This window comes from Sebastes umbrosus, chromosome 10 (assembly GCF_015220745.1).
Source record: "Sebastes umbrosus isolate fSebUmb1 chromosome 10, fSebUmb1.pri, whole genome shotgun sequence".
NCBI classification, from domain to species: Eukaryota; Metazoa; Chordata; class Actinopteri; order Perciformes; family Sebastidae; genus Sebastes; species Sebastes umbrosus.
The window spans coordinates 26,191,792-26,479,441 of record NC_051278.1 but is presented as its reverse complement, the minus strand read 5'-3'; the positions used below and the strand labels follow the sequence as shown (position 1 = coordinate 26,479,441).

At 40.4% G+C, this 287,650-nt stretch overlaps 14 protein-coding genes and 1 long non-coding RNA gene across 27 annotated transcripts; 11 read left to right on the top strand and 4 right to left on the bottom strand.

The window, feature by feature from the left end:
- Positions 1-7,304: 7,304 nt before the first annotated feature.
- LOC119495961 (arginine vasopressin-induced protein 1-like) lies at positions 7,305-10,684 on the bottom strand. Its single transcript, XM_037782905.1, has 3 exons — positions 10,530-10,684; positions 8,765-9,129; positions 7,305-8,254 (listed from the first exon to the last, which is right to left on the bottom strand). Exons 2-3 carry the CDS (start codon positions 9,112-9,114, stop codon positions 7,996-7,998), a joined length of 609 nt encoding a protein of 202 aa, XP_037638833.1. The 5' UTR covers positions 9,115-9,129; positions 10,530-10,684; the 3' UTR covers positions 7,305-7,995.
- Positions 10,685-10,791: 107 nt separating this feature from the next.
- Positions 10,792-15,143, top strand: marveld1 (MARVEL domain containing 1). 3 transcript variants are annotated; one of them, XM_037782906.1, is made up of 2 exons: positions 10,792-10,927; positions 12,169-13,592. In XM_037782906.1, the coding sequence occupies exon 2, from the start codon at positions 12,674-12,676 to the stop codon at positions 13,181-13,183; it is 510 nt and encodes a 169-aa protein (XP_037638834.1). In that variant the 5' UTR covers positions 10,792-10,927; positions 12,169-12,673; the 3' UTR covers positions 13,184-13,592. The 3 variants fall into 3 exon arrangements, 2 of the variants coding, with proteins under 2 accessions (XP_037638834.1, XP_037638835.1); XM_037782907.1 differs by lacking the exon at positions 10,792-10,927 and adding an exon at positions 14,991-15,143 and having other exon boundaries at positions 11,919-13,204; XR_005208600.1 differs by lacking the exon at positions 10,792-10,927 and adding an exon at positions 14,991-15,143 and having other exon boundaries at positions 11,930-13,295.
- Positions 15,144-24,665: 9,522 nt separating this feature from the next.
- LOC119496072 (phosphoglycerate mutase 1) lies at positions 24,666-29,564 on the top strand. Its single transcript, XM_037783128.1, has 4 exons — positions 24,666-24,917; positions 26,330-26,604; positions 27,627-27,807; positions 27,995-29,564. Exons 1-4 carry the CDS (start codon positions 24,779-24,781, stop codon positions 28,162-28,164), a joined length of 765 nt encoding a protein of 254 aa, XP_037639056.1. The 5' UTR covers positions 24,666-24,778; the 3' UTR covers positions 28,165-29,564.
- Positions 29,565-32,573: 3,009 nt separating this feature from the next.
- On the top strand, positions 32,574-49,622 carry slf2 (SMC5-SMC6 complex localization factor 2). 4 transcript variants are annotated; one of them, XM_037782693.1, is made up of 22 exons: positions 32,574-32,764; positions 33,434-33,468; positions 36,301-36,812; positions 36,914-37,156; positions 37,594-37,639; positions 39,076-40,532; positions 40,644-40,723; positions 40,826-40,939; positions 41,047-41,214; positions 42,075-42,119; positions 42,248-42,353; positions 42,443-42,530; positions 42,613-42,754; positions 43,561-43,648; positions 43,783-43,959; positions 44,496-44,590; positions 44,712-44,799; positions 44,946-45,056; positions 45,191-45,268; positions 45,437-45,523; positions 47,945-48,013; positions 48,183-49,622. In XM_037782693.1, the coding sequence occupies exons 1-22, from the start codon at positions 32,724-32,726 to the stop codon at positions 48,597-48,599; spliced, it is 4,287 nt and encodes a 1,428-aa protein (XP_037638621.1). In that variant the 5' UTR covers positions 32,574-32,723; the 3' UTR covers positions 48,600-49,622. The 4 variants fall into 4 exon arrangements, with proteins under 4 accessions (XP_037638621.1, XP_037638619.1, XP_037638622.1 ...); XM_037782691.1 differs by having other exon boundaries at positions 40,641-40,723; XM_037782694.1 differs by lacking the exon at positions 42,075-42,119 and having other exon boundaries at positions 40,641-40,723.
- Positions 49,623-51,635: 2,013 nt separating this feature from the next.
- On the top strand, positions 51,636-65,357 carry washc2c (WASH complex subunit 2C). Of its 3 annotated transcripts, none has more exons than XM_037782678.1 (31): positions 51,636-51,815; positions 54,256-54,399; positions 54,590-54,754; positions 54,915-54,983; positions 55,154-55,327; positions 55,438-55,531; positions 55,617-55,678; positions 55,795-55,851; positions 55,942-56,055; positions 56,524-56,608; positions 56,796-56,855; positions 56,967-57,088; positions 57,193-57,283; positions 57,399-57,455; positions 57,538-57,738; positions 57,826-57,974; positions 58,102-58,212; positions 58,716-58,814; positions 58,903-59,004; positions 59,106-59,213; positions 59,312-59,487; positions 59,605-59,725; positions 60,007-60,438; positions 60,545-60,673; positions 61,540-61,641; positions 61,801-61,875; positions 62,111-62,170; positions 62,650-62,865; positions 63,559-64,251; positions 64,357-64,528; positions 64,643-65,357. In XM_037782678.1, exons 2-31 carry the CDS (start codon positions 54,256-54,258, stop codon positions 64,786-64,788), a joined length of 4,386 nt encoding a protein of 1,461 aa, XP_037638606.1. In that variant the 5' UTR covers positions 51,636-51,815; the 3' UTR covers positions 64,789-65,357. The 3 variants fall into 3 exon arrangements, with proteins under 3 accessions (XP_037638606.1, XP_037638605.1, XP_037638607.1); XM_037782677.1 differs by having other exon boundaries at positions 51,637-51,815; positions 56,964-57,088; XM_037782679.1 differs by lacking the exon at positions 62,111-62,170 and having other exon boundaries at positions 51,637-51,815; positions 56,964-57,088.
- A 1,677-nt stretch (positions 65,358-67,034) lies between these two features.
- Positions 67,035-83,619, top strand: zfand4 (zinc finger, AN1-type domain 4). The gene is made up of 10 exons (XM_037782790.1): positions 67,035-67,368; positions 70,146-70,458; positions 72,028-72,103; positions 72,843-72,910; positions 73,712-73,898; positions 74,335-74,491; positions 75,047-76,270; positions 77,330-77,384; positions 80,635-80,752; positions 82,508-83,619. Exons 2-10 carry the CDS (start codon positions 70,275-70,277, stop codon positions 82,641-82,643), a joined length of 2,205 nt encoding a protein of 734 aa, XP_037638718.1. The 5' UTR covers positions 67,035-67,368; positions 70,146-70,274; the 3' UTR covers positions 82,644-83,619.
- Positions 83,620-85,790: 2,171 nt separating this feature from the next.
- On the top strand, positions 85,791-88,839 carry LOC119496158. The gene is made up of 3 exons (XR_005208658.1): positions 85,791-86,489; positions 88,237-88,239; positions 88,829-88,839. It is a non-coding gene; the product is annotated as an uncharacterized LOC119496158 (long non-coding RNA).
- Positions 88,840-92,724: 3,885 nt separating this feature from the next.
- Positions 92,725-177,363, top strand: march8 (membrane-associated ring finger (C3HC4) 8). 2 transcript variants are annotated; one of them, XM_037783269.1, is made up of 9 exons: positions 92,725-93,103; positions 116,790-116,992; positions 152,048-152,098; positions 161,439-161,518; positions 161,939-162,862; positions 168,932-169,112; positions 170,159-170,294; positions 172,728-172,742; positions 174,432-177,363. In XM_037783269.1, the coding sequence occupies exons 2-9, from the start codon at positions 116,891-116,893 to the stop codon at positions 174,734-174,736; spliced, it is 1,794 nt and encodes a 597-aa protein (XP_037639197.1). In that variant the 5' UTR covers positions 92,725-93,103; positions 116,790-116,890; the 3' UTR covers positions 174,737-177,363. The 2 variants fall into 2 exon arrangements, with proteins under 2 accessions (XP_037639197.1, XP_037639196.1); XM_037783268.1 differs by lacking the exons at positions 161,939-162,862; positions 172,728-172,742 and having other exon boundaries at positions 92,982-93,103.
- Positions 177,364-177,821: 458 nt separating this feature from the next.
- alox5a (arachidonate 5-lipoxygenase a) lies at positions 177,822-189,096 on the bottom strand. Its single transcript, XM_037783266.1, has 14 exons — positions 186,881-189,096; positions 183,351-183,549; positions 183,183-183,264; positions 182,989-183,111; positions 182,203-182,309; positions 181,852-182,024; positions 181,609-181,755; positions 181,312-181,515; positions 181,149-181,235; positions 180,725-180,903; positions 180,417-180,538; positions 179,930-180,030; positions 178,898-179,068; positions 177,822-178,680 (listed from the first exon to the last, which is right to left on the bottom strand). The coding sequence occupies exons 1-14, from the start codon at positions 187,028-187,030 to the stop codon at positions 178,501-178,503; spliced, it is 2,025 nt and encodes a 674-aa protein (XP_037639194.1). The 5' UTR covers positions 187,031-189,096; the 3' UTR covers positions 177,822-178,500.
- Positions 189,097-189,173: 77 nt separating this feature from the next.
- On the bottom strand, positions 189,174-195,623 carry slc25a16 (solute carrier family 25 member 16). The gene is made up of 10 exons (XM_037783267.1): positions 195,286-195,623; positions 195,012-195,156; positions 193,917-194,009; positions 193,692-193,825; positions 193,398-193,461; positions 192,534-192,655; positions 192,340-192,406; positions 192,040-192,202; positions 191,850-191,918; positions 189,174-191,073 (listed from the first exon to the last, which is right to left on the bottom strand). Exons 2-10 carry the CDS (start codon positions 195,118-195,120, stop codon positions 190,917-190,919), a joined length of 978 nt encoding a protein of 325 aa, XP_037639195.1. The 5' UTR covers positions 195,121-195,156; positions 195,286-195,623; the 3' UTR covers positions 189,174-190,916.
- A 1,515-nt stretch (positions 195,624-197,138) lies between these two features.
- On the top strand, positions 197,139-229,289 carry tet1 (tet methylcytosine dioxygenase 1). The gene is made up of 12 exons (XM_037782229.1): positions 197,139-197,500; positions 198,302-200,663; positions 219,662-221,924; positions 222,450-222,540; positions 223,054-223,147; positions 223,504-223,712; positions 223,805-223,955; positions 224,243-224,332; positions 224,503-224,640; positions 224,748-224,924; positions 225,709-225,853; positions 225,972-229,289. The coding sequence occupies exons 2-12, from the start codon at positions 198,483-198,485 to the stop codon at positions 227,003-227,005; spliced, it is 6,573 nt and encodes a 2,190-aa protein (XP_037638157.1). The 5' UTR covers positions 197,139-197,500; positions 198,302-198,482; the 3' UTR covers positions 227,006-229,289.
- A 5,150-nt stretch (positions 229,290-234,439) lies between these two features.
- Positions 234,440-244,204, top strand: eif4e1c (eukaryotic translation initiation factor 4E family member 1c). Its single transcript, XM_037782510.1, has 7 exons — positions 234,440-234,585; positions 235,857-235,948; positions 240,606-240,701; positions 241,217-241,280; positions 242,320-242,433; positions 242,529-242,668; positions 242,993-244,204. The coding sequence occupies exons 1-7, from the start codon at positions 234,568-234,570 to the stop codon at positions 243,105-243,107; spliced, it is 639 nt and encodes a 212-aa protein (XP_037638438.1). The 5' UTR covers positions 234,440-234,567; the 3' UTR covers positions 243,108-244,204.
- A 1,090-nt stretch (positions 244,205-245,294) lies between these two features.
- si:dkey-228d14.5 (uncharacterized protein LOC796266 homolog) lies at positions 245,295-251,952 on the bottom strand. Its single transcript, XM_037782509.1, has 8 exons — positions 251,893-251,952; positions 249,812-250,178; positions 248,614-248,661; positions 248,463-248,525; positions 248,312-248,379; positions 248,096-248,226; positions 247,320-247,497; positions 245,295-246,058 (listed from the first exon to the last, which is right to left on the bottom strand). Exons 2-8 carry the CDS (start codon positions 249,874-249,876, stop codon positions 245,865-245,867), a joined length of 747 nt encoding a protein of 248 aa, XP_037638437.1. The 5' UTR covers positions 249,877-250,178; positions 251,893-251,952; the 3' UTR covers positions 245,295-245,864.
- On the top strand, positions 251,897-256,983 carry zgc:110319 (uncharacterized protein LOC796111 homolog). The gene is made up of 8 exons (XM_037782508.1): positions 251,897-252,052; positions 252,552-252,655; positions 253,291-253,426; positions 254,218-254,284; positions 254,384-254,495; positions 254,595-254,658; positions 255,651-255,825; positions 256,230-256,983. Exons 1-8 carry the CDS (start codon positions 251,988-251,990, stop codon positions 256,296-256,298), a joined length of 792 nt encoding a protein of 263 aa, XP_037638436.1. The 5' UTR covers positions 251,897-251,987; the 3' UTR covers positions 256,299-256,983.
- Positions 256,984-257,548: 565 nt separating this feature from the next.
- Positions 257,549-278,852, top strand: ccar1 (cell division cycle and apoptosis regulator 1). 5 transcript variants are annotated; one of them, XM_037782002.1, is made up of 26 exons: positions 257,549-257,703; positions 260,318-260,479; positions 260,679-260,854; positions 260,981-261,133; positions 261,723-261,755; positions 262,312-262,508; positions 262,796-262,922; positions 263,791-263,910; positions 264,952-265,144; positions 265,309-265,453; positions 265,559-265,714; positions 265,866-266,091; positions 267,125-267,238; positions 267,568-267,734; positions 268,595-268,805; positions 269,998-270,081; positions 270,269-270,457; positions 270,716-270,907; positions 271,661-271,882; positions 271,968-272,097; positions 272,388-272,476; positions 272,573-272,713; positions 272,824-272,944; positions 273,134-273,316; positions 275,639-275,844; positions 277,793-278,852. In XM_037782002.1, the coding sequence occupies exons 2-26, from the start codon at positions 260,368-260,370 to the stop codon at positions 277,871-277,873; spliced, it is 3,768 nt and encodes a 1,255-aa protein (XP_037637930.1). In that variant the 5' UTR covers positions 257,549-257,703; positions 260,318-260,367; the 3' UTR covers positions 277,874-278,852. The 5 variants fall into 5 exon arrangements, with proteins under 5 accessions (XP_037637930.1, XP_037637928.1, XP_037637933.1 ...); XM_037782000.1 differs by having other exon boundaries at positions 265,535-265,714; XM_037782001.1 differs by lacking the exon at positions 257,549-257,703 and adding an exon at positions 258,449-258,596 and having other exon boundaries at positions 265,535-265,714.
- Positions 278,853-287,650: the final 8,798 nt, after the last annotated feature.

Sequence of the window (287,650 nt, the reverse complement as noted above, 5' to 3'; positions counted from 1 at the left end):
GTTGAATCGTGTTTGATGTTGTGCGTTCACCTCAAAGGGAAGGGGGGGCAGGGAGGCAGCGCCATGCCGGTGTTTAGAGACTGCAGAAGCAAGCGAGAGCCCGAGTTGTACAGTAGTGAGAATAAGAACAAAGGCACACAATGACACAGAGGAAGGAATAACAATGAGTGCCGCGCTGCAGTGTTATGTGATTCTAGTGTGGCCCAGGAGTTGTGTGCGTGTGTGTGTGTGTGTGTGTGTGTGTGTGTGTGCGGGTTTGGGATTATTATCAGAGCAGGAGGAGCATGCACTGTATATATCATTTCACTAATTACTGCTCCGTGCTCCAATTACAATGCAGCAGGGACGCATTCAACTCTCAGATCCTTCCTTATGTAAAATCTCCATACGGCTCCTGTTGTCAGTCATACACATGCACAGACAAAAAAAAGCTTGTTTCTTCTTCTCCCTGTTTTTCTTTTGAAAATCCGATCTGCTCCCCATGCTCTCCATACAGCTGTCACTCCTGTCTTTCTTCATCTTTTGTCAGCTTTACCTCAACTCACCCTTTTCTAAAATTTCTGGAAAGCAGTAGCAAAAAAAAAAAATGAGATTTGAAATCTGAGAATAAGTTTCTGTTAAAAGGACATAAAAACATACATGATAAAAAGTTATTGGCTCTCAGAATGACAGTTATTTGGTTGATTTAGGGGACAGGCTGCTGGATAAATTTAATATATGATCACCACAAAAAAAAGGATTTAATCAAGATGCCAGGCAGATGCAAAGTTGATGGTCCACTGCAGACAAACTATAATCTGGGCAGCCAGCCTTAATTTATTCTGAAGAAGTTGTGCTGACCAGAGAAATGAGGCTACAGACATTTGTCATAATAAACACCATGAAAGATCCTAATGGAAATGCATACATTTCACTGAAAAAAAAGCCTGTATAAGTCACTTTATGTTGCTGTATCAATAGGTGTGAACGGGAAAAGGGCAGAGAAGAACCTGTAAATACTTTGTTTAGTTTACTATTTGGCCCAGAATGGCAATTTCTAACCACAAAGGACTGGATTGGACACTGAGTGCCAGATATACAGTACATGCACAGAAATTTTCCCAATCTAATTTTTCATTAACCTCATAATTTTGAAAGCATAATGACATTCATTTATATGCACATAACTTAGAAAAGTGCTAAGATGTGCATGTGGCCTAACAGGCAACAATGTACCACAAAGGAATCTCAGTTTGCCACCCTGCTGCTGTTGTGCACAGAACTATAATAGCTACAAGTACCGAAGTCAGCAGGATTAGACTCTCTCTGCAACTCTGGTATAATTTAACCTAGATTTAGATGCTCTGTTATTATCTCCATTCAGTGTGTCTCAAAGGAAAGTTTTCATTTAATTCGACATCTAACCAATAAAGCAATTATTACCAAGCACCAACATATTTGAAGATGACGATTCTCTGAGGTGTTAGTCCACTACTACTACCTCATCTGGATGAACTAAAGAACATCAAGCTGAACACCCAGGAGCCTGGTTCAAGGTGTGTTTTCACTCATCTAAGACCTGTTTGGGTCTCCCTATCATGTCCAGGCTGACTGAGGCCCACCAACCTCACCACCATAACCAGCGGTGGGAGAAGTATACTCAGGTTCTTTACTCAGGTAAAAGTACCAGCACAACAATGTAAAAATACTCCAGTAGTACAAGTAAAGGTCCTGCATTTAAAACCCTACTTAAAGCAGCAGCGGGTAGAATTGGAGCAAATATGATTTAAAAAAATGATATGATTAAAGAAAAACGGTGATGAGACAGGTAATCTGAAAAAAATCATGTGACTCAGTGTCCTCCGGTGCTTCTAATGGCATCTGCAAGATTTCACAGACCGGAGGAAAACAAGCAATCAGAGCCGAGCTGGAGCTAAAATGAGAAAGTTTGTGACCCGGCCACCATGTTGAGATCAGTTGAGGAAATACCAAGCACCCCCCACCAGCTGTAGCACACTTTCTCATTTTACAGCGAAACAGTACACTACAAGATGTTTCTGAAAACATTTGAGGCTAGAAATAGTCATTACAGTAACAGAATATTGATTCATATTTGATCAGCGCTGCCTAGTTTGACCGTTTGCCTCTGTTGGTAGTAACAGGTTTTTTCAGCCTGAAAACAGAGCCATGAGGAGGTGCAGAAATCTAGTTTTCTCTCAGAACACTTGAATTACAATATGCTGAAAGATTATTGAATTGCAGCCCAATGATGCTAAAAATATTCTGCCTACTGCCACTTTAAGAAAAAGTACAAAAGTATTAAGAGCAAAATGTACTTAAAGTATCAAAAGTTAAAGCAGAGAAATGGCTCCTGTGACTGACTGATATATTATTAGACTGATTTGATTGTTAGTGCTGATGCAACAATGTGTAAGCAGTATTTTACTGTTATAGTTTATAGCAGGTCGAGCTGTAGCTAATTTATCTACTTCATATACAGTTGGGGAGTTTAGTCCAGAGGTTGTGATATGATTAATGGGACAGGAAAGAATAAAAAGTTCTGCTAGTTCTCTTTTTTATATAAACTTTGTGTTTTTTTGTGAAATACTTCATCATTAGACCTCTTTGGGTCTCAAACAGTTATTTAAAGGAAACCAACTGAGAAGTCTTTGGTGGAACTGCTAACAACTCACACATCCAAAATGTAACAAGGAACCCTGAGTACACACTGCTTTAACAATGTACTGTAAGCTTATCATATGTTTGTTTCATGTGAAATCTTAATTTAATAACCATAGCTGCCAAATACATGTAGAGAAGTAAGAAATATCCCACTGAAATGCAGTGAAGTAGAATCAATAGCACAAGTACCTCGAGTTTCCACCACTGACCATGAAGTGAAGAATGAGCTGAGCCACAATGCAAACTACTATTTTAGCTGCAGCTATATTACTGCTGGATCATCATTCCACATCTATAGTCATAAGATTTATGGAGTGAATGAAAAGTTAAGATAACCTATATAGGCACTAAAAAGAGTTTTTCTGTGCAATGAGCTTATTTTACACAACAAGGTGAGAAACTCAGCGCTTTGAGGATTACCTCAGAGCCAATCTGCTGCTTTCTCTGCACCGAGGGAGTCCGCTGAGGTTTCAGCACCTTTGTAAAGCCGTCCTACAGTTTGCCATTGCACCAGGCTGGCACTACTGAGCAGATCCAGGACACACAGAAAAGGACTTTATTTCCTAGATGGCTTGTGAATCGCTTTGCATCACCCAGTAGGAGATGGAGGAGACTGATGGGGAGAACACCTGGTGGATGCAGGGTAATCCTAGTTCAAATATCCAACTCCACATGTCACCTAGAAGATTAAGGCCTTCCTGTGTGTCCTGATATACTCAGTCGTAAAGACTTGAAACTTGACTTGGACTTGCGAAAAATTTACTTTGCTTTTTAGTTCATGAAAGTATTCTTTGTATAATTTAATTTATAGTAGCCAATGATATATGTATTACATTAAGAGACTTGCGCCTTTTGCTATTTGACTTGATGTTTTGTGATGATATTTTAAAAATGATTAAAATGTGTTGTTCTCACATGCCTCTATGGTGAATGGATAATCTAAAAACTTGATGAATTGAAGTAAATTCATATCAAAACATCCTTTTCCAAACTCTCACACACTTTAATAGACTAATCTATCAAAAAGTAAGCACAACTACAAGCCAAGTATTCTTTTCTGTAGGCCTATAAGGCAAGAATACTTTTCTTAAGTATATCTTGATGAAAAGATTAAGTAAGTAAGCCTATAAGCCAAATATACATAGAGTTTTCTGCATACTTGTCAGTATAAGCCAAGTATACTTAGACTTTTCTGTTTACTTGTCAGTATAAGCCAAGTATACTTAGACTTTTCTGTATACTTGTTACTATAAGCCAAGTATACTTAGACTTTTCTGTTTACTTTTCAGTATAAGCCAAGTATACTTAGACTTTTCTGTATACTTGTTACTATAAGCCAAGTATACTTAGACTTTTCTGTTTACTTGTCAGTATAAGCCAAGTATACTTAGACTTTTCTGTTTACTTGTCAGTATAAGCCAAGTATACTTAGACTTTTCTGTATACTTGTCAATATAAGCCAAGTATACTTAGACTTTTCTGTATACTTGTCAGCATAAGCCAAGTATACTTAGACTTTTCTGTTTACTTGTCAGTATAAACCAAGTATACTTAGACTTTTCTGTTTACTTGTCACGATAAGACAAGTATACTTAGACTTTTAAGTATACTTGTCAGTATGAGCCAAATATACTTAAGTATACTTTTGTTAAGTATATCTCTGATAAGTACATAAAAAGTAAACTGAAAGTATACTCTCTTATTTTAAGTTCAAAAGAAGTATACAAATAGCACACTTGAATAAACTTAATTTTGGTAAGGGTACTTCCTCATTTCTCTTCTTGCTCACCTGACTGGGCCATAGAAACTAGATGAAAGGGTGGATAAAGTAACATTTATATTGCATGTACAGGTCAGCCTTGTTCAAATAAAGAAAACAGCTTCTAACACTGAAGTGGACAGACAACAGGTCCATTCAGTTTAATATATTGTTCTGTTATGATGTGACGCTGCCAGTGGGTTTGGACATTTGCAATGGGGATAAAAACGTTAAAACCTTTCTAGACATCATCACGTATTCAGGTGATTTGGTAAACCTGGCAGAAGTTAAACATGACAAGCAAAGGAATGAGTCTGCCCTTTTAGCTCACAATATCGTAATCTGAATTTTACAGCTCACTGTGGGAAAGTCTGTGCTGTGCATGACAAGAATGAATCTTCCCTGACTCAGTGGAGGGGTCTGCTTTCCCAAAACAAAACCTTTTGTGCCATCTAGTGACCACAAGCCGAGTTACACGATGTCATCATTACCAGACGTGACCACTGGAGGACAGCATTTGTTTCTGATGGAGCTCTACCAGCTGTTACTATAAGAAGTCCTCTCTTTTGTCTTAGAGCATCTTTGTGTGAGAAGCAGCTGGAAATGGATCAGAAGAGGAAATGTGTAATGCTCCTCTATTCATCAAAAAACTGCTAATGAGGTGCCCTCGAGCAGGGCACTAAACATCCAACTGGTCTCAGCGGAGCTGCTCAGTGGTTAACGCTGTGGTGACTGTGGTAACTGTGGTGCACACTGCCGGTGTGAATGTGTGTAAATTGTTTGCACAAGATGTAGAACAACAGTGAAAATGAGCATCCAAAACAACAGACTGACTTCTATTATAAAAATATATGTTGATAAAAAACCTGCACATCCATTTTAAAGGAACAATATGTGATATATTTACTGTAATAAAAATCATTACACGACCATGATATGTCATCAGAGATTAAGGAAATATGCTGTATTGAAATACTGGCTTCTCTGACAACAATGCTAGAGTCAGTATGTTCTCCTTTGAAATTTCTATTTCGGTCAGGGACGTGTGTTTTTGTTTTGGCCGGTGTGTCTAGAAGGTAACTCTCAAAGCGGAAGGGCGACGGCTCCAATGTTTTGAATTTGGACTGCTGGTAGCCATTTTAAACGCTAGCTGACAGTCCTGTTCCTTTAAGCCATTTCAGTAAACATATGCTGAAGCATTTTCATAACTTTATAAAAATGTTTTATTGATTTAAAATGGTCACTGTGTTATAACTATTAGAGTTGCAACAATTAAGCAATGAATCGATTAATTGTCAACTATTAAATTAATCGACAACTATTTTGATAATTGATTGATCAGTTTAAGTAATTTTTTAAGAAAGAAAAGTAGAAACTCTCTGATTCCAGCTTCCTAAATGTGAATATTTTCTGGTTTCTTTACTCCTCTATGTCAGTAAACTGAATATCTTTGAGTTGTGGACAAAACAAGACATTTGAGGACGTCATCTTGGGCTTTGGGAAACAATTATCAACATTTTTCACCATTTTCTGAGAATTGTTAGTTGCAGCTTTACTAACTATATAAACAACAAGACAACCAATACAAAGACTTACTTCTTTATTTGCATACATCTAAAAATGACACAAACGGTTTTATCAAAAAGCTTCATCAAGCTTCCAGCATTCTGATAAGGTTGGTGACATACAGTCTTTTCACAGGCAAAGTGGGTTTTCACACTGTGACCATGAACATTTTAACAACATTACTTTTTCAAGTTTCCCTGGACAACGAGGGATCATTTATTATTATTTTTGGTCTCCAGTCCGAGTTGACCGCCTGACACTTCACTTTCAATACAAACTAGCAGAGTTTACGCTTACATGTTGAATCATTAAGTTTGATTCAACATCTCTAAATGTGCAGTATATGGACATGCATTTCTACATCTCACGACACCTAACATTGCTCCCATTGCACTCGTACCCGTTGATAATGTTGTTACCGCACACATAACCAGGGACATACAGCAGTGGGTAGAACGGGTGATAACAATTACTAACTTATTCACTTTCTGATTTTCACCACTAAACTACAAAGCTACTTAAAAGTCCCATCACTGTTCATAATTCAGTATGCACGGTTAGTGTGAGAGGTGGGACGAATTAAGGAAAACACATAAGGCAGTTGTTGAGAGGTAACCAGAATATAAAGTTGTGAGATACCATGGCTGAGGTCGAAAAGTCAAAAAATTACATCTTAATGTCTTTTCCTAACCAATTTTCCTTGACCTCGATGGAAAACGTCATGAGGTCAAGAAAAAGTGTGAAGGAGAATTCATAAGGACTTAGGAAAAGACAACCGTGGTGTTAGGAGAATCCGACTGCACTGACACTATAGGATCGGTAATGATGATACGACGGCGGCGGTTGGTAGTGACGTGGTTCTGCCGTGGTGAAACTACAATGTTCTGAAGATGGACTACAAAAGGTGTTAAATAAGTCTTTCAGTGACAGGCTGCTTCACCCGCAGGGTGTGAAAGAAAGATACAGCAGGTCCTTCTGCTGCTAGAACACTTTACATCAACATATAATAAGGGATTATCTGACCTATCGTAGACTACCAGTGAAAAATATCACTTCATCATCAAGGTTGGCATTGAAATAAAAAAGCAATAGCCTATAGACTACCACTAAGATGTTCATATAATAAATAATGAGTTATTTTTTGAGTTATTGAGAAGGTGTAGAACCATTAAATGTATACTTCTTCTTACTCCTCTTCGGACGTTATATTTATTAATGTTGATTATTTGTTTATTGACAGTTTGCTATATGTATACTGTTCATTTTATTTGTTATTCTTGTTTTGATTTTTACTTATTTGTAACTTGTTTGACATAAATAGAAATAAAGTGAAACTAAATGATAGTCACCGCCTACTCATATTTATCAACATGAATCCCAATTAGTATCTGACTGTATGAAAATAATATGCAAGACAGGCATATCATTTGTTTTCATTAACGGACGAATGGTGCTTCGCTTTAAAAGTTGCAGCCTCAAGGAATTGTGTGGTGGCATTATCTCCTTTTCTTTGGTCAAGTGTATCCTATGCTAAAGGAGATAAGAAAGGAAGCATTGAAGCACCTTTCTTTAGCATTTAGAGGATTCAAACAGCTCTTATCATGGCTGCTACTTAGATACTTTCTGGTCATTTCACTCAGTTAGGAACCTTCCAAAGCAAAAAAGACTTTTCGACCGCAGCCCAGGAGCCAGTCACACGTGTCTGCTGCCTTCATTAGTCAGGTGGAGATGTGTCTGCAACAGTGCAGTGTCAGTATACTGCCATCTGATCAATACCAGTAAAACAGCCAGACATTATGGTGTTATGAGAAACTATTCCATTCTTTCAACCTGCAATACAGTTTCACTTGTAACTGTAGCTTTCCCCAGTCAATTCAACCTTTTAGCTCCAGTCTGTGAACACATCAGAAGAGTATTCAGGAGAGACGAGCAGGCTGTGCAGACTGAGGTGCTGGTCGACTCTCAACACGTACAGACGAACGGTCAGTTTTGCATCTCAGAGGTTTTTGTCAGTGGAGTATTCTGTGGAGGTATCTCTCTGGGTTGTTCCCTCCTCCTCTCCTCAGTCCTGAGCTGGTCCTCACTGGTCTCTCAGAAGTCCCCGCAGGGCCCTGGCTCTCAGCTAGCACCACTGTGGCCCCTGTAGCTCTTCCTGTCGTCCCTATGGAGGTGTGTCGCCGTGGCTCTGGACTGGTGTGTCCTCCTGCCTCAGAATCACTCTCCTCCACGGGATCCTTCACCTGGCTGCTTGGCGAGTTCTCCCCGATCCTAAACAAGACAAATAGTGTTGTTGAAAACAATATGGTGCCACATAAGTTTAAAGGTCCCATTTTGTAAAAAGTGAGATTTTCAGGTCTTTTACATTATAAAGCAGATTTTAGTGCTATATAAATACTGTTAAACTATCAAAACTCTCAATATACGGAGAAATACACACAGCTCGTATTCAGAAATTGTGCGTTTGAAACAAGCCATTATGATTTCTGCCCATTTGTGATGTCACAAATATACAATATTTAGACCATTACACGGTTTTAAACGTACACATTCTAAATGTGTCCTAGTTTATTTAAAGGGTAAATACAGGTATATATTCAGGCAGACAGTATGAGGAAAATAAAGTTCTTTTTGAACATTACAGCATGTAAACATGTTCTAGTAGAAACACAAAATACAAGTATGAACCTGAAAATGAGCATAATATGGGACCTTTAAAAGTTACTATTATTAATGTTGTGAATGTATATGAAATCATATCAGGTCAGCGTTTTTTTCTACCTGAGGTGATTGAAGGCTCGTAGCCAGTGTGAGCCCAGCACCTCTCTCCCGTTGGCCCTCAGCCCTCTCCGGTGACTTCGGGCCCTCAGTCCTATCAGTGCCTGAGCCAGATCAGCCTCATCACCGTGGCCCCAAACCAGCTGGGCCCTCTGCTCCGCATCCTGATCCCCTGCAGCCCTGAATAGTCTCTGGAGCTGCCACAGATTCACGTCGCTGAAAATGTTCGCCGAGCCAGCCTTCCTGCTCCTCCTCTCAGCCAGCCGCCACAGCGAGGAAGGGCCCGCCACCATGGAGGAAGGAGGGGAAGCAGGTCCGGGATCCATCCGGAGCGACACGGGAAAAGGTGGCATACACTGGCTCTGCCTCTGTGGAGGGGTCAGTGAGAGTTTCAACTCATTAGGATGTGTTTGCAAAGTGAAAGATGCTTAATAAAACAACACCTATATATATACATACAGCTGCCACAACTGAAACCAGTCAGCTGAGAGTCTTCTGCTCTGATTCTTTAATCCTGCTTTAGGAAGGGAGTGACGGGCGGTGCTGTAAAGCCCATTAGACTGCAGATGGCAACTTTATCTGTCTTTACTCACATATGGCTTCACGTGGGACACTAACAGAGGAGGTATTAGCTGAGTGACCAACCGCATGCCTGCATGTGTCAGCTTTCTCTCAGCTTGACAAAATAATCTTAAGTAAAAGGTCCACTTACTCAAACTCTCTCCAGAGCTTTCAACAGCAGAATATGGAGTTTACACAGGTTGATGACGACCAGGAGTTGACATCATTTTGTCAAACTTACTATTTACTAAGTCAGGAGTGAAGTTTCACATCCTCTTTTAGTTAAGCTTCATTCTGCAGGTTTCAAATCTCTTACTTTCCTCATTACACATTTACTATTTAGTCCTGTATATTTCATGTTTCTCCAGTATAGCCTAGATCTATCCAGGAATAGAAAGGAAAACAATACACAAATTATATATTTATGGGTGTGATAGGGGGTAATTTGTGTATGTAAGCAGAAGAGGTATATATCATTTATTTTACTCTGTAGTTGTATTGGATGGATGTATTGTTTTTAATGTAGCCTATGTGATGGTACAGGGTATAGTCATCTGTGACTTGTATTGCTATCTTTGTCTTCCTGGAAAGAGGACCACAATGGAAATAAAGTTATCCTTTAACTTTCTTGTGTCATCCTCAACATTTTTAATGAATATTTGTCATAGTGTATGAACTGTTTTATAAATAAACAGATTATTCACTGTAAATATATATATTTTGATTTGTCAAATAAATCAAATAACTCCAGAACTAAACCTCTACTAAACAGTAAGTGGGTTATTTGAGGACACGCTTGTTATTTTCCCCATATATTATCATCATTATAGGATGCAGCTGTACACTAACTAAACTAACACACATCGACAGACCTATTTTTTTTAAGTAGCCTTGGTTAACATTAACTAAACATTTGCATAACTAAACATTTGCATAACAAACGCACTGGTGTATACAGATTTCTTGCAAAACTAAGAATATGAATAGTCTCTGAAAAAAGGAAGTATGAAATCACCTTTAAAATATATATATATATATATATATATATTAAATAGGCCTATTCATACTACAATATCAAATAGGATGCAGTGACTGAACAACTTAGTGTACTATATGTATGCTGTGTTTCAGACGGCTGCTGTGGGTAAAAGGCAGTAAACAGGAATCCCATGAGAGTCATGTGAAAGAAGAAAGGACTTGTGCTTACCCTGTGATTAAATGGGATATTCTGTGCGCTTTGCTCCTACGACATGTCCCTCTGCTCCGCTGCTCCTCTCCAATGAAAGCTTCCACAATGGCTGAACTGCAGAGGGACAGCCTGTTTGTGTCCAGCTTCACCTGCAACCAATTTCTGTCCTTGAGCTGACCGTCACTCATAAATCAATGTCATCAAACGACCAATGAGGGCGGAGAGGTCCTCTGGTCCCTCCTACCGGGGCGGGGAAGCAGCTTTATTTCAACCAATCAGGTTGATGTGGGTGAGAATGGGAGGTGAGACAGGCTCCTCCTCATGGCCACGTAGGGCTGTGTGCTCAAACCCATTGACGTCAATGAGCCAGGCTGGCACGAGCACCGTCTGTCAATTATGCGGGAGGGAAGTAACATGTGAGCATCCTGCACAGACACACGCACAAACAGAATGACGAAGGCTCCTAAACATCACTCTGTCTGCGTTATGTTAGCCTACACTTACAGTATCTTAACAGAAATATGATGTTATGTTATATTTTGTTATGTTATGTTATGTTATGTTATATTTTATTATATTATAATATGTTAAGTTATGTTGTGTTATATTTCCAGTGGAATAAGAAAACTATTATGTTATGTTCTGTTGTGTTGCTATGTTTTGTTATGTTATGTTATGTTATATTTTTATTATATTATGTTATGTTATGTTATGTTATGTTTTATTATACTATGTTGTGTTGTGTTATGTTATATTATATTTATTATATTATATGTTATAATATGTTGTTATGTTAAATTTCCAGTGGAATAAGAAAACTGTTGTTATGTTATGTTATGTTTTGCTATGTTTTGTTATGTTATGTTATGTTGTTTTGTTATGTTTTGTTATGTTATGTTATGTTATGTTATGTTATGTTATGTTTTGTTATGTCATGTCATGTCATATTATGTTTTGTTTTGTTTTGTTATGTTATGTTATGTTATGTTGTTTTGTTATGTTTTGTTATGTTATGTTATGATATGTTGTGTTGTTTTGTTATGTTATGTTTTGTTATGTTATGTTATGTTATGTTATGTTATGCTATGTTGTGTTTTGTTATGTTATGTTATGTTATGTTTTGTTTTGTTATGTTATGTTATGTTATGCTATGTTGTGTTTTGTTATGTTATGTTATGTTATGTTTTGTTATGTTATGTTATGTTATGTTTTGTTGTTATGTTATGTTATGTTATGTTATGTTATGTTATGCTATGTTGTGTTTTGTTATGTTATGTTATGTTATGTTTTGTTATGTTATGTTATGTTTTGTTATGTTATGTTATGTTATGTTATGTTATGTTATGTTATGTTATGCTATCTTATGTTGTGTTATATATATTTCCAATGGAATAAGAAAAATAGCCTATTATATTGTGTTACGTTATGTTACACATGTTATGTTATATAAGAAAATATTATATTGGGCCTATATTATATTGTAGGCTATTATAGAATATTATTTATTATTATTATTATTATTATTATTATTAATAAACAAAAATATTGCCTACATGTTGAATCATGGAAGCCTAAGAATGATTCCGCTTATGTTTAGCTGAAATCTCTGTCTTGCTGCCTCTGGCTGCACCTATTAACATACTTGTCCTTCGTAAAGCCTGTAGGCTATCCTCTCTTCTATCGGAACAGACAGGAGGAGGAAGGTCCCGCAGCCTCAGGGGGAAACTACTCCACCATGGGGGGACATCCGTGAGCAGATGAGCGGACATGGATGAATCCAGCAGCAGTGAGTCCAGCAGAGGAGGAGCAGTGAGCAGGCTTTGAATTACAGGCCTGCCCCCTCTCTCCATCACCCAGCCCCCCCCCAACACAGACGCTACATTCACCAGAGGAAACGGAAAAGAGGAAACAAGAAAGCTTTTTCATTTCCAAAACCCCGGGGCTGTGGAAAGAACACAGAGTTCCTTTCTTTTAAAAACCTAAACTTCTCCACTTGTTGGCTTCATCGTCAGACCACAAACACCCGGCCTTTCCTTCCTGTTATTCCCACTTTTTATTTTGCCCATCTTTTCCTCCAGCTGTTTGCAGCTGGCAGAAAAGCACCCGCCCTGTTCGGGTTAAGAGGGACCGAGAGTGACCGGAGGAGGAGAAGATAGAAGAAGATGCCTCCACAACAACCTCCACAATCTCAGATGAAGAAGAATATCCTCAAGTTCCTCCAGAGTTTCCTGGGAATCATCCGGATCCTGCAGATCGTGTTCGGAGCCGGCCTGTGGGTCACCATCGCCGCCAACAAATACGAGGGCTCCATCCACTTCGTCCTGTTCGTGGCGGTGCTCTTCTGGCTCCTCACCCTCGGCCTCTTCTTCCTCACCCTGCTGGACAAGCAGGACCTGGTCCCGCTGCTCGGAGGAGACCGCTGGTCGGACACCAACCTGGCTCACGACGTGGCCGCCACGGTGCTCTACCTGCCGGCTATAGGAGTCATGATCTACAAGACGGACCGACACGCCTACTGCAACCTGGAGCTGTACACGCACCTCTGTCTGTACAAGGTCTACCTGACGGCTGCTGTGTTCGCCTGCCTGTGCTGCCTGGCTTACCTCCTGAGCCTTATTTATGGGGCATGCAGGAAGTGTCGAGGAGAACAGACCCTACCTGTTGCCATCTGATGACTGGATACAGGGAGAGGGGTATATATGGGTCCTTCAGGGGGGCATCCACAGCAAGATGAGGAATAGTTCACTTCACTGTAATTTAACTCAACAGCTACTCTAATCACAGGTTTGTCTCTATTGTCTCCCCACACACCAAAACCTTCCACTTTGGTGGTAGTGGAGCGGATAGTGGAAAAAGCATGCAAATAGTGATACAAGCACCAAATTTGGCATGATGATTCCAGAGGGGACACTGAGCAAATATGAACGATTGGCAACTTGAAAATCCAAGATGACCATGGCCATTTGTCACGATGGCCGCCAATGGTTTCTCTCATAAAAATTCATCTACTTGGTCGATATCAGTGATCTTGGTTGTCAAATTATATGTTGTCTAGCATGCTGGATCTAATTTTGATAGTTTTAAAAAAAATTAACTGCACTATGGTGGCCATTTTGTGTCTGTTTAGTGTCTGTTTCCTCATGAGAGCATGGGGGGTCAAAGCATCCAGGGACTTCCTATTGTTGCTGATGGCTTTGTCTCCTTGTGTCGCAATGACCGTGCAGTATATTTCAGCTTCACACACATTTTCTCGGCGGGACAGTGAAACAGCTGGGTCTTGATGCTCGATTCCCTTGCCGCCATATTGCAGTTAAAAATTATAAAAACTATCAAAATTAGATCCAGCATGCTAGAAAACAGATAATTTGACACCAAGATCACTCAAATCGACCAACTGGATGGATTTCTGTGAGAGAAATCATTATTAGCAGGTCAATTTGGCGGCCATCTTTAAAAATGGCCGCCATCTTGGATTTTCAATTGGCCAATCGTTTATATTTGCTTAGTGACCCCTCAGTAATCATCATGCCAAATTTGATGCTTGTATCACTATTTGCACGATTTGACTGAAAAATGTATGTTATCTGCTCCACTATGGTTGGTGAGGCAGAATCCTTCAAAATCACTCTGTCAAGGGTTAAAAACACCCAAGCAGCTCCTGGCACACAGGCCTATATATCCTCCTGAGACCCATCCCATTGACATGTGTCCTCTGTAGTGGACATTTTGTCCACATGCCTACCTTTTACTCTTTTGACTTACTCTATCAACCCCTGGTGTATTGTAAAGAGGACATCATGGGCTTTCCGGTGATATGGTATGTGGTTTTTTTAATCAAGTTGAATGTATTCTTGGTTTAATATCACTCTACGGCCATAATCTTAGTCTTTTCACACTGAAATAGTCCTGTGGTCCACTACAGTGGACATGCTGTAAAATAAAAAATAAAGTTTAAAAAGCCTAAATTGTAAGATTTTCTTTCAACCCTAAATAGGAAGGAAATCACACAAAAAAAGTAATTGGGAGACTTTTTTTACCCGGTTCCCAGGAGGATATAGCTACCCAGGATGGGAGTCTGATGAGGTCTGAAGCATTGTACCCCTTTATCAAGGCACAGGTGACACGTGTTTGTCTCCTAGTTGTAGTCAAAGGCCATGCCTCCACCTCTTAAGTTTGTTTTCCAGCGATTTAATGTAATTTCCCCTCATAAAGAATCATTACAATATCCCTGTAGGTGCTTATTATAGTGGGGGTAGCAGTATATTCAGTGTTTACAATACAATGGCCGTAACATATATTTGTAGATTTGTGTTGGTACTGTCCATAAAACCTCTCACAAGGGATTCTTCCCATTACCTTTTTTTTTAAAGTATATATTTTTTATGTGTTTACGTGTTTTTGTACGACAGCAAACTAATACTGAAGGACTAAAACACTTTGTGGATCTCCTTTTGACCAGCTCTGTTTTGTTGCAAACAGGTCTATCAGTGCCTTCTGTCAGAATGCTGTATACTCAACAAGGTTGTGACAACAACAACAACGACCCAACAATATGGATGTGATTGGTGCTATACAATGTGTATGCTAAGTGTTCATTATGCAAAGCCAAAGAATAAAGAGCAGTAAGTGAGAGCCGGTGATATGTTTCTTTGGTTATGATCATGTATACGGAGAAGCGTTTCGACAAACCGCTAGAAGAAAACCGTAAAGTGCTTTGTTATTTTGAGTTCTATTTAGAGAGAGGCTTTTTCCAAATGCAACACAGATTTAGAGGGACTTGTGACGGAAGCCCTCAGGAACTTCCTTTTGGGAGATAAAAGCCTGGCCAATCAGCAGGGATCATTTATACGCCGCTGTACCACTTGACCACATGAAAGACATAGATCCTTTCGGCTTATCTAGCAGACGGTGAGAGAGTCACTCACACATGCACACTGACAATGTGCTGTACGACAGGGAGACTGTGTGTGTTGCATGAGAGTTATCCTACTTTTGGAAACAGTGCGTGTGTGTGTGTGTGTGTAATAATCTGGGAAGAGGCTTGTTCTTACCGGAACAGTCTGTTGGGGTTCTGGAGGTGTGGGCTGACGTTCAGCCAATGAAAATGAAGCCAAGCAGCGGAAGATGATTCAATGTCTCGTCTATTCCAGTCGGCGTGCAGCTCTTGAAAACATGCTGCAGATTTAACTGCGCCAAAAGCCACGCTGTGACAACCCTTGCCTTTATACAGGCAGCATTACTACGTGCGAACATGTTGTGTAGTCCTCTGACAAATTTGTGTTTATACTTTACACACTTGTTGTTGCTGGCCTGGGGCGTGTGTATGGTGAAAAAGGCTGCAGATTACTCACACGTAAACACACACTTTTCCTATTTCACTTCTCTCTTGTATGCTTCCAGCTGAATGCGATGAGTTGTTGGACGGGAGCATTAGAGATCAAATGGTGCACTGTAACAGCTCCAGATTCACAATCAAGGATCAAAACAAAGGCAACACAAATGCAGAGATTAGAATACAAAAGCAGCAGATTTACAGAATACAATAATGGGAAACTGTTAAATTCTTTGTTTAAAGGCAGGGTTGGTACAGATTTTAGAAACATTTTTTGTTATAATAGTTCGAATTTTCAGTACATCCCGACAGCAATCAATAAATCAAATGCTCTGACACAAAAAAAGAAGAAAAAAAGGTACCTGTGGCTGTCGCAGGACTGTAATAAACTAATCATTTAATTCGGCCTGAATGTGATGATTGGGTACTCTCCGGAGTCTTCCACAAGCTGCTAGTTTGACAGCTGTGGTACTAACTGCCGGTCTCGTTCATTATGATATGTTTACGCTCGTAATGATCATTTTGAGGGAGTGGCCTTGGAGGGAGGTCTGAAGCGACGGACTGTCAGTGTCGCAGACTTGGCGACTTTCTTGCTAGATTTAGGGACATTTGGAGCTAGTGCTGCTATTTAATTGGAAAAGAGTTGGCAACACTGGACTCGGTTTTACGGCTGGATCATTTTTAAAAATGTAATGTGCTCTTGCTAGTTTCTCAAGATCGGCCACCCTGCCTTTAATTAGTATTTAATTTGGGTGTTTTATTCAGTTTATACTTCCATGTACAGCATATCCTCCTCTGGGTCACCGGCCTATTTTATGCAATGACGACAAGAACAATACAGTGTGTTTGTGTCGAGTGCAAGGTGACATCTGTGGCCAGAGTTACAGGAGTGGAAGGGTTAATGTTACCCAGCTGCAGGATATAAATCTAGCACTTCTAAAGGAGGAAAGGCGTCCCCCACCACCCACCCACCCACCCTCTCCCTCTCTGAGATTTCCACAGAAGTGTTGTCCTGTCCACGTGTCGGCGCCTGTGGAAACACACTGCTGTATACAACCAAATGGAGACAGTACACAACAGCCCATTGTGCTGCATAAACAAAGCACTGAATCCAGGGATTCAGTTTGATATTTGAAAGTAACCATGGCGAATCATTTAAGTTCTGGATGACTCAAAACTATAGCGTATGCTGACAATTAAAGGCCAGAACAAGGATTCTCATTTACCCTGAATGTCTCTTTGAGCCTACCACATTAACAGGCTCTTTATTATTACGCAGCCCGCAGTTTATAGATGTCACGTCAGTTCAGATTTCTCAGTTTTGTGTATGAGAATTTAATCCTCAAGCATCACATCCATGTCCAAACAAGAAACCCATGTAATCACAGGTAAAAGCAGGAATTTGGATGTTACCTCCTGACACTATTACAAGGGTGTGGGCACCACAAGAGTGAGGTTGTTAAGTAAAGAAAACCCAGACAACTGCGTATAACGACGTATAGAGCCAGGCGCTTCTCTGGAGTGCCAACTGTGTGCTATTTCTTTTGGCAACTCAACCAAGGAGACATTTCCTATACGCAGTCTCCCACCCGTCTGCAAGCGACCAGCCGTCCAATAGTCATCATCATAACCCCTCCAAATGGCTCCTCTGGCCCTCCCTGAAAGCACAGCATCATACACACTGCTGCCATGGACTGATGTCAATTCACTGAGAATCTGATACACAGTTTTCTGCTAGAAAATCTAACAGTGAGTTCTGAAGTCCAAACGGATGACAATGACATGACTGTGAGTCATGGTTATGATTAAATCCCTGGCGAGGTTATCACTGAGAAATGATAGGAATGTCTTTTATCGCTCTCAGTAAAAGTTCGGACAATTTGTAACACGTATTTTTCTTGCTTCTTGCCTCTCAACATAGTGGTGCACAGAACACAATGTGGGCTGCAGAAAAGCATCAATTGAGTTTTTACCAGGCCAGAGGATTGCTATCAATAGGATTCAATTAAGGTCTTGTTGCTAAAATAAAAGGTACAAATCTTCTAATTATACACCACTTTGTTGCTTCAAGATTTATCATTGTTTTTAGAAAAATGTATTCAATTATGTCATAAACAATGTACACACGCGACTTAGTCAAATCAAGGTGGTGCTTTCCAGAGTTATATATATATATATATATATATCTTTTGTACAAGACTTCCTCTTTCTGTTGCCCACCAAAGCTCAGCAATGAAACACTTTCTGGAGAAACACAAGGGTAGGTACAGAACCCGCTTGATTTGACTAAGGTGAAGCATAATAGTAATAATATTAGCTTCAGCTGAATTTCAGAAAGCATTTTTGCACACAAAGACTGATTCAGATTCAGATTCAGATTCAGATTCAGACAGCTTTATTTATCCCAGAAGGGCAATTCAGTTTTACAATCTACCCAGACCATACACAAACTCACAGACACACAGACAGCAGCCGTCACCAGTATGTCAGAGACAATAGATAAGGGCATAAATAAATAAATAAATAAATAAATAAATAAATAAATAAATAAATAAATAAATATAAATATATATATAGATAAATAGATAAATAAATAGATAAGTCCTCGTGTGCAGTCCATGGGCAGAGATGCACACTGGCACCTTGTGTGACCCCGTGCATACTGACTCACACTAGGACCAGACGAAGGATAGAAATTCACATAGTAATAGAGTAAATAAGTAAATCCCATTATAACATTTTTATACATTGCACTTACATTACTACATTCAATGAATGTATAGGCTTACCAGCCATGTGAAGAAAAACAGACATTGGTGTAAACCGACTATGTGGTTTTTAAGGCATTTATTCAAAAAGGATACAATCAACATTTAGCGGCCTGATTTTGTTGTTCTCTTATATTGAAATAACTTTTGGGAGGAATCTCTTCACAGCCAGTATGTACAGGAGGAACCTTTACAGCAATCAATTGTGCACATGATTGGAAAAAATGTGAACCTATCCTTTGAACATTTTGGGATTTTGTGTATGCTCAGCATTATTCAAGAGGAAATTACATTTAAAAAATACCTACACTTTAAAACTAAACCCTACACTTTCTCACAGACCAGAGCCTGGTGTTACACAGTTTACCTTAATTCTGGGTGGGTAATCCCAGTGGAAATGCTCTATCCAACCTGACCATGTCTGCCTCTTTTTCTCCCAGCGGACAGTCCTCGTCTGCATGTACGCACATGAAACATGAAAGCGCAGACGCATGCACAGAGCAGCGCCCTGTTAACCACACTTTCATCAGATACTGCTGAGATGCACATTCCTCTGCTGAGGAGAGGGAAAGATGGGAAAACAGATGGAGACTGACTGACAGAACAAGTGAATGAGTAGAAAAAAAGCAGGAAGTGATGTGCAAAAAAAAGCCTTACGTAAAGATCCAAGCAGGAATCTGATTGACATTTCCTGTCTGTGTAAGGCATGAATGGCCACACTGTTCCAGACCGTGTAGTTTGCCTCTGACACTCTCCAGTCTGTAGTTTCCTAACGTGGTGACTTGGATTACAGATTCCACATCTGTTAGAGCAGCTTTTGCCCACACAATACTTCTGAATGGGCACAGTGTTCATGTGCTGCGTGAGGGCAACGGCAGCCAATGGTGGGAAATGATGATAGCTATTTATAGAGCCTTGAAAATACCACCGCTTCCTTCATTCTGCCAATCCTCTGCCAAGATGTTGAGTGTTTTACAGAGTGAGTGAGTCTGAGAACGATAGAGAGAAAGGGAGGTAGTCTGACATTGACTGATTCTTGGGCACTGATTCATTAGCAACACCTCCGTCATTCATCACCTGTAATTTTGACCTCACTATAAATCATGTCAAAGAGAGAGTCAGAAGTGAAATCCAAGGTGAGACGCCAACAGAAAGGAAAACCCATAACGGACATTGCATCTTTAGAGCGGTGTAAGTGGACACACACTGGGAAGTAAAACAAACATTCCTTCCAAAAGTGGATCATGGAGTTCCTGATAATAGCTCTCTTGGCTCACAACTGTTTCCCAGCACCACTTTTCCCACAGATTTCACACTCAGAAGCCAAAATTCTCTCTGTCACACTGCAGCAGCGAGGAACAAACAAGTCAATTTAAAAACAGATTTTCTCTTCTAATTAAAACCATATCCCCTCAATTTATTCTGGTCAGAAAATTAGCAAATACATGTACTGCATGTCTAAGACCCTGAGATTGGAAAAACATGTGCATTATTTAATATATTTATATTCTTACACTGCATTGTAAGGATTAGTCATAAGAGTTTGGTAGCAACAGCAAAATAAAGTCAAAACCAGAATTACTTCCTCGCGGTTGTATCCCTCCGCCAACCAGTTGTTGGAGTTTACATGCATGTCTGTCCAAAATGTCATAGCTTCATCATTTTATCCTTATAGACATTTTTGTGAAATTGTCATAATTAGTGCATGAATTCTTGAGATATGCCCAAAAAACGTGTTTTGTGAGGTCACAGTGACCTTGACCTTTGACCACCAAAATCTAATCAGTTCATCCTTGAGTCCAAGTGGATGTTGGACGTTCCTGAGATATCGCGTTCACGAGAATGGACAGACATATGGACGTACAGATGTACCTACGGATGGACAGAGGCGGTCGCCTGTGCGGATGCATAATAACAATATCCAATGTCCTGAGGAAGAATTGTAAGAAAAAACATGATATCTAAAGGTGATTAGAAAATCCTATCATATTTAAAGTCTATAGCTCATTATTACTCAACTGTCCAGACATAAATGTAACATTTCACTGTGATCTAATCATTCCTGGCTGCTCAACAGTAATTTAATTTATCCACTAGGAGGTGTAAAAGGGCTTCACAGAACATGAATTTGACTATTTCCAATTTGGTTCATTGATTTAAGTTTTAAATTTATTTCTCTTATTTGCCCCCTAAACACACCCACTGACAGTAGACATGTAATTCTATGTATTCTTTACTATCCTTCATGAGCCTGTAGAAAAGACAGGAATGCCAGTGGTTTTAACATAATAATAAATAACATAATGAATATAATATACTAAAAAACTGCTCTTCTGATGGCTTGATGCATCTTAATCATAATTTGCTGTATACAGAAGACAATAGTAATAATCTCCTCTATCACCTGACCTGCATGAAACAGATCAGCTGTTCAACCAAAGCTGACACTGGGCATCTTTTAGACAACAAACAGCAGAAATCAACCAGCAGAATTACTTCAAATATAATATACAGGACAAAACAATCTGTGTTAGCCACAGCATATGAGAACTACTATAAGGCCATTATGTCAGATGAAGACAGTGGCACAAATAATAAGTTAGTGTTAAATAAATCTATGCAGCAGTTCACATTGGTATGCACAGACCCATATTCTGCACAGTGCTGCTATATGCCACGTAATAAAAGAGCTACTGTGCAATAGCTTGAACAACATTTGGCAATGTGTCAATAGAAGTTAGATAATGAATCTCAGACTTGGTGAGAAAGCCAAACACTCAAGTGATTTAATGTCAGCTTGCAACATCTGAATGACTGGAGTTCAATACGAGGTCAACCGAGACATTGTTTTGTAATTAATTTTACCTTAAAGGGCTCTGACATGGTTGAGTTGCAGTGTGGTTTTCCTTATTCAGCTATCCTTGTCAATTAGCTGACTCATCTCAGTCTTGTTTAAGCATGGAGGTTATAAAGTCCTGTCGAAAGCTCCAGAAAAAGCCAGCGAGTGGAGACTTGAGTTGGTTTAGTTTTGTCAAACCACTCTTTCCACGGTCAAGAATGAATGCTAGTGCTTGACAATAAAAACATTTCAGTTCTTTAAGTTAAATCTAAGTGAAACTAAACCCATATAACTGCTTTAACCTCTCTTGGATTTCCCTGTTTATTATTCTATTTGTTGAGTTGTCTTTTCGCAAACGCATGTGACTACTGTCGCATGCACATCATAAGAGGTTGCATATGAGGTGAAGAATTCATCTTTTCACATTCGGGGAGAGGAAAATGGAGCTGTGTTTGGTCAGGGGGAAAAACACAATAACATGTTGACATCAAACAGTCAGCGGTTAACTATCATGAGATGGTTGTGGACAGAGGTTGGGGACAAAATGTGCAAATATACTGCACATGCAGAATTACAAATCTTTGTGTTACAAACTGAGGTTTTGTTTGCCAATATGCAATGCAAATGCAGTATTCAATTCTCCAATGAAAGCTTCTCCACAAAGGGCCAAAATGCTCAGGGCTTGCTGATACCTGCTCATGAACCTGTCCCTGCTCAAACCTGGATCCTTAGTGCTCTGTAATATTTCAGTTATTACGTCACACCTCCCATCTCTCATATCAACCCCCATTTCTTATTTCAAATTTACTGCTTCCCCTCAAATTTATTTCTGTAAGATAATATAAAATAATCCTTTATTAGTCTCACGGCGGGAAAATTTGCAGGAATACAGCAGCAAAGGAGGACAGTGCAAACAACAAGAGGCATCAGTTAAAACAGTAAATAATAAAGATATAGTAGTAAAAAAAACAGTAAAAAGAAACAGGATATAAGAAATAGACTGAATGAGTGTTTGGGTACACATTATTGCACATATTAATATGAAATATGACATTTTGATATTGCACAGAATATTGAATATTGACATTGGACAGTGGTATACATTGATATTACACATGAACGAGTGAATGAATGAATTGTCACGTTAGTACATCTCTGAAGATACATTACATGACTGCTACACTAATGACATGGTGCTGCTTCTGGTCATTTGTAATTTGGGTGTTTTAATTTTATTATAGTTACTGGGCTGTAGTAACTACAACAGTTGAAGTTACAGTAAATGTTTTACTGGCCAAGGTCACCACCTACAGATGAAAAGGAGGAAGAGCAACAGTTGGTTCAGCTGTACTGCTGGTTCTTAGCTTTAAGGATCTTGTCCGCATACTTTTGTCTTCTTAAAAGTGTAACTATGTCCCTATACCTTCTTGAGGGGTCATTATGGAATAAAGACAAGTTATAAGGTCCCTCTGTCAGCTGCTTTATTTAGCTTTGATGTGGGTTTGCAACAAAGTCAAACATCTAAGTCAGGCTACATGTTACTGTTACTGTCATTATAAAACAACAATAAATTATAATCACCTTTAAATCATATTATACTTTGATATGTGTCGACTTTCTCACTTGCACTGTTTTATTTGATAGATAGATAGATAGATAGATAGATAGATAGATAGAAAAAATGGATGGATAGATAGATAGATAGATATATAGATATATAAAATGGATAGATAGATAGATAGATAGATAGATAGATAGATAGATAAAATGGATTGATAGATAAATGGATGATAGATAGATAGATAGATAGAACTAGACCAAGTTCTATCTTCAGACCTAAACTTGGTCTACGATTGGATAAAACAAAATAAGTTGGTACTAAATATTTCAAAAACCAAATCCATTATTTTTGGATCTAGTCATAAGCTGTCATCTATGCCCACAATGAATCTCTACTTGGACAGTGAACCTATACAGCAGGTGGATAAGGTCACATTACTGGGACTAACCATAGACAATCAACTGTCATGGGTCGAGCACATAGAAACAATTGTCAGGAAAATGGGTAATGGTATCCCCATGGCAAAAAAATGCCTTCCATATGTTCCAGCACACGTTCTGGGACAAGTAGTTAAATCTTTAAGTTTAAGCCACCTGGACTATTGCTCACCTGTATGGTCTTCTGCACCGAAAAGCATACTGCGGAAACTACAAATTGCCCAAAACAGAGCTGCAAGACTTGTGTTACACTGCCCCATGAGAACGAACACAGACAGCATGCATCATAGACTGTCATGGTTACCAGTAGAGAAAAGACTTGCCTTAAGCACAGCGACATTCTTTAGTAACAGCATTTATTCTACTAAACCCGAGTTTTTATACAGTCAAATTACCAGATGCAGGGACGTTCACAGTCATTTCACTAGAACAGCAGGTGATGGCCAAATCATGTTACCTCACCCAAAATCTAATGCCTTAAAAAAGACGGTCATTTACCGCGCCATCACTCACTGGAATAGCTGCCCTCTTCACATCCGTCAATCCTCTAACAAATCCACATTCAAATACCATCTACGAATACATTACTTAAACAGCTGATCGATAGTCCAGTGTTGGTCATGTATGGTTTTCTTTGTTTTCTTTGTTCCTTTTTCCCTGATGATGGGCCTTGAGGCTAAACAAAAAAAAAAAAAAAATTTGTGGAAGATTTGTGTATGAATTTTAAATTTTAAATTTATATATGTTTGAAAATTTGAGTGTTATTAGTGTAACACAAATGTGATGTTGTATATAGTATGTATGTGATAAATTAATGTACATGATTTCGGACCCCAGGAAGACTAGCTGGTGCCATTGGTATCAGCTAATGGGGATCCTTTTTAAATAAATAAATAAATAAATAGATGGATAGATAGATAGATAGATAGATAGATAAAATGGATTGATAGATAGATAGATAGATAGATAGATAGATAGATCAAATGGATAGATAAATAGATAGATAGATATATAGATAGATGTGGGGTAATAGAGAAACACAATGAAAAGTCAATAAAGTCAATGTACAGTGTGAAGGTCAGTGAGCGGTCCCCGCTGCTGACGCCCACTGCTCTCATTGGTCGAGAAATGAACGACGCGTGTTTTAGTGGAATCTCATTGGATGATGAAACCAGGAAGTGTGGGAGTAACCAATCCACGAGATAAAACAAGTCCTCACTGGTTTGACGGCAAACTAGAGGACCCGTCTTCTGCTCTGGAGTGGGGAGCTGTCCATTTAACATCCTCTGCATAACTAACTCTCACTACTCAGGCATATTAATAATCAACCATGGCTGTCTACAAGCTGGTGCTGATCCGCCACGGAGAGAGCAGCTGGAACCAGGAGAACCGCTTCTGCGGCTGGTTCGATGCAGATCTGAGTGAAACCGGAGAGAAGGAGGCGAAGAGAGGAGGACAGGCCCTGAAAGGTGAGGAGGAACTACTTTCATTTGCTCCCCTCATCCACTGTAGTGCTGTAGGGAGAATGCACGGATCCGGTTGCATAATAATGACCTCTGCATCAGATGTGCAAGATGTGCAAACGTGCAGAAGTGATGCCTTCATGTGGCTGCTCTGGCACTGTGCTATTATAGGACCATAGAGCAGGAGACATTATACAGAATGCATCATATAAAATGAAGGATCCTTTTTAATTATATGATTATATCATATTATTTATTATATATAATATATATATTATATTAATTATGTGACCCCAGATCAGCCTGCAAAAAGTGAAAAATAAAAATACACAGGACAGCAAAGCAGCTTGCATAAATGCAAATCATCTTCTTCAGTGGACACCGTGCATCTGACTGGCTCTTTTTAGCAGGGGAACAGGAAGAAATCAAAGAAGAGACATATACTGTAGGCGACTAATATATACAGAGTATAGAGAGTATAGCTTCATTAAACCAGACTGCAATGTAGCTACAGTTGTAACCATTAGTTGATTAATCAATTAAAGAAAATTAACCAGCAACTATTTTCAAGGAAAAATGCCAAACATTCTCTCGTAATATGTGACAGTAAATGAATATGTTCAGGGATTTTTATTTTATTTTATTTTATTTATTTATTTTTTTTAACATTTTTTTTTTTTTTACATTTCATAGACTAAACAGTGAATTGATTAATCGAGAAAGTAATTTCATATCATTTCATTTCAATTTAATTTCATATTATTAATACTGCATTTATATGGTACATTCAAGAAATATTCTTATTAATTTCTTGTTCATACCATTCTGGCATTTATATTTAACACACTTATTAGATCCCACTTCTCAGCATTTCGTATTTACTTTCTTGCACTGTGGTTATATGCTCTATATTGCACATATTAATGCAAATGTTTGTACATATTTCATATTTTTTATATTCTCATTTTCTAATCTTAGTACTTATATTTCTTTACATATATTTGGTTTATATTGTAGCATTTTGTACATACTTTACATGTTACATTTATTTATATTTTCTTACATTTCTATGTTTATACAAGAGCAATTGTAATGCCCCAATTCCCCCCCCTGGGGATCAATAAAGTATTTCTGATTCTGAACACCATGTACTCTCAGTTAGTCTTGGGACTCAGTTGCTTCTATTATTATATATTATCTATTCTATTATCTATTCTTCTTTCTATCTTATTCATAGTATCATCATTCATAGTACACTTTATAAATCATGTTTAATGCAACAAGTGCAGACTTGTTATTCCCAGAAGGCATTGTGGGGGGAAACAAGGCTTAAAGAAGCACAGTATCCAAGTAGAAGTTTCTCTTGACAGTTGCAGCCAAAATGAATTAAACTCTCTCTCTCTCTCTGAAACTTACAGATGCTAGCTATGAGTTTGACATCTGCTACACCTCCGTGCTGAAGCGGGCCACCAGGACGCTGTGGCTGGTCATGGACAGCATTGACCAGATGTGGGTGCCGGTGCATCGGACGTGGCGGCTCAACGAGCGCCACTACGGAGGCCTGACGGGGCTCAACAAGGCAGAGACGGCCGCCAAGCACGGAGAGGCTCAGGTGAAGATCTGGAGGCGCTCATTTGATACCCCACCTCCCCCCATGGGCCCAGAACATGACTACTACGGTATCATCAGCAAGGTAAGATATGCTATCTACAGTACATACACACAACGAAAGAGCTTTGTTTGCCTCTGAGGAAAGAAACGGTTTCGTACATATTGACCAATTAACTGCACACAGGCATACAAAGAAGAAGCGTGACTATAACTGATCTCTGCAGTCAGGCCCTATAATCAGCTGTGTCACCAAGGATGAGGGAAATCAGCAGAAACGACGTAGAGGATTTAAGGTCTTTTTGTCCACAGCACAGTCAGCTTGAATATCTAAATGTTTTACACATACAACAGCACAAATGAAATCTGACAGCCACACCACACACTGGAGATACAGCTCCTCACTGTTCGGTAGCACGTGCCCCAGTGTTGTTACCTAATAGTATGTCCAAGGTGAGTTAATGTATGACTGGTAGAAATGAGGTCTGCTAGGTTGAAGTTCAAAGTTCAGTCAGGGTGGAAACAAACTGATCAGAAGTCTGCGTAGACGGAGGTATTCAGAGGTTATGATGTAGTAACTCTAAGCTGGCTAATGGTGGCTTTTCAAAACTAATTGATCAGCAACATGTTGATAGTGTTATAAGAAGAGTGTCATTAAGGTAGCTGATGCTTTCATGCCTGCAAATAACAATGAACACGTCACCATATTGCTTTAAGAGTGACACTCTAACTATTACTTAAAGGAACAGTGTGTAACATTTTGGGGGATCTATTAGCAGAAATGGAATACAATAATCATAACTGCGTTTTCATTAGTGTATAATCACCTGAAACTCAGGTGGCTCAGCGGCTCACGTTATTGCAGGTATGGAAAGGGAGGAGTGAGCGGAGGGGTACTCAGTTGGTTGCAGTCTGCAACCACACCACTAGATGCCGCCTATACACTGTACCTGTAATGCATTTAGGCCCTTTCCAATCCCAGATAAGTGTACAATAAGTCTCTATGGAAAAGGATTCAAGACAAAGAGATCCAGTTTTTGTTTTGTTTTTGCTGTCTCTATTCTGGTCTGTTTTGTATTTTACAAATTGAGATTGTCCTCCCTGCAGGATCGTCGCTATGCAGACCTGACTGAGGACCAACTTCCTTCCTGCGAGAGCCTTAAGGACACCATCGCACGGGCGCTGCCCTTCTGGAACGAGGAGATCGCCCCTCAGATCAAACAGGGAAAGAGGGTGCTCATCGCTGCCCATGGGAACAGTCTGAGGGGGATTGTTAAGCACCTGGAAGGTGGGTGACATTACGAGATTTTCACCGCAAGCAATAAGGACATTTATTATTGTCATAAATTCTATCAAAAAGATCCTATGTTGTCAAGAATCTTGTTGAGAATAGTGAATGTATATAGTATATATCATGTTTATAATGAAAAAAAAACCTGCAAGTGCACTAACTTTGTATGTGCTGCCACCTGTAGGAATGTCTGATGAAGCCATCATGGAGCTGAACCTGCCAACAGGCATCCCCATCCTCTACGAGCTCGACAAGAACCTGAAACCCGTGAAGCCGATGCAGTTCCTGGGAGACGAGGAGACTGTACGCAAAGCCATGGAGGCCGTGGCTGCTCAAGGAAAGGCCAAGAAGTAAAGACACCGAGAAGCCCTCTCTGTGTACGACAGAGTAGGTTGCCCCTAACAACTGACCTCAGTTTAGTGTTTTTCCTAAATCCTTATTTATTTTGGATTGTAATACATGACGAGTACACTGTAAGGCAACCTCACTCTACTTGCACAGTGCAGGGATAGTAGATGGTGAAAGATGGGGAGCCACAGCTCTCAAGAGATTGTAAATATGTTTTTGCTAAAGCGGCCTATTAATATGACAACCTTTAACCTGCTGATAAAGGCAGTTTCTTATCTGTGTACTTAAGTATTTAAGTAATAGCCCTTTTAATAATTAAAACATTTATTCAGTAATTTAAAAAGATGATTTATTTCTTGAGAAATACAAAAGTATTTAGCTGTGGTGTCCATTTAGCAGGGATGTTGAAGGGTAATTAAACCAGTTACAGAAAAAAGAGGGAAATTCTGGCCACAGTCAGATATCAAAGTCCAGGCTACAGCACGTGTTTTGATGCTACAAACACATCTAAGGTGGACAACACAATTAAGACAAAGACCTTCTTGTTGCGGCCTCGGTTTTCTTATGTTTAAACTGAATGTCTCTGTGAGATACTGTTTTTCAAATGCACTGATGGTGGTAAGGAAAGTTATACCTATGGGTGTCTGATCATACTGACTTCATCATTACCTGCCCAGGACAACTTTAATATTTATTGGATGACTTTAGTGGGATATTATAGTCTATTATAATTTAATTTAATAAAAGATTTTTTTTTTTAATGAAAGGGACCACCGCTAAGGATGAACGACTTATTTTCTATCTCACTTTTCAAAACATTTCATTGATGCATTTCATTGATAAAGGGATGTACGTTTGCAATCTCTTGAGAGCCGGATGGGACAGTTAGGACAGCTAAACAGTCCTTTTCTCTTATTGTCTGTCTATGTATTTGTGCTGTGTCCTTGTATGTTGTTGCTGTCTGTGTTGAATCTGTTCTTTTTGCGTTTCATTAAGTTTATTCCAGTTTTAACGGTGCCAAACACTGCATTGCTATCAGCATTGCACTGTGTAAGTGATAAATCCATTATTTGGATTATAGCCCCGCAGTTTCACAGTACCATTGTGAAGCATGACTGACAGAAGATGAAAGGTTTCAATTTAACCATTATTTTTGTTACTCTGTTTGGCCATCTTTGTGTCTTGGTATAGTCAAGTATTTCACTCAGTATTTATGTGCCTCCAGCTCCTATTCCTACAGTCAATCCCTACAGCTGACCTCACTGCCTAATGAGGAAGCAGTGGTGTTTTTTAGGAAAGCAGTGTCCCATTATGTCTTAAAGAATCTTTCTTTTTTAAATGTAATTCCCTCTGTGTTGGTTAAATGTAACCGAAAGCTCTGATGGTAATAAATATACAAATCTAAAGCTGTTGTGTCTTTTCCACATAGTGATTCGAGTTACATGCTAACATCAAGTCTAGCGTGTGGTCAAACTATTAACTTGCCTTGATTCATATTTACTTACTGACCTATTTTCGGCAGGTTTTTTTTAAGCTGATCAGTTAATTTTTAGTCTAAAAAGTAAAAGTATTGGTGGTCAAGCTACTTACCCATACATAAACAGCTAAATTAACCCTCTGAGAGCCACAATAGACCCGTTTTGGTCTTTTTTAGGGGGTTACATTGGGTTCTTTAGGGGGAGATAACAGGTCAACAGTAGATGTCACATAGAAGTGGTGTACATCATCTGAAAGCTGTGAACCTGAAGATTAATTTGAGAAGCTCAGCACTGTGTGTCAAGTTGTTCTAAATCAGAAATAAACATGAATTAATTAATTAATTATTTTAAATGAATTGTAAAAGTGTAAAAGGGTTTAGAACATTATGATAGAAGTATATGATGGTCATCCCCATGCTCTATTATGTCTCATATGCTGTTGCAGCAATTTTTGGGTTGATACCATTTGTTACACAGATTTGATGCTAAATTTAACAATTTGTTTAACCACTCAAGGATTGATAAAAATGATCAATAATCCCTTCAAAATATCACATTAAGACACCAAGACCTTGAGGAGCACCATAGAAAAAGCCATGCTGAGATTTGGTATCAAAAACCTTTGACATTTGGAGATTTCTGCAAAAATTGCATTCTTCGACGATTAGATGGCAAGCACTTCAGTTTAGGAAACTGCTCAGAAACCCCCTTATTGTCAGTCTACCTAGGAAAGCCATCCATCCTCTGAATGTTCTAGGTCTCTAGTTTGTGGCTGTAAAGTTTCGAGAGGCTGTGATTATCCTAGAGGTCACCACAGGTCATTTTATACAGTGAGGTCAAATAAAAATAAATAGTCTCACTACAGTGAAATGGCTGAAATGGTGAAATGGTGACTAACTTCTATATACATGAATACAATTGGGCTCTTTGGATCCACAGTTTATAGTGACATCCAATTTATGTAATTCCAAGACTGTTTAGGGACCCCAGTATGCAGAAATACTCAAACACATCATTTTTAGAATAGGCAAAAATAACACATTTATACTGCATGCAAAAAACTGCATGTGATTATCATAAAGTGGGCATGTCTGTAAAGGGGAGACTCGTCGGTATCCATAGAACCCATTTTCATTCACATATCTTGAGGTCAGAGGTCAAGGACCCTTTTGATAATGGTCATGCCAGTTTTTCCTCGACAAAATTTAGAATAACTTTGGAGCATTATTTAACCTCGTTCCTGACAAGCTAGCATGACATGGTTGGTTCCAATGGATTCTTTGGGTTTTGTAGTTTCATATGATATCAGTACCTTCTAGCTCTAAAACTGAACCTGCTACAGCCTCTGAAAGACAGTAACATTGGTTGGAATAGCCCATGGGTCTCAGAGGATTAAAGTAGCTAATATTAACATTTTTAAATAATATTTTTTTTTAAAGAAATGCTTACCACCCGTCTTGCACCAACACATAAGAAACTCAACCAAAATAAATATATATAAAATAAATGTTGCTTGTTTATTCTGCATTTTATTCTGACAGTTCTGTAAACAACAACGTCCAACCACCTCAAACAGATGACCTATAATAGGGAGGGATTTCCCTCTGGTCAATGGAAGTGAACAACAACCACTGACTATATTCAAGATTCAAGATTCAAGATGTTTATTGTCACGCCGGTTATACAGGTACAATCGTGTGAAATGCTTTTTGCTGGGAAGCTCCATTAAAAATAACAAGTTATATTACAATTATAAAAGGAAATACTTTGTACAAGGGCATATTAAGAACATATACATATCAGGAAGTATGAATGTACATATATAAGAAATACTTTGTACAAGGCATATTAAGAACATATACATTAAGAAAATATATAGTATGTGGCAGCTGCCAATTCTCTGGTGCTTGCTGTTGTTTCCCTTTTCCCTGGTGTTTTTTTGGTTGAGTTGCTGAGTGATTAGAGGGTTATTCAGTTCACCTGTTGCGCAGGGTGTGGGGACAGGCTCTTAAATGATAGTTGAGAGCAGCTTGGTGCATTCCCCTCTTGGCCAATCAGGGTGTAACGACGCCCTTTCTGTAGGGTTTAAAAGAGGAGGGAAACTGCACACCCAGTGTCATTCTGATCTCTCCTTCACTCAATGCAACATGTGTTATCAGCTTTACCAGAAACTCTGGTCTGTTTTGGGCCCTTTTGGGATTCTGTGATCTTTGTGTTTTGTTTGTTGAGAGTGTTGACTCCTAGTTGGGGAAACAAGTTAAGTGCCAACCAATTAGGTTACCTGCACTGGGACGATTAGGTGCTATTTGTGCAACAGCTGGCTTGCCTTACGATAGCCTAACGCCTGCAGGCTGTATTTTTGTATTCTATTCATTTGTTGATTTTCAATGAAACCCTTTATACCCATTTCTTTTAGTGTATTTTATTTGGGAAAACTTTAAAGGAGGGTAAAAGGAAAAACACAAACCAATATTTCAGTTTCCTTAATTGTTTGTTAATATAGAGGCATTTGTTCATTAGCGAAGAGGCATTTGTTCATTATTATTATTAAGAAGGCATTTTATTTTATATTATTATGTGGATGGGAACTGTTTTTCAGTCTTCTGACTGAACAACTAAAGTCTGGGGAACTCAGTACCGCCACACGTATATACAGCATAAGATATATTTTTGTATGAGAAGGTGTCATATGAATTATCTATTTAAAAGGCTGATGGCCTGGGGGAAAAACTGTTCCTCAGTCTGCTGGTGAGATATAAAATCATCCATATTTTGTACCCAATACCCGAAGGTGACCAAAAAAAAGCCATGACAAATATTTTTCAATCAAAAGTTTAAAAAGAAATATGAACCTCAGAGGGAACATACTGTATATGAGAGGGAAGATGAACCTCGGTGTATTTTGGTGGAATATCCCTTTAAGGTGGAATGCAACACTGCCGGACTCCAACTCCCACGATGCAATGCGCGTCATTTTGGTCGATTCGGCTTCGTTCGGCTCCAGGCGGGAGAGGATGAGATGAGTTACCTCTGGAGCTCCAGTACTGTCTCTGTCTGTGACTCTAGACCGCCGGTCCAATCCTCAACATGAGAAGAGCAACAGAGAATCAAAGAAACACAAACACTCGGTAAGGAAACTATTGAACTCCACTGCTAAACTGTTGTTAGCCTGCTAGCTAAACACAGCACTTCCTGAAACAACGACGTGCTAATCATCAGTATCATGTTGTTAGACAGGCAGTGTGATGCAACTCCTAAAGCTCACAGCTAGGCTGCTGATGTTTGTTCTGAGAGCAAGTCAACAACTAGGTTAAGACTTAACGGTGTCTGCCATATTGTTAACACAACGTAAACATGTTTATCTAGCTAGTGTTAGCTACCTGCTGTTCCTAGTAGATAGCATAAAGCACTAATGTTACTAGTATTTAGTGTTGTTACTTTATAAAACGTCTGTTTGTGATTGAGCTGTTAAAGTGGTTCTATTGCTGGTTAATAGTATGATGTCAAATAGACACAAAGTGATGTTTGTAAGTGTTTCTGCTGGACTCTGCTGTCACTAACGTAGCTCACTGTGATTGGTAGACTGAGTAGCAGGTGTCTTCCTTGTGTTGGCTGTTTGTGTGTGAGACAGCTCGTGCTCCTGTAGGTGTCGTGTCGTTTCTGCAACACCGCTTCTTCTTTATTGTCTTATTTGAAAACTGCACTGCTAAAGTCGCATTATTGTCGTCTTGGAAACAATATAACTTTGTTAAAGTATAGAAACATGATCATGTTCGACCTCTCTGGCTCTCTTGCAGGACACTGTCAGACTATTTCCCCCCGAGGAACAAAGGTGGGTCAAAGTGTCGCATCTTGCACCCTCACGTGATTTGCTGTCCCGGGAAATAGCAGTGTATTTAGCTAAATGTACACCGTGATGCTCGCCTTAACGCAGGTGCTTGTCATGGTGCATTTACTGTAACATAGCTAACATAGTTGTTTTTACTGGGTACACCTATGAACAGGGCATTTATGGATATGATGTGATATGTTGTCATGTTATTTGTTTTGTTTATTTATTTTGCACAATTTAAGACTATACAACATAACAAACAAAAGAAATGAATAATATACAGTGCAGGAAGAGGCAAAAAACCCACTGGGCTTATCTGAAGCCTCCACCTAGAGACAAGATTAATATAAAGAAATAATATGACTACATAATAGTGATAACAAACATTTAGGACAAGATATATATATATATAATAACAACAATAACAATACAGTAAATATATAAAAAAAGACGTGTGTGTGTTGTGTGGAAGTGTATGGTTAGTGTTTGTGAGGAGGATATTGTTTAAATATCTATAAAGAGTTCTGGGTAATCGTAACCAAACAACATTGTGAGTGGGAAAAAATAAAAAACATAAAAACAGATACATGGACAACATGGGGAAAAGCAATTACAAAACAGCAATTTAAATGACCCTTTAAAAACAAAAATGACCATTTGAAACATTTGACAGATGAACAGTTTTTTGATAGATGTGAAAAGCTACTGCATAATTTGCTTCCCTTAAATCTTATTGAAAATTGACCTCTAGTAGTGAGGAATTTAGGAGGATGAAGATCTAGAGATTGACGGGTTGAGTTAGAATGAACCTGAGAATTTGTTTTAAAATAGGTCTTGAACTGTAACATAGCTAACATAATTGTTTTTACTGGGTACACCTATGAACAGGGCATTTATGGATATGATGTGATATGTTGTCATGGTATTTGTTATAATCATGTAATTGTCATTTGTAATGCTGTCTGGCCTAATGCATTAGCTGCTTTAAGACACTCATTTCAGTCTTTGTTGCTAATCGTGTACTAACCTGTAGACTCCAGCAGAGCTTAGGTGGCGGTGAGGCTTGGTTGAACTGCTTTGAACTTGTCAGCTAGGAAGTAATAGCATCCGTATCTTCTGGCCCTTTTCTCCCTACAGTTATGATAGAAAACGTTAGTTGTGTGAGAGAAAATACCATGTCCCTTTGTGTAGAATTTGTGTACTCAGATAAATCTGAATACCCTGGGAAAGCACAGACTGTACTAGTTTAGATACATTACTTATCATCCTCGCCTCGCCAAAACTAGCTAATCACAAGTAACTGTGGGCTACAAGGGGGGAAGGCTAAACCAAGATTATAAAGAATGATGTAGTGAGGGAGCTCTTGGTCTTTTGTACACTGACTTGTTTGCTGTATGAACCCAAATGCATTTGCTTAATAAATAGTATTTGCTTCTTAACTGAATGACCAGCGACTGTTTATTAGATAATTTCTCCAACAGTTGGTAAAATCATGTTGTTTTGTCCCATTTATTGAAAGAAATTGTTACACTTGCAACATCTTAATTTGATGACGATTGAACAACAACTTTGTCAATTGAATGCCACTTTGATTTGTAAAAGGAAAATACAAATAACATTTGGTGGAGGCAAATCTATTTGGGTGTGCCACCACTGTGAAATCTAGACATTGGCAAACAGTGAATGCAGCATGTGTAAGACAGGTTCTTGTCTTCCTCTTGGAGCAGATTCAAAACAGATATAAAATAATGCCTGAGCACGTTTTAGTAGTGACAGCATAAAGCCTAAAGAAGTAATAGAACTGTTTCTGCTTCAATAATGTAACAAGAAGAACCTTAATTTGGATACAGAGTGCTCCAAGACATGTAGTGTCACATATCTATGATAAGTTAAACTCACAGATATATATGCCTACATCAGGAATGGAAGCTTGGGATAAGGACATAGCAGAATTGGGACAAGACTTAGACTGGGATGCAATTTGGGTTAATGTTACCAGTGCTTCAAAAAAACAAATCATCAGTATATACTTTTGAAATTTTGTCATAAATCATATCTAACACCGAGAATAAGAATCAAATGGGCCTGGTACCGGACCCATATTGTGCATTTTGCTATCAAGGAACTGTTGGCTCTTTTCTACATGTTATGGGGGAAGGTTACTTTTACCCTTGCGGAACTAACGGGGGTACAACTACCAATGGACCCTGCTGCACATCTTCTAAATGATGATTCCCGCCTTTCCCTTATGGACAATACGTGCAAAGTCTGGCAGGCAGGCCTGACTGCAGCTAAGAAGATTGTGGTCCAGCGTTGGAAATCTCCTCATAATATTTCAAGTATTCACTGGCTTTGGGAGGTTTTTGGATATTTCTTACCTGGAACTATCATCAGCAAGAGTCAATAATGCACGACCAAACAACCAAAACAATTTTAATGTGGACAAACTTAATATATAACTTAAAAGATCTTCTGTCTAAATAAGGATGCTCTGTCTTTGTGGATATCACAATCCTGTTGGTTGGTGGAGGGGAGAGGGGTGGACAGAGGGGTTAGTGGGATAGGGGTATAGGGATGGAGGTTGAGGGTTAACTGGTTGATTTGTTCAAAATGTATGTTTGGCAACCTGTTGTTTTGTCTATAATTTGTTGGTGTTACAATAATGGGTGCAATAAAATATAGGTGATAAAAACATGTCACACGACTGATGGAGAAGCCAGAGCTATAGTGTCATGGGCCCTGGCTGGCAATATGTCAACCAGGTCACACTTGGCACCAAATACTTTAGGAGATGTAAGACCATAATGCACAAATGTTTCTTCTGTGTTATAGTGAATGACCTCATGTTCCAGCAGCGCTTCCGACCTCATTTCACACCGGAGTCTCCAATGAAACCCTCTCAGCTCCCTAACCAGCTTTCTCACTCACCTCCCAGGAGAATGGTTCCACTTCAAAGCCCTGAACTGTGCCACAGGGACAGACTGGGTGCCCCATGGCACCCTCCTTATCCTCCGGGACCCATCCATTCATCAGGGTTTGTTCCAAGCTGCCCAACTAACATTGGTTCACCAGTGAATAGGTTCCATCCCATGCCAAGGGGCAGACTGGGTCCTCCTCAGTACCAACACCATCAACCTCCAGGGTCTTTCAGCTGTACTACAGCTAGCATGCCACAGCCCCCGCCTCCCGGTGTCTTTCACCCTGCATCCCCTCAATTCATGAAGGATTTAAGCAACCACTCCCCGTCTTCCCACACCAGGAGAGATCCAGGCACTGAATCCAGGGTCACTTTGTCTTACTCAGGAAGTCAAAATGTAACGGCACGAAGACAAGATTCAAACAAGGTATTTTTTCATTACTAAAACCAAGATTTGTTTATGACCTGTCCTACAGTATAGCAGTCATTTGATGCTGAATCATTGTGGCTTAACTTTTACTCTATTAGGATCATTCCAGCGATGTCAGGAGTTGCGCACACACTATCCAGCTCTGCAGGCCCCCTATGATCCCATCATTCTATACCAGAGCAGTTCAAGAGGTTTGCACACTGCCCCTCTCGGAGGATTGGAGTCCTGAGAACAGCCAGCGGCCCTCGTGGGGCTACCAGCCTTCTCTGAACACCCAGTCTTCTGACAGGAGTAGTGGTTCCAGTGTACCCATCATGTACAACCCTGTAGCCCCCTGCCAGGTAAAATTTGTCATACGTTTTATGACACCTCAAATTTATGGTTTTGGTAATCGATTTTGTGCTGTTCATTACTCTGCAAGCCCAGTCTCAAACCAGGCCTGTGCGGCTGGCTGATAATGTTCACTTGGGGACTGCATGGTTTGCTGTTCTCAGCCTTTGTAATAGGATTTTTAAAACACAGATTCAGCTGATCTTAGATAAGTTCAAGAACATTTGCCAGGTATTTAGTAAATCAGTGTACTGATATTTATTGAACTGATTGTCTCTTGTAAACATGCCAGTATGAAAATTGAACAGCTAGTTATTTTAAATTATTTAACACATAACCCAGGTGTAGCTCAGTCTTTGATAGTATGGGATGCATAGTGATGCTGTAATTGCTGTTTTTTCACTAAAAGAATCCTGCTTCTTAAAGAGTTACTTTTTTCTTTTTTTAGGACCAACAACATAAAAGAACACCTTCAAGTGAAAACTCAATTCCAGGTAATATTGTCAAAGTAAATCTGCCCATTTTCCACTTCTCCACTTCTTACTCATAAAGCTGTGATCTTTAACCTTGTTGGCACTGCAGTGACAACATGCAGCAGGTGTTGAGTTTGTAAAGATGTTTCCATCTCGTATTTTGACTACACTGAAATTGTCTTTGCCCTGTATGAAATGTGAATTCACTTTACTTGAGTTTGAAGATAGATGTCACTGGGAATGTCAACTGGTTTGGCATTATCTTAAAAATTGGATTGACATTTCTCAGCAGCAGAGTATAATGATGATGTCCAGCAACTGTGACACTTTTAATGTTTAACTACAGTCCACCATAATGGATTAAAAAACATTAGAATTTTATTAAAAATATCAGCCTAAAAATTACATAAACTTCCCATCTCTCCTTATCATTTATACAGTACATATATTTTCTTTACTACAGTGTTCACAGGAATACTACTATGTTTTAGTACTTGCTAAATACCTGGAAACATAAATGTGAGCTTTGCATGCCACATATTGCTCTTGGTAACTGATTGCAGTATATTGTTAATTATCTGAAATTTTTAGGGCTGTCAATTGATTAAAATATTTCATTGTGGTTAACCGCATGATTGTCCATAGTTAATCACGATTAATCGCAAATCAATCACACATTTTTTATCCTTTCAAAATGTACTGTTAATCAAGATTTATCATGTATTTAGTGCTCTTTATGGACATGGAAGTGGACAAATATGATTGCTTTAGGCAAATATATGTATATATTTATTACTGGAAATTAATTATCAACACAAAACAATGACAAATATTGTCCAGAAACCCTCACAGCTACTGCATTTAGCATAAAAAATATGCTCAAATCATAACATGGCAAACTGCAACCCAACAGGCAACAACAGCTGTCAGTGTGTCAGTGTGCTGACTTGACTATGACTTGCCCAAAACTGCATGTGATTATCATAAAGTGGGCATGTCTGTAAAGGGGAGACTTGTGGGTACCCGTAGAACCCATTTTCATTCACATATCTTGAGGTCAGAGGTCAAGGGACCCCTTTGGAAGTGGCCATGCCAGTTTTTCCTCGCCAAAATCTTGACATTCTACTGGGACACTGTGTGAAAACAACTCCTTATCTGTGTAAAACAACTCCTTTTCCCACACTCTCCGTTGTAGTTTTCTTTATAATCACATTGTAATAATCTCCTGCAGTGCACTCTTCTGCAGACTCTGTGTGACTCTGTATATACCACTGCCTCTTCTTGCAAGAACCAGTGCCTCTTCTTGCAAGAATAAAATACAACAAAGTTTGAGATCTTTATTTCAAGTCCATTAGGACTCATCTTGGGAAATTGACAGAATTTCCATTACAGTGCCCATGCTGTCCTAATGTTATGGCTGATCGGTGTATATCTTTTATGTCTTTTTCTGTCTCCAGTAGTGGACTTGAATTGCTCATCTCAGAAGAGGCACAGGGAGTTTGAGGACTGTGACGACAGTCCCAAGAAACTGTGTCTTCCGGGTATAAACTCAGGCAAAGCACAGACACCAAAACCCGCTGTTGGCAACTCACCCAGCATTTCACTGCTGTCTCAGCCGTCGGCGAGTCATTCCTCAGTCTTGGAACCGTCACCCAAAACTACAGATAGCCATCTGGGCACAGAACCAGCATGCGGCCAATCAACACATTTGGAACTGTCATCCACATTTAAACCCACCCAGTCATCCTGCGCATCACTGTCACCCAAACCTTGTATAAAGAAACGACCATCAATGGGAGCAAAGCAAGCCTATGTACATTCCACCCAGAATCACCCTTTGAAGTTATTAGTGTTAACATCGCCTTCACAAAATCCAGGTGAAGAAAGTTTGAAGAAAAGAAGCGAGGAAAGTGATAAAAGGGATAAATCAAGCACTTTGTTATCCTCTGAGGTTCCCCTGAAGGACACTGGTAGCTCACCTCATGTTCAGTTAGGCAGCCACCACTCTGGTCATACTCACCGGAGTACCTCAGTCTTACCAGTCAAGACGCTGAGCAGATGTGATCACGTGGAGGAGAGCAGAAAGTCGGACAGTAGTACTGCCAAACCAGCCTCTAAAACAAGTTCTGGTTCTCCGAGTTGTCGCACAGGAGATCGGAACAAAACTCACCGCCCACGAAAACCTGTTGCCGTCCCGAATGATATAGATGAACTTTTCACCCCTGATCCCTTGACCTATGTAGTCAGCCATAAACCGGTGAAGCCCAAGATGAATGGGATCAAATCTCCCACCTCAGAGAAAATGTGTTCATCCAGCACTGGTACCAGCTCCAGTACTCCAGTTACTGGATCCTCATGTCGCAAAACTGGTTCTCCTGATGCAGTGGACACCAAAGTCTCTTCCTTGTCATCAGCACATCACCCACAAATGTCCTCGCCAACTATAACTTTACAGCGGGTAAAACTTGAAAACTTAAAATCCACTTTCTCAAAAGACAATGAACTCAAAAACAGCTCTGTCCCTTCTTCAGGCAGGCAGCTTAAGGATGAGAGTGTTGTTAAATCTGATGAGAAACACACATCTGTCCTCCCCAACAATGTGAGACCCTGCGCTTTAGAGACTGGAACCACATCTTCTACATCTCATTGTCCTCAGTCTCCACTGCTGGAGAGGAAAGCAAGTGAGGGGCATAGAAAGCCAGTGACTGAAGAGGATCCTATAGATGTGGAGCTGGACCTAGGCCTGAGCTTTGCGTTAGATTTGGATCTAACCCAGAGCTCCCAAAGCAGTGAGGAGGAGCACCTGCTTTCCTTGCAGGAGATGATGGAGCGTGTTACAATGCCAGATACACCGGAGAAGGGAGCCTTCTCGGAGCCCAGTGCACCTGGACATCACAGCTGCCAGCCAAAATCTGTAAGCTCCACATGGCTTGTCTTTATTGTACATAAAGTTATGATTGTATGATCATCAACATGCCGAGCTAAAGGACCAGTAAAACCAGTAAGTTGTTGTTTCCCACAGCAGCCATTGCCATCCACCACAAAGCCGGGCAGCTACAAAAACAACCTCGACCAGATGCTGGAGGAAATAAACACCAATAAAAGGTATATTATGCAGGAGATGTCTCTCCCAATACCTTTTAATTTGAGCTACAGTAACAGCACATGAGAGGAGTTAACTTTCTCCACGTTCTCTTTATCCATCAGAGTTAAAGAGATTGAGACACAGCTTCTAACTGCATGTAAAGAGGACCTATTGAGAATAGCTGAATATGAGGAAGCTGAGGAGAACCGGGAGGAGGGCGTCTCCACCGAACAACAGTAAAGCATGCAGAAGCACACGGACACATCATACCTCGTCACTGGGACACAGTCCTTGCACAGTAGTTAACTCTAATCTGCATTTTTGTCTAATTTGTTTTTTCTAGGCAATTCCTGCAACGCTACTCTTTGATGTCCAGTGCAATCAGGGAAGTGCCTCCAGGGGAAGCAGTGTTCAACCTGGAGAAATTTGGCCGAATCTTTGACCAGGACACGCTGCAGCTCAGACGATGCATGGTCAACCCACAGGGGACAGCACAGAAAACACTTCTTTGGTGAGTTGTGTTTGTATACAGAGCAACATGTCTCAATAACTGAAGACTAGATTGCCATGAAATTAATGATAATTGTCCCCAGGGCCGTGATTCTTGATCATTTTGGTGTTCCTGTGACCTTTCATCCCGGCAAGGGTAGTATATGTGAGCTGTCAAAGTTAACGCGATAATAATGCGGTAACGCAAATTTGTTTAAACGCCACTAATAGTAGTGTAGAGGGCTCAGTTTTAAATCTAGAGTGAAGATACTGGTATCATATGAAACTAGAAAACCTAAGGAATCCGCTGGTACCAACCATGTCATACTAGCTTGGGGGGAAGGACTTCTGACCTCCAGATATATGAATGAAAATGTTATGATTTGAGCATATTTTTTTATGCTAAATGCAAAATAAATATATACATACATTTGCATAAAACAAGCATATTTGCCCACTCCCATGTTGATAAGAGTATTAGTGACTTAACAAATCTCCCTTTTAGGTACATTTTGAACAGATAAAACATGTGTTATTCATTTGTGATTAATTGATTAATCATTGACAATCATGCGATTTATCAAGATTAAACATTTTAATCGATTGACAACCCTAATATTTACTATATGTGTATATATATATATATATATATATATATATAATATAATATCAAACTGGTCAAATTAGCGCAGCACATTCATGTATGAGGATAAACCTTTTCTGTTTTGGACACTCTTACAGCTTTCCTCTTGCACAACTCTGAGGCCAATATGTGAACTTGTGTGCACACAAGTTATTTCCTAATCTACTTGGATGATAGCACTTTAGTGCTCACAAGGGGTTGAACCATCTTGATTTAAATGACACTGGCTTTTCCTTTAGGCCACCCTCAAGACAAACTACATTTTTAGCCTCACAACTGGAAAGGTAAATCTTCAGTGAGCACTTTTTACTGGGATGTGGGATGTGGTGAACATTGCAGCCTATATTGACCATTAGCTAAACTTTAGTTAATGAATTCCTCTAATCTTTCTCTCTTCACTGATGTTTCCCAGGTCCAGCCCTGCCCAACTGAGATTGCACCTCAATATTGGATTGTTCCAGGAAGCTTACGACTGTCTCTCGCCCTGTCCACCTCAGGTCACCCGTTTCCTGTTCAAGGTAGGCCCCACGCACACCTGTAGCATGTCAATAGGGATTTCTGTCCAAATGTCTGAACCCTGGCAGTAATTCTTTGTTGATCCTGTCAGATGATGTCAGTCCATAGTGAGAGGATGGTATCCGAAAAGCTACTACAGGCCCTCTGTGACATTGCCTGCACTACTGCATATCAGATAGGTCAGTGCCCCCCCCCCCCCCAAAGCTTTTTGTATTTCCTCACTATTGTTAAGACATGCTAATGTGTTTTTTTTTTCCTCAGTGAAAAATGGAAGCCAGGAGTTTAAAGTGTGGGTGCCCAGTTTGGCCGATGTGGCGCTGGTCCTGATGAATATGGGAGTTGCGTTTGTTAATCTCTTCCCTTTTGAGAATCTGCAGCCTCCATTCACAGAGGGAGATTTGCTGTAAGTAGGATAGGATTACTCATTCTTTTCCTTGTTTCCTATGTAAAGGCTTAAAGGGGTAGCGCGGGTGTTTTGAACTGAGGTTGTTGGAGGTACTTATCCATAGTAGGTGTATAACCTACAGTACGTGAGGGTCGGTGTGCCCCCATCATCGAGAAACAGACAAGAGTACCAACACCGGGGCAAAGCAAAACAGTGCTGTGGACAGGGACAGCAGAAAAACATATTTTAGCCACCTAAAAGAAAGGTCCACCTAGAAAAATTGATATCCGTTTAAGTGTACGCTATATTCATAATATTTTTTGAAGGCAAATTGAACTGAAAGTGAAACGTATTTATAGATACTGTTTTTGTCATCTGAGCCTGCCGGCTTTGGAGAGAGCATATATAAGTTTCACTTTCAGTTCTGTTACCCATCAGAAAGAGGAAGGAAGGAAAGTGCTGTCTGATGGCAAGATAAAGCATTCTAAATAAAAAACTAAATTCTAAATATAGCATACACTTAAACGGATAATGATTTTATTTTTAGGTGAGCCTTTTTTTAGCTTTTTTTTAAGTTTTTCTGCCGTCCCCGTCCACAGCAGTGCATTGCATTGTTATGATGTCGGTACTCCTGTCTGTATCTCCAAACTGGGAGCACGCCGACTGTCATCTACTGTAAGTAATTCACCTACTATGGATAAGTACCTCGTACAACCCCACTTCAAAAACACCCAAAGTATCCCTTTAAGACGCTAGCTGAAGGTAGTTTACTTGATTTTTTTGATTTTTGATTTCATGCAGTTGAATTTCTGTGTTTTGTGTAGGGAGGACATCTATATTAAAAGTGAGAGTCCCTCCAGTAACAAGGAACAGAGCTCTTTCCCTGAACACAACTGCAACAATATCTTGAAGGTGAGACACAAAAGGAAACATGTCTGATAGAAACAGTTTATTGTCATAACTGTGAGAAAGAGAGTTTGGAAAGCACAACTTCTCCATTCAGATCATTCACCACTTGGTTGTTTCTCCTGTGTCCTCGTCTGCAGTACCTGTCTTACTGTATGGGCCTTTGTCCACGGGCGTACAGCGACGATGAGCTGCTGTTGCTGCTAACTGTGGTGGGAAGGGTGGGCCTGGACACACGGCTCATCCTGCAGTCCGGTGTGGAACTGTACCCTCTACAGTACACACTTATCAACAACATCAGGGACTGGGACACCATGGTTAGTTCATGCATGCCTCGGATAACTTGAAAGTCATGGCATTGAATGCGTGGCGTGTGCAAAAAAATTTGACTATAATCAAATGTATTTACAATGCAGTGCACTGTGTGCCAGTATTATGCTTAACATCAGACAAAACTCTAAAAATGTGTAAAACAAAACGTTGAATACATGTTTGGAGTTTAGTTTTTAGGTACAATTTGCTTCGAGTCGTTTAATTTTGACAGCAGAAGTGTATAAAATGATAACATGATATGATTGTATATTATCATAATACATTTCCACTGAGAGTTGATAAAATTATATTGAATTATCGCTAATTCCTACTTCATACAAATGTACTTGGGAATTATTGTGGTTAATATATTGAATGTACTTTTCATGCATACACAGAAATCACAGAATGTTTGGTCACTAAAATTGGCTTCAAGGCTTGTAAAAGTCGTGGAAATCCACTGACCAAAATGTGCATGTTCTCCTTTAATTCATAATATCATAAATAATTGTTTTACTTATTTAACTAAAACTGTTTTCAGCTGCCCAGAATCTGTCGGGCCCTTACTGATCTGACAGATGACCACCACAACATGTGCCTACTAGTTCAGCTGCTGCCTGACAACACACGTGGAAAGTAAGTCTTTTTATCTGTTTTTCTCTAGTCTGCTCATCTCCATTTTTTCAGTCTTTTTTTTTTTTTTCGATAATTGATTTTATTGTATTGCACATTAAAAAGTATTCACTTTTTTTTATAGGCAACTGCGTCGACATCTGAGCCTGTCCATGATCTCTAAACTTTTGGATGGAAATTGTACCTACAGACCTAAAGGAAACGAGTTTCAGGTAATCTGTTTTAGTGTGCAAACCCAAACCTATACAGTTTCCTTTAGATCCCAGCAGCTGAAGTATGTACACTTATGACTATCACAATGTAACAAACGTCTTCAATAATCTTTAGTTCTCCCCTCATTGTTCTCTGCCATGCTTAGCTCTCTGAACTGAGGCCGTACCTGCCCCGTATGCAACCCTCCACCATTCTCCGGTGCATGCTGACCTCCTCCAGCAGGAAAGATAAAGAAGAGAACGACTTCGACCAACAGGTGAACATAGTCCTCACATTTCAAAATGTTCCAATCTAAAATTCATTTTAGATTTTTCTTGTCTTGTTTTTTTTATGCATGAAACATGCAAACCTCTCTGATGCAAGTTTCTTTCCATTTATCCCGTGTCTCAGTCCTACTACCTCTGCTATAGTCTTCTGACGTTGGCAAATGAAGCTTCCAATTTTCAGTTCTTCCCAGCTCATCAAAAGGTATGGCGTAAATTATTTCCCTTTTTTTCTAGCCTCAAGTATTTGGACCACTGGTTATTAATCAGATGATTTATCCCAGTGGGGGTTTTAATGTCTGAAGATGTTGATAATCCTTTTTCCTACGAGAGGTGTGTTAATGTTGCGTTGCCTTTTCCTTGTGGCTCTCAGACGCAGCTGCTGTTTCTGAGCTACGACCTGGAAACGCACGTGAAGTGTGACATCAGAGAGAGTGAGAAATGTCTTTACCGCAGCAAGGTGAGTTTTATTTCAAAGAGAACTTCAGGTATTTGTGTGCATCGTTGTGTATTTTAATGTTAAGATACAGATGCAGTATGACATTTAAAATGTTGTGCAGCCTTGACAGAGGTTTGCGCTTTCTGAATGTTTCCATGGCATGCAAATGTGAATAATTAAATATTAGAGATATTATCAATATGTTAATAGAAACAGGAACAGCCATCTAAAGTAAGGTAAAGATCTATATCTATTTATTGTATTAACAGATTTTGCCTTGTAATGGCTACAGGGATAAGAGGGGGTCTAGGCGTTGTTGCTCTTGCTAACAATGTGTAAAAGATAAGAACAATGGGAGACAGAATACAGCCTCGGGGAGAGTCTTTGGAGAAATACTATTGACCCTAACACCATCCAATCCAATAATTTGCAATTAGAAAGAATCGATTATGGCTGGATTGTGTTGAATGCTGAGGAAAAGTCAATGAATAACAGCTAAGCGTTGTTTTCAGGGGCCTCCAAATGCTGAAATAAAAGGCACAAGTATGTGAATGTGGCGTCCTCAACACCTCTAACTGTCTGGTAAACAAGTTTAAGTGGACCTAAGGGACGTTCCACCTGCCTCAGTATTGCTTGTTTAACCAGTTTCTCCAAGTTTAGCCTGAGGTCATTCAGGTTACAAACCGTTCTAACGCTACACTGATGTCAGTGGCAGCAGGATCCCTGACAAATTTACACATGTGATCATTTTTATCACAGAAATGATTGTTGTTAAACCTCAAGTAAAAGCTGTTTGAGTCATTCACCAGCTGCTCATCCGGGGTAACACCATGCAGAGAGACTATATTGCACTTATTGTGTAGACGTGTCATTAAATTTATGCTGTTCCATCCAGACTTTAAGTCATAACTAATACATTTTGCATACATTTCTTATTATTTTCAAGTTTAGCCCTCTAAGTTTTTGGTGCAAACATACTAAAACGTCGCCCCTCGAAGATCAGAAATGTATTTTGGCCCTAAACCATTTAGTGCTTTGTAAACCAGAAGGAGTATTTTGAAATCAATTCTCTGAGAGACAGGGAGCCAGTGTAGACATCAGTCCTCTAATTCTTGCTATATACAGACATACAGATATACAGACATGCCCACTTTATGATAATCACATGCAGTTTGGGGTAAGTCATAGTCAAATCAGCACACTGACACACTGACAGCTGTTGTTGCCTGTTGGACAGCAGTTTGCCATGTTATCATTTGAGCATATTTTTTATGCTAAATGCAGTACCTGTGAGGGTTTGTGGACAATAGTTGTCATTGTTTTGTGTTGTTAATTGATTTCCAATAATAAATATATACATACATTTGCATGAAGCAGCATATTTGCCCACTGCTATGTTCATAAGAGTATTAAATACTTGACAAATCTCCCTTTTAAGGTACATTTTGAACAGATAAAAAATGTGCGATTAATTTGTAATTAATCGTGAATAACTATGGGGAATCATGCAATGAATCGATTGACAGCCCTAATTGCTACACACCACAAAATTGAGTTAATCACTTCTTTTAGATTAGTGCTGAAAGACAGACCGGTCTGCACAATCAAAGCACCCCTGCAGAGGTGTAGAATATCTATACAGTCAGGACTACTAAGGGGAGATTCCTCGGCAGGTAAGGAGGGATTTTACTGGTAAAGACTGTAGTTTCATGTCAGGTTAACTGATTTGTTCGCGGATTGTTAGATTGAATGTTTGGATACATTTGAAAAATTTGGGTTAACAGTTTTCATAAAAACTGCAATTAACCATTTAACCAAATTGCATTTAAAGGGATACAGTATATCCAGATGAGGTTAGACCTGATTGACATTTAGTGTACAAGTTACATTCAGGTTTTGTTCCCATCCCATGTCTGTCTGTCCAACAAGTGTAGCACACCAGTAATGACCAAAAATGAATTCTGAAGAATTGAAAGCTGAAAAACGTTCACTATCATTTTCACCTATTAAATGTTATATTTAAAAGCAGATAATATGCTTTTGTAATAAATGGAGTTAGAGCTGCAACTAAACGTTGTTTTTGTTATAGATTAATCTGCTGATCATTTTCTTAATTAATCGTTTAATCTAAATGATGTCAGAAAATAGAGGAAAAAGAGCCCAAAGAGGCATCTTTTGATTGCTTCTTTTGTTCGACAAAAAGTCCAAAATGAAATTTGCTATCAGAGAAAACCAGCAAATATCCACACTTGCTGGAAGCAGTTAAGGTTTGACATTTTTTATTAAATAATGACTCAAACAGTTAATCGATTACCATAATTATTGATGATAAATCATTGCTGACTAGGTTTCAAGATGCAGTCATGCAAGCCAATCATTAAAACTAGGGTGCGCTCTGTAGCAGCAGTGTATTTGACATCTACCGTCCTCCTCTCCCTCCAGGTAAAAGACCTGGTGGCCCGGATCTACACCAAGTGGCAGATGCTCCTTCAGAGGACCAGGCCTCTCCATGTACAGTAGTCTCATACATCCTCTTATATGAATGTTTCATGTACACCGTGTTTTCCTCTTTAACAGATAAAAGCAATAGTCAGTTAAAATAAACTCAGTTCAAGAGTCCTCCAATTAAGTCAAAAGATTGTGTAATTAAGATTTACAGTTCTATATTTTCCTCCTGCAGGGTAAGTTGTACGATTATTGGCAGCCTTCGGCCATGGATACATTGACAAGCAGCCAAGAAGAGCAGGAGATGGACAACAGTGAAGATGGAGAGGGGCCTGTGACGGAGGAGGATGAAGAATCGGAAACCGATGAAGATGTTCTAATGATGGCTGAGGACGAGGAGAAGGAAGAGGGAGACAATACAATGGAGGACACAAACAAGACGGGGGACGACTCGAAGCCGGAACAAATGGAGGGAGACAGTGCAATGGACGACCCACAGGAAACAGAGGAATCACCAGAAACTGTCGACGGGGAGTTGAACCAAAAGATGGCGCCTCAAATACACGAGCAAATAGAGGCTGAAAACATAGAACACACTGAGGTGGAGACTGAAAATCTGGTTGAGACAAGAGAAACTTCTCACCACAGCTAGGTAGCAGCATGTGATTTAGTGTCATAGAGATTTTATTTGTTATCAGCACTTGCCTTAATGTCAATCTCAATTTGCACTATCTTCTTCTATCCATTACCCCCAAGTTTCATTGTCAATACAGATACTAATTGTATATTTATGAATAAAATAATTTTAGGAGAGATTGCAAAGTTCATATTTTTGGTTAGAGTTGCACAAATTGTTTTATTGAATGTCTTTTTTTTTTAATAACGTGTTGTTAAAATCTTATGTAAATGACTTCTGACTGTGCCTCTGTTTTCAATTATTTTTTTGTGTGCAATGTGTAAAAAAAATGTGGGTTTGTATGTTTTCCATAATACATTACTGTAGTTGAGTGCCCACAACAACCTGTGTTTAATTGGAGGAACATTTTTACATCCTTGTTGTCGATCAGCTATGTTCATTTGTTAAATATAAGTGATGTCTCTCTTAAGCCAGTCTGAGTAACTGAAATAGGAATGATGTTCAGCTGCAAACCAGTCTCAAGTTGAAACTTGACTATGCAACATGTTTACGCTAAGTTATCAGTTTAGAAACATCAGCTTGTTATGAGGTTTCTCAGCCATTATTGAGTTGTTACCTACAGTAGTTATTATAAAACTGCAGTAGGTCTTTTTCACAGCAGACTGGACATAGTAGGACACGCACAGGTGTTACTGATAACATTATCGATGGCTCTGTCTATTCAAATGTGCCAGTAAATCGTGACAGTGAGACTGAAACTGAACTGGAATTCAGCCATAATTAATATTACTATTTACTCCTGTGCTTTTCTTACCGTGACATGTCAAAATCTATTTGAAAAAGGCCTATTAAATTAACTTTGTAAATAATTTCCAGACACACATTATCTTGTTTGTTGATTTATTGTTATAATTTCACTGTTGTGTTGAATGTGTGCATTTTGCTAAATTCCTCTTTTTGGGAAAATATTTTTTTAATGATGTACTTTTTTTATAGCTGTTGCCAAATGGAGAAAATAAACTTTTTTTCGCATGTTAACAAAATTCTTTGTTGTCTTTTTAAACCATGTCAGGCACAATGTAGTCTACTCCACCAATATTAGCAAATTGAATATATTCACAATATTCTAAGTAACATACAGTAATAATCATAGAAATATATATAAATTCTATTTCTATGGTAATAACACAGCTAATGTATTTGTGATGGCATCCGCAACTTGGCAAATACCGGAAGTCAAATACTTGTCCCCAGAATGCCCCAGAATTTGTCCTGATTGATTTTTAAAGTGATGGTTGTGTAGTCCTACTTTGGGTAAGCATTGATGGACACATTTAGACACACTCCAGATATTACTGCAGTGACAATGTCATATATGTAGGCCTAGTATACGGAGGACAGGGCCTGCAAAATAAATAAATGACTCGATAGATAAATAAATATGCCATTAAATGTACCAAAAATAATATTAAAAATAAATGTAGGCATTAATTAATTGATAGAATGTGACAAAATTGATTTTTTCTGTTTTATTTGCTTCATTATTATTATTATTATTATATTATTATTATTATTATTATTATTATCTTTATATTAATTACTATCTTGTACCCTTCTATTTAATTTTCCCATTTATTTATTTACTTGTATCAACTTTTAAATGTATGTATTTATTTTTAGCATTTTTATTTATTTAAAATGATTTTATTCTATGTATCTATTCATTATTAAATTGTATGTATTTATTTATTAATGCATGATTTTCACTTTGCATTTTACCCCCCTATTTATTTCCCCAAAATCATTTATTTATGTATTCTTTTATTAAATGCCACCAGTGACGTCATATGTTTTAAATGCCTGGTTGCCTGTGATGATGTTGATGTTATAGTTATAGTTATTTATATTATATATTGATCCATACCTTTGGATAACGTTGCAGAAACCACAGGTTTTCCCGGATCTCTACACATAAAGACCTCAGTGTTTAAATGATTGCTTTAAAACGGATCTTCGTTAGGCCCAGGTAGGTATGTGTGATGGTCAAAGGTGTGTTTGATTCTGAGATAAACAGTGAGCCGTTAGAACTAGTGATGTGTTGGTCGCGAACGAGCCGGTTCAAAGAGCCGGCTCTTTTAAGTGAACGATAAGAGCCGGCTCCCGTCCGAGAGCCGTTTTTTTAGTCTTTAATTAATTCAAGGCAGAATGATATGATGATCTTCTCTGCGCCACGGGCACTCCATGCACTGAATGTTGTGTTAATGACGTCCGTGCGACCAATCAGGTGATGACAGACAAGGATCAAGCAGGGAGGGGCGGGGGTGCACGGTGCGCTGACGGTCTACAGGTACAGAGCAGGAGGGAGAGGAGGAGAGAAAGAGAGAGAGGAGTGCGGTGCACGAATAGCAGACAAGATGAGTGACAGTCGGAAACGAAGCAGCATGTAAAATAGATAGATAGATAGATAGATAGATAGATAGATAGTAACTTTGTTGATCCCGAGGGAAATTCAAGTTTCCAGCATCACAGTTCCATAGTGCAAAACATGTTAGTAAAAAGGGAGTAAAAAAGTTAGCAGTGCAAAGTACAAAAAAATATGCCAGATATAAAAATACTAGGAGATGAAGAAAACTGAATATAGTGCAGGGTAACAACTGAGATACACGACTATTAAAAAGTGCAGAAGAGACTGTTAAAAATGAGTATAGTGCAGGGTAACTCCAGTAGCTTAGTCTAAAGTGCACTGTATGCATTATTATCTGTACTGCAGACAAATTATGGTATTCTGGAAATTATAAGGTTTATTATAATTATATTGAATAATTTAAGTGATATATGTGCACACATACTAATCATAGGTCAAAACAGCGCTAAATTCGGCTGAATTATTAAAAGGCTGAAGTGGTAAAACGAAAGAGCCGTTTGGGAGCCCAAAGAGCAGACTCTTCTTGGTGAGCTGAGCCAAATGATCCGGCTCACTAAAAAGAGCCCTAATTCCCATCACTAGTTAGAACTAGCTCTGCCTCGTTGCCTCGGTTTCCTCCACTCCGCCCCACTTTCAACGGGTTGCTAGGCGACGGTAGTCAGGTGACTGTCTGCAGACAGAACATGGCTGACCTGTCAGAAGACCAATGAGGGAAAGGCCAAATTTAGCATAATCGATCTGATTTTTTACGTCGTTTCTGACCACAGTTGACCGTCGTGGACAGCAGTTGACGAGAGGTGTTCAAGGTAAGCATGAGAGCGCTCACGTGTGGTTAGATATATTACTCTGTGTCGTTAGGAACAGCTGCAGCTAGCTAACGTTGGTGTTGACTAGCTAAGTTGAGCTAGCTGCTAGCTACTAGCCAAACAGTCCCCGCTGTCTCTTCCAGGAGTCTCAGGAAGAGACAGGAGTGTCTGTGTGAATGTGAAAGCTAGTTGGAGGAAATAACATTTTAGGAAACTCCCTACATGTTGTCCTCCGCAAAATGTGACTATTATGGTATGTGCCAAAGCCAAAGCTCGTTTGTTGTATCGGAAGTGTAGCTGTAAAAACTACTGTTACATTAGTTAAAGGAAAGATAACAAGTTACAAGTTAAGATGTCATTTAAGATCAGATAAGATAAGATGAACCTTTATTAATCCTCTGGAGGGAAATTCAGGTGTCAAAGCAGCAACATCAGCAAACAGAGTGAAACACAGGAGAGGTAAAGGTATACAAACATTATAAAAACAATAATAGAGATATCAAAGATACAGAGTGAATGGGTGAACATAGTGTGAACAGTTCGTCAATAAATACATGTAGTGTGTACAATAAATAAATGTAATATGTACAAAGTGGTATATAGGATCTATAGTGTAAAGTGCGCCAGTGGTATAAGTTCTTATTATTATCTTGTGGTATAAGTGTGATATAAGTCAATACCTACTCACACACACACACAGAGACAGTCCCCCAATGAGCAGGAAGTCACAACACTTTGAATTTATTGTGTCATCAGTTTGTTTTTGGACTTATTGACATTGGATCTGACTGTGTACTCATGAAGAACATGAACATATCACACATATACAAACATTGGGCTGAATGATGTTTGTGCCTGGTTTATTTTACAGAGGGGAGGTTTAAACCTTTGACCCGAGGGCAGCACTTCATACTGGTTTTTCAGTTGATAGGAGGCATTATGTGTGATTGATCTGGCCTCTCTGTGGAGGAATGCCATTGTCCTGTCACAGACCTTGTCAACTATTGTTATTTTAGAGCTAAATACAGGTTAATTTATTTATTGTATTTATTTATTTGCACATATATAAACCTGCTCAAAATCCAGTCAATGAAACAAAAACAAGAAATGTGTCAGGAGAGGTCAAGAAGCCACAGACTTATACAAAGGACCCCAACCCCAGGAGAAAAAAAACAATAACAAAAAGGAAGAAAGATCTAAACTAACATCATTTTAAAAAATACAACAAAAGTTAAACAACAACAAGAAGTACACAAAATGTGCAGTAAAGCCTAACCAATCCAATAAAAACAATGAAATACATACAAAAAACAGTACAGAAGAAAATAAAATATATCTAAACATATTAAAAGATAATTAGACATAATTAATTAAATGATTAGACCAATGATAGGTTGCCAGCAATATGAGACAAGAAAATTGAGTTTTGGAATGCTTTCAATGCAGGTTTCTTTTTTAACAGTCTTTTGCTATTTGCACAGTGTTTCTTAAGTTTTTGGAGGAACTAAATGAAGGGGCATCTACAAGAAAGATGGAGTTGTTCCAAAACTTAATTGTCTGTGGAGCAGCTACAATTTATGGTTTGGGCTTTGGCAATATTGTTGCAAATTTGCAGAAGACAGCTTGTTGTTGCTGCCATTTAAAGTTTATCTAATTTCCTCTAACACGCTTTTACATTCTAACAATCTCTCAGCTGTTTACATCAAGCAAAGACTGGTTTGAATTTTAGGGCTGTGTATTGGCAAGAATCTGACAATACGATACGTATCATCATGATATAGGGGTAACGATTTAATATATTGCAATATATTACGGTACTGTAAGCAAGGCGATATATTGCGATTTTTAAAATTTAATTTTAGGAAAACTGTCATAGTATAAAGACCACACCAGAAAAACACAATTTTTAGAATAGGCAAAAATGATACATTTATACTGCATGCATAAAACTGCATTGTTTTTGCCCCAAACTGCATGGTATTATCATAAAATGGGCATGTCTTTAAAAGGGTAGACTCGTGGGTACCCATAGAACCCATCTTCATTCACATATCTAGAGGTCAGAGGTCAAGGGACCCCTTTGAAAATGGCCACGCCAGTTTTTCCTCACCAAAATTTAGCATAACTTTGGAACATTATTTAGACTCGCAAGTATGGCGTGGGTGGTACCACTGGATTCCGACTGAGCCTGCTACAACCGTCGAGTTTTTAAGAGGTTAATTAAAAATGGATACAGTGTTTTGGAGAATCAGTACAGTATCACAACACATAATATCACGATACTCTTACACCCCTATCAAATATACAAATTAAAACAAGTATTTGAGCTGCATTATTATGCAAGAATAATATTTTTCTTTAAAGCTGGGTTTTGCCTTAATGATTTATGAATGACAAGTGTTTAAAAGCCCTTTTGAATTATTAAGTGATCTGATTGCAGATGAGCGGGTTGCCGGGGGGAATAGCAAATGGCCCAAGCAGGAGTGAACACTTAGAGCAAGATGCTCAGATTTGGGAGAGACCCTGGACTCTTGAAGAGATGCGGCAGAGCAGTGCCAACTGGTCTTTGGCAGCCGACTCGGGGGTAAGTCAGAAAGTTTGTCCTCAGCTAAGAATTAGGCCAAGTAATTCATCATCACCTTTTCTCAAATAGTCAGAAAAACGCTGTAGAAATCTGAGTAGTGGCGGAGATTTTGAAATATGTTCTGCTTCGGTGTAATGAAAGGAACTCTGAAACTGTTGCTGTCTTCATAACTGTTTTTTTTTCTCCACAGCTCTTCCTGTTCCTCCAAGACTTCTCTCAGAGAATGCTGTCAAAGACCCACGATATTGAAAAGCAGTTGGACAGTCTGATTAATGACACCAAGGCCACAGACAGCTGCTTGCACTCTGTCTTTAACGACTTTCTCATGCTGTCCAATACACAGTTTATAGAAAATGTAATGTATATAATTTAAACATTTTTGTTGTACTTCACTTTTGCTTGTAATACTATAACTGTGACATTTAAGACTACTTGTGCGTTTACATTTGGAACTAAAAGTTTTCATGATGAAATCTATCTATAAAAAGATCATTTTACTTTGTGTCCTGTCACAGAGAGTGTATGATGAAGAGGTAGAAGAGACTATTCCCAAGGCTGATGCTTTGGAGAAGCAGCCTGAGCAGGTATAAAGAATGTATTTGATGGCATGGAGCACAACACTGACCAACCAGTATAATACTGAATAACTCTTTTTAGTTTTATTATTTCAGGGATAATATGGCCACAGTACGTGGCATACATTATCCACAAGTCTTGCATTGCCCTGTGAAAATCATTTTTGTTTTTTCTAAAGGAGAAGACTCGAGAGCAGAAAGAGGCAGAGTTGATCCCGAAGATGCAGGAAGCTGTAAACCATGGCCTGAGAGTTCTGGAGTCAGCCTTTGAGCATCTGGACATCAAAGCGGGAAACTCTGACTCAGAGGATGAGGAGGTCACAGACCGAGTGGAGGCCATCCTGGAGCCTAAGGTGGGCTCTTAATCTTAAATCAGTAATTTATGATTACTGCAGAAATGCATGTGATAACACATCTTTACATGAATCTATTTTATCCTGTGTGTCTGTTTTTGTCCTTTTAGGATCTTTATGTGGACAGGCCACTTCCATATCTGATTGGTTCCCAGGCCTTCATGGAACAGGAGGATGTTGGACTTGGGGACCTTTCAAGTGACGGTAATATTCTTATGGAAGCTTCTTCAGGCGCTCCTACATTGTACTGCTTATTTCCCCTCACGTATTTGTGTGCTTCTCTTTCCAGAAATGTCAGTTGACAGTGACCGAGACAGTGTAATTGAGAGCGAAGATGGCAAAGAAGCAGTTGTAAGACATTTTCTTTTTCTTTTTCTTTCACAGTATTTTTCAAGGTTTTTAATTTGCATCGTGCATAGGAAAATTTAACTTTATTGTATGTATTTATTTATTTATTTATTTAACAGCATTCAGATGATGACTTTAATCAGGAGGAAGATGAAGATCACAATAACATTAGGAAGGTAAGCTTGGCCGCCTGCCTGCCAAAACACATCAAAGGTTTAAACTGAACAACTTTACAGTTTTGTGTTTCTCTTCCCACACTCACTTAGAAGTCCTCCATGTTGAGTTATGAGGACGATGAAGAGGAGGAGGATGAGGATTCGGACATATTTGGAGAATCAGACAGGGATGATGATGATGACGACGACAACGACGACACAAAGGTATGCCTGTTACAACTTTGCACTAGTACTTGAGAGATATCTTTTGTGAATGGGTTATTTGTAATTTCAGACTGAAATCATTCAGTTCTGATCTACAGCAGTGGTTCTCAACCAGGGGTCCTTGAGGGAGTTCCAGGGGGTCTCCAGAAAAAGGGGGAATAGTTTATTTTCACTATTTAATACACTTTAGTAGTGAGCCCAATCTGAGTAAGAGTGACTATTCTGATCATAGGTTTCACTTCCTCCACGGTTATCTCCACAACTGAAGAATTCTGGTCTTAATCATTAATCAAACCAATGCCAAAATCTATTCAGTTGGAGGTCCCTGATGATAAATCTTATCAAATAGGCATTCCGAAAACTAATGTGTATCAATGTAGGGGTCCTTGACAGGAAAAAGGTTGAGAACCACTGATCTACAGTACCTCAGGGACTTTGTTTATCTGGTTGTTTTAATGTCAAATTCAGAACACAGGCCCGTCGTCTTTTGCTGATGAGCTGGCAGCCCGAATCAAGGGCGAACCGGTTAACAAACCAGAAGGAGATCGTGCATGTAAGTCACTGTCGTTATCAACCAACCGGTAGCATATCATCTCACTTTTGTTACTCCCACTCTTCACATTTAATTTAAGGAAAATGCAGCATCAAAGTTTACATTTTTGAGATTTAAGTGATGACATCGTTGCATGTGCATGCTCATGGCTTTTGTGTTTCTACCACATCTACTATGTCTTTTGAAGCATTGGCATCTAAGAAGAAAAGTAAAAGCAGGAAAGAACCAAAGCCTGCAAAGCCACAGGGTACGACTTTCATTCATCATCTTTCCTTTAATTTTGCATTAGTTATTTCCACGGCAGGACCATTGTTCCCAGTTTGCTCCTCAATACTGTTTATATGCATTGTAACAGCAGCTGACGAGGACAGCGATGACATGTTTAAGCCACCGAAGATGGACGACGATGACTTCTCCCCGTTTGGAGGGAAAAGTGGCCTCTTCAGTGGAGGAAGAGGCCTGTTTGACGATGACGACGAGGTATATTAAACTGAATGATTTTCAGAGCTCCCTCTTATTCAGCCCAACAAACTGTAGACTTCAACCAGAATTTGATTTGTGCTGTATTGCGTTTTGTCATTCAGGGGGATCTTTTCGCTGAGGCACCGAAACCTCCAGTGTCCGTAGAGAAAAAGGTGCTGAATGAAAGCACGAAAAGCACAGCTCAAATTGCAGGTAAGACAGACTCTCTAGACAGATTTGTGCAAAGACATATGGATTAGATGGATACAAACATATAGACAAACACTGGACTAGCAGAGTGGCACATAACTTTTATTTTCCATTCAAGAATCCGTCAAACCTGGAAAGAAGAAGATTCCAGCGGGTGCCGTTTCAATATTCCCAGGTAGTAGCATTTCCTTGTAAGACAGCTAATATCAAGTCTGCTTCATCGTCCTCAACTAAACCAAATCACTTTCTCTCCACAGATAACAGCCTGTTCAGTTCAGGGAATGACTCTGATTCAGTTGGGAGCAAGGAGAATGGGTCTCCAGCTCCTAAGACCAATGCTGCCTCCAAACAGGTTCCTACGGGAGCTGCTGTTGGCGGAGGAGGAAGTGGGCTGTTTGATGAAGAGGAAGAGGATGACGACTTCTTCAGTGGTAAAAGTCTGAAAAAGTCTGACTCTGGTAAGTGTGTGAGAATCGATGCTACTACAGTCCAGGTTCAAGTGGGATCCTCACCCTCAAACCCCCCTGTGTTCCCTCTTTTTTCAGCTGGACAGAAGAAGCCCAAGAAAGCTGTTGACCTTTTCGATGAAGACAATGAGGATGGTGACATATTCAGTGAGAAGTACAGTGCGTCGACTCCAGCCCAGAGCAAGAAGGAAGTAGTGGAAGAGCAGGTTAAACCACCTGAGAAAAAGGTAAAGCGTCTCAATGCGGTTGAACATGACAGTATTGATAGTTTTATGATTTGGTTTGGTATATCTACATTGTGTTTTTGTGGTCTGTAGAAGAGTTCCTATGTTGATGATTCCTTGTTATGTTTAGATGCCGGCAGGCGCCATCTCTCTGTTTGGACCCGGGACTCAAAGCTTGCTCAGTGAGGGCCTGAAAAAGCGTCAGCAGTCTACCAGCGAGGAGTCTGAGAAATCCGAGGAGGTCTGAATAGATCATTGTCTAACAATATACTCCTGACAAAATCTAATTTGCTGTGTTTTCACATGCAAAATGCTGGTTTTCGACCAAAATGTTTTGCACTGCCTCCTTATACACCATCAGCTGGTTGTAGGCCTCAGTGTATTTTCATTTTTTATCTACAGTTATGCCAGTTTATTGTAACTCTATGTTCACTTTTTGTTTTGAGGTCGTGCCCGCTCCTACGTTGACTCACAAGCTCATTTATCAGATATGAGTGCCATTAAATAATCAGACATAGTTGCAGTCAGTATATTGATGTTTGCTCCGGGTGCCATATTGGAGTGCAGTCTGAGAAAAGGCCAAATTCGATTTAGTTTAGAGGGCACTGCTGGCCTTTACTCCTGTTGATACAGTTTGCTCGGTACCAGCATTTTCTTTCAAGACTAAAACCTCATACTTTCAAAAAGGAAATTGGAATTTAAAGAAAGCTATTTAAATTTTCATCTTCATGTTGTGCATTTCAGAACGGGCCGGCTCCACATGCTGCGAAGCCTGCTGCAAAGCCTGCTGTCAAGCAGAAACCCCAGACCAGAGGCCTCTTTTCCGATGATGAAGACACACAGGTAAGGCTCTCAAACTTCTCTGGGAAAAAAGTGATGACAGTAATAATAGATTTGAATTACATTATATATGTATATTTGCCTTCCATAGGCATCTCCAACTATCCCTAAGAGCCAGTCTAAGCCTGAACTTACAAGCCAGGGCAAAACCAGCAAGGCCCCTTTGTCATTATTTGACGATGAGGAAGAAGAGGTGAGAATAATAAACTAATATTTCACACACTTAGACAAAACTGAATTAGGTTATTCTTGCTGTGAGTACGTTAAAATAATCTGGTTCTCCACTTTTTACAGGATCTGTTTGCATCTGCAGCAAAGTCTAAATCAAAACCTAATCAACCTAAAGCCTCCACGCCGCAACCCAGTAAAGCTGAGTCCAGCTCCCTCTTCAGTGATGATGAGGTATGAGATTACAAAAAGCCCCACTTTACTGCTGCATGCCAATATTTAATGGGGGCATACAAAATGGAACATTATTTTGCTGAATATTTGAACGACAGGACCAGTGGGTGACTTCTAAAAGTAGTGCTGGGAAGCCAGAGGTCAAGACAGGAGGGATGAAGGCCAGTGCCAGTGCTCCTTCCAGTCTCCCCAGTGCCAAAATGTCTCACAAAAGCAGCCTTTTTGATAATGATGATGATGACGACGACCTGTTTGCTCCAACAACAGAGTCAAGGTGTGTACACTTGTAAGGAGGAACAGTTCAGAAACACGTCCGCTCACTTCCATCATACTTTACAGAAGTACACTTGTTTTTCTTACCTAACCTGTCGTTCTGTCGCTCTTCATATAGCCAGAAGAAGTCTCAGAGAGTTGCTCTCTTGTTTGAAGACGAGGGTGATGTTGAAGATAAAGGATCTCTCTTTGGCGTCAAACCTGCTGTCAACACAAACACTGCAGCCCCAGCTGCTAAGGTGAGTGCACTGACTTGTTTTTTGTGTTTTACATTGGTAATGAAAAACAATCTTGTTTTGAAGATTGCCTCCAGTGGGCTTTAAAAGGGTTTAATAAGCTCAAGTGGTGAAAGAGGACCGTTTAGATCCTTCAATTACACAGAAAGATAAAGTAGACTCTATGAGTTTGCCCACAGCAGTGATATTTAAAAAGCTTCTGTAATAGTTCATTTTCTTAACACCATGTCATTTGCATTATCTCCCACACTGAGATTAAATTCTTTAATTCCTGTATTCTTCAGACATCTGCTGTGGCCTCTCAGTCATCCCCTCTGTTAGAGAAACCAGAGGAGGTTGTAGTTTCTACGACAGCAGCAGAGGACAAGCCTTCAGAGCAGGAGAAGCCAGCAGCAAAGACTCCTGAGCCGCTCCCGTCAGCGCCCTCGCCAGAGATCAGCGAAAGTAAAAAGAAGCCTGCCGGAGCAGTCAGTCTTTTTGGAGGCATCGACGTCTTTGCCAACAAGCAGACAAAGAGCCCGTTGGATGAAGATGACAACGGTGACAGCTTCCTCTCTGAGGACAGCCCACCACCAAATGTCAAGAAGGAGGAGAAGAAGGAGGAGAAAGTCAAAACAAACACTGTTAGTCTATTTGACGCCGAGGAGGAAGATGAGTCCGATTGGAATGACCCGATATTCCCACCCAGTAAACCCGCAGCAAGCAACACACTGAAGGTTTGTATGATTTACAGTAAGAATAGTGTGAACAAATGATTTAGTTGCATTGGTATGCTGTCTCTCCTGCAGTCAAGGTAATAAAATGTGTGTGTTTTATTTACAGCCTACAGAGGAGCGACCACAAGCAAAGAGCACAGGTGTGTTCCAGGATGAGGAGCTGCTGTTCAGTCAGACGCAGCAGAAGGACAACGACCCGGATGTTGACCTGTTTGCCACATCAGGGAAAGCTGCGGTTAGTATATTAGATCTTCTTATCTGTTTGTAGGGGGCTTCATTACAGAAACTTCCTAAGTCTGAAATCCTATATTATCTCAATTTAGGATGACATTTAGGATTTTTATTACAGAAGCATGTTTCCTAACTGCATTTAGGACAAAAAAAACGTATCTTATCTCAGGATAGGAATTTAACTATTACACAACTTGGGGATTTTTTAAGGATGTCCTAAATTCAAAATAACTGCCAAAAATACTGTAGCAGCTGTACTGTTGTTAGGTCTGTATGGCATTGACAGTGAAGATGGGGAACAACACAACACTGAAACATAATGATTGAAAGGCTACTCAAACATATGATGACGCTTTAGATTTCCCAGACCATGTATTAATGGGCATATATTGACTGCCAAGATGATTCATTTTGAAATTGATCGAAGTGCTACGTCCGACACGATTAGCACCTCCAACTCCTTGTAGCTAAAATTGAATGGCCATCTTTTTTTGTCCATGATAGCAAGCTAGCTAGCCAGTGACAATTGAGAGCTGTTGATATTATGGCTTGTCCATCTTGAGTAGCCTACCGGTACCTTGTAATCAAAGATGCAGGCATGACAGGACGAGTGCCGATTGAAGAATCAAATGTACAATCCTAAGTAGGATTTCTTAAGTTAAGAAAAGATAGGAGGTCTGAGATAGGATAGGACACAGCCATGAGTTTAGAAATTGCTTCTGTAATAGGAAACTTATCTTTGAAACTTAAGTTAAGATAGGACAGGCAGGTAGGAGATTTATTCTGTAATGAGGCCCCTGTTTCTTTTGTCTCTGCAAGCAGCATGTTTTTCATTAAATGGTAGGAGACATGACTATGTTTACTTTTTAGAGCTCCAAGCTCAGCTCAGCGAAGCCAGCAGCACAAAGTCTGTTCGCAGATGACGATGAGGATGACCTCTTCAGCTCCATCAAGCCAAAATCTCCTCCTCCGGTAGCAATTTGATTATTTTCTTGTGATTTAGAATTATGCTGGATTCCTGCTTCCCTAACATTGTATATTTCATCAGCTGTGTGAGTAGTCATTGAACTGAACCACACATTTTATATCAGTGGGAGAACGTTCATCTATCTCGTTCATTTTCATCCTCAGAAAATTGCAGAGAAGCCCAGTAAACCTAATGAGAGAGCACCACTAGCAAGTCCAGAGTCTGTATCTGAGATTCAGGTGAGTCTACTGTAAGCATTTACTCCAATAATATCATGGACTGTTTTGTACCTCTTGAGCCATAAACACACATACCTGTGTGTCCATGCGGTTTTGATTTAGGGTTTATTTATGCTTGTATTAGCTGTTTTTTTAAATACTTTTTGACATGTTGTGATAGACACACGGTGTTGTTTTACACAAGAAATGCCTTCACTGGATTCAATTCTGAACCTGCTGTAATCTGACCACACAGAAACCTGCACCAAGCCCTGTAAAACCTAAAGATTCCTCATCAAGGATTGGGAAGCTTCAAGTAATATTTTTGTTTTTATTGCTTCAAAAGTCTTCATTGCTGACATTTCACTCTGATTCCTCCTGAGGCAGGACTTTTCTATTCCCTCTCACGCGTTGTCTTTTGTCTGGGCTTTTTTTCATATTCCAACTTAATAGCTTGGCTACGATACAGCAGCATGACCACCAAGATGAAGATAATTATCCGTTTTGATTTCATTTTGCTAAACTGGAAGAATTTGCTCGCGCTTTCTTTCAGTTTTACAAGATGTTGTTGCATCTTGCTCTTGCTTCATTTCCATCCACAGTACTGATTTTTTTCATTTTCCTATGAATGATCTGCTGCTTGGAACCACTCTGACAAACTTCCTGACAAGAGAGTAGTTGTGTGTTGTTAACTGGAGAGTCTGTTTAGTCTTTGGTCAGTGTTCAGGGTCCATGGTGTGTTTTTTTTCCCTTGATAAATGATTGTATTGTTTGGTCTGATCTTATCATATTCAGGCCAATTTGATGATCAACCCGGCTGCGTTGCTCCCTGGAGCTGTCCCCAGTATGCTAGGGGCCGTGACTGTCCTACCTAGTTCCTCCTCTGGGGTGTCCAGCTCTAGCCTGAGCCCCAGCCCTGTCACGACTCCTGTAGGAGCCCAGGCAGACCGCGAGGGAGGAGTGAGCTTCGACATCCCAGTCGAGGTTACAACACTGCAGAGCGCACACAAGGTGTGTTTTTGATCACTGGAGTTTTATATCTGTTATCTACAAGTCTTTTAATAATGTGGTGCAGGGACGACATATATTTGTGGGCCAACCAGGAAGTTAGCATCGCCCTGGTTCCCTCGATAAAAAGCCAGTGGGATTTTTTCCATTGGATTTTGGATTATTGCAGAAAAATAAGCTCTGTGGCAAACAAACGTTTATGATACTTGCTCGTTTTGTTCAGCAAGATAATTTCCACAAATTAATTTTTGAAGCATAAATGCAATTGCTAGAAGTAAAAAGCTTACATTAGGCTATAAACGAATTACACCACAGTTGCATGAGCGTGAGTATACACAACTAGGCTGTAAAGGTGGATGAGTCGGCGTGATGACGTTCAGTAGTCTCATTTAGCCACTTGTTAGCAACCGCCTTTTTTAAGACACGTAAAAGCTTCAAAATTAACGAGTGTGGTATTTACTGACCTATTTTATATCATAGAACAAAACTTTAAAATCTCTTAAGCTTGTATTAACCACAGACCTTATTTCAGGCGTCTAACTAAAAAGCCATTGACTTCTAGAATAACGAACCAGAAGTGAAAAAATGCTAACTCAGTTCTGGGTTTTAGGACTCATTCCTGCACCACTCTATTGCTTTTTTTTTCTTCTTGAATTTCTGATGTGATGTTGTGAGTGAAAATCTTTTTTCATGCAGGGACGTGCCAAAGGTTCTGTACAACGGAGACCGCAGTCCAGAGCAGCGAGGCAGCAAGCAGCCCAAAGGACTGTAAAGGATAAAAAAGAGACCGTGGGTGGAGACGTTCTCGGGCCGAACCCCAGTCTGTCTGGTTTAGCCTTACCTCCACCAGACAAGTCCAGCCAGACACGTGGCAGTCCGACACTACCTAACTCGACTGCACCCGCAGCTTCCCCACCTTCTCAATCCTCTCTCCCTGAAATCTCCCCCAGACCCTCTGTTCTGACACTACCAGTATCTACAAACACTGGAAAGAAAGACTCCAGTAAAGACAGCAGCGTTACCAAGGTGCTGCCGTCTCCTGATGAGGATGACCTTTTTGCCTCGGACGGTCTGTTTGGGGCCACCTCGGTCACTAACACACCCTCCGCCAGACAAACTACCAAGACTACACAACCTCAGGCCAGTAGCGAGGTGGGATTGAAGAAAGACGAAAGCACTCCCCCGTCCATTTTTGATGCCAACACTGGCGACCTTTTCCAAAAGGTCAAACCAAGGTCAACTACTAAGAAAGCCACGGTCTCGTCCTTTTTGGAAGAAGATGACGATGATGAGGACATCTTTGGTTTGAGCAACAGCTCCACTCCCACGTCCACGAGTAGTAAAGAAATCAAGAACAGCAGTAGCTTTTCAAAGCAGGACATCTTCCAGGTAGCTTTCATTTTACATTGATGGTAATACTGTCAAGGTTTTCTGTGCCCTCATAAGAATATGTTTCATTTCTTTTCTTATCGGCTGAATTTCTTATGTTCTCAGGATGAAGTAGCCGCTGTGCCTAAAGTTCACAAGAAGCACAAAGAGAAGAGCCTTGATGCCAGCCTGTTCAACGACAACATAGACATTTTTGCCGACCTGACGGACACTTTAAAACCAAAACAGAAGTCCAAGATAAAGGGAGAGACCAAGTCAATATTTGATGATGACATGGGTAAGAAAGAATAAAACGCATGCACTCATTTGATACCGTCTGTCCTGTGGTCTACCTTTTTTTTAAAATTGCATATTTAACCAAATATTTTGTCCATCTCTCTGTTCTTTAAAGATGACATCTTCTCACCAAGCACAGTAAAACCGGTCACCAAGGCTCCCCAGAAATCAAAGAAAACACCACCGTCTCAGGAGACCAGTACAGCAGCAGATTCAAGCAACATATTTGATGATCCACTTAATGCTCTTGGTGGGAACTGAACTTATTGTGTCTGAGCAGCCAGATTTGTACAATTGTGGATTCATTCTTTTGTCATTTGGATCGCTGAAAGATTGGAGATCGGATACACTGTTGATAGAGTATTTATTCATATGAATTCATATAAATACTGGGGCTTATATTTTGGCAGATGAAGACTCAAATGAAAATGATTCCAGTCATCTTCTGACAGCACTTCCAAAATCATCTTGGTATCAGATCATATTATGTAATAGTTATTATACAGTGTACTGTTAATCTTTATTATACATAATAGCACTTTATAAGCATACTATATGCTTAGCCTCAAAGCCTGCAGAAATTAACAGTAAATTGTTTTGTTTGTTTTGAAGAAGTTTATCCTTTTGATTTTCCATGTTGAGATTCCATGTCTTTGGGTTTGTGCCATATCATGGTTATGATGAGAAATCAATGTGTTTACTTACTGTCTTAGGCATTTTGACAATGTTTTTATTAATAAGAAATTCATCAATTTCTTAACTTTGGCTGTGATGAAAAAGGAAATTCATTTTTAATAACTAAAAAGAAACATATTTTATGCTATCTGAAATGAGTGTGATTATTTCCAAGTCACTTGTGTGTGTCTGTCTAGACTTTGATATTGATCAGTGTCTGAGATGAGCAGGAAGCCCATTCCGAAGAGAGGGAACTTTAGATATGTGATTATTAACACCATTTCTCTTTCATTTTTAGATGATTGAGGTTTAGTGTTTTTGCTGAGGCCACTATTATTAAAGTAAAAAAGGAAGAATTGAAGCATATTAGTATTTAAAGAGAAACCCACCTGACTGCTTCCTGGTTCTATAACCCCCATTGTAGGTAGTAAGTAAAGGTTTCAAAAACTATAAATGCATAAAAAAATAAGTTCTTGTATTGGTTTGTGCCTCGAACATGGCATTTAAAGCCTTTTTGTCTTATATAAATAAATGGGATTGGGACCTTTTTGCTGCCGTGGGGCTACAAATTGGATTTGAAAACAGACATTTTGAAGGATATATAATTGTATTAACACATTTGTACAGTAAAAATATCAACCTCATGTGAACATAGAGAAACTGTTCAACTTTGTTTTAAGAGATGTTTTTTATTGGTGCATAACCAATTAAGTGTTTTAACATTATTATTTCTTCAAAAGATGAAGAAGAAAATCGATGGCTGGCAGCCCATCATCATCATCATTTGCACCAATGATGTAACCAAATATTTTATGTTTTTTTAAGCCAGTTATAATTAGGTAGGTACTTTATTAATCCCAGAGGGGAAATTTCTGAGTTACAGCAGCAAAAGATAGAACAAGCACACAACAAGATTAAGAATATAATAAGAATAAATAAGATAGAAAATAAGCATTAGCAATAAATACTCTTAAAAGCTGGTTAGCAAGTGCCAGTACTAATGTCCAATTGTGATGCATGTCTGACTGCACTGCTGGATGGATGAGAGCGTGTGTGTGTTGATAGATAGATAGATAGATAGATAGATAGATAGTAACTTTATTGATCCCGAGGGAAATTCAAGTTTCCAGCATCACAGTTCCATAGCGCAAAAACATGTTAGTAAAAAGGCAGTAAAAAAGTTAGTAGTGCAAAGTACAAAATATAAAGAAATATACCAGATATATAAAAATACAAGGAGATGAAAAAAACTGTTAAAACTGAATATAGTGCAGGGTAACAGCTGTGATACAGGACTATTGAAAAAGTGCAGAAGAGACTGTTAAAAATGAGTATAAGTGTGTGTGTGTGTGTGTGTGTGTGTGTGTGTGTGTGTGAGAGAGATGGGGGTGTTATTTAGTTAATCCAGAGATGAGTTGTAATCACAGATTACAACGACTGTTGTGGGAGAAAAAAATATGTATTTGCTGACAATTAAGTTTCCACATTGACTTTGTTTTTTCGATTGGTTCAACAAAGTTTAAAGGGAAGGTTTGGGCTCTGGATGGGATTAGATTCCTGCAAAACAAACCCCTGATGTTTGTGCCCTACTAAACTGTCCAGTCACACCAGTTTGGCTGTGAAATCAGTCTTGTTTAGATGTATTCATTCGTGGACATATCCATACAGTGATAATTATATTGTCTGTCACTTCACTCTTGGTACATTTATATTTCTCAAATCAGTAATTTGGTTTCCCAACTTCAGGAGGAGGATGTGAAAGCCTTTGACCCATAGGTTTGGACAATGTGTGGCCCCGCCCACCACCTCACCACCCGCGGTGCTAATTGGTTCCTTTGTCTGTCAATCAACTTGAGGTCACAAAGGTGTTGTTGACAGGTATGATGGTGATGGTGATGGTGTCGCCAACAAGAGGACCACGGCGACTACTCCTCAGTCTGTGTTCCGTGTGTAGTTGTTAGGGTTCAACGTGATGAAATGCTGCTGAGGTTTGGACTCAACGTTACCCTGGACAGCGACACCGGACCGCAGAGGACTGAGGCTGTAGCTTAGCATCCAGCGAGCCGAGCACAGAGAGAGGGAGCCATTGTTTGAGTTGTTGGCTAACATGGCAACGGAAGCTAACAGTAGCAGCGTCGGCTAGACGGGTCGTAGCAGAAGATACTGGTAAGCAGGGTTTGTTATTTAACAAAACAACGTTAGCCAATGATTTAAAGTGAATTGTGAAACCCATGAGGTGTAAATACTGCTTTGTGTGAGCTCTCTCTGCTAACGTTAGACTTCTACCTCCATTCATCTCCGTTGTCAGGCAGCTAGCCAGCTAGTAGCTAACGGTGACCTAGTTTACCTCTTCTAACGTTGCTGTGGTGGTGGTGTGGTTATTAACCACTGTGGGTTAATATCATAACCCAGAGGCAATCTGCATGACGTTATAGTGTCGCCTGTTACATGACAGACTAATCGTTTTCTCCAGATAACAGCCTGTTATGACAACAGTCAAGTCTCTGAATGGATACAGGCCTCTAACATTATAGAGACAGCAATCAGAGAGACAGCTTCAGTGTTGTTCACCTGCTGTGTACTGTAATTGTGGGCATGAGTGGCTCCTTCCAGACCCCAGTAAAGTCCCCAGTGAAGTGGAAGATCTCAATTTAAAGGGTCAGTGTGTAATAGTCATAATACTCATTTTTAACAGTCTCTTCTGCACTATATTCACTTTTTTAATAGTCGTGTATCACAGCTGTTACCCTGCACTATATTCTCTTTTAACTGTTTTCTTCATCTCCTTGTATTGTTATATCTGGTATATTTTTTTGTACTTTGTTCTTTGCACTACTAACCTTTTTACAAACATGTTTTTGCGCTATGGAACTGTGATGCTGGAAACTTGAATTTCCCTGGGATCAATAAAGTTACTATCTATCTATCTATCTATCTATCTATCTATCTATCTATCTATCTATCTATCTATCTATCTAATATGTGTTCTGGACAGCTGTACTCCAAAACACGAAGGGTCAAGATAATATATATAGCCTATATATTATTTTCATCAGTCCCAAACCAGAAAATGTGTAATCGTTCCAAGGAGAAAAACTGCAACATATATTCATTTGTTGTTTCTGCTTTTAAGTAATAATAATTTTATTTGTAGAGCACTCTTCAAGCCCAAAGCACAAAGTGCTTTCCAAGGAAATTCACATCATATACAACAGAATACAATGAAACATAAATAATTAAATAAAAAACAATAGAATGGGAAAATAAAGAAACAAGCATATACATATTCATACAGTTACATATGCACATATATATATATATATATATACATCAGCACACAAGCATACAAAAGACTATAATTCAGCTGATTGGAAAAGCCATTCTATAAAAGTGGGTTTTAAGACGGGATTTAAAAGTCGTGACAGAGTCTGCTGATCTAATGCTCATTGGAAGACTGTTCCAGAGATGGGGAGCCAGTACTGCAAAAGCTAGATCACCTTTTGTTTGGACAGTAAAGTATGAGGAGCTCAGTTACATACTCCGGTGCCAGGTCATTCAGAGCTTTATATGTGATTAAAAGCACTTTAAAATCAATTCTAAAAGAGAATGGGAGCCAATGAAGTGAAACACAAAGGGACAAGATAATATATAGCCTATATATTATTTTCATCAGTCCCAAACCAGAAAATGTGTAATCGTTCCAAGGAGAAAAACTGCAATATATATTCATTTGTTGTTTCTGCTTTTAAGTGATAGTAGAAGTCATGGGTTATATGACGTAACATTATTTCAGATGTTGAATTCAGCTTGTCTCCTCTTTTTAATGAAAGCATGATTGGAGTAACCTGCCTCTCACGCAGACTGTAAGATGTTGGTGAGTCAAGTGACAAGAGGTGATCTGTCAAAGGCTGCGCGGTCAGGCACAGGACACTTCATACCACTGATGGGCTTATGTAACACACCTGATCCTCTTGAATTTTGGCCAGGGACTTAAATGCTGCTCTGAATTTTTCATGAGAGGGTTGCACATGTCGGTTGCCACTGATACATGCCCTTGTTCTAAAGGAATTGCTCCTCAATTTAAAACATATTACAAGACAGTTTCAGTCTTGCAGACAGTTTTTAATTACATACATGAGCATGTTTTTGTCTGTTAACACTGGTCCATCTGGCTTGTGCATAACTCAATTGTTATGTTCATTCATTATGTGAATATCCCCCACAGATGTGCAGTGTTTCCCTTATATAAAATTGTGTGACCCACTTGAGTATATTTTCCCCCACCCAAAGAGATATTGGTCTGCACAAAAATCCAGTTGAATATATGGATTGATTGAAAAGTCTGTCATAATGGTGCATTCATGTACAATCAAAAATTACTTGGCTGGGGCGGCTGTGGCTCAGAGGTAGAGCGGGTCGCCCACCAATCGGAAGGTTGGCGGTTTGATCCTTGGCTCCTACAGTCACATGTCGGTGTCCTTGAGCAAGATACTTAACCCCAAATTGTTCCCGAAGGCTGTGCCATCAGTGTGTGAATGATTATTTGGATTAGATCCTGATGGGCAGGTTGGCACCTTGTATGGCAGCCTCTGCCATCAGTGTGTGAATGTGTGTGTGAATGGGTGAATGCTGACATGTAGTGTAAAGCGCTCTGAGTGGTCGGAAGACTAGAAAGGCGCTATATAAATGCAAGTCCATTATTAGAGGTTGGGTTTTGAATGCTATGTGAATACTGAGCCGACTTGCAAATATCATATTTCAGAGCGTAGACTATCACAAATAAATTCTTGAAGCGTCTTAAAGTATATTTAAGACGTATAGTATATTTAAGAAGTATTAAAGTATATTTCAGATGCTGGATTGCAGGAGCAGGGAATGGTTAAACTAATGAAACCTTCTAAAAAGCTGTGATAATCATACAGTGCTTTTGTTTCTACTCACAGCTGTGGTCCTCCTGCATGATGTGTGACGGTCGTGAGGCTAGTGAGCAGTGCCTGTCCCCCTCTCCTTCATCTTGGGCCAGCCCTCCCATTTAACCACATCTCCGAAGTCTTTCCCCCCAACCTGCCAAGATGACCGACAGGAAGGAGCCACCCTTCTTTAATGATGACAGTGTGGGAGCTTTTCACTATAAGCTCCCTTTCTATGACACTATGGAGCTCTTCATAGAGACCCTGACCGGGACCTGTTTTGAGCTGCGCGTGTTGCCCTTTGAAGCTGTCATTTCAGTCAAGGCAAAGATCCAGAGGCTGGAAGGTACAAAACACACAAATGTGTAGTTTGCATGTTTTAGACTACTGTCCATACTTTATAAGTCACGATATTGCACTGATTGAGAATTAAGCTGTATCAATTATTTGATGGGGAAGATGAGAAGTCATTTGTTTGACTATTTTGAATGGTCTATTCAGTCTCCTGGTGTGCTGCTCTCTGTATAACTGCTGTGTGGAATCAGTTTTGCACAACTGTATCTTCTTAAAGTTTTTTATTGTTTGTGCTGTTGACTTGGATCATCAGGGCTGCTTACCACTTAGTGAAGAACACCTGGTGAAAAAAAAAAATATACAAAAAAAATAAATTGATTGAACACTCATGGTTACACTCTAAGTTTAGAGCACTTACACTTATTGTCACTTTACACCTTGATCAGTGTTGAGTAGAGCTGTCAGTTTTTAGTTGTAATTCTAAATATTGTGTGCTGGTAAAAGTTGAATCTTCAATCTACGTATAATGGTTTGTCCAAATGTAAAATGCAGTGTATAAGTGCCACAGGCCGTGCCTTTATTACCAGCAGTGGGTGCTCGTAAAATGTACTGTCGCTCTGACCCGTTGCATGCATTGCTATTGTTGTTCTCCTCGTTTATACAAAATGGAGGAAACTAGTGAGCCATGCTGAATTACACCACCAAACCATTTTAGAAGACATGCAAAATTGTGGAAAAGGGTCAGGCTGTTTGCTGACTTTGTAAAATGTAACTGCCTTCTAATATTACTACAACAAATCTATGGACTCACAAGGTCCGTTCTACAGCGTAGTTAGGGTCAGGCTATGTGGTTGTGTTGGCATTCATCTGATTCATTCATTATCTGTTAGTTCTCCTTTATTCATTTATTTTGACCTTGGTTGTCCTCTAAGGTTGCTTTTTTTTGCAGATCAAGATGACCTTTCATGACTGCATTCTTTCAGTTTTAGTCAGAAAGGCCTCTCTGTGCTCTGTGCGTGAGGCGGTGGGTCAGCCTAGCCGAGTGTGTTTGTGATGGAGAAAACCTCTCTGCAATGAAAGAACCACTGCTCACTCACTAACATTGGCTTACCTCCAGCGCCGGGTCGGCGAGTTCACTCATTGTGGGCACAGAGAGCTTCCTGACTATGCATACACTTCATCTCATTTCAAGGAGTAGCTCTGGAGAGCCTTTGTATTCATTAGGCTGTCATCCCTCAACTGGAGTCTTATTTTTTTGGTCTCATTTGCAATAATATTAGATACAATGTGTAGACATATAGTTTAGTAGTCCAACCAACCTCATGTATTTGACAGTTTTAGTTGTAAGATGAGAAGTCTTCATGGTTTAACATTTTTAAATGAACACTATTTTAGTTAACAATGCATCTGTTCTGGGATTTAACCTTTTTCTGCAATGACATAGTTCTGTCTTTAGGGGGCAGACATGAATCATCTTCAGTGGTGTATGGATGCTTCTGTTGGCAGCATTCCCATCTTGCCTGTCTGTCAGATTGGTTAACTTAGTCTATGAAATATGAACAGGTCCTTGTCAACTTTGCTTGTTTTCTCTCTTCTTCCCTCTCTCTGACTGTCCATAAAGGTATCCCTGTTGCCCAGCAACACCTTATCTGGAACAATCTGGAGCTGGATGATGAACACTGTCTACATGACTATGGGTAAATCTATTCCTGCCGACCCTTTCTGTCTTTCAGAGCACTGACACCCGGGCAAAATCATGCAGACAACAAGGCTTGTCAGACCAATTACTAGCAATATGTTTAAAAACAGCCTGTGTACATTTAGAGTCATTTGCATTTGCACTTTAAAAGCCTTCCTGCTGCGGCGGTGACTCAGCCTTAATTCAGTACAACATATCGCAAATGAGCCAGAGATGTAGAGGCGGATGAGACAAGTGACATGCTGGTCATATTTAGAGAGCTTGCCCCTCCACTCCTGTCAGTTTATGAGATGCAGACCTCCCCCTCCACTGCTCTTCTGGCTGCAGATGGTGGTATTGTTATGAGTGCTTGTCACTTAATTTTCCACATGAACAGCCTCTGGTGAGATCTTGCTAGGCTCGCCTATCACACTGCAGCATGCTTTTGAAGTTTTAGAAGCAGAGGGGTAGAGTAGGCAATGAAACATCTGCTCATCAGAAACAAATGTTCCAGTGTAATTCCCAGTAGTGCACTTAAGTTCATCTGGAAATCATCCTGACGCTTGGAGTGCTGTTTACTTTATATCAGAGCATCTCGCCTCTGCCTCAGAAGGAAAGCATTTAACCCTAAAAGTAAATATACTGCCTACAGTTATTTCCTTCTCTCCCATTACAATTACATAGGCTACACTGGGAATGGGTTACAATACTCTTCACTTATTCTGCTGTGTTGATCATCAGTCTGTTTGTGTTTGCAGCATTGCAGAGGGCTGCACTTTGAAACTGGTCTTAGCTATGAGGGGAGGCCCAATTAACACCAGGAGAGGTAAGAAAAAGACCAAAGAACTATGCATTCACATGACAGCTGGACATCTGTAGTTTTAAGGCCCTGACACACCAAGCCGATGGTCGTCCGCTGGATAGTTTGATGCCGTCGGTGAGCGTCCCATTGGCCTAGTTTTTTCGATGTGTCTCGCACCGTCAGAGTTTTTTGACCAAATTTAGCATGTTGAAACAGTGGCGGCACCCGTCGGCGAGAGAAATCACTCTGATTGGCTGTTCAGCTTAAACAAATCATCACACGAGAAGAGAAACGGAAGTGAGGAAAGCAAGCCAACGAGTAAAGTCAAGAGGAAAAACACAGAGGGCTCTTCTCATTTTTCATCTTTATTTCATCTGATCGTCGCAATACACAGATATTTTCACGACGCAAGCCAAGTGGTGAGTGAGAGTGGTGTGAAAATGGTCGGCAAACGCCGCTGTGTTTCATGTACGTATCATGACAACGGCTTGTATATCCGCAGTCCCCGGCCTTCCGGTTTCCCTTTTTGAATGACGAACACGGTGTGGAGAGTTATTTTATCTTACGCAGGCGCAGAACGAATGTGCTAACTGTCTGTCGGCTGTAGTCTTTGCCGTGTGTTTAGGTGCAACTTGTCGGCCATAACAAATGCGACACAACAGGCGAGCTTCGTTGCCACTATATCTCTGATGTCGGGTTGGTGTGTCCCCAGCTTTACATTATATCAAAAAAAAAATGTTCAAAGTAAATTCCCTAACACATTAGGGAATTTAAATATACTGTTTTCCTGTTGTAACCACAGAACCCCCTCTTTTCTTTTGTCAGTAACCATGGAGGATCCTATCAAAGAGGTGACTGACCTGATGGAGAGCACAAAGGAGGAGGGGTGGGAGAAAAGCCTGTCCAACAAGCAGGTTACATTTGTGGTCTATCGTGAAAATGACCAGCTAAACTTCTTCCGAGTGGTCGACAGGGGAGATGGCACCCTGACCCCTCTCTCTGAATCTCTGAGGTATATTATCTCTGGGATATTGTCATAATATTCTTGTTGTTTTGATGCACAGTTATTATATCATTATATTATCTGTCCAAATACTGAACCTATGCACATAAAAGGAATAGGGCCAGGGGTTTGCACAGGTTGGACTGCATTAAACAGACTGCATTAAACATACAGTAACATCAGGAATATAAACAGAGACTATTATTGCATTCGGTTCTGAGTATTAAGAATGGCGCAAGGAAAAAAGAGGCACAAATGAGGAACAAACAGGATAAATGAGTAGAATTATCTAATTATACAGCCAGTGTGGAGTCGAGTACTTAACATTGATTATTCAGTGGTAGCTGTGGCAGCTGAGTTCAGTGAGCAGGGCCACCGAAGAGACTGCCGACAGCTTCGTTAGATCACTAATAGGAAGAGTGTTTTTGCCTCTCATATTATCCAGTGGTGGCTCGGTGTACAACGTGTTTGCAGAGGAGGAGGAGGAGGAGGAGGATGGAGAGAGTTCTGCAGCTGCACAGCAGAGCCTTGAGAACTCCATCACCATGAACAAGATGAAGCTTCTCAAAGCCAAGCTGGAGGACATGAACCTCAACAAGAAGGTTGGAAACTACTGGAATTACAGAAACCTATTAAAATTAAACTGCCTATCAGAGAGTGCATATGTGGCCTCCACACATTATTTATGTTAACACCATTTCAAATGTCGACATGCTAAAACAGGCATTGTCCCTTTTCTGTGAAATCTATTCTTCAAGCAGTTTTTTTTTCATTTACATATATACATGTTTATTTCTTATAAATAAAATAATGAAACCAAACTATGTTGAATATTGCCATCATATAGAATCCTGCTTATCATAATCCTAGACCAAAAATAGTAGCCTGCAACCATTTTGCATAATGCAGATGTACTGCACCAAACACTAATTTGCATGTGTTTGTGAGAGGGTAGAGCTTTTCATTACATTCAACTATACTGGTCCTTTAAAGATTTTTAATGCTTATAATTAATTTATACAAGCAGCTTAAATCAAGTGATGAGATAACCACTAGGATTTTATAATTTTACAGACTGGGGTAAATACTAAAAAATGTACAGCACATTTGAGAGGGTATAATCTGACTGTGTCTCTGTCTGTATCTCTGTCCTCCAGCCCAAGAAGTCGGCAAAGGTAAAACCACGGCCCCCTGTGAGCTCACATCTCTGCGGTGGCTCTCTAGGACCTTCCAGCACGCGACACCATCATCGCCTCTTTCGTTCGCTCCCCCAGATCAACCAGCCTTGGCAGTCAAATGCTCAACTACCTCCAATCGCAGACCACGAATCCATAGACCCATCCCCGCCCTCTGCTGCTGCAACCTCTACCCACTTTTCTATCCCCAGACGCCCCCCTCCCTCTTTCTCCTCGCCTTCTTGTTATATGCTTCAGGAGGAGGAGCCGTGGGAGACATGCCCACCATTTGCAAAGATCCGGCCCCCTCCCAAAGTGTCCCGGTTGGACATTGGCAGCACCAGGTTGATGAGGGACTGCGTGTACCCTCAGCTCCCGCCGCTGTGTATCAGGGGGCCACCTGAACCCACCTTTGACCCAGCTGAGTCTGCAGGGGAGGCAGTCGGGCTGAGTTTGTTAGAGGAAGCTGCTGGGCTGGTGGTGCCAGCACAACCTGGAGCTCCATTTGGGGAACTGTTAGACCCTCTGAGTCTGGATGTGTCCACCCAGCCAGAGGGACGTCGCCGGTCCCTCGAGATTGGGGCTCAGCGCCAGTTGCCGCTCTCCCCCTCCCCAATCAGTACCTGGACACTTGGGACAAGTGATATTCTCACCAGCAGAGGTGATAGGACACAGCTCGGCACACCATTTCACATCAGCCCCCCCTCTCCATTGCCCGTCTCCACCTCACCATCCACTTCTAGCAGACCGCTGCCTCAGGCTTTTGATTCCACTCTCTCCTGTTTACAGCCCAACCTTCAAGCACAAGTGAAGCCAGGCAGCACCTCCCCCCACCCTTCCACCACCTCGCATCCGCCACGCCTTCGTGGTGTTAAAGTAGAGTCGCCTGGCAAGAGGCCAGAGCTTATATCCAAGAGGGAAGCAAGAGGCATCACTAAGATGGCCAACCAAGCCTGGAAGGAGCCGCTGGGGTCCCTGAACAACTCTGAACTCTTGGCTTCTCTCTCCACAAGGGCTCCAGACAGCAGCAACAGCAGGGACGGCCTTGGAGAGAGTCTGGGGCTCGCACTGGCATTGCCCCCTGCCACTGCCTCAGGACCGGGCAGCCTTGGCTCCAGGTTGCCATCCATCCCGACTAACAGGCTCCTTCAGGATGATCTGATGAGACAAATGTCACCGTTGCACCGAGCAGCAGCCTCTTACATGGTGAGTACAGTGTGGTGTCAGTGTTTGCTGCTCAGATTGTGTTTGTGGAATAGTTTTTAATCCTCAATTTGTCTTTTATTCTTCTGAGAATTTCAGTGTTTTTATAAATTTTCAAACAATGTATTCTGTAAATTGCTCTCACTTAAATTTGAGTCCATATGCTCATCCCAACCCACAAAGGTAGCAGGTGCCTAAAAGGAACGTAGGAGTGGGTGGTGTGAAATTATTTTTGCTATAATTGTCACAGCAATGTCTTGATATGACAATCACTGAATTGTTGAGGAAGATCTCAATCAGGTTCATCATAGTGATTCAGATTGCTTAGTTATTTTTTTAGTTGATCAGAATAGATCAAAAACTGCATACATTGTTCTGTCAAGCATTTGAGATATCATGCTGTGACAAAGATCCAACTGATCAGTCATTTAGAAAATTGTCGGCCATGACATCATGAGTTTTGCCACCAGATGGGGTGATAATAGTATCTTCCAGCCTAGAGCAAAGCACATAATATAATGATAAAAAAAACAAGAAAATACCCACACATTGCTTCTCAGTTGAAATATTTTATTAAAATGCTGTAGTTGTAGGAAGGTTCAATCAATACAATGTGAAATTTAATACATCAAAATGTATCATATTTGCAGCATCCCACATAAGCAAAAGCCACTGCCTTATAAATAAGTTAAATGCACAAGGAAACATGCAATATTAGTCATGATTGATGGAAAACAGCTGAACTATAAGAAAACAGAGGTACGGTCTATCAAAATAATCTTTGATTCCATCTTGTAATGATCTCCCATTATGTTAGGAACATCAGTTCTCTCAATACCATATCAGTTGTATCAGTGTTTGTTTGTTTGTCTCTTTGAACTGCTGCTTAAAACTTGAACACGTGTATAATTCAAAGTATATATGCCTCACATTTCGATGTGTGGTTCATTCCTAGTGATGCTGTTCATACTTTTTATTACATCATTTAGATTTTTCTCAAGAAATAGCACTGCAATACTTATTATACTTATTGATTTGCTCATGTTGCTGTTGTTTTCTCAGGCCACCAACACTCTCGCATCAGCTGGGGGAGTCATGACTTCATTCGGGAGAATAGGTAATTACCTTTATGTTTTCATCAAGTCCCAAGCAAAGAAAGTGTTGCATTGCGGTGGTGTGATTGCACATTTCAGTTGTGGACTTTATAGGCATCTGTTGTACCAGAGTGCATTGTAGCCAAACGGTTCTGAAACCAAGATGCAATTTTTGAGAGGTGCAGTCGCATATAGAGAGGATGCTGTTATGTGAAAGCCTTCAGCGCATGTTGTGTGAGCGCTACAACAAAGCACTGCAAGGGTTTTAAATATTCATTATTGCTACAACTGCAGAAGCAGCACAAACAACAGAAGGCGCCGAGCCTACACACAAGCACACTCACACTCACTTATTTATGTCGACCACTGATATGCACAGACTATTCACAGAGAATAGGGATAAATATACAACAAGTAGGGAGTTGGGGTACTCCTATTTTCCTATTTTACTGGACATAAGTGTTTTTCTTACAGGCTGAGAATTGATTGATGGTTGTCAAAGAATCGGCTGCAAACAGCATTCAACGACCCAGCTAATGACTCCGCATGAATGTCTTTTAAATCAGTCTCAAATTTCAACTGCATTTTCACAGAGTTGTGAAAGGAATAAATAATATTATCTACCGAAATTATTTAGGTATTTGAGTGGGCTTCTAAAAAACTTTCCATCTATCACAGACACTAAGTATGGTGACTGATGCTCACACCTCCATGAATCATTCAAAAAACAGTAATTTAGTCCTCAAAAGATTAACAGCTTCTGGTCTTTTTTGGGGGTTGTCTTTACAGGCCTTACACACCTACACTTTAGTGTTTCTCTCGTTCTTACAAGTAGAAGAAACACATGAAAGAAACACTCATATATTTTCTTACGTCTGGACTCTGAAGAGCCCATTCAAGGACCGTCAGACTTAAATCCACTCTTGTTATTGTCCTGACCATGATGTTATAGTTGTTGTGCTAAAAAGTGAGTCATCCCTCCTCTGAGATTGGGTGTGCTCTCGACTATTTTTAAGGGTCTGTTTATATTCAACATCATTCATCTTTTCTTCAATCAGGATATATTCCACTTCAGTCTGATAAGAGACATCTTCATAATGATGATGTACAATGCTCTACCTCCATGCTTTGCTGCAGGGATGTGCTGGCCAGTTGTAAGCTGTGGATATACTGTACTATCATTTGGCATTCAGTGCACAAGACCAGAGAGTCTTTTCACTCATACTTTGAGTTCTTGAGTACAGTTTTACACGTTGTTTTAGTGATTTCTCTACGATAAGCAAAAGAAAGGAGATGCATCTAAACTCAATTTGGTCATAACAATCTGAATGCACACAGTATGTAAATGAGGCATTTATGTATTTTGGTTTTCTTGCTAAGAATGGGGGCTCACTTTGTCGCCATTGGGTAATGTGTAGATAAAATCGGGACGTCCCTAACTGCTCTGCAAAATCTAATTGGTGACGCTTTATTTTACAAGTCCGTAATTTCCTCATAATTTCCCAGAGGTTTCCTGGAAGGAATTGTATAATTTGTTACTAATTATAGGGAAAACAGAGACAGTGTTCAGTTGGATAGAATTTCCAGTTGTAAAGACATGAGAAATGATTATTTACTTGGGTTTATTTCAAGGAAATGTTTTCCTATAATAATTACTACCTTGTGGTTCTTTCAAGGAAACTTTCTTGGAATTTCTTAAGAAAGTCCACACCTGTAAGAGAAACCACATTTTGATTGGTCTGTGATGCAGATCTATTGTTCTCCAGGTACACCAGCTTTGACAAACATCTCATTGTGCTTCATTATAACTTTGGAAACTTTTCCTCTGTCATCAGTGACTGAACTTCGGCAAAACAAGCAAAACACAGTCAGGAGTTTCAATGAAAATATCAACACTGACAGCAAGTGACACCAGCTGAGATACTTTAAGTTACAAAAAAAAAATATACCTTTGTTTCTCTCGGTGCACCATCTCTCTACAGTGCAGCAAAGAAAACTTGGTTATTTGGGACAACCCTTAATTAAAGGTAATCAAATTCAAGTTGGGTCTACTAAACAAGAGAATGTGGAAAATGTGCCTGGGTCTCAATATATTTGAACCCACTGTATGTCTGCATGGCAGCAGATTAAAGTGCACAAAACAAATAAAAATCCAATCCCACGCCCAGCTGCTTGACAGCGAGCTCTCTGTACCTTCATCACAGAGCTGTCAGTTTTATCTGTATGTTGCCGTATCCCCGCGGCTCACAAACCCCGCTGAGCTGCATGCTTCCACAGACACGATTATCACGGGTACAAGCTGACATAAACTGGTGTTCCCTGACTTAGGAAAATTAACAGTTTGTTTTCTGACATATTTTCTGAAATTGCAACAGGGTAATGGTTCATATAGCAAAGCCTGAAAATGTCCTGAAACCAAACAATTATCTGCACCATTTCAAGAATAGCAGTATCACAGCTGCATTTAATACTGTTTACATCTAGTTTAAGTGACTACAATTATTATAAAATGCACACTTGTGCACACTTTATCATTATAAACCAAGCATGAAATTAATTGTCAGAACTACCAAAGAAAGACTAGATAAAAAGACATGAATGTGACAGTGTGAACACTGTCTGAGGGATTATTTTCTGGCACTTTATTCCTGAGGGTATCAGGTGACATTAAGCAGACATAATGAATGATATATAAAAAAGCACTCTCCTCGTGCTCACTGAAACTGTAATATGATAGAAACTTAGACAGAACAAAGAAAAATGGTGAAGACTGACAGGTTTTTAGAAATGAGCAGTGAGACTTAAAAGCATATTGCACTTCTGGCCACACTCCAGTGGTTGATTTCCCAGCAGGTGTTTTGCCTTTTGACAGCTGGTGAAAACGGCTGCTTTTACATCATTGCTGGGGTTCGGTAAGAAGTACAACATGACTGAAAAGTACTGAGAAGTGCAATTTTCCTCCCTTAGATGATTCTGTGTTGATCTAACCTTTTGAGGCTTCATGATTACTGTGATGGATTCTAGCTTGAGTAAATATGAAGTCTGTGAAATGTTAAAGAAAGCACAAATTAAAGCTAAAGTTGTAAAATGATCCTGATATCTCCAGTTATGCTGTGTGCAGACATCAGGGACATTTGAAATCATTCACAGAAGAGAGACAAGCTACGTGATTGGGCTGTGCGTAGATTAATACAAACTTTTTCACCACACGATCAGTTATTCCACACCAGCTCCTGTAAAGCAAATAATAAAAAATGTTTCCTCTATTTTCAGGCACTCCAACATACCACCTACCTCCAGTCAAGGCTCCCACAGGCAGCAAGAAGAAGAGCTCAAAGCATTGCTTCCTCTGTGGCAAGAAGACTGGCCTGGCCACCAGCTACGAGTGCAGGTACAAGAGCCTCCAGCATTTCAACCTGCACTCACTCACGCACTCGCTGCTCGACTCTAAATCAAATCTCCCCCTATTTGTCATTCTTGTCCTTGAAGCACTCGTTTAAGTAGAAAGTGGCCTTTTCCTAGTTCATCATTTTGTCTCTGGGCCATCTCTCCAGTGAAAACACGTCTCTGTTCACTGCTTGTTCTGTCACAAGTTATTAGCATTATCAAAGTTTCTCGCTACGACATCAATCTAGATCACTTCCCTCTCTCGGGTCTTGTCCGGGGCGTACACCCTCAATCTGATGCAACAGTGTGTAACGTAGAACTCCCGACTGTGTTCAAAAGACTAACTGATGCCTCTGTGATTAAAGGAGTAATGTCATTTACTCAATATTAGTGCTCATAAATGAAACAGATTACAGATAGTAAGTAGTAGAACTAGCGTCGCTCTTTTCACTAATGGACTGGCACAAATAGAGAGATAAAAGCACATAAAGGAGGCTTTTAGTCTAAGATAACATGCAGGAGATGGAGTAATGCTGTGTTCACACTACGAGCGACACAGCAATAGGCAACAAGTTATTTTCAATGGAAACAGATAACTTGAAGCTACAAACTGCGTGACGGGCGTGGCACGCTACAAATCAAAGTTGAGCTGGTTTCAATTGTTTTCAGCGCTCCAATGAAGCGGTGAAACGTCAACCAATCATATGTTTTTGTTTCACCCTGTTCCGTTCCATCTTTTAAAAAAATGCCGTTAGCCAGTTCCCAGTGCTATGTAACGACATAACTACGAGCAACACTTCAATGGCGACTCGACAATGTAGCTGGCAACGCGTGGCGCTTTTGTTGCTTTTGTTGCTTTTGTTGCTCGTAGTGTGAACATACTGTAGCTTAAGAAGGGAGTAATGTGACTCTCCATTCATACTCGGCAGAATAGCCTGATGATTGAGCAGATGATATTTTTCTGAGGGAGAAACAGAATGTTTTTAGTTGCTGACTGCGAGGTCTCTTTACATACTGTAAATATATAAAGTAGGGCTGTCAACTGGTAAAAATATTTGATCACAATTAATCGCATGGTTGTCCATAGTTAATCACGATTAATCGCAAATTAATTCCAAATTTTGTATCTGTTCAGAATGTACCATAAAGAGAGATTTGTCAAGTATTTAACACTCACTACATTTGTGTATTTTATATGTATGTATATATTTTTCATTGGAAATCAATTAACAACACAAAACAATGACAAATATTGTCCAGAAACCCTCACAGGTACTGCATTTAGGCCCAACAGGCAACAGCAGCTGTCAGTGTGTCAGTGTGCTGACTTGACTATGACTTGCACCAAACTGCATGTGATTATCATAAAGTGGGCATGTCTGTAAAGGGGAGACTCGTGGGTACCCATAGAACCCATTTTTAGGTCAAGGGACCCCTTTGAAAATGGCCATGACCGTTTTTCCTCGCCAACATTTAGCACAAGTTTGGAGTGACAAGCTAGTATGACATGGTTGGTACCATTGGGTTCCTTCGGTTGTCTAGTTTCATAAGATACCAGTTTCTTCACTTCACTTCTAGCTTTAAAACTGAGCCTGCTACAACCTAAAAATCGCAAGTTGCGTTAATGCGTTAAAGAAATTAGTGGCGTTATAACAAATTTGCATAAACGCAAATATTAGCGCATTAACTTTGTCAGCCCTGATATAAAGTATTGCTTCTAGATCTTCACCAAAATATCCATTTTATTTAAATCTTTCAGGTGTGGTCACAACTTCTGTGCCACCCATCGCTACGCGGAGACACATGACTGCACTTACGACTACAAGAGTGCCGGACGGAGATTTCTGCAGGACACCAACCCACTCATCAGTGCTCCCAAGCTGCCTAAGATCTAGACCCTACAACCCTCGCCTCTCATAGGGGACGACCTGAAGAACTACAGGTTAAACTGACTGAATGGAAGAGATTCTGCAAAGTCATTTCTAGCAGAAAGAAGGAACTTATTCACCACTGTGTGCTTTTTTTTATCAGCCAAGTTTGCTTAAAATTGAAATAAGATATATTCTGTAAAGCCAAGTGTGAACAAACAAGAGTAGACTGAAATGGCAAAGAACTGATTATCACTTCTTGACAATGTGAAGATGTTTATCCTTTTTATCTGTTACCTTGTTGTTTTTCCATTGCTTAAAAACAAAAAAAAAGAAACTGTGCTTGTATGTAGGTAGTTTTTGCTAAATATATCTGCTGCACGTTCAAACATATCTATTTTTAGTTTTGTCAGCCTTTTTTTTTTTTTTTTAAAAGATAGGACCGCTGGTGACTTTTCATTCGACAAGTCTTCAACAGATGCACTTTAGAACTATCATATTTATACGTTTGACTTTCCTTATTGTGGGGGGGGAAGGATACTTAAATTTCTGTTTGTCTTATGAAGTGTTTATGTTTTTGTCATCCAGATTTTTATATTCTTCACCTCTAAACGTCTTTCTTACATGGGCACATACATACCGACATCACTAATGAAATCTTTCTTAAAAGAGAACACCCACTTATTGATGAAATACTTCATATTTATTAATGATTAGTACTTATTTAAATTCAAGGTTGGTTTTAAAATAGTAAGTATGCAATGTGTGTAGGTGTGAATGTCAGTGGTAATGTGTAATCCTATCAAGTAAACTATTAGGATTGGGGTGGGGTTGGGGGGGTGCTTATATGGTATTTATGATGTGTCTACAAGTAAGGTGGTTGCCATAAAAAAAAAATCTTTTGTAAGTCTTTTTTATTGCTCAGCTGTTGCAAAAACTTTAAATTCTGTTATAGTATCTAAAGGGGTTTGATCTAATAAAGTTTCTTTCCATACAAACTGTACAGCACTGACTCATGTGTTTAGATCCAACACCTGTCTAATTATTTTTCCAATTGACTGATTCTTTTTTTACAGATAGTCCTGCTATCCTCATTTCCTTGCAGTGTCCTCAAGTCCTGCTTCAGTTCTTCATTATTTGCACATTGAATGTTTGATCTTTCCTGCTTCTCGCCTTTAATAGTTCTGATATAACTGTGAAGTAGATGAGAAACTGTTTGTGTTTGGTATCACTGACTAATTCTTGTCACTTAAGTACCCTGTCGTCCTGACGCAGACCTAGTTCCTTAGCAACAAGCTGAAATTATTTCTGCCCCTATTGAACATTACACTCTGATTTCTAGATAAAGTTAGGACAAATATAGTTGAGGACAACATCTTCCTTCATTAGCACTGTGTCACTATCTCAAGATAAACTTGTGACCCTCTTACTGGGCTACTATCTGCTCTTTTCTATTCCTCAGCAGGTTGTGTGTTATAAGTACCACAACAAGTTAAAGGTGCAGTGTGTAGGATTTGGCAGCATCTAGCGGCAGTGAGGCAGATTGCAACAAGCTGAAACTTCTCCCGTGTGCGAGGCATGTAGGAGAGCTACAGAGGCCAACACGAAAACGCGATTGGCCCCCTCTGGAGCCAGTGTTTGGTTTGTCCTTCCTGGGCTACTGTAAAAGTTTTTCTTTATGCACACATACAAACTAATGAGTGGAGTGCAGATAATGTTGCAATGTGTAATATGAGAACACATTGTATAATCAAAAACACATATGTTCTCTTTCTCTGCTGGTGAGTCACGGAGTAGAAAGGTTCAATTGAAAAGTGGCGGCGCTCCTCATTATACACTTTGCTTTCACTTTGGATGCTGTTCCCGTGCAACAGACAAACCCTGACCTAAGTCACATCTCAGTGTTTTTATCTTCACTTTCCTCCTCCATGTTGTCTGGCTTTGATCCAAGATAATTGGGCTGTGCAGCATATACAGCTGAAACACTGCTTAGTCTCTCCTGGCAAATAAATGCACCTCAACATTGAGAGGGCATCTTTTTTTAAAAAAGGAGTGAGTTTAAAGACATCTTCCGATGAATGCAGCAGCAAGAAGTACCACGCAGAGCTTATTACGTAAAGTTTCTGTCAATTTGAAAGTTTTTTTTTTTTTGACAGAATTTGTCATGTGGCCTACTGAAAGTGGTGACTATACTGTATATATAAAATACATTTTTAGAATAATGAACATTGTAAAAGTAAATTTACTAGACACTGCGAATACTCCAGAGCAACTTGGTGGCCCTAGCCTCCATACACTAAAGCCTAGCTACTCCAATGGCCATCAGACACCAACACCTTTCAGTTCAGTTTGCCAATACTTGTGACCAAACACCTGCAAAACTAATGACATTCCCCTCGACCTCAGCTGTACTTTGTGTTTAATGTTCATTGGCAAATCTAACATGCTAGTATCTTAAACTAAGATGGTGAACATTTCACCACCTAAACATCAGCATCAGCATGTTAGTATTGTCATTGTGAGCATGTCAGCAAGCTGATGTTAACATTTTGTTAAAAGCACCGCTGTGCCCAAGTACAGCCTCACAGAGCCGCTAGCATGACTGACGGGTTTTCTTTTGTCCACAAGATTATAGGAGCTTATTTTAGATAATGTTTGCATCCTCTAACCTTCGCTAATTGACGGTTACATAACAGTATGTATGATCCCGGATGGTGAACTTTGTGCTCGTCATGGTTGGATGAGTGAATGAAAGAGTGAGTGACCCGAAATTGTGACTATTCTGGACTCTGCACCACGCAGAAAAACACGGAAGACACATTTTTTGTGCTACTGTAACAAACCCACTGCAACACTTTGCAGCGGCCCTGCAGATCCAATATTTGGCAAACCAGTCTCAACAAAGGGCAAAAGAACAACACAGGGAAAGTTTAAAAGCTTATTTTATTATCTATTATAAACACACAAAAACACTAAAATCCAGAGGAAATCACTTGTCTCGTGGCAGTACTAATTAAGGGAGGAAGGGAAAGCAGTCAGTTTCCGACTATAGAAGAGAGGGGGAAAACAGTCTGGCTTCAAGGGTCAGCTGCGCCACAGGTTGGTTGCTTCCTCTGTCCATTAACTTTCAAACATCACTTGATCTTCTGTCTTCTGAGCCACACCATAGCCTAGGCTGGCAACACACTTCAGCCTCAAGAAAAAACAACTCGGCCTTCACGCAGCAGCGTTTGAAGCTGACCCTGAACACGGAGAACACAAGGAGAATGAGACAGCAATATCTGCTGCATGTGACTTAAGTAGACTACAGAGTGGAGGCACACTCGGGCACACCCGAATCAACACATATTTTAACAGAGACAAAGGGAGGAAGGGAGTTTGAAAGACATGGGTGTTTAAAAGTGAGGTGGGGGCATTAAGGGAGATTTGGAGACTAAAAGTCAGAATTGGCCTATCTTGGCTTCTGCTGCATCACGTTTGACCATTGTTTTCTAAATCTGTGTCTTGTGTGTCACCAAACTTTATGGAAGTGCGATACTAAATCTCTCTTTCAAAAGTGGATTCTTTTCATTCTTATAACATAGTGGGATATATACTGTACTATTTGATTTGGTTTCCTTCAGCTGTTTCTTCTGTGGATCAGTCCTCCAACTGTTCCTGTGCAGTGTGTCACGTAACAAACCAAATGCCTATTTTCTACTTTCTGTTTCAGGATTATTCAGCTTGCCTCTTGCAACTCTGCCAAGTTCTCCAAGTCTATATTTTCCACAGACCGAGAAACAATGCTTTTTTTTTTCCTCTTCTAAACATGGCTTTTAGGAGAAGAAATCCAGCTCAGTGAGGCTGGCAGTGGACTACTGAATAACAAAATGTGTACAGGACTGGAAAGGATTTAAAAAATGTATGATACATTGTAGGTTAATGATTACCATTTAATAGTATTCCATTAGGGCAACTGAACTGTGCACTGCCTGGAAATGTTGACAGTTGCTTTTGTGTGATTTTGGCCTCTAAAATCCATAAAAACAGCATTTAGTTAAATAATGTCCAATATAGGCTTACAGACTAAGATTTGTGGTGCTGTAATCAGAATCTGCTGTCATTAATAACTACTAGACTACCGGTATTTCATGATTAAAAAAAGAGCAACCTCTTAACTCTGAGGTTTGCATGCTCTGGAATAATGAGGAACAGTGATCACAAGTTGAAACTAACCCACAGGAATGTGACAAACAGAAAGTAACCAGTAGTTTGGTGGTGTAGGAGTTATTTATTTATATAGTATTTAGTTGTTGTTTTACTAATAATAAGTAGAATTGTTTGTTTTTATTCTAGATGTTTATTCTAGATGTTTATTTAGATTTGATTTCTGATAGCGTTTTCATTTTTATAAAAAGTAAAAGGGTGTCAACGCTGCTGAGTCATGTATGCACAAGGCTAGGGATAGAATCAAGCACTACCAGTCTGACAGGTTCAACCAGGAAGGACTGGCGCCAGGAAAATCTTAACACTTTGTAAACAGAAGGTAATATTTTACCACCCCCCACCCTCCTCATTTCCGATCTCACCTACTGACAGGCTCACTGACCTCATGGGACGAACTCATCTTCTTATACCCGTCTGCCTACTCCCCATTTGTCTTTCACTCACTACCCCTTTCTTCTACTCTGTATCTCTTTCTGCTTCCTCTTTCTTATGAACCTTATCTCGTACACTAGTTAGGACTTGGCATGACGGCACCCTGCTTTTCTGTAGCCAGTCCTCCACACATCCTGCTCTTATCTGTTCAGGATAAATTCTTGTTTATTGGCCTTTCTGGTAGGTTTGGGTACACCATTCAAGCTCAGTGTAAATGACTACATGTAAGTATCTCTCTGTGGTTGCTTCCCCCTTTTTGTTAAAAGTATTTAGATTTCTAAAGTACTGTAAATGTGGTGAAAAGGCTGTTTTAGTATGACCAAGGCAGCTGTGTTTCACGTGCCTGCTTCTCTGCACATTCACCACAACAAACCACATCCTAATCTTTCCATGCCAAGCAGCAAGACAGCCTGTAGCCTGTATCTCTCTGACGCAGAGACACATGCATGACAATTTGGCAGACTCACTTCTGAGGTGCCCACTTTATCCAGACAGAGCACAGAGGCTCCGTTGTCCCACCCCAAGGACGGAGTGGCGGACTGTGCATCAGTAATAAGCTCAAACACAATGTCAGGTTTCACGGAGATAGAGCCGAGGCTTTGAGTCAACAGAGGATACATTCCCTGGTTTAATGAGTGAGCCTCTCCCAACATGCTCCACTGAGTGAGGAGGAGCTCTTTTGGTGTAGTTACAGTAGCTGGTGTGATTCACTAGAGTCACACACTACACTGCAGCCCATTCATAATCTGAATAATGACCATTGTATCAGAATATATTAATACAGTCTGACTGGATTAGAGCTGGAGTTGTTTTCTATAGGCTAATAAATCTATTATGTAGTCTAATTCCATAAAATCTACTGAAAGAAATGTCTATAATAATGAATTATAAAATAATAAAATAAATTGATCACCATCACATTATCATCATCTTTAAAGGAATAGCTGGACATTTTGGTAAATACACATTCACTTTCTGGAAGAGAGTTAGCTTAGCATAAAGACTGGAAACAGCTAGCCTAGCTCTGTCTAAAGGTAATAAGGTAAAAAGGTCATTATTTAACATATCATATGCATATGTTATATGTTTAATCTGTCCAAAAACGAATGTATAAAAATGACAATTTGGGGTTATGGGCTGGACTACTTCTTGGCCAGCACCATATATGGTCCTGATGAGCAACTTCCTGGAGTCTCCATTGGTTGCCTGGCAACTGCTCAGAGCCAAATAGTCCTACACAGAGAGGGGAAATAATTAAAGCTTCAGTAGGCAGTATATTTTTGGCATTATTGGCCAGAAATTCCATAATAACCTTTCAGCATATTGTAATTCAAGTGTTCTGAGAGATTTCTAGACATCTGCTCCTCCTCATGGCTGTTTTCAGGCTTTAGAAAATCCATCCCGTGACGGGAGACTTTGACCAATCGCAGGTCATTTCAGAGAGCGTTCCTATTGGCTATGCTCCGGTCATGTGACCAGAACATGTCACCAGATTTCACAATGGTGACGGCGTCACAAACTTTCTAATTTTACAGCTAAACCGTGCAGATGATTCTGAAAACATTTGAGGCGAGAAATAGGCATTAACGTAACAGAATATTGATTCATATTTGATCAGCGCTGCCTAATTTGACCGTTTGGTCGGAGTTCGCGAGTGATTGACAGCCGGCTCTCATAGACAGCAGCTGGACAGCAGACCTCAGATCAGCTCTGACTGCTTGTTTTCTTCCGGTCTGTGAAATCTTGCAGATGCCATTAGAAGCACGAGAGGACACAAAGGCACATGATGTTTTTCAGGTTACCTGTTTCATGTACTACTGTCACGATATAGTGACCATTTTATAAAAATAACTTGTTTTAATCATATTTGCTCCAATCTGCCTACTTCAGCTTTACGTAAGTAAAGTTATATAGTATGCATATTTATAATATTTTTTTTGTTCAACACAGGCCATTTCAGTACACACATTAAAGTTATGAAAATAGAATAGAAATACTTTTCTTTTACTTTTGTACTTAACTTATTAATGAACTCAAAGCTTAACTGGAGTCGTTATGGTAGTGGACTCATTACAGTCCGAAATGGCGGAGAGTAGGTCTGCTGCTGGCGTTAATTGACTTTCACTTGTTAGCAATATAAAACTGAGACTTGTCATTTTTACACTTTGTTTTTTGTATGAATTAAACAAACAGTCGAATGCTAATAATTACTGCACTTTAGAGGTGCTAGTAGGTATATAGGCCTATATGTTGCTACCTCTGGGCAGAGTCAGGCTAGCTGAGCTGAGCTGAGCTAAGCTAAGCTAAGCTAACCGGCTAGGCTAACGAGCTGCTTGCTAACACACACCTCAGGCAGACATGTAGCAACATTAGCATCCATCTGGAGTCGGGTTTCATGTCCACCTGATGAATGTAAGTCCAATATTCACACTTCTTTTAGCTACATGTTGGTTTCTAGGAGCTCCTGAGGGACATATCTGTCTCTTTAGCTGCTATATGCTGCACTATGTTCATTTTCCACCAGCTAATGCTAACGCCAACGGACAAATAGCATATCACTTATCCTATAATGTTAGTTGGTTTATTTATTTTTTCCATTTTGTTTTTCCTTTATTTGGTTTTACTCAGACATTTTACATAAACATACTTATTAATTAGATACAAATAAGAAGTGAACCAACTTTTGCACTTTTTACAATGAAATGATAAAACAAACAAATAGAAACACTGGGTGCTTTTCATGTGAAATAAGATCAAATAAATCATCATAATAATAATAATAAAAAATTACATTTAGAAAAAAAGAAATGAAGGGTAGTTGGTTTATTGAGCTATTTATTTTGTTGTTGTTGCTGAAAAACAGCTGCCTGCTTGAAATGTGGTTGTAAAGAGTGTTGATACTGAAGTAAAACAGTATATTTAACTGCAGAGTTGGATGATTGCTGCACTTGGTAGACCACTTACACACCAACAAACTGACAATAACCGGATATTTTCAGGTGGAATTTCATTCATTCATTCATTCATTCATTCTCACAGTGCAATATCATTTTCCACTTGTGCAATTTAGTTAATAGTCTGTTTATTGTCAATATATACTGCTCTTATTTTTATACTTCCTTCTATTTAAATGGTTCATATTTTGTTACACTTTGTTTAGCTCTTTTTTTGTACTGTGTTAGCTGATGCATCTTGTTTTTTGCACTATCCCCTTTGCTGCTATACACTGCAAATTTCCCCCACTGCGAGACTATTAAAGGAATATCTTATCTTATCTTATCTTATCTTATCTTATGATGCTCTGTGGGTCAGCAACACTTTTAGTCTATAATGTTACTACACATTTCCCCTTGGGGACAATAAAGTGTATCTATGGAGGTAAGCCTATGTATTTGTTTCACAGAGTAAATAATAGAAACATATTGATTAGTGGAGTTTTTAAGTACCTACATTGTATCATATATCTTATACTGTATATGTTCTTAATGTTTATGTTCTTAATATGCCTTGTACAAAGTCTTTCTTATATATGTACATTCATACTTCCTGATATGTATATGTTCTTAATTCAAGATTCAAGATTCACCTTATAGTCATGTCACTGGGTATTTGCATACACAGAAGGAAATGAAATATTGTTTCTCCAGGCTCCCATCAGTGCATTAAAAAGGATAGAATAAATAAGTATTAAAATTAACATACCTAAAAATAACGATAGAAGAATAAAATAAGTTAGCGTTTCAGACAAAATTCATACAATTGGCAGTCATACACCCAATTTGCAGTCGTGTTTAGCAGCAGAGAAAAGTGCATTTATGTCCATAGTAAAGTGCTGTTTTGTATTACTGTTCCAAAAATTGTCTTTGACATGTGACTAGCTTTAAAAACTATATATATACAGTGGGTAAAATAATCATTGAACACGTAACAGTTTTTCTCAGTAAATATATTTCCAAAGGTGCTATTGACATGACATTTTCACCAGATGTTGGTAACAACCCAAGTAATCTATACATACAAAGAAACCAAAACAAATAAGTTCAGAAATTAAGTTATGTGTAATGATGTGAAATGACACAGGGGAAAAGTATTGAACACATGAAGAAAGGGAGGTGCAAAAAGGCATGGAAAGCCAAGACAACAGCTGAAATCTATCAGTAATTAGAAAGCAATCCGGCCCCTTGTCAGTGCAAATTAATATCAGCTGGTTCAGTCCCAACTGATGGCCTATAAAACGGTGTCTCATTACCAAGGTGTCACACAAGAAACATCTCATAATGGGTAAAAGCAAAGAGCTCTCTCAAGACCTTCGCAACCTTATTGTTGCAAAACATACTGATGGCATTGGTTACAGATGCATTTCTAAACTTCTGAATGTTCCAGTGAGCACTGTTGGGGCCATAATCCGGAAGTGGAAAGAACATAATGTCACCATAAACTGGCCACAACCAGGTGCTCCTTGCAAGATTTCTGACAGAGGAGTGAAAAGAATTATCAGAAGAGTTGTCCAAGAGCCAAGGACCACTTGTGGAGAGCTTCAGAAAGACCTGGAATTAGCAAGTACAATTGTTTCAAAGAAATCAATAAGTAATGCACTCAACCGCCATGGCCTGTATGCACGCTCACCACGCAAGACTCCATTGCTAAAGGAAAAGCATGTTGAAGCTTGTTTAAAGTTTGTTGTACAACATTTGGACAAGCCTGTAAAATACTGGGCGAATATAGTCTGGTCAGATGAGAGCAAAATTGAATTCTTTGGATGCCATAATACACACCATGTTTGGAGGACAAATGGCACTGCACATCACCCTAAAAACACCATACCAACAGTGAAGTTTGGAGGTGGGAACATCATGGTGCGGGGCTGCTTTTCAGCATACGGTACTGGCAAACTTCACATAATTGAAGGCAGGATGAATGGAAAAATGTACCAGGATGATGAAGATGAAACGAGGTTGGACATTTCAGCACGACAATGATCCCAAATACACAGCCAAGGAAACTCTCAATTGGTTTCAGAGAAAGAAAATGAAGCTGCTAAAATGTCCCAGCCATTCACCTGACTTGAATCCACTTGAAAATCTATGGAAAGAACTGAAGATCAGAGTTCATAGAAGAGGCCCACGGAACCTTCAAGATTTGAAAACTGTTTGTGTGGAAGAATGGGCCAAAATCACACCTGAGCAATGCATACGACTAGTTTCTCCATACAGGAGGCGTCTTGAAGCTGTCATTACCAACAAAGGCTTTTGTACAAAGTATTAAATAAATATCAGTAAGCGTGTTCAATACTTTTTCCCTGTGTCATTTCACACTATTACACATAACTTAATTTCTGAACTTATTTGTTTTGGTTTCTTTGTATGTATAGATCACTTGGGTTGTTACCAACATCTGGTGAAAATTTCACAACAACCTCTGCCTATAGAGAGGAGATAATGCTTTCAGAATCAAACATACATCCAGCTATACATATGATCATATTAACATTAAAACATGTTTATAGTGTGAGAAAAGAATCGTTTATAAAGATCGTTTATTGATATGCCTTGTGCGAAGTATTTCCTTTTATAATTGTAATATAACTTATTACATTTCACACGATTGTACTTGTTTAACCAGCGTGACAATAAACATCTTGAATCTTGAATCTATCCTACTATCATCCTCATCATAGGCTGCTACATTGCGCCCCTCTCGTGCGCCGCCTGTCCTTTAACTCCATTATTTCACACTGCATTTTTTTCAGTCCATCTCATCGCGGAAGTCAGTGACGCACCACTACACACAGCTGCTCAGCGGGGGCAATACAATAAACAAGACGTCGTCATTCGGTGCCAAACACAGCGGTGAGTGTCCTCTCTCTTTTCTTTCTCCTGTTAGTTGGAATATGGACCATCGTTTGGTCCAATGCAGCTATGCGTCCGTCCACACTGCTCTGTCTCCGCTGCGCCTCTCGCTTTATTGAATCCACTGACGGACGGTCGGTCGGACGGACGGACGGACGCTCGTCTGGACTGTGCTGTTCTGGGATGTGAATGTGTGAGAATTAGATGTCTTTATTACCTGCTGTAGAAGCCAAGAGACGGTCACCGTAGCCTTTTGTGATTAAGGTATGAAAATTCAGTTTAATGTCAGCGACTGGTGCGCTCTGCAGCAAAAAGAAACCATACAGCAACGCGTTTGTTTTCCTGCTCAAATGCCTGCTGCTGCTTCTTTTAATGTATTTATTGCCTGGGGTTTGTTTGTCCATTCAGCATGTGTTTGTGACTCAAGAGAAGACGTAATGTTGACTGTGTCCGAGCAAGCCTTTGTTTAGTCTTCCCCCAACCCTTTGTGGAATAAGATGGGACACCAGGTCATGATAATATGAGTTATTGCACTCCGACATGATTAAGCATTATTGTTGTATGGGATATGTGAGCATTTCTTCCCATCATTGCAGTCTGGGATGCTGTTAACCTGCATTTTCATATATATATATATATATATATATATATGAGTGGTCATATAATATGATACAGCAGTGTGGTCTGTTCCTTCTGAGTTTGCCATACTGGATTGACAGTTCCCAGTTTACACAATGGCCTACAGCAGCTTCCTTTGTCTAACAGAACATTTGCTAATGTATTTTCACATTTACTGTATAGACTTCAGGTTTGAGGTGCACTGTCCGGCTGGATGTTCCCTTATTATGAACCATAATAAAACCAAGTGGAGTGCCCTATAGCTGCACTGGTTCCACAGGCTACAGCTGCTGAAAAAAATAATCATACAGTGATTTTAGTTTTATATAATCAGCTTGACACTAACTACACAGCAATTCCACACTTAGATTAAACTGTAAAATGGTGCTTTACCTGATAAATGGTGAGGTTTGTACCCTTTTCTGCCATCAGTGAATTGTTACAGTGGCTCTCACATTACACTCTGTCTTCTCATTGGCGGCAGGATCAGCTTTCCTCAGTTTGTTCCACCTTACACTCCAGTCCTGCTGTATGCCATGATACCCTACTGTATAGTCCATGCATGTGTAGTGCGGTTGCAGCTTGTTAAAATCTTTTTAAAGCAAAGCACTCTTGTGTAAAGCTTTCCGTCCACGCTACCACGGTGTGGATGCCTGCTGTGGTATTTATTATTTCAGTGGGAGTTGCAAACATTTCACTCATCTTCATTCCAAGATAACAAGTCTAGGCGTCATGTCAAAGACAGCTTCTAATAACACCACCTTTTATTGTGATGCAGGCTTCAGTGTGTTGTTCAGCTACTGTCAGGGTTAGAGGAAGAGCCAGCTGTGCCTGTGTGTGTTACATCACTGTAGCCTTTGGTTATGTCTTTGCCAGTGTTGTGAAATACTGAGGGCTTGTCGCGATAAGAAGCCTCATTGTCCCGTTGGTATCTGTGGAGTGTGTATGCATAAACTTGCAGAAAACACAATGCGTATTCTCTCTGTTGTGCTGCTGTGTAACTAATCCTGCCTCCCCACATGGGATTACCGCATATAGATTGGCTTCTTTTCTGCACAAACACTGTTTAAGTTTATGACACAGTTGAGTGTTTGAACAATAGCGACAGACGGTGGCTTTTTTGTAGGCAAGCAGTCGGAGCTCTAATCTTGGTTTTGTACTTGAGTTGAACAAAAGAAATATCATGACTTTGAATATAAGTAATTGGGAATGCTTTTAATCTACAGTAGCAGGGGAAAAAAAATCAAAAAGGAGAAGTCAGCCTTTTTATTCATGAGCCGCTTTCAACTTGTCAAAGTTTTCATGTGGAGTCCACAGATATTTTATATTTTTAGTTGAATTATAGCAATGATATCAAATGTTCCGGGATTGATTTTTTTGTTCATAGGCCGTAATAAGTAGGAAACCATACCAAGGTACTTTTAAAGTGCTATATATTCAGTTGTCTTTTTTCCAAAAGTTTGACTGCACTTGTACCATGTATTTACAGTATAAAATCCTTTTCATATAACCACATCATACACTTACGACAGTCCACTCCTCTCCCACTGGTTTCCTCTTCCTGGCCCGGCCTTCCTTCATGACTGGCTGACTTAGTGCCCTCTGACAGTGAAGGATTTTGCAGGTATCAACAAGCATTCTGCCGTTATGAGAAATCTCATCTATTCCAGACCCCGAGCTGTCAACAGACTCTGAAGTCGTCAGTCGTCCTGTCAGGACCGACTGCAGGGAGAAATGAGAAAGTAAAATCATGATTATGATTCCAAATGGGAGGAAGAGGGCGACTGAGACTGTGTCCCCTTCTGTCTGCTTAAGCTGCTAAAACTGCGAACGAATGAGCCTGCAGTCTTAATGGACTGTGCCATTGTGTGCTTGCAAATTAACTCATACTTTCTGTCCTCAGAGATAGGTTCTGAGGAAAGTAATTGGAGGGTGGAAAGAATGCAATCAAAAGTATCTGAAGGCTCTGATAGTAGCTTTCTGCCAATTAACTGCCGTCATTGTTTGACACAATTGGTTGTGATGGTGAAATGTGCCTCCCACAGTATTTTGCAATATGGAACAGAAGATGTGTTTGACAGCCCCTATTGTGCTATTCTATAGAGGTTTCAATCAAATTCAATTTTAACGGCAGCCAAAATCATTTCGACTTGCAGAAGAGTTTCAGAGAAAGGGTTTTAGCTCTGGCTCACCCAATCTACCCCTCTATTTTGGCTAATTAGTTTGTTCCAATAGCTCATGTCCTTCCTTACTAATCACATACAGCATGTTTCATAGGGCATAGAACTGATAATTAAATATTCTTATTTGTGTTGACAAATTTTTCAGGCATAACCGACTTTTTTTTTTTAGCTAATGCAGCTATTATTTCATTTGTCGATTAATCCGTCAGTTATTTTCTCAACTAATTGTTTAGCCTATAAAATGTCAGACAGCAGTTTATGCCCATCACAATTTCACAGAGCCCAAATTAACGCATTCATGTCTTGTTTTGTCCAACCATCAGTCCAAAACTCAAAGATATTAAATTTCCTATCATAGAAGACAACAAATAACAGGAAATCCTTAAGTTTAAGACGCTGTAACTAGTGAATGTTTTGCTTTTTTTTGAAAAATTAACTTAATCAATTATTGATTTTGTTGCTGATTAATTTTCTGTAATTGTTTCAACTATAGCTATTATTTTTTTTAATTGATGAATTGATTTGAACAAATTAGGTTAATCTTAACCTTAATCTATCTTAATTTTTGTCATATTATTCGAATTAAGTAGATTATCCTTATCAAAAAGACAATGTAACTTTCTCTCTCTCTCTCTCTCTCTCTCTCTCTCTCTCTCTCTCTCTCTCTCTCTCTCTCTCTCTCTCTCTCTCTCTCTCGCTCTCTCTCTCACACACACACTGCACTTCCTTTTTTGTATTTCCTGTATGTTAACCCTAGAGGAGGTGACAATGTTCTAGTTAACCACACCACTTGTGATCTGCGCCCTACCCAGTCAACAGCAATCGTCTTTAGTCTTAATATATTTCTATTTCTAATGTGAACCTGTTTCAAAATGGCACCTGCAGACGCTGTTCCCTGACTCACACTGCATCTCTACGTCCACTGCTTACCCCTGTCTCCTCGCTCTGGTGCTTAATCTGTAAAATAATATTGATCGCATTCTGCAAAGAGACAGGAAATGGATCCAGCCAACAAAAATCCGTCTGCATACGTATCCTGTTCCCTTTTACAGGAGTGGGTGCGTACGTTATTCGGGATATGGGTTTTCATGGTTGTGTGAAAGTGTCAGTCATTACCTCTCTTTACTAGACTCCCAGCTTAGCAAGTTTTACTTTTTGAATGGCTCCTCGGCTGAACTAATTAAAAGTCTATTAACAATATCACCACCATATGGCTGCCTGCAGTCCTATCACAAGGTTTCTAGTGCCTCGTAGACTCTGTGCAGCTGTCCCATACTGCTTTTGTTATCTGATCCTGGACTATAATCGTATGAACACGTCCCCTGCTAGTCTTGTTGTATCAGCGTCTGGCTGGGCTGTAATCTAATAACATAATAAAGGTATGATACCTTGTCGTTTCTCTTTGCCTCCCTTGCACTAACTCAATCCTGGCCTGCCCTGCTGCTGTGCCCCACTGTGGCTGGTCTTAGTCCGTAGGGAATAGACTATTGATCCAATCTAATGACTTCCTGCTATGGATGATGTCATGCACCCATGTGAACTAAACCTCACTGGAGTAATGCTAATGGCAGTAGTTAAAAACATTGGTTGTAAGACAACAGGACAGTGTTTATATTGATATTTCTTACAGATCTTAAGTAGCCTCCCTCCCTCAGACTTCCAACGTATGTGTGCGTGGTTGTATATGTGTGTGTTGCACGGGTGCAATGAAATGATAATGTGCGGGATGAAGAGGGGGAGTGCTCGACAGCTGCTATACATCAGCCGAGCAGAGGTGCTGGCTCAGCTGAATGGACCGTCGGATGGCACTGCTGCAGGTAGCTGGCTATGGTTGATGATGTCATTAGGGCTTTCACAGTCTCCCCAAGGTTTCTGTCTGCTCATGGCAATGAGTCAAGAAGAGGGTGTGGGGAAGGAGCTACAACAGTACAATACTGTGTGTTACTGTTAACAACACACACTTGTGCAAATATAATGGCTTATGTATTTGACTTTAACACTTGATCCTGTTTGTGGTTTTAATATTTTTATCAACAATCCAAGTATTCAGAATTATACTTCACTGTTTGTGCTCACCTGTTGCTCTGTTAAAGTGCTAGCTGGATTGTGATTGTGTTACAGATGGATGACAAATGAAAGGAAAAAGTATCTCAGCAAGCTTCCTGAACAGTTTCAGTGCTTCTTGGCATAGATTCTCCATGTCTCGGGTGCTCCAAAAAACACCATTTGTGCTCCAACATCAGTATTCCTTCCCTTCATTTGGTGTTTTGGTGGTAGCCCGTCCAAAAACTTGCATAGGTGTTCAATTGATAGCGATTGTCCCATCATAGCTAAGCAACAGTAACTATGCATGGAAGGCCTGTCAACCTTTGGACTTCTACAAACATGGAAACGGTGTGCATGATGCTGCAGTAAGAGCGATACTCTGCATTTAAAGAGTTTGGAGGATGGTGTACATTTTGTAGTCTTCCAAGACCATTAAAAAAACACAAGCAAAAGTGTTGGGAATGGATTAAACCGTGTGTTTATGTGCTATAATGTAAACTTAATACCTAACTGAGCATTACTTCCAAAGAGCACATTATAAACTAACTACATTAGTTTGGGATGTTACATCCACAGTGTTGCATTTCCCCACTGCATGGAAGCCTGTCCTGGGTGATATCAGGAGTGCAGGTGGCTCTGTCCTGCTCTTCATTATATTTGGGGGTCAATTAGGTTGAGAAAGGGCAAAGGGCGTAGCATATAATTTATATCATTTCCATGCTCATCAAAACATTCATTGACCCCTTACACCTTGTATGGAAGAATCTGCATTAATTCTGTTCCTCCTCTATAGTCTTCCCTTTAATTTGTGACCTGTCTGTGTCTGATTGGTAGACTGAGTGCAGACCTGACATACTGTATTACTAGCCTACTTAATCAGCAGTGTTGACGGCGGCGTCTTGAAACAGGAGCAACTGAAAGCAGAGTGATACGACAGTGTGGAAATAGGGATGAAAATTGCCTTTAAGTTCCGCATTAAGAACAGAGGCTCTGCGTCTTTCATTTATATGGATGTATTCTAAGTGTCTGTCGACAGTCTCTCCAGTTGCAATGTGACTACAGTATATTTGGATGCACTGTATATAGCCACTCGCATTTATTCAGACCGTTTGCGTGGCAGGACATCAAACGATACTTGATGTATTTTCTGAAAGCTGTGTGACTATAATGAATCAATCAATAGAAAACCATGTAGCCTTTTTATGATAATATAATTCCTAGCATGTTGAACCTTACTGTTTTCCTGAAATTTGATTCATAGAGTAGTAGTAAGAGTTCAGCATTTAGTCTTTTAAGCACTTTTTAACACACTAGACTGCATGCTGCTTTACATCTCTATTAACTATTTCTACAGCACATTGAAAGCCAGTCAGATGTCTATCTTCATTACTTTTGTTGGATTAAAAAAAAAAATCTACTTGCAGAAATTGTTTTTGATAGCTAATCCATCATATTAAACATGCTTCCAGAAATATTTATTTAATTAATTGATACACACACTGATTTCAAAAGTGTTAATGTCTTCTAGTGCATTCATGTGGTAGTGATAGCCTGACAAATGCCATATCCACATTAACTGCCACTACTTTTTTTGAGCAAATAAGAATTTATTTTGATCGTTGTTAATCAGAAGTTCCGTCCTCCATCCAATCACACTAAAGTCTGACTTTTCAAATCAACAGTAAAGTTTGTACTCTGATTATGTTAATTTAACCTTAATATTCAGTGTAGTTTATTTTCTCTAACACAAGCAAGTCTCTAGTCTGCACACTGAGTTTCAGAGACTAATGGCTGTCTCGGAGTAAAGAAAGTATGGTATGTTGGTATGCTTAATTGATAATCTGTGACCTTTCCGTGTAAATGCATTTCTTTTTTTAGCTGCTGTCTGTCCCACTGATATTATGCAGCAGCGACTCATTTTATAGGCATCTCATGAAAGTTTAAATTGTCCTCTAAATGAGCGGCAGCAGTGTTTTGTTTGGACTAACTGGAGGGAAAACTGTGTAATTGGCCTGAGCAGCAGCAGCAGCCACTGTGGCTTGGCAGACAAAGAAAATAGTTTACATGTCATTGTATTTTAAACACCGATTGTCATGCAATCTTTCGGAAATGCCGTGCAACCTCTGGAGCGTTTTTGGGGTTTTTCTTTTTGGAACATTATCAGTCCACCATTTATATGTGTAATTTACTTGAGCGCTTGTAAACAGATCACATAACTGCTTTTGATGTGGATTTCTGCAAACCAACAAGGAAATCCCAACAGCAGATTCCCTGCTGTCATTTCATTACGTACATCAAATGAGTTTTATTACTAATGACTTTTCTGTTGTTCCCCATCGATTGTTTGTGCTGGTGGTGTTGGCATTGCAAAAGCTGCTTGGAATTTTTACTTAGGTGTATTCATGACTTAAATCTTATCAAATAATACAATCATGTCGGAGACAGTCCCCTGTTAAAGCAGCACAAACAATTCCAGCTCTGTGCCTGAGAATACAGCACAATTCTTTGATTTAAATAATTAATTCATCCTGTTATTACTTGTGCAAATTAGTTTTGTAGACATAATATGATTTAGTAGGTTTGAATTTGTTTTTCAAACAATAAATGAGTTTGTTTGACCAACATTAATTCAGTTGAATGAATGCTGAATAAGGTTGTGGGTTATGAGGCTGACATGACACTGCTCTATGTGACATTTTTAGGGGTTCACACAGACAAATGTGCTGATAATGGCTAACCATCGCCCGTTTTAGTCTCTTGGCTTGAAGATGTTCTGAGCTGAACATCTTAAAGCCCTCCAAGTCACTGTTTGACCAACACACATTGTATTAGCATGAGTCAAACTTGTATAACATTTGCACATTGATAGACTTAGTTTTGTCAGGATGTAGGCTACAGCATCAGGGTGGGTTATTTTGGAGCCACGTAGGTCTGATTATCCCCATTACAGAGAGATGAGGGGTGCGTGTGGAGGATGCTGGGGCGGGTTGTCAAACCAACCTGACATCTTCATTTGTTCCATTGGATATGGCTGCTGTGAGGAAAAGTGGGAGGATGAGGGTCTAAATCAAGACATGTCTTGATGTGTCAAAGGCTGTGTGATGAATAACCAACTCTCCGCTTGTGCACCATGTCTCATCACCCCAAACGTCGACATCTGATCTCCAGAGACATTAATAATATCTTGCAAAAACACATTATTTTCCACATGTGAATAGTGGCATGTAGAACAGAAACGATTAATCGATTAGGTGTCAACTATTAAATTAATTGCCAACTAATTTGATAATCGATTAGTTGGTTTGAGTAATTTTTTAAGAAAAAATTGTCAAAACCTCTGATTTCAGCTTCTTAAATGTGAATATTTTCTTGTTTCTTTACTCCTCTATGACAGTAATAATGAATATCTTTGAGTTGTGGACAAAACAAGACATTTGAGGACGTCATCTTAGGCTTTAGGAAACACTGATGAACATTTTTTACCATTTTCTGACATTTTATAGACCAAACAACTAATCGATTAATTGAGAAAATAATCGACAGGTTAATCGACAATGAAAATAATCGTTAATTGCGGCCCTAGACGCATGTAGCCGGCATGCAGAAAGTTCTGGTTTTATTTGCAGAGATTTCGAGATGTTACAAGAGTAGAGCCGAAACAATTAGCCAGATAATGGATAAAAGAATATGAATTGGCAATTATTCTGATAATCATTTAATCATTTCAGTGATTTTCAAGCACAAATGCAGAACAATCTTTTCTTCCAGCTATTCAAATGTGGGGATTTGATGCTTCTCTTAGGCTGTGATAATGAACTGAATATCTTCTTGTTTGGATGAAACAAGCATTTTGAGTTTGTCACCCTGGCCCCTGAGTAATTATTTCACTATTGTCTGGCATTTCATAGACACAATGATTAATCAGTTAATTGAGAAAAGAGCAGATCAGCAGTTCAATCGATGATTATGATGTTAGTTGCAGCCCTTGATAGAAGTGAAGGGCTTTTTGTAGTTTAGTGTGGTGCTCAATTCATTGAAAAACACAGAAACAATGTCCCACTTACTCAGGATAATCCACAGACCTTCGTGTGAACAGTGTTTATTGACTTTTTCAAAAGTACTCCGAGGGCAAATTTTCCTTTTATTAGATAAAGAAGGATAGAGTTGACAGGAAATGAGGGAAGAGAGAGGGGGAATAACGTGCAACAATTTCCTCAAACAGGCTTGAAGCGGTTCCTGCTATTACACGGTCAGCTTTAAACCCCTAGGCCACGAGGACGTCCTGAAACTGCTTTCTAATGAAGAAATAGTCCCTATAAAAAGTGACTAGATTTAAGTGAGAAAATATGTCTTGTATGATTTTATGTAATATGGGTGAAATTACCTTTTAAGATTAAGACTGATTCTCTTCCACAAGTTTCAATATTACGTTTTCTTGAATTTAGTGTCTGTAGTTGTGGGTGAATTCCTCATTACTCCTCAACTAAGTTGTGACATTTTTCAAGTGTAAGCCTCCCTTGAGTCCCGGAAGACTTGATTATTTCATACGGCAGGTATGAGGAAATGTAGAAACCCTTTAGTACTGTATAAGCAGTGTGACTGCTCTCGGAAAATTTCCACCTGTGTAGTCATCTCCTTCTGTCAGAAAAGAAACTGATCGCTGTGATAGGTCTTGTGATTGCCTGTAAGCATTTAGTGTTTGCTGCTTGCTTTATCCTGTTTTGAGAGACTTGAAGTGCTTAGAGGTTAAAAATGGCTTCTTTGTCCTCATTGCAATACTGAATATGCTCTATGAATAGCATCTATAAACATAATACTAAATCCTCTCTATCTCTGAGTTCCAGAATATCCCAGTGTGTTAGTGTGCGTCTGTCCCTGTCATTCATTTCATGTTCCCTTTGTTTCTTGCAGATTTGAATTGCTTATTATACCCCCGCGACAACGTAGTCGGGGGTATATAGCCGTCCGTCCGTCCGTCCGTCCGTCCTTCCGAACACGTCCTTCGCGTGTCACACTTTCGTTTCCAGAGCAGACCTCAAAAACTGTTTAACTTATAAACTTCAGATTTGGTATGATGGTTGACAGTGTGGTGTAGTTGTGCCTGTTGGGGGTTAGAAGTCCAGGGTGCCTAACATTTCTGAAAGTTTGCCAAAAGGGCAAAACCTTTGGCCCTACTTTAGCAGGGGTCAAGCGGTGAGCGGGGGTATTTGAGCCATGCTCACTTTCGCCTTGTGAAGACATTGTGTTAGGAACAATAAAATGTTGATTTCACATTTATGAAAATCTAACATTTCCCTGTCTATTTCATATGAACGGACACCCCCTTTGCAGTGAAGCAATTCAGCTGCACAATAAAAAAAAAAGTATGTGAAAATTCAGGAAGCAAGTCCTAAAATTATTGCAAGACCATCATTTTGTTAGTCCTAATTTAGTTCATAACCAAAGTGGAACAGCTTTTTATATTATCACTGGCCCATCTAGACGTATCTATCTGACTTTGGAGTATTCCGTTGAATTAATAAATCTGTTAATGTACGCATTCACGTTAGGGATGCTAATTTTGAAAAATGTTCTTAACCGTTAACCGATTATTAACCGTTAATAAGATTTGTGCCTCGCATGCAGCGGTTCGCCAGCTGCAGTGTATGAGCACAACAGACAACTGAGTCCTAAGTTCACTGTCACTACTCTAGCAGCCACGGTGCTTCGTTCACTGTCTCCAGTTCACCGTCCGGGAGCGTTAGCAGCCACGGACATGCAGCCACTTTCCCAGTAAAAGTCTCCACCGCACATTTAGTTTAGTTAAGCAGGATGTCCGACAAACAGTGTGTGTGTGTGTTTGCGCTATGTTAGCAGTTGTAGCTCTGCTGGTAGCTTCGTGCTCGCCGTCACACACATACGCTCTGTCAGCGCGGCGTAACTTTAGCGGGTTTCTGACAGAACGTGTGTGTGTGTGGCGGCGTGTAGTGTGGGTTTGTCGGTGACGTTACAGCTGTGAACGTAGGTGTAGCAGACAGTGTGTGTACAGTTTATTTGTTGGTGAATAAATGCTGCGAGGCTACAATTCCTCAGCTGAGCCAACTTCCTGTATCTGTAACTCTGGCTCAGACTCTCTAAAGGTGGGCCAGCTTTTCTCCTTAAAGTGACGAGCCGCTTCTCTGAGTTTTTCTCAGCTTTCTAATTAATTATTAATATTTCTTTTAACCGATAGCGTTAATCAGTTAAATGCTTAATGTCGGTTAACGGTTAAATGGTTAATTATTAACTTTTTATTTTTTCAGCTGTTTTTCCTGCATTTGGCAGCTTCAACTGTGTTACGTTTAGTCTGGATTACGTGTTTAACTTCTTCGTATTTGTCTAATATTATAATTCGCTCTTCCTTGTAAAATGTGCCTCTCTCCTGACAGTAGACTTGTCCATGTTTGTGATTGGTCATATGCTGCAAACGCCTCCCCTTTCATGTGAACGCGCTCATAGCCAGATTGAGAAGCCCTGGGTTAAGTTACCGAGTTGATAACCACCGTTGTAGGACAGCTTAGCAGTTGTTAGGGTTAGTTAAGCGAACATAACGAAAAGATAACATGAGCATGTTGAGCTCGCTTTGTAGTATAGGGCCTCTGAAGACGTGACCTTGGGCTCTAGGAAATTGTGATGATCATTTGTTTGCAGTTTTCTGGTGTTTAATAGACCAAATGATTAATCAATTCGAAACAGAGCTAATGCACTGGAAGGGATTTGTTTAACACCATGTTGGTGTTTTCACGCATTGAAATCCGCAACAGAAATCTAGTAGTGTCGTACTTCACCTGCTGTTGCATCTTTCAGTTTTGGCAGTGTCTCGTTAAAATTAGCGGCAGGCGTCCTCACAACTTTACTCAACAACTTCACCACCAACTTGAAACACTGAAACACACAGCCGAATCAAGAAGGGGCTTAGTGCAGTCTAGACCCACCTTGCTGCTGCGAAGGTGTCATTGATTGCATTTTATTTTCTTGTGCCAGAGAAGTGTTATCGGGGCTGCAAAAAATATTTGCAGTGTTCATCGACAACCAGAGGCTGCACCTGCTCAATTACCGTAATTCAATTTGGATATCGGCTTTGGCTAATGTCCCAAAATGTAAACGTGAATCTCTACCTGTGGGTTCAAGTTTGCATTTATATTTGTGTGTATTTGTCTGCCTCATGATCACATGAATATCCTCTAACTACAGGCTAATTGGGATTAGACGTGCAGAAAAGAAAATTAGGTCCGTATGAGGTTGATATTCATGTTTGCCTGCATACAATAATGTTAGCCTCTCTGGCTTCCTCTACGCTGTGTTTTACTTCCCCTTCAACAGTATCAACTGTAAGGAAGATTACAAAAGCTGCATACTTAGTGTGTGTGTGTGTGTGTGTGTTGTGGATTGTATCTCCATTGCTAGTGTTTAACAATTTCGGTTCCTGTCTCCGCATTGTGAATCTTTGATGTGTTTGCACTTTTCTCGCCTGCTTTAGCTCTCAAGATATTTCATTCTGCTCCTCCAGCAAAATCAGTACTCATCCTTCTTGCATTCTCTGTTTACTCTCTTTCCTTCTCTTATCTTCCCATCACACGCACGCACACACACACACACACACACACACACACACGCAAAGACTTCAACAGCATCCTGTCAAATCTCTTATCAAGTTCTCTTTAAGTCAGCCATTGATATGGTGTTATTTTTCCCTTTTACTTACAAGTATTTAGATTTTTTTTCCTGCCTTATCATGGCATTTTCTGAGGTTATCAGAGAAAAAATAAAATGTCCCTGTGTGTGGAAAAGGATGTTTATCTTTCCAAGAAAAATGCCAGACAGGCAGAACCCTACTTTTCCTCTTAGATTTAAAGCTTGTCCGGCTGCATTATGCCCATACTACTGTACAATCTTCTGTCAGTACCATTTTCTCTGAAAACTGTATTGATTGATCTGTATTGGTAAGGGATTATGTTCTCTAACATTTTATTGAATCTGAATCCTTTCAAATCCCTTATCAAATGTATTTAGGTTCAGCTTTCAACATTTCTAAAAAAGGAAGTTATAATTAAAGGTCGGATTGGTAATGCTAAGAAATTCTAGTAGAGCCAAAGCCACTCCCCAAAATGTCCATTGTGAACATAAACAACAAACATGGTTATTGTTAGTACTCACAGCTGTCAAGCTAGCAACTTGTGGAAGACTCCAGTGATGCACATTAAGTAGGTAGACAGGCAGGTAACATTTAATTTTTTCTGAAATGATTGGACGGGTTTATTACAGTCCTACGGCAGGATTTTTTTTCTTTCTTTTGTCAGAGCATTTGATTTATTGATTGCTGTCAGGATGTAATGAGAATTTCAACAAATATAACAACAATGTATTGTGAACAGCACTACCAACCCTGCCTTTTAATCAAAAATGATTTGAGGTCTGTAATCACCTTTTGGATGAAAATGCATGAACACTGCAGTTTTGTGTTCACAACAATAAACAATAACCAAAGTTGCAGTCTGGCCTCTGGGTAAGGTACTTAGGGAATTACCGTTAATTAACTACAGGCTGCAGCTGATATAATCTGCTGCTGGCAATGTTTGTCATTCCAACTGGTGAGACTGTCACTGCCGGATAGAACATTATGCAAGGCCTGCTACCTGAATATTTTGTGCATTTGTTAATACAAGAGGAGAGATGAGAGATTTGATAAGAGATTTGTTCAGTCTTTGGTGTTTTTGCCAACTTGAAACCAAATTCAAAATGCAGAAATTGCCAACTGCAGTCATGGTGCATTTCATTTAGATTTGGACCATTTTAAATTTGAATTAGACTTTTTATTGCCACAGTAATGTGCTTTCACAATACATTTACTTCAAGATACAAGTCACAAGTAAACGGCATTTCACTGGGCTCTTGGATCCAACTGTTAAAGGAATTTATTTGACATTTTGGGATTTTATATACCTGCATAGCATCATGTAGGTATGTGACCTCCCTAAACCACTCCACCAGATTGAGCCCCAGAATTAGGTGATGCTTTTTTGTGTGTTAACCTCTAAAAACCTTTCTGTTTCCCACAACTTGTCATTGTTAGTACAGATTAAGCAACCAAGATAAAATGTGTTCATTAGTAGGGCTGACACGAATGCTTCAAAGCTTTGACCATTGCCATGGTAATCAACCTCCAAATCAGTATTTGAATGCTTTATTTTTATATATATATATATATATATATATAATTAATTATTCATATTATATTATTAAATATTCATATTATATTATTCATTATTCATATTCAACATGAATTATTTTTAGTTATTCTCAGACGGATATCTCTGTTTGTTATGTGTAGAGGTGCGTGTGTGTGTGTACATTAGTGCGGCAGTGGCTTTGTCCCGGGCACTGAAACGAGGGAGATGGAGACAGACAGACTGAAGAACATGTCAGCCTGCTGAGCTGCGCCTCGAAGCTTCAAATACCTTCGAATATGTCTCACCAAAGCTTCCAAGCCCAAAAAATAGTATTCGGGACAGCTCTATTCATTAGTGATCTTTAGAGGTGCTGGTAGGTAGATGTTGTTACCTATGGACAGAGCCAGGCTGCTTCCAGGCTTTATGCTAAACTAAGCAAAAGCTAATTGGTGAGCGTGTACCAATCTTCTCATCTAACTCTCAACAAGAAGGCACACAAAAAAGCATCACCTCATTTTGGGGCTCTATCTGGAGGAGTGTCTTACTGAAGTCATGTATCCGCATGATGCTATGCAGGTATATAAATTCTGTCTTGTCTCATCCTGAAACAGAAACCGAACGAATGAAACTGCTCTTCTTGGAGCCTGTTGAGAAATCGATGGTGTGGGGAAGACTTAAGACATTTCGGTGATCAGAGTCTCTTCCCGTCACTACACTAATCTGGGGATTTCAACAAGGGTTCATTGAAAGAATTGTGACTAATTAAGCGTTTAACTGAACTTTTAAATAGCCCACTTCTGGGTATCCAGGGCAGAGTCACCGTGTCAATTCTGGTAGCGGTACTGAAACTGAAACGTTTACTGTAAATGGACGGATCCTCCTTCCTTTTTTTGAGATTTACAGGAGAGGAGGTTTCACAAGGTATTATGTATATGTGCATAGTGTGTACTTGCAACCGTGTCATCCCTTTTGGTCTCTTTGTCTCTTTTTGTCCTGACTGTCCTTCACACCTCCTTGGCAGCACTGAATGAGTTGTGGAAGGTTATTTTGTTAAATGTTAGTAAAATCCCAGAGATGCTGGCTTGTGTATTAAGCATCAGCTCCCGCGTTTTCCCCAACCAGCAAGTCTGTTTATCCCAGATGTCTGTTCAGAGCTCATTTCACCAACCACACAATTAATCACATCCAGACTGGGACTCATTAGCATATAATCAAATAGGACAGCCAACAGAGGCATTATGAATGCAGTGAACTTAAATATCAGATGCTTTTGATTAATCCTGCGTATAGGGTAAATAGGCATGGAGATATTCGGGAGGCGGAGGGATGAAGTCGCAGTAATATTCAGACTGCACTGGCGCTGATAAATGAAGCAGCTACATTTGAAATGACAATGAGCTCAAAAAAACAAAACATTATGATAATTTATTCCCAGTGTGTTATGAAAAAGTGTCCAAGTAATCACCAGTCTTCAAGCTCAGTGCAGCACGGGCATATGTGTTTGTATCTGTGTGCATGTTATTTATGAAATTATACAATGTCAGTGACGGTCAAATTATCTACCAGTTTACGTTTGACAGTTAAATTTGTTTAACAATTTATCCAAACTCGTGAAGAATTGTGGTGCCAAATTTGATGTTTCTGTTCATGTGTGTATGTGTGTGAGGAAGTGATCTGCAGCAGGCTCTATCAGAGGACTCCCTCAGGTTTTACTGGCGCTCTGTTAATCTGTGTGTGCGAGAGTTCTGGCAGGGCATTAAGTCCAATCACTGCTGCCAACACCGCTATAAGATCTGTGCCGTGATGAAATTAATGCCCCCGTTCTTCCCCTTGACTCGTACCTTTCAGCAGGGGCACCGGGCCAACCTGCAGGCGTATTTGTAGCATTTCTTTTTTGATAAAGTCCTTCTTCTCGTAAAAGGATTCAGTGACAAAGTGACACATCCCTCGAGGGAACAGCAATCAAACCAAGAAATTACATTTTCAAGCGTTGTACTGTACCTGCCAAATGAACACTGAATACATTTCTGGGGAAGGAAATTTATGAGAACTGTCTTAATGAGGAACACTCTGTTATTGCAGTGCTACGATAGCCAAATCAGGACTTTTTCACAGTTTCAAAATGATTCTCTCTAAAACTGTAATATTGGCAAACAATCACACATTAAGAGGCAGAACAAATTGATTTCCTTTTGTAATGAGGCTCACTTGAAATCCTACATAAGAGAATGCTAGAGAATGCTCCAATGTTACACTAAATTTTGTTGAGAAAAAAACTGGCATGGCCATTTTCAAAGGGGTCCCTTGACCTCTGACCTCAAGATATGTGAATGAAAACTCTGAGATGAACAGAGTGAAAACTGTATCTTATTAGATAAAACAGATGTTGACAAAAAGGTAATGAATTGCAATGTTTCGTAATATATCTTATCGCAATACTCATATCTCATATCGCAATAAGATCGTATCGTGATAATATCGTATCGTGGGGCCTCTGATGATTCCCGCCCCTACAAAATATAGTTGTAATTTAACCCAGCATTTTTAGGACCCTTAATCTATAATTTGTGCTGTAGGTCTCTTTCATAACCAACCAATCCTCGGGAAGACAACCCTTAGATGTAGACCGTAGCTGTAGTGCAGTAATGTTAGGATTGATTGATACACAGCCGAGTTTTCTGCCTGGTTGCGCATCAGAACGGCAGAACGGGCTTTCAGCCATATCTCAGGTCTGATCTGACAGCAGGGACATAGAGAGGCTTCTTGGCAAACTGAATAACAGCAGAGCTCAGCTGAGCAGAACATGGAGGAGACAGGACTGTGATTTACCTGGCGCAAGTAGGAGCAGAGAGAGGAAGAGCTGGGGAGAAGGACGGAATTGTGTTATTTTAGAATAAATGGACTCGGTGGTACAATAGGAGCTACAGTAATATTTTGATGGGCTCGTATCTCAGTGGACCTTCTGTGGTCAGAACTCTCCTCTGGCAGTTGTGAATAATGTTAACAACTTAATGATGTTTCACTAGGGCTGAGCAATGAAATGGCCTTTAATATCACAATAGAATAACAATATTTTCCCTTATCAATAGTATCCGGATGCCTGCATTACCACTAGGCAGCCCCCTCTTAGGCGCCGGCCTTTGTCTTGGCCGACAAGTTGCATTTTAACACAACACAAAGACTACAGCCAATGGCCAGTTAGAGGAAATAAATCTCCACACCAGCAGGTAGCGGTAGTCTGTCAGAGCCTTAGGTCGACTAAGAATTTCTTTGGTCAAGGAGCTCCCCAATTACCACAGTGCAACTAGACCGCAGACAGTCTGGTCAGACATTTCGGTGTGGTAAGGATTCAAGGATCATTTATTGTCATTGGGTCAGTTGTAGCCTAGTCCATTTATGCTACACAAGAAAAACATAACAAAACAAAAACAGTAGTCCACTCCTGGGGCTGTCAACTCTGCTTTTGGCATTTGGTCTGGCTGGGTGGTCGGAAGATGCCTCGGTTGCGGTGATCGTCTCACGGTCCGCTGCACTTCATCCAATCCCCACACTTCCTTTTCCGATGTCGATGAGTGTATGTGTCATATGCCATACGTGCTCCAGTAATAAAGACGAAAAGACAACAAATTAAAACTAAAATGCAGCGGAGTTCATGGGAGCTACCGGCTGCAGCATTAGCAGCAAGCAGCTAATGTAGCTTTGAGTTGCTAGCTTCCAACAGAGATGAGGGGTCGTGTATAGAAGGTTACCCACATGTTGCGAAACTCCTCGCTCTTAGTTTGACAGTTTCTTTTAACCAGTCAGAGGTGTATCCCTTTATCCGAAGCTGTCGTCCCCTTAACAGCTCAAATTGACCCCTGGAGCTGCTGCCATGGCAACAGGTCAGCGTCAAATGGGAACCACAGGAGGTCTGTGATTGGCTGCAGTGCTGCTGGATTTGTAGCTATTAATATTGGTGCAGTGAACTCTTTGACTGGCAGCCAGCCCAGAAGAAACGCATAAACACACACACACACACACACACACACACACACACACACACAACTGGTGGTCTCACATCCAAGGGACCTTCTGACAACTTGATTGACAGATTTAGTTTAGCTTTATTAATCCTAAAAATATTCACGTTTTAGTACTGAACTGAATGTTTATATATGTATATATATATATATATATATTGAGACAGTGTTATCCTTACGGTCTATCCAGCACATCTCTCGCCCCATTAGTGCATCCCCTCAGTTCCACAAAGACCTTAGGCATGAAACACAATGCCAATTAAGAGTGGAGTGGAGGGTTTTACTGCAGTTGTTATTCTTTGGATGTACATTAACGACCTCTCTGGTGCAGCAGCGGTCTGTGCTGCGGCCGCAGTGATGGATGTTGCTTCATCGGACTGCCGCAAAAACATTTGAGTGAACCACAGCTCGGAAAATGTAGTGCACAAATACATAACACAGATCATCTTGATTTATTTTGTTCATCCCTCTTATTTACTTCACAACATAGCTCGGGAAATGATGGAAGAATGCCAGCTTTGTAATTAATACAAACATGTGTGACTGAAATACAGTAGGAGCTTTAATGATGTGATGATGCCCTAAGGCGGGTGACTTTGTCCCCTGACCCACGCTCATTTACTGTAACTCATTAGCCTCATACACACACACACACACACACACACACACACACACACACAGACACGCGTGATTCTGTGTGCTTGCTGGCCATTAAGGTGACCTGTATTCTGCAGCCATAGCTCACCAGTTAACAGTGAGGTCACATAATAGCTGATGATACAGATAGAGTTACCAAAAGGGATTAAATTACTTTACTGGCTTTGCATCTAAATCACAAAATCTACTTCACTTTTAACATAATCAAGACCAATGGCTTCGGAAGAAAGGAATCAAAACGTGTGCAGACAAAAGAGAGTTGAATGATTGTGGACTGGATGTAAGCAGGCCATCGTAGGTTTGTATGCCTGATTTACACACTAATAGACTTACAACAGAACAAGAACAACAGAGCATAACAAAGTCAAATCAATTTTATTTATATATCCTTATATCACAAATCGTCTCAAGGGACTTCACCATCTGTACAGCAAACAACATCCTCTATCCTTAGACCCTTGACTCGGATGAGGAACAAATCCCAGGCCTTGATTTGGTCCTTCATCCTTCTCTCTGCAACAAGCTGCCAATCTGCCACAGCTCATTGTAGAGAGGGTGAGAACTGAAAAGGGTTATCCAAGACGGCTTTGATTTTGTCCCTCATGTACCTCCTTGCCTCCACACTGTCCAGTTCCAAACCTGATCACCTAGCTGGCCTTCCTTAACAGCTTGTTAAGACTGCTGACCTCCAAACCTTAATGATGCCACCACCCCAGCACACCACCGTGAAAACAGACCACTGACTATACTGGCCAGGTGTCAGGGTGAAGTGACTGAAGGGGCTGATAATAATTGCGAGGGGGGCAACTTTGGACTATTCTGACGAAATCAGCAGGGGGAGGGACGTAGCTGTTAACGGCTTTCTCTCTCTCTCTCTCTCTCTCTCTCTCTCTCTCTCTATCTCTCTATCGCTCTCTCTCTATCTCTCTATCTCTCTCTCTTTACAACCACGAAAAGCAAACAGACTAAGAAACCGAACTAAGTGATGTGTTCTGTCTCCTCTACTCTGTTTCAGTACTACGGACAGCGCCGTAAATGTCAAATTGCATCGCAGCAGTCCGTGGGAAATGGGTGACTGTGACCAATATTGCTTTTGCTTGTTTTGGTACAACAAAAAACACTGATACAATTCAGGCTTTTATTCATAAAAATATTATATAAAAATTATTATATCAGACTCCACAAGTTACCCAGGCCGCGGGCCCCTGACCCACCGCTACCGCGGCCTATAACCCCAGGGTTCTTGAATGAGTACACCCTATTCACTCCCTCTCCCGGGATGACACCAGGACAGGGGGCCTTCTGTTCCTCTGTTAGTCCACCACAAAGTCATTGGTTCTGCTGAGATTGAGCTTCAGGTGATTATCGTTGCGCCATGTGACAAAGGTCTCTGTCAGTCTTCTGTACTACTCTGTAAAATATAGTCTCTAAGTGAAGGCAGCGTGTTTCTCCCTGGAAATTTTTCACTGTAATCATACTTGGCAATGTAGTGAGTTTGATTTGACCAAAAACTACACTTTAATTAAATTCCTTCAAAGTCTTCACTACATATGTATGAGTCTGGAGAGATATGGATGTAAACTTTAGGGATGTACCGATACTGGATTGGATATCGGGCCGATACTGACTCATATAGCTGGATCGGATATTGGTGATAGTGGGGCCTATCTATTGAATCTGTTCTATGTCAATCTAATCTAATCTATTAAATCCAATTCTATGTTTAAACTATATACATTATATACTGTCATTTTCATTTCTGTTTAAGTTTGGACCAATTTGTTGCTGCATTAAAAAGGTTTACTATTGAATTGTAATTCCTGATAATTTAAGTTTTTTTACCAAGTTGCTGGTTTATGATTTATTATTTGAATAATAAATAACAGTTCAGTAAATTCATATCCATGTATTTATTTCTTCTAATTTGTTTTACAAAGTTAGGAAAGTAATGTTTAAGTCAAGCCTAATGTTGCCTTACACATAAAAAATGATCCCAGTCACTTCCATACAGTGAGGCATTCAGCTTATCAATTAAACACTGGTATCGGATCGGTACTCCGTATCGGCTGAAGCCCAGGTATCGCTATCGGTATCGGGACTGAAAAAGTCGGATCGGTGCATCCCTAATGTAAACTGCAACTTGACTGGTTGGCGGAGGCATACAAGCGCCCGGCGGTAATTTGAGTTATTAATGATTTCCAGTTGGTAACACATGCAGCTACAGTAGCATCATAACATGCTTTTTTAAAAAAAATGCAAAATGGAGGTTCAGGTTTGGGTTTAACATCAGTCGAAAAAGATGAGTCATCTTTTCACTCATCAGTAAAGGGCACGCTGCCTCCTGCATTAGCTCGGTAAATCGTGCGCTGCATTGTCAAATATACTTTTTTCTTCTGCTCTGGGAGACTGTGCTGTGTAACTCCTTTTGTGTTTCACAACAAACAAACACACTGTGGGTTTTTACTGGCATGTGAAGCAGTTCAAGTCAGAGATGTCAGTCTTGAGTGAACTCTTCTTCTGTGTTAACCGTGCTTGATTAGCTACCTCGTCAAGGTTGATGTCGAGATGGGTGACAAAAGAAAAGAAGACCACAAGCCTCCAGAAAAGCTTCAGTGCTCATTGGCATAGACTCTCTAAGTCTCTGACACAATAAACCATTTATTCAATACTTATATACTGCCCATTATTGGTACGAGACAGGTTTGGATGAGACTAGCTCTCATCAAAAATATAACCAGATTGGATTAATGGATGATTAAATTAAATTAGTTGCAGTCATAATGCATACAATTTACATTGATAGTGTTCATGATCATTTTAGTTCAGAGTGTTACCAATAAGATATTACTGGATATCGAAAGGCATCAGCATCAAGTAGGAGTTGTTTTCATATTCAGTCTTTCTGTGTGTTTATCTGTGACGTGAGCAAACATAAAGTGGTGACTAATGCTCTAAATCAACAATAATTATCCTATTTGTTTTAAATCATTTTTTCCTGTGAGGTTTGTGATTCTTGTTCACCCTCGACTGCGTCCCTGATTCTTCCACCGTGTCAGGGACTAGTTTACAATTTAGTTTGCTGGAGGAATGTATTTAATGAGTGCTGAGGTGTTTTCTGGTTGGTCCTTATTAAAACATGATCCCCCCCCCTCCCTCTTTGGCACCGAGCTGAGACTGCCAGCTGTTGCACAAGAAGCTCATATGACCACTGACTGTTTGTGTTTGTGAGATCATAGGAGCATCCATCTTGATAAATACTTATCAGAGAGAGATGAACTGAGGTGGCAGCTCTGGCTGTGCTGGTCTGAAGCCTCTTAGTGGACCCGTGTGGCATTCTCAGTCCAAAGCCTACAACCCCCCCCTCCCGCCATCAACGCTGGTTTCTGATTACTGCCATTTCACTGACCTCCCATCTGTCTGCTTGCTATTTGGTTTCTTAATCCTGTAATTTTCATACTGCGGAGCTTGAGGGTTTGCTTGGCAAACAGGGCTGCAAGCAAACTCACACACAAACACACGGCCTAGTGGTGAGAAGGAGCTAAAGCTTAATTGCTCTCAGTGGCAGTACAGATGGCGGCATTAACTGAAGTTAAAACAACCCTTATGTAAAACCTCTTGTGTAACCCCCCAGGACAGCCCCATACTGCTTTCATGACTCTGTCTGTCTGGATCTGTCCAAGAACGACAGGGAACCACACGAACAGTTGCTCTCTCTTTTGTGGAAATCATGGCGGTCTTCGGAAATAAGTGAATTCCTGCACACGCAGATTCACCCCTGTAGTGATTTATTACGCACTTCGGCGATCACCTCTGGGATAATTTATTACACTCTGTGCTCGTGCTATTCTGAGACAAACTTCTGCTCTCCTGTGGAAAATCACAAGAGACGACTGTGCCTTTGGTGGTTTGAGAGTAGCTCTAAGTTTCTTAGTGTACTGTAGGTCAATACCAGGAAAAGTTCACAGGCCTGCTTTTGTAGGGTTTTAATGTGATTTAAAAACTATGAAAGAATTACCCAAAATAAACCAAATTAACCATTTGGATTTTTTTTTGCAGATATTCTGTGCATCCATTTGTGTCTTTTGTTTAACACCTTTGAAAACTGTCCTTACTTCACATGCCTGCTGTCCTTTTTTTCAGCACAAACTCAGCTATAACTCTGACTTTTCATTTTGTCAATTTAACAAAGAATAAAGCTGCCAAGGAACCCAAAATACAAGAAAAACAACCCAGGTGTCTCTAAATTATTATTATTTCTATAAATCTTTAGTGATAATTAGGGATGCACCAATCAGACTTTTTCAGTCTCCATAGCGATACCTGGGCTTTGGGTATCGGCCGATACCGAGTACCGATCTGATACCAGTGTTTGATTAATAAGCTGTATGCCTCACTGTGTGGAAGTGACTGGGATCATTTTTTTATGTTTCAGCAAACAGCTGGTATGCTGACACCAGCAAAAAAAATCTTAAAAATCAGGAATTACAATTCAGGTGTAAACCTTTTTAATGCAGCAACAAATTGCTTCCTTAAACAGGAATTCAAACTCCAGTATATAATGTATATAGTATATAAACATAGAATTGAATTGATGGACCCGATCGTCACCAATACCCGATCCAGCTATTGGAGTCAGTTTCGGCCCGATATCCGATCCGGTATTGGTGCATTCCTAGTGATAATCACTCAAAATATATTATAATAGAACAGTTCACAACTGTAAGAAATAATGTTTCACTATTTATACACAAATACAGCAGAAAATGTAAGAAATAAAACTAATACAGTCTATTTATATGTAATGTGATGCAGCTGTGCAACTTTCATGACTTTCATTTGTTGTTTGTTATTGTGGACTTTCTCCAGAAGCAGTGATATTTACAGTATATACTGTATATAGTATGTTTTCTTATTTGAATGTGATTTGTATGATCTCGTAGCTAATCTCTCTCTGTCCTCTGTGTGTCCTCTGTAGGGCAGCGCAGGGAAGGTGTTGCAGTTCAGACCATCATGCCCTTTGCTCTGGCAGCAGGACAGGAAGTGTGTGTGTGAGCGACCCTGGTTGGCTCTGCTGGGATGAACATGCCACTGCACCAAATCTCCGTCATCCCCCGGGATGTCACCTCATCGCGGGTGTCAGGCAGTGGGAAAGCGAAGGACAAAGACAAGGACAAGCAGGTATGTGAAGAGTTAAAAGGCTGGGGACACAGCTGAGGATTATGGGGTGGTTTCATCCCATTATAGAGATATTCTACAACAGCAAAGAGGGGATTCTGATCTAAGCTCTGCAAACTGACGTGCAGACTAATTTACTGCACAAACAAGTCCAGTAGAGTGGAGAGAGACAGAGGAGTAATATTGAAAAGGTCGAGTTTGTTTTACCAAGTAAAAAATAGAGCCCCAGTAATTTCAGCAAATGGCCAAACAAGACATTCGTTTAGCTTCAAGTGACTGTTCTAGTAGCTGAGTCTTGTCCATCGGGAGCAAAGAGGAAGTAGGGTGACATTGATATAGAGCAACAAAGTTCGCAGACGGAGGAGGTCGGGGTGGATGGATGGCTCAAGAAAACATTGCACTTGTTTCCTGTTTCTCATTGACACTCAACATTAGTTTCTTTTAACCATGAGTGTAGTCATTTCCAAACCTTAACCACATTGTTATTATTGTAGCCATGACTACAAAAGTCCCCTAACATTCAGGAAGAAGTCATTTTGACCCAAACCATTATGTTGACCTAATTCTAACCAGGACGCGTTCGTGCCTGAACCTAACCAAACCTTAACCATCACGTTGTCACATCTTAAAGCAGATACATTTTTCAGCAGTGACTTTCAACTGATTTCAGGTGCTGTACAATTATATATAAAAAACATAAAAACAACATAATAAAACACTAAGACCAATTTAAAACTAACAGAACATTAAAATAATAAAAGCTTGAAGCCCAATAGGAAAGGAAAAAGGCAACTCATGTCGAGCCAAAAGCCAAGAAATAGAAGTGCGTTTTGAGGTTTGATTTAAAAGCAGGCAGTGTGGGGGACAGCCGAACATGTGGAGGCAGACCGTCCCAGAGCTTTGGAGCTGCAGCTGAAAAGGCTCGGTCACCCCTGACCTTTAACTTTGACCTAGGGACAGTCAAAAGCAATTGGTCAGTGGATCTGAGTGTCCTTGATAAAAGATGTTGTTTTTAAAGGTCTGAGAATTAAGTTGGAGCTTGCCCATTAAAATCAATCCTTAAACGCACAGGGAGCCAGTGAAGAAAAGCCAGAAATGGGGTAGATGTGCATAGTTTATGTGTGCCAGTTAAAAGACGAGCTGCCGCGTTGTGAACAAGCTGCAGGCGAGACAAAGAGGCTTGGCTAACACCAACGTAAAGTACATTACAATAGTCAAGACGTGTGGTGATAAAAAGGACTTAACCCTGGATAAAAGCCGCAGTTGGAAAAAGCTTGATTTCACAACTGAGTTTCTGTTCAGATCATGAAACACTTCTATGTGTCGTTCTGTAGGGAATGGACTGAGGATGTTTTTTGTTGTTCTCCATTATCTTGAAGTGTGCATATAGGCTGCCAGGAATAACGAAAATACACTCATGAGAGTGTTTGCATACATTTAATACTGATGGCCTGTTTTTCTTCCCTCCAGAAACAGAAGTCATAGGCTATCATTCATTTTTATACACATTGAAAAATAGTTCCCTCAGTTTTTACTACAGCAAACAAAACCTCAATTTGGTCTTGTGACAGTTTTTGTTTTATCATTGTTGCGAGTGACAGAGTTGAATGCTTTCATATCAGCGCCACATTAAGTTATGCTCTGCTTACTGTCACTCACACACCCACTGGAAGAACATTTTTGCCAGATGCCTTAAAAACTTTATTATCTTGTCTGTTCCTTTTTGGTTTATTGTGTCATTGTTTTTAAACTAGGTTTGACAGTGTGAAATTTGTAACTTTAAAAAACAACTCTTTGTTTCATAGAAAAAACTACAAGAACCTACTGAATGCAGACATATTGGCGGAAATGTCAACTAGATAAAGACAAAAGCAAATAGGTTTTAATTCTAAATGACAAAAGTTAAAGAGGGTTGGCGGGTGGAGAAAGTTACCAGAGCTATCTTGTAGTCATTTACCAGAGAACAATCAGAAAGTTAATTTTCTAATGCCAGGGGTGTCAATCTGCATTACAACGTTTCTCTCACAAATAAATTATTTCTATGCTGCCTATGGGTTGAGCAGAGGTTTTGCATCTAATGAGGCTGGTCAGAGTTCGGTCTGCTTTTCCATTTGTGTCTGAAACTGCCTGGTTTTGCAGTTAAGTAGCGGATCAAATACAGGATTTGGAATCTTTATTGGTTTTGTAAATCGTTTCTACTCCAAATTTACAAAACGAATCAATAAAATCCCCAACTGAGAGGACTTTTATTCATTATCTCTGCTGCTTTGAAGGATAGTCATAAAAATCTTTCCAAAATAAAGGCATCAAGCAATCTATGAGGCCACTATTTATACAGAAGAGGGTTAGTGCCACATCTGAGAAGTTCATCCGAGTCTATCACAGATTTCTGATTTGAGAATTTTGACTTTGTTCTTTGAATTCTGACGTTTCTCAGAATCCAAAGAATTCTCCCAGAAGTCCTTAACCCCTCTCACATCTAGACGTCATTACGAATTATCTGATTTTTTTGTATGTCTGAGGTTGTTATCACTTTTGATTTGTCAAAGAAAGGCAGGTGTGCGTTCATGACCAAATCAGTTCTCAGTCTCACATGCAGCCCATCAATCTTTACTTTCTCCCCCCCTCTCTGTCTCTGTACTCCAGCAGCATCAAACACCACAGTGAAGTGCTCTCAGAGTGCAGTTGCTTTTTCTGAGCTGTGGAACAAAGCGAGGTGCTAAGACAATATGTCCGTGGCCTGCCCTTTCTCCTCGGCCTTATCAGCTCACAATAGACCCTGGGCGCTAAGTGCAGCAGCGCAGGTGTTCTTAAGAGGCTGCTTCGTGCTGCATATGGTGCTGCGTCTCAGCCTCTTGTGTTGTAGAAGTGATAGTACAAACAAGCTGTGAACTGGCGCCGACGTGTATTTTTACATTACACACACACACACACACCTCGCTGAGGATTCATTAGCTCTTCTAATCTGTGTTCACTATGAAACTCAAAATAATGCATTGTCATTGCAGAAGTGAAAGTGAACTGGGGTTCACTCCGAGCTGGTCTCATTTCCCGCTAAGTCAAATAAAGGTGCGAGTTTGTGTAGCTGAGACACCTTTTTGTAGAATGCATGTGTAATAGGATTAAATGGTTTAAACTTTGAGAGCAGTCGCAGCAAGGTTACCTTAGTCTGCTGGAGAATAAAAGTGAAACAGTAAGCTGTGTAATGTCTGGGGGGCATTTGGTTTCCCTGCCGCCATGTTTGCTAACAGTGTAAAGATCCAACCTGGCATCTCTCTGCTCAGCATCACTCTCTCCCTCTGTCTGTCTCCTGCTGGCTGAGCCTCCTATTTCCCCCTGAGGAATAAGTGGATAAATGGCAGCGACTCCCGTCCTCCCTGTGGAACCATCAGCAGAGTAGAGAAAGGAGAAACAGAGTGTAGAAAAAGAGGAAAGAGTGAGTGAGAGTGTTTACTTTGAATGCTGATTAGCTCGAAAGTCCTGGAGGTGTTTGTGTGTGTGTATGTGCGTGTATGCCCAGAATTTAGTCACAGAGCACAAGCCCATCTGGCCCTCTTAGACAACACAACTGGTCTTTTAGCGCCTCAAGAAAAAAAGCAGAACTTTCCTCTACTTAGAATTCAGAGTTGGTCAGCTGCTCCTTTAGAGAGCAACACATCTTTAACTGTTGCTGGCCCCTCACTGGCCTCTCTCCTCCAGCTCCACTCAAGTTCATTTGTCTTCTTCGCAATCCTCTTTGGGTATGTGCTTGTGGGCAATTTGTCAGTGCACTGTGGGTCCTCCACTTGAGATCTGCTGTTTGGGTAGATAAATTGAGTTTTAAGAGTTATTCTTAAAACAGCGTGAAACGACTTGGAGAGCAAGAGTTTTATTATGCGGGGGGAAAAAAGAAAAGTTCCTTGACTGTTCTCAGCTTTGGCAGATAATACGGTCTGATATATTTGAGTCTGGGGTTTTTGATAAGGCGAGCAGCGAATGGATTATTATGCACGAGTTGACAACAAAGTAAGCTCTGGCACAGGTTGGCAGGCTGGTTGGCTTTTGTGGTATATCTGGGAAATGCATACTGAGCTTCCGTTGTTTGTTGATTATCATACATCTTTAACCCCATCAGCAATGTCACTTGGCGGTGTTTTTACTGTAAATAAAGTCATTTACATGATCAGCATGTGATTACTGTACATCCAGCAGAGCTGAGAAATGTATCAAAGCTTCATTGGACACAGCTGTAGCTTTCATTTTCACATTAACACATGTATTCACACCAACGTGCATGACCTCGCTCATACTCGCTAGTATTATATTTAGCAGTATATCTCTGACTGTGCACGCACTCAACACTGTGATACTTGATAACCGCCCTTTTGATGCTGCATGTATTTTTTATGAAAGCACAGGGAGCGCTGGAAGCTTTGTCCTTCAATGAGCGCATGTCGGAGTCCAAGGACGGTGAAGACCAGCCGTGTCTCTGATGTTTGGCGGTTTGATAACAGCCGCCACCGCAGAGCTCCTCTTGGTCTCCACAAAGCTTAGCTCCATCAAACATTGACCACCAACGCGAAAACTTTCAACACAGCCTCCAGGCTAGACGGGGCACTGTCTAATGTGTCTGTATTTGCTGATTCAACTAAGCACTTCTAGTATAGTGACAAAACTCGTTCACTTGAACCAGTGTTCTTGCACTTTTGGTGCAGTTGAAGCATTTTGGCTGAGATGGCAGATAGCAGTGTAGCCTATTTACTCCACCCAGCATTACTTAATCTCTAAAATATTTTCCAAAGAAATACTGTTTGATTAAATGTGTTTGAAAAATATTTGAAAATATGTTTCTCAGCCTTGAGGCAGAGAAACCTTTTCCAAACATTTGGTGGATCTAAACTGTCCAAATCATTCCCTTCCAGATTGCCGTGCCTAGGGGCTTGAAAATGGAAATGCCATGATAATCACCCAGAAGGCCTAGGGGGCTGAGTAAACTAGGCATGAAATGCTGAATTATCGTGAAAAGGAGTGTTTACATGTGTGACTCGAGTACATAAGGAATAAACTTAAGGTGGCCACTTCTAGTTGGAAGCAACATGTGATTTGGTTTATTTTGCAGACTTTAAAAGGTGCAAATGCAAAAGATTCTGTTTTTTCACTGGCACACGTACGCTACATACACAAATTATCCAGTGTTAATCCAGTTAATATTCAGGTTACACAAATGTAAACGTGTGCAGATATTTTCTGTCTTTCTCACACACCTTCATATAAACACACACATACAGTCATCCTGGTGTAGATGTTCTGAGGCCAAACAGGTTCCCCTGGCCTGTCTACAAAGCAGAAGCTGGAGAGAGAAGATAACACTTAGGCAAAATGGGCTTCTCTCTATTCTGGCAGATGTTTTCATAAAGGTATGAATGTTGTGTGTCAGCAAACTAACCTACTTTGCATATGCCGCTCGTGGAATTCAGAAAGATTTCACAAACTCTTCAAACATCCCGTCTTTTGCTGCTGATATACAGTAATTACAAAGTCATTACTGACTGAGAAGTGCAGAAAGTTAAAGGTCAAATGTTTTTTTTTTCTGTGGTGCTTCTGTGTACTGGTAGTAGGCAGTACTTGTTTTGATCAATTTCATTAGCAGATTAGAGATTCGATCTTTTTAGTCCATTTAATGTCAAAACATAGTAAAAATGTCCATCACAAGTTCCCAAAGTTCAAAGTTAGATCTGCACATTGCTTGTTTTGTGTGACCAAGACTCCAAAACCCCCAAATATTCAATTTACAATGATGTATAACAGAGAAAAGCAGCAAATTCTCACATTTTAGAAGCTGAAACCGCTAAACGTTTGCCATTTTTGATTGAAAAACGGCCGACTATTTGATTAATCGACTTTTAGCACTGACCTGCAGGATCCACAGTATATTTACAGCAGCCCATTAACCTGCTGCTGTTATTTTTCTGCCTCTTGACTCTCTGACTCATTATCTAAGCCTCTCTTTCAGGAAACACACATGCCAAGATGTGCAGGTACACACAAATACACCCTCATGCCAGCAGCTGGTGTTGTTAGTCAGCCCGTCTGTGCAGGACTTGCACGAGTCCCCTGGAGGACCTGGCTGCGCTGAGCCACTTGAGGTTGAAGTGCTAAAAAACATAATTAAATGTGGAAGCGCCGACATGACGGCCGGGCCTTTGAGGGCCTTGAATGTTGTAAGGAAGGACTTTGTATCACCTTCTCTCATATCATTAGCCCCTGTGATGGCTCCAGGGGTTATTTTACTTTCTTGTGGGAGCTGTGAAACTGTATAAGTTTTATATATGCGATTACAATTGACCCATAGCAGCAGAAAATAGACTTCTGAGAGGCATGGCAGGAAATAATTACAGTCCCCTTACCTGCTCTATATTCTCCTCGTCATGGCATAATGTTGGATGATAGTCGAAGGAGAGTTTGCTTTGTCTCCAGGGTGAGGGGGCACTGTGTGTATTTCAGCTCTTGGTTCCAGAACAGCAGCTATTAGCAGTTGGAGAGACATTCAGAGGAGACGGGTGTCTTCTAATTAACCCCTGCCCCATCGCCCTTCGCTACCTCCACCCACACACTTATAGACACACTTTCCACAGCTCAAAATTAACACTTTAAATAAGAAGACTCAGCAAGCTGCTTTCCGATGTTCTTTGAGGTAAAACACATTTTCAAATGATAATCTCATGATTTACATTTTATGTGGGCTTTTGTATAACCTAATCCGACAGATGTATAGTCACTAACCTACAGACATTTGTTCAGCCTGTCACACACTGCAGGAACAGAAAGTGCACTTGAACACAAAAAAAACTCTCTGCTGCTGTGAAAGGCACCAATTTTGCCAGAATGAATTTAAAGGAATCAATTTAATTCTTTGCACACAGTTACCATTTCTCCGATTTTGAATAGCTCTGTTGTCGGAGCGACTGTGGTTATAGTGCACAGAGACACGTGTGAAGAGCCAGCAGATAACCAGAGGCAGACATGCAGACAGACAGAGATGAACAAAAAAAACAAAACACAGATGAAGTTATTTCCAGGAGGGAGAAATGAAATCACCACGTGAGAGGCCACATCTGCCGGTCCTCTCTCCTCTTTCAGACGCTGCTGCCTTAGTCTTTGCTCTGTGCTTCTGTCGCACTACTGTTAACTGGAAGGTGTGTCTCTGCGGGGTGTCTGAGGACACCGCTTAATTGAGACTGTGACATGCTGATTTGACTCCTGTGACTCACATGGCCCTGAACATTCAGCCACTGCCAGTCAGATCAATGGTGGAGGCTCTCTGAGCTCTCCCACGGCAGCCATATTCATCATCCCGAGGAGACACTGCACACGTTCCCCTCACCGCAGCCTGTCGCCTGGTTCTGTGGAGTCTGACGCACAATGGCTGCCTGATGTATGCTATTCATATGCTGCCATACACCCCAGTTGTATAATGAGTCTGACAGGACTCATAGCTCTGTCACACTCCATTGTGGTTACCAGTATGTGGTCTCTAGTGCATTAAGTGAAAGATAGTGGGCAGTCAGACGCTTTCCAGTAAGATATGATAATGAGATTCACAATTGTTTTCATTTGAAGGAGGAGGACTTTCAGGCACAAATACACACCAGAATCTCTTACAATGAGACTGCATCTTATTTTTGTCCAATCCCCAGCTCCCTAAATGTCTTTCTCCAACTTCTCCTCCACTCCCTGCTCCCACCACCTCCTCTTTTTCATCCTCCTCCATCATCCTCTCATGGTGTTATCCAGTGGAAGATTAGCGCAGTTAATCTCTCCGCCTATGGATTCACTAGTGTGGCCACACTGTGAACTCCTCCTTGTTGCTGTCTGGGGAGGCAGATGCCCAACGGCTGCAGATGTTGACTCAATTACAGACCTTTTCGTCTCGTCTGTATAAAATGCCGTGACTGCTTACACTGTAATTCTGCTGCCATGAGCTATAGGGCGCACACACAGTGGGATCACCACCTCCAGTCAACCCGTGCTAGTGTATTCTTTTGTTGTGAAAAGCAGCAGCATTTTAGACAATCACCTTACCTGTGTATGAGGAAGAAGTTTTTAGCCATGTTAGAAGCAGGCCTCTAGGTATGGCAATGTCGGTTTGTCGATCCTAGTGACTTTGGTGATCCAGATTTCATCTAGCGCCATCATTAGGTCAATTGAATTTTTGTCCAATACTTTGTTTTATGACCAAAAACCTGCAAAACTAATGACATTCCTATCAGCCTCAGCTGTACTTGTGTTCACTGATTAGCAATTAGAAAATGTTAACATGCTAAAACGCTGAGCTAGAGATGGTGAACATGGTACAAATTATACCAGTTTAACATCAGTATGTTAACATGCTGACATTAGCATTTAGCCCAAAGCACCGCTGTGTCTCACAGAGCCGTGAATGTGGCTGGTTAAAGGATAAATCCGGTTTATTACAACTCGGGTCTTATTTTCAGAGTTTTATTCATCATTTCTATCGGTTATGATAGCAATACGTTCACCAAAGTTACTCTTCAATTCTGGAAACACGGCAACATCAGTAAAACAAAGTCTGACGGGCCAAGAAACCAGTGGTCGGGTGTTCAGACAGGTTGTAAACAAGCTAAGAATGAGCGCCCCCCCTACAATGTTTGATATAATTCCTTAGTATAACACAGGAAAATGGTTTGAATGCACAACTATAGTAAGTAGGGCAGGTCAAAGTTGAAGCAGAGAGTTGGTTGATGGAAGACCATTCTTTTACCATTCACTTTTGTTTTCCAGCAAGTAAGTTTGGCTTATCTGACTTATTTCCCCATGTTCCCAGATCTCAACAATTAAGGTATTGAGTACAATGTTGGATAGGAAATGATGGCCAAGACTATTTAAATGAGACTCGAGCTGTTGTTTCTGCATCAGCTTTTTGTGTATGACCAGAATGGCTTGACTGTGTCCTTGCACCACTTTACTGAGAGCCTTAAATGGCACATTGGAGTAACCAGTCATTACCTTTGATTTAGACTTTGAGGACTTTTTCTCCGGATGGAACAAAACAGGACCGATTTACTCTGGTTGTTTATACTGTAGACAGGAGAGCCAAAGAATGGAGGCTATAATTGGCATGTCCAGGGTCAGTCAGAGAGACTGGAATAAGACCTGATTTAGACATATTTGAATTAAAAGAGGTCAGTTAAATTTAGCCGTATGTAATTCCCATCCTTTGAGTAAATTATCACATTGCAGGGTGTCTGTTTGGCTGCCAAATGAGTGTCATAGGTGGAGATTATTCACATCTTGTGTCAGCAAAGCACATGTTTTCAAAAGTTAAGGTGCAGCTAAAACTATTTTAAAATGGAAAATGAAAGCAGTCCAATGGCCCCTTGTAATATTTGCACTACCAGTGTTTAGAGAAGTGGTTTCAAGAGTTACTTTAAACAAAACCAGTATGATAAAAAGGTACCTAAGAAGAAAGAAAGTTTTCACAGGTCAGTAAGACAAAAACACTGCATTGCAGAATAATGACTATTCTTCCAAATGTGTAGGATGTTCTGTGCTTTTGGTTTTCATATTAGTGACGGCCATGACATTTGAATTGCTTTGTGCTGTTTCAGAAAATGAAACCATCAAAGCTTTAAAAGCTGCACAACATTTTTTCATTCACTTTTGAAGCACGTCTTCAATAAGCGGAATTGCTTTTGATCCCTTTTAAGTGTGCACGGTGCAGCTGTGTGATATAAAAAAATTATTGAAATCAAATAAGAATGTGTTATTGGAAGATAATAAGAAATGATCTGGATCAGGATAGGAAACAGTCCTCGTTTTATGTAGGCAATACATCATTTACAACTTTAATTAGTTGTGAAAATTGTCTTTTTTCCCTCCAAATGATGATTCTCAGGGATATTTGTTGCCCACCTGTGCTGCGCTGATCTGCATCTGTGTCAATCGCTAACTACATTTTGTAACCGTGTGAGATCAGTTGTATAATATTGTCATCGGAGAGCTGCTAAAGAGCCAAATAAGCTTTCATCCCACATCTTTCCTTCAAAAATGTTAATCTTTGAATCAAATGATGAACAGATCAGTAGAACTCAATCAGCTTTGTTTGTAAATCAAAGGTGAGAGCCCCACTGTTCTCCAAGAACATCTAACTAATGGACAAACCTGCTACTTTTTTCCTATTGTACTTTACGGGAGGGGGAGAATCTATTCTCTGTTATGTTGAAAAGAAAGAAGAAAGACAGCATTCACAAAGAGCTCCCACGGGCAGAGTAGAATACCAGATGTTTGTTGCTTGGAAATGTCTGCAGCTTAAAGCCCAGAGCACATTTTGAAATCTTATGATCCATCTTCAGCAGGCGAACAGCAAGTGTCTCAACAAAGATTCATCTTATGATGCGTGCTTAGAGAGATGAAATCTGCTGTCTCTAGATCAGTGCTTAGACATTTTTAGACATAGAGGTTTTTATGTAAATGAATTGCTATTGCAAATGTTCCCTCTTGACCCTGGAAAGTGATTTTTTTATTTTGCCTTTATTGCACATCTGGACCAGTTCAAGACAAAAGAGTAACCGATAAAGATAATTGAGTCATATCACGGGTCATAAGCCACTTTTGAACCCAAGAAATTGTGTTCACGGTGCTTATCTTATCCCTCCTCAGCCTGTGGATGGCACAGCTGCTTGAATGCACTAGCACCATGGTCTCCTGATGAGGCTTTCACTGAGCTCTGCAGAGAGCAGAGCACTGCAGCCCGGCATTGACATTCACCTCTGTCTACCGAGAGGAGAAATTGAATACAGGTAGAGCACACTGAACAAGCACAGACAGGGTCCAGGTGAGAGAATAAAAAGATAAGGTGAAAGAGAGCACAATTACGCTCTGTTGTAAACAACTTGAAGGAAGGAAGGAAGGAAGGGAGAAAGGAGTATGTTGTTGCCGTAGAAACGGAGCAAAACGAGTACTATTGGCAGGACCGAAGCAGCAGAGGCAGAATGTGGAGAAACAGCCTGCTGTTAACCCCAACATGCCTCAGCTTTGCTTCTGTCAGAGCTGTCAGATGGCTTATGTGGCAGGAGCGCTGTGGTTTCCCACTTTGCTTCATCAATGAGTATTCAGGTAGTGGTCTCTCCGAGGACCAGTGCCATCCGCAAACTAAACCAATGTCCTGATCTCAAAGGCTTTTGCAGGTGCGCCTGACTCAGAAAAATGTCTTCTCTGTGAAATCGAGGTGAAGCCTATTTGTAAGAGCAGAGGCTGTCAGTCCTCTGTCATTTTGATTGATGTGTTTATTTGAACCCACGGCACCTTCCACACATGCATACGAAGGCGGGTGGCTACTCCGTTATCCGTCGCCTCAGGTCACGCTGCCGGGGTATGACAGCAATCAGGCCGTGTCTTTTGAATGCTTGCATGCACGAACACACTTTTGTTCCTCTTGCAGGGCTGTGGCCTCCCTCAGGGTTGCTAATAGATTATGATGGTGCTATATGTGAAACACGAAAATCTCAGGCCACTGAGACAAGAGGAGCATGGGGGACACGCGGGCAGAGAGAATGAGTCATCACCATCACCTACTTTAATCAGCGTTGTTTTTATCGTTTCACTTCACACCACAAGGACTCCTTTTTAATAAGTTTTCATGGAACAGAGGGCATCTCTTAACCATTAACCCGTTTAAGGTTAACAAACTCAAATTGACTATAATTGCTTTTTTGGCACAGACACAGAGAAGCGCGCACACACACGGCTTTTATTAGCACTAATGTTCGGGAATGCTTTACTTACACATACGTCCATTGTTTGTTTCAGTGTTGTGTACCAAAACAAGTTGAGGTCAGGGTTGCAGTAGCTCAGTTTATTGGATCGGGGGGGAGTGTCTGGACACATTCGTCTCTTCACTCTGACGGCGCCGTCACATTACGAATCTGTTAAAGCAGCGCATGTTGAGCGATATCTTCAAAGCACTGCAGTCAATCGTGACAACTGATAGTGTTGGCAAACTGTCGCCTTTAAGGGCATACTCGAGACTTGTCTGTGTGTTTTTTTAAATGGTATGTTGGTTTGATTTGACGGAGATGACAGTCATCCTCAGTTGTTGACGCTGAACAGAGTCCGCTGTGTTTAAGGCTGCACACACCGACTCCAGGAAGTGTGCAGATCTGGGCAAGGGGAAAGGATTTTTCTCTTGGATTGGCAGCAAACTTGTTGAGCGTGCTCACAGCGTGTAAATCTGTTTGTGTGTGTCATCCAACTTACACACATTCACATGGAAACGAAGCCAGCCACATGATTGAAAGCTGAAACTGCTACGCAGTAAGATACAGAATTGAGCGAGGACAATGGAGTATTAGTGGCTGGTGGAAGAGGATCTGATGCGTAGCCTCTGTTGACCACTCAAAGCACTCTGACTGAATACAAAACGTATAGACCGCTGTTGGTCTCCCAGGGAGCTGAATTATGCCGCTGATCAAACAGCTGAAACTCTAGCTGCAGAAAAGGGGCACTTTGTACGAATGAGGAAAATGTAAAAGTTGCTGCTTCCATAAAAATGTAATCACTCTTTTCCTGAGGACATTTGATATCTTTGTTAATAGCTGGTTGATGTCTTTTTCTCCCTCTCTCCCAAACCCTAAATAGATGCTTATGTCTCTGAAATGTGCAATACAAACGTGCTTATCTAAGTGGAATTAATATGTAATCACCACTTAGAAATTTTATTGCGAAATGTGAGTAATGCATTTCTTGGTTTTGAGCTTGGAGCAGAGCAGTTAAAGCACCAGTTAAAGTTTTAGCATGAAGAGTAATTCCTGTGTGTGTTTATTGGAAACGACTTCACTCTATAACACTGTTGACTCGGGGCTGAGATAAAGAGGGAGCAGCTCACAAGTTTCTCTACTTTAAGGAAAGGTTGTTGAACTTGTTGTTGGGCCTCAAGTGTGATGAAAGAGGGAGGGGATGGAACAAGCGGTTGAGAATTGCTGTGAAAGCCAAAAGATGTCATCAGGAAAGTATCGCCATCTGCTCCCTCTTTGAGAGCTGATTTCAGTCCCATTTCATGTGGAAACGCCGCTCTTTACGGTGACATTTGCTCAAAGCTATCTGCACACAGACAGAGCTGACCACACAAACATTGACAGGGTGGAGTGAGATTGGAGCGGTGATTGGAAGGAGGTCTGAGTAAATTTAGAGTCAGTGGACAATGAAGATGAAATGTAGAGAGAGAGAGAGGGAGAGAAAATGTAGAGGAGCTTGGGGAATAGCTGAATATGTTTCAGATGGCAGCAGCGGGAGATGGAAATGAAGAAAAAGTAAAGGTTGGAGTGCGGACCAGCTGGGAGCGATAGGATTTTGACTTCATGCTTATCACTTCAAAAGACCGGCTGTAAAATGCAGTCTGCTCCTCTGCACACCTTCCTCCATCTTTCTCTCTGTCTCTCCCCTCCTAACCTGAGGTGAAGTGGATCATTTTGGAGAATGTGAGGCCTAATAGTTACGGTTTGATATGCTGTGCAGTTATCTTTCACAGAGACAACCTCTATGTCCCAAGGAGCTAGCTCATTCAGCGCCGCATGTAAGCTTCGGCTCTGCGCTCCCCTCTACTTAATGTGAGCAGCAGTGGTCATGGAGTACTGCATTTTTGGAGTGTGACATTGTTGCTGTAACAGTCGAAACAATCTTCCAGGGGGACCAGGGGAGTTTGAGACAATCAAAATGCAGCATATTGGTTTTGAATCCGGCTTTGTTTTGTTTCACGCCACGTTGTGCCCGTCATCCATTTTACCGTCATCTTGTATTGTCATAAAAATGATCTGAAGCAATTCACAACAGCTTGCTGCAGCCTCATTGTGAGCCCCTGGCAGCTGCGTCATGTGGCACGGAACAATCCTGACCAACGCTGTAAGAGCTTTCAGCCATATGGAGACGAAAAAAAAGTGGAGCACACAGGTTGATGAGCAGTGGGACTCATTAGCGAAGCCAACAGCTTTGTCGCCCGTCGATCAGGGGATCACAGCTGAGGTGACAAACGTGATAACAAGGTGTAAGCATGTGAAAGGCTACTTTAAGCTTCAATTGAGACGTCAATGGAGGAGTGGTGTGTGGGGATGTTTGAGATTACAGCATCTTGATCTTGTTACCTTGGGGTGAGGGTCATTGGGAGGAGTGGACTGTCACATATCATGTATCTTGTAAAAAATTTCAGCATGAGTCACCAGAAACAATTGTTTCTGGTGACTCATGCTGAAAATTACACAATACTGTAATTATGTTGAAATACCTGAATTACATTGCATTAGTCATTTACTGTTGAACATCCATTATTCTCTTAGTAATTCTTATTTTAGTACAAATTTCCTACTTAGTTTTCTGGAACGAACTATTTAATTTCCTTTTAGGTTAAATAGAGACGGTGTTTAATTGCTACACTTGCAATTAAGTAATTCCAATTAAATGCTAAGATAGGATAACTAAGAGACTTTTAGTCAGTCACACAATTAGCACATGTGAAGAATATTAAATGTAGCAGTTCTTGTAAAATCCTTTTTTTTTAAAACTCAATGATCTAAATAAACTAAAATAACAGTCTCAGACCTTTGTATTTGTTTCCTCTATCAGGAAGGAAACTTTCATTAAATATTTAGACGATTATAAGGAAAAAAGGAACCCATAAAATATAGCGTTAGTCTTACTCTTTTGTCCCTAATAAAAGTTTTTATTGTTTTGTTTTGAAGTTGAATGAGGGCATGTACAGGACCAGACCAGCAGGGGGCAGTAGAGCAAACAGTGTATCTGAGCTTAGAGTAGCTCTCAGTCCCTCTGCCCTTGCAAGACCAGTGGATTTGAACCAAGAACTGCCTTTTGATGCATCACAACACTCACATTTGTTTACTCGCTCTTGCAACCTGCCTCCAAATCAGTGCGATGGGTTCTTAATGTCTGTGGTGCAGCCTCGAGGGAGATTTTGTCCTAAATGTGACCTGTTTTCTCCTCAAATTTTGTGAATTTGAATATAACGTGTCTGGGTTTTTTTTTTTGTAATTACAAGCAATAACCCAATATATATCCAAAATATTTTAGCTCCCTGGTTTCCCCTTCTGAGCTTTTGAGCATTTTCAGGCATTCAAAATGCAAATGTACCTTTCAGAGAATTGCAGGCATGAGGCATGTAAGACGAACAGCCTTTAAATGCAAATTGCTGCTGCTCCTCTGGACCGTATTTATCTGGGAGCCAAATGAGGCTGGACCTTAAAATGGCGATTGGAGTAGGTGTGTGGGGGACAGATTCATTGCTCCATCCTTCACCCTTCATCATCAGTGCACGGAGTTGGGAGAGGAAGAGGGTGTGTAAATCCAAGGTTACTCACCTCAGGTGGCTGTAGTGTAGAGGAGTGAGTAGAGTTGCAGCCCACTGGTATACAGAACATCAAAGCATCAAACAAGCTGAGTTGGAAAGAAATGAAACTGTCTGAGGAGGTTCTGTTTACTGTAGTCTTTTGTTCATCTGCAAAAAACACACCTCTGAGGATGCTGTCCTCTGATGGTAGGACTTAGAGGAATTATTTATACTTCCTGTTTGTGTAGTTTGCTTTTGTGTCAAAAGATGCATGCTGTGTTTCCGTTCAGCTAGATCAGAGATAAAGCAGTTCAACTTCGTGCCATTTCAACATTATATCACCGCTGTGTCTCCACACAGTCTAATAGCTAAGACTTTTCACTGAGGTTATTTTAACCTGTTGTTTACTGTGGGTGAAGGCGGAGATGGAATTGGTTTAGATGTGGGAGAGGCAGCTTTATAACCCCAGGCATGTTTGTGTGCCAGGAGCTCCCCGCTGAGGGTTCGAATGCTGCAGGGAAGCAGCTTACAACCCCGAAATCCTGATCAGATCTTTGAAGGGCAGGAAAAGCAAAAGTTTAGCTGTGGTTGAAGAGGATATAATTGTATTCTAAGTGTGTTTAAAATACCCTAATCCTTATATTTGCAATGCAGACTTCTCCACCTGTCCAGGGTAAATAATGGGGCACCATCTGTTTAACAGCAGGTGATGATTGATGATGTCATAGCTAGTGGACAAGGGCCACAGAGGAGCAAGGCAGGCACTGAGGAGGGGAATGCATTAGCGTTTCTAGTGATGCACATTTATAGCAAAAGTTCAGCACAGATGATAGATCTAACGAGTTTGAAGAAATGGCTGGATGGAGTATCAATCATATCAATCATTTTCACACAGCCTTTGAAAAATCCTCCGTTCTCCTTACCTGCAAAGGCTGAAAACAGAACTGTTATTGCTACTTTCTTATTTGAAAAAGACATGATAGCAATTGTAATTATCTTCATCAGGCTGCTGATGTTTGTAGGAGACAGAGCTAAAGCCAGTCTTGGCCTGCCCATTGATTTTACTTCAAAGAACACAAACATCTACTATATTATTGCTTATCTTCTGTCAATAAGAAAAACTTAGCAGACCGTGTACATTTGTGGTCATTCAGTTTTAAATTTGAATATCTGTGCTGGTGTTTTAGCCAGTTCTGTTCATCTAGCCCGTGGTCAGACTAATTGTGTGATACCGGAGACATTAGGTCAGCCAGGTCGAGAGTTGAACAGCACAATGAGGCCCCATCGGGGCTCTGTGCCGCTGTCTGCATCTCAATAGCTTCAGATGACTCGTCTGCTCAAACACACACTTGCAAGCGTACCGTGGAGGTTTAATTAAGTGAGAGAGATTCTCGTCATACCTAGTGGCACTCGATTCACCCCGCTGAGAGCGTTACGCAGGTTCTAGGTCTGTCGCCGGCTTCTGCTGTCGTCCCCATGCTCCTCATAGAGCCTAATGCACTGGTGAAATACTTATCTAATTTAGAAGGTTATCACTAGCCCCAGGTGCTGATGTGGAGGCTGATAGAGTCAATGCTTCAGTCTACACAGTGAATGCTGCGGGTGCTTTTTATTTTTTTCAAACGCTGATAAACCCAGATGCTGGCAGACGTTAAAGAGAGGGCTGTGAGGGTGCTGGCTAATGCATATCTTCAATGTGATGTGTGTGAATGTGTGCGGATGCTAGTGCACATTAGATAACAAACATGAGCCAGCACCTGAACTCTCTGTGAGGAAATCATTAAAGAGCCAAAGATCAGTCTTTCATCGATTGACCAGCAGTTTGTGGTGCTTTACTCTCCATATTTGCTACAGTTTACTAAACAGCACGCTTCTCTAGAGCGTGGAGAATGTTTTTCTGTCCTGTTCCTGTTAAATAAACATACATATAGATGAATAAATAAATAACTCACTTCCTCTTTACGACACCATGTGTGTGAGTTTCACAGAGAAGCACAGGATTTTATTACATAGCAATGAGATCCAAACCTGCTGGTACTTTTGAATGTTGTACTGTGAACATTTGGGTGAATGTACTATTCCAAGGTGTTCTCATCCCAACTCGTCATATACTGACGCTTTGTCAGAACCCTCGGTGTACTCTTTTCTGTCGCAGTAAACACGTGCTTACCAAGCCCTCGGCATCACTTTTCCATCGCCGTAAACACGTGCTTAATGTTGTGAAGTAAACAAAAACACTTGCTTATGTTCAGGCAATAAAACCACTATAGTTAGGTTTAGGAAAAAACGACATGGTCAGGCTTAAAACTACTACATTTGTACAGTGAAAATGACACTGAACGTTGTGAACAGGGGACGTGAACGAACCGCTGATTGTAGCGTGAAAGTGAAACTTAAAGCACGGGACACAAACAGCCGTTTCCCAGATGAAAGCCTTGTGTTTGTTGGACCCATCCACCTCCCCTCCTGCCTGCCCGGGTTGTTCTTTTCAATCTTAAAGCTACGTCACCACACCCCTGGTGCACTTTCTCCGAGCATTTAATATTGCGGGGATGGGTTTACTTTGTAGTTAATAGAAAGCCCGGTGCGTCGCATACCAACTTGCGTCGACCTTTGAATGAGACACTTTTAGTGAATACTGTCTTTTGAGATACTACAGTTCAGTCACAGCTGTGCTGTCTCTACTCAGTTGTATTGTATTACTACTGCTGCTCTGATAGGTCACTGTGACCCTGTCTATCACCATATTTCTTTGAAGTACAGTGTGTTATGCTCTGTGCCACGACAGCGAGTCACTCATTAGTGATACGGAGCTTTTTCTGCTCAGTACTGCAGTCTGCTGCCGGGAAAACACTAGGAGACTGTGAACAGGCTCTGCATCACCACTGACGTTTGCAGATTGCGCTTTCAGAGAAGAACACCACGTTCATGTTTTCCCCAGAGTGGACAGATTGGACTCCAGTCGAGTTAAATTAAACATGTCTGACCTAAAAGTGGCAGCTCCGACTTGTTTTAGGCAAAACCAGGAGGTGAGGGATTCAAGTCCATAGTTCTTGAACTATATAAAATACTGTAACTTGTGCGGACCTGAAAAACCCTGAAGCCTGAATGAGGATATTTATTTCAAACCCTTTTTTACTTACAAACATTTATTTTAACACAGAACAATTGATGCATATTGTTTTTCATCATGGCCAGATGTTGCTGCCATGTCACCTCTAACTTCCCATTACATCCAGTATATCCAGTACTCCTCCCATGCTGAAAAAAATACTTAATTTGTGTTAGATTGAGGTAAATGGATTTAATACTGCATCACTTTATTTGGAATATGCATCATGTGAGCACAATATAAACTAAAAATGCATTGTTTTTCATGCATAATACAGTACATATGGGCAACACGTGGGCTGATAAACTGATTGCTTTTGTGAGTTTGGGGAATGACACCCATGATATCCACCTGTTGTCCCAATTCAAATCAATTTTATTTATATAGTGTAACTTTTACAATACAAAATTGTCTAAACAGTGTCTAAAGTTTATTTTTTTTGTAGTTAATTGTTATGGCCAAATCAAGATAATAAATCATCGTTCAGTTGTGCGGTGTTAGCAGCTTGATTTAACTCCTACTCTTTTGTTTTGTTGAATGAATCATTTATTTAACATTTTCCAAGGGGAATTGTAAATGTGTCGCTCAGTGGTTTAATGATTCCCTCCAATCTGTAGTTACTGTTCTGTTGATGTGCGTCATCTTGCCACCAGTGTGAATGTCTGAATTTTGCCCTAAGGTGCATATACTAGCATGCTCCACAGTCCTGTTGCCAGCCCGGCCAGAAATAGCCTTTTGAAAGTGTGGCTCCCAGAAAGAGGTCACTTTACAGTTTGTTCCCCCCCCTCCACCCGGTCGGTCACATGCACTCACAACCCCTTTCCACAAATCTCCATTGGCTTTCACTGGCCCATTGGGTGTCAAACTTGAAGAGCTGGTGAGATATTGTGCAAGAGGACAGTGGGCAGTGAGGAGAGCCACAAATCAATAAAGCCACTTCAGTCGGTCCCTTGTTATTTTGGGCGGGTGAATTGGTGGCATTGTGCCGTGGTCGTGCTGCCGCAGTGACGGCCCACTTAATGTTTTTGCGCTTGTGTATTTTGGTCTGAAGATTATGTACCATGAGGCTCAGAAACCATCCTCCACTGCATTACACAGAGATATGTAAATGAAAAGCAAAGCTCCAGATCAAAGCGTTGCATACGGTTACAGCAGATAAGCAAAGGGTCCCTCTGCAGTTATTCAACATTTTACAGAATATTAAACAAGGAAAAAACTTGAAGAGAGAATTTTTGAAGAGTTTGTCTTTGATTTTTCTCACGGACCATCACTCCCCTTCTTCATTTCGGGCTCTCTCCCCTCGTCTCGTTCTCTTAATTTGAGGTAGATTTGATTGAAACGTACGGCAGGCAGACAAGCTGTAGTGTTGTAGTTATCGGTATGCATGACTGTATTTGAATATGAACTGAAAAGGCTATTACAGTGCAATTTCACGCCCAGTGGGACATCTGACATGTTTCTCCTTCAGTAGAAAGCAGACTGTCAGAGTTTTCTCTTTCCTCTTTCTTTCTTTCTTTCTTTCTTTCTTCCTCTGTCTCTGTTACCCCTCCATCCAACTCTCTGATATTTTCACCTCCTCTCGATCAGGCTGTTAGACATCAGCTGTGATTGATATTTTCAGACAGGGGCTAAAGTCAGTCCAACCACTGTTCTCTTTAACCCACCTTAGCTTCACAGTAGAAAGCCCTGTAGTGGTTCTGTTAACCTGTGGTGAAAGATCACCAGCTCATTATGTGTTGTTAACGTGACAGGGCTCTTGCATCATCTGCAGTTATACAGTATAGCATATTCTCACCTCGGCATAACAATCTGTTATTTTTTATCCCACTTCCATCCCTTGATGGCTGAATCAAATTGTTTGTCTTAGAACATGCAAAGAGTAGTGCTGTAAAGCGACAGGATTAGAGACATTGTGTTGATGTGCTGTGAATTAGATGCATCTTCACTTTTTGAAACCATGTCATTCTATTGTACAATGCTCTCTTTTATGTTAAAAATGAAAACACCTTGTATATTAAAGAAAAGTGGGGGGAAAAAAGAAGCAGGAATAGGGCATTCTGAGGAGGTTTGGGCGGAAATTTGCTGTTTTCAATGGTCTTCCACTAACTCCACAGATTAGAAAGAACACTGCTGGAAAAATATTATAAGATATTTTGAGACCCCACACCAGGAAAAATACAAGAATACAAGCTTAATGTGTTGGAGACAATGTGGATCAATGGAGGCAAATCATTTCCATATATTCTGGGACTGTCCAAAACTGAGTTTACACTGGAAAGGCATTCATAAAACATGAAGCACTGTGTTTAAGACTCAAATAGCTCTGAACTTGGAGACTCTTTACCTGGACCACGTTTTGTTTTTGAAACAGAGGAGGGATATAAAGCTGCTGCAGGTACTTTTGGCGGCAGGTAAAAAATCAATCACGAGAAGGTGGCTAAATCCAGTACCACCTACACTGGATGATAGCTATGGAATCATTTTTGAAATATTTAAAATGGAAAAGTTGACTTACACTTTGAGGATCCAAAAAGGCCAATTTGACCAGATTTGGAATAAATGGGTTGAATTTATGACCCCAATACGAGCGGACTTTGTATGACTCCACTAATGTTCTTTTCCTTCCATCGTCTTTATGAGAATATTGAGAAAGAAATGTATGCCCCCTTGGTTGTAATGTATATAGTTACATCTTTAATAGAGTGTGGGATAGGCATATGTAAGAAAGTTAAACGTAACTGCTGACAGTTTGAAGGAGAAGTACGCATGGGCATGTAGGCTGTATACGTGTGGGTATGCAGATGAATATTGATGTGGAGTGGTGGAGATGTGTTATGTCTGTACATGTGGAAGGGTATAAGTGAGGATGGAGGACCTGCAGTTCTCCAGAGGACTGACCCACAGTTGCTGCGGCATGCGCATTTCTCTTTTCATGCATATGCATATATACTGTACATATATATAAAAACTGGAAAAGGGTGTTATCTGAAAAGTGTTATAAACACTGTGATAGTGCCTTTTCCAAATAAAAATAAAATAATTAAAAAAAGAAACTATGTCATTCTGAAGCTAGTTATACAAACCTCCTCACTCAGTGACATCAGTAGCTGTTTTCTGCTGTTGTTTCATCATTTAACTACGGCGTAGTTCCAATTTGACACAGTTCATTTACAAACCACTAACTGCTGGGGTTTGTACTAGTTCACGTTTAGCGTATAGACCAGGTTTTCAGACAACATAACATTCTAAATGGGCCCCTTTGTATTTCCTGTTGCAATGGTTGTTAATGCAGTAGCTGACAGGAAGTAAACCTGGGTCAAAGCTGTTGCCTATAGCAACAGAATGGCAATGAAACGGTCTATTAGGACTTTTCATTCAGTATTGAAGTACACCAGAGAAAATGGCATGTTCAAATACCAGAACAGTTTCAGTGGAGAATTTTGCATTGTGTAAAAACAGATCAGCTGAAAGCTGTTTCTCCATCAATGTCATAAAATTCAGTTATATTCATTAAAAGCCCCGATTGGCCACAGACTCAGTTGTGAGTGTAATCACTCATGTTACCTAACATAAAAACTATCTAAAAAGTTTGACGTACTGTAATCCGGTGTACATAAGATATTTTAAATGTGGGGGAAAGAGATCTTTGGTGTCCGATTGGGAAACTGCATCGGCAGGTATCCCAAAATGAGGTATCGGTAGAGAAAAAGTCATCAGTTGTGCAATACTGCAATATTTAATTCAATATTTAATTTTAATAATTCACAATGTGACTTAAATAAAAGTACAGAAGAATTATCCACAAAATATACTTAAAGTTAAATTACTCATTATGCAGAAAAGGTGTTTTATCATATTATTATATTATTATTACTGATTTAGCATTTCAATAATGTTGAGTTGAACTATTTTAAATACTGTTGGGATCTATGTTCTAATCCTATTTTACATATATTTTCTATACTGTTTATAAAGTGAGTTTGTAACATGTCAAATCTTAATCTACAAAGTAACTAATATGTAAAATAAATGAAGTGGAATAAAAAATACAATATTTACATCTGAAAGTAGAAGTCTCATAAAATGGAAGTCAAATACCTCAAATCTGTACTTGAGTAAATGTACTTAGTTACTGTCCACCATTGAAAGTTGGAGACTCTTGTAAAGACGTGTGATGTAGTTGTTGTTGTGTTGAAAATCTAAAATGTCTTTGTTGTGTTAGCTGGCCAAAGTCCACAAGCCGAGGCCAGTGAACCTGCTGTAAGACTGTATTTAGAGGCCAAAGCCGTTTAAGCGGTGTTACTCAATGAAAGTAAAGTGCTGCTCAGCCCATTATCCAGTAGAAAGGACCCGATCTGTCCTTAGTGTAGAGAACAGAAACTCTCACTTCTTCTAACATAACTTTCATATCAAAATCCTCATTAAGGCCCTGAGGTTGTAGGTTTTCTTTATCGATATTGATCCTTCGAACAAGGTCAAGACTGAATCATTTGGTAAAAGAAATGACACACAGCGTGAATTTATACTCAACAATAAACCAGTGTTGAGTCTTAGAGGGCTTAATGAATTATTCACATGCCTGGGCATACTGTTTGTGACCTGCCGGTGACAGCACAGGGCATGTTTAGTGTGTTGTTTAGCATATTTTAGTCTAATTAGATGGCTGCAATTAACACACTATGTCTTTCCTTCATAGCATCTTGCTCCTTATCGGCTTACCTTCTGTCTTTACAAGCAAGCATTACCTTTCTAAAAGGTTTGATTGTTGTGTGTATTAGTGGACTTTGGCCTGTAGTATTGACCAGTATTTGAGTGATTGTTACTTTGCCCTTGAATACAGCTGTGAGGATGTGTATAATAAATTACCCTCTGACATATCTGCTCTACCTTGCATCCCTCTGTGCCTGCTGGGGATTGGTGGAACCAGCAGTAACGGCCTCTCTGATTGGTGTACAATGATAGTGGTTTATAAGAGGTTTGGTGGCTGACTCTTTGTCTTAAAACACTCACAGATTCAGAGGGGGGAGGCTTTGTGTGCATGTGTGTTGTACTGTGTAGTAGTTGCAGGACAGGCTCAAGTAGGGTTAGGCGAAGGTACTTTAAGGTTAAGCTGAGTGTGCAGAGCAGAGTCTATTTAAAGGACACCGCCTCCCTCTCATGAATGATTCAACAACAGTTTGCCCCTCCCCCACCTCATCAAGATCAGCTGGAGGAAGTGGTTGCCCGGCCAATGGGATTACAGTACCGGATTGACTCTCTGTGTGTGTATTTGTGTGTGGGTGTGTGTGTGTGTGTGTGCAGCTGAGAGGGAGAGCAAGCCTGGACAAGCAGCAGCAGCAGCAGCTCTGCCTCTGTGTTTGTATGTGTGTGTGTGTGCGTGTGTGTGTGTGTGGGAAGAAAATGTAGGGCAGCCGCTTGTTCTCCCTCCCTCTGCCATCTCTCTTCCTATCTATTCCTCTGTCTGCCTTTGTTTCCGTGCTGTGCTGCCGTAGCTGCAGTCGCCACGGCGACGGCTGACATTGTTGCCTCGGCTCCCACTTCCGTATTTGCAGAGGCTTGTCTCTTTCTCTTGCTCCCTGCCTCTCCGTCTCAGCTCGCCTCGAGGATTTACAGAGGGTTCATGCAACCTCCCTGAGGAACCATTGTCTGCGTGAGGGTGTGTGTGGGTGCATGTGTGTGTGTGTGTGTGCGTGAAAGAGAGGTGAGGTGGCTTCAGGATCCAGACATGAATTCCTGTTGGAAAATGAAGATTCAGGTACAGATATCTTGTTCTTGATGGTGTTGCTGTTCTTTGTCTCTTGTGTTGCTTTTTGTTGATGGTGCTGATGATGTTGTCATTGTTGTGATTATTTTCAACGCTGAAGGGTTTACGAGTAGCTTTACATCATATCCACATGCCATAGTTGATCATATATAATGTATATAAGGCGTGTGTGGAGAGAAGACGATGATATTTAAAGGAATGGGGACTCATTGCAGTTTCCATTCAGTGGTTGTTATGGTGAGGCCTCCTGTATCCGTGGTGATGGCAGAAGGCTTCTGCTGCAGTAACTGAGAGATGAAAGAGTTGCCAGGAATGTGTGGTTTTGTCTATTTGTCTGTGTGTCTGTGAGAGAGAGAGAGAGGATAAATGGAGAGCAAAATGAGCAGAGACAGTCAGAAATGGTCCGTCTGTCCATCCTGTCATGCAGACGTGGTGGTATCACAGTACTGTCTGGGGTTATGAATGTGTTGACATTATGTTTGTTTTGCTCGTCTTTCATATCTGCATGTGTTTCCGCGTATTCAGCGCTATCTATCAGGGACTCTGAACCCACAGTCAGTGCATGTTCCGGGGCGTGCATGCATGCATGACGGTACTGTACATGTTAGTTTGTGCAGTTCAGAGGAGCATCTGCCACCTCTTCACTGTGAAAGGTTGACCCACTTTCTCCTGTGCCTCTGCCCTTTGTTCAGGATGAGTGGGGGTGCACGGAAATACTATATATGACTCGTGAACCTGAACGCCCCATGAGCATTGTTTTATTGACTTTACTGCAGGCATAGTTGCATGTTTCCTTTTTTAAAATAAACTCTTCAGGCTATTTGCGTGCTGTCACAGTGAGAGAAAGTACTGGACATTATAAAATACCATATCTGGTCAGATTCAGCACACATGAACTCAATAACCCCTCTGCTCTGCCATCTTGACTTTTCTTTTCTCTTTGCTCATGTGCTCTGGCACCTAACTCTACTTATGGTGTGAGAGGGTAAAGAGAGGCAGCAGTCTTCTCTGTGGAGTGTGATTGTTTGCTAATAGGTGCACATAGAAACTCTAGAGAAACAAACAAGGCCTCAGTGGCAGAGTGACCTGATATGAATATGTTTTCCCCTCTCGGTCTACAGCTTAGCATATCACATCATCAACCGATGCACCAAATCACAGAGCTTTGTGTCAAATCTGCAGCTGGGGGGGAGGAGGGGGAGATTAATACAGTCAGTCACATGTCATGGCAGAGCGTTAAACCTGTTGGAGAGAGGAGGAGGAGAAGGAGGAGGAGGGGACAGAGGGATAAATGAGGAAGAGAGGGAAGAAAGACAGAATGAGATGAGGCAACACAGGAGAGGACAGCAAGGCAGAGCTTATCATGCACACAGGAGTTTGTGGTACAGTGGTTTTCCTGCAGCACTGACAGTTTCACTCATAAATTGTTTTTTTTTACCACATGCCCACAGAGCACCTCCGTCAACGGTGTTGTCTTCCTCTTCGTCATCTTGTTTTCCACAGAAAGAGCTCGCTTTTCAAACCCCCAAGCATGCTTTTAACATTCTTCAGTGCTGAGAACTCATGCAGTTAGTATTCATCACGCTGGATTTTGAAACTCTTTAAAAAAAAAGTGGAGCTCGTTTCAAATGTTACACTTCAGATATGGTGTTCATATTCCCAGCGGGTGCCAGAGCTAATGCTTCTTTAAACAGCTGCTGCTAGCTAAAAAGAAGCTGTGTGGTGGGCTCAGGCCTCAAGCTGTTATGGACTCTTGTTTGCTTGAGATAGAGTCTGCGAGTCGCTTCTTAACTCACTGAATTGGTGTTTCATACCAGTCATTTCATATGACTCTTGGTCAATAACTCACTCCTTCTTCTCTTGCCTTTGCTGAGGTGACCTCTTGGCCATCTGTAAGCATTTTTTTTGTTTCTGCGAGCCCGTTATTGAAGGATTATATCAAAGGGGGACTGAGGGTTCACACACTAATAACGGAGCTAATTAGGAGGCACTGCGCTGAACTAATTATCTGTAGCTTGACTTTTCCACACAAGTCATAAATAATGATTTATAAGCCTGACCCCAAGAGCAGCTAATGAGGAAATGTGAGTCACAAAACTACTTCACTGTATCTTTGGATCTCTTGCTCTCTTTATAAAGCACTCACACCCCACTGTCATATTTCACTTTTCCTTCATGTTCCTCTGGTACTTTCTTACTGCAGCTCTCATTATTGTTGGATTAGACTCTGGTATTGCATTTATAATACTGCCATATAGCCTTAATATACGCACAGCCAGAATAGGTCACCGTCCACATGGTCCTGCACTGAATATGATGGTCACTGTCTCCTTTTCCATATCCTGTTTGGACATACTGATGTAATTATGGCCAATATGAAGAAAGATGAGGGAAGGATAGAGCAGGAGCAGGAGGAAGAAGAGGAGGAGGAGGAGTAGGGGAAAACCACAAGCTCACATCCTGTCCATGAGAGCACAGACAGGCGTGCTCGTTCACACACAAACACACACACACACACACACACACACACACGCACACACACGCACACACACAGAAATGCTGTAGATTTGAGAGTCCGGGAGTGTTTCCCCTACAGTACAGTCTCACTATACATGATATCCCGCTTTGATGTGGTTTTATGATGCACACAGACACACGCACACGGATGCTGCAGGCTGAGAATGTGAGAGTGTGGTTTTGCTGAGCTAATGCCTCTTGTGTAAAAAGAATATACCCTCAAATAAGACAAAAAGCTTTGCTGGAAACTAAACTTTCTAAAGTGCTTGACATCATTCTCTTTTGCCCCCCAGACACAGTAGGTCTGGTTAGATGTCTGTGGTCATCCAAGCTCTCCACTGGTTGTTGTTGTTAGTGTGCATAGTTAAGATTTCTCATATGCTGACGTTCTCTTGCCCAGCTGCCCACTCCTGCATCTCCTCCCGAAGTGGCTGGCGAACATTGACAGATATAGGAAACCACATAAAGGCCAACTTCCTTTCCTGTCGGGGATGTTTGTTTTCGCTTTTGCCGCAAGGATGTGTGCCGCTGACCTCTGAGGAGGGGAGGAGCTAGTCAATGCAATGTTTACTCAGATATCTGTTTCTCAAATGTGTCTGTATTTTCAGACTACGAGTGTGTTCATAATGCCCTACTTGACATCGCTGGCATTAGATTCATATGATTTTGAGAGAGATTTCTCTGAGGAGCTGAGACTATGCGGAGGAATATTTTATCTCTGTCTGTGAAGGAAATTTTATGTCAGCTTGTCTGCAGCAACTTGTACATTTGAAAAAAAAAGAAAAAAAGCAGGATGGCCTCATTTTTTAGATCTGCGTTTGGCAGAATGATCAGCCCTAAGCAGATCATGGTATGCTTATGCCATTTATTTCAGGGAAAGCTATTCAGATGTAAACACCGCCTTGTGCAGTCTGCCACAGGCTTTTTGTTGTCATACCTGCAGCTCCACAAGCTTTACTCCCTCACCTGTCAGTCTAATGTCTGTTTATCTTTAGCTTCATGCTGTTTAACTGAAAACAAAGTGGTTTGTGGTTGTCTGCTTTCCCGTGCTGTCATCTCCACAGAAGTCATTTTCATAACCATTTTTTTATCATGGTGCTCATTTGACAACTTGAATTAAAGATGCTCTTTGTGTTCGACTGACACCAGACCCCACAAAATGCTGCCAGCAGAGCAGTCTGAAAGTGAAATCTGGAGTGCAGTGTGAAGCCGTTTACATGGTTTCATGTGAAGTGAAAGCTGACATGAAGTTAACCCCGCTTTCATCTACTTCACAATTTCAGAAAGCGCACATCCCTCAGGGGATTTTCCAAAAAGTTAGCTAGGTTTATTGATTTCAAACAAATGATCATGTAAATACAACCAAACATGAGGAACAAATGATATTCTACTGTATACATAAACAATCCAGTTCTCTCACCATATAAATTACTTAAAGGCCATGTACTTCCGCACAGGTGTTTTCACTTGTTGGTAACAAATAGTGAAGTTCTACATGCATTGTGTCACATCTGTGTCAAATTATTCTTGCTCCTAACATATGTTTGAATTAAGACAGTTTATCTATTAATATATATTCATATATTTTTGATATTTCTTCTATTTGTGGTTGCTTTAATCCTTCGATACCCATCCCTCCTTTTGAGGATGGTCCACCTAATTAACAAATATATTTTAGTTATGTTACACCCATGTGATGAATGTGGATACTACATTTTGAAGGATTTATTACATTGTTGGACTGCCAACTGTTTTAAAGGCAGGGAGTAACCAAATGTATAATGTTTCAGTTGTATATCATCCATTCTACCTTTTGAAATACTACCACAACACATGAACACTTGTTTTTTATAGTAATAGAAGCACTGTGTCGTTGGAGCAGTGGGTGGTAAATGTTTAACATACTACAGTATGCATAAGAAAAGCTGTGTTGTTTAAGCTGTCAAAGACGGAGGTGTAGGTAAGCTGCTGGACGTCGAACTGTCATGGTTATGAAATTATACCGCTTCTGTTGAATGCAGAGTGAAGCAGCTTGCAGAGGTTACTCAGAATTGTAATGAATTTACAGAGAAAGAACAAAGAAGGAAAAGAGAGACACACTCACACACGCAAACCTCTGTCCATTAATTTTCACTGATTGAATTCCTTCGACACTCACTTCATTACCACTGTCTGATAGCTATCATTCATTTGGCTTCTCCGTCTCTTACTTTATATTTCTTCCTGTCTCTTTTTCCTGCAGTCCCTCAGTCGCTCCCTCCTAGTCTTGTTACGATGTCAGCTATCTGTAGCAGGGGATGATGAAGTGAGTTCGATGGCCCTTTTTCAACAGAGTAACCGCCACATTAAACAACTGTCAGTGTTTGGGACGCACAGCAAGGAGCGGCTTAATGTATGAAAACCCATCTCCCTAAATATGTTTTAGAGCTCAGTAGAGATGTATTTTGCATTTTCTTGTACAGAGTTGCCTTTGTTGAACATTGTGTTGGAAGCCCATTTTCCAAGGCATCTGATAAAAATGCCCATTTATCGCCCGGAATCAATGTTCTGCCCCCTCCTGGCATCCTGAAAGAAGATGCTCCCACACATTTCACCAATTATCAGTCCAAAAGCACTGTTTTCTCACTCTGTGTGATTCCATTAACCTCTGGAAACGCTGGTTTGTTGTTACAGTAGATTGTGGAGCTGCAGTCTATGATTGGCTCTGAGGCAGAGGAAGCTGAAGGTGTTTCTGCAGTGACTTGAAGAAGCTTGATGCTCTTTCTTTTTCCAAGCTTGAAACATGTTGTAGTATTTCATTTTTATATTTGTGATGCATTTACAAGTTGTCAGAGTTAGGGCTGACAGTCCTAGTCGGATTATTCCAGGCAACAGAATTGTTGGCGATAGGCGATAGTGCACTGCAGCTAAAAGGCTTGTTGTAAAGGAGCTCTAGGGTTGCTTGTTCACAGCTGGAAAAACAAACTCTTGCGACATTACTACTTCTACCAGTGTCTCAGTCACTACTCTCTCCAATTGAGAGCAGATGTCCATGGCCAAGTCCAGGCAAGTCCTCTGGGGGATGTTTAACGATACTCCAGGAAGTAAAATAGATCAGTTTAGGAAAATAGATGCAACAAAAATATTTCAAAAGTGCACATGCATGCATAATATGTAATGCATAAGTATACAAAAATTGATTTTTCCTTTTGTAAGATCTATTTTTGTCCCACACAAACCTGTCTGCGCCATAGATGTTTTGAAACTGTCTCAATCTCTCATGAAAAAAACAATGTACAAGGTGAAGGGTTGCGAGCTTGACATATTGTGTGAAATCCCATTAATTAATCGATAGATAGAAAATTAATCAATTGGCAAACATTCTTCAATGTGAGGATTTGATGCTGTCTTCATCATATATAATAGTAAATTGATTTGTTTATATTATTGGTTTATTTATCTGCATTTCTTTTGATTAATTGTTTAGTGTATTTTTTATGAAATTATATCAAAATCCTTCAAAGCCTAAGGTGACATTTTCAAATGTTTACGATCAAAAATCTAAAACCAAAAGATATTCAATTTACAGTGATATTAAACAGAGAAATGCAGCAGATCTTCACATTTAAGAAGCTGGAACCAGCAAATATATGGTATTTTCTAGCCTGTGCATCCCACCCATATAGTCTACTGGCCGATCAGTGGCATCTTCATCAAAGGCGGCTCAGATGGTCTATTTAACTCTAATATTGAAAAAGTTGTGTTGAGGATAGAAACTTAATTTAACCCTGCCCCTTTGAAATGTGTCTTTTTGCAAAGGTTTTATCTTTTGAGATTGTGGCATGAAAGCGAGATGAGCCCTCCTCCCTGTGGGCCGAGAACAGAGCCCTGAAAGACGCAGCGATCCCTCTGAATATGACCTCTCCTCTTCTGTCGTGCTCTCCTGAGCTTCGTTTTCTTACAAGCCTCCAGTCTTCAGAGTCCAGTCTCAAAGTTGTGTTATCAAAGGCTGGGGCCGCAAACAGACCCACAGAGGAGGTGGAGAAAGACGGACACAGCGGCGTGTGAAACCTGACCCCTTCTTTATCAGAATTATGCATGAGCCCAGAGAATAGGGCCCTTTATAGTCTACAGTCATGACAGCAGTGAAGGTGACTCCCAGAGCTTGTACAGGTAACACAGTTTGAGAGCATTTTTTTTTAGAAATGGGGCATGTAAATGGTGTTGATCCATTTCCTTTCTCATCTTTTTTCATCTGTCTGCAGCCTCTCTGCTCTAATCACTGCTGTCTATGAAAGTCAGCGGTCCATTTGTGGCCTTGTTATTTCCCAGAAACTCTCGGTCTGCTTGTTACTCCATTTTTGGCCAAGAAGGAGGATTAAGGGCAAGGATCATCAAGGATCTGTTATCCCCGTCTGTCATCTTCTGTAAAAAAAAACAACTGAATTTTTATCCTCTTCGACAATCTGACAATTGATTTGCTGCACAAATTGCACCCATTGAGAGCTGTCTTTATCATTTTGTGACACTGTATTGAAGGCATTGAAGAAGTAATTACAGATGGAGGAGAACTGCATCACTTTAATCCACTAGTACAGTAGGAGAGTTTTATCTGCAGTACCACTGGTGAAAACAACATGTTATTAGGGATTTTCTCTCCTCATTTCTACAGAATACGTTTGAGTGTGAATCTGAAACACTCCCACTGACGTCAGCCAGGAAATGCGCTGGCAGATTACAACGGAAGATGAATACAGTTTGAGATGGAAGATAATGCCCACACGCTTCCAGCTGATATTTTAGTTTATCAAAGTGCCAGGAAATTGCATATAGATGTTTATTCAGAAATTTGTTTTTCTTCTGATGAAATGTCAGCACTTTGCCTCATCAGATAATGGAAACTTTTGTTATTGCTCCGTGACCAGTCGACTGGAGGAGAATTAGAAGTGAGACGTAAGAGGTGTCTGATGTGTTGTTTAATTGCACTCTCTGCACTGACCACAAATTCATACGGCAGCCCTTTGCTCTCAGTAAGACCAGATGAGGGTGTGACAGTAGTTTAATTAAAAGAAATGTTTGGATACAAGTGCAGGCATGTTGGTATTATCCAAACACCAATAATTGTATCTCAGAAACTACATCCAAATTGGCATCTTATCAGCATGGCTGGGAAGGTCTCTGTGTGTGTATATTGTATTTAAATGTCCTCTGAGGTTTAGTGAGATGGGAGGAAAATAAGGCTGGAGATGGAAGGAAGAAGCAGAGTGATGGAGAGGCACACACAGTGGTCCTCTATCACCATGGCAACTAGTCACAGCGAGGACACGAGTGAAGCGTTGAAGTAATTAAGAATTGGAAGCACGTCGGGTACTCTCTTAGTGGTATGATGTGTGCGTGCGTGTTTGTGTGTAGACTCATGGTTCATGAGTTTCTGGTGGCAAGGTTAATGTACTTCCTGTTTGGACAAGGATGGCAGAGGTAACCCTTAAGCTGCTGCTGCTTCTTAACAACATGGGGAAAGTTCTCAGGGTCCAGATTTCCACACAAACAAATGCTGCCTGTCAGTATATATATATATGTGTGTGTTTGTGTGTGGGGGAAGGGGGTATTAGAGTCTTGATGTGTCTCTGTTGGTGTCCTTCTACGCAAGGCTGGATTACCAACTGGCCCCAGATCTCCAGGGGCCCCAAAAGTTGCAGGTTCACTTCAAAATCTCCTCCTTATCGGATCATTTCGGTCTTTACTGAGTCCCCACAACCTTATTTTCTTAAGAAAAGTGAAAAAGCTACTAGTGCAGAGTATTTAAAGGTGCTCTATACTAAACCCACTGTTAGCTGCGAGCGCCCTGGCTCGCTGTCCCCATGTTAAGAGCTGTTGAGATGCAATAGAAATGCTCCCAATCCTGTATTTGGCACCTTTAAATTTGTTTCCAATAGAAATCAACTTGTTGTAAGATTTTTTAGCCATGCTCGCGCATAGCTCTAGGGATGGCTCTGTCTATCGGTTGGTCAGTCCGCCACTTTGGATCAGATTGAAATATCTCGACAGCTATTGCAATGAAAATGTTGTACAGACATTCATGTTCATCCTCAGAGGATGAAGCTTACTGACTTTGGTGATTCTTAGACTTTTACTCTAGCATCAACATAGATATAAAGTAGCATCTGGAACTTAATTTACATGCTCTTACAAGACAGTTTAATACAATGACAACCGAGCTAGTGGGGCGAATATGTACTAGTAAATAAGGAGTCAATTACAGAAAGAAATACTTGATAAGAAGGGGGGTGATGCAGTGTCCAATATCAACATCAACTTAATTAGTTACTCATGCGCTCACATGTGCATATTGTTAAAGGACCAGTGTGTAGGATTAAGTGTCATCTAGTGGTGTGGTTGCATGATTGCAAGCAACTAAATATCCCTCCGCTCACTCCTCCCTCTCCAAGCGTGTCGGAGAGCCACGGTGGTCTTCAGGTAACGTTAAAAAACAAAAGGCCGTCTGTAGAGCCAGTGTTTGGTTTCTTCGTTCTGTACTACTGTAGAAACATGGCAGAGCAGCATGGCGAACTCTGTGAAGAGGACCCGCTCCCTGTGTAGATATGAATGGTTCATTCTAAGCTAATGAAAACACAACGATTCTTAGTTTCAGGTGATTATACACTAATAAAAACATAGTTGTGAATATTATATTCCATTTCTGCCAATGAATCATCCTAAATCCTACACACTTGACTTTTATTGACACTCTTGACATATTGGGTCAGGTTGTATAGGTTGTATTGGGTCATTCCTGCATAGGAATACTGGTTGATTTCTGGGACTCTGGTTATATAATAATGCTGATGTGTGGTCTATTGTGTGTACTGTATTTGATGGGAGCTTGGAGGTGTATGTGTATAGACAGTAGACAGAGTTGATTTCCCTTTGCAAGGATTTGTTCGTGTCCAAAGCACCACAGCCCTGTCAGACCCCGTGTGAACTCAGCATTATGCAACTATAATTGATTACTCATCATTAAGGAACCATGCAAGGCTTTAATACCAACACTGAATGAAGTACAACACCCCGGTGGCTGTTTATCCGAGTCTCCGATGTAAACTGAGAAAACTGAGTGGGAATCAAGGATCATTTAGAGCCTCAGAACAAAACTTGACTGTGCCGAGTGCTGACAGTATTGGCCTGTTTCGCTCCCTGAGTAATGATACAAATATTGTGACACCATTCGATTTGGAGTTTGGACGGATGCGTTATGTAATCAGCTTGTCCTCCTTTCGTCTCACGCCAGAAGAACTTGATTAACTTAAGATGCCAAACAGCTCAGGCTCAGCTGCTGAGAAATGTAGCTTTGCTGTGCTCGTTAGGAAACCATGAATCAGTCCTATTCCTGTCATGGCCTTTAACATTCATATTCTCATATCTACCCCATAAAAACCTTTGCATTATTACTTAAATATGCTTGTCATTGTATTTGAAATTTGGTTCAGACATTCATGTTGCCAAGAGGATGAATCGTACTGACTTTAATGATCCCCGGAAGTTTCTTGTAGTGCCACCAGCAGGTCAAAATATCACTTATCTAGTGATGTATCTGAATCTCTACTAGATGCGTTGGCACAAAATTCGGTGCAGACATTCACGTTCCCCTCAGGATGGATTGTAATAACTTTGGTGATCCCTTAACTTTTCATAATGCCATCATCAGATCAAAATACAATTTTGTCCAATACTTTGTTGGGCTGACCCGAATACTCCGTAGCTTGACCATTGCCATGGTATTTGACCTCCAAATCACTATACGAATGCTTCTTTTTTTAATTTTTAATTTTTTTATATAGAAGTATGTAATAATTATGTATAAATCCCAAATAGCCCATGAAATAAGGAATGATCCCACAACTTAAATCATTATTCATATTCAACATTAATTCGTATTAGTTATTCTCAGACGGATATTGCTGTTATATGTGTAGAGGTGCGTGTGTGTACAGTAGTACGACAGCAACACCGTCCTGGGCACTGAAATGGGAAAGATGGAGACAGACAGACAAAAGGACATGTCAGCCTGCTGCGCTGCGCTGGTATTTGGGACAGCCTCAATACTTTGTGACGAAATACCTGCAAAACTTATGACAAAGTAGCTGTGTGCCTTCTTTAAGTTCTACACATTTAGTCTCTCAGCCTTGGTTTTTTTTCATGGTCAAATACAGCACAAGTGGGATGCAGATGGTAAATATGGGGCATATGTCAGTTCTCACTGCGCAGAATGCATCTACAGATTGAACAGCATTTCTTTTCTGTTACTGAATGTGTTTTTTCACCCACTTGATATGTCTTTCTTCTCCTCTTTTACAGAATGAAAAGCCTCTGGGTCATTCTGCAAGCAGGTCCAGCAATATATCAAAGGTGAGCAAAGCACACACAAACCGGAAAAAAAAAATTTGAATGATGTATCGGCGTCCTCCGCCTCAGAGAGAGAAAAGAGGACATAAAGACAGTAGGGCGGAGGTGAGGTGAGCTGTGGAGGAAGGCAGAGATTGACAGGACAGACAGACAGACATGCAGTGGAGTTAGAGTAGCTGATTGATAACCTGCCTCTCTCGAATCACATCACCTCAATCAGAGCTGCCCCTCTGATCAACCTCCAGAGAGCAGACGTGGCATTACACCTCAGCTCCTCAGCTCACTGTGGCTGTCTGTCAGACAGGATGTTTCTCTGTGACTCTTGTCTTTCTCTATTTCTTCCCTCCCTCTCCTCTGCTTCGCTCCCTCAGGCAAAGCTACACCCTGCATCAAATCTGACTCCAGGGTTTCAATCCTTGTTCTCCTGAGCTTCTTATAGGATAAACCCTTTACATGTGCTAATAGATGTCAGGGTCACTTCATCACCATTGGAGCGCTCCTGTAATAATGTTTGATCCACAAGCGGGTTTAAACGTGAGGGAGATGGAAGTTATTGCACCTGAGTGACTAATATACCAACAATCATTTTCAGGGTCACAGCTATGGTTAAACATACAGTAAATATACTGTTTCCTAAGACAATGTGCCACTCTCAGACTAGAGAGGTGTATACTGTATGGCTTAGATTATTGATTTATTGAATTGAACTTATAATTTACTTCTATTTCAATTTGATGGCAGATAATAGATGTGGTGAAACTGTGGTGACATAAAAACCAAGAGAGGCTATCATATGTAGACTGTAGACACATTAGTGCCCTCATGTAGGTGCTCAGGATGTTTTAAGTTTCATGCACCTGATCATGGCGTGAGTCATCTAATGCAGGGGTTCTCAAACTTTTTGGGACCAGGGACCCCTGAAAGCGGGAGAACATTTTCCAAGGACTGTGACCATAATCGTAACACTGATTAAGCATAATGATTACTACCATTTGTTCTCTTAGATGCCATTGGAACTATTCTTATTCTAAAACCTTTCAACCTAAATACTTCACACCTGTTTGATAGTGATCAACAGAAACACATTTCAATTTGTATCATGTTAATGCCACTTTATTTTGCCCTGATATTCCGGGTCCTTTGTAAGATGTCAATTTAGCTTGGCCAGCTTAATGGCTTAGTTCGCTAGCACCTGAAGACACATGACGCATTTTGGTTGCTCAATATAACTGTCGTCATAATTTCTCAATTTTGCTAGTTTAGGCTTAGAGTCCCTTGACGATGTGGACTGACTCAAACGTTTCTCCATGCTCGCCAGCTAACTAGCTGGCTAATAAGCTAAGCAGCAGTAGGAACGGTTCGTTGCGCCTTGAAGTGTCTGATTTATGACAGATTGACGTGATGTGTCACAATCATATCAGAGGTTCTATTTGCCTAAAGCTAACATGGGTGGGAGTAATGGACACAATATGCTTGTTTTATTCAAATGGTCCCCATCTGTAGATATGTACTTTTTAATGGTACAGCACAATTTTATAATTTATAGCAAATTATTTCATCGACCCCCTGACAGAGTGCCACAGATGTATTTATATTTAATGTGTAATTAATATACAGAATCATGACACAATATTCACATTATTCTGTGAAATACAGCTGCAAAATGAGTAAAATCAACACGGTTTAAAGAAGAATTACTTATTTTTGCACCTGGAGTCTTGTTTTTGTAGTTTTGTCTGCCATTCTTGGATATGATAACATTTTCTTTATGTATCTACACCAGAGTTTAATTGTTCTAGTATAGATTCTATTTTTTTATTTCTATTCTTATATTAATTTTTACTCTTCTTTATTTATCTGTATTCATTTCAGTCCTTGTGCTGCTGCCTGCTCTTGAATTTCCCATCTGGGGATCATTAAAGGCTTTTCTTATCTTATCTTTCTACTGATTCGATAGTGAAACCAACAGTAAACACTCCCAAAATATGTATGAATCATCCGTTGCATTGTAAAATTGTTTTTTCTGTACAACTGACAAAGTATGTCAAAGTTGAACCAGGACGTACTAACCTGAATATCAACTGTTTACAACGGTCAAGTTGAGTAAGAAGTACACTTACAAAACAATGAGATGATGAACTGTGAGCTTGTGCTCTTGTGATTGAGTTCTGTGGTAAAGCTGAACCTGCATCATGAGTCTGAGTCATTACCTCCATAAAAAATGACCTTTAGTAACTGATCAAATAATCTGACACATAACATCCTGTAAAACTACGATTTGATGTTTTTACACTCAGATTTTTATACAGAATAAACAAAGAAGATTAACATTTAGATGGATTTTGTTATCTTTGCACAGAGCTAGGCTATCTGTTTCCCCCTGTTTACAGTCTATGCTATGCTAAGATAACCAGCTGTGGGCGGTAGCTTCATATTTTCCAGACAGATATGAGAGTGGGATCAATCTTTTAATCACAGTCTCAGCAAGAAAGCAAACAGGCATATTTCCCAAAATGTCAAAGTATTTGTTTAATGGTTTCCAACAGGGTTTTTGTTTGATGTCTATGGAGACAGCAGTGTCAGTCTGGAGCTGCTCTGGCAGGGAAGTTAGATTTGATAGTTTGATGGGGCTTAAAATAGCTGAAACCGACCAATTTAAACATGCCTTGTTGGCTCAGATATGGCTCTTCCAGATTGGCTCGGGACAACACGGTTATTTCAAACATTCAGTTTAGTTTGAACAGTAAACCTGAATATATAGATATATGATGAAAAGTCTGGAGTCATCAGAGTAAGTCATTCTTACTCTCGTTGCACATGCTTTCTACACACAAACACACATGAGAGGGCCAAGAAATATAGTGATGGGTATCTCATGCGTAAATGAAGGGGTGAATTAGTTTTCTGGACACCATGCATTGTCATTGAATGTCCTACCTAGACCGCCTCTGACAAGTGTGTGTGTAATGGAGTGATAGACATAAAATAGGAACAAGGCTCTTAAGTTTGACAGCTTTAATTAATATCCAGCCGTCTGCCTGCCAGCTGGTGTTTCCTGCTCCTTCCTAAAGGGAAGCACCACTGACTGGCAGGTTTTAAATCTGTATTAATTGTTCTCTGAACGGTCACAGACAAGTCTGCTGGGAATCTCAACGGTTAAAGAGAGTGGGTCAGCTTGTGACTGGAAAGGTTGCTGGTTTGAATCGCTAAACCAGTTTGGGGAAACCTGAGCACGGAAATGGAAAAAGTCCTCTCCAAGCTCTTGACATATATTGTCAACAACTTAAACTGGTCATTATAGAGGTGTTATATAATTTCTCCCTCCTGAAACCACTCTCCCTGGAAGCTGCTTAAATCAGAATATGATCTGAGGGACTACAGAAGATTATATTATGCATATATGCAGTCCCGGCTCTCTGCAGTATTGGCAGGATGAGGCGGAAGATTTTCATATTTCCAGCAGTGACTCAAACGCTCCTTTTTACTGAAAGAATATAAAATGTAGGTCATGATAATTTATGTTGCAAAGCTCCATAAAATGAAAGATAAAGGCAATTTTATGGATCACAGTAAAATGTACAGCTGTTAAGAACTTGGGTCAATTTACACATGTGCCACTGCTGATGACCGTCTAATGGATGATCTTGACTGACACGTGTTTGTTTTCATTCATTTCCGCATGAGCTCCAGCCAGACTCAAAATAAGGACACCAAAACAAACCCCGCATTGCTTCACATGGCTCTGATTCAAGCCGAATCACTCGGCTCGCGTCAGATCAAATCAAAAATGAATGTGCTCGTATCCAATTGTTGACCTACTTAAAAAGATATCTCTCTACATAAATAACCACAGCATCGGCCTGAGAGGAATATTTCATAACATCTCCGGCTTGGCACGACAATACAGTCTGGATGATGTGGGAGCTCAAACATCCGAAGAATTTGTTCACTCTGTCAAAACACCTGCTCTGGTTTTATACTGATAACCTGGCAGGATACTCAACTGTTAGTGTTTTCTTTAAACTAACAGCGTTGTCCTCTTTGAGGATGACTCAGTAAAACTTCATCTCTCCAGTTACTTGTAACACTGAATACCTGTCATGAGACACACACACTGGGACAGAGAGATAATAACAGGAAAACAAGCTGCAGCATTTAGCCAGGGGGTAAATTGTTTCATAAAGATGATATTGCCTCCATCAGTGCGCTTGTCACTGTGGGGGATTAAGGTGTGTGGTCTTAGATATAAATGTATACGTGTATCCAAAGCCAAAAACTCATTATCTCTCGTCTGCTGTGTAGTTGTTTGTTCATCAATTCATGTATTCGGAAGGTGTCTTTTATCGAGCGGTTTCTGTCTGGAGATTTGTGAAAGTAAGGTGGAGTTGAGGGCAAATAATCAGCATTTTTGTTAAAAGAAAGAATGGTTAGTGTAGAATATATAAAAGCAGCTCTGAAAGCTTTAGCTGGCTGAGGATTGCCCGGTGATTTGGCAGGAGTTGATTTTCCACTCGGCGAGGTCAGGAGGCTTAGCTGTCGCCGTTTCTCTCTTTAGCACAGTGCCAGGGAGCTGTGTGATGCCTCCTACACTGTTTGGGAAGGAATTAAACTATTACAGTCCTTATAAAGACACAAAGCAGCCACCCACCACTCAGAGGGCTGCTGTTGATAGTCAACCAAACATCTGGTAGTCAGCTATTTAGGGCTGCAACTATATTGTTGTTTTCATGATAGATTAATCTGTAGATTGTTCCTCAATCAATTCTTTTTTTTTTTCAGAAAAATGTCCAGCTTCCAAAATCCAAAGATATTGAGTTTACTATTATATAACAGAGAAAAGCAGCATATTTTCACATTGGAGAAGCTGGAACAAGAAAATGTTTAGCACTTTTGCTTGAAAGATTGCTTTAGAAATGACTGAAACTACTTAGCAAAATAGTTCCTATTAATTTTCTGTTGATTAATCAACTGATCTTGTCCGCTCTACAATTATTAGAGAAATATAACAAGCACTTTAAAGGTGCTAAATACAGGGTTGCGAACATTTCTGTTGCCTCTCTGCGGCTCTCAACATGGCTGGTGCTAAGAACGCTAAACAGTGCAAACAAGTTCTGACAGAGTCAACAGTGTTAACATGAGGGGGAACCAGAGGGTGAATGCTACGATTCTGCGACGGCGTCGTCGGACGGGATGGCGTTATCAGCTGTAACCGCCATATGAGAGCAGTGCAGAGCGGCGGCCGTGAGCTAGCCAGTGGGACACACTCACATGCACTCACATTTACTAAAAGTATGCACGGCCAGCCCGACTAGTGTAGCCTTCAAATGGGGTTGTGTTTACCAGGTTCACAACAAGAGTCCATATGAACGCCCCCCTCTCGTGGTATTTACAACCTCGTAAGTTCAGGAACTCAAAGGCTCCGAGTTCACAAGTTTTTCACGTGTTTGCTGTCGTTGTAAAAAATGGCGCAGCCTATGGAAGTTAATTTTTTGGCACATAATAACGGAATATATTGTAATTTTAGTCGTATGTTGTTTTTCTTCCTAATTTTATAATATGTCTAAGGAAAATGTTGATAATCCCAACTCCTTCATCTTTTTCCTCTGTCATTAAGCCTTTGCATTTCCTGCATTATGTTACCCACTTGCTAGTTGCTAAATTGTTAGCCTCTGTTGCTTCTAGGCGCCGACAGTAACGTTAATATTGCCGTTGCATAGCAGCAGTGTTCTCATGACATCACCACTTGATCACCAAGCATATTGTGTACACGACTTCTCATGTTGTAAACACAAACTCACGAGTTTCATTTGAAGGCAACATAAGTCAATAAAGCCCAGAGAAGCTCTGATTACAACACACACAGAGGGAGAGTGACTTCACTCTCTGCTCAGGTAGACATTACTCCTCTGTATCTTTACATAGCAAATAGTTGTTTGCTGCAATATTAATGCTCTGGATATCGTTAAGAGCATCTTTAATATTAAAGTTCCCAGAGGAACATAGGACAACAAACATTGATCTTCCTCTGTAAGAAAGTGAATAAACCTAGTCCCCAAAAATGTCAAACTATTCTTTTAAAGTTCATTTTTGACTTTGGAAACAAAACAGTCCTAACTCAAGGTCCTCTTACTAGCTTTTGCTGGTACTGTCAACCGTATCACATGGTTCACCTCATTCATGTCAATATCATCTCCATCCCAACTAAGACAACTCAGACCATGTGATGTGGTCAAAAGCTTGAGAAAACGCTGATGTGAAAGTGATGTTGATGAGGACATTTTGACACTTTGGGATTGTTTTGTACTGTTTTCAAGGTCAAGAATGAATTTTGATGCTTATCTTCTACGTTGCTTTTCTATTGGCATCTTGTCAACATCTGGTCCACTCATGCAGTCTGTTCAGCGATGTGTCCAGCTTGTTAAAAGCTTCTCTGTGGGAGGCAACGATTCAGTGTTCCTGTTAGATTTTAAAGGTTGTTATTTGAAGGCCCATGTGGTTAGAAAATGAGAGTTATACTTCTCTTCAAGTACAGATGGAGATGGTAAAAGAAGAATGAAGGCTGAGGTAATAGCAGATGTGATTAAAGAGATGTTAGCGAAATAAGAAAAGGAAGAAAAGGTATAACAAGTTGAAAAGAGGATGATTTATGTGTGAATGAAGTGGGTGCGGAGAGTGGGAGTGCTCAAAGAGAGAGGTTAAATAAGTAGTTATGATAATGACTTGAGAGACTGTTTCCAGGCACAATAAACAGGCTTCATTACGGTGAGAGTATCATGTGAGGCTGGATTATATCTAATTAGCTTATCAGAGCCAAAGAACTGAATGAAACAAGAACTGAGTGGATAAATTAAAGTGTAAATACACGTATTTTCACAGTTTCTAAAGTAAAATGAGGCCACTTGACACAATTTTTCAGCAGTTTTGGTTCCCCATTAAAAGCCGGCACTCATTTTCTCATCAAAGGTCCTCGTCATAAGAGAGGGCAGTTATGAGAGAGCAGATGAAGAGGCATACGCGCCATTAGGAAGTTAATCATTACTATCCCGACTATGTTATCTTCACTCTGCTGTTTGAGTCTGCTGCAGATGGTTATCTATCGGCCAACTCCACCAGATACACCAGATGACAACACAAATGATTAACAGAGGCAAGACAGCACTGGAACATTATGTTTACACAGCGAGAATAAAATAAGGAATAAAAATACCATCCAGTGTCATCAGTGTAAACATGATCTACCTCTTTTTTTATCAGTCACATGATGCTTTAGCTCAGCATGTGTCATCAGTTTCTTCTTTATAGTTGTTGAAGTGAGGAGCGGAAGCAGCAGCATGTAGTTAAATACTTTGTAGTGCTGGTTGCTAAAATAATGTTTTAGTGCTATGATCTGATCTTTTTGTCTCTCAGAGCTCCAAACAGTAGCCTTGCAGCCTTTTGAAATAAGAAAATGAAATTAAATATCAAAGAGACAAAAGACACCTTGGATGAGCTTTTAAAGAAGGACAATAGAAAAGAGAGGGACAGCATGTTTGTGAAAAAAGACAGTTAAAGAGCAGCTGTGCTGTTCAGAGAAACCGAGCAAAGGGCAAAGCTGGATATTGAATTTTCTATTGATTGGTGTCAGGCCATGAGCCATAAATTTCCCCTTAGTTAGAAATGAAATCAATAGGTAATTAGTTTCGTATTGAAATTACCAGCCCCTCATGTCTTTACATTAGCAACCCAAACACCGATCTCGTTGTTTACCGTCCCTCCCTACCCACTAAGTATGCTGTCACATGTTGGATATATTGTTAATAGAATATTTATTATTTTGTTGAATAGGCATATTCGCTTTCTTGTTGAGAGTTAAATGAGAAGATTGATACCATTCTCTGTCTAAATATAAAAGTATAACCAGCTTAGCAGACAGACTGGGAGCAGGGGGGAACACTTAGCCTCGCTTTGTCCAAAGTTTAAAAAAACTTCCAGGAGTGCCTTGAGCAGAGACTGCGGGAAGTCACAAGTAGTTTTCTTGGCCAAATGTCTAATTTGGGAATCCAGAAGATCCCACAAGTGACACGCTTTCCTAGAAAAGCTTGGCCTTCAGCTGTTGTGACTACAGAAAAGGAAAGAGGTATCACGACTTCCAAAAGCGGATTTATTTGCAAAACGTTGTAAATAAAGCCCATATTGTTATAAACCAGAAGTTTCCTTTTAAACCATTTTAAAGCTACGGTGGGTAGAAATGGAGCAAATATGATTTTAACATAATTATTTTTATAAAACACTCACTATATCCTGACAGAAGTGCATGAGATAGGTAATCTGAAAAAAAATCATGTGCCTCTGTGTCCTCCTGTGCTCCTAACGGCATCTGCAAGATTTCACAGACCGGAGGAAAACAACCAATCAGAGCTGATCTGGAGTCTGCCATCCAGCTGCCGTCTATGAAAGCCGTCTGTCAATCACTCGCGAAGTCCGATCAAACGGTCAAACTAGGCAGCGCTGATCAAATATGAATCAATATTCTGTTACTGTAATGTCTATTTCTCACCTCAAATGTTTTCAGAAACATCTTGTAGTGTAATGTTTAGTTATAAAATGTTTGTGACCTGGCAGCCATGTTGAGATAAGTTGAAGAAATACCAAGCACCGCCAACCAGCCAGAACACGTCCAATAGGAACGCTCTCTCTCTGAAATGACCTGTGATCGGCCAAAGTCTCCTGTCACGGGTTCGATTTTCTAAAGCCTGAAAACAGAGCCATGAGGAGGTGCAGAAGTCTAGTTATCTCTTAGAACACTTGAATTACAATATGCTGAAAGATTATTATGGATGACGCCAAAAATATACTGCCTACTGCCACTTTACGTAATCCTCACCATGCTGTTTGTGTAACATAACTATTTGTGAAAGCTGCAATAGATAATTCTGAAGGTATTTTATTATAACATCCTCGTACCTGCAGGTGCGTCTGTTTCAAAAGTCTCTGTGGAGGCTGAACAAGTCTACAGCCTCACGTCCTCCAGCTGTGCCTCTCTCAGCGCCTCATTCTTCATAACTCTCCCTCTGTCTCACAGTCTGTCTCCTGAGCGTTTCGCTCCGTGGCAGCCTGCCGTTTTAGGCACATTTTGCCTGGCACTACTTTAATCAGACAGATTAACTGCCAGTATTGTGTTTTTTTTTCTTTTTTATCATCCTGTGCATCAATGCGTGACATGATTTTATTCTTTCTGTAAAGATCAGATTCAGGCGCTGATGATTCCCACCGCGGGATCTTTCCTGGCAACACAGGAAATATGATTTGATTCTGAGTAATATGGTAGTTATTTCTTTAGTTACATCTTTGTTTTGTTCCTCAGGCTGGGAGCCCGACTTCAGTCAACGCTCCATGCAGTTTCTCCAGGACATCAGTTTCCCCCTCCAGCCAGGACATCTGCAGGTACAACCCACCTCATTTCACTCTTACTGCCTGTGATGTCATTTAAGACCACAATGATATGAACACCTGAGGACAATAAATTGAATCTATTCATCAGTCAGTTACAGCTGAAGAACCTAATCAGTGGGTAAAGTTTACCCTTTACCCTTGAGCAATACACAGTCAGTGTGTGAAGTAGCCTTGGTTTCGTGTAACCTGCTGTAAAATAGAGTTTATACTAACATGGGTCATCCAGTGTTTGGTATTTTCATGCAGAAGCAAAGCCCCCAAAACCTTTTATCTCCTTTTTTCAAGTTCCTTTGTTTTCAAATGCATGACGTCTTTTCCATTTCTCTTTTTTGTCTTTCCTCATTCCTTTGCCACTGTCGTCAATCACCTTCCTCTTTCATAAACACACATGCACAAACACTTTCACACCAGCAGTCAGGATCAGGACTGCCAGAAGCAGACTACAGTGGTTCTGTTGAATTCAAACGGTAAAACCTGTCATGGTTCAGGTGGTATTTCAGTGACCACCCTCTGTACAGACGCCCTACCAGCCTCCAAACACGCCAAACAACGAGACTGGCTCTCCCTGCTCCGCCCCTCTGTCAACATTCGCCCCGGCGGCTCGCTGAGGTTTTCTGCATCTCTGAACGACGTGGGCCAACGCGTGGACAGTCTTTGTCGCGGTCTGCACTTTATAGACCGCACCTGCTCCGAGGGAGAGCTGGAGCTGAAGCCCGAGCCCACTCAGCCACCCGGCTTGGAGCGAAGGGCGCACACACTCAACGGCAAGCTGGCTGCAGCACCCACACACCAGAACCCAAATCCGGCCTTCTCAGCACGCACCCACCCCCACCTCATCCCCTCCTTCACCAACAACTACAAATACATGTTGGGCATCCCTCCCGCCAATTGTCTCCCATCTGACCCTGCCATCATTGCCCCTCCTCCTCCTCTTTCCAACACCCTCCTCCACCCTCATCACTCTCCGAGTGCCAACTTCCTCCGTCTCCTCCTCCCCTTCTCTCGATCCTCAACCTCGGCCAGCCTGCAGTGCTCCGAGCTGGGCAGCTACGCCTCTCACCTCCACGTCCCCAAGTCCTCTAGCGCCCTGCTGGAAGACAGTGAGTCAGGATTCCCCGTCGAGGAGCTAGATGACGACGTGTTTGAGGAGGACCAGCCCAGTCCAGCTCCAAGGAGAATGGGCCAGCTGGCCACCCCAGAAACAGTCACCGTGGCTGGGACAGATGCTCCTCAAGCCCCCCTGTGCTTTATGGATGAGGACAGCGACTTGGACTGCTGCCCATCCCCTTTCTCTGGGCCACTGTCACCCTATTCACTATCTGGAGACTGGTGCAGGTGGGTGACTGTCTGGATGGTATAATCCACACCCACCCCTCCTGTGACTTGGTAGAGCCCAGACCATCCCTGTGCCGTTGCGTGGCAGTGAACCCCAGAGCCCTGTGGAGTAGTGGAGAGCTTTTCATCCTGTAGTGTAGCTACCTAGCAAATATCTTACACCACAGTAGTATTTGTCTTCAAAACCCCGGCTCGGAGTGGAGCTGTTAATCAGAACAACCTGACACATAGATGCTTTAGTCTACACTCACTGCAACACCGTAAGCTGTCCTGATTCAACCCCTCATGTGTGTCTGGAACAGATATATGACTTCATTTCATTTCATACCATTTCATTTCACTTCACAGTTATCTCAGTGGTGTGCCATGTTATTCACTGTGCTGTCAAGCTGTGTTTTTAAATAATTTTTCATTGTTACTCAATCGATGAGGCATTAAAGTGTCTTAGGCTGCAAAAATGGGTGATTGATTTTGCCCGTAAGCTTTAATCTTTGCAGGAATAGGGGGCAACGGCAACGTTAAGGAAAAGATAGAGGTGCAGAGGTTAGGATAGAAAATGTAATAGTATTTAGGAAAGGAGTGTGTGTGTGTGTGTGTCCGTCTGAGATATAGTGTAACAGAAGCAGACTGGGCACAATAATAGACATTGAACTGGAGTCTGTCTGATTGGGTCAACCGGGCCGTCATCAGTCTTTTTCACGTGGCAGTCCGTGTGAAATCTCATAGGCAGAGCCAGGCTATGTTAGGAAGGACGGATTGTGAGTAATATTTGATTACAGACCAGGTCATGGCTGCGTGGCCTCTACAGATGAGGCTTGGTAGCGGTAGATCTTACTAAGCTGCAAAGATTTTTTTTTTGAGCCCTACATAAATCACGTTGAGGCCCTCTGGGTTACAGTATCTGTCTGTCAATACTCAGGTCACTGGATTCATGAGTGTTAAATCTACAACACAAAGGAAGGTCAATTATATATATGTGTCTTGTTTGTTTTTTTTGGTCCCTCAGCTGTGGTCTGTCCATGTAGTCCGTTTCAGATTATACGTCTTATGCGGTACGTCAGCTCAGCTGTGGGCTGAGAGAGAAACAGGAGCTTAGAATTGGCAAGGTGACCAGGATCAGAGATCAGGAGACAGATTATTGGCTTCAAATAGCCTGCGTAGTCTCTGACCGCACACACACTCGGACACAAACAAACACATCGTGGCGACTTTCTGTCAGGTGGCTTGAAGCGTGAGCTCGGAATGCACAGAGCCTGACCTCACCTGTAAAATGTGTGTGTGTGTGTGTGTGTGTGTGTGTGTGTGTGTGGGAGAGTGGTTGTTTTGAACAGAAGAATGGCATGTTAATTATTAGCCCAGCTCCTTTATTGACAACATTTCAGAAAGTAATGATCGCAGTCTTTTATGGTGACTTGGTCTCTTTCCTTATCAGAAATGTCACATTTAGAGAATCTTAAAGGTACAAACACACATTTACATTTAGTGTTTCTCATCAAAACACATTGTGTGTATCCTAACAAATGTTCTGAATGCATTTCTTTCCCATTTAAATATTTCCAAAGCTGATTTCTATGAATAATTTAAAAACCTACATTGCTTATGTACATTGGCTAGTAGCTGTCTTCTTACGTGCCTTTTGATGGTGCATCGCTACATTGATTGACACATTACTGCCTCATCTGTTGATCAGCAGAAAGGCGTAAAACCGGGTACCATTTCACCCCTCTTTCATTTGATAAACATGGCCAGCCTTTGAAGTAAATGGTAATTACTGCAGTCAGGCTTACATTTCTTAGCTTTGACTGCCTTTTCACCTTCTCCAGTTCTTGCATCTTGCTTCGCTTCTTCTCTTCTTCTTCTTCTTCTTCTTCTTCTCCTTTGTGTTTTAAGGCTTGCCTGCTCTACTCATTTGCATTATCGTAATCTGTAGTCCTCATGCATGTACTAGTTGAGCACCAGATACAAACATGGGGACAAAAACATGGCTCCATAGAGCTGCTACTATTCAAAAACACCACAGAGTACCTTTAAGCTTTTACGTCTAACAATATAAACCACTAGAGTCTATGTAATTCCTTTACCTTCCTCCTAAAGATAAGCTTCTCAACAAATGTAATATTCTTTTATGGCAAGCACGGCCACAGAAAGAGAGACAAATAACCTCTTATGGCTTGCAGAGAGGGGAAAGGAGTCAAAAGGGAGATGGCGTCCAGTGGTGCTCCCTCTAATTGAATTGTGTTTTTCTCTGATCAGCGTGTCTCTGGCATAGTGTCGAGCTTAAACTGTTCAGACTGAAAACAGGCTGAGAACAGGAGAGAGCAAAACGCCTCCGATGTCACACTCTGCCCCATACCTCCCCTATGAAAATCTGTTTAGCAGAAACGCAAAACAAAAACAAAAAAAACCCAGATCAGATAAACAGATGTAAAACAGATGGTGTTGAAAAATTCATTCGAAAATAAATGAACATTTCAGGACCAGGGCAGAGCAAGGAATAGCTGGAAGGAGAGGATCTCAAAGCGACAAGTTGAGGGAGTGAAGAGTGCAGAGATCGTACGACGAAGCAAACAAGAGTGAACAGGAAGAAAGTGAATGCCTCGCCAGGGTTGTAATGTTGCTGAGCTTGTTTCCCTCTCAGCTCATGGTGCTTGTGATTTCCCGACTCTGTTTTGCTTCTCACATTTTAATGTTGACATACTGAAACTGCACCTCTGCCACCCTAAAATTACTGTTAAACAGGGTGTGTTTTGGCTGCTGAAGCGATGCAAACTAAATTTGAACTTCCCTCCCATGCCTAAGTGCTTTGAATGTGCTGCTCCGACACAGTAAATTTAGCTGTTTGGGATTATTCTGTTAAACGTACGGATGAAGTGCTCGTCTCTTTGAATGATGAGGCTGAATTTTGTTTGCTCTATTTGTGAGGTTTCTGTGCCTTTTGCAGCAGTTAGGAGACAATCTAGCAGGCAACTAGCATGAAACCTAAATTTCTCAGCTCAAGAGCCTCACAGTCCTCTTCCACTCATGTTGTTTACTGATCACTTTATTTCCACCGTGGCTCCATGTGGAGGTGTAGGGATTTTTTCAGTTGTTATTTCCTCCTACGTTTAAAAAAAAAAAAAATCCACATCAACATAAGAATAATTTCTCAAATCTGTGCGTTTCAGCAGACGCCAACTCTTGATTTGAGCACCAAGATGGTCCAGGTCCCTCAGGCTGGTTTTTGTTTTGTTTTGTTGAAAGAGAAGCACACAACAGTATGTGTGGGAAGAGAATCTGCAGTTCATCATCTTGTGATCCATGCAAACACAAACAAAGCAGCTCAGCCATAACCAATAGAAAAAAAACACTTTTCAAAAAGATGTTAATTGTGCGTCCTCCATCTAAAAATCCCTCGGTCCTCATTCCACTCCCTCCACGTCCTCTCTTTGAGAAACTTTTGTTCACTTTGTCTTTTAATCTTGTAACGCTTTGGCCAGATCAGTGTAGTCTGGAAATAGACGTTACCTTGCTCTCTCACTTTCTAACATGTGTCGGTGTGCATGTGTGTCTTCATGTGTGCTTATCCTCTCCTGAACCGGGATAAAGACGAACCCATTTGAACAACCTGCTCTCTTCTCCTTCTCCACCTTCTTTCAATGCATCCATTTAATTCTTTCCCAGAGAGAAGTGCCACTGCTCTCTGCCTCTCACTCGGGAAAACACAGTCGAGGCCTTTCCTGGTTTATGCATCTGCTGGTAGAAAAAGTAGATTTGAAGTTTATGTTTAAATAACTACTTGCACCTTCCCTTGTGTAGCTTGTTATTGTTGTGTTGTGGTGGTGGAAGAAGCAGCAGCTGATTTTTGGGCTTATTGCTCATTCACTGAGGACTCTGCCCTGCTGAACAGCCGCAACAAGGTCAATGTCCTCCTGACATTAAACTCTGAGATCGTAATAACTTTAGCTTCTGCTTCCTGCAAGTGGTGTGCGTGTGTGTGATATTGACTTGACTTAGTGGTAATAGGTTGCTTTAATAACCTTCTCCAACCCTTCATTTTGTCCCCTACCGCTGAAACTCACTGCCTTAGCAGACTGTGCCTGGCTTACTGGTGAAACTGTGTACTTACAAATGCACTCCTCCTTAGCGTGGGTGACTAATAGCTCCTGTCAGACGGTGTCCGATATGTGATCTAGAGGAGGAGAGGGAGGCCGCTTCGGTCAGACATTAAAATCGGATTGGTTCCTCTCACTGAGAAAAGCCCGTTACACCTGTTAAATTGAATGCAATTTCATGCAGTAGCATTTCAACAAATACCAGATTTGAGAAGCAGAAGGTTGTTATGAGGTCAACATTTGTGTTGGTGTATTGAAGCGATTCCCAGCCAGAGGTATTTGTACCCCAGAGGGTATTTCTGCAGTTGTCAGGTGGTACATGAGAAGATTGTGGAGTAGCTCAACTAATTTGACAAAAACATAAATTATAATTTGATTAAAGAATATTAGGGCTGTCAAAGTCAACGCAATAATAATGTCTTAACACAAATTTGTTTTAACGCTACTAATTTCTTTAACATTTTAACGCAACTTATGATTATTAGGTTGTAGTGGGCTCCGTTTTAAAGCTAGAGTGAAGATGCTGGCATCATATGAAATTAGAAAACCTAAAGAATCTATTGATACCAACCATGTGATACTAGCTTGTTGCAAAAGAGGCTTTGGTGAGGAAAAACTGTCATGGCCATTTTCAAAGGGGTTTCTTGACCTCTGACCTCCGGATATATGAATGTAAATGGGTTCTGTGGGTACCCACGAGTCTCCCCTTCACAGACATGCCCACTTTATGATAATCACATGCAGTTTGGGGCAAGTCATAGTCAAGTCAGCACACTGACACACTGACAGCTGTTGTTGCCTGTTGGGCTGCAGTTTACCTTGTTATGATTTGAGCATATTTTTTATGCAGTACCTGTGAGGGTTTCTGGACAATATTTATCATTTTGTGCTGTTAATTGATTTCCAATAATAAATATATACATACATTTGCATGAAGCAGCATATTTGTCCACTCCCATGTTGATAAGAGTATTAAATACTTCACAAATCTCCCTTAAAGGTACATTTTGAACAGATAAAAAATGTGTGATTGATTGCGATTAATCACGATTAACTATGGACAATCATGCAAATAATCGCGATTAAATATTTTAATCGACTAACAGCCCAAAAACTTAGATATCAGAGCAGTTATCTAAAATCAATGGATACATTGTTAATAGATAAACAGTAATAAATAAACCGTTGAAATAGTTAGCTAAAAGTTATGGATTAATGGCTGACATGGTATTGGTAGTTATAGTTGTAGTACAAATGCAAACTGAATCAAAACAACCTAAACATTGATAAATAATAATAATAAAAAAAACATCCAGTTTATAATCCGTTCTTAAGAACACATTTGGAGCATGAGTGATGGAGGTATTTGTCTAACACAAAAGGTTGGGAACCACTGATGTATTGGAGGCCATATTGTTGATTATATTGTCTGCACTCCTTGTATGTGTCAGCCTAGCATAGTCATCATTACAGGCAACTTGTATCAGTTCTTCTAACACTGAGACTTTTGATTGTTGCTGCTACAACTACAGAGTGTCTGAGATTAGATTTCCTGTGTTCAATTTTGCTCTGCGACGTTGCAAGAACACAAGAGGTCATTTTCTGAAAATGTAATTTTGATTTGCAAATGAATTGCTTTTGAATCAAATGAGTTTGTCTTGATTGAGTTTATTCGTGTGGGACATGTATTGTCTTCTGCGTTCAGGGTCTTAACATTTGTGGAACAATGTTCCCACCTGTCTTGCTTTTCCATATCTGTGGAAAGTGTGGAATAAATGAACATCTTGTCTTAATATATGTACTACTAAAGAATCCTGACATATCTTCCAAAACTCAAGTTTGCTGGAGTTTGGGGAAATATCTGTCAGCTTTGCCTGCCAACTTTTCTCTTTTTGATCTTTCCTCTCTCCTGTCTTGCTCCTATTACAGCTGTCTTCGCTCCTAGCTTAGTGTTGACTGTATTCTTTGGCTCCCGTAGGATTTGTCACTGTGAAGGGGATGACGAGAGTCCTCTGATCACGCCATGCCACTGCACGGGGAGCCTGCGCTTCGTCCACCAGTCCTGTCTACAGCAGTGGATCAAGAGCTCCGACACTCGCTGCTGTGAGCTCTGTAAATACGAGTTCATCATGGAGACCAAGCTCAAGCCGCTGCGCAAGGTGAGATGCAGTTTGTACGTGTGCATGTTTGTCTGCAGTCAATTAATGCACAAGTTCATTAGTTCAGCCTCGGTTGATGAATTCAGGCTGTCGTCGCAGCTCCGAGCGTCCCAACTTAGCTCACTTCGTTAGGAAGCAGAAAATGCCAAAAGCTGCCTCCAATCTGTCACGCAGATAACACGAGCATGACACTGAGCTTTGAAGCCGTTTTCATAAGCGGAACTTGTTGTGATTCATTTCAAATGGTTCAGAGGCAGTGCACTCCCATTAAAGGCTCTTATCAATCGCTGTGGCCTGGAGATAGTAGGACACTAATTAAAATTCCTCCACCCTTCATTAGCTGCACAAAGGGCCTTAAACAAATGCTCCGCTGTTAATACCGTAGCTTCTGAGTCCAACCGGTGAACGTTGAAAGTTGTTCGCATGTGAGCGAGTAAAGATGAGATGAGGATGCCGGTCTTGGTATGAAGTGTTTATCAAAGGACGCTTGGTATGAGGATTCAGGTCTCGGTATGTATCAAAGGATGCTTGGTTTCATCTCGCACTGCAACACCCGCTTCTCGTAAGTGACCCTGCAAGAGTGCCCTTTCCTCACTGAATACACGAGGAATGCATTTTGGATGTTGGGAGAGCCGATGCAGCTTATTTACAACACTGATCTGATGGTGTCGGCATTGTATTTTTTGTTTTCTTTGTATGGCTCGGCTCATTTCCTGATGATGTATTGTGAAGCCAGTGACAGACGAGGTAGCTGGACTCTGCTCTAAGCCCCTTTTCTTCTTTCTTTTACTCGGCCATGCCAAGAAATGTTATGTTGCATTGGATCTTGATCACAGAAGCTGAACGCCCTCCATAAAATATTTCGCTCACACTCTGAGCTGCTCCAGAACAGAGAGCCAACAGTTTAATTGCTCTATGTGTGTGTGTGTGTGTGTGTGTGTGTGTGTGTGTGTGTGTGTTTGAAAGCTTCTATCTTTTGTGTGCATATATCATTGACCTCCTCAAACGTCCTTCCTTTGTCCTCTCTTTTGCTCTCTCCGCCGCAGTGGGAGAAGCTACAGATGACGGCGAGCGAGAGGAGGAAGATCATGTGTTCGGTCTCCTTCCATGTCATCGCCATCACCTGCGTGGTGTGGTCGCTCTACGTCCTCATCGACAGAACAGCGGAGGAAATCAGACAAGGTCAGCACAGACTCGGACACAAACACACAAAAAAAAAAGCATTGACGTAATGTTGTTGACCGTGTTGGATGTTGTGTTGTTAGATGTCATCCATTCATCCACAATCTTCCACCGTCTCCAAGTCATTCATGTTCAGTATTTAATGACAAATCTGCATAACTGTAGTGTTATTTCAGCGGTGTGAATATTGAGTACAAATAGTGTGAAATGTTCTCTAAGACTGGAATATATGTGGGCGTAATTCACTCGCAGAAGCACAGTGGGCATCAAAGTCACGAACAAATGTGTAGCTGAGAGTGTGCTGAGATTCTTTAAGAGATGCTTCTCTGTCTGTCTGTACCTTTTTCTTTTTTGGACTTTCACTTCAATTCAGTTCACTTTGATTTCAGACCTACAAAAGAGAAAGTTCAGAGATAAAAGTAAAGAGATTTAAAAAGTAGATCTTTACATCTATCGTGTTGAGATCCAATTTGAGATTAAGACTTTCAGAGTGAGGTTATTACTGCAAAGTGAGGTGATTTTGGTTCATCCTTACGTCTTCAAGGGAGTTGGATCAGGTTTTTTGAGTGCGTGCTGTGAATTAAAATGACAAGTTGAAGGTCACTTCAATGATTAAGTCTTGTAGTCAACAAAAGGCCCTCACAGGGATTAAAGCGTGTGTGTGGTTGTTTTTATAACTGCGGTATGTATGTATGTGTGCCTCAGAAAATGACTTGGTATAACCTAGAGAGGTCCGGCATCATAATGGGACAGCAGCTAGTACCATTGGTGTATGCATGCTTGTGGCAAAGACTAGACACAATAGCTAAAAAGCAAAAGTCTAAACACACAGTAATCTCAATATTTTATTTCTGTAATCTAAAGGAATAGTTTGACATTTTGTGTAAAACTCTTATTTGCTTTATTGCCGAGAGTGAGATGAGAAGACACCACTCTCTCGTCATTATACTAAATATGAAGCTACAGCAACCAGCCGGTTCTTAAGTTAGCATATAAAGACTGTCCTCTGTCCAACGGTAACAAAATCGACCTACCAGCACGTCTGAAGCTCTCTAATTAACACGCTATATCTCGTTTGTGTGCCAGATTAAACAAACAAGATATAACATGTAAATATGTGATCTTTATAGGTGCTGCTAAGTCAAATGTTCTACCTTTGGACAGAGCTAGCTGGTTTACCTTGTTTCCAGTCTTTGTGCTAAGCTAAGCTAACCGGCTACTGACTGTAGATTTATGTTTATCTTAAAAAACATAAGAAAGGTATCAACCTACTCATCTAACACTAGGGGAGAACGCAAATATTAATATCATTTTTTAAGGAATGTTTGGGTGTTTCTTGCTAAACCCACAGCCTGTGTTTGCTTTTCCTGCTGTTTCACATTTTGTCACCAATGTGTGTGTATGTGCCAAACTGGAACCTGCTACTGACCTTAGACTGTAAAAAAAAAGTGATCAGCAAGGAGTTTTGGTCTTTTAAAACGTTAGAATAAGAGGAAAACTTGACTTTAGCAGCCTGGGCTGCTCCTAGCGCTGGGCAATATATCGTAAAACAATATCGATATCGTGATATGAGACTAGATATCATCTTAGATTTTGGATATTGTAATAAGTGTTGTCTTTTCCTTGTTTTAAAGGCTGCATTACAGTGAAGTGATGTATTTGTTCTGCTCTAGCTGTTCTTTTATTTTCCTTTATCCACATTACTGGTGATTATTTATCAAAAATCTCATTGTGTAAACATTTTGTGAAAGCACCAATGGTCAACCATACAATATCGTCGCAATATCGATATTTAGGGTATTTGGTAAAAAATGTTGTGATATTTGATTTTCTCCATATCGCCCCAGCCCTAGCTGCTCCTAACGTCCATCTGTATCAAAGTGGTCAGCAGCACTGAGTTACAGACAGATTGGCGGCTTCGTCCTCACAGCGCCGTGCTCTCGCTATCGGGGGCTAAAAATGGAGACGGCTGCTTTAGTGATGAGCTGTTGTATCATCCGCTGGCAGTGCGTCTGCTGCCACTCAGTCCTCTCTGGTATATTTGGTGCTTCTGAGACAGCGTACAGATGGAAGAGCAGGCTGTGCCTGTTTAGCCCGACCTGATGATTCAGACTTGTTAGCGTCCCTGAGGGCTGTCGGGTTCAATCACCATGGTGATGCCAAATAGCTCCTTACTAGTCCTGTTTGTCCTCTGCCAACTCACACAGAGCCACGGTTATGTTTTTTTTCTCTCAATTTTGCTTGCAAAGATTACAGCAGAGTTCTATCTAACACGCCATGAAAAGTATCCATTGTCTACTTTGATTTGCGAAGAGGATTTAATGTTTATGATTGCATGATGAGTTATTTAACTTTCAATTTCTGCGCATTTCTATCAATCTGTTTGTATGTCTTTGGTAACACATGATACTTACACTTTCTTTACTCATGCAGCCGGAAGAATCCCAGGTAAACATTTCAACTTTGGCCTTTTGACTTTCAAATTGTGTTTTCCCCGTCAGCCTTTCTGTCAGCTGTGTCCAGTTCTTTTCCAACTGCACCTTCCCTTGTCTGCCTTGATTTCAGGATAAAAATAATGCTTCTTCACCCTTAAAGGCCGATATTATATATTCACACCACCTCACTGAATGTTCCTACCTAATGAACGCAGTCAGACACTGAGTCAAGGAACATGCTGTGATTTATTTTCTGTGTTATAGTTTGTGACTTGATTAAAACGAACCTCACTGACATGTTCTCACACAACAAACATATTAATCTCTCCTCATAGCGTTGTATAAGCATAGTTAATACCATACTGATTATACTATGTTTATCTTGTTTAATTCTTCCAAATATATGAGGCATCTTTTGTGTTTCATCCCATATACTTATTCTATCGTCAAGGGTAGGATTTAGTAATTTAATTGTGGACCTTCCTTGCCTTAATATCTCAAACTACCTGAAGTATAATTGCCAACATGAAAAGATTGAAGGGTTGCAGGTGAGCTGTCTATTTTCAAAGAAGGTAGACTTTTTTTTTTCTTCTCTCCTTTTTGTTTTTGAAGATCCTTTTTCTGCCTCTTAGTGCTGCAGCTTGTTCCAAATATTTATACTTCCCCAAATAGCTTTTTTTTTACTTTCTACTTGGAGCCTTATGTTTCAGAGGTTTTGTAATTTGCAGAAATGCTGCAACTGCATCAGGGACCATATAAATGTTTTCTGTAAAGGCTGCTGTAGTGTTGTAGTTCTTTAGTGGTGTTGTTCCCGCTTTTCAAACAATCATTTGTTTCTTTATGTTATATATGATTATTTTGGGGGGCGTTTTATGCCTTAAAGGGCCAGTGTGTAACATTTGGAGAGATTTATTGGCAGAAGTGGAATATAATATTAATAAGTATGTTTTCTTTAGTGTATAATCACCTGAAAATAGGAATCGTTGTGTTTTCGTTAGCTTAGAATGAGCCCTTCATATCTACATAGGGAGCGGGTCCTCTTCACGGAGTCCGCCATGTTTTACGTTACCTGAATGCCACCGTAGTTCTCTGACACGCTTGTGAAACTGCAGTAACGTGAGCCGCAGAGTGCGAAACCGTCTGACTTCCGTTGCTCCTAAAGTAGTGTTATTATGGTATGGAGAGGGAGGAGTGAGCGGGGGGTACTCAGTTGGTTGCAACCTGCAACCACACCACAAGATGCTGCCAAATCCTACACACTGCCCCTTTAACTAGACCGCAACATTGGAGAGATAACAGGAAATGAGGGGCCACCAGGATGCCCCCATTTGTTTTTATTGTTGCTATACAGTATGAAAATCAACTTATTTGCTGACTTTAAACCTGCATGAGTTAACATATATTGATGTTAATTATTTTAATGGAGTTATTTTAGTGCAGACTGATCTGAAAAGTCTTGAAAAGGAAAGGACGATATGGATAAAATCCTCTATCAAGGTATATGTAGTTTAATGTCACATGATCGATACATGTAATGTTGTGCATTTTCTGGAAAATCAATCGAGAAACAAATCTAATCAGGAAGTCAGGAAACGTTATCACATTGATGCGAGTAGAAAGTGATACTAAGCAGTGTATTCTTTTCAGTCTGGTCTGTGTTTGACTGGTGCACGTTTCTTTTTATCTGCTCTCTGCTCCTCAGGAATCCTGGAATGGCCTTTCTGGACCAAGCTGGTGGTGGTGGCCATCGGCTTTACGGGTGGTCTGGTGTTCATGTACGTCCAGTGCAAAGTCTACATCCATCTATGGAGGAGACTCAAGGCTTACAACCGGGTCATATACGTCCAGAACCGGCCAGAGACATGTAAAAAGCTGGTGCTGGAGAAGCCGCCTCTCATCGAGCCCAGTATGGAGAATAAGGAGGTTCTGGCGCCCGCCCAGTCGGACACAAACTCCTCCCAGTACACAGAGACAGAGGACTACAGTATGGAGGTGCTCCATGTCTGACCACTCGGTCCATGCCGTTGGTTGTCCTACTCATACTACACATACAAACGGGCCCACAGTGAAGAGCAGCCGCCATGGAAATGCTCGCTGAGGAACGACCACACACTCCCCTTCCTCTGATCCCAGACTGACTCACTCTCCTCCTCTGGTCGTCTTATATTCCTAAAACTCCATCCACACGGAGACAGACAGACCACGACTATCTTCTTCTATCCACATTCCTCCCATCGGACCTTACCCCTTCCCTCCACCTGCACCCTCAATCCACACTCCCACCTCTCTCCTTTCCCAGGACCGGACTGGTTTTACGACTTCTGTAAATGTCTGAAGAGGCCTGGAGCATACCACTCTACACACACACACGCACGCACACACGCACACACATTTGTATGTACACCTCTGGGAGAGCAGGACTGAGACAAATAGACTCACAAATGGCTCCGGAGGTCGACACGTCTCTGATTGCGTGGTTTCTTTGCTTGTGGGTTTGTTAGATTTGTTCGTTTTTACCTCCTGTGAGTCTTGGGCTAACCTGCCGTGGATCAGTATGTAGCGCCGCGCGTCGGATCTCTGGAACATTCCGGCTACTGCCATCTCTGCTGCTGCGGTCTGTCAGCTCCGAGCTGGTCTGGATCCGACCAGGCCTTGATTTGGACATGCATCGAAGCACTTTTGTTTTTTAGTTCCCACAACCAATCCCCTCCCTTCCTCTTGCTCCTCTTATTTTCTTTAATATGAATTACGTCTTACTGTATATGTTGTACATGGGGGAGAGCACATTCGAACTTCGAACTCCTGTTTTATTTGACATTTCCTCATACACACATATATATTAACCCTCCCATGGATGACAAAAAAGGAATCGGGGGTTAAAAAATGGAATCATGCTGAAAGAAATATTGAGTGTTTTAGTCAAAATAGACAAAAAACGAGTTTTGAATATGACGTCAGGCTCAAAGCTCTAATGCAGATCATGGAAAATCCAGCCACATGACTTCTCTACCCCAACATGAACTTTCTGAAGGCTTTGAGAATGTAAACTTTTTAAAAAATGATTAAAAAATGAATAAAATATGTGAAAAAAAAAGAAGAAAAACAAGATTTTTTACCGGTCACAGGAAATTGCGAGATAATTTCCATGTCTTGAGAACATTACGAGAGCCTTTGGGCATGAACAGCGCCGCTCATGTTTTTCTATCATGCGAATGACACAGTATTTACAGTGTGATATTCCATGTGCAGTTTTTAATATGTTGATTTGTTTGCTTGGTCACGGGATACGCCCTGAGAAACCCACAGCTGCCTATTTTCAGTCTGTCCTCCCATCGCTCCCATCGTGCAGGCGGTGCATTGATTGATTCCAAATAGTAGAAAGTTTGGATTAAATTGTGTGTTTGAATTTGACTCCTCAAAATAGTTCCTCTGCAGCACCTGCACATTTACAAACCATCCCTTCAGTTAAGTTCACACACTTCAGAGTACACGGTGAAAGATCTGATGTTTTGGACGTGATCTTTGCCGAGCGTTTCAGATGAGCACAAGTCTCAGTTTCAGCGAAAGTGTCTTGTTTCTTCTCGCCAGACTCTGATCACATGGCGGAGTGTACATTTTAGTATTTAATCACAAGACAGCCAGCATGTTGCTTCCCATTTGATTGAGTGCTCACGTTTTCTCACATCTGGCCTTATGTCGCTGAAATGAGACAAATTGACCCAATACCTTTTTTTTCATTTCTAAAAGGAAGCACAGTGAAGCACAGCTTGAATACTGTAACTGCATTATTTCAGCATTCAAGGTGATTATTATAACATTTTGGGTCGTTGCATTCATCAATATAATCTGATTATTTTGCAATAACATCAATGTAATACAACCACAGATTATGTAGATATAGATATATACAGTATGCACCATCTCTCATTGATGAGCTGACTGGTGCACCACCTGCTGGTGAGAAGCTGAAGGTGCAGTCTGAGTTTCAGGCAGCAGTTGATTTCTCAGGGCGATGTGTTTTGGGCTTACAGTCATTGTAAGTGTTTTTGTGTATGTGGGAGCACAGCGATGCCGGGCTCATGTTGAGCCTCACAGCCATTCCAGCAACACACACATTTTTAAAAACAACTGTCTTTGATACCAGTATACTGTCTGTGAACAACGATGGTCCAACAACATATGTGACAATTACTGCTCAGCAGCAGCAATAAATGAAATCCGTGCTTTTGTTTTTCGCAACAATCCATACTGTACTTGTGTATACGCCCCACGGTGACTTGAGATCTGGAGTCTAACATAATTTTAATACATAATATGAGCCGAGGGAGTTGTTGTGTGTCAAGTTGGATTAAGACCTAGTAACGAGAAGCTTCTCTGAAACTTTGATTCCCCGCGAGGCTCAGTGCAATTAGACAGATAAAAAGTGCAATTACCCTTTTGTTGATATTCTATTCTATAGTTATGTAATGGTGTTTAATGTCCGGGGTGTCCTCTGGGTACAAAATGATTATTTCTTCATTTTGTGTTGTATTTATTTTGAAAAGAAAACAGAGTACAATTTGTTCATTTAAAAAAAAAAAAAAAAAAAACTTTCATAAGTAATTTTATGCAACTTACACTTTTTATCCCAGACATAAATACCAGAACATCACTTTCACTCTTTGTTTTGCATTTCAGACTAGAGTTGTAAAATGCTCTTCAGTCTCGCTTTTTAAGTTGCTTGATTCATTTTGTTTTAAATATGTAGAATATAGACATTTAACCGCATTATCAAATTTCATGTTTTTCACATAAACAACATGGAATATTTAGACGTGTAGTTTCCTTGAGATGGAAGATTTTTTTTTTTACTTTCTACCATAGGAGCTGGCTCCTTTCATGAAGTCTGACACAGATTTGAAGCCACTTTAGGATGCTTTTACAAGCAGACATGTTCCTCTCTGAGAGCAGCTTTTTCTTTCTTAGCGTCTCTCTCATCATGAACAAATTTCTTAATTTTATAATCCTCTTGAGCAGCACATCAACGGAGAAGGAAAGATACTTCCTCAGCATCACTGTCCCAGTATTTTAGGCTTAAGTTATTCTGTCCGTCTTCACCCCGTCGCTTACATTTGATCATGTCTGGGAATAGTGTAACTTGCATAAAGCTACATTTGTTTACTACTGACTGGACTTGAACATATATGACTGTTCCCTTGTCTTATGATATCATTCCACGAGTTTGTCTGTGAGTTTACTTTGGAATAGTAACTGTAAAGAATTTGTAAAAGTACTTATGTTTTTAAAAGAAATATTGATGTGTTTAATTTCCCATTATTGAACAAAGTATGTAGAATTAAAAAGAACAACCAAATAAAAATTATGTTACTTTTAATGCTTTTGTGTCTTTTTCAATGTAAACCATGTGTTCTGAATTTAAATGGTAATATATACAGTATGCAAAATATGTGCAAAGGTTGTTTCAGTATTATCAGATGTGAAGCAGTTTTACACTCCTGGAAAAAGAATTGACTCACTGCAGCTATAAATGAAAACATTTTAATTGCTGACCCATTTTCACCCAAATAAGTGACAAAAAATCTTTTTAGAAGCAAAGTCGAGGTTTGCAAATTGGCTTTTTTGTCAGCACATTTGAATGTATATAGGTATCAAAATCACACATTTGGGTGTCAAAAGTGTTTTCTAACAGCACATTTGGTGGCTCAATAATATCAGCAGAACTCCAATGTGCTATTTGCAACAAAAAAAAAGTAGGGACATGATTTCATTCCTCAAACAGCAACACTGTTTGGGATTTTGTCAGGGGACATGTTGTAGTACGGCAGCTTCTTTCCGTCGTTCCTCTTCTTGATGGAGCTGCTTATCTCTACCAGCTGCTTCCTGAACCTCTCCATGGCCGCCTTCACCGGCTTCTCTATGAAGTGCTCATCAGGATACATGCCCAGGTACAGCTGCAGGGAGAGAGGGGAGACAGGTCATTCAGCCGAGAGGCATGCTGCGAGGAGAGAGGCACATGTTGAAGGAGTGGGAAGCTTCTTGGGAAATAAAACTTTATAGTTTGTATCAAACTTTGGTCCTTAAAACAAGCGTGTGTGTGTGTGTGGGGGAGGGGGGGGGGGTATGTGTGTGTACGCCTATGTGTGTGGACGCAGAGTGCCCTCTCCGTACCTCGCCCTCCTGGTACTGGCTGAGGGCCCAGACGGCGCCCAGGTGCCAGCTGGAACGGCCGCGATCAGGGAGGCTGTCGATGATCAAGTTCACATCCGCCATGCCCTTCTGGTTGGGCGGGGGCTTCCTCATGGTGGACGGAGCGTTGGGGATCCAGGAATACCAGTCATACTAAACAGTGTACAAAAAAAATACAGTATGTGCAATGCAGTACATTTGATCTATGGAGGAAATGGATCTATGGCCAAAAAATAAATTTATAAAATACTCAATAAATAAATGAATGCCTTTAAATGTACAAAAAATGACATTAAAAATAAATGGAGGCATTATTAATTGATAAAATGTGACATAAATTGATATTTTTGTTTTAATTTGCTTCTTTTTTGTTTCCCTTCGTATCAATACCCCTATATACTCTTCTTTTATTTATTTTTATTGCCTTAAATGTATTTATTTATTTTTGATTTGGGCAGGTTCTGTCCTCCATATTACTCAAGTACTGTACATTGACAGCTGTAATTACTAGTTATATTACAGATAAGCTTAGAAAATACAATGAATTGTTCAAGATGAAACCAGTGGATTTGTCTTGTGACCCCTTACAAAATCCTTTAATCACCCCATGACCCCTCAGATTTATTTTGTGACCCACTGGAGGGGTCACAAAAGAGGTTTGACCCCTATGTTGGGAACCACTGGACTAAACTATCTTAATGTATATAAAGTAGTCATAAGTAGCAACTAGGAAATGCTACTAACCTATTGATGCATCCAATAATGTCATCTATAATAATATATCAGTCAAGTGGGCCAAAAGTTCTCTTACTTTTAATACTTTGCTGATGATACTTCTGTACTTCTACTTAAGTAGGATTTTGAATGAAGGCCTTGTATGGGAGTATTTTACACTGTTGTTCTGGTACTCTCAGTCAATGATATAAGTACTTCCTCCACCACTGTGAGCACGTGAGCACACACACACAAACCATTTGTTGAACTAAAATAACTGTCAGGTTCCTGATTACTCACCTGTCCAAAGTTGACCGAGGCGTGCTGGGCTGAGGCAGTGAACACAACGACGGTCAGATACTCTATCAGCTCCTCGCGGGATTTCAGGGACTTGGGAAACTCTGTGCACAGAAAGGACTGACAATTAGAGATTAAATCTTCACAAAAAAAACACTTTCTTTGGTCGCTTTGTAAGGGATCTTTGCACAATGCACGTAATGGAGAAACGCAGGAAGGGTATTACAACACTGAAGCGGTGACACCATCAGACTCCTGCGGCTTCCTGTCTTCCCCCTCAAACCATTCGTCTATGACAGAACAGATTTGAATTTGTAATGCTGTCTGTTCCCTGTCGTACCTGTCTTCTACAGAAAACCCCTACATCAATAAAAATGTCGAAGGCTGAGTGAGCTGCTTCTCTCCTCGGGAAAAGAAACTTTACATATCGGTTAGTTGCTGCATTTTGAAAGTAAAATTATACAGCAGGACGTCTGTATTGTGTACCCACCGCAGTGATCGAAGTCCTGCATACCGAAGCTGCACACGTCTTTAATGAAGGCCTGGATTTCTTCGTCTTTCTGCACCGCCTCATCGCTAGTGTAGTAAATATGCACCACATCAGACACAAAACTGCCAGGAAGAGAACAGGACAGCAGTCACGTATAGAGGAAATATAAAATGCTGTAACTTCTCTCTCTCTCTCACAAGAATAGAAATGTTCCCACACTGTTTCTGCGCTGTTATGACTGTTTTCTCTCCCTCAAACACACAGACTATTTATCTATAGAAACTCTTTTAAAAAGAGTTATTCCTCACCTCATGGTAGCCTCCCACACTTGGTAGCCGTCGTCTCTGTAGAAGTAGGTGGGAATCTCCTCCTTGCTGTCCACACCACGGGCCTTGATGAGATCCGGGAAGCACAGAGACCTGAAGGTCAGAGACTTCATGCCCTTCTGGATCAGCTGGACGTGACCACCTCCACCTGTTGCGTTTGCCTTGGCGAGGATGGAGAAGATACAGTGTACATATAACTTTGATACTGGCATTTTCTGAATGTCATTTAGTTAGAGAAAACGAATAGACCTTTTCCAGCACATTATTTCCTCATATTTTTCATGCCATTTGTTTGATTTTTGTTTGCTTTTACCTCAAAAATAAAAGCCTCAATGAACCATCAGTCAAAAAAAAATAAAGTTGTGTTTGTAAAGTTTGTCCCTTCATTTTGTATCCACAGCCTCACCTTGTCAAAGATGCCACACTCACAGATGAGCTGCTCTCTGGCCTTGGTGTTGATGGCGATGGTGAAACGAATGTGTGGGATAAGTAGCTGGAACAGGGAACATTAATCCGTGAATCAATCAATCCAATGACTGAATCCATCAGTTAATGAGTCAGAGTTTTACCTTATACACAGGGTGAACAGCAGGGAGCCTCCTGAACATGGCAATAGCAAACACCTCAGTCATCAGATGAGTCCTGAGCAGGTGTGTGATGGTCTGGTGGTACTGGAAGTCAGCCGAGCGAACCCAGATCTTAGCCAGCAGCCATTCGTGCTGACCGTCAGTGGGCAGGAAGATCGGGTTGTCTTCACCTGGAGTCTGCCCGATCTGGGAAAGGACAGAAGGAAGAAGAGGAGAAATGGATTTATACTGAAATGTTTCCCTCGTGGTGTAACTCACACCTGCTCAACATCACTGCACCTGTATGGCTATAGGCATGATCTTGTTCTGGGAGTTCTTGTAGAGCAGACACAGCGGAGCTGCCAGGTACTGCAGCGTACACGGGTCTGTGCGGTTAGGACTGATGCCGTCCAACACCTCGTAGTCTGCTATGTAGACGTTACCTGCCTGGAGCCACAACATTGGTTCACGTAGTACGTCAGTGGGAGATTTAAAGTGAGACATAAATAGATTCACAAAAACAACAGACACAACCATGTTTACCTCTATTTCCTGCTCCAGAGTCAGCTCCCTCTCCAGGCTGACAGAAACCATCTCATGAGTGACGGGAAACTTGTCAGGAAGTTTGGTGCACTTTTGGATCATTACGGGGTTGCAACCGTTCAGAAATTGGTACCCAAACATGAAGTCTTCCTTCCAGTGCTGCATCACATACTCTGGATATTAAATTAAATTAAATTAATTTAAAATAAAATAAAATAAAATAAAATAAAATTAAATTAAATTAAATTAAATTAAATTAAATTAAATTAAATTAAATAAAATTAAATAAAATAAATAAAATAAATAAAATAAATAAAATAAATAAAATAAATAAAATAAAATATGGCTGACCTGAGATTGTGTTTTTGATTCTCACAAAGATCTTCTCAAAGTCAGCGAAGTCACTCCAGGAGGACTGGAACATGTGCATGAACTGGTTCACACACAGGTTCTCTATTCTGGAAATACACAGTCAACATCATCATCATTATTCTTATAATCATTATCATTATCATATTTGTCACCCTAGTCATGTCAAAAAGGTCAAAGTATCTGAAATCTGATGCATTTTCGTACAATATGTCAAATTAAACACTGCAATTAAAATCAATTCTGGAAAAGAAAATGACGTGTTATACTGTATGTATGTAATTATGATGATTTTTGCAGAACGAAACGGCCTTAAAAGCAATATTACCTTCATAATTTCTGTCCACAGAGCTGCATCATTTCTGTCTTTGAAGCTCACTGTGCCAAATTGCATGACTCATTTTCCATCTCACCTACTTCTCCAGTCCACATATCATTATCATACATCTTTTTTAAAGCTTTTTGCTATATCTAGCAACAGAACTCCTGCATGACACAAACAGTTGTGTTGTGGATCTGCTATGTGTTATATTGTGTCTATGTGCAAGCTCTAAACGCCTTGCATGAGGGCGCAATGCAAATGTGCCTGGTGATAAACACACAATGACACTTCTGTTTTTCCAGGAAATCCTGAGTACTGAAAATAGAAGCATCAACATCCGATCGTCTCATCATGAGGCCTTTGCATTGACCACTGACTCACTCTGTCCTGTAAACTGTAAACCTGTTAAAGCTTTACTACGGCAGGCTGTTAGAGGGAGCACGTACGCCTTACTGTAGTTCAGAACAAAGTCCACTCCCTTCTCACTGTCAAACTGGATGTCCCGGGGCAAATCCTTGTGTCTGGTAGCATCTATGCTCATAGGGAAGCCTGGCTGCCACTCCTTCCATCTGTAAAGGTGAGCAGAGAGGTCAGTGAGCAGCCTCGGCCTCCTATAACTCAATGTGTAGAGTGAACTTGCCTGAAGGTTTTATTCCTCGAGTCCAGCTCTTTCTGTCTGTGCTGCTTGACCACGCTGGTCTTATCATCCTGAGGCAGATGTGCTGCAACAGACACAAGACAGACACAGTGAGTGATGGAGCAGAGCTGGTTACTGCAGACTCTGACTGATGTCTTAACAGTAATGCACCTCTTCCATCCCGCAGCACAACCTCCTTGTCATCCACCAGCCAGCGGAAGCAGGGGAACTCCACGTATTCTCCAGACGGGCTCTTGACCGTGACATACTTGCAGTACCAGTCGTCCTGCACCCAGTACTTCTTCTTCTCGATCTTCACCAACACAATGTCACCCAGGTTCTCCCCGACCCTCACGTTATAGGAGTCCACCTGCAATTTAGTCAGTGGCTGAATAAACAAGCTGGAACAAGAGTGTGATGTACTGAAGCAGGGGTGTATTTTGTTTTCTGAAAGGGACAAAGATGAACACATTTCACATATCACCACAGGTATGTGAAAACATCAATGTGTCACATGTGCTTTTTGTAAAGAACATGAATTTCACAAGTAATATCCATAGACTCCGTGACGTCACCCATATGTTTCTGCAGAGCCGTTGTGAAGCTCAAAGTGGGTGGCTCGCTCTGGCAGGTCGCCACCTTGACAGTGACGACACAGCCTAACTCCCAGCTAATCCAAAAATGGGCAAAGAGGTGGAGGAGGCCTTGGTGACGTAGCAGAAAAGACAGCTAGCAACTAGCGTACATCCCCATGCTAGCGACCTGGCTCAGCACCCACCTGTCACTCAAAGCGGCATGCCCTCAATTATGCCTAACTTTAAGCCTTAACATTATTTAAATGAGTGAGTTATATAAAAGTTCACCCCCGAACAGTTGTCATGAAAACATATATCTCAACATGGCGACGGCTGAGCCGGCAGCTTGCAGCTAACAGTGCTAACAGTGTTAACTGGTGCTACATTTCCGCGACGACGACAGCTGTGACCGCTGTATGAGAGCAGTGCAGACCAGCGGCCATGAGCTAGCCAGTGGGGCAGCCCGGCTACGTCAACAAAGCATGAAGAAGCTCTGATTAGTCAACAAAGCATGGAGAAGCTCTGATTACATCACTCACAGAGGGTGAGCGACTTCACTCTCTGCTCACATTACTCCTCTATATATATATTTTCATAGCAAATATTTGTTTTCTGCTATAATAATGCTCTGGATATCGTAACAATTTATATTATGTTGTAATAAAAACAAATTATTTAGCTCAATGAAATGTCTTTTTTCAACTTAAATTACAACTTAAACAGGTAAAACTCGCATCTTGATTTCAATGGCAAAATAGGTTTTAATTTGAAAATCTGTATGAAGAATGTTAAGTGGATGCTACAATTTATTTTGACACCTCATCCCGACTTTAAAAAAGCAGCCCAAGACCCACTACTTTAGACTTGCCTTTGCTTAGCTTTATTAGGGCCCGAGCACGAAAGTGCCAGGACCCCAACGGTGTCCTGGCACGAAAGTGCAAGGAAACCTATTGTTTTTCTAAGTATTATTATTTTTCCGCTGGGAGATCGCCTTTTTGGGACCTTTCCCATCCCCAAAAACTCACCAAAAGTGGAATATGCGTCAGAACTGGTGGGAAATTCAAAGTTCTGTATTGATTGGGCTCGGGTGTCGCCAGCGGGCGAGATAGCGCCCCCTAATGTAGGCAGTTTTTCAGGGAAAGTTTCTTCGATCTTCACGAAATTCAAGTATGTAATTGCATACGTCTTGAAGTTCGTGTTAAATATTTTTGAGATTTTTTCGGCCAACAGGAAGTCAGCCAACTTGGATTTCCTGCGTGATTTTAAAATTTACGAACATATGTTTGAAGACTTTAGGATGCACAAAAACTCATGAAACTTTACACGCACATCCAAACTCATAATTACTTTGATTTAGTGGTGAAATTTTGCTTGGGCATGGCATGTTGGCTCTCTAGCGCCCCCTTATGTCTTTTAGGTTTTGAACATACCTTGAGGTACTCGAAAACTCATGAAACTTGGCAAAATGATGGACACCTGTGAACTTTATGTAAATGTACAGTTATTGGGTTCAGCATGTTTAGCCAGCTCTATAGCGCCCCCTAATGCGTGGAAGGCCATAGTTTGGTCAAAGTTGATCCTATATTCATGAAATTTGGTAGGTACATCCTGCTCATTATATCAGACATATTCCTCATCGGGTTTCATTAGCTCCGCCCACCGGGAAGTCGGCCATATTGGAATATGTGCGTTTTTCATGTATTTTATGCATACTTTTACGAACTCCTCCTAGAGAGTTCATCAGATTCGCGTGAAATTTGGGTGGTATAACCCTCAAAGTACTGTGATGATAAATTGCGAAGGAAATTTTGATCGCGCGAACGGTGATGTCATAGGTCATGTGCGATGACGCCATTTTATCATGTTTTAGGTATGGAACTGTGCGATACTCCTACTAGAGGATTCAAGTGATCCATCTCAAAGTCGGGCAGCAGAATCTCAACACCTTCATGATGCTAAATTGCGAAGCTTTTGTATTTATGCTAAACGGCGTTCTTGTGGCGGCGCGTTGCATCTTGATGTTTCGCCATGACACAGGAAGCTGTTGTAACTTGACTTTACATAGTCCGATCTGCCCCAAATTTCACAAGCTGGATAATAGTCCAGGCCTGAAGACATATATGTGCCATTATGAGTGAAAGTCATAGCGCCCCCTACAGGAAACAGGAAGTTGTAGTAAATTGACTATACATTGTCCAATCTTCCCCAAATTTGACATGTTTTATAAGAGTCCAGGCCTGAAGACATATACGTGGTATTATGAGTGAAAGTCATAGCGCCACCTACTGACAACAGGAAATGGTTGTATACTGCCAGCCACCCTCATAGAAGTGCTTTAAAGGACGCCCCACATATTCTCACAGTTCATTTCCAGCGCCAGATGCTCCAAGCAGAAAATTCACTCTAACTGTTGCGTGCAGTTTCCGACTTTCACGGGAATGCACGACAGCGGGTATCCCGACGTGCGCGTTCCCCAGACGTGCCCGCGGGGGCGAGGGCCCGTTCATCGCTGCTTGCAGCTTTAATTTATTTTACTTTTTTTTTTTTTTACCTTTATATTGTCTTTTAATTTATGTATTTCTTATGTCTTTATTGTGAAACACTATGTGAAGTCAGATCTAATAATACACATATACTTTACTTATATCTCATCTTCAGGCTATATTTGTCATTTGAAACAAAAGGTGTGACAGTGTAACTGTCACTGCACCGTCTCTGGAGAATAAACTGATGGGAGCAGTTTAATTAGTCAAGAATACATTTTAGTGACATAGTAGAAGAACCTCCACTTAATAGTTAATTATGAAACACTGCACAATGTACAGTATATTATAAAATATTACAAAAAGTGAAAAAGAAAATTACTTTTCATTAAAAGCAGCAAATATTTTCTTAGACTTATTTTTTCTACTCATCTTTGTTTTCCCTCCAGAATGAAATAGTTAATTTTCAAACAGAAGTAACCAAGTTCATCTCTGCAGTAACTTCTTCCTCTTTTATATCAACATGCAAACAATCTCTCCCAGCGTTTGTGTGCAGTTGTTGATGCTCGCCATTCATCAGAATAAAAAAATGAATGTATTTGTGACACGGTCGTCCTCACAGCTCTACAGCAGCATCACTTACCGCCCCCCTCTCAAAGTCATTGTACAGAGGTTTGTCCAACAGCGTCCTCTCACTGCATCTCTCTGTGCCCACCAGTGTGATGTAGATATAATCATCCGTCCCTGCGAACCACTGGCTCCCTGTGGAAATGGTCACTGTGTAAGAAGTCATGGCGGTCACACCGGTCCAAACGCCCTCTGAGGATGAAGGAATCTGCAGAAGAGCTACAACCACCCACGTAAGGTTCGCCTCAAGATTTTAGCAAAGGCGAGTTTCCCCTTCTTTAAAACGGTATCTCTTTCACCGGTGTGCACTTCCCACTTCTCCCCATTTCTCTTGCACAAACAAGAAAATGTGTAATCATGCATTAGAGGGAGGTGCAGTACACGGATCTCCACCCTCACACTATAAATGAGGTCACAATATAATACGACTTCCTGGATGTATTATCAGTGATGATTTCCGGTATACAGACATGAATGTGGGAACAGGGAGTTGATATCAAATTCATTGTCTTTGTCTGCAAACCATGGGAGGGTGTTTTATAAAAGCACAATAGAATGAAGTCTTGTTTTACAGACAAAACCTGAGAATGACTGGGTTTTAAATGTGACCGGTCTAACCGGGTTTAACTGAATGAAGGGGAACATCTTTTACACATCACATTTACCAGTCAAATTTGTACGCGACACTGGACAACAACAGGTAGTGTGTTCCAGTTTCAGTGAAATAAATGCAAATGCTTCCCTCTGTGGTTTTACAGCTGAAACTGTGACAGGGCTATGTGTGTGTGAAACTTGTTCCTGATTCACAACTTTGATACAAACTCATGATACTGCCCCTTGAAAAAAACAGTCTGACAGTAGGGAACAAAATCATTCACATGTTCACTCAGACAAATAACGATAGGAAGCGTTGGTACTGTTTTAAGAAGGTGACATGTAATGTAATTCAACCACTGCTTATAACTGAACATGTACAAATAGAGAAAATAAAACTGGCAAACATAAAAAAAGGCATTTTCATTGTTCAATCACTCAAAACTATGCATCTTCTTTCAGTCACATCTAACACAGCTTCATAAAGTAATACCATTACAGACATTTACACTTATAAATATCTTCCTTCTCTTACATAAATCATCTGTTGCAGTGAGCAGCGGGAACAGAGATGATCTGTTCTCGAAGGATTGATAGGAGACTTTGTAGAACTAAAAAAACAGCAATAACAGAAATCCAAAGAGCAGTAAGTGAAAGCGCAGCAGTACTGTAGATGAATGAGTGGAACCATAAAAAGCAGAAATGTTCCCGAATACTATATCCCCAAAATGATAGCTGCCACTTATCACCAGTGAAATAGTGGGATTATACTCTGAAGCCCACGCAGAAGTGCCCAGTTTGGTACTGTAGCTCATTTATTATTCCATACGCTTGGCAATCAAGAGTTACATAGAGGTCTTTTATTTCAAGGTGATATGGGAGAATTATAGGTTGTGAGATTTTTAGACCTTTGTTCAATAACACCTTCACACACACAGAGAAGGCATCAGGCCATGTGGAGCGACTGGACAATTTCCAACAAGATGAACAGACAAACTGAAATTGGTTTCAATCTGGTTAGCAATTTAATAGTGCCAGCTGCACCGAAATGTACATATCCAACCACCATATAACCATCCAACTGAGGAACTACTGAGAGGTGGATGACTGAAGCCTTTTCAACACCCCACTTCCTCTAACAGTGAATAGCTTTTAGTGTGAGTTCTTGGTATATTTCTATCTTCTAAGGCAGTAGTTCCCAACCTGGGGGTCTGGACCCCTCCGATGGGTCACATGATGAATCTGAGCGGTCACAATATGATCAAAGAGCAACTTAACACCTGTTTTAGCTTGAACACGCTTCCTTTCATAAATTCAAAAAGTGCATTTGATCCCTGACACACGCTACCACCCCTGCAACCGCTGACGCTCCACCCCCTCACAGTTCTGACAGGTCGCCTCTCCAGTGTTCCTCTCTCTCCCCGAGTCTAAACCCACGCGTTTCAGATGTTTTAATGTTAGGATATAACATCTGACAGTCACCTAGTATTCATAGGGCTGTAGCTACACAGACAACTCTTATTTTTGCATATTATTGCATGCCTGCAATCATTACTCCATACTGTCCACACTGCTGACAGTCGACTGCTGTATCTATACAGTATGTCGGAGGATGGGGTGGGTGAACGTGATGTCGCCTCGTAATTTGGGGGAGGGGTGTCTCAGGGTACGTAAGATTTGACAGATTTTTAGGGGGTCAATTAAACGGAATTTAGTGGATTGTGTTTGGACTTTCGTCACATTTTTTTTGTGAAATATTGGATAGTTTTACCTCTTCAGGCCTCCAGCAATTATTCAATTGAAACAATATGAGGAGTTTAGAAAGGAAAAAAATCCCTCGTTGGTGGATATATGCAAACTGTGATGAGTGGTCGGATGAAGTGTCACAGGACAAGAAGGTTGGAAAGCATCTGCTCTTTGCAATTCCCCCTCATTCATATACAGCGATCTAAAAGCTGAGGCATCAACTGAGGTGTGTGAAGAAGAAACTCCAATTAAAACACATTAATCTCTCTGGTGAAGTAAGACATCGTAAGTAAGCAGAGGAAGGCAAGAGGCTGAAAGAATAAATTGAAAAAATGAAACTTCATTCAGTAATTAATGTTGAGCCATCTGGGACAATAAATGTAAAAAGCCATTCAGTAGCACTAGCAAGTAGTTGAACATTTTGGCTGAACTGGGTTAGAACCACTGCATATATTATACTCACTATCTGACAACTGGCTTTGTAGACAGACGTGTTAAATGTCAATGTTGTGTCCAGCTCTGATGGTAAACGATACAATTGATATTCAATGCTGCCACCCAGTGGCAACAAGTCGCTAAATCAATAAATAAATGAAGAAAAAAACAACAGTGATGAAGTGCAAATTTCTCCTGAGTCCCATCTTAAGCTCAAAATATCTTTCTGATCACAGCTGAGAAAACATGTACATAATTCAATAATAGCTACAGACTAAAAACAAAATCTGAGTGCACATTAACAAACATAAAAAAACTTTTAAAGATTTTTCCACAATTGAAAATACATAAAGTAACTGCTCTAATTCAAGGTTTGGCAATGAAATGTTAAGTAGTCTTAAACTGAACTCATATGCCACCTCGGTCACTGCATCTTTAAAAAACAAACAACAAAAACCTGCAGGTTAATTATATTGATTTTAGATCTGCGTAGAGAACAAAGGCAAAGACGCACAAACAGAAACTTCTCCTAAAGTTACTGCACCCTAAACCGACACTGTAAATTTAAAGACTAGATTTAAATCATCACATTATTTAAAAAAACTCCAGCAGCCACATTTCAACAATAGCCAAGCCTTTCATCACCAAGCCAGTAAAAAGAAGAAGATGTGAAACAATAAAAAATGTAAGTGTTTTTAGGGGTTATATACTATTCAAATAAATGCATATTGATGAGTTCACTTCTTGGTAAAGATTAGAAAGAAAGAAACTGATCATTTGATCATTTTAAGCTGGTGTCCGTCTTAAAATCACCGAGACGGGTCATGAGATAGGAAAAGACAAGCGAGAGTACGAGGACATCTGTGTGAACGAGGGGGCTTCTACACAATCAGAGGTTTGTTGTGGTGTAGCCGACAACACGGTTAAAGAGCATATCATTGCCCCGAGCCGCTGACCTGCTGTATCCATTGATGAGGGAGTTGCTCAAAAAGTTGGAGTAAATCTTCTCATCACAAAGCAGGAAGTAAGAGGGAATGAAACAGGACAGACATGGAGTGCCTTACTGTCTGATGTCCAGTTTTCCTTTTTTTCAGCATGAACTGACTTCCCTGGTGTCTTCGGTGAACTCGAGGAAAAGGCGATTCCCACACTGAGGAGTTTAAGACGTAGCGAGTGAGCTTCAGATCACTCTACGATGGAAGCATTGAGGTGGATCTGCTTGAATGACTCGGGGCGGACGGGCCCGGGAACAGACTCGGGAGGTATAAAAACCGCGACTAGTTCAGGTGGAAGGTCTGCTTCATGAACTCATAGGTGGTAAAGGCCACGGCCTGGGAGGGGACGCAGCGGATGTAGTTGAGAGAAAGGCCTCGGTACAATCCCTTCTTGATCCCGTACTCCGTATACACGTACGTCAGAGTCTTTTTCAGTGAACTGTTCAGGTGCAAGATGAGAAATCAGAAAACGTTTTAGAATGACAGAAAAAAAACAGATAAATTTGGTCATGATATGTTATGTCCTGAGTTTTTTATTTTATAATTTTATTTATGAGCTCACCAAAGCAAAATTCCCATTTATTTCGAGCTGAAAAGTATTAAATCTTGCATATATTTACACTACAATTTACAGTTTTTATTACTGACATTACAGGCATGATAAATCAATGTGTTTGCTGTTGAGGTTTCCCTGTGCTATAGGGAACCAAAGCCTGTTGATGAACAGCAGTCATATTAACACACCAAAATAAAACTTGGGTAGGAGACAAGCACTGATGATGTATTGACTGGACCTTGTGAATACGTTCTGCTTAAATTTCAAGGAAAAGCACATAATGCAACAACAATGGGCAGTGTTTGGACTGGCATTGTGTGAACTTGGCTCAGAGCTCAGTTGCTATTATGCTCCTTGGAAGGTTTGGGCTTTAACATTTTATCTAATGTAAAAATGCCCACCGACCTCCGGATGATGTTCATCAGCACTGTGCTGTGTGAGCGGCGTTCACATCTATTATTACCCTGAGTATCACAGTGAACCCTTACACTTACTGCTCCTTCATTTCTCTTTTAAAGGGTCTCCCATAAGATTACAGTTTTACAGATTTGTCTCCCCATTATTTCATGAAGTACACTGCACACACTGGCACGTATAATGTGCAGCAGCACCTCATGGTATAACAGAATATGGAGAGGAGGAGCATTGGTGATACTTACGAACATTTATCAGAGTCAGGAAGCACGGTTCCTAACTGCATTCTTCTCCTAGCCACATCCAAGGGGTACCTAGCGGAAAAAAAACCCCACAATGAGACACATCAACCACCAATAAATCAGTCTGATCAATAGCAAACTCCGGCCACTCTGTCAGCTCAAAGCTTGTTTGGTGCCTGCCAACGGCACTTACGATATTGTCTGAGCGATGGCACCGGCGATCCCGCCGCAGAGCAGGTTCACGTGGGTTTTCAGGATGAGGACATCGGGGTTGTCTGAGGACGGGCGTCCCAGCTGCTCTGGGAAGTGTTTCAAGCCGAGGCTCTTCAGGGTGCCAAAGGTGAAAAATGAGAAACCTAGAGGGGTAAAAAAAAAACGGACGGGAGACAAAGAGTCAAGCTAATGCAACACAAAGAGCACTGGTGAAGGAGGACATTTCATGTTGTTCTGCACACTGATCTTGGATCATTATCAATCTATGCAAAAGAATCACCTGCATAAGGGGCCATCCCAATAAGAGTTGGAGTAAGTCCCCTGTAGAAGCCTTTTTTGACCCCCTCCTGGTCAAAAAACAAAAGTAGTTGTGATTGTAAGAGGTAGATACAGTATACATTATTAACATCATTAACCACATGTACTATTTGTGACTGTGATGTTTGGTTTAGAAGTTGAACCCTAGCCCACTACCTTAAGGTAGATGGTGTGGAAGGCATTGGCAATTCCAGTGTAGCGATGCTCTCCTGTCACCTGGAAGGCCAGTCTGGCTCGGATCACATCCAGAGGGTAGGTGCATATCACCGCAGTCATCCCTGAAACACACACAACATCAAAACAAACGTTGTAAGAAACACACACTTTATGATTATGGTTATGCTTCAGCATGATTTACTGAGATTAAACATTCACATAGTGTAGCTGTATGTAATTTCTTGGGGTGGACTTTTCCACATCTTTACTGGCATGGCGCAACACTGTACATATTGCCAAAGCGTATTTAAATGTTGAGAAGTTAACTCACTAAGGGTGCAGCAGCGAGAGCCTTTGCTCTACATGGAGCCAGCTTGTCCTGAAACAGTCTGTTCTTTGTTAAGGTTCAAATAATCTGCTGTGGTGTGATGTCAATTTAATGCCAGATAGCTCTGCATTTTGCTCTGTGCCTTTGTTTGTGTTTACCAATAGATGATGTATTTTAGTTTTAACTGTGTTGTAATTTGGTTGTTTAACTGGTGGTACGGTATGTTTTGTTCCTGAGACCTTGGTTTGTTGGTGGAGCAGGTTTACTGGGACCCTGACCACTTTTAATAATAATAAGGGGACGCTTACTTGCATCGGGGTGATGCAGAATTTGTCACATTAGGAGAAAGTTTGTACTGATGTGACAAATGTAAAAATAGTTTATGATTCAAGAGGAGCAAATACCGATGCCAATAATCAATAAACTTACGAGAAGAAAGAGGCACAATGACACACAACGGGGCACAATGTCTATGCCAGTACAGTACATGATATCCAACTGGCACATTTCTTATCTTTGTGAGAAAGATATATTACCAGCCATAGAACCTGCCAGGAGGCGGTGGATGTGTCCAGAGATCCCAATCTGTTTACTTAGCACCTGTAGAGGACGGAAACAAAGGTCAACAGCAATAAAAACCATGCACAGAAGTTTCAAAATGTCATTATAGCCAAAAACACATACAGTAACCACATACAGTAACAACATACAGTAACAACATAAAAGCATATCACATTCCCCTAGACAGCTGCTACAATCGGTTTTTACTATCACCCACTTTTTATAACATTGCCCTTTGAAAGTGTTTCACAATAAAGTAAATAGAGTACCTTCTTGTATTTGTCAAAGGCCATGAACTGGATTGCTCCATAAGGAAATATCCTGACCATCATCGCCCCGTTACCCTTGTACAAGCCAAGGAAGCCTTCTTTCTGTGGCACAGCTCTGAAAGTAGCAAGCACTCCTGCAAAGAAAGATCAGTGAAGTTTCACTCATGTGGCCCAGATGTGTGAAAACAAACACTTTCCATGATTGGCCCCTGATGGTTTTATTACCTAGATGTTTGTAATGGGGGTTCTGGGCTTGAAGAAGAATCTTGATTCTGTCCAGAGGAGCAATGGTAGTCTTGGCGCAGCATCCTGCAACACCTAAATGAAAACACAGAAACACAGCTTAAACACATTCATCATTAAATATGCAACTTTTCATGTTACCACAGCAGAATGGTGGGCGATGTTTTTTTTGTATCTATCTTGAGTGAATCTTGCAATAAAGCAGGCGTTGGGTGTCATACAAGTGTGACAAGGGAACAAGCGGAACAGTCAACACAGACTTTAAAGTCCAAAATGTGTTTCAAAATAAAAATAGAGGAAGAACCACAAACAACGACACATAAACTTACTTAACTGTCTTTTCTGAAATACCAGTACAATGTAGAAAACAAATACTGTACAAAATAAAATATATGTTTAAATCCACCTTGTGTCTGTTTGTAAAAACTATGATTACGTCAATCTTGCAGATTTGTTTCAATCAGATGTCACATGTAGGCTGTGCTACAGTTCTAAAGGTAACACAACATGCTTTAAGGATATAGGGATAAATTATGTGAATAATTGCAATTTCTATTTTTAGCCTGTTTTTATTTTCTTATCTTTAATGTTTTTATATTGTGTTATTATTATGTTTTAATTATGTCTTCATGTTCTTTTGCACTTTGTCGCAATGTTCTTGAATGTATATGTAAAGCACTTTGAATTGCCCTGTTGCTGAAATGTGCTCTACAAATAAAGCTGCCTTGCCTTGTCTTGCCTAATGATTAAAAGTACCTATATTCTCCAATCAAATAGTAGTGGATTGCACTTTTGTTGTTATGTTTATTTTTTATTTTTCTTCATGTGTCAGGTGTCTTTATTGCTCTTTGAAGGGATATTCTATTGCTGCTTGCTGAGCTCCTCATGGAGGTCAGAGGTCAGTGTCAGCAGAGAAATGGTATCTCCAGAGCTGCTGTTAAAGGTTTTCATGAAGCAACCTATGTAATCATGTACAGTATGATCGGGTGGCTGTGCAGACATCAGTTTCTAGGTCACAAAAGACACATGAAGGCTTGAAACTTGTGGTGGTACAAGCCTTCGTGTGTCAGATCCTACCTCCAGCTGCAAAGGAGCGAAGAAAGTGGTAGTCCCTCTTCTTGGCAGGGCTGCTGCTTCTGCTGCTGCTGATGGCAGGAGATGTGGAGACAGCAGCCTCAGATGTCATACTTCCTGCTCAGTCAGGAATCTGACACATCCATGGCTGTCCAATATGAGAAAAACACTGTAAATACACACATGTGACTATCAGCATGTATCACCATCCTGGCAAATAGCTCTATATGGGCAAACCAGACTCTCCAACCAGACTAGCTAAGAGACTGATACTCACAAGACAATCTAAACTGTTAGAGTCACAGAAGTGTAGGGTCTGTCAGGGGAAATCTCTTCAACAGATCACCGTCGCCATAGTTTCCAGCTTCTCTCTCTTTCCTCTGGTTAATCCTGTCTGTTAAACTGTGTCGTCATCATTAACACCGGCTGGTATCACACCGAGAAGACCCGTCCTTCACTGCTTCAGTCGACAACCGGACAAACTGCGTATTGATGAATGAAGCTGAGACACTAACACACACTGTGTAACACACACTGTGCCCTTCGCCCGTTGACGACTGACTGATCTGACCACATACCACCTGACGGAGAACAGGCGCATGTTAATGACGCGGGTTGACGTCAACAGAGGGGGACCAGGAGAGGGGTAATGGGAATTCAGGCTCTTTTTAGTGAGCCAGATCATTTGGCTCAGCTCACCAAGAAGAGCCGGCTCTTTCGGCTCCCAAACGGCTCTTCGTTTTACCACTTCTGCCTTTTTATAATTCAGCCAAATTTAGCGCTGTTTTGACCTATGATTAGTATGTGTGCACATATATCACTTAAATGATTTAATATTATTATACTAAACCTTAAAATTTCCAGAATATCGTAATTTTACATGCTGTTTTGTTTCCGCCTGTCACTCATCTTGTCTGCTATTCGTGAACCGCATCGCACCGCAACGCACCTCAGCGCACCGCACCACAACGCACCGCACCGCAACGCAACGCAACGCAACGCAACGCAACGCAACGCAACGCACCTCAATGCATCGCTCCGTAACGCAAAGCAATGCTACGTACCGCAACGCACCGCACCGCAACGCACCTCACCGCAACGCATTGCAACGCAACGCCTCTTATCTTCACTTAAAAGAGCCGGCTCTTTGAACCGGCTCGTTCGTGACGACACATCACTAACGGAGAGGGGGCGGACTAAATGGTGGATAAATATATATATATATATATATATATATATTTAGTATTGATTTACAATATTATATGTTATTGTCAAATTTATGACGACGACTGTACGGCGCTGGTGAGACGAGTTTTACATTAATAACTCAATTTAAAGGCGTATAAAAGTGATTCAAAGCTGCTGTATTCAATGTAAACTAGCCAGCATGCTAACATTAACGGTCGTTATTAATCATCAACTGGCGGTTGGTGGACCGTTAGAACCGTTACTTTTATCACACCTCCGCGTCCACGTGATAAAACACAGGTGTTTATTGGCGGTTTGCAAACCAGCTTATAGGTGCATTACCGCCACCTACTGGACTGGAGTATAGATTGGCAGGAAAAAAATAAATAATAATAATAATAAAATAAATTTAAAAAATAAATAAATAAAAAACAGTAAAATAAAAAAACACTAATTATTAATAATAATAATAATAAAATTCTCTCCATTATTCCTGTTTCAAAATGACAGTATACATACATAGTAACAGCAGAAAACATTAATAACATTTACATACAAAAGAAGCATAGCAAAAAATAAACAAAGAGCTGTGCCAAACATAAAAGGACAACAGAAATGAAACAAAACCAACATAAAATTAAAAAAATAAAAAAACACAATAAAAAAAATTATATATAATAATAAAAAAACGAGAGTATGACAATCATTTAATTAGTATTACTATTATTGTTATTATTAATAATTATTATTATTTTTTATTTTATTGTGTGTTTTTTTTGTCAATCCTAGCAGATTGTAATATTTCCATCATCTACTCCTGATAGCAATGCCCTTCTTTCTTTGTCATATGTTGTTGACACACAGAGCTGTTACTCCAGCCCAGGTTTTCTCTTCCACTCCTCCTCCAGTGATCGACGACGACGAGGTTTGTTGGCCAGCAGAGAGACCGAGAGGGCTGCGTCTGGTGGAGGGAGAGAGAGCGAGAGCGAGAGCGAGAGAGCGCGAGAGAGAGAGAGAGAGCGGTGCTGCTCTGCTCTGGATGGATGAGACTGACTGACATTAGAGGGATTTAACTGCTGTCGTGCTCCGTAAAGACTACACACGGCTCCACGTTGAAGACCAAACTAACTCGGTGTTTTGTTCATGTCGGTGCTTCTATCATGTCCGTGTGTCCTCGTCGAGAGAGGAGTGAACTTGCCAGCAGCAGCAGTCTATATTTGCCGAGGAGGGAAACCAACACCATGTCTCTCTGTGTCGCTGGAGCGGAGTATTATTAGCAGACAGTGCAACTGTCTCGCTCTCTGGTATGTAAAGCATTTCAGCCTTTAAACGAGTAAATAAAACCCCAAAACAACCTGAATGTACACGGCGCTTTACATGACAGCGGTCAAGTGCATAAAGGATAATAAACAGCGAGTCTGGAGGTGTTTTTACACGGTAATAAACATCTCTTCCGCCAGGCAGAGAGACGAAAACAGGATCCGACCTCCGGCTGGAGCCCACTACTCCTCAACCTGCCTGCTGCTGCCCTTTAAACAGGCTGAGCCCTGTTCCTCAAGCTACTGCTTGTTTTTATATCTTTATATCTTTATCCAAACTGTGGTATTGTGTATATCAGTGCATTGTCTTTATTGACGTCAACCTTATAGCACTTGCTCGTCCGAGTAGATATTTCAGGCGGGGCAAAAAGTGTCATTTCCAGCCAGACAAAAAGTAAAGATATGTAAGTTTTTATTGGACTTTATGAGTTGTAATCCACAGAAGACATTCCACAAATGTGTACCATGATCTGCAAATATTTCACTATATCCACAAACATGTATTTTTGTATTTGTGTTGTGTAAAGTCACATACACAATGAAAAATAATAAAATAAAAAAATTTAAAAATAATTTAAAAAAATAATTAAAGTCCAATAAAAACTTCCATATAAAGAACATTTGTATAGATTTAGCTTTGTAGCTATTGTACTATGTTTTCAGTCACCTCATGATTTTGAGTTTTGTTTCTACTGTGCTTAACAGTTTTTGTCGTTATTACACAGAAAAAATATATGTATAAATATATGTGTTATATTTATCTTCCTGTTTACTCTGTCTTTATAGGTCATGCACTGCAATTACGCAATAATGACAGCATCGTAATTTCCAGTTCAAGAATAAAAAACACAGAAGAGGAAGATTTTTTTAAAAACAAAAAAAAATTGTGTGTCAAGCAAAAAGGTAAACATTCACCTGGCTGCTCCCATGCTGGCTGCCAGAAATCCTCCCCTCCACACCCTCAGCCATGCCTGCTACTACCAAGCTCGCCAAGAGACAGACACCTGCTCAGAGAAGAAATGGACAGAAAGTGATCAGCACCAAAAGGCAAACCTGTAACTCAAACAAACCCAGGGGAAGAGCCACAGAGACGCCTCGGAAAACACCTGCGGAACCCAAAAGGGCGGCAACCAGGGCCCGGGCGCAGTCGGGCCGAAGCCCCCGTGGAAGAGGGGTTAGTGGGCCTGCTAGTCAGGGCCCTGGGAGGTCCACTGGCAGAGTTAACCATGCTGTAAAAGTAACAGGATCTGCAAGGCTTAGACGGCTGAGCAATCTGCCTGACCACTGTGGCGAGTTACAAGACCCCCTAGGGCGAAGGAAGTCCCTGCGGGGCGCACGGGTGTCTGTTACTCCCTGCCAGCCTCCTAAACCTTGCAGAGGGGGGAGAACCAACAGGGGGTGCGCGGCGAGACAAGCAGCATCACAGCAAGGAAACCCAAGAAACAAGCCCTCAAGCACCTGCAGCATCAACGACTCAACTCCCGATGAGGAAAATGAGAATCTGGAGGACACCTGTGATGCTCAAGAAATACTTCCAGTTTCTCTAAAAACTGATTTTGAAGTTCATGTGAGTATCAAAGATCAGGGTTTAGGAGTCAGCAATGCTAAAGAGGGCAGCCCTCTTAAAGCAGATTCACCACCATGTAACGACCTACTGGAAGACAGCGTGCAGCGCAGCAGTGACAGCACTATAACCCAGCAAGACACAAAGACTGTCAGTCATAACAGTGAAGGTGACCTGAGGTGTGGGACTGGGGTGTGTGATGATGTTGATGGACAGCTAAAAATCGGCAGCGACAGAAGTAAAGATAGCCCCTCTGTGCTAACGAGTATCGGCTCACCAGGGGTGCGGGGCAGCTGCGAGGGAAATGACAGTTCATCCATCCTCGGAAAGGAGCTGCATCATCTTGCCAGTGATGGTGAGCAAGACGATGTGTGTACTGTCCATCAAGAGGAAGGTAACATGTTGGACTTGAAAGAAAATAGGACAGATGAAAGAGGGATTGTTGTCACTGAGAGAAAAGAGGAGATAAATCATGAGAGAGGAGAGAGTTTAGAGGAACAGAAACCAGTTGAGAGACAGAATGAGACCGTGGAAGAGATGGAGGAGATCGTTGAGAAGCTGGGTAATGGTGAGGGAGAAGAGGGAGGAAAGAAAGAAGAGGAGAATGATGTTTCCATCAATCCTGCTGACTCCCAACCCAGCACTCCAGCCTGTCAACCTCCAGCTCCACCTCACTCTAACAATGGACTGACAGCACAGTCAGAATCATCTGTAAGTGTGCTATCAATCTCCAACACATCTACCTCAAATCACACCAAAGCCCTCTCCACCTCAGAGGCACTTAGCCAAGAGGTTCTGAGCCAGGGTAAGACCGACATACAACCTACCATTCATGGTGCTAAATCTCAAGTAACAGGGTCCTCAGCTGTCGCTGAAACTGCCCTGATGGTGCAAACAGTTCTAGTAAAAAGAAATACGCCGGTTATTATCCGCAGTGACTCCTTCAAACCCAGGAGCTTCAGGGGGGAACCACACCAACTGCAAAGCCTAGCGATCCCTTCTCCTCGGGGAGAGAAACGAGCTTGCACACCAGCAGAGACGCAGACCAAAGATAGTGAATCCAACCGAGAGCCATTGGAGCGCCACAGCCAGAAAGAGACATCTCCACTGTCATCGTCGTTTGTTCCTCAGTTGAGCACAGATGCCCTTACAGCTCGGTGTGAACCAAACCTCAGCGAGCATAGCGTTGTGGTAGCAGAGCCAGACTCAGTGCCAAAGATCTCGACTCTTTCTCTGGACAGCAGCTTCACCTTCTCCTGCAGCTCAGAAAGCACTCGCTCCTCTTTTTCTTTTGACACTGAATCAGAGGCAGGGTATGGAGAGTCCAGCCCGACTATTCTACCTGGATCCTGGGGGCCAGAGGGGGCCTGCTTGCCCTCCTGGAACGCTCCGAAACCACAGAAGAAGGAGAGGAAGAAGCGGAGCAGGTGTGGGATGTGTGAGCCATGCCTGAGGAAGATCAGCTGTGGCCAGTGCAGTTGTTGCCTCAACCGCAGGACGGGTCACCAGATCTGTAAGATGAGGAAGTGTGTGGAACTGAGGAGGAGAAGACCTTCATCTCTGCTCACTCTCTCTGCTGCACAGGTGAGGCTTATATTACACGGCACGAGGGCATTTAATTACATTTAATAGGAACACATTACAGGGGGTTTTATTGCAGTCAGGTCGTTCAGTTCGTTCTCACAAGTAAAATGAGACGATGATTAGAGTGTTAATTTACTGGAGTTACTGCATCTAACAGCTGATCTGAAGCAACTGAAACTGTTGTTACTGTCTGACAGCATTGCTTTTGATCTCCGAGGTTTCCCAGCCGCTCACTGGTAGCAGCAATAATCGAGAGTTGAATTAGCCAAACAGTTGAAACAGAAGGTTTCACTTTCACATTGTGTTTCACATTTTCCTCGGTCGGTTTCAACAGATCCTGCACACTTAACTTCATGGTGTCTTCCTGTTAAATGTTGGGGAATGTGTTGACTTGAGTGATAAAAGGGGAAGTGTTTGTGTGTGTATGTGTGTGTGTGTGTGTGTGTGTGTCCGTGCGAATAGAGACTGGGTGTGAATGCATGCGCAACTACAGTGTTAGAGGGGAAGGCGCTGTCACATGACCCGCAGTCGCTCAGCACGTGCTTAGAGTATGTTTGTGTGTGTGTGTTTGTGTGTGTGTGCCATCCATGGTGCAAGCAAGGGAATGAGCTATTTTATGAGTTGCACGTGGTGACTGTGTGTATGTGCATGCTTGTGTGTGTGGATAGGTATGGGTTTGTAATTAAGGCCAATTTGAGCCGGATGTCTTTGCACACAGTGGCACTGAACGGCATTGTGAATGCATATTTTAGAACCCATTAAGACAATGAACACCCAGGACACTAGTTAAGAGAGAAATTTTTCCCAGTCAATTTTGCCATAATCTATCATTTTCTATCAAATGACCATGTGAAAACAATGAGCCAATGCGAAAAGGGTTGCTCATAGTGATGGACCTATCTTTTAAATCTGCAGCTCCCCTCGGCTCTACAGAGCTCTATAGTGAGTTTCAGCTCATTGTTTAGCTGTTCAGCCTACAACTTAAACTTTTTAATTCTGTCTCTCACCACTCTACTCATAGTGTCATTTTCTGCCACAGAAGGCAGCTGTTTTCAGTGAAAAAGCTCTAAAAACCCACTGTACGTTACCTGCTCAGCACCAAACAGCAGACGGAGACAGTTATCGACTAGCTGGTGAACATAATGGAGCATGTAGTAGCTAAAGGGACAAATATTTCCCTCAAGAGTTGGTAGAGACCAAAGACAAAGCTAAAAGAGAGTGACTATTGGACTTATATTCAAATCCAAATTAATAATAATGTTGTTTCCTCTGCCCCTGAGTGGCCCTCCGAAAACTATGATTCAGTAATTGCAGGTTTAAGTGTCTGTTTACCGTGTTTCAAAAAAGATAAAGGAGCATGTAAACTATGAAAGTATAGAGTTGATGTCCACCTCTGCTGCTTTACCAAACTTTTGAGCCTCTTCATTGTTTTGGTTTCTGGCATATATAGGCCTATATAAGCCTATATAGGCCTATATATATATAACCTCACTTATCAACCACATTTCCAGCCACAGCAGGTAACTTCTTTCAGCAACAGGAAGTAGGTGGTGAAGAAGATCCAGCATATAGTAACCTAACAACGACCCACATATTTTCTCAGGACTTGGTTGAGACCAAAACAGAGCTAAAGGCTATTGAATGGTGGACTTAGATTTGTCAAGTGTCCAGAAACATGACTTTAATGATGTGGCTCTGTGTATGCAGCATGTGTAAGAAGGCAAATGTTTTGCTCATACTTTAGCAATACCAATATTGTGTATGGTTGTCAGCTTGTTTTGGAGTTACTTTACCCTCTAGTGGCCATAAATGATTAATGCAGTTTTAAATTGTTTAATTGTTTGTGCATGGAACTTTATAAAGTAGTACCCAAATTATTCAGATGAGGTGTTAGCTAAAAAAGCATTTCTGATTATGGTGCATTATCTATAACATGCTTATGTAGGGACAGACGGCTAATAGACATGTTCTCAATCATTTGGGTAGTTGGGAATCAGAGTTCCTTCCAGCAGCTGGCTACCAGAGCATAATCATGTGCATAGTTCAGTGGTGTCCATGTGGCCGGGGGAGGGCTCTGTATGAACAACTGTGAGTGAGGGTCCATGTGGCTGTGCGGTCTTGTTTCTGCAAGCGTGCATACACTGGCAGAGTCGTAGCAGAATAAGGCTGATTATGTAACACCTGCGTTATTAGTAGTGACCAGTGTCAGAAATGTTCGGGGGCATATTCAAGTTATTTGCCCCATGAAACACAATCAAGGGGCCAAAAATGGTCTGATTGTGTATGTCAATGCCTCCAAATTTCAAACATCAGCAACCCAAAAATTGCTCTGTGAAAATCCATATTTTATTTTCTACCCTTGTAGTGACGACCTTTGTGCACTATTTCAGTGTAAGTGTAAGAGGGGGCGAGGTGGAAAAGATCAGGCCAGGCAGAAATTTATAACATGTGGGGCAGTGTGTGTGTGTGTGTGTGTGTGTGTGTGTATGACTCTGAGTCAAATACACATTTACAGTATATGTGGTTGTGACTTTTGACTTTACATAGTATACAGATTTGTATGGTGTGTGCATGTGACATTGAAGATAAAAAGACAGAACAGCAGATCCAGTCTCATTTAAGCAAAAGAGACAGTTGGTTTCTCTTAACTGGCATCACATTGGCATACATGCAATGCCTGTGTTTGTTGTTTGAGAACAGGTTTTTGTTTGATTCCACACTACTGTAGGGGTGGAGCCTGCACTAGGTGCTGCGTGCTAGCACTGTCGGGACAGCTATCGTCATGATGATCTGTAGGTCAAATCCCCATCCACTCTTTACTTATTTCTAGATGCATAACAGGGGGGGAGCAACTTTACCCCTTGTCTTGTATTTAGATATACAACTCAAGAACCACACTGTGAGTGTATGAGGGTTTACTTTGTGTGTACTTGTAGTCTGAGTAATATGTTAAAATACTTGCTGGGCAGTCTTGCTGATCAGGCTCACACACCCTTCCAGCAAATGTTTGTAACTCCACAAGATTGTGAAAATAGGGGCAGAGGCCAAAGAGGAGTTCATGTAGTGGCATGTGGATTCTGTTTCTGGTTTTACCATAGTGAGCTACTATGGTTGGTGTATGGTTTGGTTTTACTGTGTCATAAAACATGGTATACTTAACATACTTGCCGGTGAAAATACACACAAAACAGAACACAGATTGAACAGTGTAAGGCTTATGTGTATGAAGACAAAATGCAAAAACACTGAACACTGTTTGAAAAGGAAATTCCATGTTCTTTGTGTTTGTAAGAAAGGAACTGAGCGTGGCTCTTTCCATTTAAAAATGTCAGGCTTGATGGCCCCCTCGTGGCCTCGCTTTGTATTGGGCAGTGAGGACGGGGCTCACTGCCTTGTCTGACCTGGCCCAGATCACACAAACACACACACTAACACGTACACACCAGACCCAAAATACTACAGTTCACTGAGTGCAAAAGCTCCAGTATTTGTAGAGTGAATTTGACTGAAACAGTCCTGACATGTTTAGAGCTGTAGGCTGCATAACTGACTCACTTTTATATGGGCTAACAAGGCAGATGTCAGCACTCATAGATAATGTTTTTAACATTCACATCTCTGTAAAATAGCACAAACAAATACATTATAACACACACACATCATCATTGTGTCACCCATCAGTTGCCCCTCAGTCTGTCAGTGCTGGCAGCTCATTTGACTTAAACTAGCACAAGCACATAAATATGTAATGAAGTTCATAAATGAATGCAAGATGTTGACACTTTTTGCAGTTCTGATCTTTTCCATTGTAATCAGCTGATAGAGTATTTAACATTTCAGTGTGTAATACCACTTACACACTATGTCTTGCTTCTACTAGTTTTCATTTCATTACACTGTGTATATATATATATATATATATATATATATACAGTCAGTATATTGAAGGTGGTCCTTCGGTAGAAGAAGAAGAAGAGGAAGGCACATTATTGATCCCCTGAGGGGAAATTCAATTTCAATTTTCAATGTGGCCCAGGACACATTTGCGTACATACTGCTAAAAGAATGTGGCCACATGTGGCCCAGACCACCTCTGGATGTGGTCTGAGCAATTGGATCTCAATGCGTCCTCAGTGCGTTCACACCTGTCCACTTGTGATCAGCTCACTCAGGACGCATGTTAATACCAGGTCTGAACAGGGCCTTCATTACACATTGTTTGAGGGAGCTATAACGTTAGGTAACGTTAGGTGGATGTAACTATTCGGGGATTGAAGCTGGTCTTTTCCTCATTTTGAGCAATACAACTGATCATTGAGTGGAATGATCATCTGATCATAAGTTAAGGTTGTAAGGGCTATGGCTGTCGGTAGGTGTTGTTGGTTTTGTTTAAACATGCTGAATTGTAATTTTATGGGTTATTGTTGTTCAGACGATTAGGCTAAGACAGTTAATATTTGCTCACTGTGTCACTTGTTGTCATGCTTAATATTCACGTATTCGCCGTCTACTATAAATCTAAATACTTGATGTAGAGCTCTGTTTTGATGCTCAAGTAAAGAATGCTGTTCAGTCATGCTTCTTTCAGCTAAAAAAAACTCTCTAAAATCAGATCTTTTTTGTCTCCTTCCAATTTACATAAAATTATACATGCTTTTATTTTTTTCTCGCCTAAACTACTGTAATGCACTTTATGTTGATATCAGCCACAGCTCCCTTCACTGACTCCCAACTCGTGCAGAACGCTGCCGCTTGAATTTTAACAGGCATCAGGAAATATGAACACGACTCCTGAGCTACCCAACTTATACTAGTATGTACCATATTTCATTTAAAATTTTACTGATCACTTTTAAAACATTAAATGGCCTTGCTCCAAACTATATCAAGGATTTATTGACCCCTTATGTGTCTGGGCGTTCCCTTAGATCGGTGGATGCAACTCTGCTGGTTGTTCCTAGATCTCGTCTTTCGACCAAAAGTGACCGGGCCTTTGCTGTTAGAGCCCCCAGACAAGGGAACACTGCCTATTGAGTCATCTTTTAATATCCCTTCTTAATGCTGTCTTTTATAGGATAGCATTTATGAATATTTAATATGTTGCAGTTTTTTATCATCCCTCTCTGGCCATTATACGTACATTTTTTAATTTCATTTTATCCTCCAGTGTTTTTATGATCCCTTCATTGTTTGTATTTTATTTTATTGTTATTTTAGTTTTTTATCTTCTGTTTTTTTTCCAGAAAGCACTTTGTAAAGTGCTATATGTAAAATAAACTTTATTATATATACATGCAGACATCTAAAGAAACACTTAAATGTATACCTCTCCTGATTTACTTGTAAACTATCTCCTCTTGTGTGCATTTGTGGAAAGAGATAAGCACAAATGTAACTTAAATGTAAATATCATGTTACTGTTTTTGCAATTCAAACACTTTGCTTTTGCATTTTGTCCCAACCGTCCAATCCAGTATATGGTTTAACATACCTGTATGTGACTTGCCTTACACAAATGCAAACAAAAATCCAGGTAGTATAACTATTATCTGTGAGTGCTTGTGTCTCCTTCTGTCACTGCATTTATCAAGACCATGCACCTGGTGAGGTACACTTTGGGTAAGTTTGCGGTGCACCATAATTACATAACAAAGGAAGCATTCAGTTCAGCACAATACAGCTGCAGGTGGACTATACTTTTTACAAATAGTAGCCTGTATGCTTCCAGTCAGCTAGCCAGCTCAGCACCCTGCTCCTCTTGCAAACTAATTTATCTCCCACACTTCTTCCACTCCTCTTTTTTCTGCCGCAATGCATTTGCCAGAGGAGTAGCCCAGCTGAGATAACACGTGTATCAGGAAAACACTTGCCGATCCTTCAGACGGCGCTCTGGTAGGGAGGAGAGACAGCCTGCAGCACCCCAACGGTGACTGTTTGCTTTGTAACAGATATTCAAAGCTGTGTGTGTGTGTGTGTCTGTGTTTATGTGAATGATTCTTACCTGTATTTTTTGTGTCAGAGGGGGATGTTCATGCACATGGCTGTATGTGTGTGTGTGCATGAAGGTTTTTTTTACAGCTTGTTCAGGCGATCATGCAGCAAAACACCCCCATTGTTCTCAGCTTAATATAAAGTGAGAGTGATTTGTCCCAGCAGACGCTCCTGTCAGGTCTGAGCTCCTCTTCCCCCTCTCTTCTCTCACACACACACACACACACAGCGAGCAGTGGAAGTCTTTAGCACTGACAGTTGCCATGGCGACCTCATTGTCTGGTGCTGACCTTTGACCTGCCACGGTTGTCTGATGGAGTATTCTCTAGGTCGTAAGGAGGATTAGTGGAGATAACCAGCGGACGCGTACTATGGGTTTTAAGGCTGTGAACCCTGTAACCTATATCCAGGTAATTAGGTTAAACTACTCGGATTGTCTTGCTTATAGTGGGTCAGCAGCAAGCTGTGGCCGTCTGCAAGGGATGAGCGCCTTAAACATTGCAAAATTGCCTGCATTATCTCTGTAAATCAACCTATTCAGTGAGGTAATTGCACTTGTTTGTGTTGCTAATAAACTCTTCTTTTTACCATTGATGATCTCTATTCTATTAAAATGCTCTTTATGCAATGGTATATTTGCTGCACAGTTGCACTATCAACAGTATGTTGTGGCCCTGTGTTATACTGTAAACATGTTTTCAAGTTTCTCAAACTATTGGGAGCAAGAAACTTGACAATATACAGATTTTGCATTCATTTTTATTAATTAATCGTTGTTCAGTCTTACTGAAAATAATGTGTCTCATCTCAGACTATTTATTTATTGAATGACCAGAAAATGCTATATTCTGATATATATCGTTACCGAGATATGAAATTACCTATATAGTTATAGAAGATTTTGGCCATATCACCCAGCCCTACATGCAATTACAAGTACAGATTTATTTGAGTCTGCGCTGGTCTACATTACCACGCGGTAATAACATGCTGCCAATAACTACAAATATTAAAGTAAACATGATGTTCACTGTGACGCATTATCTATCTCAAACAAGTTTCAAGTCTCTTCAAGTCGATTGTTGTACTGAAGTGAAATGGAACAACTGGCTGCCTCGGAGGTAAAAAACCTTGCAGAAAATTGTCAGCAGTATTAAATTTACCAAAACTCTTCAAACATATTTCTCGAGCCATGATAGAATTTGGTGCGTCACTCTCCTTTCACAAAAATGAGTACAGGTTCTCCCACATACGCACGTGGGCACTGTGGCAATGCACTGAAGGACAGATGCACATCCACACTTTTTCCTTCACATTATGTAAATGTGTGGGACAGAAGGGGGCCGAGGTAGCGGGAAAGGTTCATGAAATGTCAGAGACACTGCCAACATTTTAACTGAGCCAACTCATTATGACCAGGCAGATTGCGTTGTGCTTTAGCCTACTCTCTCCTCTGACGTCTCCTCTTCCTCTGCACAGACACACATTTTACTACAAGAGCTCGCCTCTGATTAGGGCTGCATTGTATTTTCTGTTAACCTGGACCAAGCCAATTAAATTTAAAACAGCCCTGTGAGGTAGTTATCTGTAATAGCTGCAGGGTTTGGGTAAGGGCCCAGAAAGGGGCTGTGTCTGTTTTATGTGATTTGGGGCTGAGTTATTTGGCCAGAGCCCACTATACATCACAGCAGATGTATGGCCCAGGCTGTGCCAGGTTGAGGGCTTACATCCAACCTGAGACAGTGTTTAATGACTTAAATGAGGGACTCCACTCAGTTGGCTTTAACGTACATTCAGCCGTAGCAGCTCAGCAGCAATTATGTTTCTTCCGCAACAACAATGCAAAGAGTTGTATGCCTTTTAGTATCTATAATGTTTATAATTCAGCAAGATAGAGTTAAACTTTGATACCACTAATGCTCCACTCCTGAGCCCTCTTAGGTTCATTGCATCTGTGAGTTTGTGCCGTGTCCTGACTGTTGTAAGGCTCTAAGTCCTTGGATAAGCTTTGAAGTCGTGCCACTTGGTTTCTCTGGGTGAAAAGAAATTCTCACTTTGCCCCCCAAAGGAAATGCCACTCAAATCCTACCAAGGGCACACAATGGCCTCCTTCTGGAGAAACCAGAGCTTATTCATGCATCAACCTGACCTGCCTACCTTAGAATATAGCTTTTACACCTGAGGAGGATAATAACTTTCATCTTCTTGCTCCCTCTTGTCATTATTTCTATTCCCTAAGATGCCATCCACTGAGTTGCAACGAATACAATGAACTCATTTGCTTGTTTATCCCTTTGCCTTGTCCATTTTTCTCTTTGTTCATCATTCAGTATCCTCTCTCAGCCCTCTCTGTTGCTGTACAGTATGTGCAGTCGCTCTTTAATGCACCACTGGAGTTTGCATGCATCTGTCTCCAGACTCTGCACACATATTTGTGTGTGTGAGCACATGCACACACACGTGCAGTCATATGGCCAACATGCCTACTCAGCATGTTGTACTAGCGCAAACTTAAGTAAGCCTTTTCCTGTCTCATTGTGAGAGGATCTGGGGCCCCCACGCTGCTCTGCCTGCACAGTGTTTGTGTGTGTATTTGGGTCAGTGGCAGTATGTGTGTGTGTGCATGTGTGTCAGTGTTAACACACACCGATGCACCCGCTCACCTTCCTCTTCTGTCCTTCCCAAGGTGAAACACTTTGCCATATTTAGCCACAGCAACTCCAAAAACTCAACACCACAGAACTACAACAAGAGTTAATGTTTGTTAGTGTTTGTACAGATGTTTGTCTTATACCGATTGACCAAAATGAGAAGGTAGAACCACATGGATAGTACTGGCACAAGATTAAAGAGGACATTTTGTCGATGCATACAGGTTTTAAGACTCCTCCCTCCTCTCCTGGCTGGGCCAGAGGTGTCAGAGTTGGAGTGACCCGCCGTCCCCTCATGCTGACCAATCCTCATCGGCACTTAAATTGAGTCCATGTGGGTTTAGGGTGTGGTGTTGAATGGTGCACATTTCCTTCAAAGAGTGGGATTGTAGTATGTTGCATAACACACTCTCTGTGTTTAGGTGTGGAATTTAGAATTTGAATCCATTGTGTCCTTAAAATAGCCTCAGCCCAGGGTTACAAACTATCCATACAGAATGTGTGAAAGGTGCAAACATGCATTTGTATTTATGCATGTTTGTTGAGGAAGCAGAGAGCATGTAGAAGAGAGTGCAGAAGGCTGTTGTGCAGACGTTTTAGTCAAAGTCTTGAGTCCACAGATGTTCTTTTGGAAAAGGTAATAGTGTGATTCGTGAGCGGCCTCTGGGGTCTGCTGAATGTGAGCCAAAGTGCTGCCTCATCTCAGGTAACACTGACTTTATGGTTTCAAAGTTCTCTTCAAGGAAAAATCAGCTTTCAAACTGCATTGGTCTGACTTCACAGGATCCAAATGCCAATGTGAGTGTTTGCATATAGATTAGTACTGCTTATTCTTAGTCTCTAAACGTTTGTGTGTGCATGTTGGTCTTTTGGGATGAGTTGTGCATGAGTGGACTGGATGAGCAGCATGGGGACAAGTCCAAGCATAGAGTTGTGTTTTCCCGTTTTCCCATGGTTGTTAGCACTATTAACACCGCTATCTTTCACTGAAGGTACAAAGTCACAACTTAACCTATATAAAGAAGAAAGAAGAGGAGAAACTCCCTCAAACTATTGCCCCTTCATCGAAGATCTGTAGCTTTTCCGTGCAAATGAGAGACAAGTTTACATTAGCGTCAGCAGTAATGGCCATAATGACAACTATTGGCATCAGTCGCGCTTGGCACAGCTCCATCGCCGGGCCGGACTCCAGTAGGTCAGCCTCCAGATGTGTCAGAGACAGTTTACGACTGTGGTGCCGAACAACTTTCTTTACCTCACTTGCATGCTCATGTACTGTAGCTTAGGGTGATTAATGTCCAGACTACTTGTTCCTAACGAGAGCTGGGTTGCTCGTTAAGGGAAAAAAAAACATATGGGACACTTAAAGAGCTGAAAATTAAGGGTGCGGTGCAATATTGTTAGTAGTGGAGTATTTCGGGATGCAGAAATGGAGTGGCTGCAGGAGGAGGACTGTTAGGAAGGCAGAGAAGCAAAGTACAGCCAGCGCAGTTCATGCTTGATTTTAAACTTGTTTATAAATTATACTTTTATGAAGATAGTTTAATATTGTGGAATAATGTACTAGTTTTTCTGCATTTTAATACCTGTCTTGATACCAGAGCATCAAAGCTTACAATAAGAGTTGAGCTGTTTGTTTAAACTATTACGTTAAAGCCAGAGAGAAAACTGAAAATGGTTTATGTTATGTTGTATAACTGCATAAGGGCTTCAGTAGCACATGCTTGTTGATAGTTAAATGGTAGCAGTTGGTAGGTGTGTATCTTACGCAGGCTTGTTTCATTGTTTAGGTTGGTGTGTAACCTGTTTGACAGTCAAAGTTTGTAGACTTTTCCACAAATGTCAAACCTGTCGGACTACCTGTAACATTCCCATTCAGAGGAGAGCTCACCTATAACTGCCACAATGAATCTAAAAATATCTCATTTAACCCAGATATGGCTCTCCCCAATTTGGTAAGTTTTAAAAACTGGGATAAACCGCAACCAGTTACCATCATAAACATATCCAGATGTAAGCTGAGCCCAATGCATCCATTACTGTTAGTCAGGAAATTATTCTTGAGTTATAGTTTAGTTTATTTGAGAGAAGGGACGATGCAAATTAATGAATACTCATGGTATAAAAAAATGCCAGAATTAGCCAAAAGGATATTTTTCATCAGTAGTCCCTGTCCAAGGTGTTACAGAAGGCTTCCTATAATACATCAGAGCAAAAGCAAAAACAGGGCATGCAGTTTAAAGGTTTGAAAAGGACACCGTTGTTAAAAGCAGTAGAAACAGTAGTGACATTTATACATATAGAATGACATTGCTCACACGTGTTAAAAGCAGTAGAAGCTTAGTGACATATGTACATATAGAATGACATTGCAAACAAGCAGGACATGTAGATAACAGCAGCAAAGGCAGTTTAGAGCTGACATGTATATATATTAATCATCCATTGTTCTAATATTTAATTTAAGTGTTTAGTTGTGTGTGTGAATTGGAATTATATTCAACTCTCTTGAACCTCTGACAGACCAGGCTGACTGGCTAAAGGCACTTTTCCACAACAGAATAGAGCAATCTCCTCTCATAGACCCTCTAGTGACATGATTATTATCGGTTCCTCTGTTGATATAGGCTACAAGTGGCGGTGAAGCTAAGTCATGAATGACTTTGTACACCAAGCAAAAGTTTGCAATATTTTATTAGGTCATCCCAACTTAAAATCTCTGTTTTAGAATTGGGCAGTGATGGAAAGACTTTGATTTTTTTATCTAGTGTTTTAAGTGCTTGTTTGTAGTGATTTGAGTGGTTTCTGCGTACTATGGTTGGTCTTGGCTTGTTAAACAGTATAGTTCAGATGAGTGAACATCATAGAATGTAGAAACATCTTAGCAGCATCTGGACACATGTGATTTCTAATGAATCGGAAATTTGCCAGATTGAACTGGACCCTTTTACAGGCTTGGTCAGAGTAAAATACTGAATTATTCATATTTTGGCCGGAGTAAATGGTAGTGAAATGCACTTACGTGCACACACATTGATTATGCAGGTGTCCATACAAGTTTATTATGTCCAGTTCAGGGTTGAACTACCATAAAAGCTACCACATGGGTAGACAATATGAATTCTAAATCTGCAGGCGCTGATCCACATAGTGATTGAAATAACTGAGGATGTGTTGTTGTTAATGTGAACTGAGGTTTTCTGTTACTGACAGTGTTTGGGAAATATCATTTTGTGGGGAACTTTGCTGCAGCACACCACACCACATGCCTTGTGTATATTTCAAGTGTTTAGTCTACATCTGTGTTTGTTTTACTGTGTGTCAGGAAACTTGTGATTATTACTGTTGGGGTGGAAATTACTTCTGTCTCTGATGCTAATCGTGTTCTCACAGATGTACATTAAATTATCACCTACCTGCAAACGATATGATATCTGAACACAGCCTGTTGAAGTTAACCGTTAATGGAATAAATCAAAATAATGAGGGGAAAAACAATTGCACTCAGCAGTCACCACCATAAATAAATACAATGCATTCGCTCTCTGGCACTGGTTTTGAAAATGTTCGCCATGAGACCACATATGCATGAAGCCACAGCATGCAGGAGTTTTACTATGATAAGTTATAAACATCTAACTGACTAACTGACTGACTGACTGACTGTTGAACTCTGCGGTGTGATAAAAACAGATAAAAACATGCAAATCTTTAGTATATAGTTTTCATTTTCAAAAACTGCACCATGCTCATAAATGAACTGTGACGTGTTAATATTACAGAGGACTCAACCTATCCCTTTCACACACATTTGAACATGTGCTATATTGGCTATAATTCAGGCCTATTGGGTGTAACATGCTTATGAATACCTTTTGAGATCCCTTCATAATAATGGCATCTTCCACCATGACATGTATTTGATTTATTCATCCTGATATTTGCATGTTTATTACATGGACACTACCAGGCTGATATAGTTTTTATTGTTGTGGCTGGAATAAGCTGCATGCTCTCTGCTTCCATAATCAAACACACGACTGAGGTGCGTTACTAGAGTGTTACCGAAAGGCACTGGCTGCCTTCATGTTTCATTGTCCTAGTGTGACCTCAGCGTCTTGGCCACATGGTTGCTTTTAAAAGGGGGTGGGGGGGAGCTCTTCACTCACTCATAACATTTTTCTCTCTTTGTCTTTTGCTTTCTGTCTCCTTGTTTTTTTCTCTAACCACAGCTTTTCCTCAGGGAATTGTTTAGAAAGAGAAAAAGGCTTTCGGGGGTGGATGAGAGAGAATGAAGGGAAAGGTTGTTGAAGCAGTATGGATGCTGTGAACATCCTTTTTCCTGCTTCCATAACATCTAGATCATGTGGGAATTAGCAGAAAATGATGCTGCCACATGGATGTCACTGTTTGATATCATTTAAAAGGCATGGCATGATATAACATGCTTCATACTGTGTGTGATGTGACAGACTGCAACACTTACACCTTTTATATTTAATATAACAAACACAATCTGGGGGAATAGTTTAAGACAGAGGGAGACATACACACATCACATGCTCCTATCTGCAAACTTGCCAGTGTCATTGTCATGTGATGCTAACTTCTGCTTAAGAGAATAAGTATTTTGCTCATGAGCATTTTAACAACATTTGCATTCCCATACATTTTCATACCTCAGCTTTTCTCTTCGGCTCAAGGAGTCAAATAGATCATCCTTCAACCATAGGTGTATGTTTAGTTACCAGTAGGGCTTATTTCCACTATCAATTAATCTGTTGACATAACCATAAAATGTCAGGAAATGCTAAAGAATGGCCGACCAACAATCTAAAACCGAAAGATATGCAGTTTACGTTGATATAAAGAAGGGGTAGGAAACATGTGATAAGGTGGGAGCAGAAAATGTTTGGCATTTTTTCATCTGTTTATCCTCAAATACAAAATTGGAAATAAATAATGAATTTGTATCAGTGGCATATTTCATTTTTCTGCCTATCAACGAATCAATTAATGGACTAATTGTTTCAGCAGTGGGTCAAGGAAGGAATTCGTTGAAAATCACCAAAAGCCTAAGCAGTGTTGCTGAGCTGCTTTACGGGTTAATAGCTCAGCGGTGATGGAGTTGTTTTCCTGTGATCCAGATCCAGCATGTGTGCAGTATCCGTTCCACAGCTTGCCACCAATCCATGTGTGTAGGGCTGGAGTAAAAAGCCCACATAGGGGATCCTTTGTTTAGGAGAGTCTAGGCATGGAAGATAATTTACAAGCCGCTAAGGTCCTCACGCCATTGGCTGATGAGGCTCTGTCTGCGTCTGCGAAAGGCATCCCGTATGTGTGTGCGTGCGTCTATCTGTCTGTGTGTGTGCGGCGAGTGTGAGCGCGTCTGCTGTAGCAGCACTTTGCTACAGCGGCTCACAGTCACCCTAGTCATGACACCCAGGAGCTTGCCCTGTGCACGGCTACTGTAGCCAGCGTTTTCTTTTGAGGCTGAAGGAAGGCAAAGCAAGATGGCCACCAATACCTTTTAGGGATATGCTGCCTAAACCGGAGGGGCTTCCTCCGAGGACAGACAAGGTAAAGGCAGCCCTGAGGTCTATTGTCTCGCTGCAGATGGGGTCAGCTACAGTGGAGCTCATCTAGAGGTTGTCCTCCGTTGTCTCTCTCTCTCTGCCACCCTGGATTTAGCTGATTGGAGCGCTTTATTTGGAAGCTGGTGTTGTTATTGTTCCTACTGAATCACTGAGGACCTGGGCTTCTGTGTGTGAGTGTTTGGCTTGTCTTTTCCAGGTAGGTTTAAAGGATGTGACAACAAAGTCACCAATAAAGAGGTCAGTTTCCACAGTAACAGTCTCCCCTCTTCTCTTTTCCCCCGTTGCATGTCTTTTTTTTTTGCCGTTATGCTGTATGAAGAGCCCGTTTGCTTCCCCTTTTCTTTCTTGCAGTGGTTTGGACAGCCATATTTCTGCACCTGCTGTTTTCTGAAGAAGTGGAGTGCTTGTAAGCCGTGGGTCGTAACTTGTAATTTGGCAGGTTTTACTAGTTTGGCTGCAGTAGTAATGGCATTATTATTCTGTGGTTTGTAGGAACGGTCCGTCTGTTACTTACATTGTCTTAATCTGTATAATTTTACAGTTGATTAAGTTCTAATTCCTACTGGCGTGCTGGGAGCCAGTTCTTTCAAGTTTATTAAGTTTATTGCCGCCTATAAGGTCTTGTTTGTCGTTGTTTTCTTTTTAATGTTTTGTGTGTTGACTACGTGACATTGAGCGCAGCGCAGACAGGAAACACTCACTCAATGAATGGAGGAAATTCTCACGTGTACAGAGAATCACACATAAACCACTACTTACGCTCTCAGCCAGGAAGGAAGCATGCTTTTTCTGTGTATCATTTCTAAGAGCGTTGTGAGGTGAAGATCCTAACAGTGTGAGATTACTGCACAGCCAAAGAGTTACTCAGAATTTATTTCATGAATTCAGAGCACTTTTTTTTAGTTGGAGTAGACATGTTTATATGTGATTGTGTTTGTATGTCTGTGTTGTTAAGTGAAGAATAGATGCACACTCCTTTAAGCTTCCTTGGAGACCCAGAGAGAGAAAGAAAGAAAGGGTTGTTAGGATTCAGGCGACGGTTACACTTCTGTTGCTAGGGTAGGTCTCCGGACGCGTGTTTGTGTGTAGAGCACTCACCCTTAGCTACCCTAACATATGTTTCGTTGCTTTTCAAAGCTTTGACAGGCGGAGCAGTTGGGTACGTGCTTGTCTAACAGAAAACAAGAAGACAGTGTTCGCATTTAAAACAATAAGTACAGTGCTGTGTAAGTGACTTTCGGCTCCTTGAGGCAGAAACAACAAGCACAAACACAAAGACACAACCCTAACACATCACAGACCCAGCTCTCTCCAGAGACCCGGTGGCTAAATGAGAGCACATGACTCTGCATTTACATCCTGCATTAGGCTTTTTGTTATAACAAGGCTAAATGTAACATAATTAAAAACAGGGGGCTGTACTTTGATGTCAGCTTCGGATCATGAACACTTGGATGCACAAATGGATGCACACGCATACACACACACACATAGAGACACACGTGTGTCTGGTGCAGTGCTGGAAGCCGGCCAGAGCTGCTTTGTCATTGAAAGCAGTCTATTGTGACAGACACACTGCCTTTTCCCCCCATTCTCCCTCTCCCTGCTCCCCATCTTTTTCACCCTTCCTCGCACTGACCGTCGCGGTGGCCCATTTCCACATGCTGTGTGGCGCAGGTATCTCACCCTGTTGCACCGGCACCTTCCGTATTGCCTCAGCCTGAGCTCCAGCTATCTGTTGCATCAGCAGCGTGTTTCTAGTAGTACGGCACAGTCCTGACAGCCACGGAGAGTGCGCTGGACTGGGGAGAAAGCGCAATGGATCAGAGAGGGATCAGGAACAACACATCAGTGGAAAGACTTGGTGATAAATCGGCTCCATCATACAAATCATGTCTGATCTCAACATTTTATTAACCATGAACAGCTCTATGGTCACTGCAACTTTTCCTTGCGTTGTCAAACACCAGTTCAACCTCTACCTAAAGTGAAATCCTCCCTACATCTCTTTTACATTGTTGTAATGAACAGCTTTTGGCAATGGGCCTTGCATTCCTGTAGATAACTGGCCAAGAACATACACAAAGTGGTGCCATGTTGACATATTTCCAGCATAGCTACAATGCAGTTAAATATGAAAAATATTTCAGCTATCTCAGCCATCAGTGGTAAACACCAAGTTCACCAGGGCCAGTGACACATAGTCAAAGAACAACGGGTTCTATCTGGTACAGCATGATTTATGGATTTTCATAAAAAAGACTAGAAATCATTGCAGAAGATGTAGATAAAGACATTTTTCCAATAACACTGGCTGCAATTGTCTTAACAGCTTGAACACATACTGCTTTCTTTTCCTTCTTTACTCTATTTCTCGTTGACCACGAAATCTTGCTTTTTGCTCACTTTTGCTCGCACATTTGTAATCATACTCCATATTCAACAAAATTCACACAGCAGCTTATTGGGTGTCAAATCTCTGTATCAGAAACACAGTCTAGGTTAAGATTCAGTTTGTGTACAAAAAAAAGATTGAAAATATGATATGTAATAAATGGGACTATCAAAGTTAACATGCAAATTTGTTTTAATGCCACTAATTTCTTCAACGCATTAACACAATCGATCTTTCGGAGGTTGTAGCGGGCGCAGTTTCAAAGCTAGTATGACGATACTGGCATCATATGAATTCATAAAACCTAAGGAATCCATTGCTGTGGATTAGTTTGCGATCAATCGTGATTAACAATGGACAATCATGCAATTAATCGCGATTAAATATTTGAATCTATTGACAGCCCCAGTAATAAACTAAATAAATTGTATACCAATCTCCATATTTAATAAAGGATCTTGAGAAAGTAGTCTTAACCAACTCTTCTTGTCTCTCTCTCGTGTCTCTTCACAAGCACAGCAACAGATCTCCTGAAGGCAACTGACAACCTTCTTTAAACACCCAATGCAGGAGATGGCTCAGTATTAATCCTCTTAGAGTCAGCGCAGCCTTCAACACCATTTATTTTCCATCTTTAATTGAATGCTTTGAGCTCTGGAAAATTTAAGCTTGTCACACCTCTGCAAACTGGGGTTCAGTGTCTCGCTCAAGGACACTTCCAGACCGGGGCAGCTAGGGATCGAACCGTCAACCTTGTGATTGAAGGACGACCGTTCTATCCCCTTAGCCAAAACCATCAAAGACTGCATCACAATGCTTTCTTCATCATCAATGATAGTTAACGCTCTTGCTCAGAAGCCATCACATGTGGGATATCACAAGGCTCAATTCTGTTTTCACTGTACTCGCTGGCCCCCATATCTGATGAAAAGAGAGAGAACAAAGTTGAATAGAGCACATGTAACTGATAAAGTGTTTATCTGTTTGGTTTGTGGGCTTCACTGAGAGTCTGGTTTATATTGAAGTGCTGTAGCTTCATGCTCTTGATCTGTCAGCTCCTCTGCTGTAAAATACATTAAAACAGTGGCAGATGGAGTTTAATGGGTTTTTATGCCAGGTAAACAGTGATAAAGAACAGATCTCCAGCTACCCTGCAGTTGCGCTAGTTCATTAGAGGGGAAATGGGTTGCCTCACACACACAAACATAAACACAGCGCACACAGCTCACAGTAATGCACACATATCCTCCAGCTTCTGCAAACGAGTTTAAGATCCTTTTGTCAGCTGAGTCTTGGCACATGGTATAGTGTTGCAGTCATCTTTGTCACGCTGCAACATTTTTAATCAGTCTTCCACTGCTGAAGGCTTTAGTTCTGAATGTGATGCGGGGTTAAATCCTAAAATAAGAAGCAGCTTTACTTGACATCAGCTGATCATATGCTCACTCAAGATGATGAAAAATAAAGACAGCTTTTACAGATTCAGTTGCAGAAACACTGTGTATAAGCTAGATTTGAGCAGAATGGGTTCGCCTTTGTGCCCTTTTCTAATATAACTTATAATAAACTACAATAATCTGGCAAAAAAAAAAACACCCTCAGCTGCCTTAACTTCTATTTCTCCCCAAATCAATTGATTATATTCCTGTTTATGGCGTTATGACTATGAGTGTCGACAGTCTGTGGTTGTGTGTTTACAACAGGGCTTTTGGAGGCCATCAATGTGTCAATATTGTGGACCTTTGGATGGTCGTAGCTCTGCTGGCGGTCAGAATCCGTCTTAGCCAAAGGGTCAAGCTGCACTGTGTCTGGATAAGACCCTGAGTGGGTTAATCACTCACTTAACAATGGTTAACATGGCAGGCCCTGCTGTGTAATCACATGCTTGTATACACATGCAGGCATGCCCAGGAATACACCTATAAACCCGGCAGAAACACAACATGTACATGTGCGCTGAACACATGCCCTCAGTGACCCACCGGTGGTGACGCAATCTTGAACTGTGCGTGACTCCAAATGTTGGAGGCTACCAGTAGGTCTCAACACACGACAGCTCATGCAGGAATGTAGTCCTGATTGAAGCCTCGACTGTGAACTAACACCGTTTAACATTTTATTAGCTCTGTTTAGAGATTGGATTCTAGCAAGATTTACAGAAAGCAGATTCTTTGTTTTCACATGCCATAATATTTTCCACAGCCTGGGTAGTGGTTGCAGCAGATGCTCGTGCCATGCTGGGAGGCAATCTGTTGTGCTGTGTGCCGTGACTGTTTAGAACAAGCTGAATCACTGTATACTGCCAGAGCTTGTTGAGTCACTTCTCTCCTCTTATTTCTCTCTCCCTCTATCTCTGTGTCTCAGGTGGTTCCAGAAAGTGGGCCGGTAAATGGCAAAGGCAAGGCACAGATGGAAGATACCCACACGGCAGCAGAGGAGGATGAGGGGGAAGAAGGCCACATACCTCATACACAAGCTCCCCCCATCACCCACTCGCTCAACCACAGCCTGGCCTCGGACCAAGGCGGACGGCCGGCACTTGTTAAAAGAGAGCCCGGACTGGAGCTGACCAGCACACTTCACCAACACGTATGCTCTTCTGTGACTTTTCAGAATGGTTCTGCTGAGAACCTGACAAAACCTAACGGTGCTAATATGACCACTGGGTCACACTCTGATCTGAAGTCTGCATATAAAAGGACTACGAATGCATCAGAGCCTCAAAGGACTATAATTGCTGCAGTCCCTAAAGACTACTCTGAGAATGGACCCAAGACACCTCCAGACGACATGCCGGTTCCACTAAAGAAGATCAAACTGGAGGAGCCGTGGATGTGGATCACCGAAAAGGCCACCGCCAAGCTGAGTGATGAAGATGAGGTCTGCGAAGACCCGCTGTCCACGCTGGCGGCCGTGGTGTGTCTTTCTGTCACAGAGAGGAAGGGACTGGAGGAGAAACTTTTTAGCTCACGTTCTTCCATTCTGTGCTCCATCAAAACAGAGCCACCAGATTTACACTTTGTCAAAAAAGAGCCAGAGGACATAAAGAATGACTTGTGTCACAAAAGCACTCCTGTTAGCCTGCAAAGGACTCCCCAGCCTATCAAAAGTGAACCTCCTCCAAGTGTCTTGCAACCAAGCGTGCAGTCTTTGGCAGAGAGAAGAAATCTTAGTTTTGATCAGGCTATTGCTATTGAGGTCTTGACTCAATTGGCAGCTATACCTCAAAGCAACCCAGGGTCCATTAAAGTTGAAAGTAAGTGTGAACATCCCATTTCTACTGTTGCCCCGTTTTCAACCTCCAATACAAATACAACCCTGCAAGAAGCCAAACCCACAGCCGCTATCCGCTACAACAAAGTCTCCGTCATTAGCTCTCCACTGCACCAGACGTCAGTCATACGCCCTCCTGTGGCCAGACACGGAAATGTCATCCAGCGCTCCCAGGGGTCGAGCTCTAACGTGAAGCTGTCTCTGCAGGACCTCTTAGAGGCCAGCTCAGACAGTGATAAAGCAGCCTGCAGGAGGACAGAGACAGGCTTTAGTTCTCATGTCATCAAGTCGGAATGCAGCTATAAATATCCCGTTGACATGAAGTTCAGTAAAGATCATGAGAGGTTGTTTTTGGAGGAAAGAGACAGGGTTGTTGGTAAAGCGAGGAGGAACAGAGAGGAGGAGGAGGTGGCAGCTCAGCTGGCAGACCTGGCCTTCATCATCCAGTCTCGACACAACCTGCAGTCAGAGAACAACCCTCCAAAAGGAACACTTGTGTCGGCCATCAAATACAACTACAACTCCCAGCTGACCCCCGGTCAGAAAAAGCCCCTCGTGAAAAAAACAAGAGCTACGCCTTCTAAGCCCAGGAAGAAGAAAAGTGACGGACCTAATGAGGGAGTCAACTGCAGGACCCCCCTCTCAAAACGCATGCCAAATGGAGAGACGGCCCACAGGAGCAGAGGCCAGAAGAGTCAACCGCCGGGGAAATCAGGCCTTCACCACAAGAGGAACCTGTTCCTGCCTCAGGCTCAAATTGACCTGAAGAGATACGTGGCTGAGGCTCAGGAGGAGAGGAGGCAGCTCATCCATCACAGTAACGCACACAGTGCAGCCCTCTTAAGGCCGCAGAACTACAACACTCTCACAAGGATCAACCACACTCAAGGTCAAGAAAACCATCCCTGGTCCCTTTCAAATGGTCCACTCCACCAACACAATCCATACAATGGTCATGCTGCAGGACCGGGGCCGGAGTGTGAAAGGTTATCTCAGGTAGCGCAGCCCTGTGTTGGGTTGCCTCACGCTTCTGATCCTAACACCAGCTCAGCCAATAACGCTTTCCTCAGCCACCCCACTGGTCACCATGGTCTGGCTAATGGCTTCTCAGGGGCTCGGCAGTCCCCTCCTCCGAGCCAGCAAGGCTACTACAAGCTGGAGAGAACAGGACCTGTCACCGTCTTGTCCACAGCTACTGATGGGGATCTGGGCCACTCTGCAGAGTCAACTCCATCCAAGAACAGCGTCAACAGCTTTCTGGAGTCTCCTATGAGCTTCATGGATACCCCTATCAAGAATTTGCTCAATACGCCTTCCAAAAAACTGGCCGATCTTCCATCCTGTCAATGCGTGGGTGAGTTGATGCTACCTAAAATTTTTTAGAAGAAGACAAGTGTGTAGCGTCTGCATTGGTATCACATATATTGCACTTTGTGACTAAATCTACCCTGAATGTTTGCTTTCGTATTAACATGACAGTCTTCAAACTGCCATTTTCTGTTTCTCTCTCTCTGATACAAACACACACACACACACACACACACTCACACAAGCTGTGTCCTAATTCAAGGGCCAATTCAAGCAAAAGGAGGCCGCATTTCTCTGCCATATTTGGAGGAGGCTTTGGGAGGCTTTGTGGGGCCTTGTTGACCGGTTATGATGTATTTGGTCTTGAAATGCGGACATCCAAGTCGCTGGCTCTGAACTGAGATCCAGCTACGTTTACTGTGTATATTTACATTAATCTGACTATTTTATCAATTTGAAAAAGTGTTTTTCTTAAAAATATACCGGCATCACATCAGTATTTGAAGGACAGCTCTACACTCGGTAAAGTTGCTATGACATCTATTAGACCTTGATTTTTTTTTCAAAACAGACCAGATCATTGAAAAGGAGGAAGGCCCTTACTATACTCACCTTGGGGCAGGACCTAGTGTTCCTGCAGTGAGGGAACTGATGGAGAACAGGTAGAGTGACTACTACTACAACTCTGTGTTTACACTGTGTGTATATGTGGGTGTGTTTTCTACCAAACATGCTGAGAGCCTACTAGTCCACCATGGGCTTGGTGGAATGGGGTGGAGTAACAGCCAAAGAGTCTGTCATTAAAAGGAAGCATTGCTGAGCTAGCTCAACACGTCGTGCACCCTCTGTCTCAGATACACACAACATGTTGAAACAGGAAACCCCTAGAGCTGAAACAAGGGGCCCATAAACCAAGATGACAGCCTGTTTGAAACATCCTGAGGTCCATCGCAGTCCATCGGACAACCACACATAACTTCATTCTGCAGAGCTTTTCAATGACAAATGTATATTAAATCAAAGCAATTTGTACTAAACAGTCATTTTATTGATTGGATTTATGTATTGTCACCCTCCAGTATGGCTAGCAATGTAATGTTGTCTAATATGTGTTGTCAGTGACGTGCTCTGCAGTCAATAGCACAGACTTATAGTTTCTCTTATGTGTGTTACAGATATGGCGCCAAAGGAAATGCAGTAAGGGTGGAAGTTGTTGTTTACACTGGGAAGGAAGGAAAGAGCTCCCAGGGGTGTCCAATAGCTAAATGGGTAGGTGGCTGGTGTTTGTGTTCATGAATATTTCTTCTGTATATTGAAGCATTCTTGTGGATCCCACCATAGTATATTTAGGGGCAGATACGGAAGTCACTCCCAGATTTTTACCCTGACCACAACCTAAAAAAAACTAAAAAAAAATTCCAGCTTCATCCCTTAAACAGAAATGTGAAGGCTTCCACATAAAAATGACCACATTTAAACTATTCTCTTAAAACACAATCTTGTGGTTTGGCAGGTCAATCACAGTATTTCCCCATTACCCCGTAGGGATACATCATTTTGTGATGCTTGTTTTTGCTGTGTGACAGTGCTGTCGTTCATCTGCTTGTTTTCTGTGTGACAATCAGGTGATCCGGCGTGGCAGTGAACAGGAGAAGCTGCTGTGTTTGGTCCGCCGGAGGCCAGGGCACTGCTGTGACACTGCCGTGTTGGTGATCCTCATCCTAGCGTGGGAGGGAATCCCTCGACCAGTGGCGGACAATCTCTACCAGGAGCTCACGCAGACCCTCTTTAAATACGGCTCCCCCACCAGCCGTCGCTGTGCCCTCAATGAAGAGTGAGTACTTCTTCCTTTGTTGTGCAATAACACTAATTTCTTCCCAACTGTGTTCGTTTCTTTACCTTCCTCCCGCCACTCCATCTCCACAGTCGTACGTGTGCGTGCCAGGGTTTGGACCCAGACACCTGCGGAGCTTCATTTTCCTTTGGCTGCTCCTGGAGTATGTACTTCAATGGCTGTAAGTTTGCCCGAAGCAAAGTGCCACGCAAGTTTCGCCTGCTTGGAGACTACCGGGAGGAGGTGAGGAAGTGGTCATCTACCAGAAATCCTAGAGGGAGACAACTATTACAGTCTCTCCTATTTGTTTCTCCTGTTGTTATAGTGATGTGAGAGGACATGTTGTGTACAATCAGTGTGCTAGTCGTATCAGACAAGTTCCTCCTCTGTATTTTATCTGGAATAAAGGCAGACTTACAGAAGTTGTTCAAAGCAACATTTGCCTCCTAGTGGCTTATGTTGGCTATGACAATCACATCTGTATTTCTTTTATTCACCCCAAAACTCCTAAATCTGTCTATTACAATTAGGAGGAGAAGATAGAGGGCAACCTTCAGAATCTCGCCACTGATCTCGCACCACTCTACAAAAGACTGGCTCCTGAGGCCTTCCAAAACCAGGTATGAAACATTGAACATCTGCCACACTTGCCTCTGATGGTCCCTAGCTTACTATTAATGGGATTGAAATAGAACTGATTTTAGTTTTCTTCTCGTTGTAACTTTAAATGTCTTACAGTCTTCACCACAAACCAAACTCTTCTCATGTCTTGTCTTTTCACCTCTCATAGGTGGAAAATGATGCGGCAGGGGAGGACTGCCGGCTGGGTGGGAGTGAGGGACGTCCTTTTTCTGGGGTCACAGCCTGTGTGGATTTCTGTGCCCACGCTCACAAGGACACTCACAACATGAATAACGGCAGCACTGTGGTAAGCAAGCTATATTCTTCTGTATGCGAGTCAGCTCTCAAGGTATTGATTGGATGTGACCTACTGTTTGGCTGAACAACTTGCCTTTTGTCTGTGTCCGTTTTCAGGTTTGCACTTTAACCAAGGAAGATAACCGTGCAGTGCGTAACATACCGGAAGATGAGCAGCTCCATGTTCTGCCACTTTACAAGATCTCTGACAGTGATGAGTTTGGTCAGATGGAGGGCCAGTGGGCCAAGATCCGAAGTGGTGCTCTGCAAGTTCTGTCTGCCTTTCCCCGAGAGGTGAGTGGGCAGGGAAGCAGCTTTTGCTATTTATTAGGGCTGTCAATCGAGTAAAATATTTAATCATGATTAATCGTAAATAAATCACACATTTTTAATCTGTTCAAAATGTACCTCAAAGGGAGATTTGTCAATGGATTTAATACTCTTATCAACATGGGAAGTGGGCAAATATGCTTGCTTTATGCTCACAGGTACTGCATTTAGCAAGATAAAGATGCTCAAATCATAACACGGCAAACTGAAGCCCAACAGGCAACAACAGCTGTCAGTGTGTCAGTGTGCTGACTTGACTATGACTTGCCCCAAACTGCATGTGATTATCATAAAGTGGGCATGTCTGTAAAGGGGAGACTCGTGGGTACCCATAAAACCCATTTTCATTCACATATCTTGAGGTCAGAGGTCAAGGGACCCCTTTGAAAATGGCCATGACAGTTTCTCCTCGCCAAAATTTAGCATACTTTTGGAGTGTTATCTAACCTCCTTCTCGACAAGCTAGTATGACATGATTAGGTTAGGTTTTCTAGTTTCACATGATAGCAGTATCTTCACTCTAGCTTTAAAACTGAGCCCGCTACAACCTCCGACAGATCGATTGCGTTAATGCTTTAAAGAAATTAGTTGGTTAGCGACAGCCCTACTATTTATCATTATTATTATTATGATGTTTTTCTTTTCTTTCTAACTGCAACATCAGTGGTTTGAGTCCTTTGTTGCAAAAATGCAAAACAAAATTATAAACATGTATCGTGTTTTAAACCTCTTTTTTTGTATTTGTCAGGTGCGTCTACTGGCTGAACCAGTGAAATCAGCCCGTAAGATTCGCCAAGAAGCTCGTCTGAAGGCTCAAGCAGAGAAACTGGAGAAGAAGCTCGCACTGACTCCTCTCACTCCTGGGAAAGTGAAAAGCGAAACCCCCAACAAAGGTAGTAAATCCAAGTCTCTGGTCATGTTGTTAATCTATTCTAATAATTAATACATTGAGATCAGAAAGTATAAATGCTTTGTGATTATCACGTCATGTATTTTCTACATCCAAAACAGAGCCACAGGGCTTCTACGGCTCATACAGACTACCACCCAGACCAGCCAGCGTTGGAAGGTATCCACCGGAGAGGAATCCACCCAGCACTTACAACCAGAGCACCAGCAGCTACCCCACTCTGGGTGCAGGGTTCAACCCACAGAAGGAGATGATCTCTCCCAACCACCATGGTCTGCCTGGCCTCCAGTTTGGACAGAATGGCTCCGCTCTTAATTATAAGACAATGAGTGACGGCGTGAATGGTTATTCTCCAGCATCTGGTGACCAGAGTGTTCGTATACCTCCACATAATGCCCTTAGTGACTACCCCCATGCTTTTAAAACTGAGCCCAACGAGGTGCACTGCTCTCCTCTGCGCAGACCCTCCTCCAGTGGGAGTGCTCCTCCTCCCTCCTCCTTCTCCCCCAGACCTACCTCTGAGGGCCTCTTCAGCAGGCTCAACGGACTCCACAGGGCTGCAGGAGATGTCGCAGCAGAGGTCAGGGGTCATGGCCTCCCTCCGCTCTCATCTCTACCCCTTCCCCCACAAACTCCGCCTCTTGAACCAGAGGAAGTGAAGCAGGAAGAGGTGTGGTCAGACAGCGAGCACAACTTCCTGGACCGCGATATAGGCGGAGTCGCCGTGGCACCGTCGCACGGCTCCATCCTGATAGAGTGTGCACGGCGGGAGCTCCACGCCACCACCCCTATCCTCAGGCCAAATCGAAGCCACCCCACTCGCATCTCCCTGGTCTTCTACCAGCACAAATCTCTAAATGAACCAGGCCACGGGATGGCTATGTGGGACGCCAAAATGGCCAAGCGGGAACGGGAACGGGAGGAGGAGGCGGAGAGATTAAGGATGGAGGACTGTGTGGGGAAAGGAGCTGGAGGCGTGGAGCTAGGGGAGGAAACAGGGGAGGAGGCAGAGGAGACGAGGAGGATCATGAATGTCCCCACACGTCAAGCGTGGACTCTCCCGAGGGACGGCGTCGTCACCGTGTCCCCTTATGCTCTTACCCAGGTGACGGGCCCCTACAATCGCTGGACTTAGTCAACATGTTTTACACACACACAGAAAAACTCCTACACCTTGTGCTTCTGCCTTACCTCAATCAACTTCAAACTGCTACTCTCATTTTTACGTCGTTTTCATTGTGCTTTTCTAGTATCTGTTTGATGACTTTGCCCTTTTTCGTCTCTGCCTTCAGAGTGATGAGGAAGACCAAAGTTTGTTGGCTTTTTAACTGTGAGTTTTCTGTGTTTTTATTGTAAAGAGATGGTGCTTTGAAGCATTTTAAAGACGTTTTTAAACTGGTTTTATATACATGATTAAGAACAAAAAAGATGTGATTATTTATTCTGATCATAACGATTTCTATTTAATTCCTGGTGTAAGCCTGTTTACTGCAAGATTTCTATGATAACCTGCATTAAGTGTTGACGCTCAGAATTTATGTTGTACAGTAGGACTTGTGCTCTTTATTTCAGCCAATAGTTTCCCTTTCATAAGATGAATCTGATTGGCTTTTACGTTGGTGCCATTCTCACAGTAACCTCTCTGTTAAACATCATTACATAACATAACATAGAAAACAAGACTAATATTGTGCATATATTTACTACAGATTGTCACATGTAGCATCGTGCTTTTCCTTCTGCTGCCTCTGACTTCTCTTGGCAGTCGATGAAAGAAACGTACTTCTTCGGTTTGTTGTTTTGTTTATCTTCTCCACGTCTGGATGGTTTGTCTCTTATTCACAGATATGTATGGCATATTAAGAAGCACTTTTTTTATTTTCCTAAACTTAACTTGAAAAAGGTCCCAATCCATAGGCCTGAATATGTATGTACAGATAGAGATATATATGACAGTTTAGCATGAATCTGGTTTTATTTTTACAGTATTTCTGCATTTATTTGATTGAAAATGGCATACATATCTATTCAAAACTTAGCATTATGAGGAATCGTGAAATGCTGCAACAATGAAGTGCTTATCATTATTGGCACTTAACTTATGGAAAAGGAATTCAAAAAAATCTTTCATAGGGCACAAGTGTGATTATAGGATTTCAAAAACCTACTGTACATTTTGATGGTGCTAATAAGACCTCAGTTTTTTGTTGTTCTTTTACAGAAAAACACAAAGTGTCAGATATGTCATCAGAATATGACCAGTTTGTATGTCCATACTCTGGAGTTGAATACAAAACTGTGTCAGCTGATGCTGAATAATCAAACTATTTCTTTTTCCTCCTCTCTGCTTTTGTTGGAAAACCACTCAAACATCAGATCCCACTCAGACAATTTGCCTAAGACGATTTCGGGTGCTCGACTCTTGTGAAGACTTTGTTTACAGATAGCGTTTTATTTACAGGGTCTGAATAAGGGGGTTGGTGTCAACTCCTGGTGAATCAGGATCTTTTGATTGATATTTTTTATTACCCATGAAAGAGAAGCTCTTCATTTTAAGAACTCATCAAGGACATTTCAGCACAACCGACATCACTGATATTCACACTAACACTGGTGGTATAATGTTTCCTGTGAGAAACATTTTGGTCCCTCAAACACTTTGACTTCCTTTTGGTGCTAATAGGACAAGAGGTCAAGGTACATGCATTGACTTGTCAAGGTTATATACTGTACAGTGATAGCATGGTGCTTTTATAAAACTCAGCACGCACTCATCTGGTGTGTGCTTCAATGCAAAGGTAGTTTTATAATATCTCTGGATGATTACTGGCTGACAGACTGAGACGCGTTGGTGTCTCCCACCATTGATCATGACGTTTTTCAAATACCAGTAAAAAGCAAATTATTGTGCAGACACCCATATAGAGCTCAAATGTCTTCCACGGAAAACCAAACTCTGTAACAATTCTCAAAAATCACATCATCCTCACAAAATAAAATGAATGTAAACAGTTTTTAAATCACTTGATTTAGAAAGAAAACATTTTTGAACACATGACAAAGTTACAGTTGTAAATGTTTTTTCTGATTTACTATGGGGGGATGTTCTCAGTCCACGATGAAAGTCTTTGTATCAACGAGGAACTAACAACTAGCACCAGCATTCAAAAATCTGAAAAAAAAACTTTTATTAGTAGAAAATGTGTAAATATGTATGTGAACCATATTGTTTTTACTGTATTGTTAATGGTGTTTAGACAATGGATGATCTTGCTTATTTTGAAACTGAATTACTGTATGTTTGCTCAAAGTATATCCAGTTTAGACTTGAGAAGAGACAAAATTTAGCATTCCTTATATGGATGGCTGATCTCTTTTTGGGATTGTGAAATAAAGTCATATTTATATTTTGGACCTGATCATGAGTTCCTCTGTCCTGATTTGTCATGTGTGAAGATCTTTTATGTTTACACAAGTCCAGTTATATGAGAGGGTTTTTTAAGCATTTATTCTCTGACCGCTTGCATTATGTTAGCTATTAAAATATGAAGTTGCCCAACAGAACACATTTTATGAACTATTCTTTATTAATTTCTTCTTTTTTCTCTCCAAATTTCCCACGCAAGCATACTGTATGACTCACTGCTGTGGGATTTTCAGTTTAGTATTTTAAACTTTGTCCTCTTAATGTCTGGGGATGAATCACAGCTTGTTTTTGTCTCCATAACTGGTAATGGGATATGTATTTTTCTCTCTCAAATGACATTGATGATATAAGGAAATCATTTGCTGCTAACTCAGATGGCTAGATTAGTAACTTCAACAAACACATGACTGCTTCAGGAGTTAAATCTGAATCATAAATATTCCCACACAACCCAAACATATTGAGAAATAAGTGTTGAGATAATGAATAAACATGCTGAGCTCCGCTGTATATAGCACTGCACTGGCATTTTTTAATCTTACAGTTCAAAAAGATAAATAACGTGGAAGAAAATTGTGTTTCCGAGCTCAATTCCCTGTATCATACTGAATCAATCAATGTTTTCTTTTTAGAAGCAGTTTCACAATTCTGTCTATTCACACCACTGGAGTTGGACAACAATTGTTAAGCAGGGAAGCAGCTATCCAACACTTTCTCTACTGATTCAATACTTCAACTCAACATATCAAGTATCGCTTTGATACCAGTGCTCTCTTTCTCACATATTTTACATCTGTATATCGTACGGCGTGGAACTCATTGGGATTGTCTTTATTTTGGCTAGAATGATCGCAGGCTAGGCTGTGGAATTAAAAACTAAGTAGGCAGCCTGAAGTGACTGAATGAAAGCAAGAAGTACCCAGATCTTTTACTTAAGTAAAGTAGTAACACCACAATGTAAAAATACTCTGTTGCATGTCAAAGTCATGCAGTCAAAATTTTAGTTCGTACAAGCTAAATATATCACAAGTAAAAGTACTTATTATGGAAAATGGGGACCATTTTGTTATAATAAACATTATATTATTGGACTATAATTATTCATGCATAATGTGTTCATCAGTTAATGTTGCCGCTGGTAAAGGTCAAGTTGATGGTTGCTGGGTAGTTTGTGAATTTCCATCAATGAATCAATAAAGTCTTATCTTAATCTATAATATTACATCATATTATTTGCTGATTATACTTTGTGATCTGTGAAGTAACTGGTAACTAGAGTTATCAGATAAATGTAGTGAAGTAAAAAGTACAATATTTGCCTCTGCATTGTAGTGGAGAAGAAAATGGAAATACTCAAGTAAAGTACAAGTATCTGAATTGTACTTAAGTACAGTAGGCCTACTTGAGTAAATGCACTTAGTTACTTTCCACCTCTGAATGAAAGTAACTGACAGCAGAAACAGTAAAATTAAAAATACGAAGAAGTGAGCTGAGAGTCTAAATTATCACTGTAAAACGATATAGTTTCCTGTCAGTGATGGCACAAAATAGAGATTCATACCTGGCTGAAATCTCAAGTTACGGTTCATTATAAAGTAAACTATAGTGAATTATGAGGGAATGACGCCGTGGTTGTCCTTAAACACACTTCTGCACAGTGTAGGCCTTGAAAATGTATTTAGCTACACTTGGCTGTAATGATGTTGAAGTGATCGCACCATCTGTGAAGAATTTAAGAGGGTTATAACCTAAACTCTTAACGGAAAGGTTGATGATGTATATGGACATTAGAGAAACAAATTAGTCAGCAAGGATTCAGGAAAATGAAGAATCATATGTACTGTCATACCAGTCTTGATTTTACATGACACTAGGACGAGCCTGTCTGTCAACAAATACAGCTTAGGCTTTAATCCAACGTGCCTGTCTTACACAAATGAAACACTATGTTCCTCTAATTCAAATACCTTAGTGTCCTTCCATGAATTGATGCATTGGTTTTGACATTGAAAATCAAATCAAGCGTCATGCCAACTTTGGAATTTGCTACAACCCTACCAAGGCCACTGTCTACTCATATAATTGCTCTAAAGGCTGGATCAGTTACAGCACTCATGTTCAACCCTGGATCAATACTACAATGTAAAATGACTTTGTTACAAGTAAAAGTTCTGCATTGAAAATAATTCTACTGAAAATGTCTCCTTCCAGAGAGGTGAATTATGGAGCCCCCAAAGTAGAGAAAGTTATTTTCTTACTCGGTACTTCTGGTGAAGTAAAATTGAATTAAAAAGTACTATATTCCCCTCTGAAATGCAATGGAGTAGCATGAATCAGAAATAAGTAAAGCACAAGTATCTCAAATTTACTTGAGTAAATGTACTTGCATTCCACCACAGTGAATCACTGCCAACCCCAGTAGTGTTGTCCTATACATACATCACTTTGCATGCTGACCTTCCTGGAGGGCAGAAGTGAGAAATCTGTTTTTTATTATTATTTTAATTTTTCCAACATATATTTATTGATTTTATGCATTTAACAGATTGTACATACAACACAGAACCTTTCCCAAAATTGTATATATGGCAGTGTATAAATTAATAATTATTAAAAAAACTACTTGAAAGTAAATAGCTAATGTAAAGTTAATAATTAATTTAGAAAATATATTATTATTATTATTATTATTATTATTATTATTATTATTATTATTATAAACAAATTCAAAATTTAGTTTCAAGAAAATGTAGATTATCATATCACTTCGATTTTGTGGAATGAAATTACCTATAACACAAGAGGGTTTTTTTTTCTCCATATCACCCACACCTTGTTGGATTGTTAATGGGTGCAGTAAGGGTGCTTATATAGAGACAGTAACGTGGGCCTCTTGTGTGCATCTTGAGCCTGTTTTATAGAGTAAAGTATGGATGGATGGTGGATTTGTAGGAGCCCAGAACAATAATGTCAGACAAGAAACTGAAATTCTCAAATTCATTCACATAATAGTAGACAGGTTAATCATCTTCACCTGCCTATTTACAAAACAAAACATGGCCAGTACTCCCTTAGATATCGTGGTGTACAAATATGGAACACTAAAATACATGTTATCAAGAGCTCGTTATCCTTAGAACATTTTAATAGAAATTATCATCACATTTAATTCATGATGTCTAATTATCTTTTGATATGTTTAGATATATTTTCTTTTTTTTCTGTACTGTTCTTTGTATGTATTTCATTGTTTTTATTGGATCGTTTTCCACTGTTTGGTTAGGATTTCCTGCACATTTTGTGTACTTCTTGTTGTTGTTTAACTTTTGTTGTATTTTTAAAATGATGTTAGTTTAGATCTTTCTTCCTTTTTTGTTATTGTTTTTTTTCTCCTGGGGTTGGGGGAGAGGTCCTTTGTATAAGTCTGTGGCTTCTTGACCTCTACTGACACATTTCTTGTTGTTTTTTTCATTGACTGGATTTTGTGCAGTTTTATATATGTGCAAATAAATTTTAAAAAAAAACTGGAATTACCTGTCAGCAATCATGTTCAACCCTGTAATTCTTGGCCTTTGATACTTTTCTGTTTTAACTCTACCTGAATAAACACTATTATTATCTATTATTATTATTATAATATCTATTAGTATAGTCCTTCATGCTGGTAGCCACCAGGCTCCACAACCAAGGCTGACCCCCATATGAGAACTATGAGGACTTTAAGAACTTTAAACATGCACTATCTGCAACCATCTTGGACTCTAATCACTGGCGCACTTTACACTTACTTTACACTACACATCCTATATACCACTTTATAGACTGCACATATATACATATTACATTTATTTATTGTACATACTACATTTATTTATTGACGGACTGCACACATTATGTTCACCACATTCACTCTGTATCTTTTATATCTCTATTATTGTTTTTTATCATTTTTGTATACCTTTACCTCTCCTGTGTTTCACTCTGTTTGCTGATGTTGCTGCTTTGACACCTGAATTTCCCTCCGGGGATTAATAAAGGTTCATCTGATCTTATCTTATTATTACTATTACTATTATATTATTACTAATTATTATGATTATGATTATGATTATTATGATTATATATTATTACTATTACTATTATGTTATTATTTATTATTCTTATTATTTTTATTCTTATTCTTATTCTTAGTCTTATTATTACTATTACTATTATATTATTACTTATTATTATTATTATTATTATATCTTTATTATTATTATTATTATTATTACTATTATTATTATTATTACTATTATTATTATTATTATTATTATTATTACTATTATTATTATTATTATTATTATTATTATTATTAGTCTTATTATTACTATTACTATTATATTATTACTTATTATTATTATTATTATTATTATATCTTTATTATTATTATTATTATTATTACTATTACTATTATATTATTACTTATTATTATTATTATTATTATATCTTTATTATTATTATTATTATTATTATTATTATTATTAGTCTTATTATTACTATTACTATTATATTATTACTTATTATTATTATTATTATTATATCTTTATTATTATTATTATTATTATTATTATTATTATTATTACTATTACTATTATATTATTACTTATTATTATTATTATTATTATTATTATATCTTTATTATTATTATTATTATTATTACTATTATTATTATTATTATTATTATTATTATTATATCTTTATTATTATTATTATTATTATTATTACTATTACTATTATATTATTACTTATTATTATTATTATTATTATTATTATATCTTTATTATTATTATTATTATTATTATTACTATTATTATTATTATTATTATTATTATATCTTTATTATTATTATTATTATTATTACTATTACTATTATATTATTATTATTATTATTATTATTATTATTATATCTTTATTATTATTATTATTATTATTATTATTATTATTATTATTATTACTATTATTATTATTATTATTATTATTATTATTATTGTTGTTATTATTCTTACTATTACTATTACTATTACTATTACTATTACTATTACTTTGGTATTCTTATATTATATATGATCTCTCTCCATCCCAGGTGTATTGTGTCTATGTCTGTGTGTAGTGAGCTGAGCTGTCCCTCGGGGGCCTCCGTAGCGGTGTGAGCAGCTGAGCGGTGTGAGCGGCTCGAGCGGCTCAGTGACGCAGAAGCGCTGAACGAGCAGAACATTTCTACTGTCAAGATGGCGACATCCGAGCCGGTAAGAGAGACGAGCAGATAGCTGGAAAAAAACGACTAATGTGCATGAAAAGACCAGCTACATCTCCACTGTAGCTGGCGACATAGTCATATCACCTGTCTACCTTGAAACGCACCTATTATCAGGTGTAAACGGTTGAGTTTGGTCTCCCAGATGTGGTCAGCTGGCGTGGATCTCAGCTAGCATGTTAGCATGTTAGCATGTGATGCCTGACTTTGTTGGTTAGGGAGGGACTCACTGACTGCACGGCGTTCATTCAAACTACAATCAATGACTAGTTCTACTCTACTGCCACTCTGGAGTCAACATCTTGTTGGTTATAATCAACCAGCAGCAGCTTTAAATGCTCACACAACCATACCAGTGATTAAATGTTTGACTATCTGGACACGTGTGTATCTTAGCTTGTTAGCTAGCTTATTAGCACGTCTGCTAACACTACAGCTAGCCATGTTAACTTAAGCTGATGCTGTGTGTGATAAGAGTTATAGTCCCTGAGAACAATAGATAGAGGTAGATGCTTTTTGCTAATAGTTTATCTCCTAAAAATGGTACAAAATGATAGTTAACACCTGAAATGATGAAGGAAAGGTATTTATTAGGCATAACCAGTTATATGGGTTCAGAAAAAGGTGTAATGATGACTTTTAGATCAGGAGAAGACATGATTTAAGCTGCAGTGTGACTCATCTAGCCTCATATTATAAGATTAGTAAAATATTAATATAGCTCTCACCTCAGCTTTGCATTAAGCCATGTTAACTCACCTAACTGAGTCTGTTTCATAAGATATATGTAATCATGTGTGTGATAGAGGTGTAGTCCCTGAGAAACATCAATACCTGTAATGTGGATGTGATCAGTATCAGGTAGATGGTTTTTGCTAATAGTTTATCTCCTAAAAATGGTACAAAATAATAGTTAACACCTGAAATGATGAAGGCAAATGTATATGTAATGTGTATGTATTTATTAGGTATAATCTGTTATATGGGTTCAGAAAAACGGTGTAATAATGGCTTTTAGATCAGGAGAAGACATTATTTAAGCTGCAGTGTGACTCATCTAGCCTCATATTATAAGATTAGTAAAATATTAATATAGCTCTCGCCTCAGCTTTGCATCAAAAAATCTTTACAAACTACACTTTTAAGGTGACTTTTTTACTTTTTATCAATGGACAATGGCCATAGGGGGGATGAGATGTTTTAAATGAGTGTCTTTTATATTCAAATTAGCTACATGATGTGTTTGTTTGTCCTTCTCCTCAGAAAGCACCCGAAACTGAAGAACCACAACCCCCAACTGAGAGCCCAGTCGTTGCGAACCCTGAGCAGTATATCAAGCACCCCTTGCAAAACAGGTGAGAATGAAAACAGCTGCTCTGTTTGCAACAAATACTGTAGCCTATCTGCTTGATAACACATGCTCTACTGCTGTGTTTTTTGCAAAATGTGGCTCAAGATAGACACATGAATTTATCACAGTCACAACATAACAGAAATAATGGGACTGAGGATAATTACTAGAAGGAAACCAATAATGAAACACAAGATGGAGGAGGGCTCTTCAGTCTGAAAAAAAGGCCCTGTAGCAAGTCAAAGGCAGTAAAACTGAATTGTTTGTACAGTTTACTTCCCCCTTTAAGAATAGGGTTAAAAGTATTTTTATTGCAGTACATGTCAACATATTAATTACACATTTGAGAGGACTGGAGACGTTGCATACCGCCTGTTTTGCACTGAAGAGGAGCACATTACGTCTTTGTCTTGTTTTGGGGGAAGGGCATTTACTGATTATGCAATTCGTAGCCACTGCTGGGGATCTTTAACATAAAGTGCTTAGACTTACTCCTTACAATGCTTTGTTCCTGCTGGTTTGGATACTCCCTTAGTAGAAAAAGTAGTCAAATTGCTTCTCCTTAGTGACTCTGAGGATGTGTTTACTGTAGGAATGTCCTGAATACCATTTTTTTGGGCTTCGAATCTTCGGTAAGAAATATTTGGAGGTATTCAAAGCTTCGGGACAGTGCTGCTGCTGCTGCTGCTGCACTACTATACACATACACACCTCTACACACAACAAAAAGCAATATCAGTCTGAGAATAACTAATAATAATTAATGTTGAATATGAATAGTGAATAATGTTGTAAGATTATTCCTTATTTCATGGGCTATTTTGTGATTTATACATTATTATTACTTACTTACTACTTAGTAAGCCTAAAGCTTTAGTTTTGTGACATCTGGAGGATAATTGCGTTTTGTTGAAGAGTGCTATAGCAAAGAAAAGAGTCACAAGAAAATCGTGATCGTAAATAACTTACAGGTAAATGGTATATCATGTAAGTGGAGGCTGTTTTTAGGTTTAAATCCAAAGCACATAATGAAGGATTCTGCTTCCTACTCTGCACATTAGTGTTGCAATTGTTGTTCACTATTGTCCTTTTAGAAATGTTATCATAGTTCTGCGGTGGTGACGACCTATTCAGGAGCATTGTGCAGTCGGTTTAGGAAATGCTGAATAGTTCACTGAGTAAGTCACTTCTAGGCCTTTCTGCTTGTTCAGCCCAGCCTCAGAGGTCAAGGTTGTCCACCTCTGCTGCTCTGGCCGTTCTGGTTTTATGCACTCAGATTTGGGTTAAACATACTGTGGTGGGGTTATTGTGTCTTGACGCTTCCACTGTAACACCCTTAATGGTCAACGCCTCAGTTTGAGGGCTAGGTGTTGTCGCGTCTGTCTTGCCTCATGACTATTATTCACTATAAGGAAGTCCTGGTTTGTTGAGTTATTTAGAATTTTTGTAAGACTTGTGTGTTGTGAAATATTATTTCCAGTGTATTAGGTACACCTAGCTAAAATGAATGCTTTCTAATACAGTCTAGCAATAAATCCTGCACTATATAGAGATGTGTTGCTGCTATGTAGCTTTCCCTCATTGATGGACTACACAAAATGATAGAAATACCTTTAAGTATAACGCAATACAATTCAACAGCACCACAAACTACATCCTCCAAAATGAACATGGCATTGAGTCAACATCTCTCTAAAACAGCTTCAACAAAAAACTGAACATTATAGCCTTCATGAAGGTAGGATTTATAGCAGGACTGTTTATGTTAGACTGCTTTAGTTTTGGCTAGGTGTGCATAATAAACTCTCAACACAGTGTGCATGTTGTAACATATCTTATCACTGTTGCGGACTCTCTACTGTTCAGCAGAATGACTGAGTTAGTCGGATAAATTTGGTGATGGTTTGGCATAAAGATCATAAAACCATTTTCTTACCTCAAAGCAAGAACAAAATGTACTCGTTAAAGAGAAACAGCTCAGTGAACTCAAACCAGCACTGCAGGTTTAGTCAGTTGTCTGGACAAAAGTAGTGTCTAACCATACTGGTGATTTTAATAATATGTGATAATCAACTTGCAGAGTCTTGAATCTTACTCGAGATTGGCAACGCAACAATATTAATATCATGTCTGTTTTTATATTTGTCCTGAGTTGTGAAGGTGAATCTACAGATGGATCTGAACAGGCTGCACATCTCTATTACCCAGCTGTAACCTGTAACATAACTAGGCATGAGGATCAGTTTCATGTAACGGGATTTTCATATGGTACTAAAATAAAGAGAAACCAATAGTTGCAGGAAGGTCGGAAAACACATTCAGTTTCATAAAACCTGTAGTATAGTCTGCAATAACATACAGTCTATTTAATGGGGTAAAATGACAAACATCAATATTCTTTATGCTCCCACAATTTTATTTGCAGACATGGCTGTTCCTTTCTTTAGAGATATCAATGGAAGAAATGGCTGTAGACTTTTATAAGGGAACGCCAACATCCTCTGGTGTTTGAAAGATTGACCCACAGTTACTCTAAGAAGAGTAAAGGCTGACTGATACGTAAATCCAAGGCCAATACTGATATTGAAAAATCCAGTAACGATATATTGTCCCATTTTATTTACATAAACACATACCATGAACAAACATACAGATCCCTTAAATTTTTTTGTGTGTGACCGAGATACACATTAAACTGCACATTTTACAGTTGAAAAATCAACTTGTCAGTGCTTTCTAGTGGACAAACTACGTAATGGTGTTTCTAGTCAATTTCTAAATAACCTCAAATCTAGTTTGGCATTTCTTTTTACTTATTGGCTGACATATACACCAATACAATATATCTGCAATAAGCTAATATCTGCAGATATATCTGCAACATGACAATAATTTATATAGATCAAATATTGTAATTTAGTTAAAGTATGTCATGATTTTAGATAACACAAGGTCCTCATACCATTCCTCATTCATTAAATGTTGACATACAATAACTGCCTCTTTGAGCCAATCTGTTGATTCTTGTTTAGTCTTTTCATTTGTGTTGCCTTTATTTCAAAACAAAAGCACGCAGTTAGGCAAGATGTGAGTTTAGGCCGAAATAAAAACGGGTTGATATTAAGCTAAACACCGAACAGGACCAGTATACTGAGTTTTACCACTAGGTGTCGCACTTGACTCAGCAGCAGCTCTCGAGGGTAACATAATGAGATCGGAACAGGGCCTCAGTGGGCTTTAAATCCAAAATGTTGCCATATTGGTGTAGTTGTAGTTTTCTTTGAGACTAACTCTGCTGTGTCTCGTCACCCACAAAAAACACGTGAACTCCTTTCACCACTACTGAAATGTGATGTCCTTCATGATCTCCTCCTGTCAGACATTAGTGGCTCTGTTAGGCCATTTACAAACAAACAAAGTATTATGTTAATCACTTTGTCAGGTTGCTGATGTCGGCTACTTTTTAATTAGCCAGAACGTGTCATATTGACAAAAGCCGGTTTGGTTGGTTTGCCTAAAATCAAACCGGTTCAAGCTTGTACACCGGACCGGTAAAACTGGAAATTGACCCAACTCTACCAAGATAGCCACACAATCTACCACCCACGCCTGAGGAAACGGGTTGAATGGATTAAAAGAGTTTTTTAATTGGTCCTATATCATATTAATCTGACAGAACTGAGTGATAGATGAGTAGCAGGGCCCTCGATGAATCCATCACTGACTTGACCTACTATCTGCCATGTTTGTTTACCAGCCACGACTAGGCAGGTAAACAAACTGTGTCCTCAGCTGGGTTCACCAGAGGAGTCACGCCCCTATGCTGTCTCGTCTCCTCGTTGTGTAACAATGTGTGTCAATGGAGTTGCTACATGTTTCATGCTCTGATTTGTCTTTGTTAACGTCTGTGTTTATGGCACATGGGTGGGGCTGATCATGGTTGGTTACTGTTGTTATGCGGTGGGGGCACCGGGTTCGGCTAATGTCCTCTCATTGCCCTCATCCCTCCCCTGCTAGCCCCATCCCTCCTGGGAATAGATGAAAGAGTAAAACAGCGGCCGTCACAAACAAAGGCTGCACTTGTAGTGCTGATGATTGCCGGCTTTCTCTGTTCTTCTGCATCGATATGCATGCTTTTGTAACAAGCTGTTGTGTTCTGTTGTGAAATAGGGTGCATATCTGTGTTATTGGGACTCTTAATCAGGGCCTGAATTTCAGCGCAGGATTGCGGGTATTGCACATAACATCATTGAATCTCTAGCACTCATAAGGCGGGAAATCCCTGCATTCAGCACACAAACAGGATTAAAACAAAAATTCATAAATTCACTAAGTAATACAAACTCCTCCCCGAGAGCAGTTTGATTTTAACAGAGCTGTTATCAAGTGGAAAGAGATGAATCAGAAGAGACAGAGGACAGGGAAACATAGATCATGGAGCCAAGAGAAAGGGGAGCTATCAAAATGTTTCTCATATTTCCCTTATATTACCGACTACCAAGACTTAGAAATATTCTTGATTTCTTTTGTTTGTTAAAAAAAAATAATTACTTTCTGTGAAATGAAGAATTGATTGTAATTCTTTGCTTTCGTATTCCAGTCATTTTTCCACATTTCCTATAAATACTGAGTTTTTTGTTTCTTGTCTTTCCGTCTCTCAGATGGGCCTTGTGGTATTTCAAAAATGACAAGAGCAAAAGCTGGACAGAGAACCTGCGTCTCATTTCCAAGTTTGACACAGTGGAAGACTTTTGGGCGTAAGTTTTCTCTACTAATCGTGTAATGTAATTATGATTTAAGGGTATAAGTGGAGCGTTTCAGAAGAATGACATTTTAAAAAAATACTCAGTTATACATGTGGAGACAAGAAGGGATTTCTTGAATTTAGATAAATTATCCTTAAATTATATTAATATATACATTTCTAACACAGATGGAGTCAGTATGAGAGTGCAACACTCGGTTTATACTTATATTTTCCTCTGTTGTCTGCACCTCACTCATTTATGTGCATCTGTAATATTTAAAATACTGGTTAAGATATCCAAGTAAAGTAGAACAACTTTTACAGGAAAGCAACGGGCACCTTGTCACATATGACGTGATATGAGCATTTACAGATTTACGTGCTTGTGTAAAAGGGGCTCAATATGTATCCGTGTTAATTTAATTCTTCACTGTATCATTAATCTGAACACGGCAGATGCAGCTTTTTCTGTCACTGAAGTCAACATTTTGGAATACCTCCAACACTATTCTGTGTTTCTTACAGATTATACAACCACATACAGCAACCCAGCAAACTTGGCTTTGGCTGCGATTATTGTTTATTTAAGGTAAGGCTTTTTTTTGCTTTTTTTTATAAATCTGTTTTATTAAGAAAATACAGTTGTTTCCATGTTCAACCATTGGGATGCTTACAGCATGTCAAATTCGACTCATCGCCCTGCAGAGCCAGAACCCGGAGAGCATGCGCCAGTACCAGAACCACAGTTACACATACGGACGGCATTCTTTTTATATTTATTTTAATATTATTTAACCTTTATTTACAATGTTAAAAAAAGATCAAATAAAGCATGTTACAAACATACAAGGGATAACAGATACAGACAGCCATGATGGATGGAGATTGCTAAACTCTTATCAAGGCTGCCAACATTATTAAAATAATAGTCGAGGGCGGCTGGTTAGCTCAGTCGGTAGAGCGAGTGCCCATGTATCGCCAAGGCTCAGTCCTAGCAGCAGTGGACCCGGGTTTGAATCCGGCCTGTGGTCCTTTCCGCATGTCATTTCTCTCTCTCCCCCTTTCCAACACTCTATCCACTGTCCTATCAATAAATGCTTAAAAATCACCCCAAAAAATAACTTTAAAAAAAAATAAATAAATAATAGTCGATGTTTCTAGGCTTTTATTAATGAATGATGTGTATATTGTATTAAATATAAACATTAATTTAAAACAGCTGTATGCCTACACACCATAGACTGTACATTCTGTTACACACACAGAAATAGATAGATACACACACATATATATATATATATATATATACATATATACACATACACATACATGAAGCCTTGATAGGTATAACATCACTGACAAATAGTAGACGTAACATTAAAATATAGTTTTAGTCAGCGCTGCATTTCAAAATAACGTTATTCATTTTTCGTACATATCATGGATATGTAAACAGAATGGTAGATGCCGTTCTCTGTACAGCCATTTTCATCTGTTGTCGTTTTAACTGGCGCATGTGTACGTCTAAAACTGACGGTTCTCCAGCTCTGCAGGTAATTTATAGTTATGCTACCATTTCATGAACCCATTAACAAAGTATTTAATGGCTTTTTCACTTTGTGTGTCAGGATGGGATCAAGCCGATGTGGGAGGACGACAGGAACAAGCTGGGGGGTCGATGGCTGATGACTCTCAATAAGCAACAGAGACACAATGACCTTGACCGCTACTGGATGGAGACGGTAAGACAACTGCAGCTCATAGATGAACGGTTGAGATTCGTGATAAAAACAACAGTATGATTCATACAGTGCGTCACGTTTTGTGTGTTTTGCAGCTCTTGTGTTTAGTCGGTGAGTCGTTCGATGAGGCAAGTGAAGATGTGTGTGGAGCTGTGGTCAACGTCAGACCCAAAGGTGACAAAATAGCCATCTGGACGAGCACCTGCCAAAACAGGGAAGCCATCATGACGATAGGGTAAGTCGTCTTGTAGACAAGGCCTATTGAAAGACGCTGGGACACGGGTCTTGGGGTATGGGGTATGAGACATGCGCAGTGTAACTGGAGCTGCGGTCGTGGCTCAATTTCGGCGAGTGCAGACCCAATTTTACTGCGCATGTGTTGCACCCCAAAGATATGACGCGTTGATGATGCGTGACATCTCCTCTTTCCACCCTCCTTGCTTGTCGATAGGAAATAATGCAAGTACAAGTGATGGAAAGTACAGTAGCTGACCACTAGATGGAGACACTAAGTTAACCTTAGTCTTCACACAGCACTCAACTTCTTGTCTTCCCACAGGCAAAATTATAAAGAGCGTCTGAACATCCCCACCAAAGCCATCATCGGCTACCAGTCACACGACGACACATCCAGCAAGAGCGGATCCACCACCAAGAACATGTACTCTGTTTGAAAAACTCCTCCATCCCCCATTTCAACTTGCTGTAGATTTAAACAATTACCAAACCGCATCATCACAGTAATAATTTGAGTTGTCAACTACTGTAGTGTCTTTTCCTTTTTATTGAAAAGAGAATTGTTCATAGCGTGTACAGTTGGAGATTCCCCCAACGAGAGAAACCAGTGGGGTGATGGTTATAAATAGGGAGGAGACGGTCAGAAAGGAGTATTTGGCTCAAAATGTCACACACGAGCTTGAGAACACAAATGATTTCCTTTTTAGAGTTGAAGAGTTCTGTGATTAATACCAGTGACTTCCCCTAGCTTAGCTAAGAAAAAGCTTTTTTTTCAGTAATTAATGGCTTGGAGTTGCAAAAAAAAAAAAAAAAAAAAAAAACGTTCCTAACTATACAGCCTTGTGTTTTTCTCATGCTGAGTTCTCACTCCTTACACAAAATGTTTCTCATGTCACTGGTAAAGATGCTAGGCAACTTATCCTTTCACGGAACCAATTTTAAGGGCAATTTTAACTTGATTTATCCAGAAGTGTTAAGCATGAGTTGGGCTTTCAGACACACCAGTTTGGAGAATCTACAGTATCTTAAAGGTTTATAAAAGCTGTGGTCACACTCCAAAAATATAGGGTTTGGATTTAAGGCCACTTATTGTTTCAGCCATGCTGGAATTGTGGAATATTGCTTGTAGTAGTTTTTTGAACTTTTTTTTCTTCCCCTTACATTTATTTATAATGTATGCATTGCAGATGAATTACTTCAGTTGAAAGACAAACATGAAACTTGTGTTTTTCAATTTGTTTTATTTTTTTTCTCTTTTTGTTATTAAGGTCAATGTGGACTACTGCATATAGATGACATTTTTTACAGTGTACCATAAAGTAAAGATGCTGACAGAATTAGGTGTGCTTTTCACTGTTTTCTTCCTAACAACACCTGTAGATAACGTCGCACTCCTCTCTTGGTTGATGCAAAGGAAAGATGATATTCATTGTGAAATGATTTTTGCTCATAATGTATCTTTATTATCTGTTATTCCAGGATGTATATTACCTTCTTTCAAGTAAAGGTTAAGTGCTTTGCATTAAAACCGGAACCACGTCTCGTTTTCTGGACATTTATGGTTTCACAGTGACTGAAGTGTAGCACTGAGTCATGGACAAATGAGACTTAAAGGAACAGTGTGTAACATTTTGGAGGATCTATTAGTAGAAATGGAATATTATATTCATAACAATATTTTCATTAGTGTATAATCACGTGAAACTAAGAATCATTGTGTTTTTGATAGCTTAGAATGAGCCCTTCATATCTACATAGGGAGCGGGTCCTCTTCACGGAGTCCGCCATGTTGCACAAACAAACACCGGTTCTAGTGAGAGCCTTTTGCATTTTTACATTACCTGATAGCCAACGTGTCTCTGACACGCTTGTGAAACTGCGGTAACGTGAGCCGCAGAGTGCAAAACCGTGGTACCGCCAGCTGCCGCCCGACTCCCATTGCTCCTAAAGTAGTGTTATTATAGTAAGGATGGCCTCTGAGTGAGGCGAACGACGTTACGATGGTTTTGCACTCAGTGACTCACATTACCGCAGTCTTGGAAAGGGAGGGGTACGCCGTCGGTTGCAATCTGCAACCACATAACTAGATGCTGCCAAATCCCACGCAGTGTACCTATTTTAAAAAAACATCTAGTTATCTTTGCAACCTTCTAACTTTGGCACTAAATATTGTTTTCATGTAGGAACCTATCGCTCAAAAAACAAAGAAAATACATTTTCAGGGCCTTTACGTTGCTTTTAAGGTGAATTACATTCAGAGATCCTCACTCTAGTTTGTCCTCTGACTCACACATACACTGAAATGCATTAATCAGACCACACCTAAAATGTTGTAATGGAAAGATAAAGACAACACCCACTGTGCTGTACATATCCAACACTATACTTAATGCCTCTGAATCAGTAACCTGTTGAGGTCTAGACGGTCTTGTTTTTAGTGCGTACTGTGAGTGAATTCACTATTTTTTTTTACATTCACTACGTGTTAGTCATCCAGTCAAACAGGATCTTATGACGCCATAGGGACTTAAAGTATCTGAATGGTTGACTGCTGCAACGTCCTCCACCCCTCTGGTAGAGCTCAAAAGTAAGATCTGTATCAGCAGAATAATAGGACTTCCCAGTTTGTACAGTGCTCATGGTTTAATGAAAGGGACACAACTATATGCAAGTGCTTAATTAAAGAACCTTAATGTGAAGCTAACATCAGTGACATTTTCATGACTTCTGGTCCTTATTGGTATACCTAATGAGAAATACTTCATTGTTGATTATAATTGCTCAAAAAATGATTGACATAAATAACAATAATAATAATAAACATAAGTATGACACATCAGGTTAATTGTTCTGTTTGCAGAGCATCAACATGACTTGTACAACAGTATAATACAACTGATATGTTTTGTTCATTTGCTGTTTAAGCTTGTTTGTTTCAATAAATAAGCAATAAGAAATGCAATAAGGAACAGAAATGCCCAGTAAAGAAAATCATACAATTTTCGGCAACAGTATCAAGAGGGTGCAATATTGGTGGTCATAATCCATAAATTGCTATAATTCCATCCCAGCAGAGTGATGAAATAAAATTAGCGGTCCTCTGGCCACGGTCCAGCCGCAGATGTCTTTACAGATGTTTTACTCAGTCCATCCTCACTGCTCGTGTGCTTCAGCTGGACCCTGGCGGCCTGATATCAGGACATCGTCATCATCAAGGGCTTCTCTTCCTCTCGTTTGCTCAGCAGATTTGAGAGCATGAAGGACGAGAAGAAGTAAAACTCCACGGCGAAGCTGAGCTCAAACAGCTCCAGGTTGACGCTGAGCATCCACTCAACTATAGCCGACCAGTGAACGTAGTTGTACTCCTCCTGGGCAAACAAAACGGTGTCTGAAGGGTTTCAAGTCAAGGATGTATGGAACCGTCAGTGGTAGTAGGAACCTGTTATTGTAAACTGCTCCTGAACAAAGTGGAGATCTGTACGGGAGCATTGGTGAACAGTCAAAACACTTTATGACATTAAGACAGACAATAGAAATCTATCGAGGCACAAGGAGGCATGTGCTACAGGGTGCCAGCTCTTATCATCCTGTAATACAGTTCCTCATCTTCTTGCACACTAGTACTGCACGAGACAGATCATCTGTGAAAAAAATATCATGTTCCTCTGCCTCCTCCTCGTGCTGCTGATGGTATTTGCAGGAGCTGAGGAGTCTCTAAAGCAGCCGTCAATCACTGCTCGCGAAAGTCAAGAACTCCGATCAAACGGTCAAACTAGGCAGCGCTGATCAAATATGAGTCAAGATTCTGTTACTGTAATGCCTATTTCTCTCTTCAAATGTTTTCAGAAACATCCTGCAGTGTACTGTTTAGCTGTACAATCAGAAAGTTTGCTCCGGCCGGTGGGCAGGTGCTTGGTTTTGGCTTGACCGTTTTCAACATGGTGGCCAGGTCACAAACTTTCTCATTTGAGGTGAGAAATAGGCATTACAGTAACAGAATCTTGATTCATATTTGATCAGCGCTGCCTAGTTTTTCTTAATCTCAGTTTGTGAGTTTCACAAGCAGTGATTGACAGCAAGACTGGTTGGTTTCCTTTGGGTGTGGTGAAAGTTTATAGATGCCATTAGGAGCACCAGAGGACACAGAGGAACCTGATTTCTTTTCACAGATTATCTGTCCTATCATGCACTGCTATCAGGATATGGTGACAGTTTTATAGAAATAACTTTTTATCATATTTGCTTAAAGTTACCAACTGCAGCTTTAAGCTCAAACCCTAATCTGCTCCAGTAGTGGACTCATGTAGTGTGTCACTGTGCAGCTTCCAGATGTAAATAATGTGAAGCTGAGTGTTACAGGGAAGTGTAGCTAAAATGCCATTAGTTCATATCTACTTCTGTCATGGAGACTGTTGTGGCCTGTCCCACTTTGTAAACAGAGCAGCAGACCGGATCCAAATATGGCACAAAGGGAACGCAGTGCTATACAGCAGCTGGAGAATGTAACTCAGCCGCCACTGCTGACGTCAAATGCGGAAATGTCACAACTCATTACACATCTTTCATCATAACTTATGCAAATTGAATTAGAAGAATTGTGCAGAACACAAACAACGAGTTATTTAGCTGCAAGATGTATGAAAGGATACAGCAGATGGTGAGAACGGTTTGAAACACAGTGGAGGTGATGCGGAACGGGTAGAGGATCTTCTCATATCCTGTCAGCACACACTTCCTGGTCAGCGCAGTGAGCAGGACGGTGTAGAAGCAGATGCACGTGAAACTGATGGCAGCTCCCAGGTAGTGAAGCAGTGCCAAGTGACCTGGCTGTGGAGAACAAGCATCAACAGATGAATAGATAGTTAGAAACACTGATAGATGTGTAGATGTGTAAACTGAACTTCTACTACTGAACTGTTAACTGATCACAACCCCCCCATGCAGTTGGAGTGTGACAAATTGCCATTTTTAATTGGATTTTAATTGGACAATTAATTGGGTGTATGGTGAATGTCCTCAGTTACATTGTGGTAAAAAACTTTAATTTCACAGTAACTGCTTCCCATTCACTCCTGTTTAACACACTGGTTTTATGGTCTGGTAATATCAGTACATTAAATGTTGATATTGGTTATTTAATACACATATTATTATTAGTCAAATAAACATAAAAGCGACCCATCTTGTGTTACAAACTGTGGAAGAGGTGTACAAACTGGTGCCAACTTTGCTTGTGCTCTTATTAATCATTACAGAAGACCTAAAACAAATATTACCCACCCTTGTTTGCTGTTTCAGCACAGGTGCAAATCAAAGCTGCTGGGCTTTATTGTTAACATTATATGATGAAGTCCAGTCAGCTTACTGTTTTGTGACATTATACAGGCTTTATTCAAACACAGTGAGCAGGACGTGAAGTACCTACATTACAGTTTCCAGCTGCGAACGCCCCCAGAGCTGCCACCACACCAAAGACCAGAGCAAACCTGCTCAGCATGGCATGACATGTGTATCTCTCCATAATATGGGCATGGTGGAAGATGCAGAACAGCAGAACTAAAGAGGAGATCACAGATGTTCAAACACACATCACTAACATCACATATATATAATGTGTTGGGCGTCTAGCAGGTAAACTCACATAGGAAGGAGCCTGCGTTGATCGTGGCTGTGAAAAGTGAATTTTCTGGTGCACTAGTTCCACTTGAGCTAGAATCACATAATATGTTCGGTTAATTATGTCTCACTATTTGATCCCATCGGAAAGAAGGAGAAATGAAGTGCATTCTCACCTTATAGTGGGAGCAAGGCAACATCCAGTGGACTGATTCCCTCTGCAGTAGATGTCACTCCCCCTGAAAACAAATCAAACAAATGAGGTTCTGGAGAATCTGTCACATCCAGATGCTGATGCTCAACTTTCTACATAATGAACCAACTCACCAGTCACTGAGAGAGCACACATGATTGTTGGCGAAGGCCAGGCCATATCTTGAAATATAAAACAAAAGGAAAAACTGTAGTGACACCATGTTGTGCTCTATAACATTCTTGATTTGATAAGAAACATTCAAACTACAGTATGGTAGTTTTTGTGTGTTGTAATACAGCATAAAAGAAGCATTATCTTCCACTTTTTTTCAGAATAAAAGGTAGAACTTCAGTCATTCCTGTTGACTGAATCAATTTATGAATATTTCTGGGAAGTTAAATATATATTTTCTTATTCCAAAACCTATGGTGGATGTAAACAATCATATAGTTAAGAGAGAAGATGACTGAAGAGCCACTGATTTTATTGTACCACTGACATTTTGACCAGCACCTAATTTTTAGTGTTCATTCATCAATATACGACTCATGCTGTTTAATCTATAAACCACCTCAAATATTTCTGACATTAAATAGAAGGAACATCTGACTCCAGTCTGAAGAATGAGCTCCTGCAATGGGCAAACTAAATGTGTGGATGACGAAGCAGAATGAGGGTAAAACATCACTGCATGCGTAGCCACTGACTAACAGAGCTTAATGATTATCAACATGAGTAACGAGTAGCTGCAGGTATACATATCGCGGTTGAAGGAGAAATTTGTCAATTTTGTCTCTTGGTATTTCTTGAAAGTCTGGTGTGCACACCTTGGGACAGAGAAACAAGCCGGATCACATATTTCAAGACCATTGTTTCATAATACAGTCAAGTTCAGGCAGAAGGTAAGTTTTGTCATAATGCTCTGACTTTACATAATACCCTTTTCACAGAAACAGGTAGTTAAAATATTACAATAAAAGTGTGTGAAATACACGTCTGCAAAATATAATGTGTTGCCATCTCAGCGCTTCCTCTTCAAGGCCAAGTTTATCTGTATCACTGCTGGAATGTCATTAGCCAGTAATATTCAGTTCAAATACAAATCTGGATAATGATAAACCTTATCAGGACCAGCTTTACACTACAAGCTTTCAGATGTGAATAATACTGATGAACGGATTTATTTACTGAGAAGGTTCACTAGGTATAAAACTAAACTTGGACAGACAGAGGCAGAATAAAAGAGTTGTACCTGTAAAAACAAATGTTCTAATAGTTTCACCAGAGAGTAAAGACGAAAGAGGAAGTATGAATTTCTGGTAAACTTACACAGTCCATGTTCCAATGAAGGACACCAGGGAGAGAGAGATGGGGAAGATAATCCAGAGCACCATGTCTTGGTGGTGAAGAAAGCAGGTGACGAATTAAAACAGAGATTCCTTAAATCCAGGTGTCTTCAAAACACTCAATGGCAGACCTCTTCAGTGGTTCCTTGTGGAGTCAGCCTCATACCTACAGAGCAAGATTAGTACTGGAACAAAAAATAAAGTCCAAACCCTGTGAGTGTCCTTCAGCTTCTTCAAGCACACAGTTGCCCTGTTGTAGTTAGTGATAATCTTCCACCATCCAGAGTACAGTGCTGCTTTTATGGGAGAGTCGCTCTTTCTCGGCCACTCCTTTGGAGCACCACCTTGCCCTGTCAGAACAAATGTTGGGAAACATGGGGTTGGCCTTTCTTGACGCTGTCACATTGTTTGCTTTATTCTAAACAACTATTCCATCATAAGGCTGCCACTGTAGAGTTTGTTATACAGGTTGTTATTCCAGGTGTCTCTGTTAGTGAATGCTTGGAATGTTTAAGTGACATGTTTTGTTTGACATGTCATCCAGTACAGCGAAGGTTTGAGGCACACATACGTGACTATTTATATTGTATGCAATTTCATATTTCTACTCCACTACAGTTTGAAGGGAAATATTGTATTTTTTTTTTACTACACTTCATTTATTCGACAGTTATAATTACTACTTACTATGCAGATTAAAGATAAAGTTCTTTATTTGTCATACGCACAACATCTCCAGTGAAGCAGTCGTCAGGCTGCCTCCAACTATGCTCGTATGTATGAAAAGAAAATCACACAAGTAAAAATAACAATCTAAGACATAAATATAAAATAGAGCGCTACAAGTTAAAATATAGGAATAAAAAAATATATATATAACAAAATAAAATAAACATAATAATTAAATAATATTAAAAGAACTGATAGACTGGTTGTACAGCAGTGATAAAACGGTAATGATACTCAATTATAAGTAATATAATAAGTGATTATATATATATATATATATATAATTACTTATAATTGAGTATCATTATCAGAGTGTTGTTATTGAGTGAAAAACGACTTGGGGACATGGTCTTGTGCATTTTATGTAAGTATGAATGTATGAGAGGAGAACAGAAGTGAATAAAATGAAGAAAAGCTATTAGTTAGTACCCTAAAGGCACTCCATGATACCAAGTAAAAATAACAATCTATGACATAAACATAAAATAGAGCACTGCAAGTTAAAATATAGGAATAAAATATATATACAACAAAGTAAAATAAACATAATAATTAAATAATATTAAATGAACTGATAGACTGGTTGTACAGCAGTGATAAAATGGTAATGATACTCAATTATAAGTCATATAATTAGTAATTATATATATATATAATTACTTATAATTGAGTATCATTATCATAGTTTTGTTATTGAGAGAAAAACAACTTGGGGACATCGGGCATTTTATGTAAGTATAAATACATGAGAAGAGAACAGAAGTGAATAAAATTAAGAAAAGCTATTAGTTAGTACCCTAAAGGCACTCCGTGATACCAGTAACTGTTTATGATTACACAATAATTAACTCTGAAAATTCATTTTAATCTTATTACTGAACATTTTTGTTTCTTATTTGTTTTACTTAGCCCATGTTTGTCTCTTGCAAGCAATTAATTGATTAATTATTATTATTATTATTATAATTATTATTAATAATTATAATAATAATAATAATAATAATAATAATAATAATAATAATAATAATAATAGATAGATAGTAACTTTATTGATCCAGAGGGAAATTCAAGTTTCCAGCATCACAGTTCCATAGTGCAAAACATGTTAGTAAAAAGGCAGTAAAATGATGAGAATAATCATAATTATTATTGTTGTTATTATTATTATTATTATTATTATTATTATTATTAATAATAATAATAATAATTGTCAATTATTATTATTATTACCATTATTAATTATTATTATTAATTGTTCATTATTATTATTATTATTATGTCCACTGGTTGACTGAGGAGATGAACTAGAGCAGCAGGTATGTACAGTGATCACACCTGTGGTCAGGAGGAGGGTCTCGAGCTCTCCACTCGTGACGAGGAGGAGGGTCTCGAGCTCTCCACCAGAGGTCCTCATCTTCAAAACAAACAAAATGGCGGCGAGCATGAGATGGGGTCTGCAGCAGATGTTTCGGGGAAGAAATATTGCTCCTTTTAGGTATGAACCTCTACAACCAGGACCTACACGTGCTGTACTAATGTTATGATAAGCTGTATAGCTCGTGTAAAGCAGAAACAGAGCAACACGTGTGGTAGAGATGGTACTTTTAGCTAGCTATGCTAACTTTAGCTAACACTAACTAGCAAACTGCGACACTAGACAACAACGTGTCTCTCATTCATACAACAATGCAGCTACATGGAGATATAGACAACGCTGGTTTAGTTATGTCCACTTTTTATCGTTTCTTATGTGTCTTCCCAGATGCCCAGCATGGGAGTTAGCTGCTAACATTAGCTATAACTTAGTAAACTTAAATGGCAGTAAAATGATCAAACCTTTTGTTTACATCAAACCAGAGATCACAGCTGAGGAAAGGGACGTTGTTTTCGCTCGTCAATGCCACCTAACTATTTAATCCTCCCTCAAGGAATGAATGAGTTTGAGTCTTATCTTTTCCTGATCTTTATCTTTATCTTTATCTTTCTCTTTCTAGGTTTCCAGTGAGGACCAGAAGCTCATCATACCTCTCCCAGTGCTCGACCCAGATCTCCAGAAGAGTTCAGCCTCTGTTCAGGACAGGATCCACACACTTCTCAAGTGAGAAAACCATTCTTTGGACACCTTAACACAACTCACTCACTACAAGCTTTGTCAACATCAACTAGTCAACGCAAACAAGAAAAAAGACTTGCTGGAAAAAACAAACATTTCTCTACTAATTTGTGTCTTGCAGTTTGAGGGTTGATATGTATGAATTTAGCTGAATGGCAGTGGCATTCATGCTGCCAACATTTTACTTTTCCATTTTCCACTATCAGTTGCACAAGACACTATTTCTGGTCAAGCATCAGTGTTTCACTCACAGGAGGATGACTTATTCTCTCTGTTGTGTACATATGCGTCAGATTTTAGGAGAAATCCCCATTTTGTTAAAGTTAGTTTACCATATATTTACCTATTTATTTAGAGTGAGACTATTTTAAGTACGTAGCGTCTGTTATGGAGGTATTTGTTTATTTGCAACCTGCCACACTGAGCCACCCAGTCTACGGCTATTTTCATCAATTATGCAATTTTGCAGTCATTAAAGAGATGGAAATACAGACACTGGCTCCCATTTCCATGCAGAGAAAGTGGTTCACATAAGTTCACTCACATCTTGTTTCTAACACATGGCTTAATGTCGGCAAGAAAAACCCTATAAAACTTTTTTTTTATATATTATCTTTCAGTAAGACACCTCTCCATCCAGACTCAAGACACTCCAAACCCCAGAAGCTTGAAGTTCCTTCCTGGTAAAGCTGTCCTAGGAAGTGGGACGCTTGACTTTCCCTCTCCGAACTCAGCTGGATCTTCATCTTTAGCCAGGTTGTGTGCCAAGTTTACTGTTTTACTTTTGTCATGTTGACACTGTACTGTTTCTGATTCTGTGAAATAGAAATTTAAAAGGCAGAAATCACATTCACACTTTTGGACTGCAAAAGCAGGACCAGAAAGAGGTGTCTGAGTTTGCACGCTGATTCAAGTGTGTCATATTTAGAAATCATAGTGGAAAAGGAAAACGAAACTGAGGGAAAAGGTACACTTCTTGTAAGGTAACGCAGGTAGAGATTAATAAATAAAAAAGCTGCAAACTCATAACTACGATGCATTTATGTCTGCTTAAAGATTGTTTCGGCAAAGGAATTAAAATGTTTTGGTTTACTAAAATGTTGATCTCTATAAGTTGCAATATATGCATTAGAGGTATGAGTGTGTGGATTTTACATTCTCTCTTTTTAGAAATAATAGTTTGACCATTGATATTATCTTCATTGAGCTATTCGTGGTTGTGTCTTGATGGCGTTGTTGGTTGATGAGTACATACAGTAGATGTGGCGAAAGCACACTGTGCATATTACACTATGTGATACTCCTGGGTTTCTGTGAGTCACAAGTGCATTGTGTAGATATGTTTTTGTTTGCTGATTCATTTTATCTTGTCTTGACAAGAACGACAACATCGTGCAAAGCAGTGCAATCATCCGTGACGCTCTTGATAAAAGCCAGCACACGTGGATGATGTTGTCACTAAATTAAATAACATGAATGACTTCATGCTGTCACTGGTATGTTTTTGGTTTTTGTTTAACAATAACATGATAACATGTTTCTCTCAGGGACCTGTTTGAAATCGAAGGAGTGAAAAGTGTGTTCTTTGGCCCTGACTTCATCACAGTCACTAAAGTAAGTATTAAATGTACTCGCACAGCTTGTCTCTGTGATCCTAATCATGTGAAATCTTTGTGGAGAGTCAATCAAGTGAGATCTTTGTTTTCCTGTCAGGCAGATGAGGATGTGGAATGGACAGACATTAAGCGCCATGCTTTGGAGGCCATTGCTAAGTTCTTTGAGAGTGGTGACCTGATAACAACAGGGGAAGTGCACAAAGAAAGCAGTGAGTATGCAACATACCCATATTAGTCATCTTGGAGTTCTGCAACTGCTTAACTATATCCTGTGTAAATATCCACTCTGTACATTTTCTTTATTGTAGGTCTTTCTGAAGATGATGATGAAATTGTATCTATGATAAAGGAGCTTCTGGACACCAGAATCAGGTACAAAACTAATAACTTTGAGATCAATTTAGGTAATAATTAGCAAAACTGAGTGCTTCAGGTACTCATCTGTGCCCAATGCCAATAGACTGTACAACAGCAGTGGAAACCACATTGCCATCACTCTGAACAGCCAGATAATTGCTCTTGAATAGTTCATTTGTTTACTTCTGTTCTTATTCTAATTGTATATACCTTTTTTTTACTTTGCCATTTATCTGTACTTATTTTTGTCTTTTTTCTGCTGCAACACCTGAATATCCCCTCTGGGGATCGATAAAGGCTTCTCTTATCTCATCTTATTTTATGTTAAATAATAGTCTTTGTTCATCTATTGCAATAGGATAGCTTGCTGTTTAATATGGTGCCTTTAAATGGGGTCGTGTTTACCGTGTTCACGAGAAGAGTTCATATGAACTTCCCCCTCTTGTGGTATTCATAACGATGTAAGTGGAAGGTTTCTAAAAGCTACGAGTTCACGAGTTGTGACGCCAGAAATGGTGAAGCTATTTTTTTGGCGCATAACAAGTTAATATTGTAATTTTAGTTGTATATTGTTTTTCTTCGTAATTTTATAATATGTCTGAGGAAAATGTTGATATTCCCAACGGCCTCATCTTTTTCCTCTATCATTATGCCTTTGAATTTACTGCATTATGTTACCCACTTGCTAAATTGTTAGCCTCTGTGGCTTCTAGACAATAACGTTAATATTGTCGTTGCTTAACCACTTGAACGCCATGCATATTGTGTACACGACTTCCCATGTTGTAAACACGAGCTCACAAGTTTTGTTTGAAGGCACCAATAGTTTATGTATTTTAAATGTTGTTTCAATCCTGATCAAATATTTCCTTTCTGATATTTCTTTAGTCAGCACTCCTGACAATGATGCTCACAGTGTAGTCATGCTGAGATAACAGTCTCAATCTGTCTGTCCTTTGTGCTTCTTTGTTCTGAACACATTGATAATGGTCGCTTTCCCTCTCAAGACCTACAGTGCAGGAGGATGGAGGCGACGTCATCTATAAGGGGTTTGAGGACGGCACAGTCAAGCTGAAGCTGGTTGGTTCCTGCACAGGCTGTCCCAGTTCTACAGTTACCTTGAAGAACGGCATTCAGAACATGATGCAGTTTTATATCCCAGAAGTAAACAACGTGGAACAGGTGATTATCAAGATCAGTTTTCAATTTGTTTTTCTACATTAGCAGAGATTTGTGCAGGTTTTAATTTTTAGACTCACTGTTGTTTTCATTACGGGATTGGTTTCAGAAGTTGGTTTATGGATATTTAAATCATCATATGCAGGAAATAGGTCTGTGATCTCATTTAATGAGCAATGAAACCAGACAGTAAATGTTCAATTTGTCGGTGCAGTTTTCCAACTTTGACAAGTTGAGTTGAATTAAGTGATTAAAATAAAGAAAAGATAATCTTATTTTGATATTACTTTTACCTTCTTGATACCAAACTGAGTTGAGTTTTTGTCATGATTGGAAGGATGGTAAAATATGTCTTTACAGTTTTTTATGTCGCATATAATATTTTGTCAATTGTCTTTTTTGCCCAGGTGGAAGATGAAGTGGATGAAATCAATGCAAAGGTTTTCTCTGAGCTGGAACGCAAATTACAAGAATAAGAATGTCCTGTACCTACACACTCATGGATTGTTGGACACGTTGGAAGACAAATATATTCCACTGTGTAAAAACACAGCCACGCATAATTTCCACTAGTAGAATAATTATCATTCTACATCATAAGAATGAAAAGAGAAAATTATTACCTGCTATTTTGTGTGCATATTATATTCTATTAAGATTTCACGCTGCAATGTATGTGTACATACTGTATGCCCCTGTTACCAAGAAAAGGAGATACAGGAATATATACCTGTATACAGAAAATACTGTCATTCTTTTAACCAGTCAAGATGTTCTGCTGTGAAGACTGTAAATGTTGTGATGTATTTATTTCTTATAAATATTTTATATTTTGAAAGAATATTTTCATAGGTTGGAGATATTGTGGAAGTTATGGTTAGTTGAGCGGTTATGGTCATGCAGAATGAAGATTTGATTAGATATTTCCGTTGTTGCCGCCATATACCAACTGAAACCTCAGTGAACCATTTTTGCTTGTTAATGCATCATCTATAAATGAAATAAAATGTTATTTAGGCTACAATTATTCATAAAGCAGAAGAAGGATTGCTGTGTTACTAACTACAGTCTAAGACTTGTATGCTATATTTGTGCTTTGTGCTCCATTCTTTGGATTTACTGTATCACCGTATCAAACAAAGTTCCCAGTTTGAAAGCAAATTTGTTGTTGATTCCTTATTTTTCATTAGTATAACTTTTATTATTATTTTCTTCAAGTTATGACTCCTGCCATTATGTCCTATGTGGGTAGAGGAATAAACAAGGAATGACTACTCACAAACTTGTTACAGGAAGGAAAGGAAAGGATACTGAATTGTGACACAGTCTCTACACTTAATAAGATAAGATAAGATATTCCTTTATTAGTCCCGCAGTGGGGGGAATTTGCAGTGTACAGCAGCAAAGGGGATATTGCAAAAAACAAGATGCCTCAGCTAACACAGTAAAAAAAAAAAAAAAAGCTAAACAAAGTGTAACAAAATATTAACCATTTAAATAGAAGGAAGTATAAAAATAGGAGCAGTATATACAGTATTGACAATAAACAGACTATTAACAAAATTGCACAAGTGGAAAATGATGTTGCACAGTGAAAATGAAATGAAATTCCACCTGAAAATAATCAGGTGATTGTCAGTTTTTGGTGTGTAAGTGTAAGTGGTCTACTGGGAGCAGTAAAGATTACATCCTAACTTTTTTACTCATTTTCTGGAGGTACAGACACATAGGAACAGCAACAATTCATTTAACAAATAAACCCAGATGAACTACTTTATTCTCTAAATCTCTGCTGCCTCCTAGAGAGCACGAGTCTGTCGCTCCTGTCTGTGCATGCGCAGTTCGTGTCTCCATCGGCCGGGTGCAGGGGACATAACAGCGGTAAGCTCTGATGACAATCCTTTAATTAAAACCTCTAATACGGTAGTTATCATCAACCTTTAATGTGCGTGCATGAGAGTTGCTGCCACTAGTGAAGGTGTGTTTTTATTATGTTAAAACATCGTCCATTCACTGCCAGCTGCCAGAGACAGCTAACGTTAGCCGCCGTTAGTAGCCGTTAGCCGTTAGTAAACGTTAGTAGCCGTTAGCCGCCGTTAGCTACTTCAGGCCTCGCTTTCGATAACAGATCCAGCACGAGGCTAATCTGGAAACAAAGCTAAATGCTAACAGTTAGCAGCTATATATAGCTACTAACTCCAGTATTTACACGCTGCATTTTAGTATAGTAGTAGCGACACGTTTAAATAATGTTGGCCAAGCCATAATGACTTAAAATATCTAGTTAGTTGCTGTTAACCACAACAATAACAGCATTAGCTTGCTAGATAAAATGTTAGCTTAATAGCCTAGCCGCCTGCTAACACAAGGCCTATGAAAGGAGGATGAGACACGGGTCTTGTTGTGTTGGGTACTGCGCAAAAGAAAGTCATATAAATGTCTCACTATAGCCTGTCAAAAAGGTCATAAAAAAGCCATAGTATAGTATGTCATAAAAACATCATACTATATCATGTCGAAAACGGCTAAAGTAGTCATTGTATAGTATGTCCAACAAAATCAAAAAAGTCATACTACATCATGTCGAATGCAAACCAGACTCTACTGCGCATGTGCAGTACCCCCGTAGATGTGACGCGTGATGCAGCCTCCTTTCTATAGGCCTTGCTGCCTGCTAGCCTCCTGTCAGTTAAAGAGGCTAACGTTAGCCAGGCTGACGTCGAGGTTTGCTGTGTCAGCAGTTCCTAATCTACGGAGCACTGCGGACATCAAAGGTAACATCATTTAGATAGTTTGTGAGCACGATAAACATTTTTTCTCACGAAGAGTTAACGTTACATCGGCTTATTGCAGCCAGTCCCTCCTGTGAGACTAATGGTGTTAATATCTGGTAAAACAACCTTAGGCGGTTTAAGGTGGTGTCTTGTCCAGTCAGTGTAAACAACACAACAGCTTCTCATGTTTAATATGTAAGGGATGATGTCATCGTCCCCTTGTTACCGCTGCTCATCTCATTGTGACGCTGTATGTTACATTGGATGTATTTATTTATTTATTTTCACTTTAGTTTTTATTGATGTTTTTCATGGTTATACACATATCAACAACATAATGGCATGAACACATTCAGACCCACAAACAAAGGGAACAATACAAACAGGACTCATGTTTGGGAGTTACACTTCCATTATTATTTAAGGACTTTAAGAAGTGTAAACATGCACCATCTGCCTTTAAACACGCACTATCTGAAACCATGTTGGACTCTAACCACTGGTGCACTTCACACTTACTTACACTATACATCCTATATATACCACTTTATAGACTGCACATATGTACATATTACATTTATTTATTGCACATACTACATTTATTTATTGACGGACTGCACACACTATGTTCACCCATTCACCCTGTATCTTTGATATCTCTATTATTGTTTTTATAATTTCTGTATACCTTTACCTCTCCTGTGTTTCACCCTGTTTGCTGATGTTGCTGCTTTGACACCTGAATTTCCCTCCAGGGATTAATAAAGGTTCATCTTATCCTATCTTATCTTATTCCATACATTCTCATGTCATTTCTATCTCAATCAGTTGTCCTTTCTGCCGTCTTCATCGCTGTTTTGGTTTTTGAATAATGTCCATTTCTCCCACTTGTCTTCCATCTGTGTTTCTTGCAGTCTTAAACGATGTGTCAGCTTCTCCATTATGTATATCTCCTCTACTACCCCCATCCACTGCTCGTGTGTAGGGGGATCCACTCTACCCCATTTCCTTGTGATAGCTTTCTTACTAGCTATTAACAATATGCAATGTATTTTTTAATCCTCATTGTGGCTTTGCTGACTAGCTTTGGCTGCAGATGCACACACGTCTCTCTGTGTAACCTCCTGCATTGCAAAGTAAACACTGACAGGTTATAATGGGCAATTCATATGGCTAGCTTCAACTCATTTTAAGATACAGTTCAAGTTTGTCAGTTCAATACAACCTTGTGTCATCTTTGATACCCCATTAATGAAATATCAAAATTCCCTCACCCTGGTAGTGTTTATTTGTTTATTTGTTTTGCACAATTTAAGACTATACAACATAACACAAAAATAAATGAATAATATAAAGTGCAGGAAGAGGCAAAAAACCTGATGGGCTTATCTGAAGCCTCCACCTAGAGACAAGATTAATATAAATAAATAATATTACTACATAGTAGTGATAACAAACAATTAGGATAAGATATATATATATAATAACAACAATAACAATACAGTAAATATATCAAAAAAGACAAGTGTGTGTGTGTTTGTGAGGAGGATATTGATTTAAATATATATAAATGCTTCTGGGCAATCATAACCAAACCACATTGTGAGTGGGAAAAAATAAAAAACATAAAAACAGATACATGGACAACATGGGGAGAAGATGTTGGTCTTCCTTCTAATATACCTTATTTTATGTTTATATTGTCTTTGTTTTGATTTTAGTGACAAGCATCGGCCTGGTGAGCAGAGACTGCCCTTAACCTGAGTGAGTCATGGCCCAATTTGGGGGACAGAAGAATCCGCCCTGGGCGACTCAGTTTGCTGCCACAGCGGTGTCCCAGCCGGGCCACTCGGGACAGTCTCTTGACCTCAGTAGCCTGCACTGTAAGTATAACAAACGAGGGTCTGGATAGTTTCATTCCCTCTCTTATTGGGTGCATGGTTACACAAAATATAATGTTGTATTCTTTTGGTTATATGGACTCTATTACTTTTGCCATCACACCACCTCCCCCAATGTTCCCCATTCAGTGTGTTTTTCCACACCTCTCTGAATCTGGTGCCTTATTTTCCCTCTTTGCAGCTCTTGGTGTGCAGCAGCCATCTCTTCTGGGAGCATCCCCCTCTGTTTACTCTCAACAGTCAGCCATGGCTGCAGCCTCTCTCAGCAACCAGTCTGCTGCAAACTATCAGCTGTCTCAGCAAACTGCTGCCCTGCAGCAGCAAGCTGCAGCAGCTGCCGCAGCAGCACTACAGCAGGTCAGTCACAGCGAGGGAGTCCTAAGCACACTCAGCAATCTATGCATCTTGCTGTGGTCGCATGTAAACACTGTTCTTGACTTTAATCAATCACTATCCCTCTTATGTTCCTTGTAATGTATATAGTCTCAGCTCAATACAGCCCTCCAGCAGTATCAGCAGCAGCAGCAGCAACAGCAGCAACAACAACAACAGCAGCAGCAGCAGCAGCAACAGCAGCAGCAACAGCAGCAACAGCAGCAACCCCCTCAACAGCAACTGTACAATGTACCTCATCAGGTGAAACATATGCTCATTTTGCTTTGTTACACACTTTATTTTGGAAAGTGCTCCACTCATACTAATCCTTGAAAATATATTGGTTGATTTAGACCAGACAAAATAAATGACATGGGCATTATTTTTTATATTAACATTTCTGCTATGGCTTCATATAGATTGTGTCAGCAAAGTAGGAAAATGAGCACAGGTCAGGTCATTTAAAATGCCCTAAGCTTTAGCTGTCTGTGGGTAATATCCGTTTGCACTCTTATGTTGAGATTAGATTGACTTCTGGAATCCTTTTTGTCCATTTTTCCTCATGCTTTAGTGCTCCATATTTCTTAATCATTTTCTCTTGAGGCAGATCATGTGAATGTGCTGGGTAATTTGACACGATTACTCAAGTAGCAATGTGTGTATACACACATTGCTACTTGAGTAATCGTGTCAATAAATATATCTCGTTTCCACTAGCAGAATTCCTTAGTGAACATACAACCACGGGCTGTACAGAACTGTTATGAGAGTGTTGCATTGCAATGTGGGCAAATGTATAATACCCAGTCAACAAAATGTTCACCCGTGGTATTTTCTTCTTTCTTCACAGCTTCCACAGCCTCAACAGGCACTGCTTTCTCAGGTAGTGTGCAAAACATCTACATTTGCCATATACAGTATATATTATGTCATTTACAAAATGGCAGTCCAGGCTTGCCATCAGGGTTGAATTACAATATTAATATGATTTCGTACATATCTTTTTTTTCTCTGTGTATATCCATTCATACATGCGTATCATGTTCAGGGTCACAAGGGGATAGAGCCTATCCCAGAATGTATTGAGTGAGAGGGAGGGTGTAGAAGGAAAAAAATCTAAAACGCATACGTGCCTAAATCAGTCCTATCTGTTTACATCTTAGCCTTTTTAACTGATATCCAGGCCAAAAATTTCAATAGCTGACCAGATCAAAGTATTTTTGCCTTTTTGATTCCTGATGGGTTTTTTTCCAGTTTTCTTCATGGCTTTGTGTTTAGTTTATTTATATGAGGAAAAAGCCAAGTTTTGAATTGCTATCAAAATGTCTTCCTTTGCTTCCTTGCAGAGTTTTAGTGGCCATGGTATTTACTGATTACATGCAATCAAAGTGTATTCATAGTAGCATATTTTTGGATCCTTCTTTTTTCCCGATCCTCAGCCTCCCGTCGCCTTGCCCACCAGCCTAAGCATGTCCAACCCCCAGCAGACAGCCCAGATTACTGTGTCCTACCCAACACCACGTTCAAGCCATCAACAGCAGACGCAGCCACAGAAGCAGCGAGTCTTCACTGGTGTCGTCAACAAGCTACATGACACATTTGGCTTTGTAGATGAAGATGTCTTCTTTCAGCTAAGGTAAAAGAGACTATCTCGCAGACTATATTTCTTGTGCAAATGAGTGTGTTGGTGGAATGATAAGTTAAATGCCCTGTGTCATTAACTATAATTTCTTTATTATACAGTATGCATTACATTACAATGCCTTTTTCTTATGCCAGTCTTACACTGCCCTTGTCAATACCCATCATTTGGCACACATAACAGACAGTTCCAAAGGATACATGCACCTTTTTCAGTTTGAATCTGATGTCACTAGACATATAGAGATGTCTTGACTGTTTTTTTTTGTTGTGTGTTTTCAGTGCTGTGAAGGGGAAGACTCCTCAGGTGGGTGACAGGGTCCTAGTGGAAGCTGTGTACAACCCGAACATGCCCTTCAAGTGGAACGCCCAACGCATCCAGACCTTACCTCAGCTAACAAACCAGTCGGTGAGAAAACTCAGAGGTTGCTCTAAGTCCCTTAGGAAGGACTGGATAACGTTTTTGGGTACATTAATACAAAACTGGGTATCTGCTTGAATTTTTATTCATGTTTAGATTTTTGGTATCCTTATAAATGCAATCAGCATAATATCTGTGTGTCCACTACATTTGTTCATGGCTTTAAAATTGCCCTGTGTGCTACAAAAATGTATAGACACATACTTTGTTTAATTCATTCATATTTACTATTCACATGATAAGTTATTTCACATTTGAAAACGCGTCCCAATGATATTTTGAGTTGCACAAAATGTGAACTAAGGTTCCAAAAAAATTCCCCCAGTCTAGTACATTTTCTTAACTTGTGTGGTTGTTCTGTACTTCAGTTAGTTTCAGTATGGTTGACCTGCAACGATTAATCGATTAGTTGTCAACTATTAAATTAATTACCAACTATTTGGATATTTTGAGGACGTCATCTTGGGCTTTAGGAAACACTAATTGACATTTTTCACCATTTTCTGACATTTTATAGACCAAACAACTAATTGATTTATCAAGAAAATAATCAACAGATTAATTGACAATTAAAATAATCATTAGTTGCAGCCCATACATTTTGGCCTTATTGGTCTGACTAAACATTGGAACACTTGCTGACTTACCTCTTTGACAGAAGCTAAATGGTGAAATGAAAAAGTATCTTTTTGAATTATCTCCAAAAATGAGATCCACAGGTTCATTTTAAACCCTGGACAATTCATCTGGCTTAGTCTGGGGAGAGTCTTAATATATAGTGGGTTTTTTTTCTTTCAGATTTGATATCTGTACCTCTCTGTCTTTAATTGACTGTTGTGTTCTCAATCCATCCTAGCATCAGCAGCAGCCTCAGCCTTTACCTCAAGCTTCCCCACAGCTCGGCGGCCTTTACAATGAGCCAGGGATGCAGCTGCGCTACTCAGACATGCACTCCACTTTGGACAACAGACAAAATGTAACCCCCCTAACCCTGAATCACACACTTTGTTGGTCCTTCTCCCTACTCAATTTCTTTCTTTGTCTTTTTGTCTTTGTTTCCTGTCTTTCTTGCTCAACCTATATATGTTGAACTATAACCATAGTTGCATCTATTCTTAACTGCAGGTTTTGCTTCTTCTTTTAGTTTGCTGTCATTGCCAAATGGATAAAACCACATTTTTGTAGTGGTTTAACAATACATTTCTTTATTTTAAGGAACATTCATTCGTCTTACTGGGAGACTATTTTTATATTATTGCTTCATTATGCATTTTTGAATGTGCTTTTTGTGGTAGATTACAGCCTTTTTACCAAGTTATATAATTCTTTTGTTTGGAAAACAAACTAATGTTGCTTGAGCTGTTACTTTTGTTTCAGAGGCATTTTCGCACTCGGGTCTTCTTAATATTTAAATCGGTAAATTTCTCTACAGGGGACAATGCAGATGACAGAAAACAAAACCTTGTTAAGAGTTTGTGTTGGATTACAGTAATCTTTGATATAAAGAATTGGTTTGAAGTACCACTCAAATCAGTACCTCACCAATTGAATCAGTGCCTTACCAAGCAGTGAGAAATATCTAATTGTCATAATGGTATTTATAGTTAAGTTAATATTTCTGAATGTGATGGCAGTGTTGCCTTTTGGTTCAAGTGCCTATACTTCAGCCAGAGGGCCAGATTTGATCTCGGCACCATCTTTTCCTTTGAAAGTGCTGACCAAGATGCCGAGCTTGTCTGTTCACTACACGCAGGGAATATCGTCAGAATATGCCTACCTGGTATTATTTATTTAGGACAGCCTATCCGGGCACCTCTACCTTTTAGAGATTAATAAGACTTCTACAATTCTTTCATCCAAGCAGACTTTCAGACCTTTTCCCAGCTTCTTTCTTTCAAGCAGCCACTCACTGAAGATTTTGTACAGTTCATCCTGTTATTTGTTGAGCAAGATTGTTTCAGACCTGCTTTTGAACATATGCTCAACTCTCCTTTTTTTCTTTTCCCTTTTTTTCTAGAATCAGCCTCAACCTCCTAACATGATGAAGGCAGCACCCAACATGATGCAGTCGCTACCTCCCCCGACCACATTCAGTGTTCCGACCCAGGTTCCACCTCCTTCCCTCCTGCAGGCCCAGCTGTCTGCTGCCTCTCTGGCCCCTCTCCTCCAAAACCCTCCTCAGCCTCTGCTGCCACAGCCTCCACCCAAAGGTGAAATACTTGTCAGTGGGTTTGCATTTATCTAGTATTGGATATAAAGCAGTGATGATCACCACTATCTTTGCAGCTGTTTTGGCACAACATTGACCACAAATTCAAAGCGATCTTTGTGGTATGTTAAGTGGTTAAACAAGCACTATTTCCCTTGTCTCTAGATGTGTTTCCCGGGGGTCTACTTCAGCCCCCAGTGAGAATGATGCCACAGCCGCAGCCTGTCCGACGAATTGAGCCTCCGCCTCGTTTCCCCAGTCGCAATGATCGAGGCCCTGAGCTCATCCTCAGGACTAAAGAGGAACGCAGGTGAGATACCGATAGATATCACTTGTCACGATCTGATGTTTGTCACTAAAATATGCACTCGGTATAAGTTATTCATTTCAGTGTGTTTTCGCATCAATTCCTTAGTCGAGACAGAGACCGTGAGCGCAGACGATCAAGAGAACGCTCGCCCACACGTAAACGTTCCAGAGACCGCTCTCCCAGACGTGACCGCTCACCTCGACGGCCTCGCAGGGTGGTTCCTCGCTACACCGTCCAGTTTTCTAAGTTCAGCTTAGATGGGTGAGTACAATGTTTTCAGTGTTTCATGCTGATAGTTTTATTTTGTCACTGAAGTGTTGTACTGTATGTCAACATGTCAGTGGTGTGATAGTCAACAGTATGTCCTAGTTTGTGTTGTGGAGGTATTAACTGTCCTCTGTGGGTTCTCCAGCTCCAGCTGTGACATGATGGAGCTGAGAAGGCGCTATCAGAGCCTCTACATTCCTAGCGACTTCTTTGATGCTGTCTTCACCTGGGTGGAAGCCTTCCCTCTAACAAGACCCTTCCAGTTTAGTAACGCCTGTAACTTCCACATCTTACACAAAGAGGTGGATCCTCTAGTCAAGAATACGGCTGTGCTGGACCCTCCGGATGCCAACCACACCTATAGTGCTAAGGTATGACTCCCAATGATAAATAGATGGCACTGGTGTGTCTTTCATATTCAGTAAGATGCAGTGGGCAGTAGGGCTGTAACGGTTGTTGTATTCATGCCAAACTGCTGCGGTCCGTGGGTCACAGTCTGGTGCATGAAGCCGCACGCAGAATACACGGTATGTAGATTAATGCACGTAATGCGGAAGCAAATTTCACAAGCGTGGAAACTTTTAGTTGTACGGCGTTAGCAACATGTGCTGAGGTCCACACAACTAGCTGATGGGCGTGCGAGTCAGTCACTCTATAGTGAGCGCAAAAAAACCCCGGAGCTGGAAGACCTGCCTGCAGGTTCTCAGTCAGCTACAACAGCAATGGAGAGAGAGTTGTGTATAAAACAAGGACGGTGCGTCGGTGTTGCCCCACCGTTGTAGGGTATGTGAATGGAAACACACCGAGCATCACCCAGATGTGCGAATCACTGGGATGAGGAAAAAACAACCCGTATTTTCAGTTTCATAACATAAGAGACGCTTTAATGTTTTATAGCTTATTGGGACCTGTTGCCTTTTGGTGTTTGGTACGTGTTCGTATAGTGTAATTTTTCCACTGTACCAAACTCACACCGAACCGTGACTTCTGTGTACCGTTACATCCCTAGTGGACAGCCAGAAAAAGTCATCGCAATCTTCATAATAGAAGTAATGTTGATTAATTTTTTTTAACGTTTTAAACTAAATTTCTGGCCAGATCTTACACATTGCACCTATAAATATGAGGCAGCATCAGTTAATTTGGCATTAGCAGTGACTTCATAGAGCTACAGTGTAAAGAATTTCTTGTGCTTAGGTCGGCAGTCTGAACCCAACTACAATGAATGGAATGATGGACTCTGCCAATAAAAAAACTACTGTATCGAGAGATATTTACTGAACGTAAATATACTGAATGGCTATTGTAGGAAAAAATGCAGACCATAAATGGCGTCAAAACAGGGTTTGATTTCATTAATATTTTTCAGGATTATAACTGTAATGTGGTCTCTTTATGGTTCAGGTGATGCTACTGGCTAACCCCAGTATAGAGGAGCTCTATCACAAGTCCTGTGCTCTGGCAGAAGACTCCCAGGAAGTCAAAGACTCCTTCCAACATCCTGCTAGACTCATTAAGGTACATCAAACATTTTCCATGCTTGTGCCATTCACGAGCTGACAGTGATGTAAAGATCCTATTCCATTGCTGAGTACTAACAATGTGGAAGAGTCCTAACTGACGTTGGCTCCCCTTGTGTGTGTTTGTTTTCTCTGTTGGTTGTGGATCCTCAGAGGTATGATTATTTGGAAATGCTGCTGACATTTTTGTCTTTCTCTCTGTCTCTATTCTCTTTCTTTTGCTCTTTCCATCCTCCAAACCCCTTATCCATATCGTCATTCCCTATTTCCATCTAACCTATTCTTCTCTGTGGCTTTCCTTTGTACCCGTCTGTCTTTCTCCTTTAGTTTTTGGTGGGAATGAGAGGTAAAGATGAGGCAATGGCCATTGGTGGTCACTGGTCTCCCTCTCTGGATGGAGCTGACCCAGAGAAGGATCCCGCAGTCCTTATAAAGACAGCCATACGCTGTTGCAAGGCACTCACAGGCATAGATCTTAGTCTGTGCACTCAGTGGTAAGAGCTGTTATTCTCATCGATATTTATTTTTCTCATTGATTGTGTTTCTGTTTAAACCAAATAACTCTGCTGGTACTAAAATCCCAAATTGAGTAACTCTGATATGCTGCATAATTTTACTACTTCTATACAAAATCTCATCCTGAACATGTTGAAGATGTGATATTTTTTTGTTTTCTTTTTTTTATATTAATGATTATTGTTAATTTGCTACCTATTATTTACCATTATTATTTATTGTGTTGTGCAATGTTCTTTTTGGGCTTTTGTGTGTTGTCGTCTTGGCTCTCTCTTTCTGTCACACACTCTATACATATACAATATATGCATATTTCATTGTGATGAAAAACCAAACGCATGGACTGTGGCTGGAAGCAGTAGCCTGGACCAGAAGACACTGCGATTATGTTGTTTTTTTAATTTATTTTTCTATTCTCCCTGTTAAATATCTTACATATTTAACTGGCTTTCACTGTCCTGTTGATTCTGTCTCTCTTCGCACAACCCTAATGTAGTGCGTTAAGTGTATCCTAGGTTAAATGCAGAACACTCATCCATAATTGGCTGAAGCTATAATGGGGATGAATTTGGGGATGTGATTTATTTTATGTGATTGTCTGTCAACTTTCTCGAAATGGCTGCCGTAACCTGTGACAACAGTTGGAGAGCTGCAGACTGGGTCCATTTGTCTATACTGTGTGTTGTGTGGGAGAAGGGTCACTGTAATGATATGTACAATCATTCAGTGAGCTCATGGGAGGGAGTAGCTGTAGAAGGCTCGTCTTAGCAAGGCTTGCCTTTTATATGTGCCCTGACCAGAATGTTTCTTTCCAATGCACCTTCTTCCTTTGCGACAGGTATCGTTTTGCAGAGATTCGCTATCATCGGCCGGAGGAGACACACAAGGGGCGGACAGTCCCTGCTCATGTGGAGACAGTGGTTTTGTTTCTTCCGGATGTTTGGCATTGTCTTCCTACCCGCTCAGAGTGGGAGGTGCTGTCACGGCGACTCCGGGAGCAGCTGGCTGAGAAGCTGTCGGCCGAGCGAAAGGAGGCGGATGGAGAACAGGCACTGAACCGCTAATCCCTCTCTTCTCATTTCCGCTTCTCACAGGAAGGCACAGGAATTACAAACAAACAAACCCCAGACACACATCAGACACAACGCACACCTCACCATTCACGCAGACAGACACAAACACAAGCAGATTATTGTTCCCCCAAACCTCACCTAGGCGTCTTCTGTTTACTCCTCCACCTGTCCCTTCTCCTCTGCTCCAACTCCTCCATTCCTCCATCAGCACATCCACCTTCCCTCACATCCAGCAGACACATACAGTGGAAGCAGTGAGACTAGGTTGTGTTGTGTAGGCCCCGATCGCAACTGACAAAACAGCTTCCAGCTCCTCAAACGCATCATAATTCGGTGCTAATCTGGGTGTAATTATTCATGCTAATCCTGCTATTTTTTTGTGCAATATGTTAAACAATACTTGCTTAGCCTGCTTTGAATGTGGGTGCTTGCAAATTGGTTCAGCAATGGTCTCAAATAGTTTCTCAACTTTGAGCCAGTGGTGATTTTCTAACACTGGAAATGTTTCTTTACGCTGGAATCTGTGGAGTCAGTTGTGTGTAAATAACGTGTTTGTTGTAGAAATGTGTATTTTTATATGATTTTCCACAACAATTTGATATCGTCTGACTTCGAAAAGAGAACCTCCCCAAAGTCCTGTTTCTTGTCTGTTCTTGTTGATGGTTCTACTTTCTCATTTGGACTATATGTAGAATTTGGTTTTTCCAGGGCAGTTGGTTGGACAGATGGCTCCTATCTGACGTAGGTGTTTAAAACCCATAAATGGCAATACCCAATACCCCAGTCATAGACCATGGTAGCGCCACCCTATCCTCACTCCATTTGGAGACCAGCTTCAGTTCACCTGATGTACCTACACACCTTTTGGACACACCTCTCATTGATTTTTACCTTTTTTTGTGTTCCACAGATTGATTGATTGGCAGCTGGGGGGCATTTCTGTTGGTTTTTATAAGAGCTAGAGAGCTTCCCTGTGTACGCTTCAGTAGCAGTGGACTTAAACACAGTCGAGAGCTCACTAGGACGAGACAAAGAAAGACATGTGACCTTGCTTCTTGCACGGATCAACTTTAAAGCTCACTCAGGCCACGAGCAGTGTACTGACTGTCTGCTATCCCACCTCTTTCTTTCTCTCTGCCTGTCTCTATCTTAATTATTTCCTGTCAAGGAGGAAGAGGAGAAAGATGACGATGAATCGAAGGACGTTAGTATTCCCACTCACTGGGCTAAACTTGACCCGAAATCAATGAAGGTAAGATTCAAGGAGAAAACCTCAGCACTGGTAGAGCTAGGAAAACAGACAAACAATGAACTTAAAATTATTTGGACCTGTAAAAACTTGTTAATTATTGTAGACTGTGCATGGAGATATCTTCAGATTACTTCTCTTACCAAAGTTTAATGTGCATATCCCATGTCCCTGATTTCTCCCCTTGTAGGTAAATGACCTGCGCAAAGAACTTGATTGTCGCTCTCTAAGCTCTAAGGGGTTAAAGTCGCAGCTGATCGCCCGTCTTACGAAGCAGCTGAAGGTGGAGGAGCAGGTGGAGGAGTCTAAGGAGCCCGAGAAACCAGAGCCCAAAGCTGCTGAGGAAGAGGAGCCGATTCGCACTGAGGAAGACCGAGAGGTACAGAGAATTTTATTAATTAAATGATTATATGGGTCAGGTTTAATAATGAGAGAATTTAGTAGTAGCTGTGACATTTTTGTTATTGTGGCAACACTTGTGTGAATGTCTCCATATAATGTGCAATTGTTCATTGAGAGGCAATAATTACATTTCAGTTATGTCAGTCTTTTCAATATTATAAAACTTTTTCAGTAATTAGGTTTATCTTAAATTCATCTGAAGAGCTCTTCTAACTGAAGTGTTCTTCTCTGTTAGGAGGAGGAAAGGAAGCGGCAGGAGGAGCTTGAGCGCCAGCGGAGAGAAAGGCGCTACATCCTCCCTGATGAGCCCACCATCATCGTACACCCCAACTGGGCAGCCAAGAATGGCAAATTTGATTGCAGTGTCATGTCACTGAGTGTGCTGCTGGACTACAGACTGGAAGACAACAAGGAGCACTCTTTTGAGGTGAGAATTACTGGTCACAGTTTTATGCTGTGTTAGAGAAGATGTAAGAAGTTGACAGTGCACATGTACATGTCACGACAGGCCGTGATATGTTGTGATTATGTCACACGTTGGCGTGGCGAGGATGTTGCTCCACTTTCTCCGCCCCCCCAAGTTCCGGTTGCCAATAGCTCTGGAGCGCTCTCCCGTGTCAAGACCCACATCAGATAGTTTCTGGTAGGGGTGCTGTTGACCAAAGAAATTTGTAGCCGACTAACACTCATACGATTTCGACAACTAATCGATTTGTTGATTTAATCTACAGATCTGTGAGTTTCTCCACAAAGAATCACACAAAAGAACCATTTAAAATCTTGCCTTTACCAGAGATGTGCTCATTAGTTTCTTAGAAATTAGTCATTCAGCATGAAAAAAAGCATAAAAACTGACTCATCAACTTAAGAAATCTTAGTCTCCTGACACCAAAACAACCGATTAGTCGACTAAGAGGAGGCAGCCCTAGTTTATAAATTGTGGTGCTGCAAAGGCAGCAGTTAATACAGTTCTGCGGTGTTCTTGCTTGCTTGCATATTCTGGGCAACTTTGTCGAACCTCCTCTTTACGTAGCTCTGGGCATGGCTAAATCCACTCCTCCATAGATGTTAACCTTAAATGTTTCCATTTTGCAAAGGGTTTTAGCAGCTATCTTTGTACCTGTAACCTGTTCCGTGTTTGCAGAAGTGACCTTTTTTGAACTGATCTTTTTCTATCCAGGTTTCCTTATTTGCTGAGCTGTTTAACGAGATGCTACAGAGAGATTTTGGTTACCGCATATATAAAGTCCTGGCTGCTTTTCCTACCAAAGATGATAAGAAGGAAAAGGAGAAGAAAGCCAAGAAGGAGGTGGAAAAGCGTGAAATAAAGAAGGAAAAAGAAGAGGAGAGTGAGGAACCAGTAGTAAAGAAAACTAAAGAGGATGAGGAGGAAAAGAAGAAGGCAAGTCTATCTGGTCTTCTCAGTCTGTCATTTGCTCCAAAAATGATGTGTATTTTCATGCAGTTATGTGACTTTGTGTTTTTAGAGCGATGAAAAGGTTGTGAAAAAAGAGTTGTCTCGAGATGAAGAGGAGAACGAAGATGATGGCAGCACGGCCAATGCTGAAGAATATGACCCCATGGAGGCTGAAGATGCAGAGGATGACGATGATGATGGTACTGCACCTTTTCTTTAAATACAACTCAAACGATTATTTTTTTCCACAATATGATTTGGCCAATGATGAGAAAACATGCACCACGCTGAACCTGTGATGGATAACACTTCCACTTTTTCTGAGGCCTTAAGTGAGGAAAAGCTTAGCGCACTTTTTTGGAATATTTAAATGTTTCTTGTATTCACACTAATTAAACACAACATAATAATAATCAAATTTAAAGATGTATTGGCACTTGTTCAACCTCGTTCCACTTTCCAACTTGATTTTTCTATTGATATTCTCTAGACAAGGATGATGACGACTCCAATGACAGAGACCGGAAAGACCGCAAGGATGACCGCAAGTCGTCAAAAGAGAGGTCATCTAAAGACAAGGTTGGTTGGTTATTGTTGTGGGCATCTTATTAACACATTGATGTAGCATAATCATGGTTGTTGGTATAAATGTGGTTGTTGTTGTTGTTACACCAGGAGAAGAAGCTGATGGTCACACACAACAAGGAGCTGCTGATGGCATTTGTCTACTTTGACCAGAGTCACTGTGGTTATTTGCTGGAGAGAGACCTGGAGGAGATCCTGTACACACTGGGACTACACCTTTCTCGTGCTCAGGTGAACAGACACAGTCACAATCATCATCATGGTTTGTTTCTGGATCTGTGCATCCCTGATTCTTAATCTGTCTTATTCACTCACTGCCTGCCTGTTATGTCTGTTTCCAGATAAAGAAGCTGTTGAACAAGCCGGTGGTCAGAGAGTCTTGTTACTACCGTAAACTGACAGACCGGGGGAAGGACGAACCCATTCCTTCCTTTAATGAAGCCCTAATAGAAAACCTCATAGGTGAGCTATCATGGGTCTTTATGGTTAAACATGTTTCTGTCACTATTTTAATACTGTCAATTAAGCACAATTTTTAAATCTATGATGACATAGAAAGTGTCATTAAAATAAGCTACAGCTACCATATGGCAGAGGGCTTCTGTCGTAAGCTCTTTTCTTTTATTAAATTCTTCTCTCTCTTTCTGTCAGGTAACCGAGGACTACTTCCTGCTACAAAAGTTCGTGCACAGTCTGAGGCCAGTGAGTCTGGTAATCTGATCGTGTATAACGGAGCCATGGTCGACGTCGGCAGCATGATGCAGAAACTGGAGAAGAGTGAGAAAGCAAGAGAGGAGATAGAACAGAAGCTCATGGTGCAGGATGCCAAAATGGGTATGATTTGAATTGTTTTATACTGTGTATGGCGTCTTTGGAAATGCTTTCATAGTCTCATGAGTTGCAGGCTACACTCTGTGTCAGAAGTCCATCTGGACAATGATCTGGCTCAATTTGAGCTTTGCTACAAAGAAGCCCAGTCTCACTTCATTCAGCTTTCTTTCTTCTGTGATTTCTGAAACGTGGACTGGCACATTACTAACAACTGGCACATGCAAAGTACAGTTGGCTCGATTTCCAGTTTGTCCGGTCTGGTGTACGAACTTAAACTAGTTTGATTTTATGCAAACCAGCTGAACCGGCATTTGCCATTATGACATGTTCGAACAAATTAAAAATTAGCCTACATCAGCAACCTGTGCCAACAGCGTCACAGCTCTAAATCCAATTTGTATTGCATTAGTAATAAGCAATATGACAACGTGATTAACGTATTATGTTTGTTTATAAACGGACTAACAAAGCCACTAGTGTCTGACAGGCCGTGCACAATTTACTGCTGAGCCGAGACCAGCTGCATGAAGATTACATTTCAGTAGTGGTGGGAGGGAGGAAGATGCGCATGTTGTGTTTGTTTACTAGAAAGTTCATGTTTTTGGGGGTGCTGAGACATGGCAGAGTTAGTCTCAAAGAAAACTAAAACTGTGCCAATACGGCAACATTTTAAAGTTGAAGCCGACGAAAGATGTGGGCCAAAAACAGACGAGTTTTTGCTCACCTCTGATTCATCATCTAGTTAAAAACCTGTGTTAATTGTAGGTCTGAACAACAAATGGACCACAAAAACGTTCTGCATTTATTAGAAAGATTTCTTTTCATTATCTGTTCTTTACCCCGTTAACTTTTATTATGGATCCGATTAAAGTCAGAGAGAGTAGGAGAGTCTGTCTGTCAGCAAGAAACACTTTTTACATCATTTATCGTCATTTCCTTTCAGTCACATGTGAAGCTGATAATTCCTGAGCGTCGGGTTTGATTGAAGATACATCATTTAAATTTTCCCTGAAACATTTAGCCTAATAAATATTTCCAGTGTTCAAAAGACACAATAGTCATATTAAATAATGAATTCACAATCAGAATATCAATAAATACAGATGCAAATAATTAATAAATAATATAAAGGCATTGTGCCAGTTGAAATGGTTGCTGAGCCTCTAAGCAGAACACAGTATAAATACAGACTGCAGCTGTTATTCATGTGCAGGTGTTTGTTAAACAGGTAACAGGCCACAGAGAGAAAACACTGCTGCTCTGCCACTGGTAACTGTGTGCCTTTTATTAGGGTGGGCATTTAGGGCTGTTTATTAAATCAACTGTGCTTGACCCCCAACGATGCCTTGCATATGTTTTAGTTTGCAGGAGGTCTTCTTTACTATATAATCTATAGGGGTTGTCCAAAAGGCCTAATCTCAAGTTCAGAATAGAGAGGACGTTAAGTGTTGTTAATAATTGACGTGCCTTCCTGTGTACAGCAGTGTTACAGTGACTTTGTTGGCGGCCAACAATTTTCCCGGCTGTTTTGACAAACCTAGTCAGCTTGTTTGCGTTAATCAGGTCAGCATACCTTGTTATGATGTTAAACACGGGGATGCTTTCTGTTAGGTTGACATACACAAGGCATTCTGACTGAGTCTAAACCTTTTGGTTTCTTAACTAGGAAACTGTCTGTTTTCTCAAGTGCTATTTAATAGTTAAAGGCAGGGTTGGCGTTGTTCTCCAGTATACACTATTTGTTATATTGGTAGAAATGGTCTTTACACCCCGACAACGATCCATTACTTGTGAGCTCTGAAAAAGGACCAGAAAAGAGCCGTCATCTGTAGCTGCTGTAATCCTGTAAAAACGTCTACCAATCACTGCCTTGCGGTCCGCTTGGAAAGAGCCAATCAGATGCCTCCCTGCCTCCCTGCTGGTACCCTTGGCGTGCACCAGCCTGAACTCAAAGTGCGTCGCCGCCGCAAGTTTACTGGAGAATGGAAGAGAAAACTCAGCCCTGCAGTAGCACTGCCGCGGTTACTTGTCATGAGGTAGCGTTGTTGAGTTGAGGTCCTCTCTCTGCTCTGTGTCTGTGAAGTAGTTACGATGCGGCGGTGCTCGTGCATGTGTGTGTGGGGGGGGCGTTGCCTTGGAAGGAGCCCCGAGAGGAAGGGGTGGGTTTAGACGGAGCTCCTGAGGCGATGCTACTTTCAAATTATGCTAGCTTTCCATCAAGTTTGAGTTGTAGAAAAGTATAATTTGACCTGAAGTTGCTTCTTGAAAACCACTGACCTGCCTTCATTCCAACCCTCAATCTAACTGTGTGTTGTCTCTTTCCAGATGAAGACGCAAAGGTGAAAGCTCAGGTGGAGCAAGCCAACAAAACCTTGACCAGGGAGCTGGAGGAGGTGAAAAGCACATTGAGCCAAACTGAGCAGACTCTGAAAGCTGCGGACGAGCAGAAGACCATCTACCACGACCAGATTAACAAGACGTCCAACACCTTGACGTCCTCCGTCAAAGAGCTGCTGGCAGTGCTGAAAAAGGTACAACATTTTTACAAAGCATGAAATTGCTGTTCATCTATTTCATTTTTACCTTGCGTGAGAAATGAGCTCATATGGCCTTTTCAGACATGGAATACATAACATTGCCGGCTTCATCATTGTGTGAGTGAAGTAAGGTTGAGCCGGTGTAAACATTTTTGAGCCAGTTTTATATTAAGCCAAACACCGGACCAGACCTTTATACCAAATTTTACCACTGGGTGTCGCACTTGACTCAGCTTGTCACTAAAATAAGAATAGCTGGTCCACCTTAATGGTCAGTCCAAACTAAGACGAAAATAAGCAGTGAAAAATATTTTTAGTAAACTGAAACTAAATAAAAACAATATCCTTTATGAAAAAGTAAACTGAAATGATATTGCCTGGGTAAAAAACTAATAAAAATGATTTTAAATTTATTTCAGTTTTAGTCTTTTTTAGCTCCAATATATATCACTACCGAAAAATGGAAACGGCTTGAATTTCTGTCAACTCTCGTGACATTGAACCACAGAAACAGAATGGACTTAACCTTCCTGGAGATGGCGCTAATCTACAATTGCTTTATTTAAGTAGCTAGAGGGTGGGTGTTGCGCATCCGTGACACTGCGGCCCCCCCCATTGTGGGTCGGGGTACGGTGTTATCAGCAGTAACTGCTGTATGAGTGCTGTGCAGTGTAGCGGCGATTAACTAGCCAGTGGGACACAGACTGCTTCCATTCACATGATGGGTGAATGAAGTACTCTAAGGGTACTGGCATTGGTACTGGCATTACATTTTTTAAACAATACCCAGCCCTACTTTAAAGCCTCAATGAGCATCGTGAGCATGAGGGACGATCAATCTCAACGCATTCAAATCTGCTTTTTCAGTGTTTGCTAGTTTATTAAACTGATTTTGTGCATAAGAGACTATAATAAATATTAGATCCTGACAATTTATCAGTCAGCCTTAGCCTATTACAGAGATCATGGTATTGGTGTATATGTTGTCTGATTTTTGCTATGAAAAGTGATATGAAAGCTTTCATCTTTAAATAATTCAATACAGAAAAAGCTGCTTGAAGCTGTATTAAACTGGTGTCATTCCAAAGTTTGCCCAGCAGAGCGCGCTCTGATTTACCATTTTGCAGCAATCAGTGCAGCATGTGAGACCAAGGCAGCTGTCTGCAGTGTCAACTCAACATCATATAACACAGAGGACAACAACTTAATCACTCTAGCACTCTACACCTGGTTTCACGAAACATAACCTCACTCATGGTTAAAACTATAAATTAGGATAAAATGACACTTTTCAAACATTTGCATTTTGCAACATAAAACGGCAAACGTAACAAACTACTCATTCCAGCACCCGGCACTAGGCAGGCATGATGGGATATGTGGGTCGTCCCTATCGCTGCAATACACTCAACACTGGCAGAGTAGCATCACGGCTGAGCAGACGATGGTGCGGAGTCGAGTGGTGTCTTCATGGCTCAGTGTCTTGCTCGTGCCCTGAATGCGCACAGGTCTGACATTATGCCTGATCTTTGCTGTCACAAGCCATCCCAAAACAATTATCATCTGTTTGGATGATTGTATTTGCCTGTTACCTCTGGACAGCGTGCATCAGAGAGAGAGAAAGACCGAGAGAGGCAGAGAGTGAGTATGTGAGAGGCAAAATAACGCCACGATTGATAAGATGACAGAAATCCTTTTATTCATAATGGTGGATATACTGTAGCTCTCGTAGCGGGTTTTGTGCCCATATGATTTGATTCGTTTGGATGACTCGCACAGTCCGAGTGCTCAGTACTGAGTCAAGCAGCGCTGCAGAGAGGAGAGAAGGATAAGCCTATAAGCCTATACAGATGTATACAGACGTGCAGCGAGATCGCACAGGATGCAAGATGCAAGTTTGAAAGGAGCTGTATTCACTGATTTGTTTTTCTGTCTCTCTCAGGATCAAGAAGTAGACGAGTCGGGTGATGAAGTTACTGACGATCGCACTCGGACGTCTCAAACAAACGGCGCTGATAAATGAGTGACACATTTAAAATATATTAAGCTGTAACACTGATTATCTTAAACATTGTAAATATTCACTAAACAAGCATAATTTGGCGGTGTTTTATTTGGACCTATTGTCTCCTAAGTACATGTATAAAATCATTAATGAATTAGTGTTAATTTCACCTCAGTTTCTGTGTACAATAGATTTCTGAGGAGTTACTTTTCTTACCTAGAATAATTTGACAAAGCTTTGAAACGCTTATTTTCAGTTTGAAGTAAGTTAAGTTCAGTTGCTAACATTTCTTTTTGCCATTGCTTTAGCTTTGTTATGGCCAATAAAATGCTTTGTTGTAGATTTAAATGCCAGTTTGTGTGAGTTGTACTTTTCAGAGATTTTTGTTTTTCTAATGAGCAATAATGATGCTATTTATGTGCGAGAGAATTCATTAAAAAAACTATATTTAAAAGACACTAATTTTGGATGAAAAAGGGCGGGATGGGGGTCCATGTGGTTCAGACCGAATTTCTTTGTAAATCGCCCCCCATCCGCTGTTTAACCACAACTGTGTTAAATTCACACATTCACTTTGTAGTTCTTCTATTTTGCTGATTTAACTGGTTTCTGCTGTTTTTTCAAACACATGGCTATGCATGGTTCCTGCTTCTCTTGGACCTTTTTGCTGTCGGCGCCTCCTGACTGTATCCGCCGACTGCTGCACTGTTTCATGTTTTACTGTGACGAGCACCTGTCTTGTTTTCTCAAATAAGAAACTACACATGAACCAAAAGATTAGCTCAATGAATGTGCTTTCTGCTGAAGGAATCTTTGCTGCAAAGACATGAACATTTTGAAATCCATCTCTGGACTTGTGTGCGTTGGTTTGGGTTGTTCTAGAAGAGAGGCACAATTACATTCAAATGTGCTCAAAAGCAGGCAATTTTATTTTTGATATTGAAAATGTACTCTATGGATGTGTTGTGCAAGAGTAAAGTGGTCCATTTTAACACTACAGTGTGTCCTCATTTTTCCTGTTCCCTAATGTGAACAAGACGTATTAATGACGCGTAAAAATCTGAATCATGCAATGTGGAATCTGTGGCACAATGAAAAAAACAGATTGACGTTTGCAAAAAAGGGGACCTGACAAAATGCCACTGAATAGAAATAACTATAAAGCAAGATATCTGTCTGTTGTCCCTCTGTGTGTTATTCGCATAGCTCGAGAACCTTCCATCTGATCTACTGACCGCGGGTAACCGCAAACCAGGTGTGTTTTTCAGTGACGGATTTAGTGATTTTGGGAGCCCCAAGGTCAAATGCTGTTTTGCTTTACTTTTCACCTTCTCTAACTGGGATTGTTGGTGTTGGCAGTGGTAGAAGAAGTAGGCCTACTCAAAACCTGTTTTTCTGAAGGAAAATTATTAACTATTAATAGTAAAACTATTAATTCCACACTGTAAAAGTCCTGCATTCAAATGTTTCCTTCAAGTGAAGAGAGAGGTAATGTCAGCACAATGTACTTAACGTCTGTTAAAGGTGGAGCTTTCAGTTCTAATATGATGCTCGATAGTTTAATGACTAATAATTATGGCTGTCAATCGAGATTAGTGATTAATCACATGATTGTCCATAGTTCATTGCAATTAATTGCATATGAATCACATTTTTATCTGTTCAAAATGGACCTTAAAGGGAGATTTGTCAAGTATTTAATACTCTTATCAACATGGGAGTGGGCAAATATGCTGCTTTATGCAAATGTATGTCTATATTTATTATTGGTAATCAATTAACAACACAAAACAATGACAAGTATTGTCCAGAAACCCTCACAGGTACTGCATTTAACATAAAAAAAATGCTCAAATCGTAACATGGCAAACTGCAGCCCAACAGCTGTCAGTGTGTCAGTGTGCTGACTTGACTATGACTTGTGATTATCATAAAGTGGGCATGTCTGTAAAGGGGAGACTCGTGGGTACCCATAGAACCCATTTTCATTCACATATGTTGAGGTCAGAGGTCAAGGGACCTGTTTGAAAATGACCATGACAGTTTTTCCTCGCCAAAATTTAGCATAAGTTTGGAGCGTTATTTAGCGTAGGTTTTGTAGTTTCATATGATGCCAGTATCTTCACTCTAGCTTTAAAACTGAGCCCGCTACAACTTAAAAAATCGCAAGTTGCGTTAATGCGTTAAAGAAATTAGTGGCGTTCAAACAAAATTTGTGTTAACGCGTTATCACGTGAACTTTGACAGCCCTAGTAATAATGCATCATATATTAGAATTGCTATATTTTGTCAGTCAAATCTGAATCTGCAACGTAACCCGAAACTTTTCTTTGTCAGGTAAATGTAGTACTACAATGTTTTCCTCTGAAGAAGTAAGCAGTAGGTTGCATATTTTTTAAGAGCTTTGGGGGCCTTTTGTAAGTTATTTGGTGTACAGAGAGTTAGAATAGTAACATGATTCAATATCTTTCATATCTATCTAAACATAATAAATCTATAGCTGTTAGGGACCCTTTTAGTTGGGGGCCTCAGGCAGTTGTTTTGTCTAACGCTGAAGTCTGCCCCTGCCTGTAGCCACATCTGAGGACACTGGGTTCATGTCCTTGGGGGAGTTTACATTTTACAACTAAAAACTCGGCTGATTCAACAGCAGGAGGTTGGACAGACATATTTTTTTACCTACTCCCCCAGATTTTTCACTGGTGATAGTTTGTGACTTCACGCCATTTATCAGGAATAGTATCCCTGTGGTTGGAGAAAGAGATCATGGGTGTGACCAGACACAGTTTGGACGAGGAATATTAATGAAGCATGTTGTCACTGAGTCTGTGTGAGGAACAGGGAGATTCCTGCTTCACAGCCTCTTGTAGATCATTTACCTTTGAAGCTTTTGTTCCCTGGCTGAGATGTCTCTTTTATGTCTTCCAGCCACCGGACTTTTCTGACCTCCTGTCGATGTAATACTCTGTTTGTTTCCTCTCCCGCCACTCCCTTCACAAGCAAACACACTTTCCTTCTTTCCTTCCGCATGTTGTCACACTGTTAAAAGAGGGTTTTTTAATGAATGTACCGGTCATTCAATAATCACTTTGTCTTTTATAGATCTCTTTTATGATTGTGGTAAACCAGTCCAGATCCCAGTCTGTTATACCTCACTGCTCACTCATGAAACATTAGTTTCACTTGATTTATTTCATACAGAACATTTATATACTTATTTTAGACAAAAGCGTTTGTACCCCTGAGGAGCTAATCAACATTTCCCCCTACATTTTCATTTAAATTCACTGCTCTTTTTTTTATTTCAGGGAGGTGCTGCAGCTGTGAAACTGGCTGCTAAATTTGTTCCCACCAAGAATGTGTCCTGGTTCACATAAAAAAAAAAAAAAAACTTAGCAGGAAACATCTCTGTCAGTTTCCAGCAGCTCGTCTATGTCATTTCCTTCAGAACAATGACTATCTGTCACCCAGTACTTTGGCTATGTGGCTGCTTTTGTCCTGGTGTCGAGCTCTGAATACTTGACAAACAAACCTCATTTGTCCCCCGAGGAACCACGTGCACACTCCTCACGCCTCCTGCTAGCAGCTGTGTGTGTGTGTGTGTGTGTGTGAAAGTGAGGTTTTTGCACTTGGATGTGCATGCATATGCGTAGGCATGCACATGTGATGTGTGAAATTAGACCCCACCGCAGAGAGCAGGGCAGGTAACCCCACTCCCAGGCTGCAACAGAAGGCTTTTGTGGCCACTTCCCCGCCCTCCTCTTTAACCCCCCCGATCCTGGTATCAAAGAGCTGCAGCACTCACAGGCCGGGCTGCTGACAATCAGACCGTTTCAATGCAGGGTCGCAGTTTCCAGGAGTGGGGGCAGACAGGGTTAGTAAAAAAAGGGAGTTTGGTTTAGTAACTGATCGTGTTGCCATTTTCACCCCCTCCTCACTTTTCATGTAAATCAGCCCTCTGAAGTCTTCGGGTGCGGTTATGGAGCATGTGTATGTGTGTGGATGTGACGTTACACTGGTCTCATTGTTAGTTTAATTCATTCTTACATTTCCATAGGCTTGTAGATGTGTTTCAATTCTCCCCACTCCCTCATCAGCACTTCACTCTTCACTCTTTACTCTTTTCCATTAACACCCTCCATCCTATGTGCATGTCAAAAGTTCAGAGTCGTAGTTACCATGACAAAAGCAGCTCTCCCTGCCTCACACACAGCCTACAGAGTCCCGACGGGTCGGCTTTTCAAAACCTGTCAGGAGTCAGTGTTTGTTAGCTCTTTTGCATTGTTTTCTGGACAATCCCGCCTGTGATGGTGACACGATAAGACACAAATGCAGGTCTCTGCCCAATTGTAGCCAAACTAAGTGATATATTATAAACCTATGTTGGTGTTTTTGTGCCAGAAGGGGCAAATTTTAACCTCAGAATCCAAATGAATCGACAGAAACTGAACCCTGACCTCATCTTCACAGCAGCACCAAAGCTCTGTCTTTGCTGAACTTTCTCTTACCTCAGAAACTGTACAAGATTTATTTTTCGCTCATTATTGTCTGGCTGTATTGTGCAGCATAGAGTTGGATTTCCTGGGCGATGAATTGTGCTTGAGATAACTCATACAGATGACAAATGACCCAGCTCCCCTCACACATCCTCCGGGGTAAATACACTTTTTCCTCACTATTTGCACGTCTCTGAGTTTGGCCAGAAATCGTTCTGACCACCAAAGTCAAACAAACAAGTCAACCGCCCTCTTACGTGCTGTTTGATATTTCAGGTAATTGATACATGAGAGGCTCTATTGATGCATTTGCTTGTCTCCCCAGCAGCCTGCACGGGCCCCGGGTGGAGTAGAGAGAGAGAGGGGGGCCCCTGTTCAGCTGGAGCTGCAGGAACCCAGCTTCCTCGGGAGCGGCGCAGCAAAGTGGTGCAGTTGTTGAGGAAACGATCCCCCTCTCAAAGGCCTTTCCCTGGGAATACTGGGTTACAGTGTGAGAAAGTTCCACGGTTGTTTTTGACAGCGTGTCTCTGGGGCGTCTCCCGGCAGGAACGGCTCACCTCTGTGCAGTGTGGACCGCCGCCGCCCCCCCGAGACCATTAGGACCAGCAGAGCATCCACAGTCCACTGCTACAGTATCCTCTTTAAGTGCAGAGCAAGTATGTATGATACGACACGTACATGGCTGCAAACTCAGGTGGCTCTTTAATGCAACTTTACACCGCTTCACATCAATTTGAAGTTTCACATTTCACCAGATAACAATAGTAACACAAAGCGCAGCATTCATCCGGGCTTAGCATCTACACTTTGGGGGAAAAGCGGATCTCTCCTAATTGCCACTGCATGTTGCCCTGAAGGAAAGTATGTCACTCAATAAGATAATCATACAGTGGGAACCCAAGATTGCCAGTACCAGCTTGCTATATGGAAAAAAACAAAACATTTCCATTGTAAAATTGCAAAGCTGGCTGTGACACGGTGCATGCAAACATGGGTCAAAACATCTACGGAGCAACAATGTGTGTGTGTGTGAGATAAACACAGGAAACATTTCCATTCAGGCCAGCTGGTACGATAACTACCAGTCAGAGGAGAGGCTGCAGGTGTGCAGGGTCAGCAGGCCAACAACTCAAACCAATTTAGATATCACTAACAAATGTTTAACATCTGAAACCACGCTTGTTGATTGTATTTCTGTTTTTCTTGTTTCATGTCTCAGATTAATGTTAATCTATCTCATGACAACATGTTCTGATCTGATTAAAGGCCTCATCTGAGTTACTTAGTATACTCCTTAGATGAGAGAAATATTGGCACCAAAATCATCTCTACAAAAGTAGATCATTTGTTTGTTGAACATGTAAACACCAGTATATGTTAGATGACAGTGTGCCAAAAGTTTTTGTTCTCTTTTTTAAAGTTTTAAAGGATAAGTCTTATCAGTATGACAAATTCCACAAAACCAACAATGAGCTGATCCCTATTGCCTGTGTAGACAAATCCTAATATATCTTATTGATCTGTACCATAGACTTCCATCGTTGTCCAAAATCAATAAAAAACGCATCAATTAGCCACACCGTTACACTGGCTGACATGTCCCTTCATCATATACACCGTTCTGCTTTAAATATTAACCAGCACGCCAAATGTGTATTATTCCGCTGCAGAAAATTGTCCCTGAACTGGTGGTTGAGTACAGCTTGATAAAAAGTACAGTGTCCAGTGTTTCTCTACACGCTCGTGAAGGTAGGGATGAGCGGAGGAGTATTCAGTTAGTTGCAATCTGCCACCTCACCACTAGATGCCACTAAATCCCACACAATGTTCCTTTAAGGTGGACAGCTCAATGAATTCCCTTTCTGCAAGATGCTTAGTCTTAACTTGTCTTTTAGTTAGCCTGGTCGTTAAAGATGTTGTGCTCTTGATTCATAACGGACTGGAAGAATAATTAAAAAAGATTTTGTTTTCAGAACTTATAAATTGGCCACAGAAATTAGCAATAAAATAAAAACCACAACAGTTGCTGAGGTCAACAGGCCAAAGTGCTTTAGTATATTTCATTTAAACCTCCACTAACTGATTTTTTGGCCTCTTGGGGGCAGCAATTTGGAGATGTTTGTGGCCACCTGCAGTCCAATATTCACACTACTTTTAGCTCTGATTTTGGTCTCCACCAACTCCTGAGGGAAATATCTGGCGCTTTAAAGCTCGAACAAGATGTCCTAGTATTCCTCCAGCTCGCCTTCCTGAACTTCTTCCTCTCTCAAAGCTCTAAAACAGGCCAGGAAGTCACCATGAGGCATTTCCTGCATGCCTTACATCACCTTGAAGCAGGGGTTGCTGGGAACAGCGGAGGCATGCTCTTCCTAACAACAGTGTCCTCTGTGTGTTCTTGCAGTAGTAGGCCTATGTATATCTCTGTGTTATAATAAGAGCATGTGTTACTTCATGTATCCCTCATGGCTCAATTATAAAAGGTATTTTTTCCTCCTCTAATGAAGCTCGTACGCTGCACACGTCTTTGATGTCACATTACCAGGGAGGCGTTCAGGCTCTGCTTCTTCGGTTCAAAGCGCTGGCCATTTAGATCACGGTTTAATATAGTTAGTGGCGGCCTGGATGTTAACATGGTGACAGATGACACATCACAGACCGGAATAAGCCTTGATGTTAGTGAAGTCTGCCAATCAGCTGATGGCGTCTGAGTTAAGCTGCATTTAGAAAATAAGTCCTGGTGCACATAAACCGAGTGCAAAACAGTGTTGTTTTATTGGGTACAAGAATGAAATGAAAACAGGGAAAAACTAAAGATCTTGTGCTGATTTTCCCTCATAAAATCTATATCAGTCACAAAGGAGAAGTTGTCAGTGAAAATGAAGCAGATAATTGGTTGTTTTTTATTTTATTTCATTTTAAAATGTGAGAATACTCCAATGTGATGAGATTGAAAGTCAATTTTTGACCTGGAAATGTCAGAAAATAATGACAAATGCCCATCACAATTTTCAATTTTGTCACTCGATTAATAGATGAATTAACTAATTATTTTAGCAACTTTTTTTTTTTTAAATCAACAAATGATTATTTAATTTCGAAGAATAAACCAACCCTCTATCTCTGTATTATTTTGTCTGTCCACCCACCACTCAAAGCCGTGAGAAATCTATCACACGGGAACACAGAAAGCTACTTGGTAACAAAAAGAGACTGTTATTGCTTTATGGAGGTCAGTGATTGATGGGAGTCGGTTGCACCTGTGAACTCAGCCGTGTGTGTGCATGGATAGCGCACAAACTGTGGAAGAAAGAGGAGACTTAACCAACCGACCCTCCTGCAATCTCACACAACCTCAAAGTGCAGCTGGAGACGTCTCTCACATGGCTGTGATCTCCAGCATGTCCACAGGGTCTTTTTGTGTGTGTGGTTCATAAGGATGTGGGTGTAAACCATCACTCACCACCTTAACACACTACACAGTGCTCAAAGCAAATCTCTTTCTTTTGCTCTTTGGTAAAATGTCTTCTAAAACGCTCCGAGTATAAAAAGAAACCCTCCTCCTCTGACAACTAAGTGCTTTGCTGGATTCCCTCTCTGTCCCAGACTTATTAAAACAACATGACTCAATTATAATCCAGACTTAAGTAATCATGTTTTATGGCAAAACCACTATCATTATGTTTGTCTGGCTCCCCACCGACTCTGAAGTGAGTCGCTCCTGCAGGTTTCACTTAAGATGTGCATTGATTTGTGCTTCGAAGCGCTCGAGCGTGCATTGCTGTCTTAAATGTCAATACGGCAGAGACTGAACACAAAACAGCCTGGTCTTCCTTTGATCTCGGCTGCGATGGCAGAGTGCTGAAATAATGAAACTGTAATAACAGAGTACCAGGACAGACGCCGGGACATGTTCACTCAGACATAAAGATTAAAAAAAAAAAAAAACTGACATGGATAAAAAAAGATCTTAACAAGCAGGGTTGATGATGGAGTTACGTTTTTAGATCCAAGAGAATACATTTACATCAGCTTCCTTAGCTGAGTTTCACCTGCATGATTTATGTGTTTATCCTCTGTTTCTTAAAGGAATAGCTCCATATTTTGGGAGATACACTTATTTGCACGCGTTCTCATGACTAGGTAAGCTTAGCATAAAGACTGGAAGCAGGGGAATAGCTATAGCCTTGTTCTTACACCTCTAACTTTGACTAACTAACACATTATTGTTTCTTCTGTTTGTTTATCTGGAGAGCGGCGGTTGTGAGAGGAGGGAGAGCAACTTCATTCTCTGCTCAGGTAGACATTACTCAATGCTCTGAATGTTGAATAGAGAACCTTTAATGTCTCATTCCTTACAAAACTGGAGTAAATATGTCCTTGTGTGTCCTATAAATGTAGGACCACAGCAACAGTTGGCTTTGCTTAGCATAAAGACTGGAAACAGGGGGAAACAGCCAAGTTAGCTCGCACATAACCCCCCCGTAAAACCCCAACATGTTGTTCCTGCTTTTTGGTTGTCATACAGATTAAACAAACAAAATGTTATGTATTGTGATATTTAGTAATGGATGTATTAATGGTGGTTTAAGCAAGCAAGTATGTGTGTTGATGACAAATAAGCCTAATGACCAGCTAAGCTGTGTAGCCTTATTTCTCTTAAAGGTCCCATATTATGTTCATTTTCAGGATCATACTTGTATTTTGTGTTTCTACTAGAACATGTTTACATGCTGTAAAGTTAAAAAAAACCTTTATTTTCCTCATACTGTCTGCCTGAATACACCTGTATTCACCCTCTGTCTGAAACGCTCTGTTTTGGCGCATTTCAATGGAATTGCGACGAAATTGCAACAGAATTGCGTTGCTAGGCAACAGCTTAGGTCCATGTGTACTTCCTGTCAGCTGATGACATTCACACACACTTCAACCAGAAATAAACTGGGACACATTTAGAATGTTTATGTTTAAAAATGTGTAAAGGGTCTAAATATTGTATATTTGTGACATCACAAATGGACAGAAATCCTGACAGCTTGTTTCAAATGCAGAGTTTCTGAATACGGGCTGTGTGTATTTCCCTGTGGATTGAGCGTTTCGATACTTTCAAAGTATTTATATAGGACTTAAAAACATGAAAATCTCACTTTTTTATGATATGGGACCTTTAAATGTTTAAATCCTCTAATCCTTTCTGGAGTATCATTTTGACAAGTTACTGAACAAATGGCCTACACCTGACCCTCTAATGACCTCTGACCTCCACCACATGAGGCAGCACTGACCCTCTCTGTTACGACTC

Bases quoted from the DNA above. Each gene is read 5' to 3' on its own strand.
- LOC119495961 (XM_037782905.1), bottom strand. From the start codon at position 9,114: ATGCCACCTTTTCCCGTGTCGCTCCGGATGGATCCCGGACCTGCTTCC. The intron at 8,255-8,764 runs GTAGAAAAAAAC...TGTCTTGTTTAG, and splicing joins CGAGCCTTCAATCACCTCAG to GATCGGGGAGAACTCGCCAA.
- marveld1 (XM_037782907.1), top strand. From the start codon at position 12,674: ATGCCTCCACAACAACCTCCACAATCTCAGATGAAGAAGAATATCCTC.
- LOC119496072 (XM_037783128.1), top strand. From the start codon at position 24,779: ATGGCTGTCTACAAGCTGGTGCTGATCCGCCACGGAGAGAGCAGCTGG. The intron at 24,918-26,329 runs GTGAGGAGGAAC...TGAAACTTACAG, and splicing joins AGGAGGACAGGCCCTGAAAG to ATGCTAGCTATGAGTTTGAC. The intron at 27,808-27,994 runs GTGGGTGACATT...TGCCACCTGTAG, and splicing joins GATTGTTAAGCACCTGGAAG to GAATGTCTGATGAAGCCATC.
- slf2 (XM_037782691.1), top strand. From the start codon at position 32,724: ATGAGAAGAGCAACAGAGAATCAAAGAAACACAAACACTCG. The intron at 40,533-40,640 runs GTAAGCTCCACA...TGTTTCCCACAG, and splicing joins ACAGCTGCCAGCCAAAATCT to CAGCCATTGCCATCCACCAC. The intron at 43,960-44,495 runs GTTAGTTCATGC...AACTGTTTTCAG, and splicing joins TCAGGGACTGGGACACCATG to CTGCCCAGAATCTGTCGGGC.
- washc2c (XM_037782677.1), top strand. From the start codon at position 54,256: ATGAGCGGGTTGCCGGGGGGAATAGCAAATGGCCCAAGCAGGAGTGAA. The intron at 54,400-54,589 runs GTAAGTCAGAAA...TTTTCTCCACAG, and splicing joins CTTTGGCAGCCGACTCGGGG to CTCTTCCTGTTCCTCCAAGA. The intron at 62,866-63,558 runs GTGTGTTTTTGA...TTTTTCATGCAG, and splicing joins CACTGCAGAGCGCACACAAG to GGACGTGCCAAAGGTTCTGT.
- zfand4 (XM_037782790.1), top strand. From the start codon at position 70,275: ATGACCGACAGGAAGGAGCCACCCTTCTTTAATGATGACAGTGTGGGA. The intron at 72,911-73,711 runs GTAAGAAAAAGA...TTCTTTTGTCAG, and splicing joins CCCAATTAACACCAGGAGAG to TAACCATGGAGGATCCTATC. The intron at 77,385-80,634 runs GTAATTACCTTT...CTCTATTTTCAG, and splicing joins GACTTCATTCGGGAGAATAG to GCACTCCAACATACCACCTA.
- march8 (XM_037783269.1), top strand. From the start codon at position 116,891: ATGAACATGCCACTGCACCAAATCTCCGTCATCCCCCGGGATGTCACC. The intron at 161,519-161,938 runs GTACAACCCACC...CTTTCACACCAG, and splicing joins TCCAGCCAGGACATCTGCAG to CAGTCAGGATCAGGACTGCC. The intron at 162,863-168,931 runs GTGGGTGACTGT...TGGCTCCCGTAG, and splicing joins CTATCTGGAGACTGGTGCAG to GATTTGTCACTGTGAAGGGG.
- alox5a (XM_037783266.1), bottom strand. From the start codon at position 187,030: ATGACTTCTTACACAGTGACCATTTCCACAGGGAGCCAGTGGTTCGCA. The intron at 183,550-186,880 runs GTAAGTGATGCT...ACTAAATTGCAG, and splicing joins ATGACTTTGAGAGGGGGGCG to GTGGACTCCTATAACGTGAG. The intron at 180,539-180,724 runs GTGAGGAATAAC...TCTTCCTGGCAG, and splicing joins GTGTGGGAGGCTACCATGAG to TTTTGTGTCTGATGTGGTGC.
- slc25a16 (XM_037783267.1), bottom strand. From the start codon at position 195,120: ATGACATCTGAGGCTGCTGTCTCCACATCTCCTGCCATCAGCAGCAGC. The intron at 193,462-193,691 runs GTACTCTATTTA...CGTCCTCTACAG, and splicing joins CCTTTGACAAATACAAGAAG to GTGCTAAGTAAACAGATTGG. The intron at 191,919-192,039 runs GTAAGTGCCGTT...TTTTTCCGCTAG, and splicing joins GCCATCGCTCAGACAATATC to GTACCCCTTGGATGTGGCTA.
- tet1 (XM_037782229.1), top strand. From the start codon at position 198,483: ATGCCTGCTACTACCAAGCTCGCCAAGAGACAGACACCTGCTCAGAGA. The intron at 223,713-223,804 runs GTGAGTACTTCT...CCATCTCCACAG, and splicing joins CGCTGTGCCCTCAATGAAGA to TCGTACGTGTGCGTGCCAGG. The intron at 224,641-224,747 runs GTAAGCAAGCTA...GTCCGTTTTCAG, and splicing joins TGAATAACGGCAGCACTGTG to GTTTGCACTTTAACCAAGGA.
- eif4e1c (XM_037782510.1), top strand. The intron at 242,434-242,528 runs GTAAGACAACTG...TGTGTTTTGCAG, and splicing joins ACCGCTACTGGATGGAGACG to CTCTTGTGTTTAGTCGGTGA. The intron at 242,669-242,992 runs GTAAGTCGTCTT...GTCTTCCCACAG, and splicing joins GAAGCCATCATGACGATAGG to GCAAAATTATAAAGAGCGTC.
- si:dkey-228d14.5 (XM_037782509.1), bottom strand. From the start codon at position 249,876: ATGGTGCTCTGGATTATCTTCCCCATCTCTCTCTCCCTGGTGTCCTTC. The intron at 248,526-248,613 runs GTGAGTTGGTTC...ATTTGTTTTCAG, and splicing joins GTGTGCTCTCTCAGTGACTG to GGGGAGTGACATCTACTGCA. The intron at 248,227-248,311 runs GTGAGTTTACCT...TCTCCTCTTTAG, and splicing joins CAACGCAGGCTCCTTCCTAT to TTCTGCTGTTCTGCATCTTC.
- zgc:110319 (XM_037782508.1), top strand. From the start codon at position 251,988: ATGGCGGCGAGCATGAGATGGGGTCTGCAGCAGATGTTTCGGGGAAGA. The intron at 252,656-253,290 runs GTGAGAAAACCA...ATTATCTTTCAG, and splicing joins AGGATCCACACACTTCTCAA to TAAGACACCTCTCCATCCAG. The intron at 253,427-254,217 runs GTTGTGTGCCAA...TGTTTCTCTCAG, and splicing joins GGATCTTCATCTTTAGCCAG to GGACCTGTTTGAAATCGAAG.
- ccar1 (XM_037782000.1), top strand. From the start codon at position 260,368: ATGGCCCAATTTGGGGGACAGAAGAATCCGCCCTGGGCGACTCAGTTT. The intron at 261,756-262,311 runs GTAGTGTGCAAA...CCCGATCCTCAG, and splicing joins AACAGGCACTGCTTTCTCAG to CCTCCCGTCGCCTTGCCCAC. The intron at 275,845-277,792 runs GTACAACATTTT...TGTCTCTCTCAG, and splicing joins TGCTGGCAGTGCTGAAAAAG to GATCAAGAAGTAGACGAGTC.